The 288,358-nt window shown below is 40.2% G+C and overlaps 2 protein-coding genes across 2 annotated transcripts; one reads left to right on the top strand and one right to left on the bottom strand.

Moving 5' to 3' along the window:
- Positions 1–308: 308 nt before the first annotated feature.
- RAB3C (RAB3C, member RAS oncogene family) lies at positions 309–139,943 on the bottom strand. Its single transcript, XM_075411173.1, has 5 exons — positions 139,845–139,943; positions 128,819–129,046; positions 73,790–73,908; positions 21,876–22,000; positions 309–8,612 (listed from the first exon to the last, which is right to left on the bottom strand). The coding sequence occupies exons 1-5, from the start codon at positions 139,866–139,868 to the stop codon at positions 8,425–8,427; spliced, it is 684 nt and encodes a 227-aa protein (XP_075267288.1). The 5' UTR covers positions 139,869–139,943; the 3' UTR covers positions 309–8,424.
- A 56,818-nt stretch (positions 139,944–196,761) lies between these two features.
- Positions 196,762–202,875, top strand: PLK2 (polo like kinase 2). Its single transcript, XM_075411184.1, has 14 exons — positions 196,762–197,093; positions 197,506–197,613; positions 197,786–197,902; positions 198,105–198,234; positions 198,517–198,604; positions 199,000–199,095; positions 199,326–199,524; positions 199,617–199,764; positions 200,189–200,286; positions 200,922–201,045; positions 201,308–201,548; positions 201,648–201,777; positions 201,866–201,976; positions 202,100–202,875. Exons 1-14 carry the CDS (start codon positions 196,878–196,880, stop codon positions 202,289–202,291), a joined length of 1,998 nt encoding a protein of 665 aa, XP_075267299.1. The 5' UTR covers positions 196,762–196,877; the 3' UTR covers positions 202,292–202,875.
- The last annotated feature ends 85,483 nt before the right edge of the window (positions 202,876–288,358 follow it).

Consider the following 288,358-nt stretch of genomic DNA (forward strand, 5'->3'; position numbering starts at 1 on the left):
AGAAAAAGTTTTGCCTCATTTTAAAGAGTCAGGGTACAGGCTGAGACAACCGTGTGCTTTTGGTAGGGAAATGTCTAATCTTTCTTCTGCAGACTCCTAGGGCAAAGTCTCCAGGGAGTTCTCTGGGTCTCAGACAGAACTACAACTCATCAGTGCTACTGAGAGGATATTAATGAAATGAATTATTGCAGATGTTGTATCATTGTTCATTATTTTGACAAAACTGAAGTAATTCTCTCCAAGTTTTGGTAAGTGAGAGGAAATAAACAGAGGGAGGAGAGGGGTAAGACCATGGAGATATTCATGAGTACAGTCTCTTGAATATTTATTATAATCACGAAAGGAAAAGAAAAACTTCCAACAAAAAATTAAACAAACAAAATCCACTTGGTATACAGAATTCACATACAAACAGAATATCCAATGGAATACACATGGTCTCTACGTCCACATAGAATTAAAACTCTGCACGTGGATAAAACTTGTACTTCATGTTCAGACAAGAGCTCCCATGGATATATGCAGAAGATTCACAAAATTTGTCACCCAGCAGCATTTTAAACTAACATATTTTTAGAACCACAGTAACTATATTGCAATAAGAGTCGGGGGAGGAGGGACGGATTGAGTCTCACCCCCTCACAAATGTATCCTAAGCAAGTACTTCAACCTTTCTTCAAGAACAATTCAGCAAGTAAGTTAACTTGAGGGAGCCGGAACAGCTTCATATTTTCAAGGTAAGCATTTATCTTTGTGTATGTAATCACATGTCTATAAGGAATAAAAAAATGCTAGGTAAAAATTATCTGCCAGCCCTTGAACACTCAGGTCACTTTGCAACAAAAGGTTTAGGCAAACCATCCTCAGTCCTGTAGCAGTCTGTATATCTCTGTTTAAGTGGTACCTCACATTATGACTGTTGCTTTGTCTGCTGCTCAGCTACAAAGATATTGAGAATTTCCATTTTTTTATTAAGCAATCTGGTCTGTGTAATTTTGCAGAAGTTTTCATGACAGAAGGTATAAAAACATGGAGAATTTTAAGGGCTGCTCTGGTCATTGCAAATACTGCCCTGTGCCGCTTAATGCAACCTAGATACTTTGCTTTCTCAGGGAAACTATCTGATACATAGGAAAGGAAATCAGTGATACTGGTTTCCAGCTGGACTTAAGAGTTTTCTTCTTTTCCTGATCAAGCTAATTTAAAAAACAAACAAACAAACAAACCTAAATAAACCTTGTACATTGTCACAAAAATGTGTCAGATCAAACTAAAAATCTACTTATGTGCCTTTCAGTGTGGTACAAATGAAAATAATTTGTTATGAAAGTTGTTCAGCAAAACAAGTTACTCCCCTTAGCCCAGACTCAGTGGACCAACTCCATTTAGCAGTCTCCCAATGCGGGTGATACATTCCTATGAAACCAGAGAGGCAGCAAGCATGAACAGAATGAGCTTCTCTGCAGAGTCTGTGGGTACAGCTGGGAACACACAGCAGATCAGTGATAAGGGTTTAAGGTCCTAAATGTACCCAAGGGTTTTGCTGAGTAGTGATGGCCTTGCTCATGGGCCTAGACAACTGTTAGAAATATGCAAGGATAACAGGAAAGGAAAAAGAAATGATTTGATGTCTCCTTTTAATTTCACGGCTAGATTCTGGGCTGCATTTTGTTTCCGTTTATACCTCAGCTTTACTGTTAACAGTGGAGCTGTTCAGCATTGAGGGCCATGTAACAGTTGAGTGAAGAGTTTGGGTCAATATCTTTCAGGATGTATATTCCATCTTTAGGATCTAGAAAAGTTAAGAAACTTAATTGGCAGAAGTGACTAATTAAGGTCACCACCCACTGTGCTGGACCATTTTGACTGTGACCTTCAAGCTGTTTCCAAAAATATTAACTTAGGGCACCAACTGAAGTTTGCTGAGTCAGCTGAAATAGTATTGGCTACTCCTATTTAATATTTCAGCTAAGTATTACGAGTTAAGCGTATCAGATTAAAGAAAACATGCTTACATGACATTATGTAATACAGGCAGACAGAACATGGAACTGGTTCTTTAAGAATAAATAACTCACCGTAACTGCTAAGCTCTAGGAGGTTCTTTTAATGCTTCTAAAGAACATGCTTAAAAAATATAGACAGATAGTTTAGGAATGGTTACAAGCATCTTCTGACTGAAAGCGCTGTCCCACTAGTGTTGGTGTAACATGACAATTTTGAGAAAGGACACTCACAACTCTAAAAGTAAAATTGACATGCACTTGCAGTAAACATACAAATATCTTTTACCATTGTCTCATATATGAAAAATAGTTTAAATGCTTATGAATAGAGTATTCTTACACTACACTGATAAAGTGTTTACTATGTAACTTTTACTACAAGACACATACATCTACTGGAAACCTTAAGCCACACAGTCATCATCAACAGCCTTATCACACATACATGACACTTCTCCCTTTCACACAAGTTTATATACACTGAGTAAATAATTAAATATTGCACTTATTGGCCCATAATTCCTCAGTTTTGAGGTATTAAAAAATAGAAAACTTATCTATTTTTATAACATATTTTCATGCAACATTTAAGACATCTGAATTCCACAAACACTAGTATACAGGTCCAACTGAGCCACGGCACATCTGACATTACTGACAAAATATCAAACAGGAGTTACAGCACAAACATTTCATTTAACACTAGTTGCAGGTACATGTCAGATTTACTCGAGGAAATTTATCACCAGAAGTGCTAAGCAATCTCTAGCTTTCATTTCTGCATGTTATGCATGATCCTGAAGCTATTGGAATAAAAGGACTTTTGTTCCCTCCTCCCAATCAAATACCAGGTACCTTATTGTATAAATGGCAAGCCATCTACGTCTGCTGGAACCATGGATAATAAACCTACAGTCTGCAAATGTAACCTAGCTGATTTCTGGTGCTAATGAGAATTTATGGATAAATTCCACTGTGGAGTTTAGCAAAGGCTGCGCTGAACATGAACAAGCAAGAGCGGGAACTGAGCGGCAAAGATGTACTGCTGTGTGTATGTGTATACTATACATGTGTAGTTACAATTTCTGCTTCAATGAACATCCGTGGATAAACAAAGTGAAATTAAATAAGAAAATAAATGAAGAAAAAGAAAGCTTAAATTTCAAAGGTCATCTACATTTACCCCTTAATAAAGAAAACTGGTAGAAATCATTCAAATAATTGAAACAAGTTCCTGCTTTACATGAGACTTGACAGAAAATGAATCTTAGAGAATCTGGAGTCAGAGTGTACTGAAGAGGCCACGTGTATGGATTAAACAGTGTAAATCAACATAACTCACTCCCCTGTTGGCATAAGTGAAGACATGTTGCTTTACACCCCCTGAGGGTTTATCTATTAGGATTTACATGTACATGGTCTCACATTGCTAAATCTGTCATCCTAAAAAAGAACTAGGCTCATGCAGTGTGTGTCTGTGTGAAACAGGCCAAGGAGGAACCTGTCCATCAACAGAACAGTAATTTAGTTGACGCCCTTAAAAATGCAAGTAATAAATCTTGCCTCTCACAAACAAATATAGAAAAGAGTAGTTGGGGCGGGGGGGGAATTTGGTTGGGGGGCATCTTTTGGAATGCAAATACAGCATAATTTGTCTGCTATTGAAGAAACAAAGGCATCATCATCAGATGTAGAATTTGTACCACCATTTTTTCTTAAAAATTACTATTAAACTCAAAGCATTCTCAAAGTTAGGACCAAACGCCAGCAGATTTTGTGCACCCTGAAATAGCACTTCACTCCTAAAATTAAGAAGGTGCAGGTGGTGCAGCTGCATATACAGAGCTGAACAGACTGGGAAGAAAACGTAATCTTTCAGACTGGTGCTCTGGAAAGGCCACACAGATATAGTTGCTCAGGTAGTTTCTCTAGGCATTACATTAAGTATAAGCACAAAGGAACAAAGAGTTCCAGGTAACAGTCACGTATACAGCTGTTCAGAGAGAAAGAGCATTTTTTTGACAGAAAATCAAGCTACCTCATGTGTATTTCAAACACCAAACAAACACGTCTAAATAAACAACAAACACTAACAACAAAAAGATACAGTATTAAGTAAGTCAGTTGCACTGTAAGGAACAGAATGCTTGTGAACATGAACTCTTATCAGAATCGAAAGCTGGCACCTGACGGTTTGGCGCGGCAGGGCTTGCTGGCTGCCTGGCGGGTCGGTGCCAGGAGGTACCACAGGAACCAGTCACATCCCGTGCTCTTGTGTGCTCCCAGGGTATTTTCCAAGCACTAGTTTGTTCATGCACCAGGCAAGACACTGTCAGAGCATGATAAGGCTGGTGCATTACCCGTGCAGAGGATTAGCCTGCTGCTGAAAGCTTTAGTCTAGATCATAACTTGGAAAATGGGTTGTGTATATTAGTTCAGCTGGCACTGAGGAGCTCAGGACCCTCTGCCCAGAGGCATCTAATGTCTCAGAAATTTAACATGCTCTGTGTGTCACCTGCTGTATCTCACCAAGTGGCCTAAATCTCAGCTGAAGGGGTTATCTGTGGCTGGACCAATACGGCTCCACGACATTCAGCCCTATTTCAGTGCTGAGAGTGACAACATGCTCATGCAAAGCGTGTGAGTACTTTTTCACCAAGTATTGTGATGAGGCTGAAAATTATTTCGGATCTTCTAGCCCAGGTTTCAGTTTAATGATCAAGACCTCTCCCAACACTAAAATAGATCTCTTTTTAGCCTGGTACTTTCTCTTGACAGAACTGAGCTACACCGGTGGATAGATCAGGGGTCTAACCAAATCCACTTTGTCTCCTCCAACAACTTATGATCAGTGACTATCAGATACATGTGAAGAACAAGCCATTCATTTTGGCCCTTGATCAGGTTGGGATGGGATTTCCAAAAGTGTTCAGCCTAACTCTACTTGCATTTAAGAAAATTGCAGTTCTGTCACACAGGTCAATATGAGCCTACCTAGACTGAAGGAGCCGAATTAGACTGATACAGGCTGCTTTTGGATATTCTACCCTATGAACAGGCCAAGGCATAATTTTAAATAGAATGAAAATCCCAATCTGGCTAGTTCCTCAAGAACTCGACTAAATTTTTAGAGTGTTTGGGGAAGGGATAGTAAGTTACTTCCCAAAAGCCTCTCTGTCTTTTGTATTTATCTGCAATAGCCAGGTTCCAGCTGGCAGAGGTACTGAGATCATGATACCCCTGATCTAAATCTGACCACACTTTATAGCAGAAAACCCAATATTGCTGTGAAACACGGGGCTTCAACAGCCAGCCTGTGATGGAATATCAAAGACTACTTTTCCAACAGTAGATAACCCTGATTGTTAAGAAAAGATCTACTTGAACTTTCGCACATTTTCAATTTCAGAAGAAGGAAGACAGGATAAATTTGGTTTGATGGGATATCAGCAGGTGATCTATCCCAACTTTCTGCTCAAAACAGTGTCAATTAAGAGGTCCGAGCAGTCTGCCCAGGGCTTTAGCCAGTCTGGTCTTGAAAACCTCCAAGGATTGGATGAGAACACTTCAAAAAACAATCTGATTAATTCCAAACTCTGTGACAATGTCTGACTGCCAATACAAAGATCCCAGGAGTTTAAATACTGACTGATTCTCCTGCTGTACTTCAGATGGGCCTTTTCCTTATAACACATGGCTGGCAGTCTAATGAACAGCAGTTCCCCATTCTCCCATCCCATGCAGAAGGTCAGATATACTGGAGGACTGGGAGGTTACTTGTCTCAGAAATGCAAAGGAGAGATTCTTCTGCCCAGACTCTTTATGCAAAATGAAAAGCAATTAATTAATCCTACTTAAGCAAAGAAATATTTCTCTATCACTCAATTTATGTAAAAAGATATATGCTAATAAAATATTGCCACCACTGATTAGAGTCTACATGGTTATAAAGAGGATGGGGTTCTGGATTTCATTGCAATGGAGTACAAGTAAGGTGTGGCTGTAGCAAGGTGCATCTTGGCGTCTTCTTCCCTTGTTACAATATGCACAGGAGAAGACTATTTTGCAGCAAGGATCCCAGAGCAAAGCTGGAAGAATACTTGCACTCGTAGCCATGCTGCATGGTGCAGGATATGTCCAAGCTGATGTAAGACGCGACTACATCTTCCTCTCTCCTTGCCTTGCCTGAGATGGCTCAGACTAATAACACAACCTAAGCCTTTTCTAGAGGACTTGAGGGATGAAGCTGAGTGCTGTCTCAAGGCTTCCTTGCTCCTTGTTCTCCAGCAGGAATAACTGCACATAGCAGGAAAACAATGGAAAACTGCCCACCACCTCACGCGAAGACTCCTCAGCTTCTTAGCACTTATTTTTCCAAAGCAGCTGGTACCTAGTTGGTGAAGAGCTATTAATGAAAGTCTCTCAGCACAGTTATCAACATGTTGCCTTAGACGGGGGAGAGAAAAGCAGCATCCCTGGAGAGAGGCAGAGTTATGGTTGGGCTAGCACATACCTCTTCCACCTGGCTGCTTGTCAGCCTCAAAGAGGACAGTGCTTTCTCTTCATGGAAGTAAACAAGTGAAATCCAGTCTCCATGTCTGCTAGGAAAACAACTGCTTAAGTAAACTAGCTAAAAGGACAGACATGGTTTAAAACCCCAGACTGAAAAAAGAACATTTATCCATGTAAGTAAGGCAGCCAGCATAGGCCCTGATGGCATACCCATTTTACTTGTGTCTATAAGCCTTGTTTGGAAGCAATTTTCACTGCGTCAAAGTGTATATCAGTTATATAGTCAGTTAAAAAAAGTGATCATTTTCTCTTAGTTTGTTTAAGGAGTTATATAAATTGCCTTCAAAAAAAGTAATATGTGTAGAGGGATGTCTGCATTTGTGAGCAGTTTGCAGTACCTTGAGTTACTTCCTTTGTTTAATTTGTCTTCCAATTTTTCCCATTGCAGACAATTTAAGAAATGTCAGCCTTGTCCTAAATTCTGTCTAACTGGAACAATGAACTGACTAACACTTCTTCAATTATGCTGTTTAGTTAAAAAATGTCACTGTGATGCAAATAAAGCAGTTGTACAAAGCACTCCAGGGAACAGATGTAAGAAACTGCCACCAATTACTAGAGGAGTACTTTTTAAAACTGTGAAATATGACTATTTTTAACACTTTTTAAAAAAAGAATTTGTCTACTTTATTCTGCTGTCTTCACAGCCTTTTGCTGATTTTACTAATGTATTCAGCCCAACACTAGAAATATTGACAATTTTTATTACTCCCAAAGTTTTTTAAAATCTTGTGAAATTCTGATTGTCTTGTCAAAAGAGATATCCTCATCAAAGTAAAAATTAGGTCAAACTCCAGTTTGTGGACACCAGCAGCACTTCTGCAATAGGTCTGAGTAAAATACAGGTGTTTGTAGCCAGTGTGGTGACGGTTGTCTCAGCGACTGAATGGGAGCTAAATTCCCGGAAACTTAAGTATGCAGGTTTGACAGCAATATGACAAGACAGTTTTTGGCTACAAACAACCAAGTGTAATGGATTTGGCTCTGTAAGAGGTAATATAGAACTGTGTGTTTTATATCTCGTGCAAGTAGAAATGAAAAGAGCTAGTCAGCCCTTCACTCCTGGGGTAGGTACTAGTGGGATCCCCGTCATCATGGAATGAGAAATTAAGTCCAGTTTCAGGAAGGTGTCAGATAGACATGCAGCTCCCGTGGAAATGTGAACATACTAGCTATCCGCACAGGATGAAGTACCTAATATCTCTGAGGGTCTGCACTGAACACCCATATCCAGTTAGAAACTCACAGGGAAGTTCGGTGGCTTTGGGTCCAGGAACTAACTTCTTTCTAACTTCTGCAATTTCCAGTCAGCCACGATGTGTAACATAATGACTGCAGATTTGCCAAGGCAATATGCTCCAGGAAGTGTCCCTTACACAAATGATCTGGACAGGATGAGGGACTGGCTCACTAGAGGAATACCTCTAAATTGATTTTCAGTTAGGAGAAAATATAAGTGTCATGAGGAAGCTTATCTTAAAACACCTTGGCCACTACCCTAAGGATTCAATTATGTAATTTGAAACTGATGAAGCAAGAGTCAATTCTAGCCAAATGTGGTCCGAGGACATGGTACCAGCTGAAGTAAATGTGATGTAAAACAGTAAAAAGAAAAGATAAACTAATAGCCATCCTGCATGCAAAAGCCAGATGCTAAAAAACGGGTCGTCCTTTCAAACTAATAACCTCTCCAGCTCCGTACGCATACTCGACCATCTGCTGATGTAAGATAAAAGACTTTTCTCCCCATAAATTAATAAGACAGTATAAATAAAGGCATATAGAGCATTCGTAAATACTCTGTTGGCAACAGAACACACTGGAGCTGCCTGTGCTGACAGCTGTATTAACACCCACAGTTGGGCTGCTGTGGAGGAGGGGTGTCCTTTAGCCGTGTGTTCTGCTTGCTGGCAGCAAGGGTGGGATCTGTCTCCAGACTTTCCGACATTTTGTCACAGATGATATCCACAAGTCGCTCAAACGTTTGCTTGACATTAATGTTGTCCTTGGCACTTGTTTCAAAAAATTCAAATCCTAAGAAAACAAACAACACATTTATTTTTGATGTATATTCCAAAATCTCCAATAAATATACAGACTTCTCTTGGGCAAGGATGAGTGGAGAGACACTCAGAAAGCAAACGTGTGAGAGCAGACATATAAAAGGGTGATATTGGAAGAACAGTTAAAATTGTAACACAGAGTAAGTACACTAGTGCTATTTGCTTTATACCAAACCAGATAAAATGATGACTGGCCCAAATACATTCCCTTAGACAAATTCTACTTTAAAATAGTTTAAAAATTGACACTAGTTTGAGTGTATTATTATTTTAGAAATGCCCTGTTTATACAGCCATTGAGAAGGAATAATCTACTGCTCCATCTTTAAGTATTATGTTCGTCTGAGCATTATTCAGCTGGAAACAGCCACTTCTGCCGTGTCGTTAACCTGGTGCCTAAACAGACAACTCCGTTTGGACATAACCAGGTAAAAAAACAAGCAAGACAGGGAAAGAGTTCTGCAATTTGATGTCTACTTAAGTATAGAAGTGACCAAAGGGACTCCCAACGCCACAAGCCAAACTAGTAAAAAAAAATAGACTAATGCGCCAGGAAGAAAACTTCCTTAATTAATTTATGTGGTAGGACTTTTTATCTATCCATTCCCAATAAGATCCTCAAAGGCAAAAATCAGAGCTATCCTTAAGCCAGAAGGGACACTGGAAGCCTTTATGGAGCAGAGCCAGCTTTCCTGAGCTCTGTTCTATGCCCCTGTTTGTCCTCTGTCTCCTCTCCCACGCCTGCCTTCTACATCTGGGCCAGGTTTGCAGCTTGCTGGTCAGCCTGCAATCCAGCAGGTTTCTGCTAGCGCCGAGTCTTCCCATGATCCTGCTTCCTTTGCAAAACATTTGTTTTTTTTAATTTGTTTGTTCCCTAAGCCTTTCCGCCCATGCTCCACCTTTTACCACCATTCCCACACTGCTCACCTGAGGGTTCTCTGGTAATGTAAAGCTCACTCCTGTCTTTCCGTTGCCTAAGGGTTCAGTATTAAAACAGTTTACAAAATGCCTAATCCACTGGTAATCTTACAGAAGTGGTTTAGCCTTTGCACAGCTACTTTTATTCTTTCTGATTAAACCTGAATAACAATGTGCAACTACCACCATGCTTAATTATGAGAAAAATGCGAGTAAGAAAATGTCAGTCACTTGAAGCTCTTGGCAGAAGGGCAGAAAACAGCTTTTTGTGGAATTTTTTCATGTTGTGTGTGTTTTCTAGTGAATGGGCTGATGTATTTTGAAAGGCCACTTGAAATTTAAATGCTTCTTCTTTGATCACATTAGTACTATGTGTTCAATATTCCATCTATATGGGATGTAATGTGCACGTTCAGTGCTATAACTGCTCACCATGTAGCTTTTTGCATGTTTGAGTACTAGCCTGGAATTACAGCAGATAATTATATTCAGCTTGACTTGATATCCCAGCATTCAGTAATAACCAATGAAAAAACTTTACTCTCTGTTCTGAATTTTCTTCATATGTTTAGTTCACATAAGATGCCTTGTGCTGAAATGTCACAAAGTGCTAAATTGTTTAAATGCCTAGAAGCTAAACACAGGCCAAAGTTCACAGGTGGTTTAGATAATAAGAGGTATAAATATTGTACAGGGTTTTTTTTATCATTTTGTCGTACAACTTGTATTAATAACAGCATGAAGTGTAAGGATAACCCACAGGTATCAGTGCACATTGCTGTGAAAACTTTTCCTTTCCACATTTCTCTGGAAAGGAGGAAAACTGTGCATGATGAAAGATTGTCTACAGAAATCATATCCTGGGAGGAGGTTTGAATCTACAGGGCAGTGTCTTAGTTTAGCTTGGCTTACACTTCTCCTATTTTCTAAACTAGAAGGAAAAAGGGGAAAGCCAGCGTAGCCTCACTTGCTACTGGTTTCAGCCCTCCTGCAGAGCTCCATGCAGGGGAAGACTGTTCAGATCATTTGGGGACAGCTTGGGGGAAGGAAGATCCTCCACATTTTCTGTGCTCTGTGTTGAAATCCAGCTGCAGCTCTAGCACAGCAAGAGTCAGATCCTTCCACAACTCTTAGTGTCTGCTCCAGAGGAAGCAGGAGGAAAGCAGCCATGCCAAAGAGGAACAAGCAGGGCCAGAGGGCAGAAGGGTTGAGGAACGGTGAGAGGATGCCTGAGAAATAGCACACCAAAGCCTTGGACAAGACGGCAGGAAAAAAAGGTGAATCTTAAGGACATCTATGAGGGGAGTAGTTTTTACAGATAAGAAGACAGAATAACTGGCATGTGAGATGATCGTGAAATGGTGGATGCGACAGGTAGGTAAGAGACCTGGACAGAGAAGAGCAGAAAGTGCAAGGAAAAGAGCCACAAAGCAGAGACCCACGTTAGGAAATACTGCAACATGGACAGGATCAAGAAAACAGGTCCCCTACCATGGTGAGGATGTTCTGCATAAGAACGCCATGAAAAACTTAGAGGCACCCATTCTCCAGGTAAAATAGAGGCACACAGAGTGTTCAAGCACAAACATATTTATTCAAATAAAATAAAAATAGACACTATAGCTGTGATGAAATCTACGGAATTTCAGTCATGATTTTGATACGAGAAGGAAACTGCAGTCACAGTACTGGTGCAGCTGGGTATCAGGCTATGCCTGCATACACATCCAATCAACTTAGTCATTAATTGCCTGGGTAATTCAAGACCTCCCCAGCTAGACCCTGCATAGATGAGACAACGCACTGACCTGTGAAAAAGTGGCTGAACTCCCAGCTGCCTCCACAACAAAGTATTTGATTTACGCTTTACAGGAACCGTACAGGTAGGAATTTTGGACAGCCCTAGAGAAGCCCCCCAAGCAGCCCCTGCTGTGCATAGACTATCTGATAGGAAGTATTTATATGCCTAAATGTGCTGATAAACATCCTAAGTAGAGGACAGGGCACACTGGTGGGCTCCCCCCAGGCAATTCCTGCTGCAGAATGGATTCAGCTGCAGATAGGTAAGACACTTGTAGATGGTCTGTAGAAACCGTTCTTGCAGATAGAGAAATGGTCACACAGAACAGTCTTCTGAAGCCAGTTCAGACAATTAAGAGATGCTTTGTGCTCAGTTTAAAGCAATCACTGCCAAATGATCATGCTATGTAGTGGGTACACAGGACCAGCCAGATTACAAGAATTCAGCAGAACTGGAGTTACAGTCTGGTTTGATGCAGCCGAAGACACCTTTGCAAAGACCCTTGCAACAGAGGCTTCTGTTGCCATCCAGACAGCAACTGACTGTCCTGTGCAGGGGATTAAATTCCCTACGTGAATGCTAACCTCATGCAAAAGATCCCAATAAATTAGAGTGGTGTTTCTTTTTTTTTTTTTTTGTTTTACAGAAACTCTGTCTGTGGAACAGTTTCAAAGAGGTATGGAGCATATCTCCTAGCAGACTGTGCCTGGAATAAATACCTGAATTCTTGTTGTTTTCCATTTTGTTGTGGAATACTTTGCAGACTTTTATCGCAGTGATCTCTCCTCTCCTTCTGACTCATCTTGCATTTATTTTACTAATAGTGATTAGACACCTTAAGCTTCTAAAATGCCTGCATCTGAGTGCCTCAGATCTATGCCTTTTAATACTTTCTTCACCTTTGTTTCCACGGCTCATTATTAATGGAGAGAAAAGATTTTCCATGTGAGTACAAGCCTGAAGTGAGGCAACTCTCTTGTGATGCTCAGGGCAGCAGAGCTCACAGAACACCATGTTCCCACCACCTGTAATGATTTGTACTACCGATATGGATGAGGTCTGGCAGAGCAGATTACTGCAAAGATACGACAAAGCCCAAGGGGCAAGTGGGTAGGAAAGGCAGAATGCAGATAAAACAGAAAATCCCAGATACCAAAGTGCTGCCTGAACAAATGAACAATGTGTGTGGAACATGCATCAGGATGTTCTAATTTAAATGCCTCCTTTGTGTTTAATTCAGTTTTCCCTTTGCTATGCTTACACTATGTCTCTTTCCCTTATCTACCTTCTTACCAATAGTATTGACTCGAAGGAAGCTGGCAAGGTCCCAGCAGCCCCCACAGAGCACTACAGCCGCAGGGGCCGGCCAGGACACCAGTACAGTTCTGTGTTCACCTGATGAGCTATAATGCAAACAGAGCAGTTTAGATAGCTGCCCTGAAACACATAAACGGTTACTGAATTACTTTGTTCCCTCTCTAGCTTAGACATGTCCTGGCTCTGCAGCGGCTCCTTCATCAATTCTTAGTAACACTTGTTCATGCCTGCTTTTGAAAAATGAGGAAGAAAAAAAAAAACAGAAAGGAGAGCCATATGCAAAGGGAAGAACATTCTGCACACTCTCATCTTCTTGAGAAAATATGGCTTCTTGAGGACACGCTAGCTAGCAAATTTTAAGCACAATTCCACAGGCAATACAGACAAGGGTTATGTTAATGTTTCACAACCTGATCTGGAAGACCTTCTGATTTCAGAATGTTTATCCACAAGCAAGACAATTTTATTTATCACCCCTGATGTCATGATGTTGAACAGATGTCCCCAAGGGTGTGTTCCTGCAGTAACTATCCTCCTTGAAGACAAGCTTGAACTGTGATCCTTAAAGCTGCTCTTGCCAGAGCCTTGTTCAATCCAGTATTTTGAGGAGCAGCAGGAGACTGCAATGCCAGAGCAAGAAGTGGCTGCAGAAAGCTGCTCCCTTTGTAACACAGCAGTGTACAAAAGGAAAATCTAGGAAGCCATGGGAATGAATGATTTTACAATGCTGTGGTATAGAAAGGAGAGGAGCTAATGATGCCTTGTTTCCTTGGATTTGCATCCTGTGGCTAGTTCTGAAGGGGCACTGTGAGGCACTTCTTGCCTGCTGTGAATACTGTCTAATAAGTTTTGCATTCACGTTGCAGGCTGTCAGTCCAGGCAACTGCAAGATCTTTCTGCTCTGCTCAGATGTTCACTTCCTCAGACTGTTAATATCTTTGAGACCTCTACCCCTCTGTCAAAGCCAGACACACACAGGTGGCATGGTTGAAAAGGTCATCTCCTAAGAAACTGGGCTGAAAGTAGCTGGTGACCATTGCTGTTCTTCAAAGTATCTCCTGCACCTGCAACTGTGGCAGCAGATCTGGTTATACCCTGCTCTGTTTTGTAGGCCAGTTGGATGGGACCTCGGCTGTCCAAACAAGCCTGAGGGCTGGACTATGTTAAGAAAAGTATTAAAACAACATTAAGCCCCAAAACAGGACTTTGCTAATATTACCTCCATGAAGAGCAGTGCTTTAGCACCATTCTGGATGAGCTAGTGTAGAAATTGTTAACAGAAATGATATTTATCCAACATTTAGGGTGGCCAAATTTATTTTTAAAGAAAGCTAAAGGGGGACTCTCAGCTCTGGAAGAATGGACAGACTTGAGGGGCAGTTACTGGTACTGCTCTAGAGAATACCTTCTTTTCCAGTCTTTCAGAACAGAAGGTTTCCATATAAATACCAGTTGTACTGGTTTTGATTGTGGCTTCCAGATACCTTTTAAATGAGAGCATTTGGATAATAAATTAGATTCCTGGCAAATAACTTTTTTTTGCTTGTTTACATGAGACATTTGCTGAGCAGACACAACCCCTTGCTTCCAATTGTCATTAAGTAACTTTCCTGTAACATACCTCCAAAAGCGTGAAAGCAAAGGCAGGTCGGCATTTCTCTCCTGTAAAAAATCATCCTGGGTATGGGAGCCTTTCATTGCTCTGCCAATAGCCTGTGTGTGTTGTAACTAAACAGAAGACTCTGTTGTTTGTCAGTGCTGTCAGTGTGTCTCCTTCCTCTGGCACTAACATTTGCCCTTTAAAAAGAGCTAAAAAATGGTGAAAGTTGGAACTATGAAGAGGCATGCTCCTGCACAACCCAATTATTTTCATTTTTAATGCAAAGTTAGATGCAGCCATATGCCTGTGCTCTCAGAGCTGCTGGTGACCCTGCCTTCTGCACCATGGCCTCCAGCCAGCCACAAAGGCAAAACAGAACTCGCTGTTCTAACAAGCTGTGTGCTGAGGTGCCAAGTCCCACTTGATTCCTGATTTAGATGCAAAAATTACAGTCCTAAAAATGGTTCTTCAGTTGCTGCCTAAACTCAAAGATGCCTAATACCCCCAGTGTACCCAGAGATGCCTAATGTACACATCACCCTCTAGGGCTCACACCCCAAGGCAAGCGAAGGTTCACACGAGTCCTCACGCTGTCTCGTGCCCAGCCCTGAATTCAGAAGCCAGTCGTGTTCCTGCCCCATCTCAGCAGCACGCCTACTCTTGCAGGCTTGGTCGGGTCACACAGAACTGCTGGATGCCGAACTGCACCCCATATAAGCACACAAGACTGACAAATGCTCCACTTTCAGGCTTGCTGGGGTGCTAAATGGGTTTAATTTGAAGAAATCTGATCACTTCTCATCGGGTCTCTGGCATCTCCCCAGCATGACCATTATGTATATATATGCCTGAACCAAGAACAAAATGAAAACAAAATAGGCAAGCAGGCTGATTTTGGTTCAAAGTGAGAAATTTTCTTCTCGTTTCAGCAGAATTTATTTTCAAAGCACTGGGAATCAAGAAAAGGAAATAGAGGGAAAGCTGAAAATAGACTTTAAGGAAGACATGGCCCAAAAGAGATGCGAAGAAAAAGGATGCAGAGGGCAAAACCACACCAAAATATGTAAAATAAGGTATGTGTTAAAATCTGAGGAGTAAAATGATGACCTCTCTGAGTAACAACCTGTGGAGGCACACTGATGCCCCGAGCACTGCTGATGCTGAGGCACATAGCATTCAGCACCCTTTGTAGATGCCTGAAAGCAGTATGAGGGATGGCTTCTGCTCGCCCTTGCAAAAGAGAATGTGAGAGATCACCTAGAACGGGCCTGTTTAGTTTTGTTTTCTGACATTGGTTGGTGGCCTCTGGGAGAGACAGTGTGGCAGGATGCTTTTAGAAAGCAGGTGAGTGCACCCAAGGCATGCTCAGATGTGCTGGATACCCCCAGCGATGGGTGACCCCAGGTGGCAGAGTGTAAGAAATGTGGAGGCACAGAAAATCTGATGGGAAGGGCACTACCCTGAAAACTGCTGGATGGAACATATTGCTAGAGGTAGATTTTGGTGGAACCTCACACTACATGATCACCAGAGGTCTCTTCTAGACAGCATTTCTATGTTACAACATCTCCATTTCTCAGAGCCTTAACCATCCTGAGCCAAAAAGGTGGGTAGGAGAAACAGGACCTTACAGAAAAGGTGATCAGACATTTGGGGCAGGTCTTGCAGCAGACAGGGGAGGTCCCAGATGACTAGAGGACTGACAGTGTAACACCCACATACAAGAAAGACCGGAAGGAGGATCCAGAGAACTATTAGGCCTGTCAATGTGACCTCAGTGCCAGGGAAGATTATGGAGTGATTCATCGTGAGTGTGCTCACAGGGCATATGAAGGACAACCAGGGCATCAGGCCCAGCCAGCATGGGTTCATGAAAGGCAGGTCCTGCTTGACCAACCTGATCTCCTTCTATGACCACATGACCTGCCTAGTGGATGAAGGAAAGGCTGTGGATGTCATCTACCTGGACTTTAGTAAAGCCTTTGACATTGTTCCCCACAGCATCCTCCTGGAGAAACTAGCTGCCCAGGGTTTGGATGGGTGTACACTTCACTGGATAAAGAACTGGCTGAATGGCCGAGCCCAGAGAGCGGTGGTGAATGGAGTTAAATCCAGCTGGTGACCAGTCACGAGCAGTGTTCCCCAGGGCTCGGTTTTGGGTCCGGTCTTGTTTAACATCTTTATCAATGATCTGGATGAGGGGATGGAGTGTTCCCTCAGTAAGTTTGCAGATGACACCAAGTCGGGTGGGACTATCAATCTGCTTGATGGTAGGAAGGCTTTGCAGAGGGATCTGGACAGGCTGGATCGATGGGCTGAGGCCAGCTATATGAGGTTCAACAAGGCCAAATGCCAGGTCCTGCACTTGGGTCACAACAACCCCATGCAATGCCACAGGCTTGGGGAAGAGTGGCTGGAAAGCTGGCCAGTGGAAAAGGACCTGGGGGTGTTGGTCGACAGCCAGCTGAACATGATCCAGCAGTGTGCCTAGGTGGCCAAGAAGGGCAACAGTATCCTGGCTTGTATCAGAAATGTTATGGCCAGCAGGAGCAGGGAGGTGATCGTGCCCCTGTACTCGGCACTGGTGAGGCTGCACTTTGAGTACTGTGTTCAGTTTTGGACCCCTCACTACAAGAAAGACATGGAGTTGCTGGAGTGCGTCCAGAGAAGGGCAGCGAGGCTGGTGAGGGATCTGGAGAACAAGTCTTACAAGGAGAGACTGAAGGAACTGCAGCTGTTCAGTCTGGAGAAGAGGAGGCTGAGAGGTGACCTTATTGCTCTCTACAAGTACTTGGAAGAAGGTTGTAGTGAGGTAGGTGTTGGTCGTTTCTCCCAGGTAACTAGTGATAGGACAAGAGGCAATGGCCTCAAGTTGCATCAGGGGAGGTTTAGATTGCAGATTAGGAAAAATTTCTTTACTGAAAGAGTGGTCAAGCATTGGAACAGGCTGCCCAGGAAGGTGGTTGAGTCACAATCCCTGGAGGTGTTCAAAAAACGTGTCGATGTGCCACTTTGGAATATGATTTAGTAGGCATGGTGGTGTTGGGCAGATGGTTGGACTTGATGTTCTTAAAGGTCTTTTCCAACCTATGATTCTATGAAACCCTAGTACCTGGTGCAAGCACAAGTGCAATAGGCATGGTTTGGACCTATGGCAGGATTGCACTTTTGCAGAAACCTTAGAGGTCCCAGTCTTAAAGATATAATGCATTCTGTAATGGCAGTATTTGCAATTAAAAACTAATTGAGTGTTGAAATAATTTATAGCACATGCATAGCAAATAGGAGTCGTACAGAAGCACATAAGCAACAAAAGAACATATATAACATTATATACGTAATTTGCATGCACAGTAAAATGTCATAAATAAATGGAGACATTGTATGTCAAACTGCACATGCGATTGTCCAGAGCCTGTTCAAAGCTCTGTGCACACCTCTGTCTGCTAATCCTTTGCCAGAATGTAAATCAGAATACATCATAAGGACCACGAATAAAAGGAACCATGCAATTCATGCCAACTGTGAGTCACTCTTTTTCTCTTCTGACAAGTGACACCAAACTTTTATGAACAGATGAAGCTTTGAACTCAGCCGAGATGCATGAGGTGAATATGTCAGAAAAGCTGTGTGAGTAATGCAGCTGGCAAGTGTGCATGCATTTTGCTTGCAAGAAGTTCCAAGACTTTTTTGCTAAAATGCTTTAAAGCATGTAAGTGCTGACTCTATTGGGGTTTCACTCAATAGCCAATCCATGTAGTGCTCAAAACAAACATTCACAAAGAGACAAAATAGCATAAGCATTATGTTCCACACCCTTGTTTAAATGTGTTTGCTGTGATTCCAGTGTCAATATTAACATTACGTTAATTAGTTCTGCCTGGTGGCTGGTTTGTCACGTTTCTATATTTTCTCAGTGTGATATCTCTGTGAGGTGAAGTTACATGATTCAACTGAATTTCTATGCTCGTGTCTGTTTTCACCTCATTCTAACATTACTCCTTTAATGATGCTATTATGTTAAACAACCATGAACTAATTTCTGAAAAAATGATGTACCAACTACAAAGAGGACTGAATAGGGTGACAAGGAATGGTTAAGGTGTGAGATGGTGCTTGTGCCTCGAGCAATGAAATAGCCTGGGAATTTCAGCCTGGAGAAAAAGTAGGGCTATGATACAGGTCTGAAACCAATGGTGTTACACAGCAGGTAACAGCAAACAGTTGTTCACTGCTTCTCAGAATATAGCACTGAAGAAACACAAAATAAAACTAGCAAGTGGCTGATTCAAAGCAGAAGCAGACAACTCAGATAAACTGTGCATATTTAAAGGATGTTGTGGATGGCAAGTTTTTATATGGTTTCAAAGACTTCACTGGACAAGTCCATAGTAAAAAATCATGAAAGGGCTACTGAATATAAAAATATTGCCTTTGGTTCATGAGGCCCATGAATGTAATTTGCTACAGTCTGGGAAAGTATCACTGTATGTTTGACTTTTCATGCCTTTCACAAGGAACCTAGTTCTGGCCATTACCATTGGTAAGGTAGTGTGCTGCTTGCAGCTGTGGTCTGTGGTGGTATTGTCAGTGTCATGCTCTATGTCATTAACAAAAGACTTTAAAAAAATCTAAAATGGAAATGAGGAAAATTCTGTTTTCATAGACTTTCTGTTAATTTCCCTTCAAGGTCAGGTCTGGTTTTCTTAACCACTCCTTCTCTCTTTTGTGAACTTCCATTAGTGTTACAAGAGAGGTACTCGGAGCTGCCACGGGATACTTCACTAGATTAGCCAGACCTTTGCAGGTAATGAGGCCTATTGCTGATTGATCTAAAGAACTTGTTTGGGTTACGTCTGAGAAACAAGCCAGCACTGAGATTTAAAGAAATGACTGATTACACCTTGTTAAAAAAATTGAAGGCCACACTTTTCAAAGAGGTCAGTAGCCACCAAAGAGGCATAGTTTTCTGATAACACTGTTCTTAACAGGACACCATGTTTCCTGGAGGGTTAAGTGCCCAGTGCTCTTTTTGACCTTTTGAAAACCTGGCCCAAAATGTACATGTATTCATTTTCTCAGTGACTTAAAAAAAAAACAGGGCTGAAAATAAAACCACTTGAGAAGAGAGTGTTTCAATATGTGTTCTTTGTACAGCACTCGTGCATTGTGTTTGCTTGTAGCTGTGGCTGCAATCAACGTTGCAGACCATGGCATTCAAAAGGCTCACAGTCTTAAAATGTCTTGCTGGACACAAAAATCTATACTGCTATTTTTAAAACTTGCCCACAAGAGAAGTTATCAACTCATTGGCAGAGAATGAAAAGACAGTCCAGAGTGTTTGACACAACACGTGCACTTCAAACTGGCCAACATGGGCAGAGCACTTACTACAATTCAGGGAAACATGTTCTTCTGCTTTTCCTGACACCACCTCCCACAATCTCTGAGCAGATTTAAGAAATGATTGCAGCTGTACAGGAAACATATAAACGTTTGTGTGTGCAGTGTGAGTACAGTAAATGACATACTGGATCAGAGCCACAATTTATCCAGTGCAATAACCTGCCCTTGAGATAGCCACAGGACAGATATCTGAGAAAGGAAAACCCCAGAGTAGATAAATATGGGCATAAAGGATAATCTGCTTCTATAAAGATTGAATTCTAAATCCCAGGAGTTAGAGTTTGCTTTAAAGCCTGAAACATGAGTTTTGATATCTATCTCATTACTCTTTTTTTTTTTTTTGCAAGCATTGGTTATTACAGCTGAGGATTCTTGCCTGTACAACATGCAAAGTTCCTTCTTGTTTTGCTAAATTCATGACCTTGGGGATTACTTGTCAACCCACTGCATTAATCTTTCTATAGGAAAATAGTTTGAGGAATAGAAACTCAGATTAGTGATGTGACTTAAAAAAAACATCTTCAAAATCTACATTGCAAATTTATGTTTATTGCCAGTCATCTTAGTCCCTGGTCTAAATTTGGGGTAAAAGTGTACAGTTAAATTTTTTGGATCTCCGTCTCCATTGAATATACTTTCCTAGCTCCTATTGAAATGAATAAATATTAGAAATGCTTACAGTGGGAAGAACAGGTTATTCTGCAAAGAAAAATATCCGCTGTTAAAGCAGGTGCAATGGTAACCATTTTGAGTTTGTTGCAAACAGATTTAGAACGTCAGTTCTTCACAAATATTGACAATTTTTCTGCTGTTAAATCTTTTCTGTCACATTTCAAGGACTGATTTATGGTAATTTTTAATGTATATTTTTTAGGTGTGCTTTCACACTTATGTAATGCTTATTTAGACCGATGCAATAGGAAGATATGTTATTCTGATGAAATTATTTACCAGGACAAGGAGTTACACACCTAGAAAAATTATTTAAAAACGTAAGTCAGTGAGTGATGAATATACATAAAATAAGAACCACCAGCATGGGATTAGATGCAGCACAGGTGATACAGTCTAAAATGCCACCATCTGTCTCTGTTTCCTATGCAGTTACTCGTGTAACACCATTTCCCCTAAACACTTATATAGGAATAGTGACAAGGAGATCTTAATAACACACATATTCACCAGACTGAGCCTTTATCACAGTCAATTTTAAAAATAATAGTAAACCCATGCCCAGCAGAGCACACAAATTGACCTCCGATGATGCCAGGGTTTGATTTGCACACCTGCTGATCATGCTCTCCAGAGATCAGCATATCTGAAGGAGCAAAACAGTCCAGGTAATAGTGTTACGATGATGCTCTGGATATTTTCCGTTACATTTTGGACAGTGTCACCTCAAAACCACTTCATGCTATGAAAGGATGTCACTGCTGGGCAGAAACAGCAAGAACAGAGATGTGCACAGCTCCTTAATTTCTGTGTGGGCAACATCTGCCTCCTAGAGGGAGACTCTATGAAACAGAGGTTCATGTTATTTACACCTGTGGAAATGTGCAGTAGGTGAACTGTTAGCAGTGGGAGTTGGCTATAGGTGTTTTTCTGTTTTGGGTTATTGGTGTTGGAAATCAAAACCTAAATGTTTTCAGTTTGCAAACAGGTCTAATTCATATTTTCAGTAAGCTGTTTCTTAAGTCTCTCCTCATTTTTTTTGTTGGTTTGTTCATGTTGGTTTTTTTTTTATTATTTTTCCCTGGCTAGGATGTATCTGCCTATAGCTACAACTCTCTAAACATACTGTATATATACAGACACACGCCTGATCTTGATGCTTATCACAAAGGCCATAATGTAATTCCTATCTAAGGAACAGCATAAGGAATGCTTTATCAGATGTGTCTTTAGTCTAAGTCAGCCTCTGAACCAGCACTCATTTTGTGGACACTTCTAGATGACAGACCAGTCACAGCTCTGCATAAGGTCATCCCTGGATGCACATCCGTTCTAATGATGTTACAGTACTAGTGATATGAACAAGGACAGTTCAGATCTTGCCTGCAGAAAAAAAAGGATGTATGATTATTGCTTTACAGTGAATGTATCAAAAACAATTCAAGTACTGTAGCAATTAATGACATTACTTTGTACATTTTCGCAAGCAGTCATAAAGCTTTTGTGATTTCTTTTCTTACCAAGTTGCTCTGCTAAATGTTTGCCTCTCTCAGTGAAGATTACCCGTTCATCCTCCATGTCACATTTGTTACCGACCAAAATAACCTGGGCATTATCCCAAGAGTATGTTTTGATTTGAGTTGACCTTAAAAGAGAGAGAAAGAGAGAGAGAAGTCAAAGCAAATTCCCCTTACAACCATTTTGCACAGAACTGTAACAAGACAAAAAAGACAATACCGATTTTGACATCTAGGGTAGCAGGATTCTGTTTAATTTTGTATTTCAAATAAACTAAGGATTATCTGTCAGGGATTATTATTACAGGAATAATATCAACACAGACTTTACTTTTGCGTGTTAAAACAAGACTCTCTTTCAATATTTTCTCCTGCCATCAACATCCTTCCTATATTTTTAGAAATATGCGGTAACACTTTCTCCCACACAATTAAAAAAAGTATTTTCACATTTTAATGCAAACCTTGCCATCTAAAAACAGAGCTTTGAAACAAAATTAACAGCTGATTCATTTCTTATCTTTCACCTTTTAAAATCAGGATATAAATTAATCAGTATAACTTCAAAGCCATTCTGTCTTGCCTCTGCTGTTTGTCTCCAGCACTTTCTGCTGTAGGACTTTGACCTACCAGGACAACATCAAGAGTTGCATTGTGCATTAAGCCACCGCCATGGGCTGAGTTTGAGCTTTGATTTACCTTCCATTTAAATTATACAAGCCCTAACCATGACTACAGCTGAATTGGAGTATCTGAGGCCTTGAAACAACATGGGACCTGAGTGCTTGTGGTGAAACAGCTTACCCTACAAAGCTCTCTGCAATTTGAACGCGATGCAGCTAATGAGCAATGAGGAGCACCTCTTACTTGCCACCATTCTGCTGATACTCAGACCTGCTCTGGAGGAATGAAAGCTCCATGTTCTGGCTCCAGGCTCAGACAGGAGTGATGCTGCTGTCTACCACCTTCTAACTGAGAGGAGTGCCTGCCCTTGAAGGTAACACAGGGTGCAGCAAGCTTACTCTAAGGACTTGCCCTTTGCCTTGGACTTGTGACTATGTCTGGCTTTAGGCTCTGAGTCAAGTGCTTGGTAGGATATTAATATCTCTTCTGTCCCCATACGATCAATGCAGAGAGAAAAAGATGTAGGACAATAGAGGGTGCTTAGGAAAACTGCACTGGTGTAGAAACTAACCTGCTTAACTACATGTTTAGGAGATGGCACCCTGGAAGGGTATCCTGTTGAGTATCATGGCCCTACATGTCTGTGAGAAAAGATGAAATAGCTTCAAAAATATGTCACCTAAGTGTTCTGGAAGCTAGTCTGCATGGATGCCAAGTTCACTAGTGACCCCTTCTCATAACACAGCCATTATGTCTACATATTCAGATCCCTGTCTGCAAAATGTTCCATGCCCAAAAAAGATCATGATGTAGTCTGACAACAATTTCTAGTCAAAGACAGAAAATGGATCAAATCTCCCCAGCTGGCTTTGCTTAATGCAAGACCAGAGGGATAGACATAGGCAAAAAGTGCTATAGCTGTCTTTGTAACCCTGGGTCCAATGCTATCGCACACAGGCCCTGCATGAGCCAAAGCACCTTTAGCCATGTGTGATGTGTCTGCAGTGCCGGACAGAGGAATTTAAGGGGAAGGATCACACTGCCTTTAGCATTGTTTTATTTCATCAGAATGACCAAAAAGAAGCTAAAGAAAGCCCCAGACATTTTGTGCTACAGATTGTGCCCTTGGACCTCCCCTGATCTTTCCTTCAAGAAATGAACACTGTGCTATTTTAAAACTATTTTATAGTAATTTCAGTAGGTGATCATAAGGTACTATGACCAAAGGACAGGTCGGACTTCTCTGTACACTTACATTTTACTAAAGATACAATTACTTGCAAAAAAGGGTACCATGCATTCATTTTGGCAGAAACGTTCTTTTGGAATTGTGCTGAGTTCTTCTGGATTTTGTGGTGAAGCAAAATAGATTTTTTTTTTTTTTTAACCAGAACTACTTTTGTCACCATAGCAGCTTCGCAAATACAAGTAGCTGAAATGTCAGAGGATGTCAGTCCATTAAGGACTCTGAAAGAGCTTATCTTTTGACAGTTATGAGTTGGGGGTCAGTTTGTTCCCCTTACGTCAGCAGGAAATTGAAGATTTTTGAAGAGCAAAACATACAGTAAACATATTAAGCTTTATAGAAGGAATTTCTCCTCTATTCTGCAAAGGTGAAATATAAGAAATTGATGAATGAAGAAATACAATGTGGAGAAATATCATTACACCTGTTTGAAGAGAATTCATTCAGCCTTGTTTTGCAGACTTTTGCTCCAGAGCCTTACATCAATTTTTTGCTTAAGAATATAACCCCTTTCATTTTACTACAGCCAGACATGATTTTTCATTCTATGGACTATGAACCTGTGCATTCAAATGCTTCTCATTATCAAAGTAACCTATTTTATTCTTAGACTTTTTAGGCTGGTTTGCTTATGTCTCATCTTCTAATTATAAAGAATTTTTTTAAGCAACAAGATATCTTGTCCTTGATAATAATTCCAAAGGCTTATGTTTTGAAGTAGACTCTGTAGTGCAAAAACACAACTGACTGACTGTGAAAATCAGTCAAATGTATCCCCACCCAATCCCACATCAGTAGGAGCTTGGATTCAAAGAATATAATAGGCTTATCCCTGTTCTTTTAGACATATATTTCCACTAATGGCTTTTATAGATTTTGATTCCCACAGTTCTCCATCCATATAATTTAAAAATAAAAGATTTTGCTGTTCCTTGGATACATGACCTTTCAAATGAATGAGGCTTCTGATTAATCCAAAACACAAACCATTGTCCTTGTAAAGAACTTTAGCTTCAGGAAGATTGAAGACATGAAAAGACAAAGCTGATATTTGCAGTAAGCTCAATACCGCGCTTCTTGTTCAGTCTCAGTGACGTGGTGTATGTCAATAGTAATTTACCCTGTAAATCTTTCACATTCTAGTTGTATGGTAAGCAGGCAATCTGCAACATGCCTGAATTTTTATAATGTATAGACACCAGAGGGGCAGATTTATGCAGGAGTGCAATGATCCATTACTTTCAGTGATCAACACAAGACTTGTTCTCCCTGTACTGCAATTCTGCCATACTGCTTGTCAGAAAGGAGCACTTGCTGGATGCTAACTAAAGCAATGCTATGTGCTCATCTTAAAACAGTGCTGTATTTTCCACTACTGCATAAAAGTACTGCAAAGATACTTCAATAAATCTCCAGAAGATTTTTTGGCTATTATGACATAAGACTGTCAAAGATAATACAGAGGCTTTTTTCCTTTGTTTGATGGAACGAAATACTATGTGAAAAAATTGTTCAAAACACAGTTTTGTATTTTGAACACAAAAATCCTACTTTCTTTGAAATGGACCCTAAAGGAAATGCAAAATTAAACAGTTCACACTGGCATATGTCCATATGCACACTGCTTCAGCATTACTGTGCCATCTAGTTCTGCTCCTATAAAATGTCTTGTAACACTTTTCAGCTCACAGGATACTCCTCTGAAGATACTGCTTTTTAATTCAATAGAGTATAATGAGATTTTGTATTGCTGCTGCTTTTAACACTGTCATTTAGTGAAGGAAAGAATAAAACCATTGTTGCCTAGGAAAAGCTATCCTCTGTTATCTCATTGCTCATGAGCACACAGGTTTCAAAGTGAATATTACAATGCCTAAAATTGTGAACACACCATTACAAAGAGCAAAGACATTATTATCGTGCACTATCACCCTCTAGGTCTGCCAAAAAAATTAAATGTCACCTCTGGTCAAAACCAAGCATAATGAAATGCACCTTCATGACAGAGAGGAAGCAGTAGGTATAAGGTCTGTGTTGCAGCACATTATATTTTGGGAAAAGACAGGTACAAGCTTAAAGGGCTACGTCCACTCTCAGATAAGACTCTCCCTGAGGTCTGTGAAAGAATCAGTTTAACAAAGTACTTGGTTCTAGCAGGAAGATTGAAACCAGCCATGAAAGAACAAAATTTTCAAAGCAGCAGGAGACTAACTTTCATGCAGTAGTGTGACCCTGCACCTCTGAAAATGTAAAAGATTCAAATAATTGTCCAGACAACAATGGTGGGGTGTCTGTGTGTGCTCGTGTGACCAGCTTACAAGGAGTATTGCACAGCATGATGGAGAGGTGTTCAGAAATACGCAGCCCTAGCTGGCTGAGGTAGTTGGGTTGCTGGAAGCCAAGGTAGCTAGCAAAGGCCAATATGGGAGCACTGCTGTGACATTACCATTGTGCACTAGCTTGTTCACATTAAACTGTGTGATAAAAGATCATCTGCACATCCACAAAGGAGCACAGAAAGATGATGGCAGGTGGAAGAGCCCAGATAATATCCTGGCCTTGTCTGCATCCAGGCCTACTGCAGGAGCTATCAACCTGTCAAAGGCCCACATCCACAAGCCCAGACAAGCAGAGAGGCACAAAGGCAGGTGAGAACCAAAATTAAGGACTCAGAAGAAGGGACACCACATCCAAGCCCCTCCCAGGGCTGTCACAGGAAAGCCTCAGCCCCACTGTCCAAATGTGAAACCTGTCACCATGGGTCAACACTGGAGGCCTGTACATCCAGGTGCCAGCAACTGGGGAGAGTGGGATCCAGGGGCAACTACTGGGCAGACAGAGTGTATGACCACAGCTGATGGAGGGACCCATGCCATATATATACCTACACAGATCTATGTTCTCACTAGTGGACCTCCATGTTGCTCTGCTAGGGAGGATAGGAGGATGAGGCGGTTGGTGCTGTTTGTGTTTGTGGCTGTCTGTGATCTATGTGGCTGCCCATGTATATATGTGTTGTATATGTGTTGTATATGTGTGTGTTGTGTGCACATACCTGCTGGGAATTCATCTTCAGCCTCACCAATGTTGGACCTGGGGTGTGGAGCCACAGCACCCTTGCCTCTCTTGAGCTGTCAGATCCAGTATGATATATTTTCCCCTAACAGTTCAGACTTAGCTCGGCTATGCCTGGGTAACACTGCATTGTACGCTGGAGAAACTGCTATAGAAGCCAAAACTGCTGCTTGTTGTACTTGATACATTTCATGTTGCACCCACTGATAGGCATATTCTAGGGTTCACTCTGAATGTATCTCCAGATGATTACTTTTTACTAACTCTAATGTCGAGAACAAACATTAATCTGACCTGGAACAGTCTCTAGTATATTCTCACCCACAGACAGCAAGGATAGCAAACAAACATATTTGATAAAGACATGCCCATTTAGTAAATATATCAGGAATATGAACTTTTAGTGATAGCCACAATCTACGCACCACTGTTTGGACCTAGAGCCCTCCATTGATGCTGGCCATCCCTAGAGGGGCTGGTTTCTGTGGGCTTTTTAATTCAGTTATATGGTAAGTCACATGCACTGGCAGCAGAGAAGCACCCTAATTAAAATGCTCTAGAGGGGGCCATGTATAATGTTTATTCCAGCAAGTTCAGGGAACACATTGTACTTCTGATGTTCGAGTTTCAAAAAGGAGTACGTGTTTAACTTGGAGTGCATCATCTTGCCAGGAAAACAAAAAAAACAGAACCAAAAAAACCCAAACCTGGTACAAAACCAAATTAACAAAACCTCAAAACCTCTATCAAAACCTTTTTATTTTCTGAAGTTACCATTATGCTGAGTTCATTGACTAATCCTTAAAATTCTCCCATCTCTGTCTCCAGCATGGTGCTTTCAAAGCCCATTAGCTGAACTATCAGGGGTGACAGCGTAGTGAATGGATCTGGGGTGGAGCCCAAGTTGTCTATTCTAAACCTTTCTCAGTTTATTTATTTGGTGAGGCGGAGTGTCAGAGAAGCAACTATGAGCTTGAGGGTGTGTCCAAAAGCATCCAGTGCCCCTGGTTGAGCTTCCTCCCTTTATTTGCAAGTGAGCGTGCCAAATGCCTGGCTACCTCTGAGCAGGCAGGCTTGCTTTCCAGCATTTTCAGGTGACATAATTATCCTTCTGTAATTGAGGCAATGGATGATATCTTTTGCCCCGTCCTCCAGTCGCCATCCTATGATGTGGGAAGGTAGGGCACAGCCCTCTCCCATCTGCCATTCCCATCTTTTCAGGGGATGGGATTGTGTAAGCAGCCCTTTCCCACCCTCCTTGTCTGTGAGGAGCTCTGGCACTCTCCTCATTCAAAGCATCTTTTCCACAGGGTGTCCATACTGCCAAGTACCTCCTATACTTCAGTGTGTACCAAATGCTCCATTCTGTTCCCCATGCTCTCATTTATGTCTCCTAAACCCTTATTATTCCCAGCAATCCTGATAGGTTATATATCTTAGGAATGCCCTTCCACCTTGGAATTTTCCAAGGTCTTCTCTCTATCCCGCTCATCTTAGGGATATGATGGAGATGGGGCCTACATAGGATTATTCTATACAGCAGTTAAATGATTGCAATGTTCAATCATGATAGTGATTTGGAAGCTAGGTCTGTAGCAGCTGTTCTGCACTTGGCACTCATACCCTGCTGCAAGGAGGGCAGGGAGAGAAGTGGCCTCAGGCTTACCATCAGCTCTCCAGTACATAATCCACTGTTAGTGGGAGGTCAGCCATCCAAAATGTATAAACCTACCCATCAAAACCCCCAACACAACTTTCTGATTGGGATTTTGAGGACAGTGCTGAGGTTAAAAATTTGAATTACTCTGAGCAAAAACCAGGCAGAAGAGTCCTGGAGTACTTGCATACTAGACATTTTGTGGCCATGGTTACTGGCATTGTAGGAATATACCGTAGTAGGAATATACTAGACATAATTAGTAATAACATCAGTAATAAAAAAAAGAAGATTCTAACATTCGCCAAGTTTGCATTGAACTGATGGTCAGCTGGAGGTATACACAACCGAAGGAAACTGAACTAGCTTTGAGAAACAGCTCAAGATCTTTCCTCCCTTACTGACAAGGAAGATCTGGATATTTGCAACTTTTAAACTCAGACTCTTGCTACTCATAAAAGCACAACTATTATGGGTAATATAAATTCTTTTACCTCTTGCATTCATGAACCCCTTTATAATTACTGGAGCAATTAGTGAAAATTAGGAAAAGCCATTAATAAAGGAAAAAAATATATAAATAGAAAGCTGAGGTGGATGAACCTGTGATAGGAAAGGGGAAATTGCGCCTTGATCCTTCTCACAGAGGATTTAAATCTAGTGGATGTCCTAGCATCTCCACTTCTATTCAGGATAGTTGGCATATACTGATTTTGAGATGCTTATTTTCAGTGATGTTACCAGCACTTGCTGACTGCAAGTGCTTGTGAAGATATGTTAGAGAATAGGCTAAGATGTCCCAGCAACACCGAAGTACTGAACACAGGTGAACGGGAGAAAAGAAGGGGAAAAAATGAACAAAATAGCCTCAGTATCACACAGCAGCAAGGGAGAAGAATCTGGGGAGAAACGGATGTAACAGCAAAAATGGAGTATACCAACCTCTTCACTCTCGTAGTGGACTAGGATATACGAATATTGGTCAGGACTACCTGTATTTGATATGTCAGTTATTGTTTATACAATATTACATGTTCATCTGAATTGGAAGACAAATGAATTGCAAAATGCCTGATGATTGTGAAATAAGTTGATACTGAAGAAACCAGAAGAATATCAATGATTCACCACTTCCTTCTGACAGCCTTTATCTTCCTTCCCAGAGCCAAAGAGTGCACACCATGCAAGCAAAGGCTACACATTTAACCTTCCCTTGGAGGAAGATATATCAATGATGCAGAAGCTGCATGATAGGTGTGACACTAGCAAATATCTGGTTCATTTTCAGTCAGAAGGCTAGTCAAATGAACATTACCCAGAGCATCATAGATTTTCAGTGTTCTGGTAGGAACTGTGTCTACTTTAAGGAAAAGAAATTTAGCTTTGCCAGTGAACAAAACACAAAAGCTACCTTAACAAAAGACTTTGCTACAATTTTTTGAGGCCATAACTTCATTTTAGAAAACAATGTGCCACTTCTCACTTTTGACAGGCTGTGATCAAAATTAATCCATCTCATTGGGAGGGTAAAACTGAGCTAATCTTTAATATATAAATTTTTCTAATATTCTGCAAGGAAATATGACATATCATTTTGCAAAAAGTTTAGTTACTTAAAAAAAAGAAGAAAAATAGGAAAAGGAGAGAACAGCTAAAGACATATGAGCTGATATTCTCTGTCTGTCTATGATATTTACTCTCATGTAAGTATCTTAGTGATAATCCATTACCATAATTGTAATGATAAAGTATATGCTTTCTCAATAATGTCCCCTCTTGGGAGTGCCCTGTATCTGCATTTAACACAATGCAGTAAGAACTGACATGGCACTGATAACTAGTAGCTCTGTGTGGTACCTAAGATGGAAGGTAGGCATTACAGAGATTCATCAATCAGAATGTTATTTCTTTCTAATCAACCATTACTGTCTGTTCTCTACCTTGTGCACGGAAGTGCCTTCCCATCCAGAATCCTTTGCTGAGTACTTTATTGAATTACATTCAAGTTTTAATGGAATTTACAAATAATTCTCTTAATAGTCCATGAATTAGCTTTGGTGCCTTTTCTGTACAGTGTTGTTTCCAATAGGAGTACCAACTGTCTGTTGTTGTCAGAAGATTATTTTCTGATACTAAAATGCAAATCCATGGATAATGGTATATGGTATCAGAAGAATATATTGTGGACAAAAGAGGTTCATGTTCAAACTGCAATTCTTACCTATATTCCTTTAGTTGGAGTCACAATGAAGGAACAGAAGCCTGCAGGGCATATTTAATTTGTATTAATCAGGTTGCAAATGTCCTTAATTTTTGCATCTTTGGCAAAATATCTGCATCCTGCTTTCTTCCCAGCTGCCAAAGACACCTTGAAACTACTTTCCAGTACCAGCGTAGCAGAAGCCCAATTATGCACTTACTACATGTTTAAAAAAAAAGTAAGAAAAAAAGACTGTGCTCTAAGTTAGTACTATACTCTCTATCCCTCCTCCCCAGCATCTCCTGTGCCAGAGCTCTGACAGCCACTTCTTCAGAAGAAAAGCCCAGCAGGTGAGGTGTTTTCCTGTACCTGCACAGCCAGCACACTGCAGCTGGCACTTAAACAGCTAAGCAGTAAGTCCAAGAACAGTCTTAGGCAGACCAGGGTCCCAACGCACAGGATGTCACCCTGAAGTTGCACACCCTGGAGACTTTTTTGTCATGGAGGCAGATGACAGAGTACATGTATGGAAGCTCCTGACCTACTCCTGGGCAAGGTGGACTGTGGTTGAAAGTATGCAGAATTAATAAAAGACAGTAAATTCCCTGTCAAACTCAACTGTATTTCTTTCCTTTTCTGATGTGCATTTCTTTTCCAGGCTTTTTGTTTAGAAAAGTTGAACAGATGTTTACACAGACAGTGGAGAAGAGACAACAAATACTGTGTTGGACATTCAGGGTAGTGAGATCTTTCATCCTACTTCCTTGTATTTTGTGTCATGATAAAACAATATAAAACACATTTAAATATTTAATTCCTATTCACAGCAGTATAAAATCCTCTCCTACAACAAGGTTTACTTATGAGCAGGCCAACTAATATAACACATTTTTTCACAGTGGGACACAGTAACTATACATGTTAATGAAGAGTTTTTATGTCATGTATAATGCTGCAAGCTGTGTCATACTGTGGGAACTGATTTAGCAACTCACCACACAGACAAAAGGCTGTATGTTTTAATTTTCTCCCCACTGAGAAACCCGCCATTAAATTATCACCCTTCAAAGCTACCACTACACATGCACAATGCACACAATTATCAAAAATTAGCGTTTGAAAGGAGATGGAAAAAAGTATTTACAGGAAAATAAAATTCATGGAAAAAATACAGGCAAAATACAGTCTGCACTTGCACATCTTTTGACTGTCCTTATGGTTTCATGTTCCAGATGCTTCCAGATAAATGATCCTGTTAATCACCAATTTATGTTGATTGCACAGACTGTCACTGGAACCCTGAGTAATGACCCTAATTAATACAGCTGTTCCTGACTCTGGTATTTGAAAAACACCGCAATGACATAAGGGAGTACTGAAGTAATATACTAAAGCAACTACAGCATCTGTTTGAATACATTACACTTTTAAGTAAATGAGTAATTTGCTGTCACTTAAAAATATTTTTTGCTTGCCATTTTGTATTCTTTTGTATATATATAAAATATAAAATATAATATACAATATATAATACTGATACATTTATATATTAATAGATATTAATTATATATGCTATATAATATGTTAATATATATTTATAATATATGATGTATTCCATAGTCTATATTCTATGTTAATATATTATAATATTATATGTATTAACGTAATATATTATATATTATATATATTATTTTGTGTATGTATGTACATATATATATAAGAAAACAGATACAGACACATATGTATGTGTCCTGACATTTGCTATTTTTCTTTCTCATAGTGATGTACTTTTAATAATGAAAAAAAAAAAGATAGTTATGCAAGCAATACTGATGCTGAGCAAGTCATTTTGGTCCTACACACCCCTACCTAATACTTCCGCCTTAATTGTCCCTTAACCCCAGACTGCACTGCTCTGCCAAAGAGCCTCTCTTGCACTTCTGGGGCTATCAGTTAGCCTCTGGCCTTCAGCCCCGCAGAGCACCTGCACAGCAATGCAATTCTGGAAGCAGCAAAGTTTTTGCAGGCACACTCAAGCTCTTTCGGTTTGTAACAACATTCATCTGTAGCTATAATTTAGCTGGCTCACACAGAGTTATTTATTTTTCCTTTTTCTCTTTTAAATAGCAAATCCAGATTCATATTTGCAATATATATAGCAAGCATCTGGCAACAAGACATCCCCATTTTAGGGAACTTCTCATTAAAAAATTCTCTGGAATTCTGGATCAACCCTGATTTTTTACTGTCATATCTTATGATGAAATTTATTGCATATTTGTGGCTATTAACCTTTTCCTGCCTGTTTTGCCAGGAATGTCTTCCAAGTTTCTCTCACTTCTCAAATTCACGGGTTTGGATTTTATTTCCTCTATTGTTTTAGCTTTCATTTTTCAATTTCAAATGAATTCTGTTCTTGTTTCTTCTATATCTGATCTTGTTAGATAATTTTGGGTTACTTTTCTCATTTGGCATTTTGCACAAACTCTTTCAGAAACAACTCAGTCTTATATGCACATAAGTTGTGTTCTGAAACGCCTGTGTTCATGTTTTAACAAAGGGGTTAAAACAATCAATCAGACCTAATTTTAATCACTGAAAAAAGCTTGGTAGGTCATTGGTGCCACCTGTGATGAATTAACATGGACTATCACTGTTAAGAAATTATTCAGCTTGCAAGCCATGTGTCAGGGCTATCATGTGAGTCATTTTAATCCTTGTTGATAAGATAGACAGCCTTGTTTTACTAAAATATCAAGGATATGTTACTTCTATAATAGTACATTTTATACCAGAACTGGTAGAAATCCTGTCAGCATTTTGTCTTTAAAGTTACTGATCTGGTTATCTTCTAGAAGCAGAGCAAAGGAAACATTCAGAGCTATACTTGAACCGTAGGCATAAAAATGTGACTCTGTGTCCTTGCACCAATGCTTCTTTGGTAATAATTTCCCTATGTGGATGTACACTTGCAAGCACAAGAGATTTGAGGTCTGAAATTTTGACTCAGAATACATGTGGCCTAGTTTTCATCTAAACACTTGAGCTTCTGCCTGTTTTCACAGATACCTGAAACTGGACTGGCAAAATGGCAAAGAGCTTAATCCTGTTGTTAACAGATAATGGCTAATCAGACCAGTAAGAGTTATAGAATTGTACCTCTTTTTTTTTTCCTTGAGGCCCTGAAGGTAAATTATGAACTAGCCTGGTCATACTTTGCTTTTGGGATACTGCTAATCAAAATGCAATTTCTGAGGGCTACCAGGAACAAAAGACATCAGTGAAAACTTTTTCACTGTCTGTATGCCGCCTGGCACAGGGTGGCAGGATAGTCTTGCTGACTCACCCTGCAAGCAAGTAAAGGGCAGGTTTATTTCTGCTGACTCACAGAGGATGACAGGAAGCATTAGATTTTAGAAATTATTTCTAGGATTAAAAATAAGGCAAGAGAAAACGTTGTAAAAGATGAAACTTGTGTATGCATTCAGAATGTCAGTAGTTCTGCTACCTGATTCACAAATCAAAAGACTTGTTTACAATATGTGCCTCTCAAGTCCTCACTATTATATATTTGAATTTTGTTCTCCATCACAATTCTTAAAACAAAACTATAGTGTTTGTCCCTGACCCCAGAAGCCAGAGGTAAAAGGAAATCCCGAGTATGGTGGAAGCTGTCAGCAACATATGCAAGCATGAATACAAGTTTTTAGTAAAAAATTCAGTGATTAGATTTAATACCTTCTAACACTTTTGAAAACTGAACACAGTGACATTTCAATATGATATGGCCTAACCTTTCCTAGGGCTCATGTTGAACTTGCATAAATTAAAGTTTGTCTCACTCTGACTGTGAGCACTTTAAAGCGTACTGCTTAAACCATGTTAGCTGACACATTTTTAAGGTTACATCTTCTCTCTGATAATAAAAAAGAAGTATTTAATATTGTCTTATTAATGGTTCATCGCCGACTTCAGCAGACAGAGACCGCTCTTGGTGGACACAGTTATGCACATTGAACAGGTGTTTGGGTAGACAGTATCTTTGGAAGGAAAGTTTATCAGGGCAAGCATCACAAAATCAAAAGTTGATCAGTGAAATTGTTCTGTATCCCCAGAGCAGTAAAGTCAAGTGATGCACTGGAAAATCAAGAGAATAAAACATTTCCTACACACTGTTGCAGAAATGAAGGCCTACAATTGCAAAGAAGTATGTGTGAATGAATGATTTGGACAGCACGTCTTTATGAGACATGGAGCAGAGGAAATGACTGCACTTTACCAGAAAGTGTTTCCAGTGTGGGCATAACTATATCAACAAAAGTCTATTTTGCCCTGGAATGTACAGAACTATCATTCACTGCCAACTCTGATCCTAGAGCAAATTAAAGCAGTAAAACTTTTGCCTGTATAACCACATCCCTATTAGAGATTTCTCTTGGCAGAGCTATACAGGTGAAGAGTCACAATTCTTCACAGCTCTGACACGGTTGGGCTGGCAGAAGTCTTTTTGGGTGCAAGTCATCTAGTCTATTCTACATCACTACTTTAGAATGAGATGAGTAATGAGTGAAAAGTGTCTGCTTCTTGCCACTGACTACAAGAGGTTCTCATGTTTAATTTGGATATACATGTCTGCAATATATCAGCTAAATTTTTTCTGAGGAATCTCATCCACAGCTTTGGATGTTGTCAAGGTCTCCAGGGTTACAGAACTCACTAACAGACTACAAGATTTCTCTACAGAATAACAGTATCAGGTGAAGGTTCCACATATAAAGAATCATAGAATCGTTTAGGTTGGAGGAGACCTTCAAGATCATCCAGTCCAACAATTAACCTAACACTGTCTAGCCCACCACTAAATCATGTCCCTAAACTCTGCGTCTATACGTCTTTTAAATAACTCCAGGGATGGTGTCTTAACCACTTCCCTGGGCAGCCTGTTCCAGTGCTTGATAACCCTTTCAGTGAAGAAATTTTTCCTAATATGCATTCTAAACCTCCCCTGGCACAACCGGAGGCCATTTCCCCTTGTCCTATTGCCTGTTACCTGGGAGAAGAGACCAGCACCTGCCTCACTACAGCCTCCTTTCAGGTAGCTGTAGAAAACAATGAAGTCTCCCCTCAGCCTCCTCCAGGCTAAAAAACGCAGTTCCCTTAGCTGTCTCTCATAAGACTTGTGCTCTAGACACTTCACCTGCCTCACTGCCCTTCTCTGGACACGCTCCAGCACCTCAATGTCCTTCTTGTAGCGAGGGGCCCAAAACTGAACACAGTATTCAAGGTGCGGCCTCACCAGTGCCAAGTATAGGGGCAGGATCACCTCCCTACTCCTGCTGGCCACACCATTCCTGATACAAGCCAGGATGCTGTTGGCCTTCTTGGCCACCTGGGCACACTGCTGGTTCATCTTCAGCCAGCTGTCGACCAACAACCCCAGGTTCTTTTTGTTAGACATGCAAGAAGACTTATCTCATACCAGAGAAAGACTTCTGCAGAGCTACGACACTCAGGAGATAGTTCAGCTAATGAACTTACATAAGCTTTGTTGTTATGGAACATTTCTAACCAAGGCTGATCCCCTAAGCCAAATTCACTACCTGTAACTCAAGAAGGAAAAACACAGGACTCAGCTTGTGGCAGACTATGAGGATAGCTGAGTACACCTGTGTGTGTATTGCAGAGCTGCAGAAGGGCTACAGTCTGGGGCAAGATGGCACCATCTTCTGCCATCCAGCTTCCTTTCCCCCTTTTCTTTACAGTCTCCACCATCTGATCTCTTTCTCAGAAGGAGAAAAAGACCTTTCCTCTTTCATCTCTGCTGTGGACAGGGTATTATTCTCCTCTTATTCCTTCATATGGTTTCAGTCTAAACCAGACATCCCAGGGGCAAGTGGATTTAAAAACCTGGCTGGATATGAAGAATTCTGAGGAGGCCTGGGCATGTTTCCTGGGCTGAGGAGTCAAGAAATGTCAATGTGATGATTCTCTGTCATGTGGAAATCCTATATATATCGTCCTGATCCTGGATGAAGTTGCAGGCCCAGCTTTGCCTTCTCCTCATCATTAAAGGTGTGTAGAAACCTCAGCCTGGAGACAGCAGGACAGTGGGTGCAGGGACCTATATTTCCCACAGACCAGGTGCTGGTAGAGACTCTGACTTCACTCAGAAAAATGGGATTCTGTGGAGCACTTACAACCAGTGAGAATTCTTTGAGAGAATCCCAAATGCTGCAGCAATTAGCTCCGTATGAACCATTTAACTATTTATGTCCAGAATGAGCTGTAAAATAAGCTCTCAACACACTCAAATGTAATCACATGCATTCAAAGAAAGGGAAGCTCTCTGTCTATTTTTTTTGCAAACCAAAAAACTAACCTAACTGCCACAAAACAGTTCTGGGCAGAAAAAGGAAAAGAAAAAGAAAAAGAAACAGAACATACTGAGATTAACAAATCCCATTTCTTCCCTTGTGTTTAGTTCAGCTATATTGTTTGTGACCACTACTCAAGATACAGTGACTCTAATCTCTGTTTCTGAAGGTTCAATTTGCTATGCAGAATCTCAGCATTCATTATTCTCTCAAAAAGGTAAAGCTTCAGTCATTTTTGTTGTTGAAACTCCTGACAACAGAAGGCAAAACAATGCTACTGCTTGCATACACAGGGAACAAGAAGCCTGAAAAGTCTGTTAGAAAGTCCATAGGGAGGAGAATTCCTCATCTGACTGTTTGTCTATGAATGGTGCTACATTGGACCGTGAGTGTATTTGGGGGATAACCATGTGTTTTCCTACGCTGAGCAACAGAGCTAAGAAAGACTAATATGGAGGAGAGGTGTATCTTAACAGCCTGATGGTATTAACCACCTGATCCCACCACAAAGAGAGGCCATGGCTGTCTTCATCTAGGAAAATTCCTGGATTTCACTGAAGCTAAATTCTGCATAGCAACATTTGAAAGTGAGGTCTCTGTTGTTCACAGCTGAATGGGAGGTTAGAGCAAACCTGACTTCATTTATACATGCCATTGCCAGCATCTGATGGGACTAGAGCAAGAAATTGCTGGGTATAAAACCTTTACACCTCAGAAACTCCAGCTAGCCTCCTTGTCTTCTCAGCAATGTGTGCTGCTCTGAGGCCATTTAACACTACAGGCATGGGAACTGCACATCAAAGTCACAAAAGGGATCTATGTGGTTAGTTCCTAGCTCTGACAAATTTTACTATGGTTGGAGTGTTGATCCTCTTTTTCAGGATTTGCCCAAGACAGCTAAAAGGTTATCTCCAGATTGTTACTTAACACTTTATTGGTAGCCCTGCTCACAAACACAAAGTGTCCTCTAAGTAGGCTTTTGTACTTTGGATTGTGGACTTGCAGATTGAGGAACTGCCAGTGGGACCCATCAAGTGGTAAAAAGAAGGTCAAAGGTACTCTATCAACGAAAAAAAAAAAAAACCAGCAGAAATTTCAAGCAAGTGATTCAGTCTCATCAGGGCTTGTGTTCAAAGACACACACGATGGCTACCTCTCAGGCAGTCCATAAAAAGCAATGTATACAATCCAAGGCATTGAAGCACAGATGTGGGAGGTTTGGGATGGGAAGCCGAATGAACTGCAATGCAACTGAACTGCCCTCATTTCCTGAGGACCACAGAGCCCCTGGGGAACATGCAGAGACCTTCCAGAGAAATAAGGCTTGTCCCACGGACTTCATGCTTCCCATGGCAATCCCATGACCTCCAGGTGAGTATTGGTAGCTTCAGTCTTCCACACAGAATTAGAGAAGAGAATGTGGACAACAAGGTTTAAATCTACGTTCTCTTTTCCCATTTGTCACAGCACTGCTGAGAAGATCCATCATTTCATAAACAAATTTCAGCTTCTCCCCTCTGGACATCTGGCAGAGGACGGACTTAGAATGGAAGAGAGGATGTGACTGAGAAAGAAATTATGAGTTATCTGAAACTAGTCCAGTTAAGGAATGTGGAGTATGCATGAACAGATGCTAAGGGATAATCAAGTACCTTTTCTAACATTTGTGGCAGATAATCTCTGAAGGTTGAAGATAACTTCGATAAAAAATAGAGACCACTGAAAGTGACACAAAAGGTCCTGCCAATTTGTTTTAAATTGCATGTTACATATTTATATATCATGCATGAGCGAGCAAGTCTGAGACAAAAAAAAAAATAGCCTTAATCTTACTAAAGCCCAGAAAATATATGCTGTATTTTTGTTAATATAATGTGATGGCTAAATTAGAAAATCTTTCCTCCTTCTCCTCAATTTTACCTTTAAGGTTTTTCTAAAATTTTTACATAGCATTAGAAAACCCTCATTGGATTCTAAACAATGGCTGCTTAAAGAGAAATCTAATGAACAACCAGTGTTAAACAAAAAGAAATGTCTAAAGGCAGAAGATACCTATAAATGATATAAATCCTTAATATAACCGAAACTCAGTTTGCTGATTCACTTCCCACTTAGTCACGCAGAGCAAAAATAAATATTTAAAAGCAAGATAAATTAAGAACATGCCCTCAGTCAGTGTGGAAAAAAACCCTTGAATATAAGCAACTCACCTGAAAAGAAGAGATGCATGAGAAGGAGGTAGCTGCTACATTGCACGCTGAGAAGGAGTTGGGCCTATAGCATATATAAGCAATATGCACAAAGCCATCTTTGGCTGCTTTCAGAAGAGAGGCAGGGGTGCTGCAGGAAGATACCATAGAATCCTTATATGGAAAGAAGACAGTGTGGCGCAGCATGCAAAGCAGGATGAATTAAATGTGCTGATTAAACGAACAGCTTGCTTTTTGTACTTCAGTGAAGTTCAAAGCTTTCTGGCCAACCACTTTAAGCATACCTAGCAATCAAATAAATGACTTTACGTTATAAAACCCTCATGCAGAGAAACAGTAGGTAATGAAGAATTGATCTCTCTATATTCCCCTGTCCCTCACCTTTGTTCATGGCTTTAAAAAGAATACGTAACACTTTTTAATGCAGGTATAAATGCTAAAGGCTGGGGGAAGGGAGAGACCCTTCATTATGTCGCTGTAGAAAGAAACTGAGGACAATGCCTTCTATCCTGACCCCTGAAAGATGGTGCAAACAAGTTTCCTCAAAATTATACCTCACTGCTTGCTCATTCCTTGTGTGCAGATCTTTAGCTAAGGAATCTGTGGTAAAACAGTCAGTGTTGCCTGTCCTGTTAAGTGTATGTCTCCAAGCAGCAGGACGCCGGGGCTCTAATCCTGAGAGTAACAGAATCTTACGGCTGACTGTAAATCCACAGCAGGGAATAAGGCGACACAGGTGGTCCTGAGGACTGACTGTGAAGACCAGGAGGTCTAATACCTTTGATCAGAGAGGCCAAAGGAAAAGCAAACTCACCACAACTTTTATTTCTCAGACTGAGGACGAGAGGAAGAGAAGTATCTTAACTTGTAATCAGAAGTTTTGCTATGTACATCACTGACAGATACTAACTTCAGCATCCTAGCAAATTTTGGTTTGTTTTGGACTTTTAGCAATGTACTTTGTGCTGTAGCACTTCAAAGTTGGTGACAATGATTTTCAGAGAAAGAACATCTAACATTTGAAGTCACACTGTTGTGAGCTTCTAATTCAGAAGTTGACTTCTGCTAAACTAGGTTGATTGTTCCAGTGCCTCAGTATGGATCTATAAGTCTACTTGTCAATTGTTATTTAGACTAGTCACAGAATGGAGGGCTACAAGGATGGTGAGGGGACTGGAGCATCTCTCCTACGAGGAGAGGCTGAGGGAGCCGGGCTTGTTCAGCCTGAAGAAGAGAAGGCTGAGAGGGGACCTTATAAATGCTTACAAATATCTGAAGGGTGGGTGTCAGGAGGATGGGGTCAAGCTCTTTTCAGTGGTGTCCAGTGACAGGACAAGGGGCAATGGGCACAAACTGAAGCACAGGAAGTTCTGTCTGAACATGAGGAAGAATTTCTTCCCTCTCAGGGTGACGGAGCACTGGAACAGGCTGCCCAGGGAGGTTGTGGAGTCTCCTTCTCTGGAGATATTCAAGACCCACCTGGACAAGGTCCTCTACAACCTACTGTAGGTGACCCTGCTTTGGCAGGAGGGTTGGACTAGATGACCCACAGAGGTCCCTTCCAACCCCTACTATTCTGTGATTCTGTGATTCTGTGAATGGTTAGAGTTACGCTCTGCTTGATCTCTCACAGATAGAGTAAATGGATGGAGGGTCACAAAAATGATCAGAGGGCTAGAACACCTCTCCTACAAGGAAAGGTTGAGAGAGTTGGGGTTGTTCAGCCTGGAGAAGGCTCTGGGGACACCTCTTAGCAGCCTTCCAGTACCTGAAGGGAGTCCACAAGAAAGCTGGAGAGGGACTTCTTACAAGGGCATGTAGTGACAGGACAAGGGGTAATGGCTTTTAACAGAAAGAGGGTAGATTTAGATTTGATATAAGGAAGAAATTCTTTACTAGGAGGGTGGTGAGACAGTGGACCAGGTTGCCCAGAGAAATTGTGCCTGCCTCCTCCCTGGGAGTGTTCAAGGCCAGGTTGGATGGGGCTTTGAGCAACCTTGTCTAGTGGAAGGTGTCCCTGCCCATGGCAGGGGGGTTGGAACTAGATGATCTGTAAGGTCTCTTACAAGCCAAACCATTCTTTGACTCTGTGTTTCTAAACACTAAATGATTCCTCTTTATGAGCTTGCCCACAAGCCATGAGAATAACTGCAAGCATCTCGTTTTCGGCATTTCCTGAGGGTCTCCAGCATAGTGTGAGGTATTTGGATGTCTGACATCCATATATTTGACCTTGAGGTGGTCTTGACATGATCTGTCTCATTCTTTCAGTGCCAAAGAAAATGAATGGAAGAAAGCTTCTGTTCTTTCTCTGAAATCCCAGAAAACTGCTTCTGGTTGGGATACTTATGTACAAAAGCCCTCATGTTTCCCATATTTCATGATGCCACCAAATCTCACGTCTGCCTTACTGATAACTCCAGCCTGGATGGTCAACATGCTTCATTATTCTAATAGTAACCTCCATGCATTCACCCAAGCTGTCCTTTGTAAAAAGCAGCATGATGTTATCCCCCTTTAAATCTCTGCTGAAAAACAACCTCTGTAATGCTGTCTCTATTTAATGAGTAGCCAGTTGGGATGCTGTGAATGAAGTTATTACACTAATTCTCACTGTTTCACTGATATCCTATGTTTCTTCATGTTTTCTTAGATCTTTATTCCTTATGCTTCCGCTCATGCTTTGCTCACACTTTTTTGTCAGGGATTTTTATTTTTTTGTATTCATGTACAGTGATTAACACAGTGGTATGCCACATACTGCCTCAGACTTAGCAAAGAGAGCTCAAACAGTGAAGGAAAAGCCCAAGGACAGCAGGTTAGAGGAAAGTACATGGGATTACAATATAGTGTCAGTTTGTAGCTGTCTCGCTCTTGGGCCAAAATAGAGCCAAGCCAGGAAACCAAAACCAGACCTAGATGCAAGAGGAAGACATGAGAATTTTATGGACTGAAACACATGAAGACTTCTGGCTCCTATTTGCTTCTACAGTGTTCAGGGAAACAGGACACTGCATGTGTATTCATAAATAAAAAAGATATTATACCTGAATACTATAACAAATTTCTCTATCACAGAGAAACAGTTGTCCTAAAGGCTGAATATCAGCTAACTGTGTGTGGTAAGGAAAAAAACTAGAATGATATTAACCGAGCAATGCATCTATATTTAAAGTTCTTCCTAATTATTGCTATAATGACAGAATGTTGTAGGGTGTTTTACAGGCATCATTAAACATATACCCCACAGCATTCTGAGGTTTTACTAGTAAAATAAAACCAGAATGTAAGCTCTTGATGTTGATTGTACTTTCAAGGATTTTATGTGTAATTCTACAAGGTCAAAGACTGTAACTTTTCTTTTGCACAAAAACTATGATGGAAAAATTGTACTTAGCTCAAGTACTCTGAAGAAATATTTTCTATAAAGCTCGATAATTTTTTCCTCTTGGTTGTAAATCAGCTGGTTGACATAGTTTATTTGCACTGCTAAAAAATTTGAAACTTTTTAAAGTAGTTCAAGGATTTGGACACATGAAATCCCAGTCATCTCTCTGCTCTTCCTGCTGGAGGTTTAGCGTAACAGACTAAACATGATGTCTTTCAGACATTTACATCAACAGTAACATATAAGGGTATCTGATGATGAACTATGGCTCTGGCCTGTGAGCTGGTTGAGGTGCAAGTGCATGTTTTGTTCTGCTGAATTGTGTATAGCAGCAATAATATGGAGGAAAAGCAGTTACAGATAGGTGAGGCAGCGAAGTAACATCTTAGGTTATTGCAGCTGTTTGTGTGGTAAACACAGGTAGTTCAGTGTAGTACAAGCACTAATCTACGGATGGGGAGGAGTGGCTGGAAAGCTGCCCAGCGGAAAAGGATCTTAGGGTGTTGGTCGACAGCCGACTGAAGATGTCAGATAGAATAATAGATTAATAGAATTAATTCTATTCTTCATAAACAGCAGTGTGCCCAGGTGGCCAAGAAGGCCAACAGCATCCTGGCTTGTATCAGGAATGGTGTGGCCAGCAGGAGTAGGGAGGTGATCCTGCCCCTGTACTCAGCATTTGTGAGGCCACACCTTGAATACTGTGCTCAGTTTTGGGCCCCTCGCTACAAGAAGGACATTGAGGTGCTGGAGTGTGTCCAGAGAAGGCCAATGAGGCTGATGAAGTGTCTAGAGCACAAGTCTTATGAGAGGCAGCTAAGGGTACTGCGTTGTTTAGCCTGGAGAAGAGGAGGCTGAGGGGAGACTTTATTGTTTTCTACAGCTACCTGAAAGGAGGCTGTAGTGAGGCAGGTGCTGGTCTCTTCTCCCAGGTAACTAGTGATAGGACAAGAGGCAATGGCCTCAAGTTGCATCAGGGAGGTTTAGATTAAATATTAGGAAAAATTTCTTTACTGAAAGAGTGGTCAGATATTGGAACAGGCTGCCCAGGAAGGTGGTTGAGGCACCATTCCTGGAGGTGCTCAAAAAAAGTGTAGATGTGGCACTTCGGGATATGGTTTAGTAGGCAGGGAGGTGTTGGGTGGATGGTTGGACTTGATGATCTTAGAGATCTTTTCCAACCTATGATTCCACGATTAAAGTGTCATTGCAAGCTGCTTAATGAAAACTGGTGCTGAATATGCTGCAACAGTTAAATAACCAAGAAAAATGTTGGCGGTTTGCAACAACTATGGAGAATACTAAAAAATTCCTTCTTGCCCAAGGCCACTAGCCAAATTTTGTGTTTTGTAGGCAGGTTTCTTTTAAGATTTTTTGTTGGTTTATTTATTTTTCCATTTTTGTCGGGGAGTATTACACATACCTTTGATGTAGTTCTCTTACATACAAAGAATGGGTTCAAAGCTGAGATCACAACAGAAATTAAGCATTAGATAGTTCTTTTTCTCACAGTTCCCAAACCTCATAAAACCAGTCAATTCCACAAAGAAATCCTTGCACAAAGAACTCTTTGCATTTTCTTGGAGGAGCACATTTAATGTTTTTTTTTTTTCTTTTTGTTTTTTTGGCTACTTCTTTGTCTTCTGCTTTTAAATACATAGAATAGGCTCCAGCTTACCTAATCTGAGGTATGTACAGTGGGAGTGTTCATGACTGTGGGTCAGTCACTGATGATTCCATCACTGGAGAAAGGCACTTTTAAAGCACAAATCACACAACCCATTTTAGATATCTGTCTTCGGATGAGACAAACAACGAGGCAGTTCAATTATCTGCACTGACAGTAAAGTGAGCCTAAAGTAACTAGCACAGGGCAGATGCTGAGGACTTGTCAGGTGAGTGCCAGCCTTACAGATCATCAGTATCTCATGATCCCAGCTCAATCATAACTTTTTTATTTCCAAAATACTGTATGTAATATATACAGAGAGAGAACAGATAATTTCAACTTTTTAACTAGCTTTTTCTGAAACAGGAATTTTTACTGATTCTTCCATTTGTTTTTAATGACATATGGCCATTGTATCAATAGCATAGTTTCACCTGACCTTCATCATAAAAGCCCAGTAACACATAAACTGTTTGCAGAAGCTTGCTTGGAACAAGATGCTCAGTTACAGTCACTCTGGCACAGAAATGTATAAATAAACACAGCCTTGAGTTATAAACAAGACTTGAGAAAAAGCATACTGTATAATATAGAAACTGGAATTTTTATGTCCTGTGAACTATTGGTGTCCTACATACCTAAATCAAATGATGGCTTCATCTACATTTATTTTTGATTCAGACAAGTGAATTTATTAGTTTCACTGACAGAAACATATCATATTCATTCTGCAAAACTCTTCAGTTATTTTTGAAATTTTCAAAAAGTACTAAAAATTCTTCTTTTGTCTTATAGTGGACTGAATAACTGAGTAGACTGCAGCTGCCTGGTACCTGGATGAAACCCTGCCCTGGGGTTTCAGGCATCTTAGCTGCAAGCCAGAGTTATGATCAGTTTAGGGCACATGAACACCAGAAGCTGAAAGTCTTCATCCAGTTTGTTGGAACTGATGGATGGATATAATAAAAAAAGAATCTTTATTTAATATGTAGCAGATATAAGCCAAACAATAGTAATTTCATCATCTGAGAAGAGCATATAAGACTTATAAAATTGTAGGCCTCAAAAGAGAGTATTTAAAAATAGTTTTTCCAGACCTTGGACTTTTACATGAAATTAATTCTATTCTTCATGCTCAACATCCCATTTTTACCACTAAATCTAATAACAATTGCCATGCACAAAGAAGAGATGTCTGCCTGGGTACAGCACTCAGTAAATCAAGGCCTTGTGATAAGTACAGATAATAGGAATGCTTTTAACCCTCCCATAGCCACGTACTTCTTACAAAAAACCAAAGCACTGAAAGGGCAAGTTTGCAAATAATTGTAGGTTAGTAGCGCAGGCTGTTTAAAAATCTTTGCATCCATACACTGCAGAAATCTGATGCTCTCTGAAGATGTTAGGAAGGAGAGCTTGAACAACTTCCCATGATTAAAGAGCTGGAGGGCAGGAAATTAGTCAGTGCCTTCTTAAGCTGTCTCACACAGAAAGACATCGGGTCAGAGAAAGACAACAAAATCCATCCTGCAGGGACTTGTTCAGTGCCAGAATAATTTTAGAATAGTTTACAGCAAATAAATTACATAGTGGGAGAAGGTTCCTCTGATTTAATGTTTGTGTAAGTAGACAAAGTATGATTTTTTTTTTTCAGCTTGCTAACCCTTCCCTTAAAAGTATTTGTAACAACACTGTGCATTTAAATACAATTATTTGTATCCTGCCCTTACTGTGTGTTGAATTTGGAGTGATTTGAAGCAATCCAAAGCCTTCTCTGCAATTTTCAAATACACTGAGTGGCTTAATTAAACTAACACCTTTTCAATTGATGACTTTCTACTTATGTCTTTAGAACACCATGGTTACCACAACACTTTTACCATTCCCTGTGAATGCTGGAAATTTTGGGATTTGATTTTTGCATAAAAATGAAGGATTTGTGCAGACCTTCCCATTTTTAGTTTTGACAATACAAGTGATTCTACTTATCATGCAAAGAATTAGGGAACAGAAAAATGCATAAATAAAACAGATCTTGTGTAGGAGGACTAAGATTTTTTTGAAATTAATATTTTGATGTAACATATATGGTCTTTTTCCAAAATTATTTTTGTTTAGGTTATGGCATTCCTACACAGAGAAAATGTGGGAGGTAGAACTGTTATGTAGGACGAAGCAAGGTACGGCATCAACTTAAAGTGTGTCACAATGAGTATGTAAAATTCTTCCAGCATTTTGGCTGAATTATCTTTGTTAAATCAGAAATGTATGAGAAGTTATGTGACCTGCAGAGGCCTGCTTAGAAGTATGAGTAACACACACCAGTCAAGGCTTTCCTGTTCTCCCCACACCCATCACACATCTTGGCAAGAGGCTTTGCAGTGAGTCATCTCAAAGGTTTACCATTGTGCCAAGATTTTGTGTATGAAGTATGACCATTTTGTCTAGTCTCAGTCAAAATCCTGTTTCATTACATGCATTTAACCCACTCATTTTTTTCTGTGAAGAATATCTGTTAATATTAAACATAAGATTCAGTGGATAGGGTCATTTTACAGTAAAAAATGCATATTGATTCACAAAGTGGCAGAGGAGGTGACTCTCAGTCACTCAGTCAAACAGTTGTTAATTGACTATTCAAATACAGTACAGAGTTCCTCATACACTCAATTGGCAATTGTGTCTCTGAAGACGTAAATTTGTTCTTAATTTAGGTAGTGCATTAAGACCTTTCTTTGAATAAGTTCGCAGTAAATATGTTTTGGAAGAAAGGATTGAATCTGGCTGAATCTCATGAAGGACTCTAAAAAGCTTAGTTGTAAAAGCTAGCATTTTCTACTAGAAAACAATTTCATCCCTGAGGAGTAAAACCTAAGACAGGGAATACTCCACATGAAAAAATTCCTAACCGGCAGTATAAGGAAAGCATCTACAGAATGTTGGCTGCATGCAGGGAGACTTTAATAGGCCAAGTGACAGGGCTGGGAAAACAGAAAAACTTCCAGCCACATATATCCTTCTTTAAGTCTTCAGGAAAAATCCTAAAATCTTGTCTCTTTATTACAGCTGTATTACTTGGTCCAATAACAGCAGATTTTATTTGCATTCAATTGTAACCTGACTTGACTAAGCAGTAATTTTGAAAGTTTCCTCCTCTAAGGTGGAGAGCAATATAAAAATGGCGATTCTGGTGCAGCTTAGTAAAAGTGCTTAGCTCCCTAATGTATTCCAGAGTACCCAAAAAGTAGAATAATACGTCCACACAGAAGCTGCATTTGCAGAAATGTCTTCAAGTGATTAGTGATAAGGAGAAAGTGTTTTCCATGGAACAAAGCATGACTAGTGACCTGAATCCTTCCAGTTCAGTAGGAATCTGATTAATACATGAAGAAAGAGTTACATCTCACGCAATTTTGGGGGGATATAAAAATAACAAAATTCAAATAAAAGTTCTATATATGCATTAGAAATAAGCTGGAAATAAGGGAAAATATAGATCTGCTGACTGAGTGGGGAAGAGTTACGACAGCGTGATGAAGTTCAGTGTTCGATACCCTGTACTCGATACCTTATTCAGTCTTTAAAATAAAGATTGGTTTTCATACATAATGCAAGTTTAGTAACAGGGGAGAAATGCATACCAAAGTAGCAAAGATGTTAATGAATGTTCAGGCAATTTAGACATATTTAAGTCAGCAGACCTTGACACTTCCTACGGCATTAAGGAAACTGTTGAAGTAATCTCTAGACTATTAGTGGTCGTAGAGTACTTGTGGAGCAGGACCCAAGAAATTAAACACAGGAAAGCTTAGAATACATTAAAAAAAAAAAAAAGTTGAAATCAGAAGCTGAGGAATTATGGACCAGTAAGCCTACTTCATGCCTGGAAATACTTAAAACCAGAACAGTTTCCTGGCTTCTTAGGTATAACAAGTTCATAAGACATAGCCACCATAGATGTGTTAATGACTTTGGTATGTCAATAACAAAGAATGTCAGACCAGTTTGGTTGCCTTCACTGATAGGCTCACTAACCTGGCAGGTACAGGGGAGAAAATGAATCGGATTCCTCTTGATTTTAGTACTGTTAACATGTAACAGGAATTTTCTCTACAGCAGCAAAGGAAATATGCAGAAGAGAAACAGAACAAAATTAAAATCTGCCCTCAGATTAGTTACGAATGATTCACTGTCAAGCTAGAAAGGCACCCTGAACATGGTCTGTCAATGCATTTGTATTTGTTGCTCCATTAAGTACTTGGATGTCAGAATAAGGAAGACACTGATCAAATCTGAAGACACCAAGCTGGAAGGAAGCATTTGCATGCACTTCAGAGAACAGGATAAGAATTCTAAATGGTCTTGATAGACTGATGGAGCAATCTGGAATCAATGAAATGAAATTTAATACAGAAAAGTGCAAAGTGCTACCTCTGGAAGAAGAGAGCAAATGCATAAATATGAGCTTTAAAATAACTGACTAGATCGTGTTTCTAAAGAAAAGGAGTCTGGGGCTGCAGCAGCCAAAAACTCAGTACAGGTAAGAGTGACAAGACATATCTGAATCTTGGGAGAGTTGAGAGATGTTATAATGAACATTATTCCTTAAGGAATTATTCCTTATACTCAGCATTTGCAGGACGTTTGCTCTGTTTTGCAATCTACACTATAAGAAAATTAGGAGGATTATAGAGGACAGAATCAGAGACAGATCAGAGGTTTAGAAACTTATGAACAAATATTAAAGGCTTAGAATTTTAATTTAGAAAGTGTGGTAGAAGAAGCAACATAATAACAGTACCCTAACACTTAAAAAAAACAGATACAAAGGAAAACAAATTATTAACCTCAGCTGGATACAAGTTGGATAGCCCTTGAGAAATTGGAAGCACTGACAGTGGCCCATGGGCAATGTCTAGCATAGGGCTATGAACTACGCAGTGTTCTGGGATTCCCACACCCTGCGTTGTCAGGGAGCATCTTTCTTAGTGATGCAGTTGACAAGCTTACTATGGTTATGAATATCCTTTTCTATGGCAAATCAGTTTACTGCACTTCTTACTGGAGTCACCCAAGCATACACAGCATGTCTCTTTGTGCTTTGCAGATGTGCAATGTACCCTCTACTCCAGAGAAAATGCCTTGATATGCATTACGGAACCACATTTGAAAACACGATAAGTCTCTGAATTGCCCAAACTGTCAAAGACCCTTTATTATAAAATTCTAACAAAAGATAAAACCAAGGTATTTGACACACATTGAGGGTCCACGGTCCAATAACAGCTGATGTGTTAAAGTGGGTTAAATAGCCTTGTGCTCCCAAGTCCACCCAGAATGCCTTTATCCATGAACACCTAGTAAATGAATACTTCTTTAGCTAGCTATTTAAATACTATGTCTCAACATTTTGATCCTGAATGTCCACAATATTTCTACATGACTTCTTCATGGAACAGTGAGCAATCATAAGTCTAGAACAAAACACAGCAAGGCTAGGATTCAGCACTCCTAACTTCAGCCTCTGAAGGCCTAGGCATCCACTCTAAGTCAGTTGCTTTGGCTCCTTCCATAGTCAAAGCAAAGGCACAGGACCTGGCACAGAGTAGTTCATTCCACTGTATAGAGACTCGGAAATCTTGGTAGATGAATTTCGCCTCCCAGGTTCTCATTTCTCTTCTTTGATCATAAATAGAGCCTTGCTAAATGGCTTAGACTATACCTAATTTAAAGTTAGGACAGATTGATTCTGTTATAACTAACTGAGCATATTGCTTAATCATCTATATTTACACAGATCTGAGGGGTTCAAAGACAAGTGAACATTGATTAATATGCAATACATATAGAAAGTAAACAGACTTTTAAGAGCTTGAAGTTGCTAGATATGAAGAGATAGATAAAATTAACTTTGGAATAGAAATATAAAGAGAAATGAAAGGTAAAAAAAAAAAATCCATCAGTGACCTGAGAAATTACGACCAGCTCCAAAACTCCGCGAAAGTAGGAATTTACTGAACATGAAGTACATGTTCTGCAACTTCAGTAAGAATAAGATAAGAAGAGGTTTTTAAAATAACACAATCAATAGGTCTCCTCTTGTGACCAAAATGTTAAAGGCTATTAAAGAAGCCCTAAAAAGGACACTGCTATATGAACAACTTTAACAAAGGGACACTGTAAAAGAAACACTTGAAAAATAAATATGTCCATGTACAAAGGATGCATTTTTCTTTCCTGATGATGTAGGCAGAAATGACCTATGATGTGTTTTATGCTGATTGTTACAAGACATTTTCCAGAAGAGGCAGTTAGAGAAACACTCATGACTTTCATAAAAGAAACATGAATCCATTTCACTGCTTCTCCTTGAAGGATATACCCTGCACAACTTCCATTGCAGATGGAAATTCTGCTGAAAATCACCTTCACTAGAGTTACCCAAAGCAATTGCAAGCCTTGAAGTTTACTCGTTACAGTTCCTTTCCTCTAATTCTGTCAACAGACAACTAATTACAACACCTTCTCAAACCAAAGTTTAAGATAATCTTTGGTGTAACAAATTAAATGTAAGGCAGTGATATATGAACAACTCTGTATTCACTCATACATAGTTGAAGAAGCCTCAGCAGAATTATATTTGGTGTTTCTTTTGTTTGAGACACTGTTTGTCACAGGTAGTATCTTTTATTAAGCTGATTTATCTAAGTCATACAACTGGTCACTTTTCAGATAACAAACTGAATTTTCAAAACCTAAACTGAAAGTATGTATCAGACTGTCAGGAAGTATATTATGAATGACTTAAGGCAGCCAGACATCCTTTGATTAATATTAGTGAATTATATGATTAGTAGATTAGTAGATCTAGAGCATTACTACTGGATTATTATACAGAAGATCATGTTTTATATCATTATTAAGCCCTCTGTTAGAATTGAGCTATAGATTTGATACATCTTCTGTTGCATCAGAGAAGGAGCAGTTTCTATCTTGCAGCAATTGCTGTGTTTTATTTTACTCTAAGACCAGTTTAGGAAATTCTAAATTGCCTGTATGGTCAATATCCAAATGAATAAAAACCCATATAAATTATAATTTGACATGCTTTCTCTAAAACACTGGCAACATTCAGAATCTCCTTAATCAAGTGTCATGTCCACGCTTTTTTCCAGATAAAAGAAGATATTTTTGCAAGGCTTCTTTTCTTTGCCATCCCTCCACTCTGTACTCTTCTGTGCTCTCCTGCCATACATTTCATGTTCCAACCCTCCCACAGGCTTACTTTCTCGACAGAAAAAAAAAAAAAAAGAAAAAAAAGAATGATCTTTCAGACCTTTTACAGAAAATATTTTAATGTGTGTAGAACTGTGTCGAATGTTTAAAGAGAACTCTATAAAGTGTTCTGCCTTTACATGCTATTGTCAGAGGTGTGGAGCAACTACCTAATGCAACAGAGAAGATGGAGATTTATGCATTAAGTGATATTATAGAATATCATTTGCGTCTATTGACACATCCTCATTACTCTCTATAAAATATAGTATCCTTCTTAGCCTGTGTAGAGAGCAGAGAACAAAGGAGACTACAGTAACCTGACTTCCAGGTGCCCAGCAATTAATCCAAAATTAATCTGCCTTTCCTGTAAGAGCTATGTGTTCAAGTGCTTCTTGGCACCACTTACAATACCTCTAAAACCGTGCTACTGAGACACCTGCATTAACAGTTTAAATATTAACAACCTCCTATTTACTTTTGCTGTCTCCTTTGTCACAGTGGAAAGCAAGCGGCATGTGGTGTATGTGTACATGTGTGTGTTAAAGTTCAAACTATATCTCAGGAAATGAAAAAAGTGTTCAGCTTCACAAAACAGGTGGAATCACAGCAGAGATTTATAGAGGATGGGATTGGTTACCTTGGAAACAGGTTTGAATTCTTTCATCAAACAACAAGATGCTCAGTGTTGACCTATTTCCAAGTGCTGTGTATGTATTTAAGGTGGAACTTTTTGCAAAGTTTATACAAAAAGCTCCTCCTATCAACTTTGTGTATAAGTGTACTGCTTAAATGCATTACTTTGTTTCCTTTACACTTGTAAGATTTTAAATTGAGAAAGACAGTTGAGAACAGAAAAGCCAAAAGAGTAGAAGGATGTGATAATCTCCTTGTCAATAATTTGTTTCCAATATATTTGAAGTATTTGTGAACATTGAAAAACCTTTTGGACAACATATTATCTTCTTTATAATGACTATTTAGTGAATACAGATAAACAATTTTTTATGGAAACAAGCCACTCCCCATCCTATCACAGATCCTACAAACCTGAGAGAAAGTTGCACCAGATATTTAGCATTCTTTTGTTTTCCACGACCTCAACTACAAAGGTTTCTTTTATTTTTGTATGAACTGGCATTTTACATGGCATTTTTGCATGAAGCCTATTACAACTGGCACTCAGTTCTGGTAAGACCTTTAATACAGTGCATTAGCAAGAGAAGGGTAACTGTGACTAAATCAATCTGCCTTTCTTTTCATATCCTGTTAAACATCAGAGTATAGGAAAGTGAAAACAGAAAGGATCATTAATACAAGGATGACATACACACAAATACAGATGGAGAGCATGTGCACAGCACCATGTGTTACTAATTTAGGGATCCTCCTAGGTAGTCTGGATGTCTAAGTGATACAATGCAATGCAGCATCACACAGAGACATGAGATCAAACCACAGAAGTAGTCAGTGTTGCCTGGTGCATATACTATTTATCATCTGGTCTGAACTATTTTGTGTGAATTTACTCTCTATTCCTTGGCATCATGGAAAGCCCAAGCTGGGGAATGAGCAGAAAGAAAGGAAAGCCAAAAGCTCACCAACTGAAGGTCAACTGAACCTGATGAAGGAAGAAAAAAATTGGGAACTGCTTAAACCAAGACTCTGAAAATAGGATTGGGCTGCATTCCTAGTGTATAGGTAGTTCACACCATCATACCTAAGTGATAATGTGATTTTCAGAGCCATTCTTCAGGTCATTGTCTATATCATATTTTCTGAAGCCATCCATTTTTTAGTAATTTCCAGGGAGAACAGACGGATTTGTCTGTGGAAGAGTATGTTTCTTGCAAGGAAATATATTAAAGACTATACGTTTGCAGCACTCCAAATACCAAGATTTTATTTCTTCTAGAATTTCTCATAAAACTTCTCATTTTGTTCGAAATACCAGCTGTTGAGATTGTGATATTACGTGTAAATCTTTTAAAAGCAAATCAGGGATATTATTGGCATGTTTCTTGGCAATGGTCTAAAAAGATTTAAAACACCAAAAAACACGTAAAGGTACCTCAGAACCTCAACGAATGGAAACAAACCAAAATGGAGTCCTTTGCAAGCCACACAGCCCCTTTCACCATGGTGTCTGAACAGTTTTAAGAGAGAACAAAACACTTTTTTGACTCTAATATTTTTTCCCCCCTAGTTCTGACTTTGGTAATAATATTCTTTTGGAGATAAAAGAGAAGATTCTCAGATTGACTGAAATATTTTGTTTTAGTTTGGCCGTGGAAACAGAGCTTGCCGAGCTCGATGATGTAGCCAGCTGCAGGTCAGATAGGACATTCTCCCTACCCGCATACAGGGATCTACTTGCCTTTAAAATGCTGGGCATGTATCTGGCAGAGTATAGCTGAAATATATTATCAGAGCATTTATTTCTAGGTCCTTCTTCAGTGTGTACTGTCTTCAGATCAGGTAATTATTGACACGAACAAATGAGTTTAAACATTCATCATAAAAATCATTCATATAGACAAAGTGTCAACAATTAGTCTATAATCTCTCTGCATTTCATAATGCCCTCAAAGTCCAATTGTCTGCTTTTCCTGTTATGTATTGACACACAAGTATAAGTAATATATTTTACAGACCTCATACTCATATCCTTCCTTTATTCCAATTAACTCTCTCCAGTTGAAGATTAACACCTTCCTTCCTAGGACATCTGTCAACAGTGTATCGTCACAGATCACATTTTACCTATAGCAGAAATCTTTTGTAAGTTAATACTTTCAAGTTTGTGACTCCATTATTCCCCAGAATTTTCTTCTTCTTTTGGTCATAGCTTAGTACAGATCAGCAACATCAAAAACTAGGTTGAAAAGTACGAGGAAAAACTGGTATTGGACAAGCTTCTCATCAACTGCACTACTGCTTAAGCTGAAGAGCTGAAACCCAACTATTTCTTCAATTCTGAATACTGAAAAATAGTATTCTACTAGTAGACCTCCCAAACACTCCTTTAACAGTCATATATATTTCAAAATTACAATAAAGCACTCTGGATGTATAATTTGTGTGAAGGTTAGCCAAAATTATCACACAATGCTAATTATCTACAAATGACCTACTTTAAGTCTTAACTTGCTCAAGGAATATGGTGACAATGTCCTTTTAATCACCAAGAGAAGCAGCACACTGGCTAAAGTTTTTTAAAAACCCAGTGTCTGTTTTCTTTAATGTGTGTAACACACCAAACATTGGAAGTGCTTTGCTCAACAAGTGCTCTGGTGTTTATTACGCTTCTAATTTATACCATATTTGCCACCTGCTCACGAAGTTCCAGACATAATTACATAGTGTTGTTTTTAAATAAATGGATATTTGGAATTAGCTGCTGCAATGAATTAATGCACCGAGCAATGCAATAAATATCTGGAGGAAGAAACAAGCTCAGCTCCAGTGTTCCAATTTTATTTTTCATCTCCACATTTTTGTATATGTCAGGAGGCATTCATTTTGACATACTTTTATTGTGCATATGACATTTTTTCTTAGAATTTGTCTTGAATTTGTTTAAAAATTGACAGGCATATATTCTTGAACACCATCCCATGGAGGTCTAACATTCCGCTGACAATGTCAAGGACGCCAGTGCTCCAGGAAGCTTGGCCAGCCCTGGCATGTGCCCTGGCTGAGCAGACAGATTCATGTGGTTTCTAAATAAAACAACTTACTCTGGCTTTAAATTGTCCCTGGCCTGGAGGCTGAGCAACACTGCTCTTTCACTTCATGGTGAGCTGGCACAAAATGTGCACAGCTTGTCAGCCATCAGTGAAGACAAGAGGAATTTCCTAAAATTGAAAATGGCTGGAATGAGTACAGCCAATGCTGCTGACCTGATGAAAGCCCATTAGAACCACTTTATTACTCAATTCTTCTTCTTCAAATAAAGGAAATTATTCTTACCATTTTTTCCTATCCTTTTTGAGCACAGTTCTCACTACTCACACTCTTATCCTTACCTTTCTTATATCCATTTAATTTGGGCCTTTTATTTTGCATTCATGCTTTTTTCTACATTACTGTATAGTCATCTCCCCAAAAGCCAAAGCCCAAAGTAATAATTGACATCCCCCCTATATCCTAATTTACACCTTTATGTGAGCAGAGAACAAGCATCAAAACAAAACAAAATAATTAGTGACATGATTTAACAGCAAAGCTTCCGTCTCATTTTCTTCATGCCTTTTGCTTCTTTCCCACGTGTCTAAATTCTAAGCAAAACTGAAAGACATTCCCAGCAAACTTCATTGATAAGGCTTAGAAGGAAACCATGTACTCCACAGTAAGGTATGTACACATTCTTTACAGAAATTCTCTCTTTCTGGTCCCTTAGTTTCCTTGTTTTTTTTTTACAAATGCGGAATTAAATTTAAAAAAAAGAAAGATCACCAGGAAATGGTAATCAAAAGAAATGCTAAAAATTATAATTAATGGCTTAAACTGAAATAAGCAATACTTCAAGCATTCATATTTCTCAGGTATTTAATTAGGAAGGATTTGCTGATTTCATCCTTGATGGCCTTAGCTGAAAATGAGAATGCGAAAGACATTTAAAAAATGATTTTTAATAGAGTGGAGTAATTCAGCTCTATCTACAGCAGGTTCTTATGTGTATGAAATTGACCATGGCTGCAAAAAAGGAAAAAATCAAAGAGGAGAGCAAGTAATGTAATGAATCAATAGTTTTCAATTAAATATACCTAGGAAAGTATGACAGTGCCTTCAGGATAAACAAAAGTCCCCAAAAAGCAATACAGTAAAAATGAAGATAATGAAATCTGTATTGACTGATTGACTTCACAATGCTTTAAAGTGAATCCAAACACTTGTGTTTATGAGCATTTTCCCTCCTAGGATTCTCAAGCACAATGTATTGAGTGTGGGTTTTTTATTCAAATCTTACCACATAAGAAAGGAGTGCTGCATTTCCTGGAGGTTTTGATTAATAGTCATATCAGTGATCCCTAACCAAAACAACTTCTATACATTGAAATATTGAAATAATTGCTTTATGATGCCATTCACCTCCTCATGACTTTTACTACTAGGAGAAATTCCTTTTTTTCAAAATTGGAAACAGGATCTTTAGTCCAAGTCAGACCAAGTCCAGAAGAGATCGGTGTTGACTCCACTACAAGCAAGCACTATTAACAGGGTGAATAAACATAGGAAATATCGAAACAAATTTGTTGTGTACACACATCATGGAAAAGGACAGCTAATGATTCAAGTACTCTACTAAATAAGAATGAGCCTACATTACAATTTACCTTGACAGGTTTTGCAGCTTGTAAAACTTAGTTTTTATCCATTTCCTCCAACACCTTTATTAAAGAAAATGAAATCTAGAAACTGGTTTCAATACACTGTATTTTTGTAAGACTGCTGCACATTAGAAGACCTTTGCCTTCACGAAGGCAAAAACCACCCGGATGTAATAAAGCGGTGACAGGGACCCATGCAATCTGTGGGACTGTACAACAACATTTTAATCCAATATGCATCTACAGTGCACCTTTACATTTCAAAATGCTCTGCCAGTTCTGTCTGACTGGCTAGGCAGAGAGAGAGGCTAGCAAGGTCTGCCCATGGATGGGGAATAAGCTGGCTGCATAGGAGGCAGCTTTAGTCTGGAAGTCATAAAAGCAAATATGAGCACTTCCTCTGTATATAATAGCACAGATGAGCATGGGAGACAGTGTCCAGCTGCCCTCACTTTGCACACTTCATGGAAATACGGACTACCCTAACGTACCCAGTAATTTAATATAAGCCTTTACTTTCATCACCCTTCTGTGACTCACAGGATGAACTCTAGTACTTGAATTTGTTCCCTCAGAAAGCAGTGAGTGACCAGCCATGCTCAGGAGAAGCACAATGTTGTCACAGCAGGGTGCGACCTAGGCAAATGGGGATAACTGTCCTTTCCCAAGCCGTTCCAGCACTTCTTCTTGGATAGCACAGTTCACTGCTGTTTTAAGTTGAGCATGCTTTGAAAGTGCATTGTAGCCCTTAGCGCTCAGGAAATGATTTTGTGGAGAAAGGACTGTCGTTATCAGCTTCAGTTTTGTGCTATGAATATACCAGATCAATACTGAAACACCTTTGTTAGGTCTTTTGCTGTACTGTTCTCAAGACAATCTTTGCTGTCAGAAAACTCAACTTCAATAGTTTACTTACTACATAAAATCAGACTGAAATGCAAGAGTGCTGCTTCAGACTTTCCCGCAATATGTATATGTCCACGAGTGGGTTCTGTCAGACCCTAAGTGAAAACTGAAGCACTCTAAGACTTGTTTAAAGGCATTTTGCAAACCTCCTCCTACTTTATGAAGTGCTCTCCGTCTGCGCCATTCTCCTTCTTCCTGGCAAAAGCCTCTTCCCTTCCTCCTTTATCCCTTCCCATGAAGACTTTCGCCAGGTAAGTGAAGAGAGGATAAACCCTATTTTTCGAAGAGGAGTCTCAAGAAGATGCTGATGTTCTGGACTCAGGAGAAAAACTAAGAACACGAACAAACATGAAGATGTGAATAGGATAGAGGGTATGGAAGATAGCCACAGAACAATGAGAAACAGATTTTAAAGAGCTGCAGCGGAGACTAGGGAGAGAAATCAACATGAGGAGCTGTATGAATTAAATAAAAATCAGTAACAGAAATACCAGATACAGACAAGCTTCCAGCAGCAGTTCCCCAGTGATTTTGGTGTGTGAGCCCGGCTCCATCCCAGTCACAGTCTGAAGACAGGTGCTTAAGCTGTGGGGGATGACCCAGCCCTCGCTCAGCTCCCTGTGATTAGTGGCATTTTCTGGTTCCCGCAGGTGCTTGCAACACCTCCCACAGCCCTGCGATCCCCACTCCCGCTGCAAGGAGTGTGCCCTCAGCAAGAGCTGCTGCCCTTCAACTACTGTAGAAGCTGACTTGAGGAAAACTCTGAAGGATGTCTGATCATCTTCCAGCCCTTTTCTACTAGAAATATGTCTACTTTCCAACATAACTATCTCTCTTGGCAAACACCTTTGCTTCTTCTTGGCTGACTTGGAGGGCCTATTTCTTCTTTCAGATCCCCTCTTTAAACACTTCCTTTCTGACCATCTGGTATTTTGCCATCCTCGCCAAAATCGAGACAGAGCCTCAGATCATTCTCTCTCTCTGCACTCCCTGTTTGCTGTGTGGGACAGCACTTGTGGTCTCTTTAAGAGAGCTACAGTTTTCTATAACTACTTTGATTTTAAAACCTTAGCTTGAAAATGTGAGGAAAAGATTAAGTTTTCTTTTCTTAGTAACACAGTGGATCCAGAAGACTGTTTTACTGTGGCAGACAGAATGAAAAACCCTTTAACAACCTTACATAAACCCAGACTTCCCCTCTAGCCATCGTACCCATGCTTTTGTTTATATATCTAAGCTTGGACTGTAGTAACTCACCCAGTGAAGAGTATCCATGGAGACTGAAAAGTCATTTAAACATCCATGACTTTCAGAATATAAATCTCTCTTAACAGATCTTGTATGAATTTTGAGCTAGAGGCAGCATTTCCAGATTAATCTTGGTTACTTTTTTATTTTCTGTAATCTGCTCATATAACTACACACATAGAAAACAAAACTTTGTGAAGGTTATAAAAAATGAATAAGCATTTGTATTTAAGATGAAATTCCAATACTGATTTTCCTTGATCTATGAAGGAAATATCTTTAAATCTGCTGAGAAATATAAATTTAACTGCTATGTAAAGTGTTGAGTATTTGTGGTTCAAAAGCTCAGGAAAAAAAGTAGATTATAAAGGCTGTACTAAATGAGGAGAGAGGCTACGATGGCTAATTTCAGTTTGTACACGTAAAAATATAAAATGAAACAGATCCTTATTATTTCTGTCAACTTTTCCATAGCTTACATACATGCAATTTTAATCTATGTCTTTCTCTCTCTTTTTTTTTTTTTTTTTTTTTTAATGTAATTGCAGATGCCTGTTTCTGTCACTGGGTCTTAATGATGTCTTTCTTGTCACTGGGTCTTAATGATGTGTTTGCCAATTCTCTCCCAGCAAACAAAACTGAAAGGACTGGTATTAAATATTACATCAAAGGAAGGTTTGCATCCCCATCTCTCCTAGCTGGCTCATATTTTGTTCTCTCTTTCTCCCAGAGGCTGTAACATTCAGTTCTATTATCTCCTTCTTTGTAGCAAGTGAACAGTAATATGCAGGCTCCACTCACTGACTAGCAGTAGAAACTGCTAGACTCCAGTTCTTTCTTCAGAATTATTTTGAAACACAATTTATTTGGGTTTTTTCTCTGCTTTTTACTTCCGTTAGTACACTTTGCCTCTGCTAATGTATACACATAGCTAAGTGCAAATTTCATGTGTTCAATTAATATGGATTTCCTACAGAGTCTGTCCTCCAGAAACAACAGGAAAAACAACCACCTCACGTGACAGATGCTAGTTTTGTGGTTTAGTGTACACAGAAAAGTACAGTTTAAACTGTAGATATGGAAAAACTGGGGGGGGGGTCATGCAGATTTGTTTCTGTCAAACTGGGCCTGAAACAGTGCTGTCAGCATCACGGTCTTCCAAGGAAGTCATTCCCTATGAATTGTTTTTTAATTGATATAACACTTTCTTTTCAGTTGCTGTGAACAAAGTACTGTAAATAGAGATTTATAGTGCAAGTGACAGGAGGTAATTCATGATAAAATACATTGATTTATTCTTCCCTTTGGACTATGTTCTTCTGATTTATTCTTCCCTTTGGACTATGTTCTTCTTATGATGTGAACTCATGGCAGAGCATGTTTGCTACAAGTAGAGGGGAGCGGAGAGCTTATGAAAGTCTTCCCTGCTGTGAACATCGGACAGCTACAACACTTCTCATGATTTCATGTGTCCATCAAATTTTAGTTGCATGTTTTAAAAAACCCAGTGGTAGCAAGAAAGAGGAAAGGATGGAGTGAGATCCCTTTCGTTCCTGGTAGAGTTAGAGCTGTTCCAGCATGTAGCAGCATCTGCTTCTCCACACTTTGCCAGGAGTTATTGCACAGACCCAGTGTCCTCTAATTCCCTCTCCCCAACTCCACTGAAACCATCGTGCACAGTCTTCCGCTGAATGTCTAATGTACGGATGAAATACCTGTCACATGATCGCTGAACTGTCACTGCCTGACCCCTTACAATGAACATCCCTAAATTGCTAAGGCTATGTATGCTGGGTTTCATCACAGGGAGAACTGCAATGACTTTGCAGGAAAAATTTGTGTTTAAAGTCTACACTGCATGAACTAAGTACTGCACAGTGATGTCCACGTTTGGGTGGAGTAAGTTAGATTAAGCACAGGAAACAGTGTTATCCCAGAATCTCGCTGGGGCATCACAGCTAGCTTACATCTTCATGTGCAGCATTGCATTACACAGCAAAGGCAAAAGCAACATATTCAGCCACCGAGACAGTCCTCATTTGTTTGTTGGACAGCACAGAGGAGGATTAACGCAAAAAGATACTCCCTCTTCTGGACCCTCTGGGGAGTATTATAAGCAGCTTGTGATCTCCAAGGTTCACTGTTTCCACTGCCAGTTATGCAAGGGTATCACAAGGTGTCTGGAGAAATCAAGTGCTGTAGAAGTGCTAAAGCCTATTTAATAAACACACGAAACCTTGGCCCAAATAGAGCACAGGCTTTTCTGTCCTACTTATTCTCCTGATAAAGAAGGGCCCTAATGCCTCTTGTATTAGGGAAACATGAAAGAGTAATGCATAGAAGTAGAATCTCTAATTTGGATTAACAAGATATTTTCCCTTCTTCTTCCTTATTTTATAATAACTCTATACTCATAAACCTAGAAATTCAGAAGTGTTTACGTGCCATTAACATGCTGCCACTGGATACGAAGGGGACAGAGAGCTTCTTTTAGGGATCCTTGCAGAATGATGACAGCACTAAATTACAGTAACAATTAAAGCTATATTTTCTCAACAAATTTTTATGGTTACTGTAGCATGTAATTTTTGATTAGAACTAAAGTGGATTTCTACAACCAGAATCAAGGTAGTAGGATCTATAAGTAGCATAATACAGAATTTATATTGCAACTTATGATTGCAAATCACTTAGATCTTTACTTAACATATGATCTCTAAGCACTTAGACCTTAACTTAACTTACAATTTCTAATCACTTAGACCATAACTTAAGTTATGATTTCTAATCACTTCGACCCTCTGCAGACAGAGTCAGATCTTAATACATGGTTTGCTGTATCACTATAACAGTCATAATCTAGACTCAAGAATCAAATAAAAGAAACACAAGTCACTCACTCAGCACTCGGAGGAAGCAGAGGACCGCGGAGGCATCCTTGGCCACCGGTGAGTCCAGGGTGTCACTGTCCAGCAGCAGCTCCACTCCAGGTTCCCCACTTAGGACTGGTAACTGCTTAATTTTATAGACAGTGCCCTGGGTGCTGCTTTGCTTCCCTGTTCTGTAACGGGGTCATCACCACCTGGTTGGCCAAGTGCCTGGGACTTTCAAGGCCAGCGAGGAAGCGAGTAATCAGTCTGGTGCCCGCGGACCTTGAGGCCGGTAGGGAGGGGAAGAAGAAATCTGTTTGGTTTGTCTACTTGATTCACAGACCTTCAGGGCCTGATAATGAGGCAAAAGGGAATGAATACACGACCAGCTCAGTCACAGACGATGGCTGTTTGCCTTACAAAATGGCGTTAGTTATGCTAACCATGTTACCAGGGGATGGGAGCAGCGGCTACCAGTCACACCCACACAGAATGAAAACGAAAATAGATTTCATGATGTAAACTCCTTCTTGAGGATGTAGCTTTGGATTTTTTTGTAACAATCAGACAGAGCTAGGTTGTAATGCTTTTAAAGGTCAGCTGGATTTGTACCATGCATAGTCTGTTCAGAAAATATCTGTGTCCTGAGCTTCCTAAGAAGCTGAAATACACAGTTCTTCAAGTACCAAGCAACGGGCTCTGGCAGCCAGCTGGAATCTACCACCATAACTGTCTGAAGATCTGTGTTAAGTCACTATTCATGAAACTGAAATCTCTAGAAGTTACACTGTTCATGCCCTGATGTTGTCTACATGGATTTCACACTGGTTCAAACAACAAATGGGACTGAAAAAAATAGGACTTTAAAAAAAAGTTGAAAAAAATCATTATTAAGCATTCACTATGAATGCCTTAATTTAATGCTCAAGGCCTTGCAATATTCTGTTGAAGGCTGCCTTATTTGCAGGCGCATTAAGTTATGCTTTGAAAATAATTACTATTACTAGGTTACATTGCCATGTCACTTTGCAGTTTGGGTTGCAATATAAGAACATTGACAGCCCTTTTCCTGCTTGATCACAGGGCTAAATTCCAATAAAACTTGTTGTACTCACCCACGTACAGCCTGTATCTCACATAGCTATTTTAAAACTGCCAATACTTGACACTCTAAACAAGCCGTGTTGAAATCAGATGCAGAGGAAAGGAGGGATCAAAAGCAGAGGAGCCAGCAGGAGAACGGAAGCAGCCCGAGGGGAGCCGAGGTGAGGAAGCTAATGAGGGAGAGGGAACTCAGCTAGACTTCTTCAGACTGCCCACAAGGCTGTACGCTGCTCTGCTGCTGACTTGCACAGTCTTGGTTTTGTTGGCTTTTGTTGGCTCCAGGCTACATAAATGAAACTGCAGCCTTTAGTGCTACTGACGTATATCCCAATCCACAGAAGGCAACTGCAAATCTGAAATCCCCCAAAAGAACTGCTCCTTCAGTGAATCTCAAGGTTTGAGTATGGTGCAGGCACCATGATATTCCTCTGAAGTTAAGAATTACAGATCTAGAGTGCCAGAGTACAGAGAAAAGTAAATCTTCTGCAAATTAAGCTGCAAGTGGGAACCGTTTAGGGACATTACTGAGTCACTGATAAGACTCACATGTTGTTGTCTGGCAGCAGAGCTTTCATTTGGGAATGCTGAGCGACAGTGTAACTTTGTCAACATGCATAGTTACAGAGAGATAAAACCAGTATATGAGTTACTGTTCAGCCAATAAAAACTATTATTGCCACAATATTTTATGAAATTTATTACTAACAAAAATAAATATTGTGAGTTGATATCAACATGCCCAGTTTTGTTTCATCTGCTACTGGCTGCATCTATAAAATAAAGAAACAGACTAGACTAAATAGCAGATTCAGTTTTTCATATACCTTCTTTAGCATATGGTTATATTACCATGCTTAAGTTTGTTCATCTTCCTAATAAACTCCAGCGACTCACCACTGGCCTCTCAGAGGCATTTCCCACTTTAACTTTTGGAAAAATAAAAGCATAATCATAGGAAAAACTTGAAAAAACTGAAAATGTCATTAAGAGTATCTTAGCATAGTCTAATTAATGGATAGCAGTTCAGCATGGCAGCATTTAGATATTAATCTGATCATCTGGTTCGTTTTCATCTACCTCAGTGTAATCCTCAGTGACCATATCTGAAGAAGAGCAGGATCTGGTACATGATGGATGGCACCTCCTTCATTTAACAACATTTCTCTGAATGGCTGAGTATCTATATTGCCTCATTATCCATGCAATGAAACTCTGTGAAATTTCCAGTCCAACAAAGTGAGTTTATGTTCACACTGCCACATCTGCACTATTATTATTAATTATTGATGTTCAGTTCAGTTACTAGCTGAGAGACAGTAGGCTACAAAACCGGTGTGTTCTGTTTCTTGCTGTGTGATCATGAAGAGCAATGGGCAGAAAATCACCAACTAGAGGATAATTCTGCCATATATGCTTCTGGGAATAGAATTATGGAGATAACTGAAACGGGTTTATTTTCTTGCCAGATGTAGATAGCAGTCAGGCGTGATTTGCTAGTTTGTCATATTTTCCCAGAGAAAAGATTTTTGGGGTTCCATATCAGATAGGACTGCCATATTTCATGAGTGAGGAAAAAGGGCCTCAGAAAGGAGTGATGTAGCCTTCCTTACTACTGCCCAGCTCTAACAAGAAGAGAAGAAATCAGTCCCCAGAACTGCAGCTCTTATCTGTAGGGGTGGGGGCTGTAGAAGGAAGTGCAGCCACACTTATGATGTAGTTATCAGCCTGCAGCTGGTGCTAGCAGAGTGGCTGCAATCCATGATGTTGCAATCCATAATGCTCCAAAAAGTCATGTCTAGTTATGGCCAACAGCAGTCCTAATAAACTACCATGTAAGCTGAAATAATAATAAAAAAAGGCAGTTATTTAAGCCATTCACTTGGCCAGTTAGGTCCAGTGGAAGTCAAGAGTGACTTTATCTTGCTGGTGAATTCTGGAAGCGTATTACTGAGATTAGCTCCACTGAGGAGCTCTACTCAGCCACCAGTGACTGAGCAGGATCTGGGTGAATAATTACTATCAATGACTTCATGACTGTGCTACCCCATCTCAGATTTGAGGGAAAAGAAAGACATGGAGCACCCTGAGAGAATTCTGTCCAGGCAGTATTTATTCTCTATTCTTATTAGACTCCCTGCTGGTGGCATTAATATGGTTTGATGCAATTGAGGACAGTTGAATGAACACCTTGATATCAGGTGACTGCCTAGTATCCAAGAAAATGGCACATCTATAGTGAAGGAGGTTCAAGGGGGTGTAGGACCTTCTGCAGAAGTGCTTAGTCCCACAGCAAAATGAATGAAAGGAGCAAGTGTGAGTAAGCGCCAGTAGGACCAAGAACCACATATAGATAATTTCAGTTCCACAAGTGTGTTTCTTTCTATGGTTTTAGAACATAATAGGACAGAATGTAAAATGTCATGAAAACTTAACAGCTGTCTTTCCTGATTAACTGCTATAATGAGTGAATCATTTTTTTGACAGCCAACCTACTGAAAACATTTTATGATGAGGTTTGAACATTGAAATAAAAGGTTTACTATTTTTAAGACACAAAACACTTGGATAAGAATTTGCATAAATTTACATGTGTAATATGGATATTTAAATTCAGGGTTTAGTAGAAAGAAATAGATAAGAAAATATCTTCATCAAGGAAATACTGTCCAGCCTAATCTGCTGCCTAAGCCTAACATCAGATATGTTATCAGGAAAAGCCTTTAAAAAAACAGGCATTTGTTTTTTTTTGTCACTGAGAGTTTTACAGGCAAACCTGAAGATATATATTTGGCAATGTCAGTGGTAAGAGAGGGTAATACATTACTTTCTGGTACATCCAAAACTTCAAGCAACAAATAAATAGTTTGGATGACACTGAATATTTTTTATTGGTCTGTCATGAGTGATCTGCTGGAGACCTGTAATTAAAAACACAAAACATTCTATTTGACATATTTTCCTCTGATCATTGATGCCTTTTTTTTTTTTCTCTAGAAAGACTCAGTTGCAACATCTGCTCGTCCTCAAATTTCTAGGGATATGCCCTGCCTTCGAGTTTGAAATGTGGAGATACTCTTTTTATGGATATGCTGGGAGAAACATTGTAGAAGACTTTGGACTGGGTCTGTGAAACTGGAAAGCATGCAGGCGGCTTGAGCTAGCACCAGTGTAGCATTTGTGAGCCAAAGTTTGATGACAGACTTTTGAGGGAAAAGATCAGATGTCATCTCAGGGGACAAAGTTTTCCATATGCAATTTATTACATCAGGGGTTCCGTACCTGACAATGAGTGAAGGAAACTGACCTGGAATACAGAGTTTCGTTTAAGTATTTTAAAACTCATCTGTTTCACCATGAATAACTTTCTGATAAATGTCTTGATACAATTTTGAGTGAGAAAAAAGTACCTAATTTGCCACTGGTCTTAGTTCTTCTTACAATAATGAAAACTGAAAAGAAAAGGTGAAAAGATTTTTAGTGTCATTTTGTGTATAACAGAAGTCCATTTACAATAGTGAACATTAAAAGGGAAAAAATGTAAATTTCATGTAATTGCAACCACTAACAATATTTCAAATTGTAAAATGTGTTTTTGTGTCCTACATTTGAGTCTGTAGAGAATATCAGTCCCCTTTCCCCTTATGTTCATCCATTGTGCAGAAGAAAGACAGTCACAAATTAAAAAAAAAATGACTGTGACACTTTTGAAAAATTAATCCTTAAATTTTACCCTATTCATAGAATACAATTTATTTAGAGTTTCATTCTTTTGTTTTAAACAGGAGAATGACATGAAACTATCCACCAATGTGCAACTTCATGCACCTGCTTGTCTGAAAACTGTAACTATGTCAAAAAAACAGGGAATCTGCTTAAACTTCTGTCCATATCAAGCCCAAGTTAATACATTTAGTATTGGCATGCTTCATCAGAAGATTTTTCCAGCTGGCTTTAAGCTGCATTGCTGTGTGGAGGGTGCTGTCAGCTGCATGGTAGAATCTCAGTTTGTGCATGGATTGCCAGTGGACACGATGCAGCTCCTGTCAGGACAAAGCCCCGCAGGACATCTCTCCTGAGAACGTGAACAGGGAACAGCTTGCATCTGCGCTGTGTGCAGTAGAATCACACAAACTGTGCTACATGTCAGGTCACATTTTGGCAAAAAGGGATGGAGGCTAAATTTGCCTAGAAATACTTTCAGACTTGTCCTCTGATATAGAACAAATCATAGATTTTTCTTAAATGACAGAAAAAAATTCAATATTGAGAGGCAAAAGGAAAATAGCCCGTCTGCAGATCATGCATGTGCTGAGCATGCATATTAGACTGAAATTTTAGAGATGGAAACAAAAAGAAGCTGTTCTTTAGAACACACACCCTTTAGAAGTGCATGTAGCCATGCTGACATTAATTTAATGGGCTTAATTCGCTTTGAGGACCTTTTACATTCACCCATTAACATGCTAATGTATTTTCCAATTATATTTTTTCTCTTAATCACAATTCAAAAAATGTCATTATGTCTCTTATTACAAAAGAGAAATGATGGAACACAGAATAAACAATTTCTAGTGCACTGCAGCCATAGCTGCTAACTTACAGTTCACGAGGTGCTAAAAGAAAAGAAAAAGCTGATAGTTGAAGAAATAGAACAGTTTTTTCCACCATGTTGTGCAGAATGACAACTAGTACTGCCAAATGCCACGTTGTAGCAAATGTTCGTATTTTTAAAGCCTTAATTCTGAATGTTATCTAGAATTGATAATAGTGTAGTCACCCTTAAAGGTTCTGCTTCAAAACAATCACCTCAGATGATACCTTGCAGAATTTAATTCAAGGCATTTATATTATAGTAAAAAATCCCCACATTTCTGGTAACAGCTGAGCTCATACTGCACAGGTCGAGATCTGCTCTGGTCTTACCTCATGGCTACTGTTTCATTTCTGTTGTCTTTGCCCAGACTGAATTCCCAATAACAAACTCACATGTGTTATGGGCACAGATGAAGGATGCACAATCAGTACTTCATTCTTCTGGCTTTAATTTAGAAATAATCTAATTTTCATACTGTTCCAAGCATATTGGTTAGTACTAAATTCTGCAAATAGTTCCCATAGAAATACAGAAGTAAACACAGTACAATACAGTTCTTAATACAAAAAATTGGCTGCGGTGTCCTAAGCCTCTGTCTCCTTCATAAAACAGGCAGTTTGTGTACCTTCTGCCAGCTGATTCTTTCTCAAAGCTGATGAGCTTGAGCAGACTCATGAGGGGGAGCTGTTTAAATGACACCAGAGGAAAAAGCAAGAGAAAAAGTGGAAAGAGAAACATCTTTCATGGAAGACCCTCTGAATTTCTTAAGATATCTAACCACAATCCTTTCCAACAGAGACATTAAAAAATATCCATCTTATAATTTTTAAGAAAATCTTTATTTTTAAAAGTTTCTCAAAGTTTTTCCCAGGGTGCTGTCCTCCCTTCTCCCGTACACCTCAGCCAAAAATGCAGAAAGAACCGATTCTAGATGTTGGGAGGCTTACAAAACACAGATCGACTGAAAACTTCAATAATTTGAAGCCTTTTAGGCTCTTTCAACTTTGTGTGTCTCCCTGAATCTGAGACTTCAGCAATGTGGAAGTCTCAAACTTTCAATTCCTGCACAAGGATGCCTTTCACAGCAGTGCCTTCAGCAGTCACCAGACAATGATAAAGATATTGCCGGACAAACACTTTAAGTTGGAACAATGTTTTCAGGTGCAGAGGAGCAACTTAAAGTGAGTGTAAACAAGCATACACAATGCGCTCTCTGCCCCTGTCTAGTCTTCGGACTTGGCAAAGCTTGAAGTCTAGGGTTTCAACCTAGAACATAAAACTTCCAGCATTCAGGTCATGTTTTACATTCCTGCTGTTTCTGACTTAGCTGGAGACACTGCATTAGAGATATCCTGAGTATAAATAACCCTCCAACTCCAACTCAGTCATTGTAAGTCTAGACAGGTTGTACTTACAAAAGCAGGTTTAACTTCAACTCAGAGGCATTTATTTTCCTGGCACTTCCATAGAACTCAACATAGGGAGCTGATAGCATTTGCAAAGAAAGTACAAAGCGTTCACCTTCTGCTTTCTACGGTAAGATACCATTGCTACAGAGCTAACACTTTATGAGGACTGAACCACTACGAGAAAAGGGAGCGTAACAGCTCCTAGTGAAATGCAATGATGAAAAATGCTAACAAATGTAAATGCTACTTGCGGTGGTATACAAGAGGAATGAATGCAACCGCTGTGACATTATAACTGAACTAAAACAAGTATGCATTGAAGTGGCACAAAACCACTCTCAACATTGGATTATTACCCCTTCAGATTTAATAAGAATAAATTTTTAAAGAAAATCAGATTCCACTAGACCAATTACTTGAATCATGTGGATTCTGCCTAAAGAATTCAGCTTAATGGGATGTTTTGGTTATTCTTTGTTTCTAATTTAGACCTCAGCCAGGCAGAAAATGATGCTTTACAAGTCATTCCTAAATAAATCTGTTCCCAAAATCTGCATCTTTTTATGGTGGCATGACCAGCGTGCATCAAACTACTGCAAGGTACACACCTTGCACTTGCAGCGTCAGCTGCATTTCTGAAGGAAAAAGCCTCCTGGCAAAGGTGCCTTCAAAATCTGGGCAGAGCTCCATAGATCTGCTGAGTTAAACCATGTTTGCTTTGCTGTTTCTGCTAGTAGCCAGATTTTCAGCACACTCCCACTGAATAGAAACAGAAACTGTTGGTCCTTGCAAACTTCTGAAAATCGCTGTCTATAAAGGAGAAGACTGTTCAGTGCAGTGACTACTGCTACTGGCATTTTCTTCACAGGAAACATTCAGAGACTGACTTGAAATAGGAGAGAAATATTCTTCAATTTTTTTATCAATGTTTTTAAACATTTAGGCTACTGATAAAGTCTATAGATAAGACAAAAAACATCCAAATGGCAAAAAATTGTTAATGACCTGCCAGTTTTGTAAGTCAGTCTGAACTGTCTGCCAAGCTACACTCATTTAAACAGCATCTGTTGCAGTACCTGTGAAACCACAAAGGGAACATAGCTATTCAGAGAACAGTTTAGTTGAACATACCCTAGAAGGCAGCAGTTCTGAGGTGACTGAACAATTACAGGACATGAGCTCTGGCAGTGTATTCTCAGCATCATCCTCTGGATGAGACTGAAGGCAATAAATCCCTGGCTGTACATACAGCAGAACTATCAGACGCACCAACTCAAGATTTCTCATGCCAAAAGTTTTTGAATCTCAAAAAAAGTCTACTTAGGTTACAACTTTTCCTGTTACTGTCATTTGTAATCTTTAAGTTTCTTTAATTAGGGACGGTAAAATAGGAATGTTTCTTGAAGTGTCTGCAGTATGGTTGAAATTTATTGGACTTTGGTGTCATTTAGCTAAGCTTTTAGACAAAACATTTTCTCAGCTCACAGAGTGGTGGATAAATTCTTGGCTACTATAGTATTGCCTATATTGGTGCCTATAAATTAAGTTTAGATAAAATTACAGATACTGATTTTTTTAATGTAAAATGTTAATAGTCAAAGTAGATATAGAATTTCTCACAGCTGAATAGATTTATGCTGACCTAAGCGTGGCATATGGAAATAGGACTATCCATCTGTTGTTATAAAGGAGAAAGGTCAGCCAGACTTCAGACTGAAGTAAATGCCTTTCAATATGAAAATAATGACTTTGAACTGCTTTTAAAGAATCATCTCAACACACATGTTAAACCAAACTCCTTTATCCAAATCTGAAAGGCATTTGTAGATTCATCGTCCTGACTGCAGTGCAGTTTCTAGATCAAGCCTTGAATCTGATGTGATTTGAGCTAGGATTTGGGCCACTGTGCACATATATGAAATGGCACCACTGCCTTCAGAGGTACATTTATCACAGAGAAAAGAATTTTAAGACCCAGAGAGGCTTAAAAGCTCCCACTCCCTCCCCTCCATCTTTCACAAATGCAGAGGTGCACGTGCACATCCATACTTGCTTTTCTGCAGCATTGGTAATTGTGAGTTTAACTTCTCTCACATTCAGAAGCAAGGTGTAGTTTTGTAATTACTGTCAAAACTGGAGCATGGGCTAAGGAAAATCAATTAACAGCTGCAAAATGGGAGGAAGAGAACAGAGGAAAAATGACAGGGCAGCAACTGGGCTCATGAAAATAAAAATCAAAATGAGCAAATCTATGTCTCATCCTGACATGTGAGGCACTCTGCCTCTCTGTCATCCCTTTCATCATGCAGATAACTGCTCAGCAGCTCTCAGCACATAATCATGCAATCCTTCCTGTCCACCAAATTTCTATAGTAGCTGCCAACTCTTGTACAGCTTCTAATTAAAAATCATGGAAAAAGTATTTCACAAACCTATTTAAGAACTTCATAGCTTTCAAATATTTTGTTGTTTCATTTTACAGGGATTTAATTTTTTTTTTAATTAGTATGAAGCCTAGTTACTTTGCACCAGGAGACAAAGAGTGTCAACCATACCTGACCCAGGAGGCTGGAAAACAAACAGGTGGTAAAATTAATAATCAGTACTCATATTTACACTTGCTATAAAGAAACCTTTGTATCAGAGGAAGCTAGATAATACATGGCATGCCATCTGGTTTGCCCAGAGATGGGGCAATGAGATTTGCAGATTACAGCTGGTCCTAGACAGCCATTATCATTCAGTTAACCCAGTGCTTGAATGGAATCAGCCCATGGACAAATAGCAGAGGCAAAGCAAGAAAGTGCTTCAGCTGGCAGGCCCAGCAAGCACTGCTGTTGGCAGGTACAACTGCAGATTCAGCTGAGAGGTTGGGTGTACTTCTTGGTTCCCTGATTTTGCTAAACTTTCACAGCAGTATCTGTGAATCCAGACTCTTTTCAGTGGTGCCCAGTGACAGGACAAGGGACAACGGGCACAAATTGAAGCACAGGAAGTTCCGTCTGAACATGAGGAAGAACTTCTTCCCTCTGAGGGTGACGAAGCACTGGAACAGGCTGCCCAAGGAGGTTGTGGATTCTCCTTCTCTGGAGATATTCAAGACCTGCCTGGACAAGGTCCTGTGCAGCCTGCTGTAGGTGACCCTGCTTCGGTGGGAGGGTTGGACTAGATGATCCACAGAGGTCCCTTCCAACCCCTACCATTCTGTGTGATTCTGTGATTCCGTAATAACACTTTCAGCTAACTCCTGTTAGATCGGAGATTCTGCCTTACGCTGTTAAACAGAGCAGTACTCAGAAATGTGTAACAGCAAGCCCTCAGCATGATGCCTCCAGCTCGTACAAAATGGGCAGAATATCTCTTTGGCCTAACAAGTCAGTGAACAAATGTGTCTTCGTCTTTGAGTATCGATTCTCTATTAAATGGAAAGAGATGCTCATAACAGCAATTTGGTGTCGAGTCGTACAGATAACTCACGGGGAAGAGAAGGTGCGACACATTCTGGAGCTGCCCCGTTCCCCTGGAGGAATGTGAACGACTACATCCCTAGCTCTTACACAGAAAATATTTGGCAACCCAAGATCTCACTTCTTGTAGAGTAGAATCAAGCTAAGGTTCTCAGTTCTTTTTTTCAGAGTGCTAAACAACCAGGCTCAGCATATACAGAAGAACTCCAGGTATAGAGAGGGAAGATGCTCCATGGGTTCAGTGATGCTTTCTACCAGAATAACAAGTAGAAGAGTGTGAAAGAGAAAAAGATTTTGTTGTGTTGTTTTTTTTTTCTTTTTTTTTTTCTTGGAGAGTCTGAGTCTGGGCAACAATTCTTTTCAGAAATAGGCATCACAGCATTGCTGCCTTTTCCTTCAAGTGTGAAACATGTAACTGTCCTTGCCTGTCCTGGAAAAAGTAGGCAGCAGCCTCTATCCTAAAATAATAAAAAAAACCAAAGAATCATACTGAATAAATCACATGCACTCTGAACAAAATCCTCTCTCAAACACAGCTCTCCCATGGGAACAGCATGCAAGAGAGCATGTGGACCACACATGACAAATCCTATTCATATCACTCAGAGCACTGCTGGGAGGCTCTCAGATATTAAAATAACTCCTAAAGGAAAAGACCACTGAGGTTAACTCGAGCTTTCCTTTTGGGTCTGCTTGACTTAAAAAAGCCTGAGATTGTTTGGATCCTGACTGACCTATGTCTGATTAAAATGACACACTCTAATGGAGACATCTTGACTTTCACAAAATAAAAGGTAATGTAAGTACCAGATATTTTAGGTACTGCTATTCTGAAGAAGTTCGGTCATAATTTTCACACTTGTGGCAGAAGACTGACAGCATAATGTACAACCAGTGAGGGTTAAAAGCAACAGGATGAAAAATTAAATCAAAAGACAACTCCCCAGACATGGTGTCCCATTTTTTTCCATGAAGTATGGAAACACTTGCTGGTGTCTTAGCAGTTACTCTGCACACTAGCATGTTTCTGGTTTTAGTGGTATAAATAATGCACATTAACTGAAATCATAGAAAACACAATGGTTACAATGAATTATACGCAACACTTTTGTCTGTGTACAAAAAAACCCCCACCCCATATTTGGGTATAGGAATGCTTGGGCACTGTATTTGGAATAAGTTTTCCAAAATAATTTACACTGCCATAGCAGGTGAGTGATATCAAATGTTCCCTGTGATATTTAATAAAAATACCAAGTTTTACTTACCAGTCCTGCACAGCATTGAAGGATTCTTCATTTGTGATGTCATACATTAAAATGAAGCCCATTGCACCCCGGTAGTAAGCTGTGGTAATTGTTCTGTATCTCTCCTGACCTGCTGTGTCCTGAAACAATACAAACAAAGTTTTTACATATTGCAGATAAATTGACAAAAAATTGATTTTTTTTCTAGGAAGAAAACTCTGGCAACAGTTGTTATACAGCTCTGCAATCCTACTCATAAAAGTATGAGGTGAGAGCAGAGAAAAGCAGAAAGACATGGCCCTCTGTTATGTCGTATATCCTGCACCATTCACTGATTCGTGTCATGCAACAACCCGACAGTCGGGCAAGAACCTTGTCTTGTACCTTCCCAGTTTGACAGAGGGGACAGCCAAAATCTGATGTCCTGGATAAAATGCCGGGACAAAATTTCATCCTTCAGATCTCTGTTGTAAGATCAGGATGCCTCCTGAAGTCTGGAAATATCTTGGCTGAAAAGTTTATGTCTAACTGTTCTGTTCTTGCGCTGTTAAGCTGTTGGGGCTCATGTCAACGTTAGCACCAATACAGATATGTGCTGACAAAATAAAAGCCAAGGGGCAGTGCTTTTAAAATAAGGGTGATACCTGACACACAAAAAATATTTTGGTAGCTGTCCCTTACCTCAAACCAGTTTTCTCCCTCATTCTCTCTATCTCATTCAATTGCCTTTAAAGTAATACATGTAAGTCTTCCTTTCTCCTACTGCTTGCTGTATTGATTTCCATTAAAAAATATTAAGGGCAGGGACTAAGTGTTGCTACATTTATATGCAACGTCTAGCATAACCACCCCTGTCTGTACTAAGATTGTGGGACAACGGCAATAACTAAAATACAGGAAATGCATAACTATTTCCCATTCTATCATACTTATTTAATACTGTCAAAATAAACATTAAAAGCATTAGATGAGCCATACATAATATTTAAGTGCAATCCTGTAACGGTTCAACAGATCATCTGTGCGTATTCAGTTTTAACAAACTTTGAAACATAATTTCATTTTTTCAGATTTTTGAGTCGGTAAGTAAAATCACAATGCCTTGTGAGCAAGAGGAAAATAGATTAAGTGGGCCTCCTTCTTTACACAAATACCATTCAAATATTGTAAACTAATAATGTGAAAAAAGGAGATTCTGCATATATCATACACCATACTAAATCAAACAAGGTCTTAGGTAAAATGTAAGGATTCTGTTCATTCTAGATTACAGCTGCTACTGCTTTGATGTATTTTCAGTGATACAAGACAGAAGGCTAATATAGAAGGTGGAGTCTATCAGGTCTCACAGGAGGTTAGGTTATGTCTTTGTGGGAAAGGCCAGAGATACCTAAACTTCTTCTGCTTATACTCTGAGACAGCTAAGCCCATACCAGCTGTGGACTGGAGGTTGGATAGCTGCATTAACAGAACTGCTCCCAAATTTTCTGATTGTGTTATTGAATACTAAGGTATTAAGACTCCTGTGCTAAGCCTGTGCATATTCTAATGTTCAGAGGTCAGTTCTTTCTCATAGTCTGTCAATAAAATGAAAGTCTCATTGAAATGTTGAGTAAAATAATGTATTTGAAGAAGAAATAGCAGCACATCACTATTTAAAACCATTTCTCTGTATTTCTTTTATGGAATAAAGTTTACTGTCACGTGTTTTGGTGGCTTCATTTATTTGGTTTGATATTAGAGAAAAGAGCTGGGAGGGACAGAAGGAAAATACAGCCTACAGCAAGCATGTAGCCTTTCTGTACAGAAGAGAATTGATTTTCAAACAAGTTTTGTCAGTGTCTATCTGCTTGTTTGTCAGTCAGAGACAATATGGAAATATGATGGTATGACAAGCAGGAGCCCACTGCTACTGAAGCAAATCTTATTTTGCTGTGGGTGATTTCCACTGAAGCCTGGTCCACAGATAAGTGTGAACTGCCGTAGCAATAAAGCCATAAGTCATTGAGGCTTCCTGTCCAAGACATCAGCTATTTTCTGCACTGTATTAAAGTTAGTGAGTGTGGGTTTACTCAATCTTGATCACAGAGAATAAAAAAACGAGCATAAAGGAAGGCAAATCAAGATAAAAATGCTTAAATAATTTTACACAAAGGGAAATAAAGCTGCAGATGAAGATACAAATACTGACTGACTTTAGGATAGGAGATGTTCTTTGGGACCTAGGCATTTGATCTGGGTCAGAATGGGAAGGTATCAGGTATTTGGGGTTGTTCTCAATATAGGCATCTAATATGCGCCTGTAGCTAAAGCTATGTTAATGTGATGATAAAAAAAAATTATTTTCTAAAGTGGTATTTCACTACATAGCATAGATGGATGACCATGAATAAAGTGGGATTTATTAGTTTCAAACATCCATAATCATATTCCTGTTGGTATTATTTTCTATTCACTTGCTATAAGGAAGCAACCAAAATTTTAACTGGCCTAATGTACATATTATGCAGTAGAGTATTTATGATCATGGAAGAAGTGAACGCAAATATCAGTAATCAATATTGTAAAAACTTTTGTGTTCCACACATTCATAAGTGTCTCCTTAGTATTCTGACTAGAATATATTTATAAATGCCCTAAAGACCGCTTCTTTCGTATGACCGTCAAGGAACTGAAATGCCACTTGTCAGAAGAAATAGTACATTAGAAACATCAAAATGCTTTAATATTAAATATGATATTTTATTGCAATGATTTAATTTATTTGCAACAGATTCTACAACAACAAAAGTGGCCTTTCTCTCTGTTTGTTAGCTTTTCTTCTTATGGAAGAGCTGATCAGAAAAGAACTAATTTGCATATTTCATCATATTTTCGTCTGTAAATCACTATGATTCTATACTCAGGTACTGTTTTGTACTTGTACTTGAAAAAAACCTTTTCCAGTTCAGGTGGAGTTACTAGCTGCTCCTCTGTTATATTAGTCTTTTTTGCAAGACTACGGAATTAATCTGATGACCATCTTTTTAGGTTTAAATTCTGAAATATAGCATCTATATTTTTCACTGACTGATGTTCATTTCTAAGTGAACTAAATAACATTAGCCTGAGGAAGAATAAAATTTGACCTATTACTGAGTGGCATCTTAATGAAGGCAGTTCATTTCCATCTTTGATGGGCAGAAAACAAGACACAAAGATCATCTTGGGGGCCTTTTCAGTCATGTAGGTAATGTCTGTTAAGGACAACTGGCTGTTCATTAAATAAGCAGAGTGGAAAAGCAGAAGGGAATGAATGGCAGTGAGAGAATGCTTTATGAAAAGTTTCATGCACAGCAGAAAAAACAAGGTATTTTACAAATCTTAGTCAAAACAAAACAAATGGTCTCAGCAGCTGCAAGACATATTTTCAAATATTATATTCACTTTCATAAATTCTGTTTTTAATAAAGTTCCCACAATCTTATTAGCTTCTGGTTAGGTGATCCTATCTTAGTAAATCTTTCTTCAGGGTATCAGATTTTAGATATTAAATCACAGAATGATAAGGTTTAGTGGACATAGTACTTTAGAAACCAACCAGGTTTTAAGCATTGCATAGAGCATGCTGGCAAACAGCCCATGGTCCTGGGTATTTGGAAGACTCTGAGACTTGCATAGTTTGGTTTTGTGTGCTCTGGTGTCTCTAGTCTGTTTTGTTTCAGTTTTTTCTTAACCATTTTTTTCACCTATAATTGAAACCAGATATTTGCAAATATTTTTATGCTCCAGATCCTGATATGTGTAATTTCATCTTACAAAAATTCATTGCTTTTTGCCAGAATTTCAATAGATAAAAGGACCAGTAAAACTTTTCTATCAGTAAATATCTTGAACAGGGCCTGTACATCTGTAGGCAGTGAAAGAGGAATGGTTAAGGTACAGATTGACTGTAAAATGTCTGTGTCTAGCATAAGGTAAAGATAGCAAGCAACCTGGTGCGTATTTGGCTACCTCTCCTGTATTGTATATGTATCAAAAGTTATGGAGACTGATAATTCTTGATTACCTTGGCTAGGTAAGTTAAACCTAAAGGTGTGAATTTGGCAGTACAATAAAGCTTAAAGTGAAGATATGTTACTCATTTTTACAGTAAACCCATGAACCAGGTTTTATCCTGTGATTCTCCCTTGAAACCACCCTTTAATAATATTATGGGAAATTTCCTACAGATTCGCACTATTACTGTGTAACTGCCATACCACTGAAAGCCTTACTGTATGGGGAATGCACCAGCTGCTGACAATGATGCTCCCAGAGGAATGGAGACATAGAACGATACAGCCATCTGTGCAAGTAGAAACATTTAGGAATAACAAGCTATCTGACTGAAGAAAAACCTGTATTTCACATGAAGTTAAGAGTTTATGTGGCTGGAAAGTCTCAAAACACAAATCAGAGAAACCAAGGTTCTGATAGCAATTTTGCAAATAATAACTGTTTAGGCTTGCAAAGTACAATTGGCTGAGTTAACTTCGCAGAAATAAATCCCCCTTACTGTCAAGGCCTGCTAAACTAGACTTCACCCAGATAGTTTCATACCAGCTTGGACTATATCAATGTTTTTGAGGAATACGTTAAATCAGGCCCTTGCATTAATCTGTTGTGTGCTCTCCCTCCCACCGTTGCCTAGCACTGCACCACTGACAGGAACAATACTTTATGTAAATAACTTCCAATTGCATTGCTCATTATTAATGCAGACAGTTTTGAAGGTGAAAGCAAGGAGCATCTGACAGCAAGAACTTTTAATGAGACTGTCATGAAGGAATTCCATCTGCAGAACACAAACTTCTTTTGCAGCACACTTGAGTGACTCTGTGCCTCTGCATTTCTTTCCTGTATGCTAAACATACAAATATCTTTTTAGATCCGCTTCCCCACACTATGAGTTTTACTCATGCCACAATACAGCTTGTGTTATGTGCCAAAAAACTGGCAGCAGTAGAGAAGGATTTCTTGGATGGCGTTTATATCTTTGCTGCACACAAACAGAAAGATAAAATTAGAAATGTGGGTTGGGTGCATTCTCACTTTGCAGGTCAAAATTTTCAATAAGGTAAATAAAATTGGCACAGTAATCAAGAACTTTAAGAGTTTCTTGTTTCTTTCCTGCTGTTGCTTCCCAAAGGTTATTTATATACGCCATCAAAGAGACACTATATTTCTCTCATTTCTCTTATTGATACATAAAAGGACTTGAGGCAGTCAGTGAATGAAAATCTAAACTGGCTCTTTTCAGAGCAGCACAAAAGATGTCTCTGATGTTTCCTCAGGGATCTCTAGGGTCTTGGGGGAGAAAGGATAAAAAGAAAAGTATGACAAACAAACAGAAAAAAATCAGTAAAAGAGCCATTCAGGGAGGGGCAAGGGACAAGCTCTGCAAAAATGCTCTTGGGATGGGGGCCGAACAGGGGTAAACCCATCTGAAGCCTGCTGCTAACCACCCAGGAAGAACAGCTGTGGGTCTATAGCAGAAGTAACTGGGCAGGGCACAAAGAAAGAGGTCAGGGAGAAAAGCTGCTGGCGCAGGAGGACCTGACTATCCCGGGAGCATCGTTTCTCAACAAACCGCACTTCCAACAGAAACTGTTGGGCATGTAGAAACACAGACATACAAACATTAACAACTAGCAATGGAAAACACAGTTTGAAACAGTTTCTTTAGCTAATGTATGCACAAAAGATGTAGCACTGCATATTGCCAACTCAGTCTTAGCTCATGTATCTATCCCCTGCCAGCAGCTCCTTCCAGACTTCTCATGGATTTGGTTTGCCTGGAATTCTCTACATGTGTATATGTATATGTATGCCTGTGTGTATGCATGTATGCATTTGTAGAAATATATATATGTATATCAAAAAACATTTGGAGTGTGAAAACCAGCTACTCATCTTGCCAGTACACATCTGCTAGACCTATATGCTAGTCCATAGAACTCACCCCAAAATCACAGCTGACAGTTCATTCATTGTATGGGAGGGATGCGGGAGCATGTCAGGGCCAGCTGGAAACAGTTGGGGCCAGAGCGGTGGGGAGAGGCATTATTCCAAATGTGGCTAGTAAAAAAGGGCCTGGGAGGGCTGCCTTGGCAGGCAGAAGGTTGGGGCAGAGCTTTGGCTAGAAAGATAGTTTGGCTTCTAGAAAGCCCAAGCTGTGGTTGTAGAAGTACTTTGCTGCCAAATTTGCTTTCTCTCACTCCATCCATGCAGCTGGTTACTGTGCCTGAAGTTGATTTCCTTTAAAATTTTCTGGTTTTCTCCTTTCCAGTTCTTTCTTCTCTCTCCCTCTTTAAAGTCTTGCATAAAATGTTCATTATCTGCAGTTCAGCTACCATGCCTTCCTAAATCACAAATTTTATGAAAGCCATGTTATCACTGCCTCCTTTCTAGTGCAGCGTAGGTCTACCACAGATGCCATCGGTTCCGGACAAAAGTTTTGAACACTGCTGCAATTTCAGGGCATGACTTCCTCTTCCCCTGCCATGAGCTGCAGCTTTCTCCTTGTGCTGTCTTTACTTTGTTTGTGGCCTGTCCTGCTCTGTTGGAGATTGCCCTTCTTCCCCATCTTTGGACGTACATTATAAAGCAACAGTAGGACCTAGCATTCTCTTAAAAAGTAAAACAGCTTAATTAAAGTACCCTTTTGTATTTTAACCAAGCTTCATGTTAGATCTTAAGAAGAATTTCTCCTTCTAGAAAGGCCCAGGTTTTGCTTTCAAGATCTTTTTTTTCTTTTATTTTATGAAAAGTGTTACAGAATCAAACATTAAGTATAGTTGCCAAAAATGTATAGTGGAAATCATGAATTTACAAAATCTAATTTGCACTTTGTGTAATAATGCATGTATTTCTTAATGAGTAAAAATTAAAAGGCAAATTAATATTGGAGCCCAGCTTCTAACTACTGCTAGTGAAAAATCAGCTGAATAACTTTCTATTTGAATTATTTTTGAAATACTTGTAAATCAGACTGTAAAAATTACCTCATATTTTTCAGAAAAAGAAAGAATCTTAAGGGTGGGTGTCAAGAGGATGGGGCCAGACTCTTTTCAGTGGTGCCCAGTGACAGGACAAGGGGCAATGGGCACAAAGTGAAGCATAGGAGGTTCCGTCTGAACATGAGGAAGAATTTTTTCACTCTGAGGGTGACGGAGCACTGGAACAGGCTGCCCAGGGAGGTTGTGGAGTCTCCTTCTCTGGAGATATTCAAGACCCGCCTGGACAAGGTCCTGTGCAGCCTGCTGTAGGTGACCCTGCTTCAGCAGGGGGGTTGGACTAGATGACCCACAGAGGTCCCTTCCAACTCCGAACATTCTGTGATTCTGCGATTCAAGCAATTCTGGAAAAATAGTTACATACAAACAATACCAGCAAAGCTATAAATAAGGATCTTTTTTCTACAGGCAGCTATTACCATATGGGAAGCAGCACTGGAAAAACATGTGATGTTCTTAGTGTCATCATATTTTGTTTTTAAAGGTCCTCCTCCCAGAGTCCTGTCATTGTAAAAGAACAGCAACTTTTTTTCATTTTTTTTAATCTTTGTAGTCAGAGACCAAAAATGTGTCCCAGTGCATAATGAAAAAACAAAAGGCATTTAATATGGACTAAAGTTACTGTATTGAGAATAAAACTTTTACTAAAACCAAAATAATTTTGGAATGCTGACATCTGGCACTAAATTCCAGCAAAGCTTGAGAGAATCAGAACAACCTGCTTTCGAGTGAAAGGGACACAAAGAAATTTAGATCTACAATAATATTACAAGGAACAGTAATCTTAGAAACCTGACACTCAAATACGCTATGGACAATCTTCAGACTCAACAGAACGTCTCCTTAAGCTCCATCAGTGTACTTGGTAATTTAGGCACTAAACAAACAGTGGTCGTCATACTGACAGTGGGGTGAGGATAGGTGGCAACAGAATCAATCCTAGTGCTATGATACTTCCGCCTGTTACGAAAATAGGAAGCAGAGCAGTTTCATCCACAGATGAAGCAGGCACAAAAGAGTCCTTCAGTCCTTGTATCACTTGGCTTTGGTAATTGTTAAAGGTATTTGCGACTTGCCAGTGTTTCAAACTTCCTTTTCCATCCACACTCACTTGGTAGCCTAAAAATAGGTGTGTTCTTGCACTATGATAAATGTGGGGGGTTTTTTTGGTTTGTTGGGTTTTTTTGGGAGGTGGGGTAGGGTGTTGATTTGTTTTGTTTTGTTTTCACTTTTTGGTGGTTTTTTTACAGTTGTACTAAAGCTTTTACATCTTTGTCTGACCTTCCACTATTTTTTAAAGATATTTGGCTTTACTTTAGCAGAGATAGGAAAAAACACTGAGCTACAGTATAGGTTCAGAGACTTAGAGTCAAGATGAATGTTGTCACATAAACAGAGAACAACGGTGAGGTATGTTGGAATGCCCGAGTACCTTCCTCTTGCCATTTCTGTACTTTGATTATATACTTATATATCTTTTGGATGAACCGCTTCTCTCTAGAGCTAGTTATTTATAAAATAAGAATAATAAGCTTTCAGCTTTCTCTCTCCCTTGTCATTTTGTCCTATTCTGTGTCTTGAAGACAGCTTTCTGTATTAATATTCATTACTCATATTTAATTATCTTGCCCTTATTATTCAGGATTAGGTGGGATCCACGGATAGAGAAAAGTTTGCCCAGCTATTTGGATAATAGCTCCATGTTAGTGGCTCATTGCACTGAAAAAATTTGCATAAGAGTGTCATCATGTTACAATATTATGCAAATCCTTGTCCACAGATTAGCTAACAGTATCTCTTAGCTATTGAAAGCTGTGAACATTACTCTTTCCTCATGACAACACTGAGCTTAGCACATTTTTGTTCTGGGCCTTTTTTAGAAGCACAGTTTTGTAACTCTCCAACTCGAAGAGAAAAATAAATGAGTGGTACAAAGGACTTTTTAAAGCCATAAACCAGGAACTCTTGCCAGAAACTCTCTCTCCACCTCTGCTTTTCCTTGTGATAAACCCCTGTGTTTAAATCTGCAGTGAAGTTTCTCTCTTTTGGAACAAATTACAGGAACGTTCCTACTAAATATTAATAACCTTCCAAACTTTCCCAGGAGTAAAAGAATGCATTTCTGTGCAGAAGATTAAGTTTACAAAACAAGTTTAAAAGCTCATTAGAATTACTGTCAACTTACACTTTTTACATAAAAATGTTTTCAAACTCAATTACCTATAAAAAGGAAAAGAGACAATCTCCAGCACAAAACAAGCCACATTTTACCTGTTTTAAGCAAGAAACTATATATTAAACATTTCTAGAAGAGTTTGCCCAAGGCTGAAGTCTTATTCAGAACTTCCAAGAGGGCTGGTAAAAGGCACAGATTAGTGCTTTAGAAAACCTACAGAATAAAAGTACTGGACTACCGTGTGGTCTATTCTAAAATTGTTTCCTCCTGCCTTGGTAACGTAATGCTGCTTTAGAGCGATCTGGAAGACTCCTTGTGCAATGATCTGTAGGTAACTTCTGTACCCTCTTTCTATGCCTGTGGTGGACATTGTCTTCTGGGGCAGACATCAAAGACACCGAAAGAAATTCCAGTAGCCCTTTGTATATCATACCTCAGGCAGGTATTTTAAGGTTCTAAGGCTTAGCTGAAAAGCACCTGGTGCTTTCTGGTGAACTTCACCAGTGATGCATCAAAGGCACAGAATTCCACCATCTTTTCTCCACTAGCAATGCAGCCCCTTCATGCCTTTCAGGGAGTTGTTCCCTCCCCTGACTAAGTACTGTTGAGAGCTGTGTTTGCAGGACAGTCTCCATCAAACTCTCCTTTCTTCCACTTCTGACTCCTTTTCCCTCCAACAGCCTGTCATCACAAAACACTCCCTTAATATGTAGCTGTGGGTGAAATCTTTTAATTCCCCATCATCTTAGCTTTTTCTTTTTCTTAGGTCTGATAGTAGTGATCAGTAATTTAGGTTTGCAGTCACGGGTATTATAGACTGCAGTGAGTTGCCCAGAATCATTAGACAATATTATGTTCCAGGTCAGTTATTCTGTTGTCTTCAACACATTCACATGAACCTGTCCAAAACGTTTCTGTGTTAAAGGGAAACATGGAGAAAGGATAGGTGGCACAGGACAGATTATGTCAACCATAAGGTGCTGGAAGGTTTATTTTACAGCGTGGGAGTCCACCACTGCATCCAGACAGCATGCGACACAAAGGTGATTCATAAAAGACCAAGAAACTGGCTCCAAGACTTTTAGTCTTTGAACAACTTCTCTAATTCTTTCAAAGATGATCTTTAATTAGTAACTCCTACAAGAGTCTGAAAATCTTGTTTTCTGGCTTTAATTATTTTAGTTTCCTTGTGGAAAAATTAAGAGGACACATCCTCTCTAACAAATACATACCTTTGTCATCAATATGCTGCTAGAACTATCTAGGATTTGTCTATGAATTTGGGGAATCTTTAAATTGTATTGAAGTCACTGAGAAAAAAAAGTCTCATCAAAACAAGGTGTGATTCTTAGATACATCATAACACTGCTAGAATATCTCCACATAGGAAACAAAAGTTAAAGATGCGAAACAGAAAAAACAACATAATCTACTATACAATTTGGGGTGGGTGCTCATCTGGAAAATATATTATTTAAACTAAAGGCCTGTATGTTCTCTTGCTTGTCAGCAAATATCCCCACACTATAACCGCATATCAAAAAGTTACCCTAAACACTTCTCTAATGTCCTCGTGTTTGATGAGAGAAATGTAATTTAAGAGGGCACAGGTTATTCTGACAAGGAAATATTTATTTACCCTGAAAATGTCTCAGCAGCTGACATAGTTTAATGCACATGAACCAATCATGACCTTTATGTTGTTCTAGTTTAAGACTTTAAATTATTAAAGACAGAGTTGTAAAAAGAAGTTAAATATGTCAAATGTGATTAATCTATGAATCCTACATTATTTCAGGTACCGTGCCCTTATCCTTGCATTCTCTTCTTGCAGAGTTCTGGTATGAAGTGGCATAATTAAATGAGATTTAAGCTAAATTGCTGTTTAATTTGGCCCCTGGTCTCTCTTATTTTTTAGCTCAGACTGGTTGACAGCTATGTGTTTCGCATATGTATATTCATGTTCAACAAATCTAAAGACTTCTTTATAATTTTAAACTCAAACTTTTCAGAAAAATAGTTTCACGAGAAAGCATAATTGCCAGACCCGTTAGAATAGAATAGAATAGAATAGAATAGAATAGAATAGAATAGAATAGAATAGAATAGAATAGAATAGTATAGTTCACTTGGAAGGGATCTACAATGATCATCTAGTCCAACTGCCTGACAACTTCAGGGCTGACCAGAAGTTAAAGCACATTATTGAGGGCATTACACAAATGCCTCATTAACACAGACAGGCTTGGGGCATCGACCACCTCTCCAGCAAGCCTGTTGCAGTGTTTGACCACCCTCTCGGTAAAGAAATGCCTCCTGATGTCCAGTCTGAACCTCCCCTGGTGCAGCTTTGAACTCTTGCCACGCATCCTATCTCTGGATCCCAGGAAGCAGAGCTCAGCATCTCCGTCTCCACGTCCCCCCCTCAGGAAGCTGGAGGGAGCAACGAGGTCGCCCCTCGGCCTCCTTCTCTCCAAACTGGACAAGCCCAGAGTCCTCAGCCGCTCCTCACAGGACATGCCTTCCAGCTGTCTCACCAGCTTTGTTGCCCACGCTGGGTGCATTCAATTACCTTAACAACCTTTTAAAATTAATATATTTATTCGTAAATAGGTAATATAAAAATAAATACAAGTACAGTATGAATATAAATGCAATATTAATATTTCTTGTTTTATTTTAATACTGAGAAATTCAACCTTTTTACATGCGGCAGCTATTTTGGAGTCCTGGCTGTGGTACAGTAGCTGGTATCAGTACCACCATTACAGGTATATATGTTCGTATAGGAAGCAGAATAAAAATGATATTATCTCCTCCTGCTACTCTCTCAGAAATGGTCACATTTTGTTCTGTCAGGTTTTTGTCCAAAGAAATCCTGAAATAATTAGTAAGTTTTATTTAAAGGATAAGTTTCCAGTATCACTGTAAGCTGAACACTGAACACCGTCACCTCCAGTCCGTAAGAAGAGACAGTTCATGATTCAGCACTAGAGGAACATTGGACATTTATTTATCTTTTTGTTTTTAAGTATTATAACATCACACTGGTAAGAAAAATGCTATATAAGTATTCATTACATAAGGATTGGCCCTAGGTGTAAATACCTCTGACAAAAAATAGTGGTCATTAAGTTAGGTCCTGATTTTATCAAAGTACAAGCATATAAAGCTACTAAATACATTTAGGGGGATTGCTGATTGTGCTGTATTTTTGAATGCCTAAACAATTTGCACAATTAGACTATAAATATTTGGGCATTTACTTTCCAACCTCTTGAAGATAATACAACTTCAGCACACTTGTCACCTGCCAGCTAGGTTGCAACAAAATTTCCTGTGCAAACTATAAACTTTGTGTGGAAAACATATGCATGTAAGTAGGTGTGAGTATGCAAATTCACATGCCTGGACAAACTAGAAGACAGGTAGCATTTAAAGTCTATTTATGTAGAAATACACTTACCTGTTCTTCAGTCATTTTTCTTAAGCATGTATTACTGGCAGCCATCATAGAGAAAGTACTGCTGTAAGTGGACATTCCGTCTGATGAAATATTGTTATGATCTTACAAAACATTCAGGAAGGCTCAAAACTAGTTTTTAGTGTCAGATGTTATCAAAATCTTGCTAGAAAATCTGTGGTTTTTTTCTATGAAGAGGGACAAGCAACGGTGGTTTCAAAAACAATTCAGAGATACATTTGTTCAAAGTTTTCTTCAATAAGCAGAGCAATAAGTGATGCAAAGAATCAGTATCAAAAGAAGAAGGATATTAAGCAGGAAATTTTTCTCCTTTGCATCAGGCAAACAAAGCAGCAGCAAGACTTCTACACTTGAAGGAACAGATTTTGAAGTTCTACCAGTGTCTACAGAACTTGGTAAGAGAATCTAGAACAGTTTTTAACAAAAGGTATATGACAAACTTAATAAATGCATAGGTAGACTGATGCAGTTTGAGAAAAAGAAGTGTCCAGAAGTCCCTATGCAGAGAAGTAACTTCCAAAAGGAATTCAAGCTTTCAGGTGTTTTGCTGCATGAGGACTAGAATGGTTGTCACATTCTTGGATCAAATCTTAGATGAAATAACATCACTTCCTGGACTTTTAAGGAAATCTGATTTTTTAGACAAGTAAAGAAAGAGAGGTGAGCGTTAATGTAATTTGTAAAATGAATAGTTTGTGTTTAGAAATTTAGAAAAAGAATGTGAAACTGATGATGCTTTATCATTTAGAAGTGATGACCTTTTTACTGGTACAAATGAGTAACCATTTACCGACTACTCACTACAGTAAACAATATGACCCTATGGGAAAAAAAATCAAATAAGATTTTTGTTCTCTAAAAATACTTATGATTTTAATGCTAAATTTGAATTTAGTGCCACTTTGAATTTTTGATGCAATGCTATTTCGCTGGAAAATGCAGAGTTATCCAAATGAAATTTTGCTGAAGTTTATGCCTGTATGAAAACTTTTATTACGGCAGTCAATTAGATCAAATCCAGTCCATCAAGGAATTACTGGCCAAAACCCATAAAATAACTCCCATCAGAAACAGGTACTAGGTCTCATGTTGTAGAAATGCATGGAGTAACAGAATCATGAAAATGTTGTCTGAAAGAGACTGTTAGATATGGTAGGCCTGACTACCCCAGGCTGTCTTCTAGTTCACATTTGCAGGCTGACAGAACACAACACATATAAAGGCACAAGAGATGCTGTATCACTTTACACCTGAGAATGTATGGATTATTTCGAAGACTCGCTTTTATTAAGTCACCCAAACACAACAGATTCTTTTAGAATTCAAGCAGACAGATATCTCAGTTTTCTGAGGAACTCACAGAGTTTCTAATTTTACGGTGCTGATTTTATTTTCCTTTGTTTTACTTTTTAAGCAAGTGAAACAGTGGACTATGGGTTCCAGTAACATGAAATTTGCAAGCAGAACACAGAGAAAAAAAGTCTTCATGATTCTGTAGCTGTAATAGTTGAATTATGTCCATGCTTATTTAAGTAACAAAAGACATGCTTTAAGACAGAAAACCTAGATCACATAATTAGTAAATTAATTAACCTTTACGGAAGATTCAAAACTATTTATACTGATCAAGTACAGGTGGACAATTCTATCAGTCCTGAAACTGCAATGTCATCACAAGAAGTCAAATAAAGTACAAAAATAAAACAGAATGAAAATATTTTGACCTTTCTTTAAAAAAAAAATCTACAATTCTTATATGCATTGCCAGGTAGAATGATTGTCATAGGTTATTTGAAAAGTTTGGAATGCAAATATTGCAATAAAATAAAACTTGTTGTTATAAAAAAAAATTTAAAGGAAGGATTTATACCACGTATGATGTGCTATAATAAGTGTTATTCTTCAGCTGTCATTTTCAAACTACAGGTATTTTTCCAGTAATCAGAGTTATTATGTCTTAATGCATCATAAAGGAATAGGAAATTACAGTCTAATGGAAGTAGAAAAATGACCAGCTGTGAAATCTGTAGCAAGTATTATTATAATCAGGGCTACATTAAAGCACTAGCTGCTACAAACCCAGACATTGGGCTTATATAGAGTCAAAGAACTGTCTAAAAACAAATTGAGTGTAAATAACGTTCAAAGGGCTTTGCTGCCTACTGTGTAACACTGACTACATTGAAGTAGTAGACGTTTGATGACAACAATTCTGCTTTAATTTATACGCTGTGCTATTTCTTCTCCAGTTTAAAAATTCAGTAAAACTAAGACCAGTGTTCCTGGAAGCCACCATATTCTACTACAATTCTATCCTATTCCTTCCCAGTCTTCTAACCATCACTTTTATAGTAGTATTAGGGTTCATTAATTTATAAACAATATAGTCACATAGGTGCATGTTCCTGTGAATATATACAAGTTTATAAATATATATATATGTATATAACATAAATAAAACATATATATTCCACTATTCCTATCGTGATATAAAGTTTTTTTTGTAAACTTGCCCTAAGTATTATATCTTTATGTCAGGAATGAAGAAAGCATTTTTTTCACATTTCAGATTTGTGCATACAGTCCCAATATTCTGACTGACCTCACCAAAGAATGAGGAGAAGAAAATATACCTGTTCATAATTGTTCCCATATACATTTACATTTCATTCACTATAAACAAAGAGGAGAGTTACCTTACATAAGAGTTAAACTCAGAGGTATGAATCAGAAACGAAAGCATACTATTACAATTATATCAGATTCATACATTATTTACCAAAGAAAATAAAATACAAAGTTATATGTAAACAATAGCCAAAGAAAAGTATTTCATTTACAGATTAGTCTAAATTAATCTCAAAAGCCAAGTTAAGAAATCCCTTGGCAGAGCAGCTGTTAAGTGCACAACAGAGTTAATATCATTCAGGTTCCTTAACTGTGCCTCTCCATGCCTCTTTCACTGTAAAAGACATCTTTCTGGGTGGACATGTATTTTTCCTGCATGCAATCTCTGCCTTTGTCTGCTGCAACCTAAATAAAAACCCCAGTAATCTTTTCACTGAATGTAACACTGGCCAGCACATTAACTGGAAATTGCATTATTAGACACTCACCCATGTGTTCTTTGATCCTAGATAAAAATTGATTATTTAAAAAGATTATTTCTATGTGGATTTGATTAAATTGTGGGACATGTTCTCACATTGTGTAGACATGACTGAATTATCATTCGTCAGCTGACAAAATGCTACAGTGACTGACAAGACAGACTGACAGCCAAGGACAAGACTTGAATAAAGAAACATCAAAGCAGAATTGATTCCAGAAAGGAGTTATTTTCTGATACACTTTCTAACATACTGGAGGAAAAAATACCACACCTACCCCAAATTCTGGTCATTTCACACGTAAACATGCTCAAAGACTCCTGCTCCAAGGAAGTAAGAAAGAGGAGGATAATTTGTTAAAGTTGTTTATTAGCTCCACACAGTCTTCCAGGTGTTCCTGTTTCAGCCCACAGCACATAGCTCAAAAAGAAGTTGTTGATTTTGCTAAATCTAACTGATAGTAATGAGGCAGGGAGGGAGGGGAAGTAGCCCTTTGCGAATGCCCAGTATCACAAACAGCAGTTTCAGAAGATGACAGAACTCACTACTTCACCCTGGAAATTATATTCAGTTCTAAAAGTATTGAAATGTGCTTTGGGTTTCAAAGTCACATTTACTGATGAGTAGAGGCAAGAAATGAATGTGGGGAACATAGGATTTTTATCCCATTTTTTTTCTTTAAAATCATCAGTATAGAATCATAGAATCCTACAATCATAGAATGATTTGGGATGGAAGGGACCTTTAGAGGTATTCTAGCCCAACCCTCCTGCAATGAACAGGGACATCTTCCACTAGATCAGGTTGCTCAGGGTCCCGTCCAACCTGACCTGGAATGTTTCCAGGGATGGGGCATCTACCACTTCTCTAGGCAAGCCGTTCCAGTGTTTCACCACTCTCACTGTAAAAAATATCTTTCTTATATCTATTCTAAATCTACCCTCCCTTAGTTTAAAGCCATTACTCCTTGTCCTATTGCAACATAACTTGCTAAAAAGATTTTCCCCATCTTTCCTATAGGCCCCCTTCAGCTACTGAAAGGCTGCAATAAGGTCTCCCTGCAGCCTTTTCTTCCCCAGGCTGAACAGCCCCAACTGTCTCAGCCTGTCCTTATTGGAGATGTGCACCCGCCCTCAGATCATTTTTGTGGCCCTCCTCTGCACCCACTCTAACTGCTCCACATTCTTCTTGTGCTGGGGGTTCCAGAGCTGGACGCAGGACTCCAGGTGGGGTCTCAGCAGAAGAGAATAGAGGGGCAGAATCACCTCCCTCCACCTGCTGGACGCTCTGCTTGTGGTGCGGCCCAGGATACAGTTGGCCTTCTGGGCTGTGAGCGCACATTGGTGGCTCATGTCCAGATTTTCATCCATTATTACCCCCAAGTACTTCTCAGCAGGGCTGCTTTCAATCCCTTCATCCACCAGCCAGTATTGATAGTGGCAGTTGCCCCAACCCAGACGCAGGACCTTGCATGTGGCCTTGTTGAACCTCCTGAGTTTCACACAGCCCCACTTCTTGAGCTTGTCCAGGTCCCTCTGGATGGCATCCCATCCTTCTGCTGTGTCAACGGCACCTCCCAGCTTGGTGTCATCTGCAAACTTGCTGAGGGTGCACTTGATCTTCCTGTCTATGTCACTGATGAAAATGTTAAACAGCACCGATCCCAGTATGAACCCCTGAGGGTCATCACTTGTCACCAGCATCCATCTGGACATCAAGCCATTTGACCACTACCCTCTGGCTGTGACCTTCCAACCAATTCCTTAGCCACCGAACAGTCCATGAGTCAAATCCATAGTTCTCTGATTTAGAGAGAAGGCTGTTGTGAGAGACTGTGTCAAAGGCTTTACAGAAGTCCAGACAGATCACATCCATAGGTCTTCCCTTGTCCACTGATCTGCTCATGCCATCATAGAAAGCCACTAGGTTGGTCAGGCAGGACTTGCCCTTGGTGAAGCCACGCCGGCTGTCTCAAATCACCCATGTGCCTTAGCATAGCTTCTAGGAGGATCTGTTCCATGATCTTCCCAGGCACAGAGGTGAGGCTGGCAGTTCGGTAGTTCCCAGGGTCCTCCTTCCTACTCTTTTTAAAAACGAGTGTAATGTTTCCCTGCTTCTAGTCACCAGGGACTTTGCCTGACTGCCATGACTTCTCAAATTATGGAGAGTGGCTTGGCAACTACATCAGCCAATTCCCTCAGGACTTTGGGATGCATCTTGTCAGGTCCCATAGACTTATGCATGTTCAGGTGCCTCAGATGGCCAATGGTATGATGAAAGTGTGATCTATACAACACATGATTTTGGCTAAGATGGATGTACTACAATCCTTTGTTTTGTACTACATTTTCTTTGATGCTAAGTATGATCAAAGTTACTGGATGCTGCAGGAAGTTAATATTCTCCAAACTTAGGAAGATCAAATTTCTCTACAGGAGTTTCAAGCACCCAGTCTTAAAAACTCTGAATGAGGAGAGCTCCATAGGACAGCATTAGGTGTTCCAGAGCACTGAAGATGTAACTGACTCTAAAGAAACAGCAATGGTTAATAGGATTTGAAATCTAAAAGGAAGGAGGCCCAATTCTGTCCTTAGTTACACAAAATAATTAAACAAGAACATACTGCCCAATGAAATCCAGACTGATGCAAACCAAAGTGAAGCTCTAACTTCCAAAGAAAAGAATTAAAATTTTGCATAATTTATTCCCACTGACATTGGTTTCACCATAATGTTTACATTTTTGTACAATGCAGTGTTGTATTTATATTTCTATGTTTTAATTATACTAACTTCCAAGTATTTCCTGAAGAAAAATTATGTGGGTTTTGTTGTTCTTTTTTTAAGAGGCTATTTCAGAATTAGACCTTTCCCAAAGCAGGTATACAAGGAGTAAACATAGCTCAAGTATTTACAGGAAAATTACACAAACCGTTGATTCATCACCAGATACTACATAGTAAAAGTTCAAGTGGTTCCAGTGTAGATGTTTCATAATAAAGTACGACATGTACTTGACAATGCAATATAGGGAAATAGTAGATTCAATCAATAAATAGTTAATACTTTTAAATCAGAAATTTATGCAAAATGCACTCAGTTTAGTTGCTTCATATACCAAAGCATGATCTTAATCTCACAGCACAATTTAACTGCACTTGGAGCAAAATTGCTAGCCACAAAAATGATTCTCTGCTCTCAAATCTTTTTTTATACTTCCCATATGATCATCTAAGGTAGAAAAACTGGAATGTCAGTCACCTTGTATTTTTTCAGAACATGCTATGAATTAACAAGTCTATGGAAAGACTGCTGAAAATAACCTGTTATCCATTCCAATAATGTTCAGCAGAAAAGTGTATAGCAACAAACCTACTATATATAAACACATATATTAAATATAAGTCCCTCTTTAAAAAAAAAAAAAGGTATACATGTTTAAACAAGAAATTGTCAATTCCATTTTTATACAGGATAATTTAGGCTAAATCCTCCCAAAAAGGTGGATGGGGGAGGAATATAGCGTCTATGGAAAGTGGTGTACTTTCCACCTGTGAGGTCCAAACAAATATCTGTCTTCTGCTCTGAACATCACCCCAGGATCCATGATTAGGGCTAGTGAAGTCTGAACTAACTGAAGTGTGGCATGAGGCATGGATGAGGGTATGGGTCATGAGGTACTAGTGACAGTAAATGAAACACAAGTCCTGACTGATGACCTACGATCATTTATATTCCATGACGGTGGCTCAGTAAAAACTCACTAAACTTAGGAAGTACAGAATCGTTTAGGGTTTGTTTGTTAGTTTATATTTTAATTCAGTAAATAGTATAACAGAATGCTGAAGACTAAAGCAAGAAAAATCTCTGCAGGGCACACTTTTTTCTTCCTTAATGCTCAGTACAACAGCTATACTTTGCAGTTTAAACATGATGCATTGTCCTTTGTCTTCTCTGACTCTTAAAGTTCCTTTGTGCATTAATAACCTATTTACCTATATAAATTAATCATGATGTCCTATTTTAACGAAAAACCTATCAGTCACATCAATTTGCATTTTTCTTAAGCAGAGACAGGGAGCATAACTGCTACATATTTTTAGATGGATTCACTACCATGTGTTTAAACAAAAATCAAAAGAATAATTTACCCAAACATCTGAAAATTGAAAAATTCCACATGAAAATGTTTATCTTCAAAAGATAATTGTCAACCACAGTAAGGAGGATGTGTTGCAGTGTGAATTCGAATGCTATCAGCAGAAGAAGAACCTGTTACAGCTCTTTCTGCTAAGGCTTCCCTGTTCAGCTCCAGCGCAGCATCTCAGGATTTCAGCTCTGAAGGAAGTTCTCCCGTTCAATCTCAACATCTATTGTCCAGGCGGGCAGCCACCACTCACATATGACAACACAGTATTTGTCAGTTTGGGTACCGTGGGTTGGACACTGCAGCTGTGATTGTACACCAAATGCCACTGCACTGAGGGAGAAAAGCTGTGGACTGCACAACATCAGAGTGCAACCAACTTCTCCTTACCAGGTATGGCAGTTCATCCATTCATTCATCCACGCTACTATATTTTCATCTGATTCTCTCCTGTGTCTCCTTCCACTGTGGATGGGGCAGCTCCCTAAGCTCAGCCCCAAGACCTCCAGCCCTAGTCCAGAGTAAAGCTCCCAAACTGCAAAGACTGCCAATCTGTGTTATAAAGAAACGTTTAAAAAAATTTTGGGAGTGTGTAATCAATCCATGTTTAACACAAACAGTAAACAAAGTAATGATAAACCTCTCTGCTGTAAAATCCAATAGCATGTGCCATCATCTATATGCTGGAGGATAGCCACTGAACTGTGAACAGACTTCTTTCATAATCACTATAGAAAAAAGGGAATATTTTCCCCTGACATATGCTACTGTATCTTGCTAATTTAAATTTAGAATAGAAGTCGAATGAGCCACTGCCTTATTTAATCAGGAAAAAAGAAGACTAGAGCTTGAATTTTTGACAGTGATACTGACTTTGAACAAAAAAAGGGTTTAAAAGGAGACGAGGATTTTAACTGTTTACTAAGACATGAACTACCAGGCCTGGAACTTCTAATTTTTTAACTGGATATTTCAGTTGCTAGTTCTGGGTGAGAATTGAAAGTCACAGCTTATTCATTAAATAGACTAAATTCAGAGTTGAACCTCACTGCAAATTAGAGAATCATTAATAGCTCATAAAATACCTATTTGATTTGTATCAATAGTGATCAAAGTAAGCAATAATCTAAGCATTCCTGTGCTAAACCTTTGCCAAAAATTATGCTTTCACTCAAAGGAAAAAAAAAAAGAAAGAAAAAATGAAATGCTACTCAGAAAATATTTTCAAAAGCCCTTTAAATATCAAGAAACAAAAAAGAAATTAAAAGAGGGATTTGATGACAATACAGACATGCACACATACACTATTTCCACATGAAAAACAGAGCCATGATTACAGGAAATGCAGTTACTCTTACTAGCACAGTCTTTGCACAGAACTCTGACATCCATCACAACCCCCCATTCCTTTTCATATGGCTTTGGCAGATCTGCAATTTACACTGCTACTTCGAAGCCAGGAAATACTGGCTCTTAAGGCCATTAGTTGCTAAATCATCCCTTCCAGTCTCATTCAAGTATTAGCTTTGTATTACTGGGTGCAAACAAATTAAATGCCATGCTGCAGAAACAGCATTTTTCCGACCGAGGGACAGTCACTGAGCATGCCTCTCTTGTTACTGGAAACAGCTTTCTAAACAGTACTTGTAGATTCCTCTTAAGTGCAATTCACTATCTTAATGAGTTCTTCAACAAATGGGAACAACAGAATTAAGTTCAAAGACCAGGAGCTTGAACATGTCGTCATTATGTAAAACCCACAACAGTCTTCATCAGTAATGTTGAGTTCTAATTTTGCTAGAGTCTTGGACAAAAAAAGTGGACTCTGAACTTAAAAGACAGAGCTAAGTGTTCTTTTTTAATACTGTTGGCAGGTGTACCAGACTGAATCAGTATCAGTCTTTCTTAAGGTAAATATAGATCTGTTACCTGATGATTTAACTCGTACTTTTCTGTTATTCAGTAGGCCTTTCTATTCTGTGTTATATATTCTTGGATTTGGTTGATTTCGTAAAAACAGTCCCCATGAACTAATCTGTCTCATTCAATGTTCTTTCTTCAGAGCTTCCAAACCTATAATATCACAAAGCAACATTTTAAAAATTCTTCAAAGTAAAATGTCCAAAATTGCAGTTCCCAGAAATTTCTATCATTGATTGCCTAGCATGTTCATCCAAAGCAACCTGTACAGAAGGTAAAGTTTCAGATTTATAATGTTGGCTTACTATTTCATGTTAGACTTGTATTGCTTTCTGATCTATGGTGGGTATTTACTTCACTAACACACCAAGTACAGTGATGCAAGTTTAGCCTGAGCTAAAGAGGTCTGGAAGTCATTACTTTGTAGAGCCCAATAAATCAGCTAAAATAAAGCAAGTTACTTCATAGATTACTTTTTCTTCATATATAAAAACTATCTTAACACAACTATTAGGACTTGTTCGATTGACAACTTTCTTTCTAAATTATTACAAATAGCTACTTTTCCATATTGTGTATTTAGGAAGATAACTGTATGACAAGCAAATACAGTAGACTATTTCACTTATCATGAATTTTATTCTTCAAAACTTTTAATATGAAATAATCGTACTTCAAACCCACAGAATAAGTAAATGTTTCTGATCTGAACTAAGCACCTAGCATTACCTTGTTTCTTGGTTTTGTTCATGACTCTCCAAGATGACTTTCTCTATTCTTCGTGTGAAGGTTTTCACCACTCACATTAAGCAAGCATTTCCTTTCTTGTCTGCGTAGTTCTCCTAACGTTATTCAAGAAATTTACATCCAATTTAGTCAAAACGTGAAAATGTTGTGATTTAAACCATACAACCAACATTTGCTTAAGAAGGACTGATCAAGTCTGCTACAGTTGGCAGTATTAAAAAGAGAACAATTACTTCTGTCTCTTGAGAATCCACTTTCTTCTCTTTGTAGAGGCCTTAAACATTCTGAGGATTTTTTAAATTGTTTATGTTTGTAAAATAGCACAGATAGTCTGATCTGCCTTATTTAAAGTTTTTCCCTCTGTAGCTCTTTTACTTGGTGCTTCTCATGAAATACTGCAAGGTTTTATATTTATGCAGATTTCTAGCAAGACTCTTCTCAAGCCTGCTGAAATAGATGGCTCAGTTTGTAAGGGCAGTAGAATTAGGCTTACAGCACCTTCAAAATAATTTTAATTAAGTCAAATTGAAGCAAAACCAACTATTTTGTAATTTTTTCCTTACTTTTAGAAGTTTGTCTTTTTAGTTCCTCAGAGAACAGATCAAATGAATGTGAATGCTAGTGGAAGAGCACACTATTATTTTAACTGTTTACTTTCCTAATGACATTTTTTAAAGGCAGAGCTGCATAACAGCATTTGTATTACTATGTTAATTTGAAAGTGAATAATTTATTTACTATCTGTTGTGAAAATCACTATAGAAATCATCGTGACACCAGACATTTAAAGAAACAGCTTTTCATATCCTTTAGACTAGCTATGGCAGGCCAGATGTCAGAGTAATTAAAAACATTTATACCAACATGCACACATTATATGTCTTGATAAATGCATCTGACAAGAAACAAGGAAAGCACTTTTGCAGGAAAAAGGCTCATTGCTCTGTATTTTGAACTCATCCAGAAATCATACAATCTGTGTTGCAGAGTTTTCTTAATATGAGGCATTTTAGGTAAAAACAATCATTTTTTAAGACACACATATTCCTGGATTTGTACCAATAATTTATCAGGGGGAGAAGGGTAAAAGGTTGATTTCTTCATGCTGCAATATATCTACCCATAGCTACCTACTAAGGGACAGGAAATGTTTTAGACAGTCTCCATTAAGTGTGGGTCATTTATTCAAATTCAACACCTCCACAAGAGCTCTTACACAAAAATCTAAAAGCTGTTTCAATTTCCTGAAAAGCACATCAACATAATTCTCAGCTTAAATACTAGGGCGGAAAATACTGAAGTTCCATATTTCCATCTATGAATTAAACCTCTATCTAAGGACTAATAAGACAATAATGCACTTGCAGCCCTTTTTTTTATTTTTCCCCCGAGGAAACCCCTGAAGGTGATATGAAATTTGCATTACACTTCAGTATGGAAGATACCTATCTTCTCGGCATCCATCCATGTCCCAGGCGCAGTAACAAATGAAAGCATTTTCATTGCTTTCCTCAGTGATCTTAAGCCTACAAAGGTAGTCTTCTGGTGTACTATAGCTTGATGCTTATATAAAATCTGTTTTATCAAGACTTGTGGAATATACATGTAGTTACCACAGCAATTGCATTCTGCCAGAGTGTCACGGTTTAAAGCAGGGTGTCAATAAACCCAGTGGCAGATGCTCTCTGTTAACCCCCACCCTCCTGCCAGAGGAAGGGAAAACGAGCAAAAGGGAGACTGACTTAATAATTGAATATAAAAAGTTTTACTAATAACACTAATCATGCTAATAATATTAATAATAAAAGAAATAATGTAAAACATACAAAACTGACAGAGTTTCCTGGAGTTGGGTGCCGGGTGCTGGCATCCCGCCAGCAGCTGCTGGGCAGCACCAGAAAGTCCAGGACTGGACTCCCCAGCAGATGGGAACTGGACTCAGGGATGCACGGCTCGGAGTCTGGATCAGGATCACAGGCAGAACAACGAGCAGGGTCCTCTTCAGAAGGCGGCCATGGACGAAGAGAGCGAGACCCTCGTGATCCCCCAGCTTTAAACTGAGTATGACGTGCATGGCATGGAATACCGTGTTGGTCAATATCAGGTCACCTGTCCCGTCCGCTCCACCCCGCAGTGCGACCCTTCACGACTCCTCACTTGTGGAACTGAAGAAGTCTGTCGGTGACCTTGGCTGCTATAGTAATAATTATAAACAGGGCCCTTTTTCTGCATTCCTTTCCCACCGTTAGCTCGGTGTAACTATAAACATTAGGTGTTATCAACTTTGGAGTGGGCAGTGTCTGTAAAATACACATCCAGGTTCAGAAAAATGCAGTTACTTAGAAGAACTTAGCTGTAAAGAAGATTCACTAAAAGAGAATCGGTTCTGTTTTAACCAAAACCAAGACTCAGAGATTTTTGTCTTTTTCAGCTATATTTTAGGAACTTCAGAGTTATTTGCTACCGACATTTAAGATTCCACAAGTATATGGGAACACATTGCAGTATAAATTTGATCCAGATCCAGAACAGGCAGCTTGGCATATTTTTAGTTTATTACCCACAATGTACCCTTATAGAAATTAATTTGACATCATGATTGTATGTAATTTGCACAATGACAGACATTATTGATTTAATTTAAGATTAGAGTGACTCAGGTAAATATGATATAAAGCTCTCTCATACAAAGCAATTGCAAACATTTATTAAACAAATTTGATGCCGCAAAAGAGTTTATACAAGTTCTGTACTTTCTATACGCAATGGTGTGGTGGCAACTATGATTCAACACTCAGTGCTCTACATCCAGCATTGTTTTCTCATAAAACCACAGTCTATCCTGAGAAAAAGAGTGGAAATCGATAATTTTGTCATCTCTTAGCCTGGAGCATCTCCTCGCTTCAGCAGAATTAGATTGTGCACTTAATGTTGGTCTAAAATAAGATCTGAAGTGGACAGAATATGCCTGAGAGCTCATCCATGTTAAAAGGCTCTCTTGTACAGGTCCTGATGGACCTGAAAAATAAAGTTGTAGAAGAAATATTGAGAACACTTATGGGCTTGCTGCTATGAAAACAGAAAAGACCTGAAGAAGACCTGGAGAATATCTACTGAATCCATAGATATATGCATATAAATAGCCCTTCTCCACACAAATTTGCTCAACTTCCTTCTTGTTTTGTTTTGTAAACACTGACATCCTCTGAGTTTCATCCTCGGCTACTGCTGCAGTTGGGACTTGAAGGCTAACTGAAAACACAAATTAAGCTAGCACTTGAGGATGGGAAACTTTGAGTGTCAGTGTGCTGCAACTTGAATATAGGACCTAGAGAAGAAGCAGGAGTAAAAGTGTAACCACATCAGAAAAAAGAGCTAAAAGGTGTATGATACCTTTGTATGTATACACCTTGTACAACAAAAGAGTTATGAGAGGTCTGGCTAAGGCGCACAAGCAGAGGTGTACCCACATGCAAGGCCAGATATAGTTTTAAAGCAGGTAAAAGGTGAGGAACACTGTCGTGGTTTTGGCAGGGATAGTTAATTTTTCTCCTCGTAGCTGCTGTGTTTTGAATTCAGTATGAGAATGTTCATAACACTGATGTTTTTAGTTGTTGCTAAGAAATCAAGGACTTTTTCAGTTTCCCATAATCAGCTAACGAGCAGGTGTGCAGAAGCAGGGAGGGAGCACAGCCAGGCAGCTAGCCTAAGCCAGCCAACAGAAATATTCCATACCATAGACAGCATGCTCTGTTCTGGGAGTTCATCTCTTTCCCAGGGCTTCAACCCTTTTATTTTTTTTCTAGGAGTTTGAACTTCTCTGTGAGTTTGGCATTTTTCCACGAGTTTGGCAAATTCTGCGAAATTCATGAGTTCAGCAAAATCCATGAAATTCGTCAGCTCCAGGAAATTTGTGAGTTCTGCAGTTGCTGCTTGGGGACTGGCTACGCAATTGGTCATTGGACAGTGAGAAAAACTGTATTGTGTATAGCTTATTTTGCATATTCATTATTACTATTATTATATTTCCTTCGTTGTCTTATTAAAATGTCATTATCTCAACCGGCAACTTTTACCTCTCATCCATTCTTCACCCCATCCCACTGTGGGGGAAAGGGAGAGGTAAGCAAGTGGCTGTCTAGTGCTTAGTTGTTAACTGGTGGATTAAACCACAACAAATGCCAAGCACAGAGTAACTCAGGGTCCACAGCCAGATGCAGGTAAGATGGAAGAAAGGCTCAGAAAGTCAGTCAGAAAGAGGTAGCAGGATCAGTGTGATAGAAAACAAGACCAGGAACAACAATGAAGGTAAGAACTAAGGGGGTTGGGAAAACATGGTGCAGAAGCTGATATACAAATGAAGACGGAACCAAAGACAGGGTGAATAAAACAAAAGCTGAAGATAATATCACCTCATATTTTTCAGAAAAAGAAAGAATCTTAAGGGTGGGTGTCAAGAGGATGGGGCCAGACTCTTTTCAGTGGTGCCCAGTGACAGGACAAGGGGCAATGGGCACAAACTGAAGCATAGGAAGTTCCGTCTGAACATGAGGAAGAACTGCTTTGCTCTGAGGCTGACGGAGCACTGGAACAGGCTGCCCAGGGAGGCTGTGGAGTCTCCTTCTCTGGAGATATTCAAGACCCGCCTGGACAAGATCCTGTGCAGCCTACTGTAGGTGACCCTGCTTCGGCAGGGGTGTTGGACTAGATGACCCACAGAGGTCCCTTCCAACCCCTATTATTCTGTGATTCTGTCATATAATCCAGAAACTGGGTGACTAGCAAAGGGAAACAGCTGAGATTCCCTTATGCATTAGCAGGGAGATGAAGTCTGGTATAAAGGCCAGTCCTCAGCTGGCAGGGATTTGCCAGCCTGTCAGCTGCTAAGAATGCTAAGTGAAGCTAGCTGAAAGACTGATAGCTGAGTTAGAGCGTGATGGAGACACTCTTTAAACGGCACACAGCCTTCATGTTCCACAAAGTGTTTCAGTATTATTCTTCTGAGAGCTTCTTTCTATTACTGTAATAAAACAAGGATGCTTTATAAACAGAACATCATATCCCATTATGAAATTAACGTCAAAGAATGATGCTGTTTCATCTTAAGTCCCATACATTGGCTTCCTTACGGGAAATATGTGCCACATTAACTATTCATTCAAAGGGAGCATTGAGCTATCATATGCAAAACGTTAAAGAAAAGGAAGCTCCTGCTTCCTTGGGACATCTGGCAGTAGGAACTCTGCAGAGAAGTTCTGGCTCCATAGAAATAAGGGCTGTTCTGGTTCGGCTGCAGCCGGCAACAAAAGCACCACGCGGCCACCCCTCCCCCCGCTGGGGTGCGGAGGAGAATGGAAAGAAAGAGGCAGAAACCGGTGGGTCGGGATAAGGGCAGTTTGACAGAACAGCAAACAGAGGGAACAGGAACAACAACGATACAGATAAGGAGAAAACACAACACAAACCGCACAACCCAGAGAGCTGCTCTCCCGGATCGCCAGCGCGCACTCCCGAGCTGCGAGTGTGTTCCCGCCGCCTGGCTCCCCTCCACCGGAACCCAGCATAACGGCACATGGTATGGAATACCCGGCTCTGTTTGGCCAGGTGGGGTCAGCCCACCCGGCTCTGTCTCTTCCTGGAGTCCAGTGAAAATTAACCCTGTCCTGGCCGAACCCAGGACAAGGGCAAAGTTTCCACTGACTTTAAGTTGTAAGCATATGCCTTGGTGATAAACTCAGCTATCTGGCAAGAGTTGCACATGCCGTGATGTTCTTGCAAAATGGGTGAACAGAAAATGTTCAGATAGTATTGGCTTCTACTGTTGGGTCTAATGACAACTGCATGCATGTGTCCTGCTAATGTTACATACAGAAGATGGATTGAGCCCTAAAACATTGCAAGAGTATGATTTATATTCTTGTATGTATTTAATTAGGTATAAATATTTAATGTGAATAACTTTGCTTCAGAGCCATGCTAGACCTTCCTGAAATCCAAACAATAATACAGACGGATGTACATGATGGGTGCACAGTAGATTAAAAGCTATGACAATCAGGCAGTAACTTAGGCAAAGCAATACTTCAGTTCATAACATGCAAAATGGCCAAGTTACTAAAGAGTTCATTAGGGAAAGCAAGGAAAAACTGCCACATGTGATTCCTTCCTACTAGAAGACTGTTACTTGCATTCAAGCATCAGCTACTAAATACAGTTAATTGTGAGAATTAAGTACTTCTATTTATGAACCTGTTGCTTCCAACATTAGGAATGTTGGAGCTCGACCATTAAAATTCTGAAATTACAGAAGTATAGAGATGAAAAGTGTTTCATAAAATCTAGATTCTCATTGTTCCTGTCCTGCAGGACCATAAGCAGCTGAATATTGTGGTGAATACAACCACTGATCAGGTGTTGCAGCCATGTCATTACTGGTATCTATAGTCAGCTTGATCAATTAACTATGTTCCAGAAGACCTGCAGATAATCTTCTCATATACAATTTGAAAATAATTCTTTAGAAAAAGATGTGCTCACTTCTCATAATGCATAAAAAAATAAGTTTTTCATACAAAAATGAATTGTGGATCCCAAACATTTTCTTCTGCATGGCTAACATATACGCTTTCTAAACTGGTCTAAGTCATAGCCTTTTATATGATTGATAAAAAAGAAACCTAAAGTTAACATAGACATGGGATGAAAGCATCTGCTGGAGGATTCTTTAGTAAGGCAAAGTATATACCTCCTCAGTCTCATGGGAACACAGGAGAGCCCGAACAGAGTATGGAAATTCTGATAGGAATGTGTCGATAGCAATCTATGATTTATTAAACCTAGTAGTTCCTCTGTTGTTTGAAACAGATTTGCTGTCTCAGAAAAACAGTGATGTTATTCACCCTGAAATACTTTCCTCCTTAATCTCCTAGCTATAAATCAGCTGATTTGTGATTCTTCTCTTACTCCATCCGTATTTCTTTTCTTACTCCATCCTGCAGGAAGCCATTATTGTGAAAAAACCTTTTCCTTCCTCTGCTGCCCAGGAAGGAGAGCCAAACCCACTACTCACTTCAGTGGAAGTAAGGTTTCCAGTTCTTTTCCTTCAACAGTTCTTTCTTCCACACCCTTCACAGAGCACAGCTTTCCCATCATATGGCAAAGGAAAGTGGTAAGCAGAAAGTCCTCATTAAGAAGGGTCAGGAGCGTGAGAAATGTTGGGGTCTACACCTAGGCAGTGTTAGGAAATCCACATCCTAGCTTTTGTCATTTTTGTGGGTTTGCAAACTAAGGCTAACAGAAATGTCAATTGATGTCTGAGACCTTCATTCTAGGGTATCAGAAGAAGTTTCAGGATCTGCTGCATCCCATTCATCTGAGCCACCCACAGGGCATGAATAATTAGTTTTTTCTTCCTTTCTGCCAGAACAGGCAGCTATTTTCTGTAAGCTTATTGTCCACAGAGACATTTCTATTCCTGTAGAGTCATTCTATGATTATCCATTGAACCTAAAGCATAAGAGTTCACAGTGGAGATTGCCATCTGCACATGCAGAGCTAGTATTCAACTCTGTAATATATCCATGTATTAATTGAAAGATTAAGACTTTTCTCAGTTCTTAATTACTGAGGAGAAGACCTGGAACAATAGTGAAAATAGTTATTCACAAACAAGTTCAACTGAATCTGACTGGAATGCAATTGCTTCTGTTCTCCTTTTACTGCCTCGTCCACAAATGTCCTTAAACTATTTTTTCTTGTGAAAGAAATATCATTGCTATGAAAATGATGTAGTATCATATGAGTATGTGTGAGGAAATCTTGCTCAGATATGAACTATGGCACTACTTGCTCAGCTTGCTTTGTGTCTTCAGGCATGTTCTCATTACAAAATAACTGTCTTGGAAAGGCAGAAATTTACCAGCACCTCTGAAAAATATCAGAACGAAAAACCAATCAAACAAAGGAGGATAAGTTCAGTCAGAGAAGATGCACAAAGATCTGCTGGTTTCAAGCATTGATCTGGACAGGCTGGATCGATGGGCCGAGACCAATTGTATGAGATTCCACAAGGCTGAGTGCCAGGTCCTGCAGCTGGGTCACAACAAACCCACGCAGTGCTACAGGCTTGGGGAAGAGTAGCTGGAAAGCTGCCCAGCTGAAAAGGACCTGAGGGTGTTGGTCGACAGCCTGCTGAAGATGAACCAGCAGTGTGCCCAGGTGGCCAAGAAGGCCAACAGCATTGTGGCTTGTATCAGAAATAGTGTGGCCAGAGGGAGTAGGGAAGTGATTGTCCCCAAGTACTCGGCACTGGTGAGGCTGCACCTCAAATACTGTGTTCAGTTTTGGTCCCCTAACTACAAGAAGGACATTGAGATGCTGGAGCATGTCCAGAGAAGGGCATGAAGCTGGTGAAGGGTCTGGAGAACAAGTCTTATGAGGAGCAGCTGAGGGAACCAGGGTTGTTTAGTCTGCAGAAGAGGAGGCTGAGGGGAGACCTTGTACCTCTCTACAGCTACCTGAAATGAGGTTGTAGTGAGGTGGGTGTCTGTCTCTTTTCCCAAGTAACAAGTGATAGGATAAGAAGACATGGCCTCAAGCTGCGCCAGGGGAGGTTTAGATTGGCTATTAGGAATAATTTCTTCATGGAGAGGGTTGTCAAGCATTGGAACAGTCTGCCCAGGAAGTGGTTGAGTCACCACACCTGGAGGTATTTAAAAGATGTGTAGATGTGGCACTTATGGACATGGTTTAGTGATGGACTTCTTAGTGTTAGGTTAACGGTTGGACTTCATGATCTGAAAGGTCTTTTCTAACTTAAATGATTCTACGATTCTATAAGCAGGGGCCACAACCACATGGACAGTTATTTAATAATTCAACTCCGTTTTGCAGTTGATTTTACAGCAGTGATGTGTCATGGGATGATGTTTGCCATGCAGAGAGTGGAGATCGCTGAGAATATACCTGAGCTGTTTGAAAAGCAGACAGCATTAGTCAAGAAATGAGATTTGATGTAGCCTACAGCATGTTTCCTCTCATAGTGAATTAAGAACATCAGTTTCACCATGTATCCAGAGTGCTTTCCACTTATTTATGAATGGGGCTTGTACAGAATATATTTCTGGGTCAGAAAACCAAATACAAAGTGTACCTTTAGAAAGATATCACTGGTCTGCACTGTTAGTGTTCTTGGGAACATTCAGTATGTCAAGCAATGGAATAATACTGGGGATTGGTCTTCTGTCCCCAGTTAACCTTTTTTGCAGAGTTATCACTAGGAAATGTCTCTGAATCAACACTGACCAATAAAGATGAACCAGGATGTACAATGTTGCTTTAATGAAAAGCATTTTTTTGTATTTACTAGCAAAGGGGAAACATTTTTAAAGATTTGTAAAAGGAAAAAATATCAGATCTCCACTGAAATAATGATAATACAAAAAAAGTCAGATCTAGAGTCAAAAAATGAGGTAAGGAAGCTGAATATTTTTAATTCAAAGAATCCCTTGTACAGTGGGAAAAAAATGGAAGAGAAAATCCATTGTTCACTGCTTTCAGATCCACTGAAAATCATCCAGGTAGCACCAATACAAAACAGGCCTTTTAATTTCAATCATTATTTTTTCAAGAGTTTAAATGCTCTTCACTTCTGGGACACTGGTGCAATCAGAGTTTTAGAATACAGTTTTGACTGATTGCACTGATTGCTACTTGCTCTACACATACTGCCTCAGAATGGTTTTCTGACACATTGGGACTGACTTTGAAAATATTTTATATGCAAGAATATTTTTGGTTGTGAAACTTAAATAATGATATTTGCATCTACATGTCAGTATAGCAGACAGAATGAATGTCTTTAAAAGTACCAAAACCTGAGATAAGTCCTCAGATAACCCGTGTAAAATTAGGAGGAGAAAAAGAAACGTAAATGGAATCTTCACAGAGCAGCAGTCCTCCAGCAACCAGAGACATTGGGCAGGTGGTTTAAACTTTCCCTGTTACTGCGTGCACACTTATAAAACTTGCACTGTTGCTGAATGCCGGACTTTTGGAGTGTTTGGGTCTTCCTTTGTTCCTCATGCCACCCCCACAAAAATGTTTCTGAAATGGGTGAAATACAGGTAACAAGAATGACAAATTCTTCATTTAAACGAAGAAATGAGAAGAGAAAAGTTGTTCCAAGTCCCATGCTCATGTCAGGTGATGGAAGAAGCTATGTCAGTGCAAATGCTGGAGTGGGTGGGGAATGCAGGGGAGAGTGTTCCCACAGATTCTGTGAAGCTGTCATTGCCTGCACTATATGCAGTATAAATGCTATATATAGGACACGATTAAATATGCAGGTATATGCCAAACATGTTTGAAAGCTGTTTTGTCTCACGTTATGGAAACATTCAATTCAGAAAGGAATTTACAAACAGAGACCAGGTAAAACCCAAAAAACTTCTACTTCAGATTTTGATGAAATGAATGAAAATTGCCTCCAGATTAATTTTTTCTTTATTGTTTGTCTCCTGGACATAAGAGCATAAGGAGAATTAAAATATCATCCATATTTCACTTTGACTAGAGAATGAACTGTTGCTCTCCTTCACTTAGATTTTCCCAGGAAATATTAAACCCCAAATCCAAATACAAATTCATGAAAATACAACAAAAAAAAAAACCTTTCTGGAAAGAGGTCTTCTCTACTCTGAAAGGAGAAGTCAGTTCAAAATATTTGGTTAAAAGCATAAAGCTGAGAGCCTGAAGATCCTTCTAAAATAAAGTGTCCTTATACACAGGGCAAATGAGCAGGAGAACAGCTGCTTCTCAAAGGGAAGTGACAAAGCTGGACACAGAACCAGGCTTCCTGACTTGTAAGCTATCAAGTTATTGAGTCCTAGCTGCCGGCTGCCAGGTTAAACCACGACACCTTATCTCACAGCTCTTTGTGTCTAAGCCAACGGTCCTTTCTATCACTTTACTCTGATGTTGCTTACATTAGGTGGATTTTACTAAAATCATGAAATCCCAGTGATCCAGCATGGGTCAGATGGTAGTCTGAGAAGGGACTTCCACAAGTCTTTGATTAAATAAGATGTTAAAAAGAGTCAGTTGCACAGAGGAGTTGAGTGCCTCTGTGTGATGTACAACATACAAGAACTTACCTAAGAATACCGACCTCAGCAATAAACTTTGGCTCCTACGACTCTCTCCACTCTTCCACTTTATATGTTTTCCTATCACATGCCGCTTTCCCTTCCTTCTACCTGCTGGCATCCTGCCACATACTGCCCCACTCAGAGGTCATTCTTCCATCCCCTTCAAACACTACAAGTGCTTGCTCTGTCCTGCTTTCTTGTTGTAGGGAAAAGGAGAGGACTCAGACAAGAACTGTTAGTGGAGTCCAGCTCTTCAGCACTGCAGCACATGACAGAAAGTTTCTCAGGACGACCTGTAACCGAGTAGACTGACGTCCTGGATGCTGTACCATCTGCATGGGACAGATGCATCATGGTTCAGTGGGCAGCTTGGCAACAAAAACATAAATCTACCACTTAGGAACCTCAAATATCGGTAGGTACGTAGAAGGATTCCTGCAATACTACTGAGTCACAGTTCAAACAGTAGCTATTAATCCTGTACTGGTACAGCCAATTTAAGTTCTTAATCTGCTAAATTCGCTGTGTTCAGAGCACACTCTCCCCTCTCCCCTTTTCTGAACACACTCTCATTTTTAATACGAAGATGCCCACAACTGTTCTTACTGGTCCCTGTCCCACATACCCACAACAGCTGCAAATAATAGAGATGTTTGTTCCTTGGTAATATACACTAAGTCATCCAGCCAGGAAACAGAAATGATATTAGTGTTTTACTATAGTGTAAATCAACTGACAGAGCTTACTTTGATAATATTGACTGTACTTTATAAATTTTATTGTAGTAACTTTATTTTCTTTATTTTATCTATTGAAAAACTAGTGTTTTACTGCAGTGTAAATTAACTGATCATAGAATCATAGAACAATTTGGGTTGGAAGGGACCTTTAAAGGTCATCTAGCCCAACCTCCCTGCAGCGAGCAGGGACATCTTCCACTAGATCAGGTTGCTCAGAGCCCCGTCCAACCTGACCTTGAATGTTTCCAGGGACGGGGCATCTACCACCTCTCTAGGCAACCTCTTCCAGTGTTTCACTACCCTCATCATAAAAAAATTCTTGCTTATATCTAGTCTGAATCTACAGAATCACAGAATCACAGAATGGTAGGGGTTGGAAGGGACCTCTGTGGGTCATCTAGTCCAACCCCCCTGCTGAAGCAGGGTCACTTACAGCAGGCTGCACAGGACCTTGTCCAGGCGAGTCTTGTATATCTCCAGAGAAGAAGATTCCACAGCCTCCCTGGGCAGCCTGTTCCAGGGCTCCATCACCCTCAAAGTGAAGAAGGTCTTCCTCATGCTTAGGTGGAACGCCCTATGCTTCAATTTGTGCGCATTGCCCCTTGTTCTGTCGCTGGGCTCCACTGAAAAGAGCCTGGCCACATCCTCCTGACACTCATCCTTGAGATATTTATGAGCATTTATAAGGTCCCCTCTCAGCCTTCTCTTCTTCAGGCTGAACAAGCCCCGCTCCCTCAGCCTTTCCTCATAGGAGATATGCTCCAGTCCCCTCACCATCCTCGTAGCTCTCCGCTGGACTCTCTCCAGTTTCCTAGTTGCCCTTTTTCTCAAGTACTGACAGACATGAAAATCTGTTTTTATTTTTAGCATGAAAAGAGTTCAATGACTTTTGTTATTCTACAGGAAATCTGTGGGAATTTAGACAGAAATTCTTCACTATTTAAATAGTCCCGTGTTCTTCTGATATCAAACTTTATTTTAGGATTAAGATTGGTATTTATCCCTATACAAAGAGCTAGGACAAGATCTACACTCTGTTTAGGTACACCTAACTTCTACAGAATCCATTGTTTTGCTATTAGGATTGTCATCTAGCTTGTTCTCTATAGCAAAGGCCAGGGGAGATATGTGCTTTAACTAAAAGTTATCAAATTTCTCTGTCAAGGTAAGTACTCTCTGCCCAATGAAGTCTCTATTTTTAAATAACATTAGAGATTTACTCTGCAAAGTTATTAAGCCACAGAATTGCATAAAGTGCTTGCAGGTAATTAAAAGCCCACTGTAAAGTAAGGCAAAAACCACATGCAAATGTAATTTTGTAGCTTTTAATAAGCTCATTAGCAATCACATAGGAAGGCCATATGCTGATTACTTCACAGATGTTCTGAGAAATTAATGGCAATGGGTTGAAACAACATGCATCAAAGAGCAAGAGGAAAGCTGAGGAATGGCAGCTTTGCTCTACAATCCTGGGCAAATTGTGACAATCCTCTGTGCCTCTGTTGCTTTGTCAGTGTTGTGGGGAAGACACCACTATTTGCCATATTGCTGAAGGCCTGTTCCCAGCAACTACAAGTATGTTCCAAGAGGTTCAGCTGTATTTGTCATAAAGTGGAAAAGCCATACTTATTCCATGTTTCATACTTGCTAAGTGGTGAAAGAAATCTCTCCTTATCCAGTGTAATACGAGGCACTCACAGGAAGAAACAGTAATGAGACAGAATATTTAAGTTAAGTATAGTTTAAGAGGGGAAAAAATGCCATAGAATACTTTCTTTCCTAAATATGGTTTGTTCTCTCTTATTTTACCCTACCTAGCTGCTACTCTGACTTACTCTACCTTTTTTTCTCCAAAGAAAAGATCGCACACTAGCCCTACTCTACATGAACAGGTGATATGTGTACAAAAAATACTAACATGTCCTGAAGATGTGACAGTCTGCTGTGAAAAGCAGTAGGTTTCTTGAGTTTGTAAGCACATCCCTCAGCTAATGCTATTCCTCCTTCTTCCTTTCCCAAAAAATCAATAGGGAACCCAAAGATCATTAACATACCTCACAAAACACAATAATTTTTTATGACAAGTAACAAGAAGAAAGGAATGTATACATTAATCTAATATCGCTATTTCAGATATTCCATCACAAATTAGACACTCCAGAAATATAAGATATTACTATAAATTTTTCTTCTGTTTCTGAAGTTCCTCATACATTCTTTTTGTTCCCAGAGTAGAAAGCAGATACTCTTTTTCTTCATGTTCATTCTTAAATGATTTTTCTCTATGCAGACTCAATACTACACAGACCATACTAAGCAGACAATGTAACCGGTCACATGTAGCTCTGTATGTAATTAATGAGGGTCTGTAAGTGGCTGGACCCTAGTAACATTTCCAGGTCCTCTGTCATAATTAACTACATGTGATGCAGGCACATGGGTACAGAAAGTGATTTGAGAGCAGGCAGCTGCCACCAGGAATTAATTGTTACTAGGTAGAAATATATTTAGCCATGATTCAAATGAGGTAAGTTGATGGTAACATTTGAAGCTGAATGATTCCAGATGCAGAGCTCTAAGGAGTAAGTAATATGGACCTGGTCTTTCAGTCTTTATATGCCTGAGTAACCTCTCTATTTGCAACAGTCTAATTCACATGACCGGGACTCACTCACATAGAAGCTGCAGAACTGAGATCTAAGACTGAGAATGAGGATTTTCACTTGCAAGTGATTTCAGTTCTTGAAACTCCGGACAGCAGGATGGAGTACAGCGACAAAGAACATAGTTTCTCCTGAACACATACTCATGGATGGTAGAGACAAGCATGTTATTTTCAGGCAAGTGAGCAGCTTACTGGCATGCAAGCCAAATCACAAAAATTTATAACTCTCCCCTTTGAAAAGCCCCAGAAATAATTTTAAAAGGACACAGGAAAGTACAGGTTTGTGCCAAAGCCTATTACAGACTGAAAAAGAGAAACCCAAAATGATTAGTATTGCATGCAGCTCATTTACTTCAGACATATGCTGCAAAATCTTGGCTTGCATTCAAGGGAAATGCCTGGCTTTTAGAAAAAAATACTATTTAAGATTTCTGATGCAGAACAATATATGGCATTATTAAATTACAGTCCAGATAATTAACAGTAAGAAGAATGGCAGCAGGCATTGCACAGCGTTCTTTGACAAATATAAACAAATCAGAAAATGGATTGGTGAACAGAACTCACCACTGACAGAATTAATTACATATCTTTTTCCTAAGCTATGGTTATGAAGCACAGATCCCTGCTCACTCCCACAGACAACAGGAGAAAACAAGGAAATTCTTGCCAGGTTATTTTAAAACTCTTTCTTGATCTTGGTTATTTCTCCAGAAGTCCTTTGTCTGCCTGGTCCATGTCCCATTGGAAAAATCCATGCGATCATTTTCCAAACATGAAAACATACCCATTTGTAGAAGATTCTGGGGAAGGAAGGCAACCCTTAGAAGTCATTTTACAAAAGACCATTCAAAAATTTTAAAAGTCTTAAGAAATCATACAACCTCCTCAGTAAGTTATTTATGAGGCACTGTGCTACTGACTGTAACAAAAGTACGTTTTCCTTATGAAAAATCACACCCAGAAAGGCCTGATAAAATCGCAAATTTAAGAAAATGAAACCTCTTTCTCCATATGAAGCATTCATCACAAACAACACCTCTGGAAATGATTAGCAGCGTATAGAGGATTTTACCTCTATCAGCTTGCAACAGGTATTCTGACCTATCTTCAAAGGACTGGAAAGCGTAACCTCATTCCAAAACAGATTGTATGAGCTCTGTTCTTAGTTTTCCACCTTTTTGTAAGAATCTAGCATCAGCAACATTTTCTGGACCAAAAAGTACAGAGACTTTCACAAATATTCTGGATTCTCCCACAAAGATTTTTCAAGATAGACCCATGATTACAATAAAATTCAGAAAACCATTTTGTCGCCATAGAGACGTCAGACCAAATCACGAATATAACTTTTTTTCCATAAAATGGATGCGAGCATCTGTCCATACACAGTGGGATCAGAAAATTTTACTGTTTTTCCTAAAAATTCTGCCTTGATGGCCATGCTCTTTCCCATCCCGTTTCTCATAAAATTAACAAATTTGGCATATTCACGTCTTTAAGCTCTAAACTCTCCTAACTAATAATTACTAGTAACCACCTTAATTTTTCTTCTGCAAAATCCTTTTCTTCTCTAGACAGTGAAATTCAGAATGAGAACATAGGCACTTGGTTCTAATAAACAAAAAATGCCTTAATGTTTTGAACCATGGGCATCATCTCAGCAATGGCATCCAGCTAAAGGAGGCTTCTGGATGCGTAACACTAATTTATTGGTTAATGTCTGTCTCCTTAATATCATCCGTTCTACTCATAACCTGCCCACCCAAAGTGCTCTGGTGGTCATCAATTTACAGTGCACAGATTTTCGCAAAAATTGTGAAAAGCCAAGACAAAACTAAAAGTAATCTCTCAGCCACTTGGTGTTCTTGTCAAAGATATCCCTTTGTTTTCCAGCTGCTAAGGGTGGGATTCAGCCATCTAAAACATAAGCATCTATTCTACTATATTTTGGGCCTACTTCTTTCTCAGTTTAATTGAACATACATTTCCAAAAAACAAATATTTACGAGGAATTTTTCTTTTAGAGACATGTTTTAGCACCTTCTGAAGGTAAAATCTTTCCCAAATCCTTACTTCTTTTTAAGGAGTTTGGCTATATTTGTGTACAAGAGATGCAAATTATAGCGTAATTGCTAAGTTGGATTTACAGGTGATTCTGTTCTGGATGAAGGACTGTCAATCAGTTAAATTAAGACCTTCAAGGACATTAAAAGTTGTTAAAAATTTTCTTTCCTTACCAACCTATTCAAAGCCAGACTACAAAATCCCCTCCAGAAACAGAAAACAGAGCCCATTAATCTCCAAAATACTAGGAGTCTGGCAGCCCTGGAGATACAATTTGGGTTACTAAGAGGATGAATCACAGTAATTCAACATTGGTTCTTTCAGATTTGGAAGTGGGTTGCCACAGAGGAGGATTTTTTCTATTATTAAAAGTTACATGTGACAAAACACTATGAAACCGACCACCACATTTAAAAGTCTTGTTTATACACCACTGACTAAAATCACAAGGCAGTCAAAAAAAGAAGTCCTGTATTACTTAGGTCTGGAGTTACGTTTAATGAGACAAATCAACAGAAGATATACTAATGAGTATTTTATGTGGGTGACCCTACACATTTTTTTTAAATTGCCCAAATACACAAAATTTCCAGCATCTAAAATTCATTCTATGTAGGCCATAAACACACTAAATAAGATGTCCCTGTGTCACTGGACTATCAGTGGATTTACCTATATGCTTCCAAAAGAAACAGCCATACCAAATGATGAGTGCTTCTCTTGAAAACTCAAGTTCTTACTAAAGACATGCATTCATTTTGGTCTGTTGAAAGTTATATTTGGGCAAATTATTGACACAGGCTTCCTTCTGCATAATCAGAAGGAAACAGCTATAAGCGAATTATCCTGGCCTGCTGAACAATCTATTTCCTAAGAACTTCTGCATATAGGGACACCACACAGCCCCACCCCCCCGAATTTAACTTTGCACTGAGCAGACTAAATTTGGCAAACCCACTTAGTACTCCTTATATTCTCACTGTACTACATGGAAGTAAATTAGGTAAAAAAGCAAAATGGAAAAGAAAAAAAAAAAACACTTAAAAAGGTTTAGAAAAACATTGCCTGTTCCTACTGTGTAAGCGCTGCCATGCAACGCTCCTGTGTTATTGCTTTATGTTTGAGACCCTTTGTGTGGTAGCACACTGTGTGCTGGAAACTTTGCTTTGCACAGTAATTGCACTGAGATAAAAGATGTATTATATCAATACGTGTCCATCATTGTCAACAGAGACAGCCCCTAGCATCTTTCCAGAACATGTTCAAAATACAGCAAACTCCTTATCCAAACCTAAGCCAGTCTTCCCTGAAAGCCTTCTCCCACTTTTAAAAAGAAGGTGTACACATTTACTTAGTCTTTCACATGCAAAGCGAAGGTAAGTCATACAATTCTATTATTTCACCTCCTAGCTGGCAACACAAAACAGAAAATATCAAAGAATTAAGTCTCCAGGGCTGTGCTGTTGTCATAGTGAACTCTATAGTTTATACAAAGGAAGAAGAAAAAAGAAACTAAGAGCTCAAGAGATAATGGCTATTGCATGTCAGGTAGGAGATGGTAGCATTCCTGTGTTTGGAGAGGGAAAATAGGGCTTTCTAAGTCAAGGTTACTCCACTTATTTTTCAGAGATGCCCCACAAGAGATTCTATTTCTAGCTAAATACAGGTTGGGCTAACAATGTAAACCACTACTTTTCCCTCATTTTGTTTCCTTGCTTACATGTGTGAGAATGTATTTTATTTTTCAATCTGCAGTCACTTCACAGACCACATCTGGCTGTCCTACAGGACACTATGGGCCCACATATGAATGGCTAAGAACCACTGCATTGGGGTGTAGGATTTCAAAGGGAATTCAGAAGGAAATATACTGTGATATCTGAGACTGAAAAAGAAGTAAATAAATTTTGTATTTTAGCAAAAGAAAGCTAGTATGTCATCTATCAGGAACTACAAGATAATTATACCAACTTTAGCCTCTCAGCAATTTTTTCATAATGGGAATCGCAGGACAAGTATCACCATAACATTTCCTGGAATCTACCCAGTTCCTGACCCCGCATCCTTCACCATGACGAAACAAGAAGACTGCAGTCCTGCCATGCCTCACCTCCAACCTCTTCTGTGATTACTTGCATACTACCACATGACAGCTCTCAGAAACCCTTGTTGTAAGGGACAGGCAGATAAAATCCCTATTTCCCTGGATCTTGTTACTTTCAAAGTACTAAGGAACATTTGTACATGACAGAGGCCTGAGCATTAAAATGGCTGTGACTGAATTTCCTTGAACTTTTCTAAACTAGGAAAATTTATATAATCTAAGAAAAGTTTCTAAGCTTGGAAATATAACTTTATAAAAATCAGGGAAGCTTTTCCTGGAAGATGGCAAAGAACTGACCTGTTCTATGGGTAAATAAACATTTGTGTACAACGAGTCTTGCAGGGTCAGATCAAAAGTATATCTACTCAGTATCCTCTGTAACAGTGTTGATGATTAAATGCTTAGGGAAATTCGTAACAGCAAGGTGGACATATGTGATAGATCTTTTTAACATCCCCCTAACCTCCAACCATGTGTAGCTCTGTGATTTTCTGAGCTAGAGGTAGTTCTATGTCCATAAATACTCTAGGTGAGTATCTCTTACACGAATTTACCCAGACTTCTCTTAACTCATGTAAACTTTTAGTATGTGCAACGTCCTTTAGCAATGACTTCCACTGCTCATCTACAAGTATGGGACTGACAGAATGTATGAAGAGATTCCAGGTTTTCTTCTTTCTATTCATTTAAAAACACAGGCTCTTTCCTCTTCTATAGACTAGCCCTTATAATGGCTGGTTTACAACAGTATATTTTCATAGGCAGTCTCAGCCTTTGAAACAAAGTAAGAAGTACTCATGGTTATAGCTCTAAACGTATATGGGTTTAATCCCCAGAGCTGATGTCCAGTTAAGGGTGTTCTATACAATTGCCATCTGCTAGCATTATTTCTTCCATTTAGCTTTTAAGACTCCTGTTCCTGTACAATCATAATGGCATTCATCATCTTCAGCATAGGGGTTTTTCTCGTGGACTATCTGACTTTTCTGTAAGGTCTTTTTATGCTTCAGGCTGTTAATTACCTTCTTGCTTCAGGTCTGACTTTCATTTTCACAGGACTCCTCATATATGCTTCAATCACATAATTTTTTTCTCTTTTCTCTTCTAATTAGCACAATGCTGGTTTTCTCAGCCTTTCCATTTCCCAGCCAAAGCAGGTATAATCCCCCTTGCCATTACATGATCTTTTTAATACTGTTCTGCCTTGACAGATTCTATACTCCCTGAAACATGCCAAACCAACATGCTCATACTCACCTCCTGTCTAGTGAGTGTCTTTGTCTACCATATTCATCATATCCAATGACTAAATTGATTTCCTGTTGATTGCCCTTGAGTCACACTTCTGTTATGACTCTTGCTACCTGCCAACAGCTCTATCTTATGGGACGCAGCCAGCTAATGACACTATTCCGCCCCCCTCATTTCATTAAACTGCCTGAAACACAGTGCTGTGAAAAAAGCATTCTTAGCACCTGCATGGATGGACCATCAGTGCAGATCTTGTTCATTTGTTACAGGTTTTGTCTAATAGCACATTGATGTCATGTAAATAACAGGCCTGCCTACATACATTTCCTGTCCAAACTGTTTCTCAGCGGAGAATGGTGTGTTTTGGACAAAATTAAGTAGATTTCTTGAAAAAAAAACACAACTTGATCAAAACCCAAAGAACTAGTCTTGCCTTTGTTTTCTAGCATAAAAAGCCACACTTTTTGTGTCCTATTTCCTTTAGTTCCTCCACACATTACAATAAGGGTTTTCTGCACATATATTTAATTTGAGTTCCTTTCTCCATACGAAGTATCTCCAGTGCAGTAGACAATGGAGTAATCCCATTTCCTCTGGAAACACTTCACCAGGCACATGCAAGAGCCATATTAACTGCTTTTTATTGGATGGTTGGTAGGAATCCTTTCTCTTTCATGTATAACCAGATTGTGCCTTTCTTCAGTGGCTGCTAACTGAATAACTTCTAGTTTATAAAATAATTTCTTATCATTGTCCACAAAGTGCCCAATTTGGTACTGCTAAATTAAATTCCATTTCTATTACCTGACACTTGAAAGTCACTATTATTTTCTGTATGATATATTGATCCTCTTCTATACTGGTAACAGAATCACAGAATCACAGAATGGCAGGAGTTGGAAGGGACCTCTGTGGGTCATCTAGTCCAACCCCCCTGCCAAAGCAGGGTCACCTACAGCAGGCTGCACAGGACCTTGTCCAGGTGGGTCTTGACTATCTCCAGAGAAGGACACTCCACAACCTCACTGGGCAGCCTGTTCCAGGGCTCCGTCACCCTCAGAGTGAAGAAGATCTTCCTCATGCTCAGACAGAACTTCCTATGCTTCAGTTTGTGCCCGTTGCCCCTTGTCCTGTTGCTGGGCACCACTGAAAAGAGTTTGGCCCCATCCTCCTGACACCCACCCTTCAGATATTTATAAACATTTATTAGGTCCCCTCTCAGCCTTCTCTTCTTCAGGCTGAACAAGCCCAGCTCCCTCAGCCTTTCCTCATAGGAGAGATGCTCCAGTCCCCTCATCATCCTCGTAGCCCTCCGCTGGACTCTCTCCAGTAGCTCCTCATCTTTCTTGATCTGAGGAGCCCAGAACTGGACAGAGTACTCCAGATGGGGCCTCACTAGGGCAGTGTAGAGGGGAAGGAAAACCTCCCTAGACCTGCTGGCCACACTCCTCCTAATGCATACCAGGACAGCTCCCAACTTCCTATCATTAACAAATTTTATTAATATATACTTACTTTGTATTAAGTTTACTAACTATTTGAGTCCCAAAACCTTTCCACAATGCATTCCAAGTCTGATGTCCTCTCCTTTCAAGGCAGCCTTGCATTAGTTCCTTACCCACCCATCTTTTCATTACTAAACTCCATCTTTTCCAGGCAGTTTCCTTAATTCCTTTTGTTCATACAGTTAAAGAATCTTATGTTTACATCCAGCCAGCTGGGATGCTTCCACACTTCACTCACACATTTCTAGTTTACAGCACAGGTGAAGCCATATCACATGTGATCATATCCACAAAAATCTAGGAACCCTAATCACAAACAGATTTCTACAAAGGCATCACGGTTCAGTTAAATTGCACTTATTGCGGTTAAGAACTCTCCTATGATGACCAGAATTTGAGTATCTTTTGGAAAAGAGGTCAGAAATGAGTAGTCCCAGAAGATTTCGGGACTCTGCAGAAAATATGAGTGCTAATTATGGGTGAATATGGAGTTACAAAAGATTACACTTCCAGGCTTTTTTTAGCTCAGCTCACCCTAGAATGATTCATTAAACTGAACAAATACAGCGCTTGCTAGCCAGTGTGACAGACCAAACCATCTAGAAAGGAAAACCAGAAACCGTTATGAGAGGTTAATTCATAATCCTTTCTTTAAAGTTGGCTTTATTTCCAAATAAAATCAAGCAAAGTCAACAGTATCCAATCTATATGGGGCAAAAATTCCCACCAAGTATCATTCTTGCTGTCACATCAGAGCAACTGATTTCCTGTGACATACCTAAATTCCCTTTTCTTTTTATAAGTACATCTAAACAATAAACTGATGGGCAGGAAAGTAAGAACTCTCTATACCTAGGTACCATCTCAATTTTATAATAAACAAGTTGTCTAAATTACACTGTCAACAACTTCCATTTGAGTTGTTGACTGAACTCATTGAGGCAGAATTCTCTGTATTTCTCAAACTGCAATTAATGAATAAATAAAGTCATAACAGGTAAAAACCACAGAAAGAATTTGTTTATGAGCAGTGAGTAATAAAACAATCTGAGTTAAACCAGAAAACACCTAGATGATTACAGAAGCACAATATCCAGAAAAGACTCAAGGAAATTAGCCTTCAACTACACTGAAAAGAAAGAAAAGTTGAAAAAAACAGCTTCTGTACTAGAAAAAAAAGCAATGTATATCCTAATTGATTTTTCTTAACTGACTAAGAAATAGCAATGTAAATACAGAATGAAATCCTCCCAGAATGCTGTTTTCTTGATGTTATCATTTGACATGTAAAAGCTGGATGCATTGTCCATAATGTGTTAGATACCACAAACACCATCCTGATGTGACACTAAGCCCCTTATGGCTCAGGCTTCTTACAACATGCACTTAAGCTTGCTTCTGGAACATCATGTAAATTGGGTAGTGTTGAGTAAAAAATAGTTGCTTTTGTGTGACTCCCATCCTACCCCAGTCACTTGTGCCCCTCTCAATCCAGCATAATTTCAGAACTACTTCAAGCTGTTCTAACACAGCACAGGGAAAAAGCTTGTACCAAGCAGCAGGAGAAGGCAAAAGTGAGCTTTAAATACTGTTTCTACACTTCCCTTTTCATGGTATTTACATTATGGCTCCCATCCAAGGCTCTGGTCTTCCAATTTCAAAGCAACAACTGCACAGCAAGAGTGCAACATTTTGCTTTAATCTGCAACACAAACCTTATTAAAATGCAGTGAAGAGCCTGCATGGGTTTTTGCTTTTTTCTTTGTAGATTTACTGCATCTGTATAGATGTGCTGCTAAAATGGATCACAGGACCTGGCAGCACAGTTGATTTCAATTTAAGGAACGCTGTCAACATGAATTTAGAAATAGACTAATAATTTTAGAAATAGACTTATTCTTGCTTCTTAAAATGATAGCTTAGTAAGTATAAGTTGCATCTCACAGTTTAAATGTTTCTCTGGATTTTATTGAGCTTGAATAATTAAAATAGCTTATTCGTTTTTTGACATTAGCCCAAGGTTATTATTCTTTCTTCATACCACTATCACAGCAAAATTATTCCATTGCCTTTTTCCTTCCCATCTTGACTGCTTATTTTGAGCAGAATCTAGGATCTTGCTATTCAGGTACACATGCATGAAGGACTTTTCTGTCTTCCCTTTCCCTTTCTCATAGCCAGTTTTTAAGGAGCCTGTGTAGCACCTATACTGTACTTGCATATAGGTAAGTGTTGGTCCACGACAATTCTTCCACTGGTAGATGCTTCCCTACACGGGAAAAGCTGGTGGCTCACACATCACGATATGGAAGGCAAAGGTGGCTGAAAAAATATAGATACACCAGACTGCCTGGTCACAGGTTAGAGGAAGCTGCAATTACTTTAGGTCTGGCAGGATGATGATTTGTTGGCCTAAACGATGGCAGGATGCATTTCCCAGAAGTCCGATCAAGAAAACTGCCTAAGACATACTACAGAAAAGCATTCTAGGAAGTGTCTTAAACTAGCAGTTTCTCTTAAAGAATCCCCATGGCAATTTCCATTTAAACAGTGAGATAAGCCTTACTTAGAATTCTAATTATACTAAATGCCACCTTCTCTTTCCAATTAATCTTTGCCTTTGAATACAGATGTATCATTTTACTGATAACAGGAGTCTTTGTCAGAGAATATTTAAAGTCCAGCTATGGTATATGTAGTGCTAAGATGGTCACAGGGACCTATTTCTATGCTGCAAGCAAAGCTATACAGCAAAATTGCTGAAGTAGGCAATGGAGGGTTTTGTAAAGCACAGAACTTTGCAAAAGAGTAAAATCTTTGACCTAATATTATAGAAGACTTTCATAAAACCTTTGGAATATTGGGAAAAATAGTGGAATTCAATGCTAATTGCAGTTGCAGGACTGACATTCACCTAAAGTTTCCTCTCCAAAATATCTGAGGCCAGGAATTTGTAACCACTTTGGTGCATATGAGTGTAAGAACAACAACACAGGATCAGGCCACAAGGCTCTCTAAGCTAGTATCCTGACAGTGACCAAAAGCACTTGCCTAGGAAGGTGTATAGAGCAAGTACACATGACACTTTTTGAACTATTCTCCTAAGACTTGTGGCTCAGGAATTTTGACTTAGATAACCTTAAGCAAATAACTAAAACCCAGTTTTAAATCTAAAAGAATCAGTGGTATAATGCATGTTAAGAATGTTCAAAAGTGTTCGCAACCTCAGAATTTCAGATAGTTTTAGGAGAAGCAAAGTGGACACATGGTAATTAGAAACAGTCTAGGACTACTGAACTCATTTCACACAGATCAACAAAACATCCATCAGACAGAAACAGCTATTGATAAATTCTGACCTGGATTTAAATCACAGGCCTGAAGCTGAGGGCCTCTGTACATGGTTACCATCCCCAGAACCATATAATTTCTTAGCAGCACAACTTTCATCGGAAAACAGAAAAACACATGGTCCAACTGAAAGATGTTGTAACAGAAGCCACAGTATGCATTTACCTATGTAGAGGGATTCACAGGCTAGATATAGAAGCAGTAGGAAGGGAAGGAGATGAAAAGAAACATGAAAATAACCACATTGTTTATAGCTAAGCAGTAATACTAACATTACACCTTCTCGCAGCATTTAAGCAATGGAAGGGCTTCATATGCCTTGATGCTTTACACATCCTATCAGCTTTCTCAGATGTAAAGATAAGAACGTGTTTTTGAAGGGGCTGTTGTGATAACAAAAACATTAAAGAAACTTTAAAATTACCGTAATGTAGCAGTCTCAACAGCGAAAGACAGGGTGCTGAAGTGATAGGCACCATCCTTTTTCTGAGTTGGGTTTAGAGCCAATGTCTGAAAGTTTCGAGACATGCTTTTTATAGCAATAGAATTGTAGTGTCACATCAATATTTGAATAGCCAGTGGTACTTTTTAAATAAAAGCTTATCACTTTTAAAAGTGCCATCACTGTCTGACATGACAAGTCTCACAAAGTGTACAGCATGTGCTCTTTGCACTGAAGTCCATCTGAACTGTGTATGCCTTTTTACATTGCCAAGATCTTCTTTGGCCCTGAAGAATGCGCCCTGGTTTTGTACAAGAAATACTTCAAGTAGTTTTACAAGATGTGTACTGTTTATAATGGATGCATCTATATTTTACACCCAGAATAGTACCCAAGGTAGCATTTCTTGAAAATCTTTTACAGAGTTCAGTTTTGTGTTTTCCATTAAAGGACTGCAGTATCACAACTGTTACCACTTTTGTGGTATGATTTTTAAGGAAATAAGAAGCCATCATACACAGTATCTGTAACTGTTTCTGAGCTTTTACTCCATCTATGGTGCCCTGTCTCATAAATTCTTAGTCCCATTCTCACTCAGACTCTTTGGTGTTTTCTTTCACATCATGCCTCATTGTATAAGCAATTGCATTCAAACTTCAAACAGCAGCACACGTTATCTTTCCAGTCTCTGCTTATATTTCCTTCTGCTCTGATGCCTTTAAACTATATAAACTATTTACATTATATATACATTATATAGAATATATAAACTACTAGCATCTGCTTAAGTTTAGAGAAAATGCAAGCTGTCTTGTCCACTTTTTAGGTAAGCAGTTTTCTTTTCCCTGGCAAATGTCTACATTAGCCATCTCCCCTTCCCACCTGTTCATTCCCACTTGACTGGCTAAAAGTGAACTATTCAACCACTTTTTTCTTGGCTACTTACCTAAAACAATGGAATCTGAGCTGAATTGGATCCACGGGAGCAATTCTAATATAAACAGAAGAACAGGTACAAGAAACAGAATACAAAATAAACCGGCCAAGGTAAACAGAGCACTAAGAAACCCTGCAATAAGGAAAACATACAACTTCTGGAAGTAACTAAGACCCTCAAGCTATACAAAGGTTAAAATCTCCTGGTGGTTCTCTGACCAAGCTCTGAACACAACAGTACTGTCTGTACTATAATGGGCTTTCCCTTGGCTGTGCAAATATTAAATATTTGTTTTTGAAAACCCCAGGTGCTACAAAATACAAGGGAAAAATAACATTTATGGAAAAATAATGATCAATGAATGCCAATATTTCAGAGAAATAAAGTATTCCAAATATGACTTGCACATAAGTGAAAGAGCTCTCAATGAAGATGTAAGAAGCATTGCATGAAATAATACACCAGTATGAAAATAGGATCCTACCTCAAAACTTTCAGCTAAATATTATTCATGGCTCTTCAAAGATACGCATTGTGTAGAAATAAGCAAGCAAGGAAAAAGGGAATGTTTTAGGCTAGCAATATCCCGCCACAACTGGAATAACATTCACCTGTTGCAGGGCAGCTTAAACCAAAATACAAGCTGCCCAGAATTTCACGTTATTTCAGGTAACAGGGGAAATCCAGAAAGAGCTTGTGTTCTGGCTGTCACAACTACGTTCCTCACTAAGCATCTTTTCCAAGGAATGGTTCCTTTGAAGCCTTCTGACAGAACAACATTTGTGAACACAATGCATTGCTTATCACCACAGACAGGTCAGCCTAACCCTAGGCTGACCAGAGCTGCTGCCCTTTCAGGCCTTGCCTGTAACTGCAAATTAAGTTGTGCCAGGGAGTGGCAAGGGTCAAGGCAGTGTCAAGGCTGTGGAATTTGTCTATACTATGAAACTGACAGTAAGTTTTCTGGCACGGTTTTGACCCAGGCTTGCCAGCACTCTGTCAAACAGTTCCCAGGCAACATTCAAGACTTAGCACAGGACAGAGACCCTTCCCAATAAAAAATCTGGATACTTCCATCCTTTTTCAGAAAACAAAAGTGTTTAAATGTATGGACAAAAGCTATTCCGCGCCAGGTGGACTCAGTGTCAAAGGACAGTCTTTGTATATTTAGTGTACTAGAACAGATGGATCCAGAGAAATCCCAAATCCCTGCAGTTTTCAGCCTTCTAAATTGCTGTCTTCAAATCACTTGTTACCTGATGTATTGTAGATACACATTTGATTTTCATGCCAAGGTGAGGAAATTTCATTTTCAATATTAGATTTACTATCCTCATCTAAAAATGCTGTGTATTCAAAACAGCAGCTACACATTGTCACCAGCATCCAAGATAGGAGTCATGAAATGAACTTTGATGTGGCTATCGTACCAATTAAAAATACTCAGACGAGTCAGATGTGACAAAATCAGGCCCTGAAACTCCTGTGATGAAATATTTGCTACATTCCCTATCCACTATCTCCACATGCTACTCTTAACTCCCATTTTATTGCCTCAGCTTTCACTACCTTTCGTCTAAACCAAAGTATTTAGCGATTCTTGCACTGATGCTATTATAGCCCTAGTCCCTGTTACAGGATATTTCTGAAATATTGCACTGCCTCCACACTTGCAAGTTACTGTAGGATAACCCCTTAAAGACTCCAATATCAAGGCAATTTTCATTCATGTTGGTACTCCCACAGACCCTTCTAACACACACACACACACACACACACACACACACACAAAATTATTCTCATTTTAACTGAAACCCTAATACTGCTAAAGCACTGTTACAGAGCTTGTACAGCAAAAAAATCCGGTGCCTAATGTTTATTGAGGTTTTTTAACAGTTTTAATTATTGAACGATGACATTGGATTGCCTCTTTCAGCTTATAAAACCTAGTCCTCACTTAGTCCCTAAGTGCTATGACAATTTATAGAAAACAGTTGACGTGAAGACAGCGACATTTTGGGTATCAAATGAAACTGTCACACACAGTTCTAAGCAGGATATGCTAACACAAGCAGCACTTACACTGTCTTTTCTAGGAGGATATCTTACATTTCTGTGTGATCATTGTACCTTGCCCATGAAGCCCATGGCTAGTCCCACAGAAAAGACATCTAAGCAGCAAAAGGCAGTGCAGTGTTCGTATTTGATATTTGCACCAAAGTGCTGCAATCAGACAGAAACTTTACAAATATTGCTGTGCAAATGCAGTTAGAATATTTTTGTGTAATAAACAGATCAGAGACGGAAAACTTGATGCTTTATTCCTCCAACAAAATTCATACTGAAATCAGTTAGAAATCACTGAGGGTTCTCATCAAGTACGTTTTAAACATGAGCTAAAGATGTGGCATGGATATACCATCAGTTAAACAAATATGTTGACCTGTCTTTGTAAACCTTATTCTGTTTTTTAGGATTCAATATCGGCACTTTATTTTTCCTTTTTTTCTCCCTATTCTAATGATTTATTTTGACAATATTAGGTAGCAAATTCTACTGCCCAAATTAGCCTATATTTTCTCCATAAGCTCTTGCATTCTGTTATTTCAATAAACCATTGATAGGGTTTACAAAAGTAATGCAAACCCTTATGGCATCACAGATTACAGAGTACTGAATGTAGTGACTTATACAGTGAATACAGTGATAGACTTATAAGGTTAAAATTTATTTTCTTTTCCGATTTGCACCTTGTTTGAGCTTTTAATAACTTTCTTTAGCATGTAATTTTGTGAGAATTAGTATTGACAAGCTTTTTTTTAATTCAAGATAATTTGAAATCTAGCAGTTTGACACCGAAAGAGACTTACAGCCTTCCAGTCCCATCCCTTTAATACTACTAGCTCAAACCAAATTAAGGAAAAACCATATTGCTGTTTATTATTTGACTCTCTAAAATATCCTAAAACACTCTGATGGACTTTTATCTTATGCACCTATGTGCAGCACAAAGACACAACTCCTTTCCAAAAATTCTTACAGTTTCTGTTGAGAAATCAATACCTTTTTAGATAAAACACCCTCTTTATGGATTTTATTCCTTTAAAAGGTAAAAAAAATGTTAATATGCTGTCTTCAAAATGTCTGTACCAGGGTTGTAACATTTATAACTTGCTGTGAAACAAAATTTCAGGGCCAGCTGGTGGTCCTATGACAAGGTAATGGGCTATCACTAATGAATATACCACTTGAACTCTGAACATCTCTCAATTGCACTAAGAAATATTGTGGAAAGCAGGTATTAGGCTCAGAAGAAAAAAACCCAGACGTTGCAGTGCTCCCAGCAGGCCCTTTCTGAGCATATGAAAAACATATAAAGGTAAGTACTAGAGAGAGCCCCATCCTCCCTGACTTGAACAACATAAGAAGACAATTCAATTCAGGTCCTTTCAATCCAAGAATAAGACATCATTACCTCAAAGCAAGAAATAACCTCAAACAAACAACAGACGTGCAAGGCATTCCAGTATGTAAGACAGCACCTGCTTCAACCTGTTAACCCTTGCTAGTTCACCTGTGATAATCACACAGTGAATTTTATTAAGAAATAATATCTCTGCTTCCCTGAGTGCCCATGCTGACTTTCAAACAAACTCGCACCATTCACTGCTAGGCATATTAGAATCTTCTTCTGAGGAAACCAGTATTTGAAACTCCATCACGCTTCAAGTTGAACACAAAGTATCATACAGAAAGGGCTACTAAACATGAAGTTTAAAAGTCTACCCAAGAAGACTATGTACAAAATTGTGACAGGACACTATGATCCATTCAATTCTATATTTTATCTAACATAATTAGGCTTTCATAAATTCAGTTTGAAACGGAAATGGATATTGCAGGAGTACTATTCATTTTAGAAAGATATTTGCATAATCAAAAAAAGTAATGCAGTATAATATAATATAGACAGATGTTATATATACAGATCCTGCATATTAAGAACAATACAGCTGTTGATATAGCTTACAAGATAGGGTAATAGTGCTCTATTATTTCAGATTTCGTGCACCAGAATAGCTTTCTGAGATACTAAACTCATTTTGTTTAAGGTCCCAGAGGTGCAACAGTCAATCGACTTACTAGCAAGCATAACTGCAACACAATGCTCCAATGCAGAATATTCCATCTAAAAAGTGCAGACGGCAATAGTGAGCTGTTACAATTTGAGTTAATTTGGCAATTACAAGGTCTTTTAAGAACTGGCATTAAAATTGTAATGGGGGAAAAAAACAAACCAAGGTGCAGTGCTGGCTGGGTAAAAAGCTTTAACATATAAGTAAGATCTGAAGTCCTGTCTCTAACTGTGTGTCCTGGTAGATGACTTTAGGAAGGTCTCTTCCATGCTCTGAGCCTCTGTTCCCTCTTCCCTATGGGACATGCAGCCCTTGTGTTTGTTTCACTCATTTCAATTGCAAGTTCTTTCAGGCAAGGACGGTGAGAGTCCGTTTGGACTCTGCATGTTACTGCCATACAAAGAACAACAAAATATCCACTTTGCTAGAAATCAAAGTTTATTCCAGCTGGCAAGAATACAGCTGCTACGTCCTCTATGCCACAGATAGCCCTGAACACATTTAGATCAATGGACTGCTTTGAGCCAAGCACATATTTGTAGTCTGCCATGGAGAGGCATAATGAGAAATATGCTGGTGCCAAACTAATCACATTAATATAACATTGTAAACTAACATTGCTGCTTTTGCTAGGAGAGACATGAACAATAAAATCTATTGTAGAGGATACTTGGTGACTAAAAGAAGAACTGTGTAAAGACTATAATGTGAACACAATTTAATTGCTCCATTATCAAAAAATAATTAGATAATGTCAATGTGAATTACCATGTGATCTCCAACATTAAAGTACTACAATGAAACTAGCAAGTTATCACAGTGAAAGCATCCACATGACATACAGTTACCTAGTATGCAGCACTGTTATGATAACATCAAGAATCTAAGCTTAAAAAGGTAGAGAAGTTGAGAGGCGAAGAGTCTGTGTTTCAGCTCCTAGAGGGCACAGAACAACAAATGTTTCGAGAGATATCAAGGGCTGAAGCCTACCTAAAAAGCCATGAATGAGATACAGTCTAGGAAACTCTGGGAAATTCACCTTTGTGCCATACTAAAAAGATATTCAATTTATCTGCTGTTCAAAACATGTTAGATGAACTGGTCATATTTGACCTGAGTTTTCCTGAGATTTAATGGTTGCCCATCATTAAACAAAGTTTTTAATGACCTGTATTGATGCACAAAAAAAGAAAATCCTGGCCAATAAGGCTGTTGTTACGAATATCTCACAAAGGAAACATTGCTCAAAATCTTCAAGTGCCCAAGGAAGATGGCAAAGACCTGAAGCTTTAACTCCAGGTCCCACACTGTTAAATTTTCTGCTATGCCTCCCTGCCTCCTTTAAGTAAGTATGACCCTATCACTCAACACTTAGGAGATGTGAGCACCAGCAGCTCCTGCATAAACAAGTTTTGGTTATCCTTTCTTTCTGAGGAAAGTTTGCAGAAAAGAACACCTATTCCCTGGCATCACACTTTCCTAGATTTGGCATCTTTCCACTATTTCTAAGGTCTAGGCAAGGGATGAGGGTTTTAATACACTTGGGCAATACAGCTGCTACACTCTGTCTTTCCACATGTTTTCTTCCCCAGCAGAAGAAGGAAGATGTTTCAGATGATGAGGATAACAAACATAACTAACTGAGCAAAAAATTATGCCTTCTGTTATGTATCCACTATCATAGCTCCTACACAATTTTATAATTTTTGTGGGAAGAAATGAGATCCTAATTGGTACTTCAAGGTACTTTTTAATAATGTGTATCACTTTCAATAGCCTATATATTGCACAGTTGTTTATACCTCACTGTACAGATGTCAATATGTGTCAACCTGTGTTATTTCTTAAAGGAATTTAATTCAGAATATACACTCTGCTGTACTTAAGTACTTTAAAAATACTCTCTACACTCTATTACTCAAGACAGAAAAATGATGCAGGAAATAATTAACTGATTTTTCATTACTATACCCTACACACATATATAAAGGTTATGACATTTAGTGCAAACCTACAGTAGCTTAAATGCGATTTATCAAACTGCTACAGCTTGCGTAGTTCATAGAATTATTATTTATGGCTTACCCAAATCTGTAGCTTAATTCTTTTTTCATTTTTGAAAACCGTTTTTACTTTGAAATCGATCCCAACCGTGCTTACAAATGCAGACGTAAAGGAATCATCCGCATATCGAAACAAAAAGGAGGTTTTCCCAACACTGCTGTTGCCGATAATGAGCAGTTTGAACATGTAATCAAAGTTCTGGTCAGATGTATCTTTCTGGCCATATCTGGAATCTTGAGCAGATGCCATCTGTAATTCAAAGTAAAAAGAAATAGTTTATTGTCTCTTGTATCATACAGGCTGGAAACATTTAGATTTTACTGGAGTTTTTGATACCAGATAGGAATGAACTCAAGAAGGTAACAGAGGTTAAATATTTTTTTTAAATTCTTGTGTCAATGGTACTGGTTATAGTTGCATACGAGGTTGTAAACATTACTGGTGACTGGTACCAAAAAAACCAAAAAATTCTAAAAATCCAGGACAGTTCTTGAGTATAACATTAAAAAGATCTACATTCAGAAAATGTGATGAATGAAACAGGTGGTGAAAGTATAGACAAAGATACTTCACTTGTACAAGAAGGAAATAAGAGGACAATGCTGCACGGTGACACAGGAGGTGCATTTCCAAGCAAAAGCTTAATAAGTTTTACATTTGATAAAATTCTTGAACCATTTTTTTTACTGCAAATATGCTGCTGTCTTTTGTAATGCCTATAACCTTATTCAAAGCATTTCACCTTTACCAGCTTCCAGTTATCATACCACTAAATAGTGAGTTGGACATATACGTCTGAATTAAGGTTTTGATTTTGTCTCTTTCTAGTCTATTCTATAGTTCTGGAATTTGCAATGTTAATGCAACATCATCACAAGTAGGAGCTGTAATGTTGTCAAATTTGAATCCTTAAAATACAGTTTCTAATCCATATAAAAAACCTGAATAAGAACAGATTACTGAATACTGCTAAATAACAAGCTTATTTTGCTCTAGGGACTTCAGAGATCATGGGTTCCATTTATAAAAAGTAGAGTTTTGTCTTTCAGGAGAGTTGCAGACATTAACGTGAAAACTTGACCAAAATTCTACCTAGCATGCTCAAAAAACAGATGGCAAAAATAAAGAACTTAGAACTACGTAGTGTTTCACCTTATATGCTTTTTCAGAAAAAAAATCAAGTATTTTGGGAGCCTCGCAGGATTTTAAATTCTTGGGAGTTTGGCAATGCTAAGGGCAACGTTTTTGCACACTGATTTCAGACAGAAAGACGGATGTCATATCCTAACATAAAGGCTTATGGAAAAGCAGCTCACGCCAAAGCTTTCTAAGTTACACGTCTCAGAGTGCATTTGGGCAATCAGAGAGTACAGCTGGAACCAGGGTGAGGCCTGTACACTAACCCACCTTCTCAGGAGAGTTTCAACTACTGCATAAATTTTCTGAGCTAATTCTGCTGTCTCATAGTACAACTAACACTATGCCAGCTTCTCTGAGCTACTGAAGAGGCATATAGAAGTGAGGACAAAAAGTTCTGAAGGAGACAATGGAAGTAGCAAGCTTTTGAGAGAAAATTCAGTGTAAGATTTATATTTCATAAATAATGCAGTAGGGAGTGCTTGATTTCAGAATTACCCTTTTACTTGGTAGCGACTAAAGTCCTTGATTAAATGTAGTCTTAGGTACCTGCGTGCTTGCACCCTGAGGTATTGGCCTTCACGTTTATTCATTTCCTTCACAGGCATGCAACAAAGAAGTTTTAGAACAAAAACATAAATATTACCAGGCATACACATCATGAATCTTTCATCTTTCTGATGTCTATAGCAAAAGACAGAAACATATCCTGTCCACCTTTACTAGACTTCATTACTGTAAAACTAAGTGATGATATTTTTCTTGGAACTTGAGAAAAAGAAAATTAATGCTGTTTATACCAGTCTAATCACAACTGGCTATAAAGTAGCAAAGAGTATGCTGATGCTGTGTATAGTTTGCAGCAACAAGTCAATAAAGTCCAGCAGACAAAAGACTGTGCAGTGGCTGGGGATGCCAATGTGTAACGTGTACACTTCCCCCATCAGCCTGTTCCTCTGCCTTTCTGGCTCCTCTTTGTAATGAAGCCACTGAAACCAACAGTTACCACTCCTAGCAAGAAGAAGAATCATTTTCTTTCTTGATTTTATCCCCTAGGATGCCTTCCATGTAGCTTCTTCAACTAGCTTAAGGTTTACAATACGAAATTTTAGCTTTGTTTTCATTTGCTTCCCTCAGTCCTATGTGCCTTACAACTCATCCCAGTGTACTTTAATGCCTAACACTTCAGAAAAGGTATGATTCAGTTTGCAGAGGAATCGGGAGACACGGATTCTAATAATAGTCTTGCTAAATCTTGTACATTATGTAGACTTCCTGAGTAAGAACTTCTTTCCTGTGGATGGTTTTAAACACAGACTTTGCCCACAAAGAAATTTTAGTGCCCCTCTATATTGTGTGCATTACCCTTGAAATAGTTTCCTTAAAAAGTTCTTAAAAAATTGTAAAAAAAGAAACCCAAACACTATCACTGATTTCTCCACCTCCCACCTGGGGAATCATGAGATGATTAGTGAGGTATTAATAATAATTCAAACTGTTTGCAGAAACTAACTTTAGCCTAGACAGCCAGTCTCCCTAGACTACCGATAGTGATCCTTTCTCATGTCCAAAACCCAAATGAGTTTTATAAAAGTACTAGTGCCTGCACTAGTCTGAAGAAACATCAAACTCAGCATGGGTGCTAAGACTTTGCCATTACTTCCCAAAATCACTCATTCTGTAGTAAGCACAGAGACAGACTCTTCAGAGTACAATTCACATCACTTGCATCAGGCTCCTGCTCTAAACATTACTCTGGAGGAGTGTCTATTTTTCTGCTGATTGTAAGGGAAACCTGCTTGGTCCTCTTGAACTTTGTGAATGTGCCTGCAGTGCTTCTCTTTCTTAAATGCAAACTGCTGACTTCAAGTAAGTATGAGAGGCACTGTAGCCCACTTCCCAACATATTAATATGTCATTTCACTCCTACTATGACTTGTCCCTGCTATGAAGGCATTTGGCAAAGAGATGTGAGGAAGCTGGTGCTGATGTTATGTTCCTCCTTTGGAAATGATCCTGGAAATAATCACCAGGAGTGCCATATAATCATAGAATCATAGAATGGTAAGGGTTGGAAGGGACCGTAAAGATCATCTGGTTCCAAACCCCCTGCCATGAGCAGGGACACCTTCCACCAGACCAGGTTGCTCAGAGCTCCATCCAGCCTGGCCTTGAACACTTCCAGGGAGGGGGCATCCACAGCTTCTCTGGGCAACCTGTGCCAGTGTTTCACCACCCTCATGGTGAAGAATTTCTTCCTAATATCTAATCTAAATCTGCCCTCTTTTAGTTTAGAGCCATTACCCCTTGTCCTATCACTACAAATCCTTGTGAAAAGTCCCTCTCCATCCTTCCTGTAGGCCCCCTTCAGGTACTGGAAGGCTGCTATAAGGTCACCCTGGAGCCTTCTCTTCTCCATGTTCAGATCTGTAATTAAATATTACATACATAGATGAGAACCAAATAAACATGCCAACTGTGCTAATGTTATGATAGTCTGCTTCCAAGAAAGCAAAACGCTTACCTTTATTTGGACAAAGTTCTCTTCTCTGATGATTAAATACATATATTGAACAAGCATCACTTTGAGCAAAACACATTGAATTTTCTCCTCAGTAAAATTTTGTCATAATTTGATACAACTGAAGACAGAATGAACAAGGCTATTTTTGTGCCGATTTTCAAAAAGGGTTGGAAGGAGGACCCTGGGAACTACCGAACTGCCAGCCTCACCTCTGTGCCTGGGAAGATCATGGAACAGATCCTCCTAGAAGATATGCTAAGGCACATGGGTGATTTGAGACAGCTAGCGTGGCTTCACCAAGGGCAAGTCCTGCCTGACCAACCTAGTGGCTTTCTATGATGGCATGAGCAGATCAGTGGACAAGGGAAGACCTATGGATGTGATCTATCTGGACTTCTGTAAAGCCTTTGACACAGTCCCTCACAACAGCCTTCTCTCTAAATCAGAGAACTATGGATTTGACCCATGGACTGTTCGGTGGCTAAGGAATTGGTTGGAAGGTCACAGCCAGAGGGTAGTGGTCAAATGGCTTGATGTCCAGATGGATGCTGGTGACAAGTGATGACCCTCAGGGGTTCATACTGGGATCGGTGCTGTTTAACATTTTCATCAGTGACATAGACAGGAAGATCAAGTGCACCCTCAGCAAGTTTGCAGATGACACCAAGCTGAGAGGTGCCGTTGACACAGCAGAAGGATGGGATGCCATCCAGAGGGACCTGGACAAGCTCAAGAAGTGGGGCTGTGTGAAACTCAGGAGGTTCAACAAGGCCACATGCAAGGTCCTGCGTCTGGGTTGGGGCAACTGCCACTATCAATACTGGCTGGTGGATGAAGGGATTGAAAGCAGCCCTGCTGAGAAGTACTTGGGGGTAACAATGGATGAAAATCTGGACATGAGCCACCAATGTGCGCTCACAGCCCAGAAGGCCAACTGTATCCTGGGCCGCACCACAAGCAGAGCGTCCAGCAGGTGGAGGGAGGTGATTCTGCCCCTCTATTCTCTTCTGCTGAGACCCCACCTGGAGTCCTGCGTCCAGCTCTGGAGGCCCCAGCACAGGTGGAGCAGGTGCAGATGAGGGCCACAAAAATGATCCGAGGGCTGGAACACCTCTCCTATGCGGACAGGCTGAGACAGCTGGGGCTGTTCAGCCTAGAGAAGCAAAGGCTACGGGGGGACCTTATTGCAGCCTTTCAGTGGCTGAAGGGGGCCTATAGGAAAGATGGGGAAAATATTGTCAGCGAGGCTTATTGGAATAGGACAAGGAGTAATGGCATTAAACTAAGGGAGGGTAGATTTCGACTAGGTATAAGCAAGAATTTTCTACCATGAGTGTGCTGAAACACTGGAACAGATTTCCCAGAGGGGTAGTGAAGGCGCCGTCCCTGGAAACTTTCCAGGTCAGGTTAGATGGGGCCCTGAGCAACCTGACCTAGTGGAAGATGTCTCTGCTCACTGCAGGGGGGTTGGGCTAAATGATGTCTAAGGTCCCTTCCATCCCAAATCATTCTATGATTCTACAATTTTCATTAGCATATTGCATGCCTGGTTTTTTATAGAATGAGTCCCTATTCAGATCCCTACACCCATCATGATGATAGCACCAAAGGCAGTCTCAGGCCACCTCCTAGAAGACTCAGGACAGACCTGAGAGTCTACTGGGAAATCTAAGCTGAATACAATGATCAGAAGACCTATAGGCAGGAGGTCTTACATGCCTGCTCCTTAACAAAATTGGGAGAAGGTATGTCCCAACTTGAATATGGTCCAAGGACAAAAAAGGATGGCTTTGTAGGCTTCCCTGTTTACATCGTGTATTTAAACTCCTTAAATGTGGATTATTTCTGGGCATAGGCAAGTTTAAAAATTAAGCAGAGTTTTCTGTATCAGACCCAGGTACTTTTCAACCCTCATGTTCAGCTGTTTCTTTGATCTCAAAGAACCAAGCTAAAACAGGGCAGGACTGAGAACAAATGTCTGAAAAAGTATGTGTTTACCTGCCACCTTCATGTTAATAACAAAACACTAGTCTATACTACTCTTTATGGCCTTAGAAGACCTTATTCTTTGACAGAATTAATTTGAACAGCTTTCTCACTTAAGCAGAGTAGCACGCCATGACCTCCTTCACCTGCACATCACTTCAGTTTGCGCTTACATATGCACCCCACTGTGGATAGTTAACGCACGATGAATTGCCCGTGGAAAAATATAATGCAAAAGGCAAAAAAAGCTGGGATGGAAAACACTGGGGTCCATTCCTTTGTGCCTTTCACAAATACATGTTTTTCTCACAAAAACTGAAATAACTGGCATGTCTTAAAGGAAAAGATCGATAATAAACCGAGGAGAAATGCCTTGTTTCTATCTACAGTAAGGATAGACAGACACTGATAGCTAATTTACAGTTGTTTCAAGGAGCAACACTCCTTATCTATATACAGTGTAGAAATATATACTTTTCCATTGCTTTCTGAACAGAAACTGACTTCAGTCATTATTTTAGTAAAAAAACAGAGTTCTCTGCACACACAGCTTTTTGTGAGGTCATCTTTTTAGTTTTTCCAAAATATAATTAGTCATACTTAATCAACTGATATTGAAACAATGGAATACAATGGGAAATTCAATTTTTGTAACTCACTAGACTGTATGTAGGATGCACTGCAAGTGAGTGTCTTTAATGTGCAGATCAAATGTCATTATCAGAGTAGTCAAAATATTACCAAGATCCTTACGTATAAGAACACTATGACAACATAAGCCAGTCATGAAGAAATCAATGAATTTCTATGTAAAATACAAGACCAATAATCTAGAGGTTGGATTTTATTTCTAACTCTTTCAGAGGTATCCTATGACTTCTGTTTTCCTTTTTTCTATACCTTGGGCAAGCTGCTTAACCCCTCTTACTTCTGGTGTGCTCTCATCAATACATCAGTACCCACAGTTGCAGACCACAGCCAATTCTCACAAATCCTTATCATCTAGTTTTTAACTGACCAATTAATAAGACTTAACGGAGTTCAGTAGACAATGCACCAGCCACTTCTTTGGAATTTATGGATTGCCAGCCATCTGCAGAGCACAGCTTGTGAACCAATGTACTTGGCAGCATGAGGAGAACCTTATCTGCTTCAAGGTATTATGAGGTTAGACTCATGAATATGTGTAAGTATATCATAATGCAGTCTGAAATGTGCAGTTAGAAATACAAAGTTTTATTACAAGCAGCATACTGAAATGCCAAGTTGGGGAATATCAGGAAGGTACATAGAGGTGAGAATCTAAGGCATTTTAAAGAAGTTCTACTTGCTTCATATCAGCAGAAGTAGCATGAACATGGCCACAGTGCTGGCAGCTGCCCAGGACAGCAGAATGCAAGGTGCAGTAAAGAACAGTTCTGGCAAGGCTCTAGCACATGGATTCTGGTGAATCTACTTGTGGTGAGCTAGGGCATTACCCCTCATTTGTCTAACTTAAGTTTACCTTCCCCATGAAAAGGGTAGCTTAAGAAATGTCTTTCCAATTCCCACTCCAGGTAGTATGGCCAGATCCCCTTTTCCAAATAGTGGCAAAACCAGAGATAAAGTCCTAAGTGGGTTAATCTAACACAGGATGTCAAGAAGTCACCAAAATAGTGCAGCTCTGAAAAGAAAAAACACAAGTTGTATCAGGCCAGGTACTACAGTAGAAATAAATTTGGATTTACTGGGGATAGGAAAGAGAATGAAGATGAGATGGCTACAGACCTCTGCCATTTGCCCTGTTTAGTGCAGCACTCAGGGTCATGAGACTAGCAAAAGACCATGCAGCTTCTCAATTGCCAGAGCAGTTACATCAGGACAAGAAACAAAGTGAAATACTAATGACAATGTCTAAGGCACTGGTGAGATGCACTTAGTAACTATTCTGGTCAAACATATTTATGAAAGCTGAGTTCAAACCGGAAAGTACAGAGGGAGGTTATTAGGAAGACCAGAAAAATGAAGTGCTTATCTTATAAAAGAAATCTTAAAAAAAAAAAAAAGGCATAAAAGCAAAACATGAGCCTGTTTCATTAGATAGTATTCCCTAATGCTCACTCCAGATTAAGAACTACTTAGATCAATGTATACTGGAGCAGACACCGGACATTAAGAAGTGAGTGTAAACTAGCCCTAAGTGCCTCTGAGCTGGAGATTAGAAAGTATCTAACCAGCAAGGGAACGAGCTTCCACAGTACAATTCTAAAAAGGGTAGTAACAGAAAGAGGACTACTGACTCTAAATGCAGCTTGATCAGTTAACAAAAAGCTGTGTATAACTCTCTCTGTGGACTCCGTGGCTTGGCAGGCTCTTCTCCTCCTAACCTGAACCAAGCCTGACACATCTAATAATTTTGCTGAGCAATAGGAGACGAATTGCCATGCTAACTTCTGTGTCTAATAGCTTGAATTTGGCTTTTTTTCATCATAATTTTATAATAACCTCTTAAATATGTGGAATTAGCATTTTGGTTGCTATTGCCCTTCTCCATTTTGTTTGGATGTGTCTGTTATAAACCTTTTTTGTCTGGACATAACCATTGCCAGTGACAACAGCATATGAAAAGCTAAGAAGAAAACGTTCTCATTTATTTCCTTGGAAAAGCAGATTATTTACAGATTATTTCCCACTTCCTGGTTTTGCTTCACCTCTATGGCCTCAGTCACCTTTGAAATCATCTGATGCCCTGGCAGGTGAAAGAGAGGGTCTCTAGAGATCTACCATTTTCTACAAACTGCCACCATTAATGTGCATATGCTCTGATAAACACTAAGAACAGGTTATCCAAACCACATTCCTGCTTTTTTTATTTCAGCAAAGTGCAGATATGTGGAAAATTTGCATGCTACAGTCAGATAAGAAGTGAAACTTTAAGCGAGTGAATAGTGTATGAATTGCTGAGAATTTCCTATTGAATCTTCACTTCCGAAAGTACCATGAAAGCCTTCAGGGGAAACTACTAAGAGATACACTGTCATTTCAACTAATTCATAAAAGGACATGCAGAAACCATACAGACTTCTATCTTTCACAAAAAATAGAGTTCATTGCTCTTGACTTCCATACTAAAGCCCTCTCTATGGCCATAACCACTCCTAAGACTTGTACCTGTTCCTTGAAAATATGGATTGAAAAATGAATAGTAGTGATAAATTCTGACCCAGATCCAATTATATCCAGCAGATGATAATAGCAAACTTTTACACTAGGTAACTCCTTCTCCAGAAGGATTGTTTCGGCTGCCTTTCTGGTAATTGTAGGGCCGTCCTGTCTACAGAGAAATAGCATGAGCTTGAGATTGAAAAAAAGAACTCATAAATAGAGAAAGACAGTGCCACTGCACAAGCCATTTTTCTCATTTTGCAAAAATATTTTAACTTTTGGTTTTCTTTTTAATTATTGCTTGATGGAAATGGAAAAAAATTGCTTGCGTTATCCTGTGAGTTGGTTTTGCCATGATAAAAGACATACACTTGATCACTCTTTCTGTTGCTCTACAGTTTAGAGATGGTAGCTCTTTAACAGACTGTTCCATAATTGGTTGTGTGCAAAGAAGCAACTACATTTGTTTCATGTAACAGGAAATTAGACAGCCAAAACAGATAAATCAAGCAACTAGTTCAGCCAGTCTAAACCACATTTGAACAAGGACCAACCATAGTAGCCTTATGTTGGAAAATGAAAGGACTCTTAAGAAGAAGAATTCATAACGGAATATTGTTTTAATGGAATCTTTGACAAGAATAATATTTGAGTGTGCTGGGAATAGTGTAAGCAGAAGAAAGCAAACAAAAATGCAGAAAATACAAGTGAAAATCTAACCTCATCTACCAGACTGCATTTTTACATCTTCGAAAAATGCAGATGCTTGTGATTATAATTTTGGATGAGATATGCTTAAAAATAGACACTGCTGACCATCTCACCAGCCTTGAAAAAGTGGAATTTGTAGGGTTCTTTATAGCTCTCTGCTGTCTCTTTTTATACTAAGACTGTGATTTCTGCTGGCTTTTATTCAATTATGTTTAACAATAATTCCGTTTGTACTGACAATGATATAAAAAAGCCAAGAAGCTGTTCTCTGATATGTGTCAAGAACATATTTTTTATATCTGGACTTTATTTTCTATAGATTTTATTTTAATGTTGTACCAACATTTTGTTTCCACGACTGTTTGACAACACCAGTGAATTCAAAACCCTTCAAAAATCTCAAATACAATAGTGACCAGCCTGTAGTTGTTATCATTTACTAGAAAAAATTGCTTGTAAGGATATGGTCTCCAAAGCCAATAGATGCTAAACATGACTTGAGTATCTCAATAAGTATGTGTAAATAAATGGCAAATACCACGCAGACATTTCCAACACATGCACGTAGCATGCAGATCCAGGCATTTTAAACAACATCCTAATTATTGCTGTTCTCTAATGAGAAAACTGAAAGACATTATTACTGAAGAATGGGTTATTTCTAGCGCACCTCTTTGGTTGAAAGGTTTCAGTGTGTGACATCTGCACAATTGCTCTGCAAAACATCTTTGAGTTTAAAAGTCTGTTCAAACTAAACTCCATATGAACGTAACTTCAGATTTTAGACTTCTCTTTGAGCATGCATTTTGAAGAGGATGCAGATCTTCCCTTCAGGCTGAAATTCTATGACTGCCAGAGTAGATATCCAGCGTGAAAAATATTAGCTAACAGAGCTGCAGTTTGTAACTTGAATCACAGCAGACTGCAAAAGCAGTCTTTGATTGTATAAAATCAGCAGGACTGATTGTTACAATTCACTGGTAACATGACCCATCTTCTGTTAAAAAACAGCCATGTGTTCAAATGTATAGACTGAGGCCGCCAGAGCTCCTGCATGAGGTTATAAAATAGGTCCTAATTAATAACTGAAGTACCGTTCACCAGCGGAAACTGTTTTGAACCAACAACCTAGAAACTGCTAAAACCTCTGCATAATGTAACTTGTATCTGTACAGTATCTGTTTCTCCAGCGCTAAGGGGCATCACATTTTTCCATACATAAAAACCTGCTGAAATGAGGCCGTGCTGCCTGGCCTCCCGCTCCGGCTGCCCCCCGCCCCGGGGAACCCTCTCACAGGGACACAACCTCCTGGGACCCTCACACACAGCCCCCGGGCCCCCTCCCTCACACGCACCCTGGACCCCTCACACAAGGGGCGTCCTCACCTCCTCCCTCCTCACACCCCGCGGCTGCCAGCGGGAGAGCCCGGCCCGGCTGCCCCGCTATGCCGCTCCTGCCCCGTCTCGTGGGCGCCCGGCTCTCGCCCGCCCTGCGCCCGCCGCCCTCCTCCTCGCCGCCCTCTCGGCTACGGCCCGGGGACCGACCTGCACGGGCGCTTCGTGCCTCATGGCCGGGCGCGGCCCGCCGCTCGCTCGGCTGCCGCTCGCCCCGCGCTCCGCTCGCCAACAGCCGCCGCCGCCGCCCGCCCGGGCTCTGCTGACAAACCCGCGTCGCGATCAGCACCGGAGCTGTCCTCGCTCCGCCCCCGGCACCGCCCCCACCCCCGGGCACCCCCGGGAGCTGTAGTCCCCCCGCCGCCCTCCGCCGCGCCCGTCGCCGCCAGGGCGGGTAGCAGGGACTACAACTCCCGGCATGCTCTGCGTCCGGCGGCCGGCCACCGCGGAGGATGGCGTGGGCGGGGACGAGCGCGGCTCTTTGCGAACTCCTCTCGGGGCGGTGGGGAAGGGCCGGGAGGAATGGGGGTGGCCGGCCCCAGCGGCCCAGCCCGAGCTCCAGTAGCCGCGGAGATGCGGCCCCGGGCCGGGGGAGCGAGAGCGGTGGCGGGCGTGGCAGGCTGCGGGGATTCGCTCGGCGGAGTGGGGCCGACGGACACCGCTCCACTGCCGCGGCGTGGCGGGCTGGGCAGCGTCGGCGCTGCGCTGCCGTCACGTCCCGTTATCCCGGCACCGGCGGGCAGGGGCCGTCCCGCTCCGCCCCGCCGGCAGGGGGCGCCCGCACCACCCGCCCCTCCCGCCTGCGACCCGCGCCTCAGAGCCGGGCGGGCCGCGGCGGCCCCCGGGGACCCGAGGGGAGACCCGAGGGGAGACCGGCGGCCGTGGTGCAGCGCTCACGGGGTGCCCACCGCGCCTCAGTCCTTCTCTGACCTCCCTCCTCGGTCCCCACAACTGGCCCTGGGGGTAAGCGAGGCTTGAACGGGTGTGGAACGGTGAGCAGCGTGGCGCCTGCTCGTTAACAGCTCGCCTGACCATTGTGTGGTGACAGCCCCTGCCCACGCCATGACTTCTCTTCATCTTTCCCACCGCCCCTTCTTGCTCTTTCCTGGCTTGGGTTTTCTCAGTCCATGGACAGACAGCAGCAGGTGGGTGCCGGGCCCTGCTGCTGTACAATGGCGGCAGTCCCGTGGGGACATGGCGGCATGGCTTCTGGGCGGTGGCACTCGGTGTTGATGGCAGCGTCAGGGTCGTCATGAGGGAATGACAGTAAAAAACGACAGAAGCACCATGCCATGTGTCCCCAGCGCCGGTTTTCATTGTCCAAGAGGATGTGCTAAACATCTGTTCTGGCACTTTTTCCGTAACCCCATGCTCTAACGCAGACTCCATGCTTACATTGGGCCCAGATATACAGGCCTGTAGAGAGTAGGAAAATGTACAAATAGTGTTGTATTGAGATTTAACGTTTGGCGTGATGACCTTCACTGAAAGGGTGAAGACGAGCCGTGGGTGCAAGCAGCAGAGGTGGCTTGCTCCGGGGATGCCTGGCCAAGGGTCAGGAGCTGGACGCAGTGCGGGCGGCGAGGGCCGGGCAGGAGCAGGCAGCTGCGGCGGCTGAGGCAGCATGAAGGCAGCAGTCTGCCGTGTGGGCCACCCGCTTCTACGCATCTGGTGTGTGGTGCGTGAAGTAAATCACCTGCAGGAACTGTGACACAGGCGAGTTGTGTAGCAGAGATGTGGATATGGACTACAGTGTATGCCAGAGGTAATTTCATTCTAGCTCTGCAGGTTTCTAATTTCATTTACAGCTATTTAAACTTGCCTCGCTGTAACATGAAAATAGGATCTAAGTGGAGTTTTTTTCAAAATAGGATCTAAGTGGAGCTTTTTTCAAAGGCACAACGTATACCATCATGCATTTTTGCAGCTGATTCTTCTCTGCTGCGTGAAACACTGAATGCTACTCTTTCTGCCAATGCGGGCATGTAGACATCATTAATTTGCTCAACATTTGAGACTATCTGTATTTGTGCATGCATGCGTGAGCATGCTAAGAGTTTGGGTTTTTTTTAATGCATGTGATTTATTCTTGCTATAGATTTTAGGTGAATACATACCAAAAAATTATGAGTAACAACCCATTTCCCTTGGAAAACATGGCATATTTTATTTGTTATCAATTGCAGTTAGAGAAAAACAGAGAGATACTTCCTCCTATTAAAGCGTTGTTTTATGGAGTTTTGTTTTTGAGAAAGTATTATAAATATATTACACAATCATGAATATATTAAACTATAACTTTCCATAAAACAGTTCTGATTTTGGAATGTTATTTTGAATCTTAGCTGAATAGATCATTGAAGCAGTAATGTATTCAGAGAAGCTTTTGATTATAGAATTTAGAAAGTAAATACTCTGCATTTAGTATTCTGTTAAACTTTGTAAGTGGATTTACTGCAGATACTGTATTAGAAATTACCAGACTTAAATGATGCTGGGTTCATAAATTTATCCCAAGACAAACATCCTCCACATCTTTTTATCATATTGGCATTTATCTTAGCATTGAATTGTCTAAGCACTCTCTCACCCAAAACCTCCATACAGGGAACTATTGATAGAACTTAAAGCAAGATCGTCACATGTCCTTCTTTAAAGCATGGGATAATTTTTTTTTTTTACTAAAAATGTTAAACAGCATCTATGCATGAACAATACTTTTCTGTTTTTTTTGGTTTAACTTTTAAAAGGCATAGAACCACAACAAGTAGTGCTGAGATTTTGCTTTTTGTGTTTGTTGAAAGGACAATACCGTTTTTTTTTAATTCCTTGTGTTTTGTTTATTATTTGTCTTCTGGCAGTAACTTTGTCCTTTTCTTTCTGTCTTCTTCAGAGGCTTTTGGAGATGGTAATGGAAAGAAATAGTATAGTTATAGACACAGCCGAGGTTTTACACCTCAAACATTCTAGTCCAGTGGCATGCTGTGACAATACTCCTGAATACTCGTATCTGTAGTGCACTGTTTTTGTGGGGCAGGAATTTCTGCTGATTACTAATCACTGGGTTACCATATGTTAACATTTTTAGACCACAGTGTACTTGAAGCTCTCTTTTTCACAGTATTACTATGAACTAGCTGTTTTCACCAAGTGCTAACATACAAGGAATGCAGTTTAGTAAAACATGTAATTATTTTTACCAGGAATAGTAGAAACACTGCAGAAGTAGTCATAAATATCAGTTCAGGTTTTCAGTTATCCTGATTATACTACCTCCTTTTACAGTTACATTGATTATACTACCTCCTATTCATTTGCTAACACTCACAGGAGTGATTTTTTTTTTTTTTCTCATACAAATGCTGGATTGTGGAATGCAAAGAACAAGTTAGTTATTATTTGCCAATTTGGACTAAAGAAAAAAGGAGAAATTTAAATTTTTCTTAGCTGATGGCAAATACTGATTCAAATAACATATGTCATCACAAAAGCTAATCTGGAATGAGCATGGTGCCCATGAGATAGCTAGTACAATCAATCTGTTCTAGATGTAGGACAGTATGATTTTAGGACATTATTCAATCTTTATAACACAGTTTGGTTTTTGCCCAGAACACTGATTTTACGGTACATATATGATAAACAATAACTTTCAGGGCTGCATGCTAAATACAAAAAAGCTTGTATTAAGAAAGGCACCAGGAGACAGCTGGTTTGTATAAAATGGAGTTGTTTTGGATGAGTGAATTCTGGAATGATGGACACGTTAACAAAGCTGTTTCTCAATTCTGCGCTGAAGGTCTACATAAGTAAAAATAATATAAATGCAATGTAACTTTTATTTCACTAGTTCAATGCATTTATTGTGAGAAAATATTTCTGTGCTCTCAAAACTTTCAAAGTGTAGGCCATGCTGTAAAATTAAGTAAGTAAGACTGAGAAGCAGAAGAAGCCCAAGTTAAGGGGGAGAATAATAAGGCAATGAGAGTTAGCTAATGATCATGGTTCCTTTCTTGTAATTTTTAAATCAAAACACAAATCCTTTCAGTTTTTGATTTAAGAAAATAAAGTTTCTGGCTAGATACAAAATGCCAGCCATTTTGAAATATCTATATATCTTGACAATGTTTTCTCTCATGCTCTCTTCCTTAATATCAAATAGCTTTCTTTTTCCCCCTGACCTTTTAGAACACAGTATTTCTTTTACTCATGCATGCCATTTGACTTATCCTGGAATTGGACTTTGGATGCAGAGAAAAAAAAGAGAGTCATGGGTCTTTCACTAAGAAGTAAAGGTCGTTCACCCTGACTCCGTCTATCATGTTTGCAAGTCTGGCTTATGCTTGCAAAATGTAAGTGTTGATGTATGACTTCTTTAGACTTTTTTTTTTTTTTAAAGTATGGAATCTTTATATTTGACTAGCTAAAGAGAAAATGCAGAGAGCAAGAAAATGGCAATTAAAGATCTCAGAAATGTGTATCCAATGACAGTTTTAAACATTATTTCAATATTTAGACATTGAATTAAATTTCATTATTTAAACAATATTATCAAAAAGGCAAGCTTAAATTAACAAAATACAGTTCTGAAATGAAACGAGAAATTCCGCTGAGAGAAGATGTGGCACTGAAACAAGGCAAGCTCTGTGTCAAGCACGTATCTCAGATACACACCCACATCTGTGGGGACTTCTTGTCAGGCCTAGAAGACAGATAAACTACATAGAATCTCGTCATGGGATAAACCATGTATTTGCAACAGATTAAGATGCTTCACTGCTGTACGGATGCTTGGTTTTGTGACCTTGCCAGATTCTGCAAGTCCTTAAAATCCCAACAGACAAGACTCACACATCAGGCTGCATGACAGCACGCTGCTGATGCATGAACTGGAGATGCCACAGTGGGGAATGGGAAAGAAGTCGGTAAAAGAGCAAGGCTGATGCTCATCACATGAGACTTGACAGGTCTGTGTTACAATGAAAGACAAGTAAACGATTCCTGTCCATGATTTTTTTTTTCTTCTTCTGATTCTTGGAACACAAGATACTGTTGGTCTCCTTCCTGTTAAACTTTGCCACCACTCAAACTGTAACATAGAACTGAAATGCAGCTTTTCATTTTGTGGATAAGGGACCAGTGTAAATCACTACAGTTCTGCCATTGATGGAAATGAGCACTGGAGTAATCTATCGTTGTGCTGTTGTTGCCATGGCTACTGGGTCACAGCACCAGATATGCCATCACATTTCCTGCATCCTTGTATTCTACATGCAATGGTTTCATTGACTTATAGAAAAGGGAAAATTTGCATTGTGTTTTTCATTTTCTATTGCATAGCATGTTGTCTTGTCTGCAGTAAGCTCACTGGGGTCTGTGGAGATCAAACAGGCATTTCATACTTCTCCCTCTGAAGGCATATTCCTTTGCTATGTGTCCTGGGGCTGAAGAAAAAAGCCTGTTACTCTTGACTCCAGTCTCCACCTAATCTGAGCACTCACACCGCTAGGCACCTGCATGTCCAGTGACCTGTGCAGGCAAGGGATAAACTGCCACCTGGAGCTGAAGGTGGCAGTACTTTAAGTCTTCTGGCACAGTTTTTGGTACAAAGTGTAACTTTAAAAATCTTTAAAATGTCAGCTCATATACTCCCTGAACAAGGGCTTTACGCTCAGATTCTGCATACCGTTCAAGAGGAAGACCAAAGCAGCGTATATTCATTGTGATGGGCAGGTTATAAAGGTTATAGAAAATATGGAACTAGAACCCATGCTTGGAGCTGTGCATATATATGTAGGGATATTTAGTATCAGTGCATGCATCATCAAATTAAAAAATGCAATTAAATTACTGATTAGATGTATTGCTTATGTAATGCTTTTGCAACAAGCTTTCTATTCATGGCGAAATGTCATCATCCTAAGCTTTCTGTATATCAGAAGAATGGTTCTTTTACTGTCCATGCATTTCTATACCATTAATCACAAGATCTGTCCTAGAGAAGAGGAAGCTCTGATGGGAGAAAGGAGCATGTTTAGTTTCTGTCAAGCACGGAAATTATTAAACTTTGCAAACACGATAGTGTTTTGTCAGATGAATACATACCATGTTGCAATTCTGGGTGGTCATTGGATGACATTGATGGCTCTATGCTCACAACAGCTCAGATCAATCAGATGACATAGAGAGAGGCGTTCTGAGGCTACTGCTGTGGTAAGAATTTTCACGCGGTTCCTCCTGTCAAATCATTTGTGCATTGCAGAAGTAGTTGTTAAAACAGCATAGCAGCAAAAGCTGTGTAGTGAATTCAGTTGTATTAACTTCCGCAGAACAGCCAAGGGAAGCAGCAGCCATTAACAATGGGGTTTAGGCTCTCAAACCAAGCAGGATGATGTTTTTTTTTTTTTTCCCTACTCGTGGTGAAAGGCTGGCTGGTTAAAGAAAATAATCTTACCAATTTTATCAGATATACATACAACCAATGAGAATTCTAGGGGTGTTATGTTAATTCATTTTTCATCTGACTTGTCTGTCTTCCCTCAGTATGATGTGAGCATAAAGCTTCCAGTAATTAGTGGAAATGACAGTGACAGATATTCTACAGTTCATTGGATTTACTTTTGAAAGTTTCTGCTACAGGAAGTGTAGGCTGAAGTAGAAAAAGAAGATGAAAAGAAGAAACATTTAGTTAGAAGAACTGCATGTAATCAGACTGCATATTTTTCGGTCCAAATCATAAAAATGAATGAGGAAATAAATATATTCACAGCTAGCTCTAATATAATTCAATTTTCATGCTTTTTCTCATCTAGTAAGAATTTCAAGCTAGAAACACAGTTGCTGCTAATGATATCATGGTGATTTTATCAAGTACTTCCCATGAATACTCTCCAGCTGTGTCAGAAGAGGCTGTTGTGGCAGGAAGCAACCTAATAGCTATTTTTGGGTCCCTTAGCTATGCATGACTCGGGAAGAAAAGGAATCATTACTTGATTTTCTATTCTGCCTAGGTACTTAAAACACCAGTCACCAGGTCTACTCAGATATCAGTCCTGTTTCATCAGGCAGATGAAGAATAAGCCTCTGGAACTCAAATGTGAGGATGTAATTCTGTGAGATGCTGATCCCCTGTAGATCTCATTAGCTTTCAGTTAGAGGCATCCACCTTCTCTCAGGTCTGAGATCATAGGCTGAGATTCAAAAGCAAAGGAGGAGCCTCAACTTGGGCTTAAATGTCACGTCAACTTCATAAGCAACACTTGCAGTCTCTAAAAGCAGCCAGGAATTTTTTCACCAGAGCAGAGATGTTGAGTGGTCAGCAGATTCCATACATGCTTAGTAACATATTGTCTGCCTCCATTTCACTCCTTATTTCCAAGTTAAATTCTTCCACACTTCACCGTTTTCCTTGTTATACATGCAGTATATTATTGTGTGCTAGGGAGCCGGCAGTAGCCTGTAACATTAGGTCACCATAATTTTCCATTAAAGGTGAGTTTTCTAACTGTTTCAGAGAAATCATCACCATCACATCCTACCCCTGTTATCTGCAACTGTCTCTTAATCTGTTTGGAAAAATCATTGGGGGAGGTTGTGTTCTGTGTGAGTATGTCCTTGTTTTGAATGTCTGTTTCCTTCTGTTGCTTTTGCTCATCACAAAATTGTACATCTCGCCAAAATAATAACTGAACATGAACATCTGAACCTGAGGGCAGGTTCAGCCATAGTAACATGGTGTAGCTCATTTTGCCTGGCCATCCTCAGGTGTGCTCATTTGGCACGCAGGGCTGACAGTGCAGAGGAATTAATCAGGAAGCGAACTGGGCTGTTTGCACAGTCTGTTCCAAGTTCTCTGGAACCTCCAAAATATGTAGAAAGCCAGACCATAATGGCCGGTAGATAAAGATGGGATATACTAGATTAATGTTTTGCAGAAGAACCCGGTTCTGCCATCATGACTTCTACATAACAAGCAAAATATTGCCAGCTGGCCAGAGAGTCCCCTTAGATACTCACTACAGAAACCACTGTGAGGTTTTAAGACATTGCACAGAGCTGGCCAATTTCTGACCAGACCTGGTGATGGGCACTCACACAAGTCATATCATTAGCTCTTCCCCTGCAGCAGCAACTGCAGTAGTAAGAAGCAGTAGTAACGGGCAGTCCTCAGGGATGGATCCCGTACGCTCCATGCTGCAGGGTAACTCTCAGCACAGTCAGCTTCCATGTTCCTCATTTTTAGGGTGCTTAAGTGCAGTCAAATCTGCATACATGTTTAGTTCTCGCAGGTGCAATCAAAATGCCAGACTGTATGTTCTAGAAGAATGAATGTGGTTGGAAGTTTGTTTGAAAGTACCTTTGTGTTCTGCCTTTACCCCAGATTCATTGGGTGGCTTTAAGGAATTCTCTGTCTCCCTTTCCTCTGCTGTAAAATAAGATAAAATTGTTATCTCATCTTAATTGTTGCTGGTTTTGAGGGTGTTAGGGAGGGAAAAAACAAGAGTTGGGAAGTAGAAAAAAAAACCATCAAAAAAGATCTTGAGGAAATTAATATGATTGTGTTCTTTGAAAATGGTGCTTAATATGATCCAGTAAAAGAGCGATACTTAAAAATAAGGATAAAAATAATAAGCAGACAATTATTTCTGAAGCAGCATCTATCTATACACTTTCTGAAGAAGATAAATTAATTCTTTAGTTGGAACTCCATACTGTGAGAAGCTTCTTCCTATGTTTCTGGTAACTGTACTGAAATGCAGAGGAATGAGAATTAATGTTGCGCTGTCAACAAATTTTAATCTTGCTTTAGATTTGCTAACAGTCTCTGGGGCATTTTTTCAGACAGCAATCTGCTAGTTCAGATAACTTCAAGTAAAAATCTTCCTTCAAGAAAATGCAAGATTCTGGAAAATGTTGGGGTTTTTTTTATATCTCAAGGTCTTGCTACTGGCTTTGCATAGAAGAAGGAAAGTCTCTGTGGCATACACTGTTCCAAAATCATCCACTGAGATATTCTGGTAAGTTTTTAGCAGGGCCTGATGGTTTGCATTTTAAATTTCCTCTAGTTTATGAATCATTCTTTATGTTCTTGGAACAGGTACATTCATAAGGAGGGATTTACTTTAAGCTGTATCTGCTTCCTCAGATTTTAGTACATTATTATTCTCATCTGGTTAGAAACACAAAGCAAGGTCATATGGCTCCAGTTTCAAGAATATGCAATGTAGATTTGTGGTTGTTAATCTCATTTGTCACTAGGATTGCCTTCATAATTACTGACCTGTCAGCCTTGTAAACTAAAAACATATGTACCACAGTAATGTCAACCTCTTTGTATTCATCTAGTGTCCCAGATCATTTCAGCCCTATGACAGCTACTGAAATATATGACAAGTTCACTCAACCAATAATGGCAATGAATACTCTTGTTAAGGACATGTAGGCAAAGCATTACATCAAGAGCTCTACAGTTCAAATATATATTTTTAGGGTGGCCAGAGCTGCACTGTGAGACATCAGTAAAGAGGGAGAAAAAGATACAGTGTGGAGAAACATATACTGTATCTTTCATGCATGGATCTTTTGACATTACACCTCTGAGCTCTAATAGCTGTCAAGAGGCCAGGGCAAAGACCTTCTTTGAACTGAGCTGAAGAAAGAAGTCATCTGTTAGACCCAGATGGCCATTTTTATAGCTAAAGCAACATAACAACAAAGCTGTATATTTTCTGTTTTATTTGAAAGGTCTATTATCAAAAAGCTTGGAGTGTAACTAAGGAGAAAACTTGTTTTCTGTGTATTTTTAAACCTTTTTATTTCATTTTTTTTCTGGGAATAATGAGAAAGCTGAACATTTTCTGCCTGAGAGCTGCATCCATGTGTATTATATCATGCATGCTTACTAGGTTTTGCTACATGTCCCTGTCAAATGGGAATAGTTTCACTGCATGAAACCTGGTTTTACACAGGTAACAAACATAATGCTGCTTTCTAAAAGCAATGCATCAGGAAGTGAAGACAAAAGCCAGCAGGAGCTTCAATTATACAGAGGAAAAACAGATGTATGGATCGATACGCTGTATGGATGTAGCAGCTTTTGAGTCAGCCATGCCAAATGGTATTCAGAGTCAAGGTTTATCACAGAGATGGCACCTGCTCCTATTCTTCAACAGAAAATTGCTGCATATTCTATTTGATTTGCAGCAACAATATTTACCAAAAGAGAAAGGGCTGTCATAGGAAAGAATGTCAAGAAGCCTACCTGAGCTGCCTCCACAACTCAGGGAAGTACACTGGTGCAGTGCCCAGGCTCTGAACAGAAGGGAGAATAGAAAGGGGAAAGACACACACTTCAACCACATGAGCAACAGAGGCACTATAATTGTGGACACTCAGGGGAAACTGATTTTCCGTAATGACTTTATGCAGAAGTAGATTGTGTTTGCCTACGCATATGGGGTGGGAGACAGGGGGGATGATACAAGAAAGGAAGGAAAGGTTACTGCCCAGAGGCTGGTGAGTACTTTGCACATATTGCCAGAAGAGGGAAGAAATATTACAAACTTTTCGTGACCTGAGGATTCTTCTTTGAAATAATCTCTGATGCTTTCTGAAAAAAATAAAAGACCAGCTGATGCTGAGAACATAGTTTGTAAGTGCCACACATCACAAGTAAAACCATCCCAAATTCAAACACAGTTACTTACACTAGTGCCCTCTACTTCACAACACTTTTCCATAAGAGAACAAATCTGGTGACGCACCATGCACTTTTCTTGCTCCTGCAGGTTTCAGCTATCTGAAGTAGTCTGCTTTTCACAGGTCCCTATCTCTGCACTCCAGGGTTTGAATATGTAGTCTATAGCAATATCTCAGGCTCCGGGCAGTGCAGGTAATCTTGTTGAGTGCATCTAGTAGTTAAGGACACTTACTAGTGCAGCATAGTTGGCAAAGGCAGAATGAGTGACTACTGTCCTCCAGCAGCTTTGACCTACACGGTGTTAGACTCCAGCCGTGGTCTCTACTTCTGCCTCATGATTTTCTCTATGTCGTCTCTCCCTGGTGACCGCTGTCTATTGTTTCTTGGTAAAAGCACTGAGAAAAGACAGAATTAAGCTCTGAAGGCATTTTAAAGGTGGGAGATTTTTCTCTGTGCTAACCTGAATTGCATGTAGATCACATGTACATTAATTTGAACACACACAGTGGAGGTTTTAATTTTACATTCATATTGCATATCTTTGTATTGCAGATATCATTTGAAGTAACAGAGGTTAGAGTTGGCAGATCTCTGTTATACAAAATTAGCAGCTGTGCTAAAATCAGAAGTAAAAAAGGCAATTCATAACATTTAACATAGGTAATTTTCCTATATGATAATAAGTATCTTGTATATCCATTGCAATCTCAACTGCTTGAAGACAAGATCAAACTATTAAGAGCATCAAAAATCATCTCTTGCACACACAAGAAACAAGCATAAAAGAAGTCTGTGTTTCAAGGTAATAAATTAATGTTTATACTAGTATAGTAAAATGTTGATTAGTGTTAGCATGAAGTTAGCAATATCTTTCAAAATAAATACATAATATCATAGGATATTTCCTATTTATTGGCTGGCATTTTTGATAACTTCAACAATGTCATTAACTAGTATAATTTACATTCACTTCAATTTAAGGCAGGCCAATGTTTAATTACTGGGTACACAACTAAAGTGCATGTGTCCTTTCTTTCAGCATTATTTTGGCTAAGATTATAAATTTAGATGACTAAGGAAAGGAGTGGTCATTGTGGGTCAGAGTCAAGTCAGTACACTGTGATAAACATGCAAGTGGTGTCAGTACTTTTTTAATATATAAAATATAATTGTTTTCAAAGAAAGAGATTGAAGATTACTTAAGCCTCATGGAGGGATCACAGGAAGGTTGAGTTTCTTTAGGATACTTTAAAACTCAATCTTTATCCTCCACATTTTCTTCCTGCCAGCTCTTTCCCAGAACCCTGGTAAAGGCTGATGTCACTTCTGGGCTGGTTAGTGTCAGGATACAGCTGTTCCAGGCTACTCTCAGACTCTTCTTACTCCATTTCCTCTACCATCTCCTGCTGCATTTGCTAACAGAAAACATTTGTGTTTACTTTCAAATGGATGCTGGAAAAGCTGTCAAGTCCCTTCTCAAAGACTTCCTCTGGTGAAACAGTGTCAACAGTATAGAGCTCTTCATGTACGAAAATAATTGGAAGTGGGCAGTGCTGGATCATGCGTGCTGCCTGTGTTTAAATGCTCTCACCCAGCAGGAAATGAAAAAGTAGCTTAATATTACCATTCTTGAACACTGTGAGATATTAGTCTGAATCTGCATTACCTTAAGTGTCAGCACACTACCAAGCAAGGTCATGACTACATCCACCCATAATTCACCCCTGAGCAGTCAGAATTGACTTCTGACATGTAACTACATTCAGCAAACATATTTAAGTTATCAGTACTGTGCCTTCGATGGCTGCAACTCAGCCTCACGTTCTGTATTGCTTTTAGTGGACCCTCTGGTAACCGACAGAGGGAAATTGCTTGGAGGAGTGAACAAGAAAATAATAAGCAGCTAAGCTAAGCTCTTGGCCTGTGTTAACAGATATAATTTATGCCATTACAAAGTGTCCCCTACTGAACATTTCTCCTTCAGAAACTGATACAAATGGGGAAAAAAAATCTGCAATTATTCTAATCTTATTATCGTTCAGTGATGATCCCCTTCTGTTTCTTCTTTTTGGGATCCTGAACTCAATGTTCAAGTGCTGTGTAACACTAATTTTTAAACCTGACTTTGACACTTTGCTTGGTGTGCACCTTTCCACCCACAGAATCGTGGCTGTGTAAGCTGAGGGAATGCTTAGTTTATGTAGGCTAGGATATGTAGGCTTGTCTTATATAGGCTTGTATAAACTGTGCCTTCCCTCAGGTTCAGGCTGTGCAGCTAAACAGAATATCCAGAGGTCTGCAATTTGCAAGCCGACCGTATCATTGTGAGGGCTAGTGTCCCATATTTAAATTATTTTCCTTTTTTTTTTTTTAGACTAGGCTAACTGGGACTTAAAAATAATGTTCTCACTCTATTTGCTTGCCCTTTGGCCAGCAGAGGCTCTTCTGGGTAGGCAGGCTAGCAAAGCTTTTTGGACAAGATTTCGCAGGATCTTAATCATCTTTGTCAGGGGCTGTGAAGATGCCTTTAGTGTAATTGATCCCTTGACTTTTCTTATGCCTCAGTTCCCTTTGCATGCTTTTTGTGATGAAGAGATAATTCCCTTAACAAGGTGCATTAAAAAGCATTTGGAATTCTGCTTTTGAACTAGTGCAAGAATTACTTCAGACAGGCAGCTGAAGTGTTGGAGACCTTCAATGAACTTCAGGTCCACAAAAGTCAATAGTTTTTCCACTAATTTCCATGAGGTTAGCACGTCTTTGGTACTGAACTTTTTCCACTAATTTCCATGAGGTCAGCACGTCTTTGGTACTGAACAACATCTTTAGAAATGGGCTTGGGGCTTGTTTTTTTTTTAACTTCAAATCAGCACTGCAGAATAATTTTACAGAATTAAATGACCTCTGCTATGTTGTTTTCCCTTTGAAGCCACAGGGATCTGTTTCACAAGGGATTCACTTTTCATATCTAACTCCTCTGTGGCTTCACAGGTGTTAACTACTGCATACATATCCCTGAATGCACAGAAAGGAAAATAAACACTCCCCATAGCCTCTGATTATATTTGACTCAATCTCATTAGCCAACTTGTTTACGTTGTTTCAAATTAAACACTTACTAACCAAAGCCTGATGTCTCCAAAATAATTTTAATGCATTTGCTACTGTTCACAGCATTTTAGCTACTCAATGTTATTTTGAAAATACACCCTCAAAGTACTCAGGTCTAATGACAAATAAGATCATCAATGGCTTTTTACCATTTGCACCCTCCTTGTGTCTTATATTACTTTCAAGTACTTATGTTACTTTCTTCTGCAGAATAATCCGCAATATTTACTTCCGAAGATTTCCTAATATTGTTATTCAGAGTTCTTCATTAGGAGATAATGAAAAGATTAATATTAGTACTGTGGCACCACATCACATTTTAAATATACATCCAGGCAGCTTTGTAATTTTCCTTTTTGGAACAGTTGTTCTGAAGTTTGGTGATGGAAAGTCCTAAGCAGAATCTCCCCCCTCCATCCCACGATATACAGCTAGGTGGCAATCACAGGGGTGGACATCTGTGCCCATAACATCTTTGGCATTTTAAAATTTCACCTGAAGTTCTTATTCATCAGATAGTTAAATTCAGCCCTCAGATCCTATGCAGTTGTGCGAGTTAAGAGTTCTCAGCTTTGTGCACATTCCAGTGTCCTGTGACCAAACTGTCACTGCTTCCCAGCTATCCTTTCTGATATCTGTGTTGCTGTAGCTAAAAGGGACCAAGAATGGAATGTCAGCACAGACATTTCATGTGTATGGAAAAACAAACACATTAAACCCAAAACTGGGCAAATATGTTAACATATTAACCAAGGCCATACGGTCTGGGTTTTTGCTTTTCTTCATTTAATTCTCTAGTTTTTCAGCAACTTGATACCTAAGTAGCTTTCTGCTATCTCTCCTCTTGCAGGAGCTCTGGTGTCTCATTTCTCCTTTCTGAGTACTCTCCTACTGAATCCTTAGGAGACTGGTTTTTCACAAATCTATTACCAAATGTTTTCTGGGTTTATTAATTTCTTACTGGAAGTTAAATGTTCACAGGGAGTATTGCCAGTACAGTACTTGCTAAAAACTTACCCTGTCTTCTGGACCAATCACCAATAAAGAACTGAAGCTCAGCTTGGCATAACAGACTCTTGGAGGAGAGTGCTTTTCACACACCCACATATACATACACACCCTCGTCCAGGTATCCTCCCTCCTGTCACCATCAATTGTTTACAGACGTGCAGCCAGATTATTTTGATTTAACACTGCTCTTTTCTGAGGTGTTTTTAAGTAAGTTTTCTGTGAAGTTTTTTAAGGCACTGCATCAAGTAACTATTAATGTCCAGACTGCACTGACCAAAATCACTCCTTCCATTTGTTAGGGTTGACCACATTCAACTCTCTTCGTACAGTGATACCATTTATTATTTTTAGTTCTGTTGACTTTGACAGACCTAATCTTCCTACTGTCATGTGTGCCTGACCTTCAGGGGAGGTAATCTATATTTTCTAAATTTGGAATAACTTTAAAATTAAGCTTAAATACACCTTTCATTAAACTCTTTTTTTACCTTAATTTCCTTCTTAGAAGTAATTTGGTAGCTTTAAAAATGCCTAGTCCATGCTATCTTTTTTCCTTATCAGTTCTTGATTTTCTCTTAATTATAATGCTGATTCTTGCCCTTGCAGCTTGACCTGCCAGACAGACACATCTCTGCTCTCTATATTTATTAGTTTCTTCCCTCAAAATTCCTCTGACCACAGACCCTGACACAAGTTCACTTCCTTCCTGGGTGAGCATCATATCTGAGAGTCTTTGATACTGCCCCGCCTTGTGCCTTTCGTAACCCTCCCAAGCTTGCAGGCCTGTGGCTGAATTAGCCACAGTATCCAAAGGTGTGAAACGCAGGAAAATGTCTCAATAATTTCTAACAGTCCAGGAAATCCAAGACAGAAGGACAGGCAAAATGAATAGACTCATTTGTGCAAAGAGTAGCATATACATACGGATGTATTACACATGTCCCACAGAACCATAGGATCTTGCGTCTTCTGAAGAAAGGCTTTCTTTCAGAACACCATGGTACTTGGAAAGGCCATTCTTTCATTTTTCATGTGCCAGTTACTTATTTGATAACATTGCAGTTAACACTTTCTAAAGTGGACTTTTGCCCTTAGACAGTTTGTTGAAAGACTGCACTTGAGTTTCAAATCTGTGCTTACAATATGTGGGAATAGTGGCAGTCCAGAACTATCTGCCTGTCTTAAATGTCCTGTTACTATTCTTAATCTCCCAGCCCTCTAAATTAGATAAACAAGAATTCCAAACCAGGGCACAAAATATACTAGAAAGCTGCTCTTGTGTCTCACCGTGGTCATCCAATTTTGCAGTGTTCAGGTTTTGAAAAGTACTTCTTACCCACCACAAGTCCTAAAAGTCTATCTCGAAAGTGGCCACATGCTCATGTCTGATGTGTTCTCATTCAGCAGTAAAGCCTGCCATTTCTTTGCAGCTTTGCACAGCATGTACTTTCTTACACCAGTACTTGCAAGTGTAACCTACTCCAGGTGGTTTGCCCAAGTGCAGCCAGTCACATGAACTTTGAAGGAGTAGAGAATCAGATTCAGCAACTCCGACTGCTACCCCAAATCTCTCTCTTAATTTCTCTAGCTGATCTTCATTATGACAAGCTTATGCAGTAAATTAATTGTATGTATACCATTTAATAAGAAATACTGAGCAAAACAAGCTTGATACAACCATCATGTGACAGGACACAAATCACGTTCTAACTTGAAATTTACTTACCAGGAAAATGTTTAGTCCGTGATTTTCAAACTGAAGCATATCTGAACCCCTTTATGTGGTAAAGAATGTCTTTAAAAAAGCCTAAATAACAGCAGGCTTAAACTCCCTATAAGGCAGTCTGTCCATCCACTAGACAATGCTGAGGTGGTCTGCAAACATAAAAAAAATTGAAAGGTAAAGATGATCAGCTGTATTCCATGTGCATAATCCCATTTTTCACTTGCACTGATGTTTGGGGTTTGCATAGCAAGGTTTTGGTAGCAGGGTGGCTACAGGGTTGGTTTCTGTGAGAAGCTGCCAGAAGCTTCCCCCATGTCCGATAGAGCCAACGCCAGCTGGCTCCAAGATGGACTCGCTGCTGGCCAAGGCCAAGGCCATCAGCGATGGTGATAGCACCTCTGTCATAACATATTTAAGAAGGGGAAAAAAACCTGCATAACAGCATCTTGCAGCTGGAGACAGGAGTGAGAACCCTGCAGACACCAAGGTCAGTGAAGAAGGAGGGGGAGGAGGTGCTCCATGAGCCGGAGCAGAGGTTCACCTGCAGCCTGTGGAGAAGACCATGGCGAGGCAGGCTGTCCACTGCAGCCCATGGAGGTCCATGGTGTAGCAGGTATCCACCTGCAGCCCCTGGAGGGCTCCGTGCCGGAGCAGGGGGATGCCTGAAGCAGGCTGTGACCCCATGGGAAGCCTGTGCTGGAGCAGGCTCCTGGCAGGGCCTGTGGACCTGTGGAGAAAGGAGCCATGCCAGTGTAGGTTTGCTGGCAGGGCTTGTGACCCTGTGGAAGGGATCCATGCTGGAGCAGTTTGTGAAGAACTGCAGCTTGTGGGAAGAATCCATGTTGGAGCATTTTGTGGAGAACTGTCTCCCGCGGGAGGGACCCCACGCTGGAGCAGGGGCAGAGTGTGAGGGGTCCTCCCTCTGAGGAGGAAGGAGTGGCAGAGATGTGTGATGAACTGACCGCAGCCCCCATTCCCCTTCCTCCTGCACCGCTCGGGGGAAGGAGGCAGAGAAAATCAGGAGTGAAACTGAGCCCAGGAAGAAGGGAGAGGTGGGGGGAAGTTGGTTTATTTTAAGATTTGGTTTGATTTCTAATTACACTACACCAATTTGACTGGTGATAAATTAAACTAATTTGCTGAAGCTGAGTCTGTTTTGCCCATGATGGTAGTTGCTGGCTGATCTCCCTGTCCTTATCTTGACCCTTGAGCCTTTCACCGTGGATATTTTTTTTCCCTTATCCAGCTGAGGAGGGGAGTGATGGAGTGGCTTTGGTGGCACCTGGTGTGCAGCCGGGCTAAACCACGACAACTGATCAAGAATTTTTTATTTAAGACAAGGAATTTGCCAACAAAACAAAAACACTGTCCTGGTTTCACCTGGGATAGAGTTAATTTCCCTCCCAGTAGCTGCCATGTTTTGAGTTTAGTAGGAGAAGAATGTTGATAACACTGATGTTTTCAGTTGTTGCTGTGAAATCAAGGATTTCTTCAGTTTCTTATGTTCAGTTAATGAGCAGGTGTGCTGGAGCTGGGAGGGAGCACAGGCAGGCAGGGAGCCCAAGCTGGCCAGTGGAAATATCCCTTACCATGGACGGCATGCTCAGTGTATGACTGGGGGTTGGCTGGGGGCAGGGGGCTATCAGCTTGTCTCGGTTTCCATGCATTTTGAATTCTATCTTTGGCTGGGAGTTTCAACTTTTTTCAGGCTGCGAGTGGGTCATCAGGTGGTGAGAAAAATTGTGTTGTATATAATTTGTTTTGCATATTCATTATTATGATTGTTATTACCATTACTATTATTAGCACTATTAGTAGTATTTCCTTTGTGGCTTTATTAAACTGTCTTTATGTTAACCCACCACTTTCCTCTTTTGTCCATTTCTCCTCCCTATCCTGCTGGGGAAAGGAGAGGGGTGAGTGAGCCGCTGCCTAGTGCTTAGCTGCCAGCTGCCGTGTTAAGCTATGACAAACACGGACACTCCAGAATCTATAATTTTTGCAAGCCAAAAGACTTAGAGAATTAAAATATAGGCTAAAAAGATTCTTATATTCATCTGAGCTAAAAGAATTTAAAACCAACTTCTTTCACAAAATTTTTCAAAGAAGTGGGTTTGGTTTTTTTTTTCCAGCTTACATCCTGGCAATAGCAAACACAACTTCATTTACTTAATAGATACTGTAGATCACTAGGGACTTTGCCCTACTTTTTTTTTTTTACTGTTCATTAAAAATGTTTCTTAGAGGACTGTTCAATTAAAATCATAGTTTTATCAACAAAGATTAGGCGTAATGTTATTGTTACTGAATGCAGGAATACAGTTGTGTATCAAGACATTTTCAGTAATTTTTAACTTGTATACATTTAAGCACCGGGGGAAAGTATATTAAAGTAATGAAAATTTCTCTTAAAGGAAATGCCTTAAAGATCAGACATCGACAGAAGTTGAAGAGCCTGACATGATTTACCAAAGTTCAATTCTAGCAGCTGTAGCAATTTCAAGAGATAAAGGCTGGGAGCCCGTAAGGAAAAGCATTTCCACGCTTTCCTTCCAAACAGTCATGGATTTCACAAAAGGCATGAAGCTTAAAGCATGAGTTGCCCAGAAGGGGTCTGGCAAGTTTATGATGAAAGAGGAATCAATTTATTATGACCATACTCTTGAAATTTCTTTTGCTTTTTTTTCTTTGACCTTCCTTTTTCTTTTACAATGGCAAAAAAAAATGAATGAGAGAATTGAACAAGCTGTCCTCACTCTGCTTCACAGTAAGTCCTGCACTTGCAGTAAATGCGGCTAACATCTTACCCCAGCACTGCCAGACGCTCACCATTGTAAGACAGTTGTCCGCAGCTTCTAAATTTTGTGAAACTGTGCTAAAAATTTCCATTTCTGTTGGAAGAAAATATCTCAAATTAATGTTACACTTTCCTGTTGAAAAAGTAATTTAAAGTCCAGTGTCCTCTAGTGACACTTTGATTTTGCGAAAACTGAATGTTATCTAATAACAGGGCTATCCATTAAGTTAATGAATATATAGGATCTGCTTAGCAGCAGCACTGAATCTAGAGGAAACTGTCTAGGTCACAAGAACAGGACTCTAAGCATACTGAATAGCGCTACTTTAAGTTACATCTAAGAGATTTGGGACTGTGCATACAAAAAAAAAAAAAAAAGAGTTGAGTATTCTCTTATCTAAATCTTTTTGTTACCAACTATAAAATGGGAATGGCTATTTCCACCAGCAGTCTACTTTTTGTAAAAAAAAAAAAGTTGCTCTGGTACACATAATATATTGACAAGAACTATTGAAAACCAAGGAGAAAACTAAGAATATTGTCTTCAGAGCAGACTCTGACTTGTAGGCAATAAATATTAAATGGAAGATAATTAAATGAGTGCTGCCTATTCCTATCCTATGCAAAGAGAGTGTTAAAAACATATGCAATCTGAAATTGAGATCATCATAAATGCAGCCATACAAGGACATATTGAATTATATTGCACAGGCAGCCTTCGTTTTCTCATTTTGGTGTGCTTGACACATATCAGTAATGTTATCTGATGCTCATTCCATGCAGTTTGATATTGCAAAGATTTCTAGCTATATATTTGTACAAACTGATCTGGAAGAATTAAAGTCCATGAAAACACTGGCTTTCCATGCAGATTGGTCTTCCCAGAGAATGAACGTTGGCCCTCTCCTCTTGTCCATGATGACGGCCACGTAATGACTATTTTGCACTGAAGTGTTACTTGAGATATTGGCCACCTCTGTTCTAGGAGGTCTTGTCAGGGCAAGAGCTGTATTTTTCACAGTTCTTCTGCCCAATACTGATGTGCCTCTGGTGTTGTCTTTGGAAGACCAGGTGCTGTTTCTGAGTTTGGTCTACCTGAACTACTTCTGTCCACACCTTACCTAATGCTAAAAAAGCAGAGTCCAAATGAAAAAAGAGGTTTGCCTAAGACTTTAAACACCCTTAAGCTGTGCTCCTTCTTCCCTAGGCTGGACTTATACAAAGGCTGAATAAAATTATCTCGGGCTTCCTTTCACAGCATGGTGTCTGTCTGCAGTGGAAAATCCCAGGAGAGACAAGGCACAGACAGGTTTTACCATGGCACAGGAAGAATGAAATAGTTCACTCCATCGCCTTGGAGCCTGAGTTTTCATCAGGCCACATGAACTTGATTTTTCGGGAAAATATCCCTCAGAAGGTCACAGCTAGATAAAACGAAGGATGAGGGCCAGACCTGCCTCTGCCTTCGTTGCAGTACAAACCCCAGGGCATCCCTGAAGATCCAGTGGCTCCCCTCCGAGCGCCAACATCTCTCAGCCCACGTTTCACACGCAGGCCATGCCACATCTGATCCTTGCAGCCGATGTGCCGCAGGGCTTGCACGGAGTGCCCGTGGCCTTTGTGCTGCCTGGAAAGGCTGAGAGAAACATGCTGGTCATCTTTCCAGTCTTTCACACCCTCCCTCCAGCTATGCCTGGCCACGCTCATCTGGGAGAAAAACTGAAGAGCAGCTCAAACATTTTATCCATGTTTTCCCTCCCCCTTCACAACTTTATACGTGTAAAGGGAAGGATAATAAAGGAAAAGGAAAAGAAAGATTTAGGAAGCACTGCACTGCATAAATGTATATCACAGCAAGATCAAAATGTTGATAGATATCCTACACCATGGGTTTTTTCCCACTTCTTGTACCTTGAGGAAGTTTAAAATGGCACAAGCCTCTTTTCAGCTTTTTTTCCACGCAGTTATGCCTCATCACTTGCAATCTGCTTTCAGTTCAGCTGGTAAGTATTTCTGGGCAAGTCATAGTCCATTCTCCTGCTTCTATTTTCTTCCTACCACTCTGTCCTGCAAAAGTAGAAAATATTTTATTTTCCTTGCTAATCAGTGTGGTGTTACATTAATAGCCAAGTACAAGAAAAGGCTCTTATCAAAATATGCTCTTCTGAGAAGTGTAAAGAAGGAACATGGACGTAAATAAAAACACAAAGCTGGGCACACCTCCTTCACAGAACAGTTTGTTCATTTGTTATAAAGCTCTAAAGCTGGTAATCTCTAGCAGGCCCTCCATATTAATCTTGCTGTTTACAGTTCACAATCTGTCCACCCCAAACAGGATTGTTGACTCCCTACAACTTTTTAGAGTGTTAATGAGTAATGTGTTTCTTGTTTTGCTGAAGCTTAATGTCCTGCCTCCACACAGATTTTCTTTCTTTTGTGGTAGTGTTAGCACAGTGAGAAATTACTTCATCCTTCGTATGTTACAACATTCCCAATAACACATAGCGCTTCTGGTTCTTATTGTTGGTCTAAGTAGTTCAAGGACTCTTCTGATCTTACCAGCCTTTCAAAGTTTTGCTGGGCCATTTCAAAGTGTTATTTTGATCCTGAACAAGGTGTGAGTCCTTTGAAAGGACTCCTCTCTCACTTAACTACAATCTTGAAAAGTCATTTAGTCTCCAGCTGGGGTTCTATTTTAATTTCCGTATGAATATTATAACAACTCTAAAGACCACAACAGTGATAACTAATTGCCATAGAGACAATACACTGTAAAAAAAAAAGCAACACAGGCAACACCTGAGAAACACCAGGTTTTCCTCATCGTCACTTGGGTGTGTTGTGAAAGAGGCGGCGGGCAGTGACAGCACAGGTGGCCAGGCATCGCTCCTGGCATTCAAGATGTACATTTGCAGGATATACTAGACTTTTTACAAGGCAAAGGATCGTTTCTCTGCTGGCAGTCACTTTTCTCAGTATGTCAGCACATCCGAAGCCCTGCCCTCTAGAGTTGAGAACTGGACCAGCATCCCATGCTAACAATACCTGTTTTTATTTGAAAAGCATCCAGCACAACAATTCAGATTGAAGCTCTGGCATAGTAGTAACATAAATAGTTATAATTCACTGTGAATCCCCTTTCTCAAGAGTATATTGGGAAGGCTCATCAGATGACTCCTGCATGTTCATCTAAGCACTCACAATAAATATTTGCAGGCCTGAGTCCCCATTTTGTGGCAGATCCAACCTAATTTACTTCGTCTGTTTGAACTGGGGAGGGACATACAGCAGTGCTGCCTATGTGCCCTGCTGCTGCTTCTCCTACCAGGGTCCCCTTCTGCTTTCCAGATAAGGTGCCTTGAGCACTAACACCACAAAGATTAAAAGATCAGCATCCATACTTCAATTTAAGCAACTGAGAAAATAAGATGAAGAGGAGGGAATGAAAAGATATACCTGAGCAAAGAGACTTGGATATCAAGGGTGTTTTTTGAATGACACAACAGCTGAGAAGATAACAAATCCTGTCAGAGGAGCCTAACGCAGACACTTTGAATGTTGCTTCTCATTTAGGTGGTTTATCATTTTAATATTTCCCTTCTGGGTGCATTAAATCAAACCAAAGGGATATTCTACGGTATCTTGGCTCAGCCAGTCTCCTAGACATGAAGGGCCTCTAGTGGCCGATGGTCTCATTATGCTAAAAATAAGTCCTAACTCAGGCTTTCAGGGTATTGGCATCAGGCATTTCAAGGTGACACTTTGTCTCTGCCTATCATCTTTGATACAGTCTTAATGAAAAAGAAGCCTCTGGCGGAAGGATACTAATATGTAGGATGCTGATGCTGTTCCACATGTGACAGAGTGATATGGAAGGTCAGACACTGAGCTACACCATTTCAGGCCACCGAAGTATTTTATAGGCATGAGTCTCCCTTATACAGTCTTCCTGTATTCTTAATGTCCCTCACCTGTCCTGGAGTTAGAAGACCTTACTTTTCAGAAATGTCAAAAAAATGTGTTGGATTTGTTTAACAGCTGATAGATGACTAATCGATTTAGTTTGTGAGAGAGATGGTAAGAAGTGATTTAATTGCATTCTGCAGATGTGGCTAACAGACAGCTGATGGTAGCACGTTGTTTCAGTGTAGCAGAGAAAGGCAAGATGTAAGAAGTTTGAAGTTGAAGTCAGCAAAGCTCAAACTGGAAATCACGAAGGATTAACACAAAGAACAATTAAGCATTTAAACAGATAGCAAGATGAAAAAAATCCAAGTGGTGGAAAACAAGCTTCAACACTGGCTGACATTCTAAAATAATCCAAACCTAGCAGGTCAAGCAAAAGCTGGTTAGCCCTAAATGAAACATCACTAGGGCAAAATTCTCTGATCTATATTCTTAGGACAGAAGAGACTAAATGAACTTTAAGAGAATATAATATTTGCTATTATCTGAGATATGAGATCAGTGGTAGGAAGGGAGGAAGAAAATAGGAAAAACTGAAAACACAGAGGACACAAAGCATTAGGGAAATAGCAAAATTAAACAGGCAGATAAACCATAGGTTTATTTATCAGAGAACGGGTCTGGCAGGTAAACTGTCATTACTGGAGGGTAGACAGCATTATATGAAGGGACAATGACATTCACTTCACTTTGACACAGCCAGTAGGACTCATCATCTCAAGCTATAAAAGTCAACAAGTCTGATGTAAATGCCTGGTAGGTTCAAGTGTAGAATTAGCCATTATTAGTGACATTATGGGAAACTAGTGCAGACTCTCACATGTGATGATTTTACTTGGCAGCTGCTATGAGGCAGAAGCTAGACAAGGCACCCAAAAACTGTGCAAAGAAATCATATCCAACATGAAAATAGTAACCATCTCCGAGCCACCAGGTTCTTTCAGACTAACCTTGTTTTAAATGTTTCCCCAGCTGCAAAAGGTTTTAGTTAAAAGGTCAAGCTAATTTTAACCATTATTTCCTGTTTCTGATCAAATGTTTTGGTCAGGCTGGTTCAGGCCTGCTCTTCTCCTTTTAAAAAGAGAATGAATCCTGGTGAATGCAGTAATTGTTAATAGAAAACAGCATATCCTTCACAGATGAATAAGGTATTATGATAGCCAAGATGTGAAATCCTGAAGGTTTCAGTACAATTCTCTTATTCAGAAACAAAATTTCTTTCCAAAAAACACAAGCAAAATGTTCCAAAATATGTTTGATAAAGCTAAGTCCAGACATTTAGGACTCACCTTGCTGTCTGTATTTAGAGTACAAACATGAAGGATGTAGGCGTATATACATATTTTAAAAAATGCTGGTTTTCCACTCTGAAAGCCCTGTTTGCCCCAACACTTTTGTCATTTCAACTTAGATGGTTTTTGTTTGTGCTTTTCTCTGCATGTCTGCTGAATTAACAGTGTCCTTTATGGAAATTAAATTACTATCATGGATCTTTGTGGGAGTGACAGTTATTGGCAGAGGATGGGGGATATAATAACCCTCTACCTATTTCTGGGATTTTAAATGGCTGATGGCTGCTAAGTGCAGCAAGTCACTCTGAGCTATTTTAATCACTTGCAAATGCAAGGAAAAGCATGTCCTGCAATAGTCCGCTTTCAGAAGAATTGATGTGGAACCTTTAAATTGATTTAAGAATAAAGCAGAGAGCTATCTGGTGCCATCACACTGTAGGTCACTGTCAGCCTGGCTAGCGGAGGGTAGCAAGCTGACTTTATAAACCAGCATAAAACATATCTTTACCTACAAGATGTTGCACTGTCAATTAATATTATCCTTCCAAAACCAGGATTCATGTTACAGCTGTTCATCTCAATCATAATTTTCAGGGAGGTCAGATGGTAAGTCAGTAGTGCAGCAGTAAGTAAGCTGGCAAACACCACAGGGATCTGTAGCTACATCTTTGCAACAGACATAACTAGTCTAAGGCATGGGTTTGAACACAAGAATGGGGTCTGGCCACCCCAAGTGTGTAAGTACTAGCGTGCTTCCCAGCACAGCTAGCCTGCACCCCCAAGGCAGTGCCCAGGCACAGCCCTGGGGAAGGCATAGAAGAGCGACCCTTCATGAAAGACCGTATACAGAAGGCCACGCTGTTTCACTGGTAGGATGGGGTTTTTGCCGTATAAAGATCCCATCTAAGCCCAGATGTAAACTCCATGTTTGTGTGTGGAACGTCACCACAGACACAGCTGACTGTGTGTGTGCCTCTTCCTTGTCCTTGATACCTCCTAGGATTACTCCAAGCAGTGAATTCTCTAGCATTTGCCACTTACTGCCCTAAAGTGAGAAGACAAAGTTAGGAAAGAGGATTTTTTTTTTCCATTTAAACTATTGAGCATATCAGTTGTGAAAATTGTGCAAGGAGTTTCCTTCCCTCTGCCCTACCTCCCACACAAAAAAATCCCAAACCGGACTGAATCAACTGAAAAAATATGTTGGAATGAGTGAAGGGAAAACAGCAATTTCCACATATGGAAGTAGAAGCAACCAAGAGCACAGGCTTACAGAATGGACAAACTGACTGTGTTGCATTTCTGCGAAAGAGTATCCAGAGCATAAAGAATATAAAATGATTAACACCACTACACAAAAAAGAGCAATACTTTGAAAAATGGGATCAGCTAAACCACTAAATCTACAGCACGGCTGGGGAGTCATACCACAACAGTTGTCCCATTGCATGCCACACTTGCAAAGCTTTGCTTGCAGTCCTGACATGATGATTCTTCTTCTGGGCAAACTGGAAAGTATCTAGATGAGTCCAGACTGAAGATACAGGCAGAGTTCTAGAAACTGTGTGAGGAAAGACTAAAAAAATATTGGGTTCGTTTAACCATGAAGAGACTGGGAAGCCATACAATATTCTTCAAATATCTGAAAAGGAGGAAAGTAAGAAATTCTTTTCTATATTATCTGGACATGAGGTTGGGAATAATAGGCTTATACTGCAACAAAGTTTCGACCACGAGGAAAACTCTAACAGAAAGTCTCGTTACGCATTAGCAGTATCTGTCTCTGAATAGGATGGACAGTAACCTGCAAGGAATAGTCTTGGTGTCGTTGATTCACTTCCTCATTGCAACTGGTTCCTGTTCAGTGTTACCAACTACAGCTCTGCCATAAAGCACAGGTTTGAAATTGGCCTTACAGACAGCATCATGAATGCATATACACTAAGCATGGCACTATTTGCCTCCTTCAACCTTAATTTCACACTTACGAGCATATTTACAGCTTTCCATAACCTAGACCAAGCAAAAAGATATCTCTACCTTATTTCTCAGGAGGGTGGCTCACCAGCTGAGTCTCAAAGGGACAGAGTCACTGAAGCACAGTGTTCAACTGGGATTGCTCTTGTCATGGAGTCGAGGGTGCTGTGAAAGATGAGAAGTAGTTGGCCATCCTTTCAGTCCTGGGTCTTCAGGCCAAAATGCCCATTTCATTGATTTTCATGCTATGCATATGTTTGCTGGAACCAGAAAATGAAGCTATGGATGTTTATTTGATTGGTCTTGTATTAGGATATGAGGACGAAAGAATATAATTTGGTACTTGCCTTTGGTAGTCATCCACTTTCTTTTTTTATTCTTATTTCCCTCCTCCCTTCCATTTTCCTCTGTTGCTTTATTCTTTAGCATTATAATCTCTAGCTGAAACGAGATGGTTTCCTCAGTGCTGTTTGCCTAAGATCTTAGAGCTTGGAAAACTCTGCTTATTAAAGTGAGTCTTTATCACTGTCAAGGCTTTTAAAGCCTGAAGAAACTCGCTCCATTTTTCCCTTACCCTGAAGGAAGGCACACACAAAAGGAACAATTAGGGTCACACAACTGAAGTCCTCCAAGATGAAGGGAGGTCAAATTATATATCACAATTTGATACAGAATATAAGCAGATCTGTCCTTGTCATCATTTTAAATCAGAACCACTTTGTCACCTTATTAAAAACTGAGAAAAATAAAACACAATCGGGGCAGTCTTGAAATGCTCTATTGAAATCTCTGTCCAGCAAAAGCAAATAACACCCTTTTGCCTAATATTTCTTTGTACATTGCCATAAGATGAGGAGATAAAAATCTTATTTATGTCTTTCAGCAGCACAACAAACATGTACCATCTGTAGACGTAAATGTAAGGAAGTCTGGGGAATATGCAAACTTCAGGGTGAATTAATGGAAGCTCATTTTGATATCACTGGCTCTAGTCTATAAACCGAACAAGACCAAAGAACGTAACTGGCATACTTATCCTGCCCACTCTTTGCAAAAGTCCTCCTGCAAGGTGTCAGAATTTATTTAGACGTCTAGGATCAGGGCAAAGGGCTCACAATCAGCACCAGAGAGCTGAAACTGGAATTCCAGCTCCCAGGCAACAGAAGCAAACCTAAATCTGATGAGGAATCTGGGTCACTGCTGGGTTTAGTAAAAAAAAAAAAAAAATCCCGAAGGAAATAAAACCCTGAATATTTCATATTCTCTAATTGTGTTTCATCATAGTTTCCAATGACTTCAAAGGAATTGGAGACTTGGAAGCTGCTTCTGAATAAACAGCTGAGCCACTGCGAGCCACAGAGCTCTGCATCAAGAGTCCATCTTGTGTCAGCAAAGCACCAGTTCCTCTGGGCTCAGTTTCCCCTGCAGGGAGCTTGTCCTTGGAAGTAAAGCTTAGACACAGATATCTACAACAATTAGCAAAGTTCTTTAAGGACAAAATAAGAAGCTTTCTGCATAAAGTCTGCACAGCAGCCTGCTAAGTGTGTAGCCCAAAGTTATAATGTCAGAAAAGAGCTCTGGGTTTTGGGCCTTGGATGTTGTAGCAGGAATGTCACTGACTGGTAAGACAGACAGTTCCCACCATTAAAAAAGTGGCTAACAGTAGAGACAGCGCTGATGATTGCACCTGGGTGATTTGGGAAGGTAACTGAATCACCAGGCACTGCAAAAGAAGATTTAGTTTTCCTCTGTAAGCTGATTGGCATTGTGAAAGTGCCTGTGGAAGGCTGGTATTTGGCAAGACCAGGGTGCTGAGGACTGTTAGAAACAGGAATTTGGAGGGAGCCGAGTCGTGGGAAAGGTTATGGTGCTCTTGAGAGGTCTCTTGCCATTGAAGGGCCTCAGGAGAAGAATCAAGTGTCACAAGTCCAAAAAGAGGGGCACTGGGAAGAACTGCAGTGTGTGAAAGGGTTACAGCAGCACACGTATCCTACCCTTTTAATTTTCCAGTTAGCCCCCTTTAATGAACAGCCTTTATTTGGAAACAGAGCAGGCTTCAGAACATTTTACTGAATCTTTACCTAATGATTTTTCTACTTTTTAAACCACATAATATAGGTTTAAGCAAGGAGCTCACTAATTCTGCTAAAAGAAACCTAATGCATGCCTAACATACACTGCGTCTTGTCTTTTGATCCCTCATCATGTAACCAGTGAAGACATTCAGGTAGACTGGCTTTTCCCAACCAAAGGTTTCTGTTTTGAGAGACCTTCTATGCCATATGGGGAAGGTATTATGGACACAACCCTTTGACATCTTTTGATCTTGGACCTATATTGTTATGCAGTGTAGAAGTCTGGCATAATACTGAACTAACTTCAACTGAATAATGGCATCATAGTGAAAGCTAAGTTTCCAGTTTCACTTGTCAGTTCCTCCTTCACTCCCCTGATTTATTTATTGTACGCAGACAGCAAGCTTTGCTATGTACAAATTTAGGTAAGAAAGCCCCTTTTCCTTCCCTTCAGCCTTCAGCCTTAATCTGTCCTGTCTTCAAGTAAACATTGCTCTGCCTGATCAAATTGGACCTTAAAAACCCTGAAATTCAAGTGAGGTTTAAAGTTTGTACTTGATCAAATTTCACCTATACAGAAGGGCCCAAGACACCAAATTCTGATGTAGGTGTGGATGCAGTTTGAAGCTGAGGTCTATTTGTACATGGCTTTTCATGATGTGAACTGGAAGTAAGATATCAGACAAATGCTGCCAGGCATGAAAGCTGCTGCTCAAACCACTGCTATCCTGAAGATAAAGTTACTGCCTGAAATGGCATCCAGACCTTCTTACAGCTTGTTCCTGCAGGAGAACCATAAAATGCAGATGTGGGAAGGCTGGCCAGGTGGTGGCAGAGAGCCTGGCATCGCTGGGTGGGAAGGGGCCCCAAGGATCTGTGCATAAAAGGCTGATGCTTTCACCACCTGCTGTCACTGAGTGCTTAGATGGTCTCTGCATATGTCCAATCTTTTCTTTTGGGGAAATATCCATTAGAAACCCACAATTCACCTTTGGGCCTGTCAAAGTTGTCCTCAGCAATATAATCGTGATTTTTGTGAGGAATTACTGAGAACAGCAAAAATCAATACTAAGCACTGCACTGTAAAACTGGGGGAAGTGTAAGCTGCCATCCACAGGACCTTGAATGTTCACAAGTTGTAAAATCCTATTTAGAAAGTGCGTTCTATCTGGCAACCAAAAAAACCCATGCAACTTCTTTACAGTAACACTGTTCTGTTAGACACTGACCTGCTTAGGTTACATATCTTCTGATCTACACACAGCTTCAAAATCTCTCTTGTGTTCTCCTGCTGACTGCTGCCTCAGATGATTTCCACTTTCAACAAATGACCTGAAAGGTAAGTGCTGCTCTCTAATCTCTGCCTCTTTCATCTGGCAGCATCTATATTAAAATTAGCATTGTTGTGCAACTCTCTGAAACGTTTACTGTTGCATCCCCCTTCACCATGTGGAATACAAGCCTGGCACCATATCCCACCTGAATGGAAGGTTTAGTCATCCACTCCATGGCTGATTAGGTCTGTAGAGGAGAAGGTTTGGAGCAGTTCTGCGAAAGATTTCCAGCTCATGAGGACACTTGAAGACTGCATATGATGGTTCCTCTCCCAGGTTGTGATCAAAATGCTTAAATCATTTTAGACTTGCTGAAAAAAAATTAGCCGTAGGTTACCTGCTGCTTCCTAACTTGTGAAGACAACACAAGCACCATGATGTAAGTTTACAATGGTATCAATGAAAGCTGACATTCTAGTTGCACCTGAACTATTTTATGGTATATGGCATATATTGATAGGAGAAATAACTTGATGTGGAGATTGTTTTTAGTAAGATTACTTACAGTAAGAGACAATTCCTTAGAAAGTCTTTGTATCAGAAAGGTCAGGGAAAGACTTTTAATGTATCCATGTCTCTTTCTTGTCTAGCCTCAACTACAATATAAATGATCAGATAATTTTTTCTATTAAATTAATGATTCAAAATGCACGTTGTCTAATGCACATGAACAACAATATAAAGACAAAGTACTAGCCTGGCCACTTGGGAGATAAAGATTTGTTCTCTTGGTTTGCTACACATCTCCTTTCTACAGTCAGGTAAGTCACATTTAGTGTTACCTTTACAAACAAAAAGAGAAAAGAATAAATGAAACATCACTGTATTTAGTGTTGGTTGGTTTGTTGTTTGTTTTTTTTTGAATACACTGAAAGGCATGAATTGCTCAGGACATAGCACCATATGCAGTTCAAAACACAGGTATAGTATTTGGAGCCAAGAAGTGTCAGTATTCATGCTTTAATTGATTGTCCATGTAGAGGAAGTATGAGCTCCCTCTTGGTTACAATGTGATGAGAGAAATGCAAATTCACACCATAGCTAGCATCTGAAAAACATTTTTGTAGCAAAACCCTCATTTGTTGTGCAATGGGGATAGAAAAATTCATGTTCTTAAGCAGTTTCTCCTGCAATACCAGGAAAAAACTGCCAGCTTACTGTATTTGTATCCGGCTGTCTGCCTTGAACAAAAAAATTTAGGAGGAATCTCGACATTGAAGTAGAGAGGATGCAGATTCCCAATGAGGAGGAAAACTGCTCTTGTTTGGGCATTTTTTTCCACTACAGACCCAAGAAAATGTGGTGTGTTAGCATTCTTCCTCTGGGAAGTCCAAAAAGTGGCTTAGCACTTCAGTTTTGGGTCTCCTAGTCACATTCGCCTTCTCACCTGTACCTTTTACTTTCTGTCTCTGTAACAACCTTGAGTGGCTGCGAACAGCTGGTCACCAGCAAAGAGATACAGAATTGAGTAATCTATATATTTGGCTGTCTTCTAGGAGGTCCTAAATAAAAAGCTTTCAGTTAACTGTCCTCTGTTGACTATCAAATAAAACCTAAAACTCTCATCTGAACTTTAAGAAGCAAATCTTGATTCTATAGTCATTCTAGGAAGCATGATTTCATATAGCGATTGCTTACTCTAAGTCACCTATACCTGGATAAAGTACGAGATATACTTCAGGGTATCTTTGGACAGTTTTATGATGAACATCCCAGGGGCTAGAACAGGTTTCATGGGGAAAAAAGTCACTTTTGAGGAGGTAATTTTCTACCTGATACCTCTTTTATATTCAGCTCTGATTTTCAGATAAAGAGCAACATGCATTGTATCAGATGTTTTTAATCCTGGCTACTCAGAAGAGCAGGGAGATCATTTTGATGATGCCTGCTGCTGAGCAGGAAGAAGAACTGCTGAAGCCTATCCGAGAAGTCCAGATAACTGGACATAGATCTCAGACTTCTCTTGGCAGCTTCTAGCAAGCAGAATACAAATGAAGTCTGGTCCTAAAGTCAGTAACTTTAAGTACTATTCAGGCCCACAACATACCTTTGTTTTCTTTTCCTTTTTAAATTTTGAACACATGATATTGCCAAAGGATTAAAAAACAAACACAGACATTGGAATAATAACATCATTTGAAAAAAAATCCACAATTGCCAAACATCAGATACAAGATATAAAACACATTTTCCCTGCTTTGCAATAGTTAACCAGAAAGTTGCATTAAGCACAGCTGGGGGCTCTCATCATAGCCTGAAGCAATAGCGTGAAGGAGCTCTGAAGAAGCCAAGAGGCAGGAAGGGAAGCACTCCAGCTAAAACAGAAATTTTAATGTACTGTGGTTTCTTCCCTGAAGAGACAAGCTGGTGCAAAGGCGGTGAATCAAGGTCTGTAACATGGAGATGTCTTCTGAAACAGTGGGCAAGCTAAGATTTCTCACTTGAGAGCTGTCCTAAACAAAGTCACAGCTTTTCCTGCCATGCAGATGGACCTGGACTAGGTGGAGAGGTGGGCCTCTGTGAACCTCAGGAGGTTCAACAAGGCCAAATGCAGGGTCCTGCACCTGGGTCAGGGCAACCCCCAGTATGCATCAGGCTAGGGGATAAATTAATTGAGAGCAGCCGTGCCAAGAAGGACTTGGGGGTACTGATGCATGAAAAGCTGGACATGAGCTGGCCAGAAGACCAGCCATATCCTGGGCTGTATCAAAATGCTTATATGCTTATAAATATCTCAAGGGTGGGTGTCAGGAGGATGGGGCAAAACTCTTTTCAGTAGTGCCCAGCGACAGGACAAGAGGCAACGGGCACAAACTGAAGCATAGGAAGTTCCGTCTGAACATGAGGAAGAACTTCTTCCCTCTGAGGGTGACGGAGCACTGGAACAGGCTGCCCAGGGAGGTTGTGGAGTCTCCTTCTCTGGAGATGTTCAAGACCTGCCTGGACAAGGTCCTGTGCAGCCTGCTGTAGGTGACCTTGCTTCGGCAGAAGGGTTGGACTAGATGACCCATAGAGGTCCCTTCCAACCCCTACCATTCTGTGATTCTGTGATTCTGTGATTCTGTGATTCTGTGAGTCTTTGAAAAGTAGTGTGGCCAGCAGGTTCGAGGGAGGGGATTTTTCCCCTCTACTCCGCTCTTGCAAGATCTCACCTGGAGTCCTGCATCCAGCTCTGGAGCCCTCAGCACAGGAAAGACATGGACCTGTTGAAGCGGGTCCAGAGGAGGGTCACAAAAATGATCAGAGGCATGGAACACTTCTCCTGTGAGGAAAGTCTGAGAGAGTTGGGGCTGTTCAGCCTGGAGAAGGGAAGGCTCCAGGGAGACCTTACTGCAGCCTTTCAGTACTTAAAAGTGGCCTATAGGAATCATAGAATCATTAAGGTTGAAAAAGACCTCTAAGATCATCAAGTTCAACTGCTAACCCAACATCACCATGCCTCCTAACCATGTTCTGAACTATCTACGCATTTTTTTTAACATGTCCAGGGATGGTGACTCCACTACTTCCCTGGGTAGCCTGTTCTAATGCCTGATCACTCTTTCAGTAAGAAATTGTTCCTAATAGCCAACATAAAACTCCACTGATGCAACTTGAGGCCATTTCCTCTCATCCTATTGCTAGTTACTTGGGAGCAGAGACCAACACTTGCCTCACTACAACCTCCTTTCAGGTAGTTGTAGAGAGCAATAAAATCTCCCCTCAGCCTTTTCTTCTCTAGACTAAACAACCCCATCTGCCTCAGCCGGTCCTCATAAGACTTGTGCTCTAGACCCCTCACTGGCCTCGCTGACGTGCTCTGGACACACTCTAGCACCTCAATGTCCTTGTAGTGAGGGGCCCAAAACTGAGCACAGTATTTGAGGTGCGGCCTCACCAGTGCCGAGTATAGGGGCAGGATCACCTCCCTACTCCTGCTGGCCACACCATTCCTGATACAAGCCAGGATGCTGTTGGCCTTCTTGGCCACCTGGGCACACTGCTGTCTCATGCTCAGCCAGCTGTCGACCAACACTCCCAAGTACTTTTCCACCGGGCAGCTTTCCAGCCACTCTTCCCCAAGCCTGTGGCGTTACATGGGGTTGTTGTGACCCAAGTGCAGGACCCGGCATTTGGCCTTGTTGAACCTCAAACATTTGGCCTCAGCCCATCGATCCAGTCTGTCCAGATCCCTCTGCAGAGCCTTCCTACCATCAAGCAGATTGACAGTCCCACCCAACTTGGTGTCATCCACAAACTTACTGAGGGAGCACTTGATCCTCTCATCCAGATCACTGATAGATGTTAAACAAGACTGGACCCAAAACTGAGCCCCGGGGAACACCACTCGTGACCGGTCACCAACTGGATTTAACTCCATTCACCACCACCCTCTGAGCTTGGCCATTCAGCCAGTTTTTTATCCAGTGAAGTGTACACTTATCCAAACCATGAGCAGCCAGCTTCTCCAGGAGGATGCTGTGGGGAACAGTGTCAAAGGCCTCATTAAAGTCCAGATAGATGACATCCACAGCCTTTCCTTCACCCACTAGGCGGGTCATCTGGTCATAGAAGAAGATCAGGTTGGTCAAGCAGGACCTGCCTTTCATGAACCCATGCTGGCTGGGCCCGATTCCCTTGTTGTCCTGAACCTGCCTGGTGAGCGCACTCAGGATGAATCTCTCCATAATCTTGCTTGGAACCGATGTCAGGCTGACAGGCCAATAGTTCCCAGGATCCTCTTTCCGGCCCTTCTTGTAGATGGGCATTACATTGGTGATCCTCTAGTCATCTGGGACCTAAAGAAAGATGAGAACAAACTTTTCAGCATATCCTGTAGTGACAGAACAAGGGGTAATTGTTTTAAACTAAAAGAAGGCAGATTTAGTCTAGATATAAGGAAGAAATTTTTTACGAGTGTGGTGAAACATTGGAATGGGTTGCCCACTAAGGTGGTAGATGCCCCATTCCTGGAAACATTCCAGGTGAGGTTGGATGGGGCTCTGAGCAACCTGATACCGTGGAAGATGTCCCTGCTTACTCCAGGGGGTTGGACTAGATGGCCTTTAAAGGTCCCTTCCAACTCAAACCATTCTATGCTTCTGTGCCCACTATTATGCTGCCACAACACATCATTAAAAAAATTGTCCTTAGGTTAGACGTCATCATCCATAGATAATGAATCATGATGCTGCACAATGCAGAAGAAAGACACTTCCTCTGTTGGTCTCACCCATTCTGAGGAAACTCTCTCAGTGCTATTGCCAACCTGGAGATAACTGATGACGGAATAAAAGCAGTACCGTAAGCTCAAAGCCAGATTCGTATTTCCCTCACAGTAAGAGTCATTGGTTTCAAGCCTCTAGGCTCATCCTTGAGAATGGAGAGTGCTGCCTGTTACAAGTACCATCCTGCTGCCCAGACTGCTAGCTAGGTTTCTGGCTGGTGGCAGCTAGGCATTTGGAAGAGGGCAGCAGAGAATCCGTGTTTGAGACATATAACCCTCCTGCTAGGTGCTGCTGATAGTTAAAAAATGTGCTTCCTTCTCTCCACAATCTTGCTTAGATGCTGGAAAGTCTTATGCTTAGTCCCTGTGGAGTGTATTAATTAGAATCTCATCTTATCTTTGATTTTTCTTGAAATCATCAAAATAGTCAACCCATATTTGACTATGCTATCATACTTAGACTGTTACAGTCAAAACAATCAAGCTATTTCAGAACAGTCACTAATACAGCATGTATCCTTCTGTCTGGGCTTTCCTCATTACACCTAGTGTATTCAGGAGAAGAATAAAAAGCTTATTTTACCTTGCTTATTCTCATGCAGGGTACACAAAAACACAGTGAACACAAACATAATTTATTGCTAGAGGTTATGAGTCACCCCTGCTTCAAAACCCCCAGGTATTATCAGCCACATACACTGTAAGAAAAAAAGCACTCCAGAAATTGTTATGACTAGGAGCTGGATAACTACATCTTATCTACCCAAAAGTCTTTTTTTTTTTTTTTTTCTCGAAGCTTCACTTGCCTGAGAAAGATTATACAATCCTTCCTTCTTCAAATTTTTCATTTTACAAGCAACTCAGTTTATCTGAGATTCTGCACACCAATACACTACTAAGGAAGTCACCAAAAGTATAGCTCTTTCTACAGTTGACATCCCCCACCCCAGCTTTCCCACTCAGATGAAAACACAACCACCAGGATCCAACTTATCTGCTCAAGAGCCCTCCTTAAGTATATGCCTACTTTGCATGCATATGTTAGTAAGGTACTAATTGACAAACACATAAATTGCCCTTAGTAGTCTGTATGTAGAGTTACTACATCAGAAGCACTCTGGTAGGATAAGTTTATGTTCTTGTTAGGCATTATATCTGTTCTGTGGATAAACAAGATTATTTATCCCTTAATGACTAAACTTATTTTCTTAAAAGTGAAAGTTATAGTTTCAAAAGACAAGTCTGCATGTTTCAGCAGGTAATCAGCAGAGAAACGTAGGCAAGCCTGGCAAGCCCGTGGACAGTACCTACCTGATCAGCGTCTTAAAGCCAATGTTCTGTGGCAGCTGACCAGATGTGATGGATGCACTCAACCCTTTGACCAGACTGGCAGTGGTTTGGTGCAGGCTCTGGAGAAGGTAAAAGCCTGAGCAGTCACCAGGCCAAGAACTCCTCTAGTTTCAATCTGTTCTCTGAAAACCCACAAAGGTGCAGGGCGACGCAGTGAGAATCAATACATACGAACTTGGAACACCAATCATGTGATTTATTAATGAATAGTGGGTGGCTTTTCTGAGACTCATTTATCAAGAAACAAAGTTGTAGGTACACGGAGTCTTCTGCATACCTTTCTGATGGCATGTTAACTTGACTACAAGCCAACCACGTTATCCCATAAAAATGACAGCCTAAGTGAGCCTTCTTTGAGCTCTCCCTGCTGGGCAGGGTGGCTGTATGGTGGTGATCTGCCCTTGAACTGGGACGCCGTTCAAGGTTGCTCCTCAAAGCAGAGAGATCTTTCACCAATGGCATATCTTTGGTAAGCGACCGACATCATGCATAACCCTGTAGCGTGATAACTTTGATTTTGCCTTGATAACTTTGATTGTATGCTGAATTGATGCTAACGAAACATTCATATGTAGTCCTTTAGACACAAAACATTGATCAAGTCTGGGGCTAAGTCTGGATCCAGATGCACGTACATTCCCCTCTGAGATGGAGTTTAGAAAGCAAGGGGGTACATTCTGAACCTCATGACTCAATGGGAGGGCATCCCTTACTCTTGTTGTCTCTGGTCTCTCTGCAGATCATTCTAACATGTGTATAACTCAGTTTTCCTTAGTATGTTTCTTCCATGCAGTCATTAATAGAGTGAACCTTGCCATTGAACTTTAAGTCACACTTTTACAATCTTGTATTAAACCACTTTTGTAATACCTTTGACAAATCACTCATTCATGCCAAATTGATGTAGTCAGCAGGATCCTAAATGAGGATTTGCAACAAATTGGCATAGTCAGCAGGACCCTAAATCAGGTTTCGTGACAGCAGGCACACTTGCATTGAAAGTCTTGAATGCTTGAACAGAAAATTCCTTGAATTGAGTTGGTTTGCTGTAATTAAAAGAGAATTGACTGCTATACGGAGAGAACACAAATTAGCTGTGTTGTACATATTGTAATTCTGTAGCTTCATCTAAACTGCCTTTTCTTCCTGCAAATTACATCAGAAAGGGATTTCTGTTCCTTCTTTCTCAACAAGACAAGCTGTAGTCTTTAGTGATAAGACATTGATTCTGCTTTAACTTGTTTTATTCCTTATTTCTGTGGAACAGCAGTCTGCTGGACATCACCAGCAGCCATGCGATGTAGGGTAAATGTTGTTAACAGGAGGGTGGCTGGCTGCTGCAAAGTGCTCTTTGTGCTATTGGGCTTTTATCACTTGCAATTGTAATTAATAACAGATAAAATTGTGAAGGAAAGAGCTGAGTAAACAAGCTGGAAAATGTTATTTTTAAATGCAGATATTAAACAATGTGAAGCCTGATAAGGAACAAACTGTACTATTCATACTACTGCATATCTTGCATCAACAGATTCTCATGTCAGTGTCCAGATGATTGCCTGCTAATAATATCCTCTCTTCTGCCTTAGCTTTGTTATAACACAAAGGATGTTTTCTCTGCTTTTCCTTTTCCTCTTCCGCCACTGATGCAGCAGAAAGTTTCCTTTGCACTGCCACTGATGCAGCAGAAAGTTTCCTTTGCAGGTGTGCCGTCTGGAGTGGCTCTGTGCCTGCTGCATCAGGTGCACAGCGAGGGAAAGTGGGCAGCAGGTCCCAGAAGGTCCTGGCGAGTGGGAGCTGCTCTGCTCAGCGTCCCAGAGAGGATGGTCTTCCCAGTTGGTCTGTCATGCTGGGACCAGCAGAGGTCTTTTAAAATGTCATCAACTTTGCTGCTACGTTTTTGACAAAAACAAAAACTTTCAGGGTACTGGAGCTTTGCTTAATGTTTGTGTGAGGCAAAACATGGGATTCAATAGCTCACCAAAACTGGGCACCCGAAAGCATACGCTTATGCTCCAGACCTCATTCTCATTTATAATCCACTGCAATAAACAGGATTGCACATGTCACTGTGATCATCTTCTCAGCATTTGTTTAGTAATGTGCGTCAAAGTTGTTCTGTGTTTTGATCACCAAGGGATATTGCACGAACATTGCAAATGTATATTAACCAGTGTTTTCCAAAGTGCTGGGGGACACAGATGAAAAAAGCAATTAAAGTGATTAAGTGTAGGGGTAGTTGTTGTGACTGCTGAGATCATATTGGGCCCACACTGAAAGCGAACCCCTTAGCAGTACCACCTATTCTGTTTTCACTTGGAGAGTGAGAACATGCGGTCTATAAATCCACTATCTATCTCCAGAGATGTCCAGAAAACGGCTTCTACTGCTTTCCCCAGCTCATCCTTGTCCAGACTCTGGGAAGTCCCAGCCAGCACACTGCACCCATGCACACAGCAGCGGCTGTGTAGCAACAGCTGAATGCTGTTTTCCCCTCTTGCTTAAAACCAACTATTTTTGTCCACAGTAATATCCTACCATAAATCTGGTCTAGTAGTGGTGAATATTTCCAAAATGCCATAAAACTTCTGTCACGGTAGTCCAGCAGACTTCAGGGTGTTTGAAATTACAATCTTTAATGCTCTGCCTTGAATTGCAGGCAGTGTAAGGGAGCAGGTGCCTGATGCTAACAGGTAGGCTGTCTTTTCCCTGCCTGCTTTTACTGAGAATTTGCTATTTATAAAAATTGGCACATCTTAAAGGGACTTGAACAGTATAGTTGTGACTTGGAAATACTGAAAACAGAAAAGACAAAAATAAATGCTTTTATATATAATGAAAGTGTATACAGTTACATACTGCAGGACAAAACCACCTCTGTATCTTGAATGACTGAATAAGCTGAAATCAGAAACTGAAGTAATGTGTACAACTTGGAACTAATGGTTAATAAATGCATGCAATAGCTTTATATTTTTAAAGCCAACACATGCATTTGAAACTATACAACCAGCTGTCTCTTAATAGGGCTGTTAATCTTTTCCACCTCACTTCTGAGATCTAAGTGTATGATTTGAGTGTAAATATTTGTTTTTCCTAAGTTCTTCTTCAAAAGTGTGAAAAACTCAAACACTTAAATTATTAACCACACACAATGATGCAACAAGTCAGATGCAATATGAGTTTAATAGAGCAGTTATTAAGAAAAACAACCTTGCACAGAAATACTCATAAAGATTTACTGATTTCTTATCTGAATGGAAAAGAATAATCAGTTAGCTGCCAGGTAAATACCTGCTCTGTTTTCTTCCCCTTTGGTTTTAGAAGGTACTAGGACAATGTTGTAAGAACTATTTAATGAAAAATTAACATTCGTCTGTGGTAATGTTTCAATCATTAACTACTCAAAACCTATGAAGGATGCTATTACCTGTTGCAGCTATAGTTTACCTTCATAAAAATACTCCTCTGAGTGATGACTATGAAGGTGTGGAAGACACTGCTCTAAGAAGTTGAGGAGATTATGAACAAATAAAACTTTTATAGTAATTCTTTGTAGTACCTTGCTTTTCTGTATATTTTCTTCCATATATAAGAAGAGCACAGGGCATGGGGTGTGGTAAACGGTAGGGGGAACTGACTGGTTAGGTCAGAGTATAATCTCTCTCTTACATATGCGAAGCTATGCGTCCAAAAACATATTCAGTTGTGAGAATTATATCTGTTAAGGAGATAATTACATTGGTCCATGTGTCCAAAACATATTCGGTTGTGAGAATTGTATCTGTTAATGAGATAATTGCATTGGAAACTAAGAATTCCTTGGGAACAGTTTCATTTTCAAAGGCTTTCTCACTTCAAGATTCTCTGTAATAGAACATTTTTAAATTGAAGCTGATTATACTTGAAAACTCATGTGTCTCCAAAATTGTATCTGTTTGTAAGGGCTGGAAATTCCCCTCATAACAGCAACATGTAGACTGTAGCAGTAGCCGTATTCCTTAGTAAAGCAGCCTCTAAGTAAATGATCACCAGTCCAGGGCTGCAAATTCGGACACAAAATTATTATCCTTAATGCGTATTACTCCTGAGTCATCTCCCAGCAAATATGGCCTTACTTTGGATTTTGAGTGTTCTTTGCAGAGAAAACCCTACTGATTATTGCGGTCGGTGAATCCTTTGCCTGGGGACATTCTTGCTAAACGTTGTCTGCTCTGAATATGTCTTAGTATTAACGAGATTTTCCACAAGTAGGTGGAAGTGATAGCCTGCATATATCTGGTTTAAAACTGAACTGCAAGTTGCTTTGCTTGTTGTAAAATATAAACACTTCTTGCTAGTCAGACTTACGAGAATAAAAGGTATTCTTTAACATCTGTAAAAGGTGGAACCTGCAAATATTGTGTCTTCTCTTCCCCTGATTGAGTTCCATGTACTTCCATCTGTGCAATGTCTTCTTGATGCCAATATTCTTCATACAAGTATTGTGTCAGGTCCTCTAAATCTTGCATGTTTTTTCTTTTGGTAAAACCATCTGAGATTTATTTGAGCACCAAATATCTTCAGACAGACAGATACTCAAGATAGAACTAAGGCTTAGCCCTGCTACTAACTTTAATGTACTGGAAAGAAAGGTAAGTGTAGTCAGTTATGAGCTAAAATTACACCTGTAATAGCAAACTACATCTTTCAATACTGCTGATTGTAAAAACTTGCTTTAGTCTTCCCTCAGGGTCTACATAAACATTACTGGCTAAGAAAAGACAGCAAATCATTACATTGCTTTGGCTTCCATCAGTCACAGTTCACATAATTCATGTAAGGAGATGGAGCTGAGCTGTTTGGAGGCATTAACATTAAAGAAATATCTGATCTGTGGGGACTGGGACTATTAATTACATGAGCATGAACCACTTGTTGAGAATGGAAGTATACCTTCATCCCTCAGACGTGCCAGTCAAGTGTCCTCTCAGGTGAATGTTCCACTCAAATGTAGAGAGGCAGAGCCGAGAAAAGTTGGACCCAAAGCATTTACTTGGTGTCTTGAAACAGATCTGAATTCAGGGGGTTGAAGATGGATGATTTGAGTGTTGTCATAGGAAGTTTTTTGCATTCCAAGAAAGCCAGAATGCCTTGCTCCAGTCCTGGACTGAAGAGTAGTTAATGTGTGTGTACTTCACAGTAAGGAGAAGCATGGGGCCCTATTTCAGAAACAGGCAGCTGAAAACACTCAAGCTTTTCTTAAGCTGTCATTCTTCCTTTGCTATTTCCAGGCACCAGAGAGGGAGAATGGACTCTGGCTTTCTTGCTCAGAGGAAAGTGCTGAGAAAGAGAAGCCTCTGATGTTCTTACCCTGGAATTGCCTCCACTTCTTGATAAGCTGGTGAAGGAGAGGAGGGGCTGACACTCAGGTGTGCTCAACATCTCTTTGGAATGACTTATGCCAGAAAAAAAGTATACATATTCCTCCAATGGATGGGAGAAGAACAGTTTGCTCATGTTTGCAGTTAAGGCTTTCACAGAAAGGTTTATGTTGTTTAGCGCCTAGCACCGCTGAATTCCTTGTGCCTGGGTGAGTTTATATAAATGTGGTAGTTTTCTGGCATAGTCTGTAATGGATTTTTATTTACTTGCTAAGAGTTCACATGGGTAGTGTCAATGATGAGATTTTAAAGGGTAGCTGGATGTTTATTGGACTTGTTTGGAAGCAGCATTATCAAGCATCCTACACCTAGAGCTGGAGATGAACTCTCATACACTCCTCCTGGGAAACACTTAAATGACATGGCAGTTCAGCTCATTTTGAAGCCATTATGTCTGCCAAAGGAGATCATTGTTGGTAGGGAATCTGCAGAGATATCAGTGGGAATCACTCTCTTGGGGACTGGGGAATCATTCTTTTGAGGATTGTCATACCCCAAAAGGCAGGGGGTATATATTACACCTGTTTACGTTTAGATGAAAACCACATGCAGAGTCTCTTAATATTCTTTTCTTTCCCTTTGCATTATGCATTTATTTTTCTGCTAAAGCATTTTCAGTGTGCTTTAAGCAGGCTCCTGGGAGTTGCTTCTGTCAAACCACAGCCCTGGGTGCACAGGGGATGGAGCAGTCAGAAACTGACCAAATGGTGCCAGTGTACAGCAGTTCAACTGCAGGGAAGTGATGGGGGCATCATAGCTGTGGACCTGGAAAAAGCAAAGCCAGAAGAAAGGACTAGAAGTTTACCTAGTCTGGAGCTCAACACAGTTATGGAAAGAGCATATATCATTAGTTATTTCTCTGCAGGTCCAAAGGTTTCTCTCCAGTTCGGGACGAAAATACTAGTTTTAGCCACAAGACATGTATACAACAAAATGTAACTATAGATAAAAAACTTGCAGCTTTCACTCCTGAATCAGTCTGTCTTTTGCAGTCTCTGAGAAAGGATTTGCTTTTAATTTCTCATAAGATTACAAAACAGGTGATAGATTTTATTATCCATTCTCCCCTGCAACTAATTTGAACATGAATGAATCAAATATGTTGAGAGAATATACAGTGGATGAGTATCTTCATAATTATTTGGAGAGTATCTCAACTCCCTTACAGGCACTGCTTTGTTCCCTTGATAAAACGGCTGTTTCGTGAGGCACAGGATGATGCCCACAGAACAAGCAGCTGTATAATTACTCTTCATGGAACAAGGTGTTTGCCAGCTCCTGAGCTTGTTGCTATTCACTGAGATGTGTGTGCTCTCCCCATAATATTCTTCTCTTTCTAATCCCGTTGTAATTCAGTAAATGCTGCTTGATGCCGTATCTCAGAAGGACTGTGAAATACACTGCTCTTTCTCAGAGAGCAGCGAGGAACCTAGGAGTTACTTCAGGCAAGACGACTCACATCCATTCCATCCCAAACTTGTTAACCTTAAAATGCACCTGGCTTAGTGTTGGGCATCAACTTGCAAAGCAACAAGTTCTAATACAGTCTCTCTGAATTTACTGCATTTTTTTGTTCTTTCTACTGGCTCCACAACTTGGTTACTCTCGCTTCCTCTCACCTGAAGCTTAATTTTCTGTGTGCTTCCATACGTTCTGTTTCCTGAGGTTTCGAAAGTTGGTTTTGAGCTTTTTTCCAAGACTGCTGCTGAGTGTGACTTTCTCTCCACTTGAAGACACTTCTTTTCAAGCTTTGTCCAGGAGCAAAGTGAACAGACTGAATTAATGCAAGTGGTAGAAAGTCCCAGGCAGCTGCTGGAAAGGGTTTACGCTGTGTAGGGGAGTCTGAGACCTGCCTGAGAGGCTGACTCATGGAGGCCAGCTTAGCTTAAGAAATTAGAGAAGCAGAGGATATCACCCAACTAAAAATTGTAAGAGGGACACAGTGACCAACAGAAGGTAAAATACATTAAAAGCAGAAAAAAAAATCCCAAAACAACAAAACCCCACAAAAAAACAACAAAAGACCAGTACACAGATGGGGGAAGCAGGAAAATATTAGGGGACAGAATCATTATTTCTGAAGTTTTCTCACATCAATTCTAACAAAGAAGTCCTGATAGCTCAGTCTCTTTCTCAATCAGAAATGAATGTATGTCAGTCCAATGCAAACTCCAGAGGTTCTTTCCCTTTTTTCTTCAGTACAGAATACAACATGATCTGTTTTATTTTTTACTTTGGTCAGTTCTTTGTTCTCATCAGTGATGGGACCGTGCATTGAGTTCGTCACTATGAAAAGTCTCAGCTATCTGGTGATAATCTGTGGGGAACAGTGATACTAGAAAACAGTTTCTCTGAGTCTGAGTCAGACCTGGGCTTGTAAAGCTGGAGTAAGTCACCCAGTACCTAGTAAATATTGTCAGGCATGGCAAGCTCTGTGCAGGAGAAGTAAGTCTGCTGGCAGACTCGTGACAAGTATTTCCTGCATTGAGTTGACAGGGTAACCTGGTAAGCCTAGGTCTAACAAAGTCCAACAAAGTCTGTAGTTGTTCATGCGTATAGACTTGGGCATCAGCAATTCTTGGTCAGAGACCTTGTTAAGCAGTTTATCTGCTGTTTCTTGCTGTACAAAGACACGCTTGGGGACCTGTCTAACTGAACTCGGGAAAGCTCTGAAGTGGGTTATTGATGCAGTGCTCTGTGAGGGACTGAAGTGTGTTTGAGAAAATTTGTTCCAACCACAAATGGCCATGTATATTTAATGTCTTCACACATCTTTTTAAAGCACTCTAAGGCAGTTGCAAAGTAACACTCACCACATTGTTTTCCACTTTGGTGAGCTTTTTTTGTTTTTTGCAAAGTACATACAAGTGTGAACAGCCTGTCTGACTGCTGAAAGGGCAGGAAACCAGAGTTTCTCATCACTGGACTTCTTAAAGCTGCTCACTCTTTCTGCCCCTCTCAATCAGTATTGCTCTTCTAGAAGCAGCCATGTTTCCTTAAGCACTGTGCATTGAACCAGAAACACCACCACCAAGGAGCAAAAAGGCAGAAAAAAAAGTTTGCATTTTTAAAAATAGGTATGTTTTGTGCAAATAAATATTGAAGGATTTCCTTCATACATTTCATTTACCAACTGGGTATTGCTTTGGACCCCTGACCATGAGTCCTCCTCGCCATTTGACAGACAACTGAAAGTCATCTGTGTCTGTCAGAGTCAGAAGTTTGTTGATTCCACGATTCTCAAATCTGTCATTTAAGGCTAATAGCAATCAGCTGCTTAACTAAGGAAAAAATCAGCAAGCTTGTGATGGCAGTATCTCTGCCATGAGAATCTAAAGATATAAACCAGACAAGGCAGAGGTACTATTTTTTAGTTACTCGGGTTGATGTATCTAAAAAAAGAGACAGGGCTTTCAGCATGCCGTGCCTTCTCGAAGTCTAAAATAGAAGCAGGAACTTTTAAAGCTAAATGTAGAATTCCATAGGAGAAACCTCAGAGTTCGCTGTGAAGGTCACTGCTACCTTTTCACTGGAGGAATTGCCTGGCTCTACTTGAAATGAGAGCTAAAATTAGCTCAGCACCATCTCAAAAGTCCAAAAATCCATGTTGTGGGCTGAGCTATCACATCCTGTTGCTAAACTTGTATTTGCAATATTTTACTTCCTTGCTGAAGGCCCACCCTTTGGCAGGTACCACAGCTTCTCTTGGCATTGCAGAGCCACAAAAACTACTTGTGTTCATGTTTTTACCTTGCTGTAAGTTCAGTTGAGCATTATCTTTCTGCATAATTTTGCATTTGCTGTAGGCTACAACTATGCACATTAGACATGAAAGTGTGATGTACTTGTTACACTACATATTCGCTGCAGTTAATCTAAGCCAATAGTAACCACTCTCAAGACTTCAAAATAACAGCCCCACAGCAAGTAATATAGAACAGTAAAGGGGATTGAGAACCCACAACTCAAACCTGCTTAAAATGTCAGTTTGAAATACCACTAAAGATTAGATAGAACTAAAGTTTCCCAAAACATTCTCTGTGCTGGACAAAATGCCTGGGTCGATTTGTAGTGTGGAACTGAGTTCTCATCTTCCCATTTGGTAGTCCTGACTTTCTCTTCGTAGTGTAGGTGTGCAGAAAAGCATCTGCTATGGTGCTGGCAGGCACACAGGTTTTTACTCCCCTGCATGTGTCCAGTCTGTGGGGTCAGTGACTGCACCCAGACAGATTCTGCATGTTCAGAGGACTTTATTTACTCTTCTAGCTAGTGGATTTAGTCATTTTGCCAGCAGGTTTTCAGTCATAGTTCTGGCTTTGTTGTACCTGTCAAATACCTTCCCATGGGTTTTTTCTTTGTACTGATGAGGAGCTTTATTCAAGGTACTGGTTTCTCTACTTAAAAAAAGCAGATGTCCATTAACTGCCTGAGATCTTTGGCCACTGCTTCAGTACACAGCTAAGCTTAGGAAAAGTACCGCACTGGCCTACCTACCTTCCCTGAGTGGCTAATGCTAATAATAGCTCCTATCAGAAAAGGATGCTAGAACTAAAAGATCAAAGTGAGTTGTGGGAAAAAAAGCTAGTGGGGATTTTCACTTTCACACCTAGCTATTTAGGGCATGCTTTTTGTTCATCTTTTCTTTTATCCATCCTGCCTTAACCACCATCTGCTCTCATTTCTTGTTAAAGCAGCCAGCAGACCAGATTTTATGTGTCTCTATTTCCTAGATACCTTAACTTTCATTAGAGGCCATTTTTCGTGTGTTTTTTTTTTTTTTTTTTTGTGACACTGACTTTATTAATGACATGCTTCAACTCTTTGGATTGGCAGTCAGCACAAGTGTAACTGCAATAAACTAAACATAGTGCCAGTCAGTTTTAAATATTTACATAAATATAGAAAGTATTCTTACCTGGAAAAGCTGTAGTGATCTATGTATAAAACACATTGGAGGTAAGAAACACTTAGAAAAACTTCTAATGTATGCAAGACAGAAAACAGTTTATTGAAAAGCATTGTTCTCAGAGGGTTTCCCCAGAGTCTCTGAACCCATGACTCTGTCATGTTGTGTCTGATGAACTATGACTTTGATGGTAACATGGTGCTAACTCTGCTTTCTACATGTTTTTGTTTAAGCCTGTTGCTTTGATATTAGAATGCTGGATAGAAGAAATCTAGGAAAGGCAATGAATGTTAGCTGGGTTTAATCTAATCCCAATGAGCAAAAGAGCACAGGATACCCTTCCTTCCCAGACAACGTGGCTTCTTCACTTGGCTTTGACAACAGCAGCTTTCAGCCCACTTTTCCTTCCTAAGCAAGGTATCTCATGCTCTGTTCAGGATTGCTTCTGGCACATCTTGCTTTGGTAGCAAAAAGCCTCCGTAGTACCTGCAGTGCTGTAAGGAAGTGCTGGCTTGTATCTAATTAACCAGTAACTCAGTTTTCTGTAGACCATCAGCTCTTCTACCTTCGACTCTAACTTCCCAGAGTTGCTCTATATCTAGGCATGTGTAAGACACGCATCACTGTCTTGCTGAGTTGGAACATTATATACAACTGTTGAGGATTAGGAATAATGGCTCGTACTCCTATCTGCCAGAAAATTTAGTTCTTTGTAGCTATTTTGTTCTACAAGCATAGTTAATTGCAGAAAGTAAGGCAACAGAAGCCTTCAATGCCCTAAATACTTGTTCTCCTCTTTTTTGCTTCATGTTTATAATATATAGTCGGAAGTGGCCTGTACATACCCCGTTACTGGCAACATGTGCACAAAAAACAGGTATGGTTGTTCTTGACAGAAAGGAGCATCATGGAGATAGATAACCTGTGACATGGGCTCTGACCTCATGTATCTCATAACTCTGTTCCTGCATTGTCTGTGTTATCTGAGCACCAGTAACACTGACTTGCTCTGTGGATTCAGGAAACTGCTTTTCTGCCCATAGAAAGAAAAGAAGTTCTTAGCCCATTTGGTAGGAAACTGTGTCCTGTCCTGCAGTAGCTGAAGACTGAAATTGGAAAGGAGAAAGGAGAGCAGGAAGGGAAACAAGCTGACTGAAGCAGTAAACTCTTTGTTCTGTTTAGAGGATTTTGACTACCCTTTGGCATTATTTCCTTTAACAAGGAGATTTTATGTTTAAGATATTTGGGCCCTGAGAAGGGCTACACAAAAAAGCGCAAAAGAATCTAGACAGTTCTTTTAGGGCACAAAACACTACTCTGATTGTTCCTCAGGTTTGAAGCCAAGTGTCTCTAATACCGGGCATGATGCTTTGCCATGACACAGATCTTTGTTCCTTCTGCATGACTGATGCAGTTGCATAATGCCCCAGTGGTCTTTTATATGGGAGGCAGGCTAATTCTGGGCATAACCATTATATCACTGGCATGCGGTATCTTAAGTCTTGGTCTCACAAAGTTCCAAGCACCTTCAACAGCATACTGAAAACCAGCACTGCTTCAGCAGATGCAGCATCTGGAAAGAGGCGCTGGCAGAACGGGTGGCCAGGGTGTCTCCCTAAGTATCTTGTGGACAGATACTCTTTGGTTAAGTGAACACCTAGGAGTGTTCACATTGCAGGCAGAGGCAGAGTGGGTGTGATTCCTACAGGACATTGCATGAAGTATTAACTTGTGTCTGTGGTCATTAGGTTAAACTGTTTCTTATGTTTCTATACATTTTACACTCTTGATTGTCCCCAGTGGATTGCAAGGAGGGCAAACAGAGGCTGTAGAGAATTTCGCTGAAGGAAATGATATATCTGACAGTATTGTCTGTGCAAACACACCCTGAACTGTTAACCCTGCAAAGTTTAACATCACAGTTTTGATCAACTTTTAGAGGTAAAAGCAAAGGCTTTAGAGCTTTTACGTCTGCAGTACTGTTAACTTTGAAGTTATCATAGTCTTTGTTTTGGTCTGGGATGTGAAACAAAAACAAGCTGTTAAAAAAACAAAATGAGAAAAATACCACAACGTACAAACTTGTGGTCTGACTTAACTCTTAGAAGCAGACACTGTATGAAGGTGTTACTGCACTTCCTGAGTGCAGGGCCTGATGCCTGAAATCAAGCTGTGAGACATTACTCACCCAGGCAGCGCAGGGAAGGAGTATGAGCCTAGTGAGGAATAAGAGAAAACAGAGCCTCTTTGACACTGTCTTCACTGGACAATGACACTTGATTGGACCTATATTATTTCCCATACTCGCTCTTTGCACTGGGGGAACACCTTTCAGAGCCAGCCAGCCTAACTGACCATGTAGGTACTCATTAAACTCCAGGAAACAGAAAGAGTTTTGTGTCTTTGTGGGCTTAATACAGGATCCTATAATCACCACAACTGCAACCCTGCCTTCCTGCTGGCCCCAGGGAACCACTGCCAAATCAGCAAGGTGGGAACAGACCTTGGCACCACCCTAGAAGGAACCAAAATCTGGCATAGCCTATGTGACCACTAGGCTAAGCACCCTCTTTTCTGCAGACTTTGCTGGGAAAACATATGATTGCCTTAAGCTCTTGGTAGTCTGCCTGCTTCTTAATTAGTGGACCACTTCAAATGAAATTGCAAAAGAGTTTGGGCCTTTGGAAACTTTGCCAAGCTTCAAACAAACGAAATGAAAATACATTAATTATATCAGAAAAAAGTGCTTTGCACTAACATTGCAGTGAGTTAGGGAGGACAAATGGTATCACACCTGTGTGTGAGGATGATCTGTGAAAGTAAAATCCTGCAAGAGAAGTGGCACACTGAAACTGCATGGCAGCGTCCGAGAAAATGGTTAGTTCTGTATCTAGTTCAACTTGTATGTGTTTTATACTTTATTTGGTGAGGCTGTCTACTACAGATACGCTACAGGCTATGAAATGAGTACTTTAATGGAAGCACAACAGCTAGAGAACAGGGAAAGCGTGGAACACAAGAGCAGAGCACTTACAGACCCATATGGGGTGTGAAAATGCTGATGTGGAGCTGGTGGGGTAGAAAAGGTTAAACTAGAAGAATGAAATGAGGGGAATGAGCTTGGAAAGAAGTCAAGAGAAATGAGAGTCAATAAGCTAAAGTTGCCGGGGCAGGGGAACCTCAATCCATCCTGCTGCTACCAGTTTGATGCTGGTACCAGCAATAGATGTCCAGAGCCTGGAGAAGAATCACAGGTCAGCAGGAGAGCACCTGAAGGGCAGCACAACGGAACTCCAGCCAGTAAGTCAGCTGCACTGGGGACTCAGCTTAAATGCCCCCATGCAAACATGCACATCATGGCAAGTAAACAAGAGGAGTTAAAGATGTGCGCTCGCCTGCAGGGCTATGATCTTACTGGCATCACAGAGATGTGGTGGGATGGCTCCTACAGCTGGAGTGTTGGAATAGAAGGATACAGGCTCTTGAGAAGGGGCAGGCAGGGGAGACGAGGAGGGGGTGTCACCCTCTGTGTCAGTGACGAGCTGGAGTGCACAGAACTCTGCCTGGGATGGATGAGGAGCCAACCGAGAGCTTACGGGTCAGGATTAAAGGGACAGCAGGGACAGGTGATGTTATAGTGGGGGTCTACAACAGGCCACCTGACCAGAAAGATCAAGTGGGTGAGGCCCTCTATGGACAGATAGGAGTAGCCTCACATTCACATGCCCTGGTCCTCATGGGGGACTTCAACCACCCCAGTATCTATCAGCAGGACAATACAGCAGGGCATTGCAATCCAAGAGGTTCCTGGAATGTGTTCGTAATAACTTTCTTCTCCAAGTGACAGAGAAGCCCACGAGGAGAGGTGCGATGCTGGACCTTGTTCTCACCAACAAGGAGGGGCTGGTGGGGAACATGAAGCTCAAGGGAAGCCTTGGCTGTAGTGACCATGAAATGGTGGAGTTCAAGATCCTTACGGCAGCGAGGAGGTTGCACAGCAAGCTCTCTACGCTAGACTTCAGGACAGCAGACTTTGGCCACTTTGGCCTCTTCAGGGATCTGCTTAGCGGAGTGCCATGGGATAAACCCCTGGAGGGAAGAACGGCCCAAGAAAGCTGATGAATATTCAAGGACCACCTCCTCCAGGCTCAGCACCGATGCATCCCAACAAAGAGGAAGTCAAGCAAAAACACCAGGAGGCCTGCAGCAAAAAGGAAGCCACCAGGGGGTGGAAGCAAGGACAGGTAGCCTGGCAGGAATACAGAGAAATTGTCTGAGAAGCCAGGGGTCAGGTTAGGAAAGCTAAAGCCTTGATAGAATTAAATCTGGCTGGGGACTTCAAGGGCAACAAGAAAAGCTTCTATAGGTACATAGGTGATAAAACAAAGACTATGGGAAAATGTGGGCCCTCTCTGGAAGGAAACAGGAGACCTGGTTACCTGGGATATGAGAAGGCTGAGGTACTCAATGACATTTTTACCTCATTCTTCACCAGCAAGTCCTCCAGCCACACTGCCCTATTAACAGACGGCAAAAGCAGGGACTGGGAGAATGAAGAACCACTGAATGTAGAAGATCAGATTTGAGACCATCAAAGGAACGTGAAGGTGCACAAGTCCATGGGACCTGATGAGGTGCATCCATGAGTCCTGAGGGAACTGGCAGATGAAGCTGCTAAGCCACTATCCATCATGTTTGAGAAGCTGTGGCAGTCTGGTGAAGTTGCCACTGACTGGAAAAGGGGAAACATAACTTCCATTTTTAAACAGGCAAAAAAGGAAGACCCGGGGAACTACAGGCCAGTCAGTCTCACCTCTGTACCTGGCAAGATCATGGACCAGATTCTCCTGGAAACTGTGCTAAGGCACATGGAAAATAAGGAGGTGATTGGTGACAGCCAACATGGCTTCACTAAGTGCAAATTGCGCTTGACAAATTTGGTGGCCTTCTATGACAGGTTTACAGCATTGGTGGATAAGGGAAGAGCAACTGATGTCATCTACCGGGACTTGAACAAAGCATTTCACACTGTCCTGCACAACATCCTTGTCTCTAAATTGGACAGACATGGATTTAACAGTGTCCTGGGTTCAGCCAGGACAGGGTTAATTTTCACCAGAAGCCAGGAGGGACACAGCAGGGCTGGCTGACCTGGCCTGGCCAAACAGAACAGAGTATTCGATACCTTGTGCCACCATGCTGGGTTCTAGTTGGGGGTAGCTGGGCGACTCGAAGGCAATTGCAGCTCGGGAGTGCATGCATGGCAGCAGGTGGTGAAAGTTGCGTTATGCATTCTGCGGGTTTGTTTTGTATATTCCCCTTATCTGTATCATTGTTGTTACTGTTCCCTTTGTTTGCTGTTCTGTTAAACTGCCCTTATCCTGACCCACCAGTTTTTTGCCTCTTTTTTCTTTCTATTCTCCTCCCTACCCCAGCGGGGGTAGACGCAGTAGAGCGACCACGTGGCCCTTCTGTTGCCAGCCACAGCTAAACTGTAACAGACAGATAGACCATTTGGTGGATAAGGAATTGGCTGGACAACTGCATGCAAAGAGTTGCAGTCAATGGCTTGATATCCAAGTGGAGACCAGTGATGAGTGGTGTTCCTGAGGGGCTGGGATTGGGACTGGCGCTGTTTAACATCTTTGTCAGTGACATGGACAGTGGGATGGAGTACACCTTCAGCAAGGTTTCCAGTGACACCAAGCTATGCGGTGCTGTCGACATGCTGGAGGGAAGGGAAGCCATTCAGAGGGACCTTGACAGGGTTGAGTGGTGGGCCTGTCCAAACCTTGTGAAGTTCAGCAAGGCCAAGTGCAAGGTCCTGCACATGGGTCAGGGAAATCCTAAACACAGATACAGGCTGGGCAGAGAAAGGATTGAGAGCAGCCCCGAGGAAAAGGACTTGGGGGTGTTGGTTGACGACAAGCTCAACACAACCTGGTGATGTGTGCTCACAGCCCTGAAAGCCAACCGTATCCTGGGCTGCATCACAAGCAGCATGGCCAGCAGGTCAAGGGAGGTGATTCTGCCCCACTGCTATGCTCTGATGACAATCCACTTGGAGTACTGTGTCCAGCTCTGGACCCCTCAGCACGGGAAAGGCATGGAGCTGTTGGAGCCAGAGGAGGCCATAAAAATGATCCGAGGGCTGGAGCACCTCTGGTGTGAGGAAAAGCTGAGATAGATAGGGCTGTTCAGCCTGGAGAAGAGAAGAGTCTGGGGGGACCTTATTGTGGTCTTGCAGTACCTGAAGGCGGCCTACAAGAAAGACAGTGTGTAGCGATAGGACAAGAGGCAATGGATTCAAACTGAAAGAAGGTAGACTAGATACAAGGAAGACATTCTTTACTGTGAAGGTGGTGAGGCACTGGAACAGACTGCCCAGAGAAGCTGTGACTGCCCCCTCCCTGGAAGTGTTCCAGGCCAGGCTGGATGGGGCTCTGAGCAACCTGGTCTGGTGGAAGGTGTCCCTGCTCATGGCAGGAGGTTGGAGCTAGGTGGTTTTTAAGGTGCCTTCCAACCCAAATCATTCTATGATTCTATGACTAAAATACAGTCAGATTAGCAATAGTTTCTCCAGACGTAACTACTCTCTCCTCTGACAGGTCGCAAAGGATTGTGAAGCACTTTGTGCAAAAGTCACTTTTTTAATAACACATTTTGTATAGGGTGATGTTTTAGAAACAAGTTGCATGTTTTTTATCACCCATATATGTTGCTGTGTATTCCAGTGACAGTGCTATTTGTGCGGCTCTTTAGTTTGTCCCATCTTTAAGTAGGACACGCTTCTTTTCCGACAAACTGTTATAACTTCGTTTCAGCAGCTGAGGGCACTCCATGACCGGGTAAGTGGGAAACACGGTCGTGCCAACCGCTAACCTGAGGCAGGAGAGCAGGAGTTTTCATGGCGGAAAGCAAGCCGTGAGGGTGGCCAGGTGAAAGGCCAGCTCTGCCTGTCAAACCAGCATGAGCCCAGTACGGACTGCAGGGCTACCGGCGCGTGTGACTGTGCGAGCGTAGTGAATCGGCTCAGACTGGCATACTGGTGGTGGAAAAGCGTATTAGTGGCACTGTAGGAAGGAGGTTCAGTTGTGAGACAGTCCAGAGGCCAGGAAGGTGTCACTGATACTGGTTTCACATAAAGACTTTGTTGCCCTGGCAAAATCACAGCCATGAACACAGTGCCAAGGCTCTGTAATATGCAAGGAGTTCTAGTTCCAGGACTTAATGCACTTCTTTCTGGAAATTTAAGCCTTCAGACAACTCTTTTTCCCAATGCTAGGGTAAGAACAAGCAGTTGCTGCCAAGACCTTCTTCCCATAAGCCTGTAATTAGGCCACTTATGACTCTGTCAAATTCCCATTCCTCATCTGACCCAGGGATTTATGCACACCCAGGCTTCCCAGATCCTTAATAATCAGGCTTTTATGAAAAAGCTGTACACTTGTATCAAAATGAAGCTTTAGGGATAAGGGATTACTTTTTTTTCTGGAGCCAGAGACAGAAGGCACATCTGAAGCCTGAGTTCAGGCTACATTTGCCCTCTTTCTTGGCAGGGTCACTGCAGTGCTGCATACCGATCCAGCTACAAAGCTGCTGCTATCTTAGCTAGCTTGCAAAAGAGCTTCTTGTGCAGGCTGCAGGTACACTTGAGCACTCTGCTGATGTAACTTGGAAGAAAAAGTGGGAGATTACAGGGCACTGGTTGGGATGGTTTTCCTCTTGCAAGACATGAAACGGTCACTTTCAAGCCTTTACATTCATGTTACTTTACCTAAGAGAACAGTTTTGGAAGGAAAAAGTTAACTATATTAATCTCAAAATATCCAGTAGCTCTCCACAGAAGCTAAGAAATGTAAGTAAAGTAAGTGTAAAAAATGTAAGTGCCAGCACATAAGATCTTAGAGGCCTCAAGTTTGAACTTAGTACCTACAGCTAAAGTTACCTGATGAGTTGTGCATCTTTGGACTTAGAAGACAGGGCAGAACTTGCAAGAGAGTGGAAAGACTGGAGAAGAGGAAAGATGCAGCAGCAGTTTCAGAGGCAGAAAGGGCAGAAACACAATTCATCATTGACTTTAAGAATGCTGTCAAAAATTCTTATTCTTGCAACTGCTTTTCCTTCGTAAAACCTCGCAATGAATAGTAGGATAAAACTGACACCTTGAGGTAAGTGTTAGGTAAATGCTACCTGTGCCAAAGTGGGAGAAGCAATCTTAGAGTAACTGAACAGGCTGCACGGGGCAGTCCAGCAGCCTCACGGCCTTTTGCACCTCAGAGGGAACACAGCTTAAGGACCTTGCTTCCGGAAAGTATGTGAGAAAAAATAGTCCTAGCCTTTCTCAGCAGAACACTTTGTATATTCAACTTTAAGCACGTGCTTGTGTCCTCTTAAAGTCAAGCTTAACAATCTCCCCTAAACTTTTACCAGACAAAGCCTGTTTTTTCTCCAGTTTGCTTTTTACTATGCGTAGTACCACTTCTTTCCAGCGGAGGGAAAACGTGCACGCCTTATGCTGCTTGTTTTCCCCTTTCCCCCTACGCCTTCCAGCACAGCGGTCCAAAGCAACATACTGGCAGAAATCAAAGCATTAAGAAATCACGTTTACATTAAGTAACCTGTTTTGCAGTAACGGATGTGAATTTGGAGAAAGTTAAATTGCATGAGGGAAACAATATTCGCCCAGGAAGCCAATGCTTGTGTGGCTAAGGGGTGAGTGGGCACAGAACTGAGTGCAGTCTTTGTATCCCAATTTTTCCCTCTTCTTGTTTTTAGCCCTGTCCCTATGTTTAGTCACTAGTAATACTAACAGAACTTGACTAGACTTTGCGGAGCGAAGTTGGAAGACACCTGCATGCAGGAGCACGTGTCCAGTAAAAAACCATGGATGCGCAGGAGCAGAGCGTAGACCATCCAATATGTTTGACACTTGAGCACTGCTACCTTCATAATGCAATACTTACGTAGGGAAACTTAAATATTGTTGTCCTGCACTTCTGCTGTTTTGGGGGAGGGCGGTTGTCTGATAAAACTTGCAGACTGTTGACACTGTAAAATATTTTGCTGTTATTTTAAGATGTGAAATGAGGGATGTTCAGGAACTGATACCTAAATCGTTTATACCGTTACATGCTCTGAGAGTCATTTGTGTTAAATGAACTAGACCTTTATTTTTACCTGCAATGAAAGAGGGCAAAAGTATCCCTAGGGTGTGTGGACAAGCAAACCATACTTCAGAAATCTGTAACAAACCAAGGAAGTAATGAACTGCAACATTTTTCTATCTTCAGACTGTGAGAAATGCGAAACTATTTCAAAACTTTCCTCCCGTACACACACTTCACTCTTCAACGATTGTGTGTACTCCAACATCTAGACCAGAGGTCCTGGACCACCATTGCCTTCAGGGGTCTTCAAAATCAGTTCATGTGCATTTGGTAGGTTTAAGGAAATGTTTCCGTTTGTGAAAGTCACATTTCTAGGGCTGACTGTTGTCGGAGAGCTCTGAGCCGCGTCAGCAGGCACGGGGCTGTCTCACCAGCAGAGTTCGTTGCCCGGTGTGAGGGTGCTGACACAGCGGAGGGCAGCCAGGCTCCTCGGCACCGCGGCACGCACCCCAGTGACTTGCGCTGCCCAGGAAAGCGCTCGGCCCCCAGCTCCGCGCTGAGACGAAAGCCGGGCACCGTCTCTGCGCTGTGGCGGAGCTGCTCAGGCGCAGGTGGGCAACACCCCGTCCTCCCCTCCGGCGCAGCCGCGGACACTCGCCAGGCGGCTGGCGGGCTGCGCCGCCGGCGGCCCACCGGAGCCTCCCGCCGCCCCACCGGCAGCGGCAGTCGGGCCCGCAGAAAACGCCCGGTGCCGCCGCTCCGCTCGTCGAGCTCCCGCCCGGGGCCGGCGCCGGGCAGACCAGCCACCGCCGCTGCAGGCGGCCCCACAGCTGCGCGGCCCGGCTGCCCCAGGGAGCGAGCGCGCGCCGACCACCGGCCCGCCGACCCGCCCCGCTCCAACGGCCGCCCACCGCCGGGCAGCGCGGCCCAGCGCACCCCCGCGCCCCTCGGGCCGCCCCAGGGCCGGGCCAAGCCGGGCGGGCGGAGCGGGGCCTCGCCAGGGGCCGGCCCGCAGCGCCGGGGCGGAGCCGCCGCCCGCCATATAAGCGAGGAGCCGGGGCACTGCTCGGTGTCGGGAGCGCGTTGGGAGCGGGGCGGCGGGGCAACACCGGGCGGGCAGGCAGGCAGGCAGGCAGGCAGGCAGGCAGGCAGGCAGGCAGGCAGGCAGGCAGGCAGGCAGGACGGAGCCGGCGAGGCGCGGTGATGGAGCTGCTGCGAACCATCGCCTACCCTCCGGGCGGCGGCGGCGGTGCCAAGGGCTGCGAGGCGGCGCTGGGCAGAGCGGCCGGCGGCGAGCCGCGGAGGAAGAAGGCGGAGGAGCCGCCGCACCAGCACGCCCACCCCGCCGCCGAGGTCTCCCGGATTATAACCGATCCCACGACGGGCAGGCGCTACTGCCGCGGCAAGGTGCTCGGAAAGGTAATGGCCGCGGCGGACTCCCTGCCCTCCCGGGGCGGCGGCCGGTGTGCGGCGGGCCGGCCGCCTGCCCCGCTCGGCGGGGTGAGGCGAGGCGCGGTGCGGCGGTGCGGGCGGTGCGTGAGGCGCCGGGTCTGCCCTGCCCCGGTGCGAGCACCCGGCCCGTCCCCGGCGCGTCTCGGCGGCTGAAGACGGGAGGGATGGTGCCCGCAGCTGGGGCGAGCCCGCGGGAACGGCCGCGGTGTGGCTGGCGGGGTCGGCGGGAGCCGCGCCGGGAGCCTTCGGAGGGGCGATGGGCCCGAGGAGCGGGGGGAGCTGCGCTCCGCGGATGATGCCGTGAGCGGGTGGATAGCGAAGTGTGGGACTCCTTTCGTCCCTGCCCTAACCGCGTCCTTCTCCTTGTGTGTCTCCCTAGGGTGGATTCGCCAAGTGTTACGAGATGACAGATCTGACGACAAATAAAGTTTATGCTGCAAAAATCATTCCTCACAGCAGAGTAGCAAAACCTCATCAAAGAGAAAAGGTGCGTGTGCGCGAGTGACTTCTTGTTTGGGTTTTTTTTCCCCCTCAGACTCTCTTTGTGTGCTGGATTGCCCAGCCCTTTTCCTGAAATGCTTCTGATAGCGCTGTCTGCTCAGCCTGGTGGATGCTAGGCTAACAACGCTTCTCCCCCTCCACCCCCCTTGTCTCTTCAGATTGATAAGGAGATTGAGCTGCACAGAATGCTTAATCATAGACATGTTGTGCAGTTTTACCACTACTTTGAAGACAGAGAGAACATTTACATTCTTCTGGAGTACTGCAGTAGAAGGGTGAGCATCAGCTGGGAGAAATCCAGTATTTACTTATCTGGAATCTGCAACTAATTTAAATGTGTGATATGTAAAAGGTATTTTTTTTTTTTGTGGCTTCTTTAGTTATCATTTCTCACTACATTGGCTTACATTTTCTTAAGGTGAATCTTGTCCGTGAATGTTCAGTGACGTGTTTGCCTTTGTTTTTCTGCCTCTGCAGTCAATGGCTCACATCTTAAAAGCGAGGAAGGTATTGACAGAACCAGAAGTGCGATACTACCTCAGGCAAATTGTGTCAGGGCTCAAGTATCTTCATGAACAGGAAATCTTGCACAGGGATCTTAAACTTGGTAAGTTCTGCACCTCACTGACTTCAAAACACACTCCTCCAACGCCATAAGCACTGTACCACTTTGCACTTGTATGGTGATAGCTTAATTAATAGAATCAGCTCAGTCTGTCTTCACAGTGGAAAATGGGAATGCTTAAGGGATGACATTAAGCATTCCTACTTAAAAAAAAAAAAAAAAATCTTGGCTAGCTTCTGGCTTTAAACAAGTATGACTCAGCACCTGTGGCAAATGCATTCCTACCTTGCAAGAAAAGGACTAACTGGAATTTCTGTCTGCTAGGTAACTTCTTCATTAATGAGAACATGGAACTGAAACTGGGTGACTTCGGCTTGGCAGCTAGGCTGGAACCACTGGAGCACAGGAGGAGGTAGGAGCATCAACAAATGTAAAGTCTAGTAGTAAATGAAACCAAATTCATGAAGAAATGAGAAATCCTGTTCCATAGCAAAAGCTAATTGCTTCTGCGACTGAGCTTTGCTCTTCTAGAAAACAGGCTATCATGCTATGTCTTTGGGTTTCCTCTGAGCATTTGAATGATAGCAAATGCTAGAGGCAGGGTACCTGACTGGCGAATAGAGCGGATGTGGGTCTGCTGTTCCTGCAGCATGAAGACACCATGAATCGTATCTGCACTATTAATGTTCATACAGCTCCTCTTTAGGAGTTCTTGTCTGCACTTGAGAGGAAAACCTGCCGTATGAAAAATAGCTTCTCTCCTCTATCTGAAATGCTAACCATCTCTGTGGCTTCTTTGATTTGCAGAACAATATGTGGAACACCAAATTACCTTTCTCCAGAAGTCCTGAACAAACAAGGGCATGGCTGTGAATCTGACATCTGGGCCTTAGGCTGTGTAATGTAAGTACTTCACCGCCTTTGAAATGAAATAGTTCTGTTGCTGGCTTAGTCTTTTAAGAGTTCAAAGGGGATGCAGCACTGCATCAGTTTGCAGCCCTTTATACATGTCTAGCCCCAGTGCAGAAATTCTCCTTTGTGTTAGGAGACCAACAAAGCCTTTTTCAGTAGTTGTAGATAAGTGTTGTGGACACGTGAAATGAATAGAATTGGTTTCCTTTGTGTTTAAACAGGTATACAATGCTGTTGGGAAGACCCCCGTTTGAGACCACAAATCTTAAAGAAACATACAGATGTATAAGGGAAGCAAGATACAGCCTGCCTTCATCTCTCTTGGCACCTGCAAAGCACTTAATAGCTAGCATGTTGTCAAAAAATCCTGAAGATCGGCCCAGTTTAGATGAAATAATTCAACATGAATTTTTTGTACAGGTTTGTACTGCCTAGTGCTCTGGTTGGAAAAAATATCCACCCTAAAAATGAACTTTGGTGTAAAAATTATTTTTTTAATCTCATTTTCACAGGGCTTTACACCCGACAGACTTTCTGCTAGCTGTTGTCACACCATTCCCGACTTCCATTTGTCAAGTCCTGCTAAAAATTTCTTCAAAAAAGCGGCTGCTGCTCTCTTTGGTGGTAAAAAGGATAAAGCCAGATACTTCGACACACATAGTAAGTGGACTGCAGCTCTACTTGGAACTTGTCTTTGTGCCATCAGTGTCATACTAGTAATGTACAGCCATGAGATAGCAACAGAGCACTTGTATTTATGTCTCAGAGCTTCCCTGGGTTAGTTTTTACCTCTTTAGCAGGACGTGTAGATGATAGCCTGCAACTTATGCCAACTTACATAAGTAAATGTTTTTTATGGCGTACTGAGAATCTATATTAGCTATCTGTTGGTCTGTAATGTCTATTAAAGTTCAGTGTCTTAGTGATCTGTGTGTGATGGCACCACTGTTCTGGGAGACTATGGCATGTTGTAAGGGAGCTACTGGAGGAAGACAGTGTGCTTTCTGCACCTGACTTGTTAGGCTTTCTGTAATCGAACAGCTCTTCCAGATGCTGTGTTAAGTATTTTTTTCTGATATTACAGACAGACTAGCTAAAGAAGATGAAGAAATATACAAGCTGAGGCATGATTTGAAGAAGACATCGATAACCCAGCAGCCCCACAAACACAGAACAGATGAGGTAAATGCAGGTGCAGTTCAATCCAAATCCAATAACAGTTGGGTGGAGTAGCTATAATTAAATTATATTTGACTTGGATATTAGAGCCAGGGCTGTACACAGCATAATCAGGCTTAAATGATTAGCAGAGTTGCTTTAAGAGGGCTTTACCAAGCTTCACCAAGGTATGGTTGCCTTTGTAGGGAGACTATCAATTTTGGCTTTTGAGTAATTACAGTATCTGCCTAGACTCCATTGTAGTCTGTGTAGTAACTTGTCTGCCAGGTGCTCTTTCTCAATATCCCAAATACAGGGCTTCAGTTCATGATTAACTAGGACTTCTTCAAGAATAAGTTGCTGAGATCTAACTCTCACCATTTGGTGTTCAGACCTGTCCCCACCTATTGTGTTGCTAGCACAGGAGAGTAGAGGGCTAATTATTAGTGTGTAAAATGCAAGTTGAAGCTCTAAACAATGGAAAGAGCGGGCATGCTTCTTTTAGCTCAGTCTAACAGTGTCTCTCTCTAAGTGCTGGAAACACTAATGCCAGTTTTGCTAGAACTTATTTGTTTAGAGACAGAGGAGCCATGCCAAACTTATGTATAAGCCTTGGCCTGTGTTATATTTGATGTTTAAATGTCCGATATCTCTTCTAGGAGATCCAGCCTCTTATCACAACCGTAGTGAAGCCAGGAGCGTTACCAGAAACTAAGCAGATTGGAGACTCTATTCGGATGATAGTCAGAGGAACTTTGGGAAGCTGCAGCAGCAGCAGTGAATGTAAGTGCAGCAAAATATAATCTCAAATTCTAAATCCCACCATTGCTTTCTTTGTGTGTCAGAAGCTTGAAACGAGCAGCTGCTTTCCTCCCCAGCCTCTATTTTTGATGTTTTAAATTTTACAACCAATATTTTGGAGGAATTAAAACTGCAGAGCCATAAAGACTAAACTACTTAAAATTACAGTCTAGATAACTGAAAGCTTTAGAACTGAAGCCTGCTCTATGTGCTCTTGTCAGTCTGAATAATCTGTCTCTTTCAGGCCTGGAAGACAGTACCATGGGAAGTGTTGCTGATACAGTTGCAAGGGTATTGCGAGGATGTCTTGAGAACATGCCAGAAGCAGACAGCATTCCCAAAGAACAGCTGACAGCATCCTTCCAGTGGGTTACAAAGTGGGTGGACTATTCTAACAAGTATGGCTTTGGGTACCAGCTGTCAGATCACACTGTTGGTGTCCTTTTCAACAATGGGGCACATATGAGCCTTCTGCCAGACAAAAAGTAAGAATGATTACAAAACCAGCAACTTGATAAGGCAGTTTGAACCTGAAATGCTTTTTTCTCGTCTCTAACCTCCTTGCTTTCTTTCACGTCTTACAGGACAGTCCACTACTATGCTGAGCTCGGTCAGTGCTCTGTCTTCCCAGCCACAGAGGCTCCTGAACAGTTCATTAGCCAAGTAACTGTACTGAAGTATTTCTCACACTACATGGAAGAGAACCTCATGGACGTAAGTTCAGCACCTTCTGGATCTTGAGCTGTAAAAGTGTGCTAAATGTGAACTGAGTGCTTAACATAGTGTCTGCTCCCTTTCCTAGGGAGGAGATTTGCCCAGCGTAACAGATGTACGGAGGCCCAGGCTTTACCTCTTACAGTGGCTGAAATCTGATAAAGCATTAATGATGCTCTTCAATGATGGCACGTTTCAGGTAAGTTTGGCAGCATCACTGGAAAAAGTGTTTTTAAAATACTTCTTTGCAATAAAACTAGATAAGTGGCAGGAACTGAGAGGAGAAAGTATATAAACAGGAACTGTCTTCCTTTTTTTGCAGGTGAACTTCTATCACGATCACACGAAAATTATCATTTGCAATCAGAGTGAGGAGTATCTCCTTACCTACATCAATGAAGAGAGGATATCCACAACGTTTCGTCTGACAGCTCTTCTGATTTCTGGATGCTCATTGGAACTAAAACGCAGAATGGAATATGCTCTAAACATGCTGCTGCAGCGATGCAACTGAAGGGACTGACCCCGTTAAACCAAATGGACCCTCTTGTTCACTGTGAAATCTACAGTGGAGGTGGTGGAGCAACTAGTATGTTGATGGTGGATGTGTGGTGGTACGAAAACTTGACTGACCTAGTGTGCTGGGCACACATCTGTTAGATGGAAGCCTAAAACTACTGTTGGACTAATGGTGTGACAAGGAGCTCTTCGGACCGTAGTTTTGCTTGCTTCATGTGTGTGTTAAAGATACTTTTGACTTGAGCTCTGAGCAGAGTGTGACTGCTTGCTCTTTAAGAGTGCATTTCTGATGGAGTTAAACTGTGAATATGCATCTGGAAAGGGAGGGAAGGGAGAGCTCTGTTGTTGGGGATTACTTGTAATAAGCAGCTTCTGGCTGCTTAACTGTGAACTATGGCCATACTCTTTTTTTTTTCTTATTTTTCATAAATACCCACACTTGTGGCTGGCAAAGTGCATTCCTTGTTAATAATTTTTTTTATTTATTACAGCCTAAAGTGAAGTATTTATTATACAATGTGTTTTTTTGGACCTTGGCATTTTAAAAATAAATCTGTTGCCGATAAAGAGAATAGAAAACTGAAGCATTATTACCTGTTTTTTTGCAGTACAACTTAACATGTTTAGCTTGCACTCTTGTAGGTCTGCTTTCCTTATGCCATGTTTAAGTCTGCTACAGGTCAAGATATGAATGCCAGGCTCAAACACTGAGCAGTTTATCTGTGTCAATGCATACTTATGAGCACCACTATACTGCTGCTAATTATAGCAGCAACCCTAAAGCAACTGCTGAAGGAGCTTGTAGAGTAATGATGTAGGCTTTGACCCTTGGTTACTGTCCTAGGGTCTAAAAATGAAAGTATGGGTATTTTCAAGGTACTCCATCCCAGAATTAGTATTGATGTTTTACACTGAGTGAAAAGAACTCCTTACTTCTGGATGATACTCAGTGTATAGTAGCTATGATAGTGAGCTGTATAACCTTCCTCCTCTTACTTGCTGTGGAATCATTGCTCTTAGTCACCAAGGGACTGAAGTATCCTGATACCTCACAGGCAGAATGAACTGTCCATACCTGTCACTGCCCCTCTGTTACGCTTTATTGTGTGTGTCCTTCTGCCCTTGGTTAAATGATACCCTAAATAAAGTAAAATCAAAATGGTGAGAAGATTAAAGGCTGACTTAGTCCAGCTTTGGGTTTATTCTACCAAGTTGATAACATTAGAGAAGCACAAGTGTTATTAAGAGTAGATACTATATAGGGTATGCTGTAAGTTCTCTAGGAAGTAGCTCAAAACAGCAGAGGACAGTCTAGGGATGACCTGCTGCTTAGTGCAATGCCACTGCTAGTAACTGTAGATTTACTAGAGCAATTGCTTTTCTGAACTGAAGGCAATGTCATTTGTCAGTTAAGCTCAGCAAATAGGATTATTTAGAACTCATGACTCAGCACAGGTGGGAACATCTACTTATGGGTTGGGCTTATTTCTCCCTAGATATTAGATAGCACCTGGACCTATGTAAACACATAGCGGTCTTAAGCAACTGTTCAACTGTTCTGATGCAGCAGAAAGCAGTAGTTCAACTGCTTATTTGGATTAATTTTTGTATAACTGAATGAAGTCTGTTCTGAAAGACAGACCTCAGTTATCAGTGTTCCAATCAAAGCAGCCGAATGCAAGGTGAAGGCAGTGTAATAAAGTGCAGGCTAAACAAAGTACAGATGTCAACCCAAAATAGCAAGCAGAGGAAGTATGTCTGGTTTGCTTCATCTTGCAGCAAGTGTGTATAAGTGTGATTGTTTTGCTTGTATTGAATACCAAGCATTAGGTAAAATTTATTTACTTCTCAAGTCTAGACAAGAAGACCTAATTGACTTCTTCAGATGGATTCATTAATGTAACTCTAGGCAGTTCAGTGAAGTTAAATATATGCTTGCTATAGTGAGAAGAATTCAGCTTCCCAGCTGTCTACTTTCTTCAAGGGATAATGATTGATTTTATTCCTGGGAGGCCACGAGTGACTTTATTCTGCTGCACAAATACAGCCACTGTTGAGCCCTTTTCTCTTACAAAGTAAGATCTCACTTCATGACACCAATAAGCATACAGTTTGTGTGTATTTGAAACACAAAAATTACTCGAGCTAAAGTACTTCTTCAAATGGAAAAACAGTTCTTTGACCATCTATGTGCTAGAAAAAGTATGAATCTTTGCTTCAGCTGCGATAATATTTTTGAGTGTCAAAATCATATTTCTATGGCTGAAATTCAGGCTGGTGTAAGCAAAGAAACTGACCTCAAGAGCAGAATGTTTAAAAGTGCATGTAAAGGCCCCAAATACTATTCTAGGATGCTAGTTGGTTGTGGACAGTTGTAATGTGCCTCACTCAAATACAGCGAAGTGAATTAGTTATTTGTATGCAATGTGTATGTGTGGTACCAGGATGCTTGGTGCTTTCTAAATCATTGTTTATCTTTCTGGTTAGTGCTCTGTATCCTTACCTCACTTTCTGTTTTCATATTGCAAAATAAGAGAGGTGTTTAGATCAGGTTAAGGAGAAATACCCATTTCAGAGTACGCTACCTTTGCCCTAGTCCCTCAGCCCAAGGAGGGAAAGCTACTGTAAAATTTGCAATTTAAGAACTTGCATCTGGAGCAAAGGTTCTGAAATTCTTTCCCAGGGTGTATCCTGTCTTAAATAAGGCACTGTAGTGCACTAATTGATCTCCTTTACCCAATCATGTATCATCGCTGTTGTAACTCTGCATATGGGAAGATTAATACTAGAAAAGTACTTGTCCACTCCTCTATATAACAAATGTCTTACCTCCTCTATGGATTTTGTGCTTGTCAGGCAGTGATCCTAATCTTTCTATTGAAAACAAGAGCAAACACAGCATAAGACTGTAGCTTAGGAGCATATGTACTTGGATGAAAATGTGGGGATTAAAGGATCAGGTGAAAGTTGGCACACTGGTTTCTCAGGTGGGAGTGGTGGACACAGGAAATAACATTGCCAAGAAAAAAATATCTCTTACACTCTTATCAAAACATCTTTTTCTAATCTTAAAATATGTTTTTGCAAATAGACATATTTATTTGTACAACACACTGCGCTAACCTGCCAGTAGCAAAACAAGTCAAGGAAATGATTCAAATAGGTCATGCTTCAACATTAACAATATTACCCAGTGATGCCCCTAGTCATTCAAGTGTTCTAGGGCATTCTGTAATCCATTTAAGCTGTTCTGAAATTATCCCATTTCATTAAATCACTACATATACTGTATAGGAGAAAATAAAAATTGAGAGTTTGGGTTATATGCTGCTCTGCAATATTGAACAAACTTTCTGACATTGTCCAAGCTATTTAGGAAACTAGAAAAAGATTAAATTACTTAAAACTATTTCATTATTTCTGAAAATAGTCAGATTGGAGAATGATCCTTCAGCTACCCGTTAATAGCTGCAAATTTCCTGCCTGATTAGATGGATTCTAAACATAAACGTGAATTTAAAAAGAAAAAATTCTAAGTTCTTATAGGTAATTATGAACCCCCAACTAGAATCATGTATGGCATAGACCATAGCTTTTTTCTTTTGGTCTGTTTTTATACTCTATACCTTATTAACATGAATAGTGGCAGAGATGTCTTTGGATGAATTGCCACAATGCTAGACCAATCCATAAAAATTAAGAGGTTAAACTCCATTTAAATATACAGTACTGGAAACAAATATCATGGTTCATCAGTGTCTGGAAATTAGTATAATAGAATGTAAGGATTTAATCTCTGGGATTTATCTGTGTAAATTAGCTTCAGTATGTAAATGAAACTGATTTGAAAGATTCTGTCTACTGACACAGAATTAGGATAAGCTTGAAACTTGCTTTTTTTTTTTTCTCTCTACTGTGAAATCATGGGGAAAACAACATTTTACACTGCCCATATCATGTAGATGTGATCTGCACAGGAGTGAGCTGTTGTCGTGATTTACTGCTCTTTCGTACTTACTATTTGAAGACAAGCCTTAAACTGTCATAATGGGAACATAAAAGATGTAACATAATCAACAGTACCTTACACAGAGGCATTATTGGTACGAAACTGACCCAGGTAAGGAGTTACTAAACACTTTTTCTTCAGAGGCTGAAAAGCAGTAAGGTACTTTACAGTTGCCTCCATGAAGGAGGCTGCTTTCTTTTGTAGCAGGCCAGAAACGAAGATTACTCCATGCTTTGCTTCCCTTACTTATCTTGAATGATCATGAAAATGACTGCTTATTTTCCATTGATAACTTTGAAAGTCAGATAAGGACAGCGTGGAACAAGTATGCTCTGTGAATGAGTGGGTGGGTGGGTGCCTCTCTATACCCTGAGAATCTGAGGCAGAGGCCAACAAAAGAACCTGGAGGGAACCGGTAGTCAGCCCAGAGCCCTAAACATGCACGATACTCCCTTCCTCCTTACCAGCCCTTCCCAATGACTTCAGCATGACTTCCGTGGTCTTCCTACCAGAGAACAATCCCGATCTCTCTACTGACCTGTTAGACTAAGTCCAGAGAAATACTTGTATTCTGACTGTGGATATTGAATGTATAAATAATGCAGATTAAAATTCTTTTTAATTCAATCACTTTCTTAAAAAAAAAAATAAAGTTAGATACTTGCTCTACAACATATTCAGTGCTTTACTACCAGTGTTAGTAGAGGTCTCAGCTAATTCTGTTTCCCTTCCTGGAGATCTCATTTCTACCCTCCCTCTGATTTTCTGTTCTTTTTTCTCAAGATCCCACCCTGGAGAATAAACCCCAGCTCATTTTAATTATTTACCTGGATTTAAGATCTTTGGGGCTGATAACCTATCACACAGCTAGGTCTTTCTAGACAAAAATTACTCCAAAAGTGCTATAGGAATTCAAATAACCTGTTTAGATCCTGGTCATCATGGACATCATTCCTGTGGACTATTCTTCTGAAGGACTCAGCTTACAATATTTCATGTCAAATGACAACCACACCAGCAGTGTCAACAAGAAGAATTAAAGAAGCTTTGGGGAACCTTTTCAATCTTACTGCATACTCATGAAGACCTCATCTGCTCACACTCATGTTTCAATCACTGATTTCACAGACACAAGCATTAGAATCAAATTAATAGGTAAAATCTGACAATTCACAAATATTCTACACACATGAAATTTTCTGCTCTTACAAGTAGCCTCTGTAATTTATAAGTTGTGGTGACAAGGCTTTTTTTCCTTCTTTATTATAAAAAAGATGTTGAAAAGTTCAAAGGAGGTTTATGGGTTTGAACTGGCATTCACTGGAGGGGAAAAAGAGACAGGGCTTTTGTAGTGGGATTCTGGCTCCAGTGGATGAAGACTGCTGGTTCTGATGGGAGGAGATGGGGGAAGTATAGTGTGTTATAAAGTAGGCAGAGGAGGTTAGTCAGTGAGAGTGGAAGAAACAAAGTAAAGTGATGCCATCAAAGCAAGTTTAATCTTCTAAGGAAAAGCAATTTGCTTATCATCCTCCAGGCCGTCTTCTCATTCCTGCCATCACAGTAAGTCATGGATAGCTGCAGTAAAAAATGCATGAGAGGTACAAGAAGTCAATAGAACTGGAAAGGCTGGACTTTTTAGTACAGGGATCCAAGGCAGCTGAGACAAGTTCATTCTAATTTAAATGCCTTTTATTATATATTATCATAGGCTGCAACAGCTGTTTATGGTGTTTTACATAGAAAGCAAAAAAAAGCTGGCCTGATTTTCAGAAGCCACAACCTCTGTTAGTACTGAGCGCCTTTGGTAATGAAAGGGGATGGTTTCTGCTTACAGTCAAGGATAGATCTCTCTTCACAGGACACAGGTCTCCCAGAGGGGTTGTGGAGTCTCCTTCTCTGGAGATATTCAAGACCCGCCTGGACGAGGTCCTGTGCAGCCTGCTGTAGGTGACCCTGCTTCGGCAGGGGGGTTGGACTAAATGACCCACAGAGGTCCCTTCCAACCCCTAACACTCTGTGATTCTGTGGTAGTGTCAGGCAGGGGTTATGGAAAGGGAAAGGTACACAGGGTGATTACAGGATTATTCAGTAGTATATGATGCTGTTTCTGTGTCTCTAAGCATTTACACTGAGCTTTTCATCCTCACATTTGATCACCTCCGCATCATGTCAGTTCCTTCTTGTTATTGTTAATTATAAACAATTAGAGGTTAACTTGGGAGGGTGAGTCATGGCATAAGAGGGTATGTGGGAACATGTGGTTTTACAGAGGGGCTCTGGAAAAAGTGCGGGAGCTCCTAACACCAGGAGGAAGGGAAGGTGCTGGCAAGCTGTGACTCAGGGGAGGGAGCTCTGGGAAGCAAGCATGGGGGAAGGCTGGCTGGGGCAGCCGTGGAGGGGAGATCCTGGGAGGCAGAGGAGCCCGCTTTGAACCCACCCCCAGAGCAGAAGTGTTGCAAGGAGAGCGGAGGCAGGGAGGATGGAGACAGCCGGGTGAGGTGGTGGTGGGGCAGTGGCAGGCAGGCCCGAGGCAGGCCTGGAGGAGCTGGCGACAGCCCCAGGACAGGTCTCGCTGTGGGCTCGGGCCCAGAGAAGGCCTGGGGCAGGCCCAGGGGAGGCCTGACAGCAGGGCCGGGGCAGAGGAGCCCATTTTCAGCCACCCTTGCCACACGAGGAGGAGCATTTTGGGGCTGGGCTGTGGTATTAGGAGGAGAAAATAACAGAGAATAAAAGCTGTAGAAGAATTGATCCATTATCAGTCAGGATGCTGTGCTGTTGAAGAAAGCAGGCACGGACCAGGACTGGAATACTGAAGGGAGAAAGTGTTGTGACCAGAGAAAAGACAGCAACAGGAACCAAGAGACAAGAAGGGAATAAGTCGAGTGGAAAAGTTCAAAATCCCCCAAAATTAGAGCCTTTACACGTTCATTGGAGATGAGAACAGAAGGAAGATACTTGAACTTACTTATTAGTAGCCTCTCCATGTCTGCTACCAGGGCAGATGAGCGAGCAGCGCTGAAGTGGGTCAAGCGGAGAATTAGCGGTGTGAAAGTCAAGGCAGTAGGCGCAGGCTGCGTGCCGGTGGGAGAGACGGGTGCGGAGTGGGACGGGCGAAAGCTGGAGGCACACGGGGAGAGTGAATTCCCCTCCACGTAATGGAGAAGGTGCCATTTCAAGAGGCAACAGACTTATTACACATAATATGCATCTCTGAGGAAATTAAATGTGAATCAAGTGTTCAGAAAATTTTCACATTCTCAGTAAAACAAATAATTAACAGTGATCCTGTTAGATTAGAGATGCTAGCACTGGGGGCCAGTATTGCAAGACAATGCATTACTCCTCTGAGTCACAGGTTTCGTTCTCACATGGGCCTTTATTAACTGCAAATCTTTACCTCCTAATGGTTGCCTGTGGACCATGTGAAATGAGTTGGTGGCTCATTCCTGTTCATACTGAGAAGGTATCCACATTACAAAAATCATCACTGCTAATTACAACCCATTTGCACTAATTGGTATCCTTGCCGGAATTCTTCAGAGGCAAGAAGGCTAATGACTAAACAACAGGCATGGCAACTAAAACACCCTGTTTCTGTGAAGCTGAGCTCCTGACCGGTCAGGGACTATCTGGAGTGGGTGAACAGGGATATGGCGGTTGGTGCCTGAGATGTGTGAGATATGGGTGGTCTTTTTAGAACTGACCACTGATTCTCTGAGCCTAAGCTTTCAGCAGCGATGGGTATTTTTGACTTTTGTATGCTGTACCTGTTCCGTACTGCTACTTGCAATGGAAAGAGCTTCCTATCTCCAAGTATTTTACCATGGTTTATTTTGTGACCTTATGGCTGTTGCTGCATTCATTTGATTGCCCATCAGCCACATAAATGGCAAAGTAAATAACTTTAATTTTCTAATTTATCCATAAAAAATGAAAGTAGTATCTTCTTAATAGAATGCTTCTTTTGCCTCAGATTTCCCTTCTCAGATAGTTTCAGATGTAGAAGCACAGTAGAAAGTAATTGTAAGTGTCCATCCTTCAATGAGAAAAGTAAAATGAAGAAGAAAACAGTAAGCCTCCTGTCTCCCGGTTTTACTAGTTACTGGCTAACTTTGTATTATGCAGCATTTGTATAACTGGAGAAGCAGAAGGGAAAACCCACATATTAGCTAACTGAAGTAAAAGCAACAGCAAATATGCCACACAGCAGGAACCTTAGTATTCCTGTGTATCTAGATATCACAGATTTGGTGTACAGAGCTCAGATAATCCGAAACGTTTGGAACAGACAAGCAGAATGACAATTTATGGGATAAACAGATTACAGAGAGGTGTGTGGAAACTGGAAATACAGTTACCTGGAAAGAGTAACAACTCAGCAACATGAAACAGGGGTCTTGCCCAAAATTAGAGTCTGTAGCATCATTGCTTCTCTGACTCAAGGTCTGGTTCCTCTTCTTTCATGTTACATCCATCCAACTCTACCCAGAGTGCTGAAGGACCCCTTGGGAATCTGTTTAGCATTTAGGCGCTCTTCTGTAGGGCTTCCCACTTCACCAGTCCTTCCTGGATACTAACACACTTCTATGTGGAGCAAGCCTGTTGGATAATCAAGTTGACCATCAGTCAGCAGTGTGGTTGCCAAGAAAACTAATGGGATCCTGGGGTGCACAAAGAAGAGTGTGGCCAGCAGGTCGAGGGAGGTTCTCCTCCCCCTCTACTCTGCCCTAGTAAGGCCCCATCTGGAGTACTGTGTCCAGTTCTGGGCTCCCCAGATCAAGAAAGATGAGGAGCTACTGGAGAGAGTCCAGTGGAGCGCTACGAGGATGATGAGGGGACTGGAGCATCTCTGCTATGAGGAGAGGCTGAGGGAGCCGGGCTTGTTCAGCCTGAAGAAGGGAAGGCTGAGAGGGGACCTAATATATACTTACAAATATCTGAAGGCTGGGTGTCAGGAGGATGGGGACAAGCTCTTTTCCGTGGTGCCCAGTGACAGGACAAGGGGCAATGGGCACAAACTGAGGCACAGGAAGTTCCAGCTGAGCATGAGGAAGAACTTCTTCCCTCTGAGGGTGACGGAGCACTGGAACAGGCTGCCCAGGGAGGCTGCGGATTCTCCTTCTCTGGAGATATTCAAGACCCTCCTGGGCAAGGTCCTGTGCAGCCTGCTGTAGATGACCCTGCTTTGGCAGGGGGGTTGGACTAGACGACCCACAGAGGTCCCTTCCAACCCCGAACATTCTGTGATTCTGTGATAATGAGCACTAGCACAACCATTTTTCAGAAGTAAAACAGAGCTCAGAGCAAATTTATTTGTCAGTTTGAGATGTCTTTCTCCAGTGTTTCTCAAATGATCAGAGCTCTGACTGTTATTAATTACTCCTTCTTTTGCTTAGTGTTTCTCCTAATCAGGTTCTGGGTTCTCAAAGTGGGAACTTAGAGGATGAGGAACTTGCAGCTAATGATGACCTTGCTTTTAGTAGAAGGGATAAAAAAAAAAAAGGCAACTGAACCCGTGAAAGGATCCTGTAGACAGACATGACGTTTTCTACTTAACCTCAATTATTTCCACAAAGAGTGGATTTATGCTGTGGACTTGTTGAAACCAGGGTCTTTGAAAAACAAAGGGTGATCCCGTAATTATGTGTCCACTTACCGTTTTACAAATAACCTTTGTTCTAACATTTCCTAAGGCTGAGTGTTGGACATTGCAATTATAATTATTTCCCATAGCAGAGGTTTATAGATGCTTTTTTCTTAACCGCTTTGGACTCTACTAAACTAGAAAATAGAAGAAAATTTAATCAGTGCATTGTCTGCCATTTCAAAGATTTTTAGAAATTTCATTAAACTAATTGTCTCTTTGATAGCCTAAAGAAAGAGCATTTTCATATTTGTAATTTCAATAATGCTTATAAAAGGCTTTCTGAGTTTGCTAAAGAGAAGGGATCAGTTATCCAATGTTTTCTACTAGGGAACAGATGTAAAACAACCATAAAACTCTAAATCCTTTAAATCTCATGCTTTCAAGAATACTTACAAAGTAAGACTATAGCAGGCACAGAGAACACGTAGAATGACTCTACCTAATATTAGCTAGGGGTGATTAAATCCATAACACAGTTTTAAATTAAATTTAGAAGAAACTTTGTAGTATTTCAGGTACTGCACAGCAATAAACATAGATTTGATGTCTTCTTGTCTGAGTAGGGCAATAAAAATATATAAAGGTGTTTTATAATTTTGATTTAATTTGGCTTACTGGTCTCATTTTTAAGAAGGAGTCTCTTTCTTTGTCTATGCTGAATGCTTCCCAAAAATGAAGTAATGTGAAATCACTACCTAATTTAAGTGGAATAGACACTCCTTATTGCCTTGTGTACTCATCATGGCTAAGTCATGCTCACCTGGGTCACATTAGCTGTTCCACTGATATCAGGAGAACTGCACTGAGAAAGGGAAGCTGTATTTGTTGCTGGTGCTCACATTAGATAAGGCCCTGAGATATCAGATCTTTTGGAATGCGACTAGTGCTGATGATTTCTAGGGGTGGTTAAGTGTCTTTCTGCAGAGGATGGACACGAGATCCCCTCTCCTGAGGGACTTGCCAACCGTTTGCCACCAGTGGCTGCTGTCCTCTGCAAAACCGTTCTGATTTCAGGAAGTGTTCAGACAGGCCCAAGGAGCTGAGTTAGTATCTCCTGTTGCAGCAGTTGTGAACTAATTATAGACATAGAATAATTGTTGAGTAATAACGTGGTGAGGAATGACAGGAGGAACAACAAGAAAATTATGTGGTCACTTGGCAAGGGATGGTGCTTGGTATAATGCAGCTAAGGGGGTTTGTTTGTTGTTTTATTCTAATTAGGTTGTATGTCCTATCTGGGTAACGTTATTAAGGTATTATGAAAGGACTGTGTCTGGGGGATGGACTTAAGAGAATTCAGGACAGTGAACTTGCAGAAAAACTCAGGACGGACACTGTGCAGAGGGCATGATATGGAGAAAACACAGAGATAGCTGTTGGACCTGGCATTGGTGAAGTAGGGGACATAGAGCATTGGGTCACACACCTGGGTAACAGGACACAGCAAAGTGGTGATATGGCCTGATCTGACACCACTAAGATCAGTGAACCATTAACCTAAATAAAAAGCTCGATCATTTCCAGAGACCTGACTTTTGAGAAAATGTCTCCATGGGCAGAAGCAGACAGGCCTGCCCTCATACTCCTTTTGCTCCAAGCAGGTCTGAAGCAAGCATCTCTGGTCTTAGTAGCTGTCATCCCAAACACACTCTGAAAAAGGACGGCTTGGGTATGGCATAGCTATACGGCTTGTGGATGGAGCTGGCTTACACTCAGGTTACTTGGAATGGGCATTGGTGATCACATCTACCGTGCCTGTCTGTGTAAACATACTGACTTGGCCACTAACTCTGAAATCTTCAGTTCCAGATCTAGATTGTTTTTACCCAGTGTTTAAATTTGCAACAAATGGGTAATTCTAAACATGTCCTGTGAAGTGTGAATCTTCATTCACACATACCACCTGGGACCACACTTCAAGGAATGTGCCCGCCCCCTACTCCCCTGCCAGCAGCAAGGCTTGAATATGTAGTGGATGAGCTCTGGACCAAAGATTCAAAGGCTGGCATGTGAAAAGCTGGTTTCTGAGCACGATACTTGTGGTTGGAACTGTGTCCCTTGGGAAAACTACTGCAAAACTTGCCGTCTCCTGTAAGACATGAGACTTGTCGTTTTTGAGCTATGAAAAGTGGTGATAGCTGCTTGTACTTGATCCATTTCATGAATGCCCCTAGCTTTTACTAGCCCTCCTAATTTGGGACACCTTCCCCCCCCCAGCATGAAAAGCTGATGTGGAGAGCTTCCAAACTCACACAGACAATAGTTGCCCAAAATTCCTGGTAAGCAGTTTTGTCTGATAATATAAGTTCATACTCAGGTACAAATCCCAGATAAGTCCTTTTGCCCTTCTGTGCTGGTTCCTGTGCTAGGTGTTCTGACTATCTCTTCAAAGCCAGCCGGGATATTTTGCTCTTTCCAATGCCAAAGTACAAGTTAGATGGAAGTTAGTCTGTCTGAACATGGCTCCGATGTCTTTCTCTGCTGAAATAATGTAATCTTATTAAGACAATTTGAGAAAGCTGGTTTAAAGATAGAAATAAATTCTCTTTTTACATGAGACCTGCTAAACATTTACAAGTGTTCAAGTGTGAGTCAATGTGAACAAACACACACTGCAAGTCTGACTATTTGGAATTACTCTATGGGAAATACAGTTAACTCTGGATCCGTCTGCTCTGCATCAGTTAGGGAAATGATGTATACTAAACACTGGGAAAAGTAGCCAGTTGCTACAAAAATATGAGAAAAACCCTGTCTTGTGTTGTTTTTATTTGGTGGGGTTTTCTGGTTTTGTTTTTTTTTTTTTTTCTGTACGAGGTAAGACCTGATCATTTAATACAGGACATCCGGTTACTCTATAGCATGGCCTTAGAAGCATGGCTGGAATCCCACCTTTTCTGTGCTTCTTTATCAGCTTCTTTCCTTGCCATCCTAACTGATTCTTACTTTGGTCTTTTATTCTGTAGTCTTTGTAGTTTGCCTGCAAAGAGGTCACACAACTCTGCTGTGAATGTGCATGCCTTTAGCTTCCCCTTCATCTGACCTTGCTGCAGTTACTCAGAAAACACTGGAACTGTTTGCCTACCACAATCTTATTCTTTGCTCTGGTTTGCTAGTATTGGAAGTAGAACTGGATCAGTGCTGATGGAAATCACATGTTAAATGATCTTGTTTTTCTGAATGTGGCTTATAAATACTATGTGCAGCAAAATACAAATTATAAAAAGATGAGGACAATGTCATTAATTACAGATACGGCGATGCCACATAGAACTGAATTTTAGAACTCTTGAATGTAAACAGTTCATTTGCGTCCAGGTTAAAAGGAAGATGTGTTTTTCAGGGAGTGGGTGAACGTTGCTGGTTCCTGTAATAAACCTCATTAAACAAACAAAATTGAGAAGGTCAAATTCATTATTCCCAGTTGAAAATCTAAGAATGTTGTCATTATGCCACCAGATAATTTAACATTTCTTCTAACACATTGTTCTTCTTATCTGCAGCTACTCAGCTAGAAGACTCATTAGCTTTTACATGTTAAATATTTCCCATTTTATTTTTGTGGTTTACACTTCTACTCTATTTTCCAAATTAATTTTATATTGAAATTGAAGACACTAAAATCCATTTAGCTTCTTTCTCTATTTCAGTTTTTATTCTCTCTTACAAAATATAATGTAGTTTATTTTTTGTTTAGCTCATAAAAGAGCAAGAATTAATGCTACTCTCAAAAAATAAAATGTCCTACCCAGCTTCTATTTGTGTGAATCTACAAAAGTAAGTTATATCTGGAAAAGGGAAAAAAAAAGGGGGGGGGAGGAAATTCACTGATACTTTATGGCCAAGTAAAATGGAAGAGTTATATTCTGACACCTTTTTCTCAGTGAAGTTTGTCAATTTTGATTGGGATCACATGGCCATTTCCTGCATGACGAAGATTGTGATGATTTCTGTGACCTTTTCATATCCTTTATAGGTAATTTAGAGAAGTTCACCTAGAGGAATAGTGAAGAACTCTTACAGAATAAATGAGGTGCCTTGATTAGAAGGCTGTCTACTGTGGGAGCACAATGCCCCCTCACTTTTCCTTCAGACTCCTTTGTTTGTTGTGGTTTATTTTATTTTATTTTATATACAGTCATCCAAATAAAACCTGGGTAAGTACTTTTCAGGCTGGTGCAAAGTTTCCTATATATGGATAGTCAAATGTTTAATTCACAGATTAAATTGAAATTTAGAGTATGTTCCTCAGCAATGGAGCCAATTTGCATTGCGGAACCAAGCTGTGGTAATACAATAGTAAAGAAGAAAGTTGAGGCACTTTAAAAGTAGTTAATAAGATCGTGGCATATATCTAGCAGATTTCAGGAACAAGCTGAAAAGGAACAGAGCACATACTGATCCCCCAGTGAGGCTGAGGAGGCATGCCGTGTGTGCCATGCCTTACCATGCTTGCTTCCCAGCCCCCTTGTGGCAATTCTCTGAGATCTTTGCCCTGCTGTGCAGATGCTCTGAGGACACAGGAAGAGTTTCTTGGCTGAGTGCTTGTGCATGCATGCTATTAACTCACAGCTGGCTAACTGGAGAGGATTTCTCCCACTGGGAACAGATCCTTAAATATTGTCATTGGGCATAAAGGCAACCACAGAGTGATTTTTTTTTCTTTTTTTCCAGGTAGGAAGGTAATCATAGCAGTACTCCAAATTCTTTCCCAGCATAGACATATATATTAGTATTGTGAAGAAGTGTTTTTATACTTGAGGTCTGATAAAGTCTGTTTGTCTGGAAAAAGAAGTTCTAACACAAGATTATTTCTCATACAGGTTTGAAAGTACCAAGAGGATTTCGGCAAGAACTTGGTAAACTTCACTGGCTCACATCTCAACAATTTCATGGGACTTTGCCTTTAGATCACTCATAAGCTGTTCCTTATCTGTCATTTTGTTACATTCAGACTCTTCAGAAATTTCCTGGAAGATCACACATAAACACGTTGGCTGCATCAGACCTGTTAAAATTACTAACTGCTCTGCAATGTCCTTCTAGGACACTGGCCTAGTAAAAGAAGTACAAGTCATGATTCACATGGCACTATCAGGTAACATTTCTTTAAGTAATGCTGGTAAGAAAGTTTCCTAACATAGGCATTTTTGCAGGACTTCAAGTATTTTCAAAGTAATCCAAGCTATTAATGTTATCTTCTTGGTGTTTAAGTGCAAATCTGTGTTAGATTTGTGGGTGGGAAGGTAAAACTTTTCTATGCTGTGCCAGGTTACAGTAACAAAACAATATCATGAATGATCAGGTGTTTTTCTAGTCTGTATAAATACTTTGGTGAAGTCTAAGGTGTCAAAACAATGTACTAGTTTTCATTTATTTACTTTTATGCAACAGATTTATAGTGCAGGGCTGAAGATATCCTTCTCCTCTTGCCCACCCGGAAATGAACGTGTTTCCACACATGTGACTTTCAAGTAAGTGGACTCCCTTTCTGTGACAGAATAATCTTTATTATTGTAAAGGGTTCTCATATTCTCTGAAATCTACATGTACTTTTCAAAGTGCAAAATCCCTTTTTTCTTTTGATGCAAAATGGTAAAAAGGAAAACTTATTCTAGGAAATATCCTGGTTCAGGAAAAAGATTCAGCTGTGCCTGCCCATAAACTTCTGTTACACACGCGAATCTGAAGAATTATGAACAGAGTCTTAGAGAAATTAAGGATGGAAGAACCTTCTGTAGATCACCTAGTCCAACCTCCAAAGAAGACAAGCTTAACAGTTTGCCTAGGACCTTATCCACTCCAATTTTGAAACTCTCCAAGGATGGAGATCCCACAGCCTCCCTGGGAAACCTGTTCTAGTGCTTAATCACCCTTACTGTGAAGAATTTTTTCCCTTACGTACACCTGTGGTTTCACTTGTCATAGCTCTTTTTGTTTTGCTGTACATATCCAAAAGGGTCTGGCTCTGTGTTTTCTGTAAAAATTCTTCAGATAGTGGAAGACTGCAGCTAAATTCCACCTTAGCCACTTCTCCTTGAATACTGAGAACTCCTGCAGTTTAGTGTCATCCATGAACTTGCTGATGGTGCAGTTCATCCCATGGTCCCTGTCCTTGCTGAAGATGTTGAACAGTATTAGCCCCTGTATCAGCACATGAGGAATGCTTCTTCTATCAGTTACACTTTCAATGGTAAACCACTGCAGTGGTAAACCCCTGCTTACTAGCCAGTTCTTCAGCCAACTTGCAGCCTACTTATGCAGAACTCATCATCAATTTTGCTAGAAATGTGGAGTGAAGGGCTATGCCAAAGACTTGCCAAAGTCAAGGTAAACAACATCCACTGCTCTCCCCTCATGCACAGAGCCAGTCTTTCTACAGAGATGATGATCAGGTTGGTCAAGCATGATTTGCCTTTGTCAAATCCATGCTGGCTATTCTCAGTATGTTGAACAAGGACTTTATCCCATGTTGAATTGTAGAAACACCTGCAAGAGATATGCGTAAAGGTTTCTGGACACTGGCCAACATGGTTTCTTCCCCTTCCTGCCAGTAAGATAATGTAACATAGAGGTTATCCCTCTAAAAGGCAGGACTGGTCTTCTCTATTCTCTGGCGTACCTCCTCAACCTTCTCTAGTTATAGACTGCTCAAGGATTCTTGGTGTGGAGGATTATACACAGGCCATGCTGGTGGATCATGCTCCACTCTTTACTAGTTTGTGAAAGTACCAGCTTGTCCAATCCATAATATTGCCTGACAGTTCTTTCTGCTAGTGAAGGATAAAATAGTTCTCAGAAGGAGAAGAAAAGTCCTCCCTCAATGGGTACAAAGTTGGCAGATGAATTCAGCAGAGAAACTTGTGATAGATGTAACTCTGGTGCATATCTGGTGTTGGACTGATGGCAAACAGTCTGGTCTTGCTTGGCTCATTGAGTTACTGGAACAGGAAGGGAAGATGGCAGAAGGGTTTTGGGAGAAAGGCTGTTGTAAGCAACTACCTTGAAGTGAGATTTCAGACCTCTTAACCTTTAAAGAACCAGAACCATTTCTTTACAGGTTGGGGAAAGTTCTCCAAGGCCTTCAGAAGTACAAAGTTTAACACTTGTCCTTCTCGGTATTTCATTTTCGTGAGTTTGGCAAGCTTCTGTGCTTGATTTGGCAGAGATTTTTGGAAGTGCCTTGTCCTCATGCTTATCTTGGGACTGTGGATCACACTTGTTGTAAATAGCTAACAGTTAAACACTTCAGTGCTCAGTATTTTAACACTTTAATGTGTTTCAGAGTTGTCACCTTCAAACTTCTTTGGACCTTGTTTGCTGATTGGACTTTTTGAAGCAATTAAAAAAATTGCATCTCATTTTAGTGGTTCAAGCCTGAAATAAACATTCACCGTATGATCAGAATATTAATTTATTTGTCTGCTTGCTACTGACTTTTAAGCCTCTTTTTATAGAGTGATGCTTGATTTTTATTTTGCTTGGTACTTAGAAATAATAAAATCAGGAATTTCAAAGCCTTTTAATAAACATTGCTGTGAGTTTTACAGAAAGCATTGTACTCATGAACCAAGGATGTTAAGTGCTATACTTCCAAGGTCAAATCTACTGTGATATCATATTGTGTGTGAAGATACAGATGGTTTTGATGTTCTGTCCAGTATATGCATCTATTATTTAGCAGCCTGGATCTTTTGGAATTACCTTGCTGTCTAAATTAACATTCTCCATCAGTAATGTTGCAAATATATTGATTATTTTGTTCCTAAAAAAATTTTTTTTCTACTGAAACACGGTTATTCATTAGATAAATGTAAGCAATGTCATGGTTTAGCTCAGCTTTTTAGAGCATATTTATACATTTGACAGTTCCCATGTGCCAAAACAACATCAGCATGAATAATGAAGAGTGTCACTGTAAGGGAATTCTTTACAGCAACAACACCAATATGGTAGTTTTCCACCTTCCCTGACACATTTACCACTGTCTCCCCCTGCACCTTTCTGTAGCCACAGTTGCAATGTAAATGAATACTATATGTTACCAAAAGGGAGGCCATTTGTAGTTTCTTACTTTATAGAAGGTAAAACAACCCCTCTTCTGACAGAAGTGCTGCAAATTGAGTGAAAGGAACATAATTTTCAATCTGTTGTACTTGATACTGTGATTATTTCAGTGCTCAGGCCATAGAAATAGGCATATCATTTAAAGAGTTACTAGGGCTAGGTTTACTCCTTCAATATTCTTTACTGACATTAGTCCAGGTTGTGAAATACATCTCAGATTTTAGTCAGTCTTTCTCCAGTCAAACTCCTAGTGAAGAACAGCAGATACAGAGTGTGCCACTCTTACTAGGTACAAACTGTAGAGTTTCAATGTGAATTTAGTGTAGTAAGGGAAATTTAATAAGAAAGGTTTCTGCTGTGATGGCTCAAATAAAAAGAAAACTGGACTCATCTACATTTGGTTTGTAAGCATCTTATCTATCAATGAGGCTATATACATAACAAATAATAACAACATAGATTTGATAAACAAATAAACAACTTGTTTTATTTTGTTGATTCATGGTGTTAGTCTCAGGACAGAATTAGCTTCTAAGAACAATATTTTTAAATGTCATAGTTAATTTGCTGCCCTTAACACAGGCACTCATAAATGAGTACACAGAAAGCAAGATGATTCTTTAAATCAGCTCATGCTATTCTGAACAGATTATAAATCACAAAGGGGAAAAAATACTGATTTTATTTAATAACTTCTGCTTTCAGGAGTCGGTACTGGAAGGAGGCTGTTAGCAAAGGCTGTAGGTAGCTGGACTACAAAAAGAAAGTAGCCTACACTACTTATATAATCTGATTTTTAGGGATGAAAAGGTGGTAGCAGGGGTAAAAGGAGAAGTAAATACTAGCTACTCTGAAAATGTAATTGCTTTTTTGCAGAGGCAGTGGGAAAACACCAATTTACATGTACATTTCATCTCAACAGAGCACCATGGTAAAAGGTTTTGGTTCAAATGGTGAAGTCCTGTGTTTGAAAATTGCCTGTGAGGATTTAATTTCATTTACATTCTTTCATGCATGTTTAATGAGTATTCAATCTTATTTTAAAGTATAATGATAAATATGCTAATACACTTTTTGTTCTCCCCCAAAATAATTGAACATCTTATTGCTGTGCTCTGGGCTAACACAATGTGAATATCTAATGCCGGAGTTCATGCACTCTTTTATTTAAACAACACAGTCTGGGCACTCATCAGATTCTTCATCTTCCTAGTGCTGCAATGGGCATGGTTCCTGCCTGGCTACAGTGGGGTGTCAGTTGCTTTACAACGTAAAACAGTGGGAGAAACCTCAGTGGAAAAACCTCATAAGTTTACTGTATAGAAGCTGTAGAACAGCTGGGGCAACTCTAAGCCAACTCATCTACCAGCTGCTAGCAAAGGAATCATCTTGCATGTAGCCACAAGATACTGTAATCTAGCGTGGCGGCTGTTATGCTCCAGTTCTGCACTGCCACTTCCGGTCTGTTGGATGCTGTGGGAATAGAGCACAAAAATCAGCTTGGGAGCTGCTTTGCTTGACACTGCTGGCTGAGATGACTTCTGCTCACTTCCCAGAATGCAGGAAACACCAGAAAAAATGCGTCAACTTCTCTATTGTTAAGTTCTGGAATAGCATAGGCCTCTAATTTCAGAGAATTTCAGAGTAGTACTGAAGGAGGAGGAAAAACTAAGAGCCTTGTTTGTGACCAAGACTGACAGATTGTTTCACCTGGCTGCGTTACCTTTTCCTCAGGATTAGCAGTCCCTAGTCTATTCTTCAGATTTATTCTTTCTGTTGTGAAAGCAATATAACAAAAGTGAGGTAATAAATTTCTTTGTCTCATATGCCTTAAGTATAAATTAGCTGCTCTAGACGAAGAGCTGGGAAATTAAAATATTTACTTAATGTTGTGTGTTGTATTTTTAAATTGACATTTTACTATTGCCTTTGAGAAATTCCTTTTGTAGGAAACACTTAAATCCATATGTGATTTACTCATAATACGCATATGCTCTCTCTGCTATATATTTCAAGCACCCTGTGGGAATGCGCACATTTTCTTTAACTTCTGTTCAACAGTACACTGTGACTTTTTTTCTCATTGTATTGAACTGTCTAAAAATATCTTTCAGTATTTTTTCCCCTGATTGCAGTATTCTCTTATACCTTTAGAACTGCATTTCTCCACTGACTGATTTGACAGTTCATGGAAAGGATAGAAATTATCAGCTGAAACTAACAAGCTCATGTTATTTCACCAGATTTTACTCCCCGCAGAACAATGTGAAAATGATGACCCATTTTCTCCTCTTTCAGGGATTAAAGGCCAATGCATCAAGAATCCTGAAACTATCACTAATTTGCAGTGATTTCTGTAGGCCACGGATGCTTCTATTTATATATTCCATCCTTTACAGTTCACTAGTTCTTTGATAAAGACTTCCCTGGCTTGCTGTAAAAGGAATTATTGACAAAGATGGGGAAGCATGGTTGAAAGCAAACACAGGTACAGTCATTTGTGTAGAAATACTACAAGTTACTGACATGGTCAATTTGTTTTCTGTGATCCAAATGCAGATACACCTTTTGGCTGACAAGGTCAAAGCTCTTTCAGCAGTACTTTGTGCAGCATTCCATCTTCCACATCTGTGCAGTTGCTCTTCCCATCCTATTCACCCATAACTTCAATAAAGTCAAAGACTGCAATTCCATCAGTGCTTCCTGTGTCTCTCAGGAGTTTTGTAGGGCATGCCAAGTGGTCTATAGCACTGCACTTGTTTTCTACACTAATTTTGATGATAATAGTACCTAGTAGCCTACAGAAAATGTTGATGGTTGGTGGTATTAATAATTTGTGAATCAGTCTGTAAAGTTGTTATTGCTGTGGCTTCTCTTGTAGATGTACCCGAAGTAGTGTAAACTGCCTGATTTGGGTATTGGTAGCACAGAGCCCAGCATGGGCTGCGAGACCCAGATGAGTGCTGGCTGGGTTAATTCCAGTGATTAGTCTGTTTGAGCTCCACACTGCTGGCACCTAGGAGAGAGAGTGTGTGAAGTCCGTAAAGGAAAATGACACTGGCTTTGTGCTTTTCCTGATCTAATGATCTAGCACACAACATGGAGGAGGACGGAGGGTGGCGTGACTTCTGTGTTACTATGGGGCTTGGAGAACTTTTATGGAATACATAATAATCTGTAATGAAAGCACATTGATCCCTATGCATATATGGTATGTTGATTCTCTTTGACCTCAGAGCCATGCATATCCTACATGCCAAAACATTGCACAGTGAAGTAGGTGAAACAGTGGAAAATCTGTATCCATCAATCTAGCTACGTAAATATCTATTTTAAAACAACCAAGCTGGTGTGATGAATCATACAATCTCCAAACATTCTCTATCTCTGTATCATTAAACCTCCCACTATTTTAGATTTCAAATCAACACCTCATCTCTCCTTAAACAATAAAAACCACCCAAGCCATTTTAAATATAGAAAATTGCAATTTTCTTCTGTGAAATCATCTTGTCTCTTCCATCTTGATGTACTCATCACCATTATATTTTCACTGGTGGTTTTGAGTTTTCTGTACTTTCTGTCTACAAAAACATAAACAGAACATGACAGAAAGTTTTCTTATCTGTGGAAAGTTTTAAATCTGTAAATACATGTTTCAAAAGAAAAAAAAAACAAAAGAAAAGCCAGAGAGAGTCCTGGTAAAAAGAGCTTTAGTTGTGTTAAATGTGAGTTTGTTCCTGATGGCTGAATATAGACCATTATATATACTAAATCTTAGAGATCTCTATATGGCTGTGTTCACTTTATAGTGATATGAACCTTTGCACTTGTCTCATATTATTGGAATTTGAAGGGATATTTGTTCCCTCTTATCAGCAACATTAGGGCACTGCATTTATCTTTGCCCTGTTATCCTCTCCCCTGCTTTGTTTTGAATACATATGATTTTTCTCCTACAAGATATCATTCTTCATTGTTTGAGGCATAATGTTTTTAGTATGAGTTCTGCCTCTTCAGACAGTTACAGGGGAATAGATTAATACTTATAGCCACAGGGCCTAGATAGGAGTGTCACTTCAGGGTGATCTCGCGAGGCTATACCTGCCAGAGGCCTCCTCTTTTTTTGGTATTATTTCCTGCCCAGGAGCTACATATGTTTTGCCAGCTCTTTATAAACATTATTCGCTGAAGACTAGATTCTGATCCTTCTGCTCATCCTTATAAATGCCTTATTTTAAAAACTGGTCTCTTGATGTTTCTTTGTAGAGAAAGGAGCGGTTCTATGCTATGAAAAGGATCTACAGCTGGCTCCTCAGGGACCAGGTTTAGAACCATAAGATGAATCGTAGCATATCATGCTAAATTCCCCAGTAATATACTCTTTGGATAGCAGATATTTGTGATTGCATTTCATGGATTCTTATGCTGTTATAATTTTAAGGTTGTTAGAGGAAAGGAAATAAATTGGCATTTAGAAGTTTCTGTACTTGGAAAAATAGTGCAAAATAGCCATTCAGAGAGGCACTTGTAGGAACAGAACAGTGCAAAATACTACTTGTGGAGGAACTGGTTTAGGTTTTTTCTCTGTCTCAGCAAATCCTTCAAGGTTTATATCCAAGCAGGGCTTGCGGTCTGCTCTCTCACTGTCAACAAGCCTGCAGAGAAGAAAAGGAAAAAAGCAGAGCTAGCATCCTGGTTTTTTTTTGTTCTCAAGCAGAGTGCATAATTGTAATTTGCGAAAAGCTTTGTTGCTTTTGCACTTCAGATTGACATTCAGAGCAAGAAGATAGACATTATGTTAAGTATGCAAGTGGACAGAAGTAACACATTCTCATGATTCATGGCTGATCTTTGCTAATTTCTCTTTTAATTATTGTTGGCTGTTAATTATTGTTATATCTTCCAATTATTGTTGGGCAGAGAACACTGACCTTGTTTTGAGTGGGACAGAGTTAATTTCGCTCCCAGTAGCTGCTGTGTTTGGGGTTTAGTAGGAGAAGAATGTTGAGAACACTGATGTTTTCTGTTGTTGCTGTGAAATCAAGGATTTCTTCAGTTTCTTATGTTCAGTTAATGAGCAGGTGTGCGAGAGCTGGGAAGGAGAACAGCCAGACAGCTAGCCCAAGCTGGCCAGTGGAAATGTTCCATAACATAGATGGCATGCTCAATTTGTCAGCGGGGTTTGGCTGGGGGGCAGGACTCTCTCTTTGCTTTTTCTGTGAGTTCAAATCTTCTCTTGGCTGGGAGTTTGAACTTTTCCGGGAGTTCAATCTTTTTTGGGCATTTCACAATATTCTTGAAATCCACTATTTCTGGGTTCTGTGATTGCTGCTCAGGGAATGGCTGCGAACTGGTCATTGGGTGGTGAGAAAATTGTATATGTTTTGCTTATTCATTATTATCATTGTTATTATCATTACTATTATTAATATTGTTAGTAGTATTTCCTTTGTTACCTTATTAAACTGTCGTTATCTCAACCCACAAATTTTACCTTTTGTCCATTTCTCCTCCCCATCCCACTTGGAGGGAAGGGGAGGGGTGAGTGAGCACATGTGAGGTCCTAGTTGCTGGTTGGTGGGTTAAGCCATGACAAAAGTAAATAAAATCCCTCCAAACAAGTTATGTCTTTTAAGACCAACGCAAGATTTCTCACTATATATAAAAAAGTAAAACCCCAAACCCTGGATCAAAACCCCAAGCACTTTCTAAATCATTACAAATCTAGAGGTATCCACACAGGTGGTGATTATTTTCAAATCTTCTTGATGCAGAGCTGCAGGGAGTATGTGACATATCCTATCAACTATATATTATTGAAATTGTTTCCTTCTAGAGTTTGGAAAATGTCAGCAACGCTTAGGCAAGACAATAATAAGAGGGAGATGGCAGAGGTAGGAATAGTTGAGTAAAAGTCAGCTGTGTGGTCCTATTTCCTAATTAAAGAACATGCCATGGGGAGTCAATCCAATGATACTGAAACTGCAGCCTACATTAAAAAAGGAAAAGGTATTCAGCCTGGGAGAGTATTTGCCAAAAGAAGCAGTGAGGCCAAGACTTGGAAAGAATTCAAAAGCCACTTGGCACTTGTACAAACGTAGTCACCCACAATAAAATAAAAGATGATAAGTTTTTCAAGGGAGATACAGGGATTGTTGTTTTAGAGTGTGAGTCAATCAATAATTGCCTGAGAGTGGAATGGAACTTCCCTTTGGAGAAGTTATTCTTCCACTGTCTGTAACGAGATTTCTCAGACCTCTTTCTTGCAGCATCTGGTTCTGGCCATTGTTAGTGACAGGGCACAGACTGCGTAACTTAATAATTAATCTTTGTTACTAACATCTAGGCCAAAAAGAGCTCTGGGATGTTCAGTGAAGTATTTATATAAACATTGTTGGATGGCTTTCTTGTAAAAAGGCCTCTGAAATGGTTCAGCTAGATGCTCATGCTGTTAACTGTGTACCGCTGTGCAATAAAGTACATCTATCTGAAGTGTTTAACAATCTCCACAGGGCTGCTCTGTCACTGTGCCACTCCTGTGTGATCACAGAATACATAAAAGGCTAAACCTCTGCAGAGAACCCAATCTCGTCTGGAATCAAGGACGCTTAAGGTAATCTGCTACGGAATGACTTTTAGAGTCTTTCCTGTGAGGTAGAACAGGGCTTAGCAGTTGGCACTATACTTTTAGAAAAGGATGTGGGTAGAGATTGCAGGATGTCATGGGGCCACTTATGCCACAGTGTCTTTACAGTTCCCTTTCGAATACTGTACAGTGCCCGGAACAAGACAAGGAATATCTTGCCTACACAACAGAAGCTTACAGTGCTTTTAAAGAGGAATTTGACTAACAGTACTGTGGCTGTGCCATAGAGCTCTGTTCAGACTGCTCAGCCCTCCTAGGCAGTCAGGGCAAATTAACCTGTCCAGAAGCCTGTGTTCTCACTAGTAGACTGTTGGACTCCTCTGTACAGTTGGATTAAGAAGTGCTAGACAGCATTCCTGGGCACTGAAACTCAATTGTTTGTGCTGTTAGACCATTTGGCTTAGGCAGACCTCTAACCTGAGCCAGCTAACTCTGGGCCAAACAATTCCTTAACGTGGCAATAGAATTAGCATGGTTTGAGGAACATTCCCAAAAGGCAACTGGGATGTGATCTTTGTGTTTGGAGCAGTGAGGGAGTTTAAATTCTAGAAATGGGCTAATTTTAGCCTGCTATTTTCAATTCTCAGTGCTGGGAATGACCCACAGTGTATAGAAGTTAACAGTGGCAGTCTTATTTGCTTTTAAGTTTAATGGTGGCTTGAGTATACATATCTGTGCAGGGCAGACATGCCTGGCATCTTGGTGAAAATCTAGTTAAAATTCCTGTGCTCAGAAAGACCAGAAGGGAAGAAAATAATTGCCTTGGAGGTATGACTATGGAGAAATATTCCACAGGGGATCTGTTACCTTCAGACTCTGATCATCTTTAGAAGAAAGTTTTTCATAAGTGATGCTCAGGATGCAAACTTCGATGTTTCACAAAACCCACCCAAAAGACTTAACCCAAAAGACTTTTGATATAAACCCTAAGTCTGCGAGATATTTTGTCACCGCTATTGGAGCTATGTTGGAGGTTTTTTTGGGGTTTTTTGGTTTGTTTTGTTTTTGTGTTTGGTACCAGTTATGCTGCCTGGAATAATGGCTCTGGATTAATTAGAGATGGTCTAAGAATTCACTGGGTTTCCTTTTGGAAGGGCAACATGTAACAAGGCCAAAACAGGTACCCTATAAACTTCAAGAAGAGGTGAAATGGCATATTCTTCCAACTTCTTTTACCTTTGTTATTAGAAAATTATTGCTGGCTATTCAAGCCATTTGTGCTAGCAATGTGTAGGAGGCTATGAATCTGCTTTGTGGTAGTGTATTTCATCTTCCTATGTCTTTTCCACATCTCAGTGTTTGAGGGATAAAAGGCTCTGATGCAGAAAATAAAGATCATCTCATATTGGAATTTAAGCATGTGTTAAGAGCTTTGATGAATTAGAACTTAAGCATAGGATAGTGGAGAACACTATCACATTCTCTAGAAAAGATTTTGCAGTGTGTGCACCCTACAGCTCAACAACAGGCAGAGGTATTTGAGCTGGCTCCGGAACTGGATGTGGAATTGCTATGTCAGCACAGTGCTACACCCTAATTAATTGGCACAGAGGAGTTAGGTAAATTAGCTCAGGTAGCACTGTACTAATGCAGCTCTGCTTCTTCCAGCCACATGACATCTAAGCTGTGTTGGATCAGGTAAATGTTCCAGCTTGTTCAGAACCTTTAACTTGCTCCTAGACAGCATCAAGTACCATGCTGTTAGGTGTCTGACTTTGAATCTCCCTGTCTTTGAACAAATAGCCTTGTTTTGCAATTGAACTTAACCCCCCCCCAAAAAAAAAAAATTGTGAAAGACTTCAGAAGCAGTTATCTTTTAGCATTGAAACAAAATATTCTGATTTTCTGAAATCAAATTCAGAAAACGTGTTTGCATCACAGACTGAATTTATGTGTGAATGTGCTAAAGTGTTTTTCCAGTACAAACATTGCCCCATTCTATTCACTCAAAATCTGCGACAGCACAACAGCTCTTCATCTGGCCAAACTGCACTGAATGTGTCCAGAAGAAAGCTTCTTTGTCTATTGTGAATAAACAGACCCTGCTGCCATAGACCAAATAAGAGATTAAGGAAATCCAAAACCTGGCTGGATGATAGCAGCTTCTGAATGTTTTATGGGACAAAAACGCTTTGAAAGGTCTATGGCTATTTTGAACATTTTTTATCCTGTAAATAAGACATAAAAAACACATCTAAAGATTCAAATTTTCCATTCTTCACAATGAAATATACTGAGACACACTCTAGGCCAAACTATATGCTTGATTTTTGATCAAATTATTCACTGGCACACTTGGGAGTCCCATATGTAGACATATTGTACGTTAGTTTTGATCACAGGAGGCTTGTGTCTTTGGTGTTCATTGCAATGCAGTAGGTTGTAAGGTGCTGCCCTGGATTATTTTGAGTCTCTTAAGCTGCAATTTAAGTATTTCTTGGAAGCTTGTCCTCCTGCCTTGCGTTCCATTTCTTTTCTATGGATATAAGTTCCAATTATTTGGCCATACAGAAAAATTACAAAGCTTTTAATGCACAGTTTTCTACCCTGAACTCCAAAAGAAGTGGAGCTTATGTAGTTGAAGCCTGTATGTATCTACCAACAGTTTTGAACAGTTTTGAATATTTTGTCCAATATCTCCCATGTTTAATAGCGATGTAGAGTGCTTAGAGAGATTAAAGTCGCTTTTCTCTCATGAAGTAGTGGATCAAGTATATGGTGAGAAATACTTCTGTTCTCCCACTAGCAGAAGAGCTGCAGTGTTATGATTTCCTGTCCATAATATCCGAGAATCTACAGACATTTTGAAAGCAGGAAAAGCATCAGTCAGAGCTTGCTCTTTCTTGGGAAGAATTTAACCACATTACAGGAAGCCATGGGGAATCACTTTTTGTCCATTGCATTGCTTATAGAACTTGCTCTATAAAACCCTCTATCTTCTGTACAGAATTATGACCATAATAAAATTATCACTTGATTTTCAATGTTTCACAGTTTCACATGTGACAATCCCTTATGGCTCTACCTGTGTCTTTGTGACAGACACTTCTGGAGTGAATCAATCATTTCATAGGAAGTTTTGATTTCTAGCTGTTGATAAATTGTTCACAGAACTGAAAACTGGATGTAAGGCATTTGATGATATATTATGATGACAGAATCTCCTCAGGCACTCACAGTCTAGTGAGGCAGGGAGTTGTATAGGAGGCTTAGCCACCTGCTAAAATTACAAGCATTTGTATTATGTTGTCCAACTTCAACTATGCGAATTAGTTTTATTCATATTTCTGAAAGTTGTATTCTTTGCTCTTATTAAATTGCTTTGATTAAATTATAACAGGAAGCTGATCTTTACAGTCCCTTGGGCTAGTGTAGGTAGAGAAGGAATGCTGGTGGTCCACTGCCTCTCCATTTCCTAGTGAATTTTCAATATTTTCTTACAAGTTCTGTGTATTGTTTTGTCTGCAAAGGTTTACTACATTGTGATTAAAATGAAAAATTGTTCTGTTCTTCAGTCTTTAAGATGATGAGAGCAGTACTGAACTTTCATATGAGACAAAAGGGATATATATCAGTGTGGCATATCCAGTAAGCACAACCTATGCCAAACAATAATAACATAATTTTGTAGGGCAAAAGCCTGCAGAACTTCAGGAAAACATGATTTTGTGGACTGGTATGACTGAAACTGAATCAGGTAGCCAAGTACCAGGTCTTGTATTTTCTAGCACATGAGACAGCACAGTCATCTTTCCCTGGTTGGGATATGTGTATGCCTACTTCATTTTTCATGTGATACCTCTTGACTTCACATTGCAGGGGCTAGTCCTGTGGCAAGTTACATGTGTTTTGGCACTAACCTGCAGCTAGGGAAAATGCTTCAAAGCAGACCTCCTCTTGAGTATTTGACACAACTCAGCACTGTCACTTCTCTCCTGCCGTCTGTCCTAGATGTAAACAGGGAATCACCCTAATCTGTGGACCAGCTGCACCTGGCACAGATGATCATGGACAGAGAAAGAGGCCATAGCACTGTGCTGCATAAATGCAGGAGACACACTTCATGATGTGCTTGTCATTTCTCAGGAATACTAAGTGCTTGATGTATCCCTGTGGTGCCTTCCTGGACAGGTAAGCCATGAGAATCCATGAGAGTGGATTGAGAGCAGCCCTGAGGAGCAGAACTTGGGGGTGCTGGTTGACGAGAAGCTCAACATGACCTGGTGATGTGTGCTCACAACTCAGAAGGCCAACCATATCCTAGGCTGCATCAAAAGAAATATGGCCAGCAGGCTGAGGGTGGTGATTCTGCCCCTCTACTCTGCCCTGGTAAGACCCCACCTGGAGTCCTGTGTCCAGTTCTTGGAGCCCTCAGCACAGGAAAGACATGGAGCTGTTGGAGCAGATCCAGAGGAGGGCCACAAAAGTGATCTGAGGGCTGGAACACCTCTCCTACAAGGACAGTCTGAGAGAGCTGGGGCTGTTCAGCCTGGAGGAGGCTCTGGGGACACCTTATAGCAGCCTTCCAGTACCTGAAGAAGGCCTATACGAAAGATGGAGAGGGACTTGTTAGAAGGGCATGTAGTGATAGAACAAGGGGTAATGGCTTCAAACTGAAAGAGGATAGATTTAGATTAGACATAAGGAAGACATTCTTTACTGTGAGGGTGGTGAGGCACTCTCATAGGTTGCCCAGAGAAGCTGTGGCTGCCCCCTCCCTGGCAGTGTTCAAGGCCAGGCTGGATGGGGCTTTGAGCAACCTGGTCTAGTGGAAGGTCTGGCCATGGCAGGTGGGTCGGAACTAGGTGATCTTTAAGGTCCTTTCCAACCCAAACCATTCTATGGTTCTATGATTCTATAAGGATGAATTTCCTTGTGCTTATCTTATTGCTTTTTGATAGTGAATCCGGCGTCTGCAGAAACAAAACACAGTATAGCATGAACTGCTGGTCTGGGGAGATGCAGCAGTCATTAGCAAAGTCTCGCCCAGCACAGGGTTAACACAGCCTGGTCTTGACAGCCTCAGTTATACAGCTCTCCTCACACATTGCCACTTAGCTCCCTTCCCAATGACATTGTCACAACAAATTAAAGACCCCATCCTGAAAGCACGTCATGCATGTGGGTAGTCAGAGTTAATCACATGCATGAGTGTTTGCAGGACTGCAGCCTGAGAGAGTAAAATCTAGAAAAGCAACTACATAAAATGACCTATTTTGTGCGGGAGGAGAAAGGCCCTCAACAGAAGTTGTCCATAGCTTACTCGGTTATAACGTCAATAAATATGTTGTCTCTTATTTTTTCTTCTAAAACATCTTTCCCTCCTATACCACTGTTATCTAAAGACATAGTAGCAAGGCTGAAATGTGAAACTGGCACTCTGCCAGCACTTTAAATCTGTTGATGTGGCTGTGACACTAAACCCCAGACACAGGAATAGCTGCCTGTCCTAGACTTCTTCATTGATTGATTTCTTGAGCAACTTTTGTCGGTTTTGGAGATTAGGAGTTGTGATTATGGGATAGGAGCATAATGAAAAATAAAACAAAGGGAGATGCTGTTACTCACTTTTTGCCATGCACTCAGCAGCTTTAATGGCCTAGTTAGCACCTGCCTCTTTAATAGGTTTTAGCAAGAAGGCTCAACCAGACCCTTCTTTATTGCAGTAATTTGTTTGCAAATCAGTTCTACTGGATTAAAAAAAAAGTGTTGTTTATGCTACTTTGAAGGGGAAATGCTAAACAAATGTCTCTTTTAAAATATTTCTCTCATTTTCTACATATATATATGTATATTTAAGTAAATATGCACAACTGAAAGAATAGCATGGTACTTTTTGGCCTGCCATTGCATTGCCTACACGTTGCTAAATATGTTACGTTATGTTGCCAGACAGAACATGAGGTGGGAAAGAAATCTGGGGTTTTTTTCAAGCAATTGCCAAACTATTTTTATTCCCTCCCCCCCCCCCCCCCCCCATATCATGCCTTTTGGCATAAAGCTTCATTTTCAGTACCTCTTTTAAACTAATGTGATCTGACATCTTTAAATCTCATCACTTGACACTGATGTGGAGATGGAAATGTAACAGTTATTATGAATATTTAATTATGATAGCTGATATAAATCCTCCTTCCCCCACTCTCTCTGTCCTCTTTTCACAACAAAAGCACAAAACAGAGTAATTCTCTATCTGATGAGGGACTGTGGGGAGATAGAATTCATGTCCTTGTCTAAATTTATGTGCATTAAATCCAACCACAAATAGTTTGTTGAGGCTATACAAGTGTTTGGGGTCTGTGGATCCGTAGGACTACTAGTTGTTGTGTTTTAGCTTAGAAGTGTTCTGCTGTGTTCAGGGATGAAGATAAATTTAACCTCTATGAATGACTCTTTGGTTACCACCATTTTCAGTTGCACCATGGCATATAAATGGGTGTCGTGTAAGGTTATGTCTGCTTGCCTGACTGTCACCCTAAGAACTGAAAACACCAATTATGGATGGGCTTCAGATAAAGACTAAACTTGCAAATGTTCAGGTTGCTGGAAACTTCCTAAAAGGCTGTGACTTGTGACTGGACTGGATTTAGTTCTTTGGAACAGAATCTGGAGATATTTTTGTATGAGTTACATCTGAATCAGAAATACTGCAAGAGCAACATTTTTGTCTCCATCTGGCATTTCATCTTCTGGTTGCAGATGGGGAAAAGAGAAGAACAAAAATATAAAATATGCTTAGCAAACAAGGATAGCCAACAGCCTAAAGCTTTAGAAAAAATTTTTTACAGTATCAATTTTACATCTTGGTTTAGTGCTGTGAATGCAATTGCCACTGCAGGAATTCCACTGTGGTTAGTTTTCATGGGAGTCAGTGCTTTTAATTTGAATGTAGGACCTGTGATATCTGTTGTAACTTGCCTTTAAAAGAAAAAGCTTTTAAGAAAAATTCCTTTTCCATCCACTGTGGCTCTCAATGCCTCCATGACGGCACACAAACACTCTGTAATAAAACCTCAGGGATTTCTCATTGTGTAAATTACAGTCTGGACTTGATATAATCATTTTATGTTTTCCCTCCTCATAGCACCCACAATAAGAGGGATGTGGCTGTAATATTGAAGACTGGGATAATTTTTGATTGAAAAGCAGCCTATAAGTCCTCTAGGGAGTTACCAGTGAGATGCAGTGGGGTGTTATCTTGCCTTAATGGTGAGCAGATGGGTACAGTTAGGTAACACTAGATTTTTTTGTCAAGGTCTCTTGAGCTAAGCTTTCTGTCCTGTGTCTCTAAGTCATGCAGTAAAAAATATGCATCTCTATCATAGAGCCATAGAGACATACTGACAGAAGTACGTGACCGTGGCAGAAATTGTGCTACGAGCAGAAAATTAGACATAAGCAGACAGATATATTTTCTGTGTTAACGAAGTCTGAAAAAAGACAGAGAAACAATTCTTCTTGAAAATAGTATAAATAAACCAAATCCAATGGTCTCATTGTGGCAACAGTGTCCTTTTAAATGTTGTGAATTTTTTATTTGTTAGTAGACAATAATATAGTGGAGTAGTTTCCTAGACATGTTTTTTTTTCACACCATAAAAATAATTCTGATTAACGCAAATTTGAGTTGCATTTACACATCAAAAGGAAAGCCTACTCTCAAGTGGTCATTCTGATGTTTTTTTCCAGGTATCTCTTTTGCATCAGTAAGCAATGGTACATTCTCTGGAAGCATCTGTCATTTCTTCGTTTGGATGATTTAGTAATAATTCCAGCCATAGAAAATATAGGTATGCTTTCATTTTTTAGAATATGCTTATGATGCAGGAAGACCTCTGATGCCTTGCATTATGTGTTGTGGACTGATATTGAAGATAACCATACTAACAAAAAATTCTAATAGTAGCCACTGCTATCATCCATGACACTGGTGTAGTCACATATGTATTATCTATTTAAGTGTAAAGTATTGTGACATAATCACTCTGTATTTGCAGCAAAAGTAGCTGCACCTCCAAGAGTTTTTAAGTGTCATCAGCATCTCATTTTACTGGAGGCAATCTCGTTTTACTGGACGTAGATGCAGAAATCTTTAGTTGCCATGTAAAAGATTGCTTGGATAGCTCTAGGGAGATTTCTTTAAAATCTTGCTGCATCACACACATTTTAATTACAATTAATGAAGTCCATATGAAAGATTTAGTTTATTTAAAAGCCCAGCATGTAATCCATCATGTAAATTAAGTAAAGAATCCTCCAAACTTTCATTCAAGTACTGACTGAAGTCTTAGTCTCTGTACGCTCAGTTCCACCCAGCCTGTCACAGTGCGTGAGTATGGAGGCCTTATCTGAAAAAACACGGACGTGATGGAATGAAACATGTTGCAAACATCCTGCAGGAAAGTTGAGGTGCAAAGCCTGAATTGTTGTGGCTTAAGAAGGGTTACAGCTTAAGAAATTTTTCTCAGTCTGTGTCCAGCGAACCACTGATCCCCGAAGACTCTGCTCTCAGCCCTTTACTTTTCCTTACAATGAAAGTCTAACCAGCCTGGTTGTTACGTTGTCATTTGTTCACAGGTTTTGGCTGTGATATCTGTTTAATTAGTGATGTGTCATTAGGAAGTGCCTAAGGATACTAAGGTGGAGGATTATTTTAGAGATGAAAGGAAACTGAAGAGTGCTCTTCCCATCTGTATTGTATTTTGCATGCAGGGACCCTGAAGTGTATGTGTTTGCAGTAGAAGTTAGAATAAACAAGATAAAGGAAGTCTGTCCTCTTCGATTCCCTCGTACCAGCCAGGCACTGAAAAATAAATAGACCGTACCCAGCTGGGAATTCTTGCGTGGTGTGGGCCTTTGTGAATATGGTGCTGGCATAGCCACCACTTCTTCCTTTACCTGCAGGTTCCAGCACAGGCATGAACAAGAGAAGCACCCAGAAATTACACTTTGTGGCAGATTATTCTGTGGGAACATTACTTGTCAATGCAAGCTGTAGCCGTTTCTCTGCTACACTTTCCTAAGCTTGGGTAAAACTTTGACATACCAGTGAACTCGATAGTAGATCTGTCTATTACTGAGATCTGGTACTAGATCTGCTTTGCTATTAAGTCCAGTAAAATTAGAGGTCCAGCATCTACCTGCATTTAGCAAGCAGTGAGGAGACTGAGCTGCAAAGATCAGCCAGATTCTCAGAGGCAGAGATGAGAAGAAGAGCCCAGCCATGCCCCTGTTTCAGCCTTCGTGCATGTGTACACAATGAGACAGTGTTTGCACAGGAAGATTGTCTGCTGTAGGAAATTATTTCAACACCTGAGTGCTAGACGTGACATTTACGTCTAACTTAGCCTCCTGTATGAATCCTGCATTTCCTTTCTGATTTCACTGCAGCATTTTAATATATTTGTGGTCTTTCTTTTATTAGTCTTTTTTTAAGGTGTTTTAATTTTTAGTTTAAATGTGAAGGTGAGACCTGTGTTGAGGTTGAGACTTTTTGCCAAAGGTTACGCTGCTATGAATTTTTACAGCTGAGCTCTGAGACATGAAAATAGAGATTTATAGGGGAATCCTGACAGACTGTTAATGAAGGCAGAGCTGTAAAGTAGTTACAGATTAGAAATACATCCCAATTGATATGTATTTCTGTAAAGTACCAGAACAGCTTTGCACTGCATGTTCCCTCCCACCTCCAGGAAGAGACAAGGCTCTGCAATGTGAAAAAGGAATTCTTACTATTTTAAAAAGTGTTCAGACACGTCCTGCACCTTCTGCTAGGAAGTCATACAGTCAAGTGCTTACTAATACAGAGTGACTAACCTTCCATTGAGCTATCATTGACACAAGCTTTGTGTCAAAGCTTTCACTGTGCAAACATGACCTATCTTTGTCACAGATTCCTGCTGTCAACCTTTTCCTATCACTGACTTTACTTCATTATTTCTGACCATATTTAAATAAGGCAGTTTTCCTGCCTATTTTTTTTCTGATATGAATGTTCCTTTTCAGGGCATAATTACTCCATGCACCAACTGACCTATATAGACTTGACTGTCTACCAAATGGATAACGCTTAAATAAAGAATCAAGAGAGTAACAGAAGAGGTCCTGTTGCCCTGAGACTGTCCTTCTCTCTTAGCAAATGCACTCATTCTGAAATGCTCCTTGGGTTAGAAAGCTGTAGTGACTAATACAGTGTGAGATGTTTATTGAAGTGTTGCATCTTCAAAGTTTTGCTGCCTCATTTCTTCTGGGTAGCTGCAGCTTTGGATTTGTCCTGGTTTTAACTGAAACCACTATATTCTACAAGCCTGCAAGTGTGTCATTTTGAGAACTTACCTTTTTGCAGATTCAGATACCAAAATTCAAGTATTCACAAACTTTCTATTGCTCATATAAGTGAAGATATGCATAGTTACAGGGATATTTGTTACTACGAGTTATTTTTTGTCTATCCCGGCACTATCATCTCTGTGTGAACTTGCTGCTTTGTGATGAGAGAGGCATTCATTAAAAAAGAGACTGAGGCTGCCACACTTAACAACATTTATCATGCCTGATGCTGCAGGGGAATCCAAAGCCTTACCTTCAGCCTCGATACAGTGTACACGGAGCGCTCAACTCCTTGGGATGAGATTCTGCTTAGGAGAGAACTGTAAAAGATTCCTCGAGTACTCCCATTTGAACCATGACAACAGAAGTGTGTCTTAAATCCCATGCATCGCCAAGGCTTTTTCACCGTCATCAATGATCTCTGGCATCCCTCCACCCATGAAGGATTCAGAACCCAATAACCTGGAGCGAGGTACTTCTCCCATTCATCCAAGCCTATTGCTTCAGGAATGCAGCGTCATATTCCAAGTCTGTACTTAGGGCAGTGAGCGAAGCTCATGAGTCCCAGGCCTATTCTAGGGAAAGACCTCATTTCACGCTAAACAGTCACTGCATAAGATGCAGAAATGCCTTTTGGCACCCATGGAAGGCACCGCTCACAGCTGCCAGAGGACAGCAGGAGTGTCTTCCTACACAAGAGAGTCGGCTCACTTTCTCACCCAAAGAATCTTTAATCTCTGTGCAGAAGCAGAGCTTCAGCTGAAGTGGGGAGTACCCTTTTTCCCAGAATAACTTGCACTTTGTTGTAGTGAAACTTTTTTTTTTTTTAAATGATTGCATATGCTTCTTAGCAGTGAACAGCTTAACTTCTTATTCTGTTAATACTCCGGCAACAAGTTTGTTCTTCCCATCTAAAACTTTGCTTCTTAATGTCAGTAGCACAGGGTGAGCTCAGTGTGGGCACAAACACCAGAACTCTTGGCTTCTTGTGACAATTCTTTAATTATTGGTACAGTTTTCAGTATAATTTTTTAAAAAGTGATTTGCATGACAGTACCTCTGTGGCAATCCAATGTCAGTGATCTGGCATCAGTAAAAAGAATTTAAAAGAAACCACTGTTCTGAATTTGTTATTCCTTTCCACATTTACTTCTATGAAATCTTAACATTTTATAGCTCTTCTAGAGCTTCCATGTGATTCCCAACCTGCAAAAAAAAGAGTGTCAAAGAAATAAACACCTTACTGGAGAAATACAGCAAAATTTCTGAGCGAATTGAGGGAACTTGGACACAGGAGGGGAGGACACCATATTTCAATCTTTTTGAAAAAACATGAACTGACACTTCTAAAACCAGTTGGTATGAAGAAGTCATTAGAAGTTTGTACAAAGAAGCCAGTTATTAGATCATTGCAATTGTTTCCTGTTTTCATTTTAATTAGTTTCTTGAGGGGCTGAACAATTGATTGTCATCATTCTTGGAAGCTCCAGTTCTCCCACTTCTTTGCCATTTTTCTCTGCTGGCACATAATGTCTTTAGGTGTTCTTTGCTGAGAAATAGTTTAGTTAACGGTCATCTCACTCAGTACCGTTGTATTCTAACTAATTGTAAAAAGTTAAACAACCATATAAAGATCAGATCACTAGATCAAAGAGATTACTTTAAGAAATATTTTTATCATGCATCCCAAACTTTGTTTGTCGCCAAAGTAAAATCCGAGATTTTTTTGAGAAAAAAGGCAGGTTTTGTGTGAGTGTCAGCTGAGCATTCAGATACTTAAGATACCTCTGAGTCTTATGAATAGGAGTCTATGTATGCTTGTGATTAAAATGAGTAATTACTTACGAATAAACTCTTGTTGAAGAGCTATTGGAAGAGTGCTGACATGCCCTGAACTTGAACACCGCAGGGTGTCTTGGAGATCTGCAAGAACAAATGATCAGTGAGCTGTAATGGCACTGTGAGCCACAGTGACCTTGTCACAAACTCTGAGAAATTATTAGGCTCTTAACTTGACCCATAAGGGTGAATTTTACAAGAACACATTATTACTATCTGGATACGCCTACATTTCTCTTCGGTATTTCTCCCTCATTTCCTTTAAAGTGAATCTCTGGCTCCAGCAGCAAATATGCTGTTTTGAAAGGCTTTCTCCACCCTACCTTTGTGCAATTGTTGGACTTTTTTTTTTGTTTGTGGGTTTCTCTTGCTGTGCACACTGTTAGTACTGGTATGGGAGCTTTATTGAGAGAGTTTCAAACCAGATTGAGTTAATTCTGTTGAGGAAAAACACTGAAAAATCCAAATCCTCCATGACAAAAATTCAACCTGCTACAGATGCCAAAACTGGCAGTTTCACTATTTTGCTGCTATGTCTGAAGTGGTAAAGTGTCTTCTGAAAAGTTTTTCTTTCAGAAACTTGCAAATATGAGAGTGTACACTTACAGTTCTCGATATACTTTTCAGGAAGCATAAATGAAACTCTAGGTGCGCAAAAGTAGTACTGTGTCATACTCTTACAAAGGTATATCTCACAGGTCCTGTCCTGTCTGAGCACGCTACCTTGATGGAAATAAATGGAAGCCCTGCTGTTGACAGCACACAATTTCTCAGATATCACGGAGGTCAAAAACATGGTGAAAATACACACCAGTCCTATGGCTACGGCATGTACAATTAACACCCTGGGTTAGGCTTGGAATAGCAGACTAGTTGATGCGTAAGCATGTGTTCATTTAGAAAGTGGTTGTTAACAATATGGTAAGAGTCTACCCAAGAAGGCTGGTAGTCTGCATCATTCCTGTACAATAAGAACTTTTGGGAATTGTTCTGCACAGAGGAGGGTACTATACCTTTATGAGACTCTGGTACAGACAAATTGGATTGAGGGAATGTGCTGTGAAGTTACCCAGGCTGAGCAGGGTGCAGGGACTTGGTGTGAACCTGGCCTCTGCCAGAGGCTTATCTCCAATTACAGAGCAACTCTGCAATATAACTCTCTTTGTCAATGGTGCTTGCAAAGGAGAAGGGAGAAGAGAGTAGAGAGAAAGAACTTGAGTAACCATAGCTGTTCAGAGAGCCATGTGTGGCTGTGTGCTGCATGAGGCACCAAACTAGCTTGAGGGTCCCTGCTAAATTCATGTCTGCCAAGGGCAGCTCACTGCTAATGGAGTGGCTTGCAAGGTGCAGGCTTTAGGGACTGTTTGGGATTGTTTGAAGGTTCAGGTGAAAGGTAAGTTGACTTGGTCAATTTTCCCAGTGAACTTAGTCAGAGGTGTGAGGGACAATTCTCCTTTGGTGGAGATTTCTCTCCCAGTTGGCTGTGTTAGCTTGCTATCTGTTCCAGCAGTGCTGTGAGAGAGCATGTCCTCAGACTGTTAGCCTATCTCTCTTCTGTCTGTCTTTTCATTCCTGAAGTCCGTCTGTCTTAATCACGTGGCAGTCAGGAAGGACAGCCAAGACTGTTTTGCTGGCTGGTATTCAGCTCCCTACCGTGTTTCATCAATGAATGAAGCAGAATGATGCTGCAGAATGATTACTGGTGAATGATTACTGGTGTGTTGCACTGATACCTTGCCAGCAGATCAATTGCTCTCGAGCCAAGTTTCCGTTCAGTATAGAGTTAATTGTAAACTTTGACAAAGAGTGGGCTGGCGAATACATCATGTAAAGTCACATAACAAGTGAGAACAGGTTCTGATTTAGCAGAATGATTAGCACTGAATAGATCTAATTCTTCATTTAGAAATTTGAGAGCCAAACCTTCACCTCAGACATGATTCTTAGATTTATATTTGAATGCCTTGAATGTTGGGAAAATTTGGTTTTCAAATCCACTGGAATGGCTGGGACTGTTTCTTGTTTCCAGTCACCTGAAGTTTGGAAAATTCATGCAGGTGAGCCTGACAGTAATCATAGTCATGGTTTGCTGCTCATATTGGGATGAAGTGTAGTTCAGAATTATTTATGATGTTTATAATTCCACATTTTACTGTAAAATTTTAAGTTATTCTTTTGTTGTGTAAGACCTCATGGGAAGGCAATAATTTCTTTTTCTGGCAAGTGTTACAACCTAAACATGAGTTATCAGCAGGACTTCTTCCACTGTAAGTGCTGAATGAGCTTTATTTTCTTGTTCTGCAAAAACTGTTTTGTATAACTGTACAATCAAACCTGAAGACCAATAGCTATTTAAATGGGTGTAGTTGCATTGATGTTTCTGATAAAAAAATATTCTCCAGTTACATAATTCAAACAATCAAAATAAGCATTTGGCACAACAGGTACGTGACAATAGATTTGTTGCTTTCAGTGACAGCCTGACCTCCTCATGATTGCATCCTCAAAGACGACCCAGAAAAAGAGCTTAAATGTTTAAAGATTCTTTCTTTCTGTTCTTGTTTCAATCAGTCAATCTATCACTGAGACTCATCTTACATTCGGTAGTACATGAAAGACAAATGATCTGAAAAGGAATGCATCTCTACCAAAGAAAAGGATGCAATCTCACAGGCATCGAGTTGTCAGCAGCAATTCAGGGTCATTTTTGTGCTTACCCACACTGTCAGCAGAGTTGTTTATTTATGTATTTATTTACAGATTCGCAGAATTTCTGACATCCATGTGCATCAATATTTTTTCCTCATTTTTTCAGTCTATGGGCCTAGGAGTTCTGGGGAAGAAATGACATAATTTTCAAGCATGCTGAAGAAACTGTAAGTTCATAAGACCCGTATGAGAAAATTGTCCCTTACAGACAGAAGTTTGGAAGGGACAGATTAGTTGCTTTTAATATGTTTGGCAAAGCATATATACCGAAAAGGCTTTCTAACTTGTTCTGAAGATGTGAAACAGTAGTGAATGCTTAGCTCCCTTTGGGCCTCTATTCCAACAGCTAATTGCTTCATTTGTGAGAAGATCATGTCTTTTCCAGTATTCACATGATTTTTCTGACTCTATTCTGTACTTTTTCTAGTATTTCAAAGTCTCATTAAATACAGCCAACAGCACTGATGTGCTCTAGTAATGTTTTACCAATCATCTACAGAAGGTAAAATTGTGTAGATCCTATTTTCAATTTAGCTCCTACTAAGGAGCTCCTGCTTTGTCTCTTAGCTCCTATTTTCTCACTTTTTTATCAAAGGGTAGTAGTACCCAATTTGCCAATGTCTTTGGCCTTCAAGCTGAGGTTTTATTGCTTTTTCACCAGGATACCTACATCCTTTTCATGAGTAACTTTCCAAGATTCACTCATTTTATGTATGCAGTCTGCATCCATTGTCCTTAGGAACTGTAAGGGATGTTTCTTTAAGCTATATATAATGTATTTTAATGAATCAGCTTAATTAGCTTTTGAGATTACACCGAGGGACCGTCTCACATAAAGGACAGTTGAAGAGGTTCTAAAATAAATCAATATAATGAACACTAATTGCTTAAGGCAGATGGTATTCTCTCTAGAGTTCTAAAAAACTCAGATATAAAATTGCTGAACTGCTAACGGTGATATTTAAATAAGCCTTACACTGAATGCTCTGGAACCAGAGGGTTAGAAGACAGCTAACACACCACCAATTTCAGAATCATTTCAGGGGTGATCCGAGGAACTATAGACAATGTTGATAAAACTGATAAAAATTATACTAAAGAATGAAATGAATTAATACACTTATAACTACGATATGATGGCAAATAATCAACGCTTGGTTTGTACAGAAAATCATATCTCATAATTCTATCAAAATCCTTTGAAGAAATCATTGATGATATGAATTGTTTGGTAAAAATGATAGCGTTCACTTGGATTTTCAAAGTGCTTCTGTCACAGTTCCTCTCCAAAAGCTTTTAAGGAAAACATAGTGTTATGGAATGAGATCTTCTTGTAGGCCAATGATATATTCAAGTCAGGAATTAAAAGATAGAAATAAACTGTGAGTTTTCAGAGTGGAAGGAATGGAAGGATCTTCTTGGTACAGTCCATACAAAGCTATGATGAATCCTGTGCTGTTAAACATAGTCAAGAATAACTTCGAAACAAGATGAACATGACCATGTGTGATGATCCAAAGAGCTGCAGGAAAGCTCCATAATCAGTGACTGCACCATAAAATGGCAAATTAAACTACATGCTGATAGATGGAATGTAATGTGTTGAGGCAAACGGGCTTGTAACACTGTATATAACAAAAATGTTTGCCTTAACTAATTTCGCTTAGAAAGAATTATTATGAGGCCACTGCGGACAGTTCACTGAGAATTTCATCTCAGTGTTCAACAGCAGCCAAAAGCAAAAAAAAAACCTACATGGGATATTTGTAACAAACAGGACAGAAGAAGTCCTGTAGAAATCCGTGATATAAACATTCCAGTTACCTCCCACTTTCCCAAAAATGGTAAAAAGAAATAAAAAAACAATACAGAAAATAGCAGGAAAGGTAAGTAAAGGATTAGATACGTATACTGCGTAGCAATAGTCAACCTGGGAACAACATATTTAAGGGAAGGTATAAGGATGTTTATAAAATCATGACTGTCAAGTAGAAGGCGAAGAGGACATTGTCAGATGGCACTTTCAAAATAAGAGAAGGAGATACTTGTCCAGATAACACATGATTAATATGTGGAGTTTGGTGCTGCAAGGTGGTGAGAATGTTGAAGGATTACATGTTTTTGGAAGCCAATTAGAGAAAACACAGAAAAAAGTCCATCAGGAGCTATTAATCATGAGGACAAATGCCTCTGAATCAGCAGTTCCTGAAACTGGAATTGGGGAGTGCATTGTGTGAACCAACACATACATTTACCATGTTCTTGTTTGATTTGGTAGGTATCCACTCTGGGTCACTGCAGGAAACAGGATATGAAGGTAGACAGACTTCTGTCTCACCCAGTGCAGATGTTCTTATATTACATTTTAATTTAAAGTTGCCTGTATCATTCTGTATATTGAATGCTTAGTTCAAATGCATATGTTTATCATAGTGCTATTTGGGTGTTGCAGTTATGCAGAGAGGTCCCTCCCCAAGCAGTGTCTCTCTAGCATTATGAGGTATATGTGCATATCATAATGCTCTGTGCCCCGGGGAGTTCAGTTGTCCCTGTTCTTCATACAGCACTAGAAGAGCTGTCCTCTGGTGTTTTGCCCTGCTGAGATGCAACAAACAGCCTTGCACCTCAGTGAGGAGCAAGAGTCCTCTTCTCCTAGCCTGCTTTAATGACTCCTCGCCTAGGGCAGTGGCAGAGCTCAGGCCATGATCAGAGGGCCAGTATGGGAGAGGAAAAAAGCCAGGATAATGATGTACCTGTCAGAGAAAAACATGGTTGGTTACGGCCCTCAAATATTACAGTTTGACCGACCCCGTTCATCAGCAGTAGGATCGCAGCTGCTGCATTAACTCTGAAAAAACACAATTCTTGATCTATCCTTTCAGCTAAGTATTGCTACATAATAGTTGAAAGGAGCTGGATATATTTTAAGCTTATATGGGCACAAGATTTATTTAGGAAACAACTGTGTTGCATTTGTATGTACTCCATACATTTTGATAGAGTTGGAAATAAACCCTGAGAAATTGGCCAGAACTGCCTTAGAGTGCCTAGGGAATTTAATTATCTTTGTTTCCATTTGTAAATTCTACTGCAGCTGTTTTGCAGACAGAAGGTTAGCCAGTCAGCTATCTGCATACACACTTTATTTTTTATCTTCCATGTTTTCCAACTCCAAGAGAGCCTCAAGAATCTGTCTGAGCTTTTCTTTTACAGTCACCTGCATGGCATTATGACGTTGCTTTGAAGATTGGAGATGGCTGAAACAGCAATGCAAAGTTTGATAATGCTTGCAGTTAAACCACTTCATTAAGAAAAAATAAAACCAACGTAGACAGGTCTAGTGCTTATTTATAGCAATAAAGCAGGGTGTGCAAGTCTGAGGCATCTGTGTATGCTTTGGGTGTGTTATGAGACAAAGGATTAATCTAGCCAAATTCTCTTTATAATTCAGATTCTATGGGACAAGCCTAACATTTTTCAGTTGGTACTATAATAGGAAGGCAGATCCCTCCACTTACAAGGAGTTTCTTAGCATGGAATTTCTGCATGTGTATTTGAAGTGATCCCAAATGGGAGCCAGATGAGTTGCTTCTGACACATTGCTTGTGTTAGAAGCAAAGAAATGAAAAATCTCTTTAGCAAACTTACAGCACTGGTTTTATGTGGGAATCTATAAATACCTTCATAAGCTAGCTCAGTGTGCTTTATAGTTAAGACAGCAGTGACTGAAGCTAGGGTAAGGTAACTTTAAAAACGGATCTTCACCTGTGAAGAAATGTAAACAGATCTCACACTGATCTTTGAAAACATTCAAAGCCTGGTCAGGTGTTAGTTTTTCTACAGTGTACCTCTACTTGTCAAGCCTGGGGATGGAAACTGGAATACTAAAGAGATGGGTAGTTCCCATCATTTCCTGTTTGGGGTAGTTCTGGCAGGAGTCTCCACATATTTTCTGCCAATTCTTTCATCTACACCCTGAATTTCATGGGTCTGACTCCAGATGCAAATTGTATGCTCTGTGACTGTACTTCTATTAGATCATCTGACTCTGCTTGAAAGGAACAGTGACCCCATTGTACAGGACTTAATAAGGAGGAGTGACCAATTCAAAACCCCAAAATTACATGCAAGGCCATAACCTCCATGTGAGATGACACACCCACATTGCAGGGTGCCAAACTCATCTGTCAAGATCACACGCTTGTTTTGGGTTAAATGACTGCGAGTTGTTCCTACGAGGAGTCTCTGTGTTCTGTTTGCTCCCTGAGCTCTGACAATGGCAACACTTGCAGGATTTTAGGTTTTGACATGGGGGCAGAGAAACATGTTGGGCTCCAAAAAAGCAGGCATGTGGAGCAACTGTCTTTAATCGAGGGAGTGGGGACGGAAGGATATTTGGTTAGAAATTTAACTTCCAGGCCTGTGTCTGGGGTTCCAAGACACGTAATCACCTGTCCATACTCAGAAGGATTTTCCCATAGAACATAAATTTATGCAGAGCTACAGGCAGGTTTATGCAGGTTGAACCCGTAGGATCTTGTTTTCTGACTTAATTCATCTGAGGGCAATAGGATTTGCAATGTTATTATAGCTTCAAGATAGCATTCCAGCATTTGGAGGCTTATTCTTCTATTCCAGATATTTAGTTGTGAAGTAGAGTGTGTTAAGATCCTCACCCCATTCACTGTTTCCTTTAAAGCTTTAATGAAACCCTGACCTGTGGTGAGGGAGAGTGAAACAAGTGGCATTTTCAGCAGGAGAGAAATTGCAGAAACATTTGTAGCAGTGTGCTGTATACAGATCATACAATTCTGACTTAGATTCTCTGACTTCAACATTTGCTCCCCTTCAAACCATACTAGGCCTTTTTTGTAACAGTCATCTGGTATAAGTTTCAACTAGGAAGATCATGAATTTATCAAAGATGTAGATATATTGAATGAGGGCTTGAATAAAGTGTCATGTGTCTCATATATTAAGAACCACCTTGGGATAATACATGTGCAGTACAGTATGTGGCAAAAAAAAGAAGGGTTATTAAAATATGTTTGTGAGAAGTGTGCTATAATCTCACCCTCTGATGTTTTACAGCCTGCAGAATACAAGTTAATGCAATTCCCTCCCTGAATACTTTCCAGAAGCAAAGAATACGTGCCGCAAACATTGACTTTTTTTCTTCCTGATTACGTTTGCATTTAATGCATTATTTGGAGATATTCCTATCAGCTAATTTAACTGCACATGCACACATAGTCCTGCTTGGGTAAGAAAATGATGATACCAGAATAATTCCCAAAATAAAATTTTGAACTCTGCGTAACTCACTAACATTGCCAAAAACATTACTCAAGATATTTTTCCTCATTGGGGACTAATTTTTGCCAGAATATTTCACTTTTTCAAAGTTCCTTGACCAGTAATGAAAATATATTATTGTATGGAAAGTGTTGGGAATTTTTTCTTCATCTTTCTCAGATCTAAAGCACATTTAGAGATAGTCTCTTTGCTGAAATCCTGAAGTAGAATGACAGCTCTTGGCAAAAACTAGCCCAGGGCAATTATAACCAAACAATTTCAGGAAGCAATAAATAATTAGAGATAATTTTTTTAATGGAAAAGCTGGCATAATTTTTGGCTTGGTCTGCATTTAAATCTGATATCCTAACTGACACAGCAGAAACCCTCATGCAGGCATAGATATCATCATTAAGGAAAATGTCCTTTTGCCATGAAAGCTTTTCATTCAAGAAGTGAGAGTAATTTATGCCAAGGAGTGGAGTGTCCTGCCAGTAGAGCTGTGTAGACCAGGGGAGACCACTAGCATAATTGCATGGTGGGGCACATTCACACTTAAAAAGTTAGTAGAGAGGCTGATACAAGAAGCACGTGTTATAATACCTGTTACCTAAAGCTGCTTCCTGTGTTCGTTTTATTTTCCTATACATAAAATTCAGTCAGTGAATAGAAGAAGGACTCTATGAAAGTGGATAATTCCTAAACCTACTTGTTTGAATTGTATTTTTTTTAAAGCTTATCTGGTTGTGTCACTAGAAGGAATTGAGATTGGATGCCACAGCAGGTTGGGTAGACAGCGTGTTAAAACAGAAGATACTGTGACTTACTTTAGACTTCTAGGCAACTGGCGGAATAAGTAATAAAATGTGTCTCCTTTGACCTTTAGGTCAGTGTGCTAATGCACTGAACCACAATGATTCTTAACAAAAAATATTTTCAAATAAAGACCTAAGCACACACATTTTGCCTTAACGGTTACCCTTGCACTTCTGCCTTAAAATACCTAAACTGAAAAAGCAACAAAGTAAATAAAACCCAGGCAAATTATAGAAGCAAGAAATCTCATGGAAATCTTGCTCCAGCATTTATTCTAATAATTGAATTCATCACCTTTGATTTGAATGGGGAACATCATTTCCTTGTCTCTGACATAATCCAGAGAGTGATATAGTAGACCTGGCAGAATGATGGAGGAAGAGTGTTTGCCTCTGATCTTCCCTGTACTTTTTCACTTTGTTCATGTCTTACAAGCTGCTGGTTAAGCCACGAAACAGCCTAGCAGGATCTTGCTGTGACTGTTTTAGACTAAGCTGTTAAGTCTATCTTCCTTTTATCACAATATAATTTATCATAACTGCTATCAAAACAACAGCTCTTCAGAACTGTTTGGATGGGTCCTATTTTAACCTTCTCAGAACAAGGACTTTCAGGAGCACATTTGAACACAGGATGCATATTGGGTACTGAGTGTTTCACTTTATCACCTAAAAAACAGGTCTCTGTCTTGACATTTATTAAGGTTTTTGTACTGTACAATCTATTGGAAAATTGTTCCAAATTTTGAAGTCAAAAAATGGCTTCTTACATGCCTTTCTAAAAAGTCCCTCTCCATCTTTCTTGTAGGTCCCCTTCAGGTACTGGAAGGCTGCTATGAGGTCTGCCTGGAGCCTTCTCTTCTTCAGGCTGAACAACCCCAACTCTCTCAGCCTTTCCTCGTAGGAGTGGTGTTCCAGCCCTCGGATCATTTTTGTGGCCCTCCTCTACACCCGCTCCAACAGGTTGCTAACAACTTTCGGAAAAACAGATTAAACAGCAAATTCTTCTGCATTAAGCTGTATTTATTTTTTTTAATTTCCATTTCAAGTTAATTCTAAGGCAGATATACTCTAGAGTTACACTATGACTAAGTGAGCAGAATTTGGCCAGCTGACTTGTTTTCTGTGTTGATTTCTCATAGTTACCAAAATTTTCAAATTGCCTTTGTTAGTCAGTAGACAAGGAGGAATTATCAAGACCCCTAGTGCTAACAAAACTAGAGAATACAGACAGCACTACCTTATTTCCGTTTCCTGAATAAGTGCACAGTCATGTATTTTTTAACACTTGATGTTTCACCTCAACAAGTGTGATTTCTAGGCATATTCGTAATCTGAATCCTCACATTTGAAAACTCACCTATTGGAGATCCCAGCACTCGTGCCAGCAAAGATGCACACACGTACTGGGGCTATTTCCCAGGAAGTCTGTAGGTCTGCGTCTTGTTGTTGAGGTACAAAGTCAGGTACAGGTGTGGGGCAGGGCTTTCTCCATGGTGAGCCCTCTACAGCTCTACACGTGAGAAGTGGGACCAGAAGGCTGACAGATTTTATGTTTTGTAAGAATAGATGACAATCCATATGTGTTTGTGCAGGTCTTCTCAAACCGCAATTAGAAAACCATCTAGATAGTTACCAGACAGAACATTTCCATTTTCTTTTAGAAATGTCAGCAATAAAAGGACTAATCATAGGTGTTTGGTTAATCACAGATATAATGACATTTTGAAACATGCTCTCTTAAATGGATTTCTTCATGCTTCATAAAAGACATTTTTGAATGCCATAAACTAAAAACTAGTCACAGGCTATATTCTCCACATTGTAGAAGTTCCTGAGTGCAGTGAACACACTGGCATACAGTAACTTTCACCTCTGGTGGGGTAGAGATTAGCTATCAGATTTGCCTGGAATCAGTTCTCCAACCTGTGGCCACATGCCATAGTGACCATGTTGCCTGAGTACCCAAAGGGAGAGTTCTGTAGCCTCAAAGCTGCAGGGCATAGCATGGCTCACATCCATAGGCCTAAAATCTCTTGTACTGCAAAATAAGATAGCTGTGTTCAGACTGCCTTTTGAGAATAGTCCTTGGTCCTCCTCTTTTAGGGAGACTGCTCTTTGGCAAGAGCTAAAATCACACCAGGAGCTGTGCTGCTAAAATAATGTGGTCCTGTTCCACTAATAGCAACAAGGTCAAAAAGACATAGACTGTAGAAAACAGCAAGGTGGGATTCATTTGCTGAAAAGCAGACCCATATGAGAGAGAAATGTGCATCTGTGTTAGTCTTTGGCAGACAACAATTGATGAAAACAAACAGTCATTTCTAATGCGTGATTCAGGTCTTCTTAAAGTATGTCTAAAATAGGTCAGATGCATTGTGCCCTTAAAATGCCAAAAGGCATCCCACTCCAATGACTGTATAGGAAGTCTGCTAGCTTGGAGATAAGTATCTACACTGTTGACACCAAAAGTTATGGAAGATGATTAAACTGCCTATGTCTGCAGATTCAGCACTAAAGCATCATGCTTGGGACAAGCTCAGAGGTATGAAAAGTACAAGGACACTGTGACAATGTGTTTCTCCTAATGCCTGAGCGACACAAACATGTAACAACACCAGAGTTTGGTGTTTTTAATATGCATAGTTATGCAAGTAAAGTCCATAGGATAAGTACAGTTTTCCTGGTATAAAAATGCTTTATTTCAATGTACAATTATTGTTTCCCTTCTTGATCTAGAATAGCAGACACGAGCGCTTTATATTGAGATAATTGCATATATCCTGAACAGATTAGATTGCTTCAGCTATATTTGCCTAGCTGAACGATTACAATTCTCTAAAGCAGAGAAGAGAACAATGGTTTCCTCACACAGTTTGCACAACATTTCAGTATGTTAACTACATTTAAACATATAGTCAAAAATCATTTACAAGTTAATAAACTTCAGAAGCACTTAAAAGCATCACATTAGTATGAAATAAAAAAGATGATAGCACAACATTCTGTTTATAGAAGACTTTGTCATAATAATGGATGGGTGGGATTCAACTCATCTTCAGAAATCTACAGGGTAGCTGTCTTTGAGATCTCTGAGCTTCCTGGCAAATGAAGAAAAATAAATGCATGCAGAAAGTGATTCATCTCATTCTAAGAGAGATGGCTAAAATAAGCAAGTTTTATTGCATTTTACAAGTGCCTGTTTCTTTCCTCCCACTGCACAGGGAGTCCAGATGACTAGCTCTGATTTAGGTGACTACAGTGTAGACATTTATAGTTGGGGAAATTAATCCTGTTCCACATTTCTCAAAGGGGTAGCCAAAAATGGGCGACCAAATAAGGGATAGGATGCTGTCAGAGCTGTTCCTCACATAATCATGGAGTTCTTCCAAAGTAACATAAACTTTTTCGTCTTGGCTTAGCAAACAAGAAACCAGGTTTCGAGAAAAGTTCAGGCTAGGTTTGTCATATGTTAGTCCCCAGGGCTAAACACAGAACAAGACTCAATGTATTTTAAATTAAACAGTTCATTAATGTTATATATGTATATTATATAGGGGTGTGTGTGCTTATGTATCAGAGTGAATGGTTAAGTAAAGAACTGGCTTTCCCACACTGATGTGTGAGAACTGTGGAAAGGCTTTGCTGCTCAGCTCTGTGGGCATTAAAGTAAACAAAACTGTCTCCAGAAACCCTAGGGAAAAGGTTATGTCTAGAGCTGCCAGAACCGTTCTTTACTGCTAAAATTTCAGCTGTGGGCAGTAAGAATGGATCTGGTGGCTCTCCTCTCTTGTTCACGATCGAAGAGAAATTGTGTGTAGCTCAGAGCAGGTCCCAAACCATTGCAGCACATACTAAGGGACCTCCGAATACCCCTTAACCCAGAAGTGGCTAAGAGGGAGGCTGTTTAACAAGAGGGGAGACGTGAAGACATTTTTTAAAAAGTTCTATTAATAATCACGCTTCCTTCATCAGCAACACCATGAAAGAGAAATGGCACTGCACTTCAACACTTCAGTTACCCTTCGCTTCTGTATCTACTGGCACCCTTCTTAAATAATCACAATTTCCATCTAACTTGTATAGAACTTCATTCAGAAACAAAAATTCCCAAACATACATAGAAGAATGAAGCTGGTTATTATCTACATCATATAACACCCTGAACTGATGACTTGTCTCTGTGTAGAGATTTACTCTTAAGTATAATTCAAGGAGTCAGAAGACACACAGTGCCAATGTGGAGAGGTTTGTGCTGAGGGGAAGGTGGTACTTCAAGGTACTGCTGCCTCTCCCATGTTCTATGATACAGGCAGCACCACAGCTGCAGCCCTACACAACAGACCTCCCCCAACATAAATACTCTAATTTTGGAGAATATAACACACAAATAGTGACTGAAATTACAGCAGCCTTCCAGTACCTGAAGGGGGCCTGTAAGAAAGATGGGGAGGGACTTTTTACAAGGGCACGTAACGATAGGACAAGGGGTAATGGGTTTAAACTGTAAGAGGTTACATTTCAATTATGTATAAAGAAGAAATTCTTTACTATGAGGGTGGTGTGGCACTGGCACAGGTTGACCAGAGAATTTGTGTCTGCCTACTCCCTGGAAAGGTTCAAGGCCAGGTTGGATGGGGCTTTAAGCAACGTGGTCCAGTGGAAGGTGTCCCTGCCCATGGCAGGGGAGTTGCAACCAGATGAACTTTAAGGTCTCTTCCAAAAGCAAACCATTCTGTGATTCCGTTATTCTATGATTAAGCAGTATTCAATCACTCTAAATTTGTGTCAATAATATAAATATCCACTGAAGTAACTTCCCTCCTTCCTTCCTTCCTTCCTTCCTTCCTTCCTGCCTGCCTGCCTGCCTGCCTGCCTTCCTCTCCCTTCCTCTTTCTCTCTATTTATCTCTTGGTACCTCAGCTTAATTGCATCACTTTAAGGCTCCCTGAAGGTAAACCAATATTTGAGCTGGAACTTGAGGCATGTGCCATGCTTTCCAGTTCTGACAACATGTTTTTCTTTAGTAGAATTATCTCCTACCCTTGATCTGGGTAACCTGACCAGTCATGTGGAAAGCTTTAGGCTTACATGCCACTGCCCCTAGATTTATTTCATGATATTGCTAACTTGGCATTTTGAGTCATCACCATTCTAAAGGGGAAGAAATAGATATTTATTTAAGTCTTGTGGAGACAGCTCATTACCAGAGTGATCTTCAAGCTGTTGCTGTGAGAGACTTCTCTTCTTGGCTATGTACTTCACTACATACACAGCTCATAAAATAATACAGAAAAGTCTTGTTCTTGGTGGCATATGTGACTAAAAATTAATCTGTTAATTTATACAGCTATTTCATGTATCTTAATCCTGCAGAAATTTCTTTCATATTGGACTGTGTGTGCTAAATCATATGAATATCTGTTAAGCCTCAGAAGAATGATCCCCACCTTTTACCTTTGGTACCTTGTAAGGGAGCTGAATTTTAATATTTTCTCTTCAGAGAAAGCTGAAGCAGCTGAGTGGCAAGCCTTGGATAAGTAACTGCAGCTTTTGATAACTCAATTGGCTAACATATATAATAAAGATTGTGATAGGTAGTTTCTAAAGAGATGAATTGTACAGCTGAAACATCTTCTGAATGGTCTGGCTTTCATTGTGAGAGCGAAGAGAATAATGAATTTTAGTTTCTATTCCTAGCTGCCCAGTGCGTTAGGGCTACAGATGTTAACGATCCTGTCAGACCCAAGAAAAGGAAGGACTTCAGGGGATATCAGGAACCCAGAAACAGAGTGTTTGCTGGGTCACTCACATCAGCAGAAGTGTGAAGTCCCAAGAAATTTCTGAAGGGTGACTTCACTCATCTTATTCAACTCAAATCTGACTTACAGGCCTTGTAGAGCTGGTAGAAACTGAGTGCGTACATTTTGCATAGAAAGATCTGAGACTATCTTATAAACAAGAAAGCATGGAGTCTCAGGCTGTAGTGGGTCTACCAGTGCATATGTCCTCAGACCCAGGTCACTTCAGCTTGTCTAGGAAGTGATTTGTGAGGATACCATGAGAATGAAAAAGCTCAATGAGCTATAAAGGGTTAAACTGCTGTCAGATGGCAAAGCTCATTTTGGAGTAAAAGACTATGTATGCCATTAAATTTGAGTTCTTTTAATGCCTTAAAAAAAGCTGCCTGCTGCTTGCTACATCTTATGGAACTTGGCTCGCCCTTGCTTAAGCATAGCATGACATTGATGGGATCTGAATCATGGCCCTGTCTCTTCCTTTTTCTCTTCTCCCTGGTCTCCTTCATTGCTCTGAAATAGGGGGATTGTTTTTTGTGCTTAGCACACTGGATTATTGTGTGATGCACCAAGGATGTTCCAGATATACTCACATAAGAGAGACCAGAGTCCAGGGGTCATGAAGTTAGTCCTTTTTGCTAAGTCACTAATGAAAACAACATATGGGACTGGTGACAACCTGATAAAAACTTAAATGAGCCGCAGAAGAGAATCACAGGTATTTATTTTGGCCATAAAACTTCTGCATTTGTCATACGCTCTAGGTCTGCTTTCTCAGAACTTCATGGAGAACTGAGGTACCAGTATCATTCTAGTTCTTACCTGCTGAAAGAGCTTCCTTAAAATGTATTAATGAAGTGATGGATTGTTGTAACAGTTTGAACCTTAGTTTCACAGGTCATTATCCCTAGGAGAAAATGTTATCTGGTTTTCTGGTCTAGTTAGGTATTAGAATGGTTTTTATTTTTGTCCCTATTTTTACCCTTCTGTCTCATTTTTATAGTGGATTTATTTTAAGTTTCAGTAAACTGCAAAAGCTATTTTGAAATTCAAATAAAAAAGATTCAGTTCAGTAAAAGAAAATTAAATTTTTATTTCTGGTATTGGCAAACATAAATTCCTGATTCAAGTGTTAGAATGTCACAATGAAAATGCCAATAGCCCACATTGCTGCAAAACACCATTTATATATCTCAGGAAATAGTTTGAACATAGATCAGGGCTTATTTCACGGAATTACGGACCAAGCCTCTTGAGGAACACCAGTCCTATATTTGCTGCAAATTCTCTGGGAGGGCGAGTTCTGTGTTGTTTCTGTCTGTGCCTGACGTGACGATATGTAACAATACAATGTTATTACAAAAGTAATTATAATAAATTACAATTATTCCTTTGGAAACACATATTTTTAATCTCTAGACTGGTCCTTATGTTCCATTTTCTCCTTTTAACACATGTATGTGGAATCGACCACTTGTATTGTGAAGATTCTTACATCTGGGCTTAAACTTCTATTAAGCTTTGTCTCTACGAGCACTTCCAGGATGTCAGTTTTTTTCACTGAAAAACATATGTTTTCCAAATGTTCTTGTCAGTTTATGTCTGTGAAATTTCTTAGAGATCCAGGTTTCCACAACTTTCTGCTATATTGCTTGCTCCTGACATAAAACCTAAAGGGAGGATTAGTATTGGACTTTTGTAGCAGGTCTTTAACTCTTTTCTCTACATCAGTGCAAGATGAGAGGCTTAAATGTGATTAATAAAAAGGATCAGGCCTCAGGAGAAGGCTGTTAAGATTTGGTTGCGTTTTATGCCAACTAATTCAGTTCAGGGAATAGAATAACAACCTTCTTTTCTCTGCCATGCTCCCTGCCCCCATCCCCCCTCCCTTTTTGTGTCAAACTGAACTATTCCTTAAAAAAGCACAGGAAGTTGTGCATATCCAGGTTGTGTCTAATCAGAAATACCAAGGATCTTGGAAATTCACTTATCCACTCAGTGAATAAGGAATTGCCTGGATGGTCACACTCAAAATAGTTGCAATCAATGGCTTGATGTCCAAGTGGAGACCAGTGACGAGTGGTGTTCCTCAGGGGTTGGGATTGGGACTAGTGCTGTTTAACATCTTTGTCAGCGACATGAGCAGTGGGATTAGGAGCACCTTCAGCAAGTTTACTGGCAACCTTCTGGTGCAATCAACACGCTGGAGGGAAGGGATGCCATTCAGAGGGACCTTGACTGGCTTGAGAGGTGGACCTGAGTGAACTTCATGAAGTTCAGCCAGGCAAAGTGCAAGGTCCTGCACATAGGACATCTAAATAAAAATACAGGCTGGATGGAGAAGGGATTGAGAGCAACGCTGCCAAGAAGGACTTGGGGGCATTGGTTGACGATAAGCTCAACATGACCCAGCAATGTGTGTTCACAGTCTCAAAAAAGGACTACATCCTGGGCTGCACCAAAAGCAGGTCAAGGGAGTGGATTCTGCCTCTCTACTCTGCTGTGGTAAGACCCCACTTGCAGTGCTGTGTCCACTTCTGGAGTCCTCAGCATAAGAAAGACATGACAAGGTTCCATCAGAGAACCAGCAGAATGGGTAGGAGACTGTTCTGTACGACACAGGAGGAGGCTGGAGGAACTAGAGTTGTTAAGCCTGGAGAAGAGAAAGGGCATCTGCAGCAATCTTCCACAATCTATAGGGAGTATAGCAGGCAGGTAGAGCCAGGCTCTGCTCAGAACTGCACAGCAAAAGAGCAGGAGGCAATAATCACACTTTATATCAAGGGAAATTCCTTCTCAATATAAAGGGAAAATAACCCTTCACCATGAGGGTAAGAAGACACTGGAACATCATCTGACTCTGCAATTAGTCCTCCTTGAAGCAGGCATTTGGACTAGCTGATCTCCAGAGATCCCTGGTACCCTAAATTTCTCACTCAATCTGCGATTTCTGTGCATGAAAGTACTACCCTCTTCCTGATGCCACAGAGTAGACTCAGCAGTACATTATTCTCCTGGAGCAGAAGTTAGCAGTGTTCCTTACAGAGCTCTGTCCCGGGTCGTTCACTTCCCCTGCTTGGCTGCCTCCACCACTCCTCTCAGCCTTGTCCTTGCTGGGATTCCCCTTGCTGGTTGACCTCGCTTCGCTCACCCATTGCATTCTAATTTTGCCCTGTTACCTCTTGTGTCTTTTGCCCCTTCCACGTCTTCCTGGCTAGCTCAGCGATGCTTAGCTGAACCATTTCGCATTCAAATACTTAAAAGAGGAAATCAATCCACAGCAGTAGCCTATCAACTGCAAAAAGGGATAGTTTGTGTTCCCTATTGATCCAGGCCTTTCTGCTTGCTCAGTCTTTACCTCATGTTGTCAGCCTGTTACTCTGTTGGAGGGTAATATGTACGGGCCTGTGCTACCTCAAGAAATACACTCAGTCGCGTGTGAGTAGGGCTCAGAAATAGAGAGCTGTCTGAAGAAAAGCTCCTGTGTGTGGCACTTTGTTAAATAGCCAGGACTTATCTATACTCTCTCTCTGATTTACAGATGAACTTTAATGCATGCTTTCTTTTTCTCTTGTCTTTTCCTGCTTCTTTTCCCCTCACTTCAAAAGGATATTAAATATGTTCCTATGTATTACATTTCCTTCAACAACAAAAGATACTTTATATGCACAGATTCATTTTTAATAAGTTAATAATTAAAAAAACTCCTCTAATAAGTCTTAAGGAACTAAAGGCCAAATTCCTTGTTGTCTTTAGACTTCAGATTTCCATGACAAAATACATGATTGAGATGTTCTATTATACTGACCTTTAAATGGTAGGTTTAAAAAAAAATTCAAGCTTCTTGCAAATGAACAGAAGAATTTCAGGTTAGGGTGAGAGTGAACTGAAACGCAGAAGAGCTCGCTATAACGTACAGCATTCAGAACTGCAGAAGTACTTCTGCACCCACATGCCTTAACTAATTGCTGCATGACTTAGAAATTATTCCTTCTAAAGCATGTTCAGACAAAAAATGGAAATGTTGAGCCCATGCCAGCTTTATAAAGTACTCAGTCCACACAGGGACTTTACTGTGCTACGTTGCATAGTCCTTGTAAGGACTGAACTCCGGAAAATTCTTCTACTGTGTTGCAAGAATTCTGTGCAGTAAAGACTGTTAGTGCTAATGTACAAGAAGCATCTCCAGCACTGGGTCTTGTGTGGTAAAGACATTCATGTCGGGCAAAATGTTGTTCAGTATACAGGGAAGGGAGTGTCTTTAGAACTTGGCCATGCTCACTCTGGGAGAGTTTCTAAAAATAGTGGTAGAAGCCCTAGTTCTGGAATTCTGTTAGATTATTCAGGTTTCTACTGTTGCAGTCTATGCATAGGTCTAGTGACATCTTTAATGGCAAGGGTGTTTTAAGAACTTGCACAGGGTTGACAGAGATGACAGAGCTATTGGGAGGCCAACATCATCCCTGGCTAGTCTACATTCCATAGGACATCTAACATACACAGTGCCCACTTTCACATGTATGGTGCAGCCCTAGAGATTGTGAAGAAAGCAATAACAGCTTTAGAGCCATAGCACACGATCACACAAGACTCTTTGATTTCTAACACCTGTTTTAGTAGAATGAAGAAAAAAGTGACATTTGCTTGTAAAGAAGAACATATAGTATTCCACAGAAGAGAGTACCTTAAAAATTCTAAGATTGTTTAAAAATTTGGTTTGGAGACAAATACTGTATTTAACTCTTTTTTTTTTTTTTTTTTTTTTTGACCACTCACGGCTATGAGAGTGTTTGACATTTTACTCTACAGAAGGTCTAAAATTTCTTTCAGAATTGTTTTTGAATATTCCAAATTCATGCTGCTATGACTGATTTTGCAGCTTTATCTCCATTGCGTTCTGTTGATTATAGTAAATAACAGTTCGAAATATGCTTTTTATGAATATATTGCCACTTAAATTTATTGTTCTAGTGACTATTCCTGACAAGTAACTCATTTCATCCATGACTACTGGCAAGTAAGCATAACAGGGATGCAAAAGTTATAGCAGTGATTTGATTTAATAGCTCAGATGAGTTTGCAAGGACTTTTGTTTTTTACTTGTGTGCATTTGTTACTTGTGTCCTCAGCAAGCTATATGAATAAGTGGGGCCACTATAGATCTGCTTTAAAAGCATTGTTCTTAGAATACTCGAAAATAAGGAAAAATCATAATATTAAATGTCATGAGGGTAATCCCAACAGCAGTAGGAAAACAGCAGCTCAGCTCTATATGAAAAAACATACACATGCATTTCCGGACGTGAGCAGGCATGCAAAAGTACATAATGTTGTCCTGAATCCTAACTTTTGAGTATCTTTGGGAGCAAAGCCTCACATATTACTAGCTTCTCTTATATTTTTATTCATTGCTTTGCCTTTACTGGAGACCCAAGTTTACTGCTGATTCTCCAACACTGAAATGCGTTGGCCTAATTCTGCAGTGATATTCTAAGCAGCTAGTTCAGTTCATCATAAAGAAAGGGCGTAATTTGTACTTCCATGTGATAAGACAGAAATTAGTCTTTTATGTCTGAACTTTGTGTGTGCAGCCTGCAGCTGCCAACAACAATCTCCATTTCAAAACCCAGAACCAATAAAACAGGCTAAATCTGATTCAAAAGCCATTGTGTTTTTATTTTAATTAACAGTTTAGAGAAATAAATTATTGTCTCCGCCTAGAAGCTGAACAGTTCCTCTCCTCAGAATGTACCCTGCAGTATCAAGCAATAGCAGACTTAATAGAGAAAGGAAGTAATATTTGCACTAGCCAAATATTTTGTCTGTTACAGCATAGCAATTATAGTCTACATCCCGCCATGTTACGTGTCATTCAAAAATGCCAGACCACATCTCAGCCTTTGATATCTGGAATTATATATATATATTTACAGAAAGAATATGTTTTTATAGTCCCTATTGCATTAAGTAAAGAGAAAGATGAAACACAGAATCACAGAATCACAGAATCACAGAATAGTAGGGGTTGGAAGGGACCTGTGTGGGACATCTAGTCCAACCCTCCTGCCGAAGCAGGGTCACCTACAGCAAGCTGCACAGGACCTTGTCCAGGCGGGTCTTGAATATCTCCAGAGACGGAGACTCCACAACCTCCCTGGGCAGCCTGTTCCAGTGCTCCGTCACCCTCAGAGGGAAGAAGTTCTTCCTCATGTTCAGACGGAACTTCCTGTGCCTCAGTTTGTGCCCATTGCCCCTTGTCCTGTCACTGGGCACCACTGAAAAGAGCTTGGCCCCATCCTCCTGACACCCACCCTTCAGATATTTGTAAGCATTTATAAGGTCCCCTCTCAGCCTTCTCTTCTTCAGGCTGAACAAGCCCAGTTCCCTCAACCTCTCCTCGTAGGGCAGATGTTCCAGTCCCCTCATCATCCTCGTAGCCCTCTGCTGGACTCTCTTCAGTAGCTCTTCATCTTTCTTGATCTGGGGAGCCCAGAACTGGACACAGTACTCCAGATGAGGCCTCACTAGGACAGTGTAGAGGGGAAGGAGAACCTCCCTCATCCTGCTGGCCACACTCTTCTTGATGCACCCCAGGATCCCATTGGCTTTCTTGGCAGCCAGGGCACACTGCTGGCTCATGGTTAATCTGTCGTCCACCAGGATGCCCAGGTCCCTCTCCACAGAGCTGCTCTCCAGCAGGTCCACCCCAAGCCTGTATTGATGCATGGGGTTGTTCCTCCCCAGGTGCAGGACCCTGCATTTGGCTTTGTTGAACCTCATCAGGTTCCTCTCTGCCCAGCTTTCCAGCCTATCCAGGTCACGCTGAATGGCAGCACAGCCTTCCGGTGTGTCTACCACTCCTCCCAGTTTGGTGTCATCAGCAAACTTGCTGAGGGTACATTCTAACTCTTCATCCAGGTCGTTGATGAAGAAGTTAAACAAGACTGGGCCCAGTACTGACCCCTGGGGGACACCACTTGTTACCAGCCTCCAACTAGACTCAGCGCCGCTGATGACAGCCCTCTGAGTTCTGCCATTCAGCCAGTTCTCTATCCACTTCACCGACCACTCATCCAGCCCACACTTCCTCAGCTTCCCTAGGAGGATATCATGGGAGACTGTGTCGAAAGCCTTGCTGAAGTCAAGGTAGACAACATCCACAGCTCTCCCTTCGTCTACCCAGCCAGTCATATCATTGTAGAAATAATAAAAAGGAGATTAGAATTTTTCTGATCTCTGTTTACACTGAAAGAAGAGATGAGCCAGCACATGATGCACAGTCTTTTATAAATAAAATGAGATAAAAAACAAATCAAGTCCCTTCAGGAAAATAATTAGTTTCATCCCATCAGAAAACAAGTCACTGTAAAGGAAATAAAATTTACATTGAAAATTTAATGGAGAATATTGCTATTACAGAAAGTTTTCAACAGAACTCAATTTATATCAGAAGGAATTCTCTTTCTTGCAGTAATGACAGTCGAGTTCTTTGTAGAGATTTGTGCACTTTACTGTTCTCATTCCTGGAAGCTGTCCAGCTATGGCAGAGAATGGTGTCAGCTTCTCCCACTCCACTGATAAAACTGAGATCTGCCCTGTAAGAGCAAATCAAAGGTGCTTCTCTGGGTGTGGTTTATATTGTGTCCCTGTCACCCTTAATAGGAGAGCTTTTATATTCTAGCTCATCCTCAGGAGTTACAAGTAAATAGCTGAAGAAAAGGCGGGGAAACCACATAATCTGATGGAACGAATATGTGATATTCCTCTGGAGATCAGTCAGTCTCAATACCTAGAATGACAGGCACTAATTGTTTCTCACCGTAACGTCGTTCTGCCACATTATCTCTCTTTACCTTGCAAGTCTGTATACTTTGGTCCTGGATCTCTAGCAAGCAAGGTGTTTGTTTTTCAGCTGCACTGATTTTCGAGTTTGAAGTGTACAAGTGCCATTGATAAGCTACATAATAGCAACAAATTCCACTTCTTGTGCTACCAACTGTTTGACAGAATTTAGGCAATGGTCTCGTAGGATAAAATACTTCCAACTCTTCCTTACGTTTCTGCACCTAGAATATCCATTTTAGATTTCATATAGCCTCCTAAACAGCTGAAAAACAACATTTGTTTTGCTAATTTTGGAAAGTAAACACAATACAATATTCAAAGTAATCCATTTACCAAGAAATGGTAATGGAAAAAAGTACAAGTAGAATTACATCACTGCTGAAAGTGGAAACTCAATTGAAAAAATATAATCTAGCTGAATCACAAAAGGCAAAAAGTTGGATAATGGGATTGCTCAAACAAAATGGGATTCTTGGCATAATGCCTTGTGATACCATAATTAAGACTCTACTTGAAACATAAGAGAATAGTCAACAATGGATTTTGGTAATATTCTGTAGGGCCATTAAGCCTGACTTTCAGTCTTCAGAGAAATTTTAGAACTCTAATTTGCTGGAAGTAATGATCCCAGAAAGCAGTGACAGACAGGAGCGTTATGGTTTGGGCCAGCTCACTGACCAAAGACACAAACTCGCTTTCACTGCGTCTGCTGGGTTTCTGTACAAAGTGCATTGGGAAATAATATAGTAAGAAAGGCAGAAAAGAAGAATGTGCTGGCTGAGAGCAGTGAAGATGTCAAAATGACTGCGTTATTAACTCATTCCTTAAAGATATGCCGTATTTTATGAACATGTCAGCAAAATGGTATAGACTCCACAAGATGCTGCTTTCTCCAGCACTGGAGGATAATTGCAGGTGAGCTTTCCCTCCAGAGTGAGGGAAAATGCTGCCTAAACACCTGGTGTTTTATTTTTCTATATTTTCTGAATGAGAAAGACTTCAGTTATTCAGCAGTATGGTAATTAACCTTTTTGTCCCATCCAGTACTTATTTCAACCATGTATTGAAGAGGATCATCTCAGATAGCCTTTGGCTTTTAGCATCACTGAGGAAATAAAGGTCTGGATTCCTACACCTGGGGCTGGTAAGCCCAGGCATTTCAAAATGTTATGGACAAACTAAAAAAAGTGGGAAAACTTGAAAATGTGGGTGCAAAGACTACAGCTGCAACAAGTTACATGGAGTGCCTCAAAATAAGTTGTTTTTGATACCTCAGTGGAATAGCATATCCAGCTCTAAGAAATACTGACTACCAGACTTTACATGGTAGGACATGTCCGTATGTTGGAATTTAGAATGATTTGCATGTGTCAAACGACTGTCACACAGAGGGACTGACTGTTGGGCCGACAGGAATTTCTTGAGTGCACAAGATTTGCTCCTCAAACACATTTGCTAGCAACTGGTAATCATTTAATTTTAAAGTAAACATAAAAATAACCTGGCTCTTGTTTTAACTTGGGAACTGAAAAAGTGCATGTTTTTCCATCCTAGTGATGATGTTCCTCAAAAGGAAAAACTCTTGGAGTTTTCTCCTGAGACCTTATTACTAATGAGATTTGTTTTGGTTCTTTACAGAACAGCAAAAAGGCTTGGAAATCAGTCTCTTTCCTAGGAATGTCATAACCTTGAAGACTATACTGAAGACTTCTCCTTTAAGAACTTTGGTTAAAGGCAGCGTAAGAGAATTATAAAGCACTATGAACTAAGCTTTAGCCATAGGAAATACTGATGATTTCTCTTCCCTTTCTTGAGTTTTGTCTGTATTTCACTGCTGTCTTGATGATTTTTCTTTCAGTGTAGAATGGCCTTCTAGTTTAAAATAAAAAACTTTAAAGCTTTCTTTGTGGTCTTCTTTTTTGGGAACAAATATTCTTCATTTAGTGTCTTTTTTAGGATTACATTTTATGACTTACTGCTTTTGTAAAAAGCAGCAAAGATGCATTTATGCCTGCTAGTTCAAAAGCCTTCCTAAGAGTTTTACTGTGCCACATAATACCAAAAAAGAGGAGGATACTAGCCTTTGCGTTCATCACACTTTGAATAATGTCATATTACTTTTTGTTGTCTTTCTTTTCCTCCTTTCTTTTTACAGCAAAGAAACAAATGAAATTTCCTAAGCTAGCTGTTTGCTGTTTGAGTGTGTTTTGGAGTGTGTTTCCTTCTGCCCATCCATGTCTTCCTTCCCACCCCAGTTTTGTCAGGAAATTCACTGATGGTAAGCAGCTTTTCCAATGCATCATGAATAATAATTGTGAATAGGCATCTTTGGACAAAACATATCTATATATTCCTAACCCACTTTGGGTTGAAGGCTGATGACGCATGAGCATAATCCTTACATAGGCTGTTGTTTTTCAACATAGTAGTATAACATAATCAGTCATGTAGTGAGTGATTACCCAAACAAAAAAAACAGAACGGTCTTCTGCAATCAGTGAAGTACTCCAAACCAAATGCTAGCGTCATTTCTATTAAAACAACCTTGTCTCTTGCTAGTTAATATAGATAAGATTACAGTTTTTAATGCCAAAGAGAAGTCAAGGGATCACCCTTTGTGTTTGCTGTTGTACCAAGTCTGTTAATACTGGGAAGATATTAAACAAATGAGACATGCCCTAACCACAGGTAAGCAAAAGAGTGCTCTTCAGAACAGGTGGCTGTTGCTGTGTGGGAGTGTGACTGGAGCATGGAGTGAGGGAGCATGACTTTGGAAGAACAAATTAAATAGAACACCTACCAAAAATGAGTGGTCTTTTTTCTGTTTACTGGGTGCAATCAATCCATCTTCATGGCTGCCGGTACAGTGAATACCAAATGACTTCATATGTTTTTAGGGGAAGTTGCTTCTTATGCCACATCCTTCATTACTACTCTTCCCCTGACAAGTTCCATCAGAAAGGGAATGTCATGGCAGTAAAAATGATTGAGCAGCACATATTATATTACAAATACATTAAATAGTTTTATCCTTCAGTACTTCAAATATGACACAGAAAAATTACCTGCTTTGGGGTAATTTTTGCAATTTGTTTTAAAGCATTCTGATCATTGTTATTTGTGATCCTTTCCTCCAAATTCTCTGAAGTGTTTCTGAATCTCATCCATGTTCTTTTGCTGAAACCAGACAGAAACACTGTAACCAAAGTCTTGGCATGAGGAGGATATTGGTAAAGGCAATACTAAGATTTTTACAGAGGAGTATTAGTTTTAAAACTACTTAAACTGGCTGGAAGAAATAAGGTTTGAGATAAAGGAGCAAAACCAGTGTGAACTGAAAGTTCTGCATCACATCTGTGAATCTAGTGTTTGGATATGCAGCTTTAGTGTACCAGTTGCTACATGCAATACTGAATGCCATCCAAAATCTTTTATGTGACACTAGCTATAATTTTTGTAGTTTCATAACAGAAAATATTTGTTCATAAAAACAAATTATTCCAAAGAGGCTTTCACTAATATAGCTGCCTTTTGGGGATAGGGATCATTCCATAGCTGCCTTCTATCTAACTGAAGAAATGCACCCAGAGTATCTATATGTGTGAGGACTGGAGAAGAAAAAATATCATGTCTCATTTTTTGTTTTCAGCCTCTTCTAATTCCCTTCGCATATTCTCATTTCTAATATTTTGTGGAACTTTTATTTTTTATTTTTATGTGCCTTTCCAGCTGGAAGTCAGATTACCTGTAGTTTTTATTTTTCCATCCTATGATTTGGCTCTGATGGTTACATTTAGCTGTGTGCCTTCCAATTTTAAGTTCATTCTTATTTTAAAATAATTAAAAAGCTTCTGATAGGTCTTATGAGGTTTATAAGCCTGTTACCCATCAGGCACTCTCAATGCACACCCTATTTTTGCTTTTTTTGGGGTCACATTTTGCTGCTGTGCTTTGAACATCTCTTCTTAAAGCTAATGTTATTTGAATCGTTGGTCTATCTGTCAAGAGATACCCTCTGTCAATTTACAGAATTTACTGAAGTTTGCTTTTCTGTAGGACACTATCTGTCTTTTGATGTTTCAAGTTCTTAGAATGACACCTGATTTCTCATTAAACTCACGCAAATTTTCTTCCACCTTCAGACACTTACTCAATTCTTCTTTCTTCTTTAACATTTTTCCTGCAGTTTATCCCATCGTCTCTTAGCGAGTTTGTCTTGGAGGGTATTTAAGTGGCTGGGACTTAGGTTGATGTAGCATTAGACTTGCTACATCTCTTCCACAGTTACCTAGAGATAGAACCCTACCATGACATTATTTTTCTTTTTTCACACTTTTCTTTAGCCTTTGACCCTTTCCTCATGCTCAGAATAAGTACATGTCCTAGAAAAGTATATTCTTGGATTTCCCTTGTGTTCTTTGAGAATAATTTCTACTCTTATACCAGTACTTATCTCTCAGCTTATTCTACCACATTTCCTTGATGTCTGTGCTGTCATGGCTTTGGCTGCATGCTCAGTTTCTCCTTGCTTCTCTTTATTTCCCATAGTACTGACATATGTAGAGACATTAGAATGTGATCCAATGAGTCTTATCGCTATGTCCCACATGGTCTCCTTGATGCTTCCTCATCTCCCCTAGAAGCTAATTCTCTGACTAGGCTATTACTATATTTTGTTTTCTTGTAGTCTTTTATTACCTGCCCCTTTCAAATTTTAAAACCTTCCTTTCTAGGACTGAAAATCTATACCTGGTCATTTCTCTCTCTCTTGGGGAGCTGGATCCGACTTTCTGTTACATTTCTTCCTTCCTAGGAAATCCTTTGTCAAAGAGGCTAAAGATTTCCAGTTGATCCCCATACAAATCAGTGGTTGTTTCCAAAATGTGTTTATACCTGACTGACCTGTAGTTATGTGTTTATTTCTACGTTTATTATTCCAGCTGAGCCTCCAGCGTATTGAAGTCACTTCTGACCTGCTATGGGTCACCTGTAGCATATTGTTAGCACTCACATAGAAAGCGCAGGTAGCACAAAGAGAACTGGGTTGACTTAGAGTAACACTTCCTGCTCTCTAAGAGACAAAATCTCTCCCTGAATTATAGGTCTAATCAACAGACAGATTGCTTTACCACTTGCCAGGGAATTTCTAGCCGGCTTCACCCTTTGTTTCTCCTTTTGCAGCTGTGGCTATGTGTTCCTAGCTGTAGCTACATCTCATTCCTCCATGTCGATTGTCATGGTTTGCAACTGTTTTTTACAACAGCGCTAAATGGTTTGTGACTTCAGCAAGAAAAGGACTTGGTTAGGAATTGAGTCATTGCTTGCTGGCTGGGGCAGACAGTATCTGTCCTTTTCTGCTGAGAAGCAAGTGTTTTTTCTCCTGAGACTGATGTAGGTGAATACCAGAACATGAGTTCCCAAATATGACTTCCAATGCATTTGGGCTGTAGGAGAGAAAGGGGAAATAAAAATACTCTAATGAGATCTTCTAGATATTAATACTATATTGACTTATTGGCTGGCCTTTTTTCATATGGGGCAACAAAGTTTAAAAACATTCCCCAAAGTCTTACAGATCAAAGAATCCAACATTAAAATTTCCATGTTGATTCCATTCCACAGTTGCTACCTACAAATATATTAATGTGCTGACTTCTTTAGTTTACCAAGGCCAGGGGCATGAAGACAGTCTTCACACGGCAAAAATGCACATATGCAGAGGAAACTGCATATGGCAGAGGACCAGGAAATGCTAACTTTGTTTAGAAAACCCCAAAAATAATAAGAGAACACAACGTGTATAAATGACATATATACAAAACATATACATGGAGGGCAGAAAGACTTGTAAAGACACTACCTCTGACTCAGGCAGGGGCACTGCTTCCAGGTAATCTGCCTGGATGTAGGCACTTAACCAAGCCAAACAAACAGCAGGAGCTTCCTGTAAGGAGAAGAAGGCACTGGCACAGCAGAGGTTTGGGATGTAGAGCTCAGAGGGGAAATCCCTCACTCTGGACCTGTGTTGTGGAGAACGGCCAGGGAGACCAGCTGGGACTTAAATTTTTGCCTCAAAATCATCACTATTAGAAGGTGCTTCATAAGTTGGTGCTACTTACCAGGTTTATTTTTAGAATTGTGTAAAGCTGTCTCACAATTGGAGATGTGCACACACATCCTACTGTATTCCCAGATTAAAAAAAAGGACTGGTCAACTGATGCCCTTAAGCTGGAAGAGAAAAATTTCACAAGCAAGATTAAAATTATATTTATAGAAGGTTATTATTTTAGTATATATTTTAATATGGCTGTGGACTTACCAGATCAGGAGTTTCTTTAGACTCATGCCTGCAATAGAATACTAGTATCCTTAACTTGCTTAGAACATCAGTTGACAAATTAACCATTTAAAGCCCTTATGTACTGAAACAGTAACACAGAGGTGATGCATTTCAGTCCTGTCATAGTTCAGGAATTATATTCTGTCCTACATTCACATAGAAGCAGGTGACACACCTGTTTAAGTATGCTATGTCACACTCAAAATCTACGCATCACTTGAGCTGAAGGTAGCTAGAGGTGACATGGCACTATAGTAGCTATATGCTAAATGTATTTGCTTATTTTGTGACTTAACTATGGCCAATATATGATCATTTTATTCCAGCTAAAAATAGTTTAGCATTTTATTAATTCACAGTTACATTTCCTTTAGTTTGGTATAAGCCTTTAGGTAAAATAAGCAGGGACATAAATCTGTTTTCACAAAGCCTCACTGTTTCATGGAGTAACATAATATTTGAAGATATTGTGTGGATTTTTACTGCATATAACTATTTGTACTCTGGAAAAGGTGCACTGCTTTAGCAGAATGTAACTTTTTTTCACTTTTTCCAAAAAGCCGCCCCCAGACCTTCTTTTTCTTCAAGGAATCCAGGTGCATGTTTCCAGTATAAGTAGCAAAGAAATGGAATGTTATTTTAAGATGCTGTGCTGATGTAACACATAACATGAAGCAGTATTTTTTACAGTTTGCTCAAACATTTAAAATAGAACTTGGTCATTCTTTAAATATTTGTTTTCTGGAGAGACTGTTGTACCGAAGGAAACGGTGAACAAGAATACGAGTGTGCTTTGTTGGTCTCCACAGGTTTCAGTGTAATATTTTCAGAGTATTTTGCATATGTGAATGACTTGAACTTCACACCACTCCATGGGGAAAAGACAACATTATCCCACTTAGCAGTGCAGGAAATGAAGGAACATGTGTGAGTTATTTAAAGGTATTAGGTGTCAATCTACGTGATGAAGTGCCGATATACTTAAGAAAAAAACCCTGCTCACTGAAGCCTGACTGCTTAGTCAAGCACATGCAGGAAATCCATGGCCTCAGCAGGAACCCGGAACCCCTAATCCCCAGGACTCCAGTCATAATCCTCCTTCTAGCAGTATCAGTACAGTGTGCAGCTGCTGTGGGTAAGGAACCCCTGTTTTTTTGGTGTCCATGTCCAACAGAGAAAAGAGGGAAAATAAAGTTCAGATCAAACAGCAGATTCTTACTGTAGCCATGCCGTGGATGTGGAATTGGTGGAAATAACATGCTTTTTTTTCTACTGACAGAATGAGAACCTTGTTTCTGCCCGTGGTGCTTGTTAAAAAAAGTGGGTAAAACCTGTCTTTTATAAGGGAAGGAGGAAAAAAGACAGACAGATTCTATTTGCATTTTTAACTCCCTTTTATGAAACACTGTGACTTCACTTTTTGTTGGCCTAGGAGATTCAAGCCCAATAGCTGATTTAAACTTTTCTAAACCTATTCTTCATAACAAAAAAATCAAATGCTTTAATCTTTTCATATGTTTTGGGGTGAGGGATAAGAAGAAAAAGTAGTTAGATGAAAACAACTACTTTAAACAACTACAGAGATTTATGTAAAATAATAATGACGAAGTAAACTCAATTAAATATTTATCAGACCAAGCTGGAAGCCAAACTATATAAGATTAAAGGCTTATGCAAGTCTTTTATTTACTTAAAAATGGAAATAAGTCCTCAGATTTACTTATGATGAGACCCAATAACAAAAAAAATCATGATATCAAAATGCAATTTCTTCTTATGCCATTATACTCTGCACCTCACTAAGAAGGCATGGTGAAGTTTAAGCTGGGCTGTCCAGACTTGGTTGTGCTGACTAAGTGTTCCAACCCTAAGTTTCTCTGCAAAGCAGATTTCTAACCACACAGCTTGCTAGCTGAAGCTACCAGCCCACACCAAAACCCTGATGAAATGCTAAGGCTCTCGTTATCTTTCACAACTGCTAATCCATCCAGGTAAGCACTCCCAAATCGTGGACACTTCCCATGAAACGCCACATGCATGTAAGAAAGCTGAGGTTTTGGGGACATGCTCGTATTTCAGTTTGTTCTACTCAGCTGCCCAGTGTTTGGAGTGCTTTGATGGATATAAAAGTCTGAGCTTTGAATCCTTACCCTGTCTTTGGGACTTAAATCTAGGTTTCCACAGATGATAATCTGCAGATTGTTGTCTGTTGTTAAGAGGGTCTTTCTTAATCGTATCTTTGGAGCTGTTCTGCTTTATAAATAAACATTCAGTGAAGTAGAGAGCAGAATCTCTTGTTCCCACCTCATTGCCTAAACCACTGAGCCTGAAAGTCCTTCTCTCCTTCTCTTTGTCTCAATGAATACTTAATTATTATCCCAAGTGGAGTAAAGCCAACAGATTACGGCTACTTTCCTGTGATACCAGTCTGTTGGGTGGGATAAACTCCTGGCATGTTTCTTATGCCTGTTCCACTCAGTGGTTTAGAAAACAAATTTCTGACCTGCGAAAGGATTACCTCGTGGTGGAGTAGGCCTCTCCATGTCTTTATTTTGCTTAAGCGTGAATATTTGACTCAAAGGAGGAGTCTCACTGGAGTCAAAGTGAAGAAAGTCTGCCAATGTTTTCTGCTGAGGTCTCAATGGGTATTTTAACCAGTAATCTAGAAATTGAAGTTGATATTATTTATTTCCAGACTACCTAATATTTGGCTTATAAATAAGCAAGAACACCTACAACATAAAACTTCTTTATAGGCGCAATAAAATATTCCAAACAAGACAAGAAACAAAGGTGCAGCAGAAGGCTGATACTGCAGAAAAGCGATGGGAGCTACAGCTGGGAAATTAATACAGCCCATAGCTGTTTAAGATATAAAAGATGATGTTGAAAATCAATAGCTTTGAAAAGCACAGGCAAATAATAAGGGATAGTAAGCTAAATGGAAATATCTGAGACTGTAGCAAGGTCTCTAGGGTTGCATTTACCCTTGTGGATTGTTTCAGTCATGTCCCTTTTCCCCCAGTGATTTTTCGTTTGTTTGTTTGGCTGGAGAATATATGAAGTCTGTACCTTTAAATGCAGAATGAAATGGATAGCTGACAATATCCTGAGTTAGTGACGTCTAGATACTTTCTAAGTTTATCAGACAGTGTTTATACCAGCATTTTTACGTGACGGTAAAAAGCAATAGAAATGTATGATTAAGTGTCATTATGCAGATAGAAATGGAAGCTGTTGCTGAATTAGATCTTCTGTTAGTGACATCTAAATTCAACACCAGGCAATGAAAAATACTTCTTCCATGGACTGAAAAAAACCCTAGGGAAAACTAAAAGAATAGGAAAAACTAAAAGAATTAAATACATGAACTATCTGACAATAATTTTTAATTAATATGTCTGACTTTTATAACCTGACAAACTATTGGCATGCTTAATTCAAATTAGCCAATGTATATAAATTATCAACATTTTCAAATCTGTACTCACCCAAATGATTTTACGGTGCCTGGTCTTGCCTTTATCATTGAAATGTCCTTTGCTGCTCTTTTATTTCAGTTCTCATTATCTATTTTTACCTAGTTTCAGCTAACTATTTTTAGCTTTTGCTTATTCCTAGTCACCTAGGCAATGATGTACACTGGGTACATCTGTGTCTGTACCTGAGATCTGATGTTACCAGTAAGTTATTTAATTGAGAGCACTAGCACTGAGGAAGAAAACTGCATGAAAAATACTTGTGTTGATGTTTAAACATCCACCCAAGCCCATTACTTTCTCTTCTCCCTCAAGTGTGGGAACTCAGTGGAGGTGGCAGTGAGTGTAACAGCCACACTGATGGATTTGCAGACGAAGTGATCTTAACAATACCTCGCTGGCCACAAACGCTCTCAATACTTTTCAGAAATTTATGTTTGGAAGGAATGTGCTAGTTGCATTGTGGGGAGTTAGACGAGTCTCATAAGCAGTGAAATTTAATTGGGTTGTACTAGTTCAGGCTGCTAAAACCCCAGCAAACCAGAACTGTACTCAGGTCTTCCTACTTTCTTACCAGTGAAGAGTACTGCATGAAGCCTCGTGTATCTGATTTGTGGTTCTGTCCTGTAACTTCCCTTCCCAAGGGATTCTGCACAAGAGATGCAGAGTCTGACTGACTCCTATTAGCACAGAAATGAATACGGAAAGGAATCTGTCTTTATTCTCTACAGCATGTACTTAGAGGAATGGGAAAAACAATAAAAGTAGGTATTAACATTAATTGTAGCTGAAAACTAGTAGAGCAAGGTGTACTGCTCATGGACATGACAAGATGAAAACTTTGTTTGCACAAAATAGATGTGCTTTCCTGGTGCCTGTGGTTCCTCTTAGCCTGTGTTACCTCCCTCAAAGGTGAGGGAGGAACTAAGAACTCCAAACACAGGGAATTTATCTGGGAAAAAAGTGTCCGTCTTGTTTTGTACTTAGTTTTAGTGTTTCTGTTCCCAAACAGAAGGTCTAAGAAGCATGCAGTATTTCAATGACAATAGGGATAAACTGCTGCATTACTGCACAGAGAAAAGAAATGAATAGCGGACAAATAAGTCAAAGCAAAAGTGTTAACCAGCTTGCATTATGGAGTGTGATAATGAAAGCATGGCTTGCAAAAACTTGCCTTGGTGTATTAAATCTCCTGCTGTGTATCCTCCAGGATATTGTCAACAGCTGAATTAGAAAAGTGGTCAGTAGTTGTTTGGTGCGAGTATAGACACACTCAGCTGATGCTCAGGTCTACGTTCATTGTTCAGAAATTGTAATGGGGATAAAGATAAAGAACTACAGAGTACCTGTGGTAAAAGTTTTGGTGCTATCTCGCTTTACAATTATGTTCAAAACCAGTTCAACTACACTCATAAATATGCAATGTTAAATTTTCTGAGGTAGACAGGGCCTGCTGCTTCCTGGCATCTGTGAACTGCAGAGTGAAAAACAACTCGCTTGTCCATACATCTGAGGTGACTGATCACTACATTTAGAACCAGTTAAAGTCCTCTGTGCTGAAGGCTTTCAAATTTGAGTCCTTTTAGCAACTAACAGCTACAGGGTTTAACTCTAGAAAATCTGTTTGTGTAAGATCCTGTAGTGTTCTGAACTAAATACAGTTTTCTACTGAGCTCTACCTTTTGTGAAGAAGGATGCAGGACATCAGCCTACATACATCAAAATTCTTTGCTTCCAACTTCTGGGTTTTTGCACAGGATCCATTAGGTGGATTAGTTAGTTGGAATTCAACAATAGATTGTAACAGAAAATGTTTTCTTTTGACGCTTTCAGTTAGAGACCTGCTCAGGCTGAAGTATAAACTTGTCTGTGGTGGAAAATATCATCTTGGATGACTCACTGTTTTTTCTTCCTATAGCAAATAATATATATATCATTTAAGTACTTGAATTGCCTTAGGGTCTAAGTCTTCTGCTTACTGAAGTTTTCCAAATTAAAGTACAGAGTAATCTATCTTCTTTTATGGCATTATAATAAGCTGGATTTCTGGTTATTTTAGGGAGTACACAAGTCTTGACAATTAGAAATAATGATTGTTTGACATCAGAGCATTTCATCTATCTACACTTAAATCTCACAGGATTTGTGAACTTACGTATATAGATAGCTTCAATCAATAAAGTCAAAGTAGAAAAATCTGGACGTCCTGAACATGAGACTTTGAAATCAGTCTTTCTGCTTCATTTTGTTACCACTGTTTAATCTACCTTGCAAGGTAGATTAATGCTAGAATAAAATATTTGCAAGACAACATAATATTTTAATGTTGTTATGGTAAAGTGAACATCCATTTTAGGATTTCTATGAAAATATGTCCTTGTCTACTTCCCAGGCAGCCCTACTGACTACTGGATGTGAATAGTTATGATAATGCAGCAGTTGGCTCTTAAGCCATAAGAGATACGCCCGGAAGAATATTTCTGGAGTTGCAGTTAACTATGAAATGGACCCTTTGTCCAGAAAGACAAACTTCACACTTGCTGACAGATCACAGCCTGCCTACCTCCCAAGCACTTCATAGCAAATTGAAGATATTGTACAAACCCGCTGTGCAAAATTGCTGGCATGCATTTGTGTATCCAGTGCATATCTGCTGTGCTACCACTGAGAAACAGCCTGACCTCAAAACTGCAGGTCTCAGAAAAGCCAACTGTTAACTTTAAGACATGTGCTTCACATGCCAGGGTAGGAAAAGTGTCTGTGCTCTTGACGCTTTTTATTAAAAATCCTCTGTGAAAGCAGAGGTAAGGGGATTTCCTTCCTCTGAAAGAAGCTGGTGCTTTGATGCATACTGTCAGCAGCAGCTCATCCTGAAGGATCAGGTGAAGAGGAATTTTTTTAAACTTGATTTTCATTTTGCATCTAATGCCATGGTCTTTTAACACCTGTAGCCTCCCAGAAAATATATCCTACCCTTTTCTTTGGTTTATCTAAAACACTAAATCAACTGCTGACGGGGAATGTGCTAGCTCATTTCAACTTTCCTCTTCTAAAGGCAAAGTCTGCACCTGCTGAGGATCTATTTCCTGTTATGACTCTTTCTGTTCCTATCAAAGGTGATGGGAGGTCTGAACAAAAAGCATAGGATTTGGCTCTAGAGTGGTAACGTTACTGCTGTCAGGCTGCCTGTTTGGTCCTGTGTGAGAGAAGTGTGTGATCTGAATAATATGTGAGAGTTTAGCGTTATGATCCTTCTGCCAAACCCCTTGGGCTGGGCAGGGGGAACCACTTTCACAAAGCATGCTTATTGCAGACGCCCAGCATTTCAGGTCTTCCTGCTTCAGCATTGTTCATAGCTTTCATGGCACATGTAGATTAGAGAGGAATGAATAGAGCAGCTCCCCAGGCTCTCTGGAGATGCTCCTGAGAATTTCTTAGTCAATCTGAAATCAAATCACCCTTTGTAAGTAATATAAGACTTAAACATATCCAAGCAGTGTTAAAACACATAAATATATTTTCCTTACATGGAAGAGTGTTTTAGAGTTTACATGCAAAACTTTTAAGGAACTCAAAACACTCTGAACCTTCAGCCTGTACCTCTTTCAATCAGGTAATTAATTCCAAGATCAGTCCCTTAATTTCTTTATCATATTCCTTTGCTGTTCTTCCTCACGTGTAGTTTCTGCAGTGTCACCTGAAGTCTATTACATTTCATAAAGTTTAAGTTCCAGTACAAACATCTAGTTTCTTGAAAAAACTTGCTCCATCTAACTGCACTTTATTCTTTTCATCTTCCTCCAACTCATGAGAAAAGTTAGAGAAAATGTGCCTTACAGAAGTTTGCCACTATTCTTCCCTTGTTTTGTTCAGGGATTACTGGTCTTCAGCTGCTGCTTCTAGTTGTGGATAAATGTATTTGTTACATCCCTTCCTTATGTTATGCAATTTGCATGACATAGAATGCAGTAAAAAGGCAGTAATACAGATATAGGTTTCTAAATCAAACATAGATATGTTCCTTGGCATAAAATACGAAATTAATGACCTTAGGTTTTCAGTACTTGGTAGCATTTTCCTAGTCTTGTAAAAAGAAAAAACCCTATCTGTCCATGCCATTTGTAGTAGAGCTTACCTACCAGTATTGATTTTAAGACTTCAGTGGCTGGTATAGCTGTGGAACATGCTCAGTTCTTGGATCCTTTTCACTGCTTGTCTGAGCAATCTGGGTATTGCATGTTGATTATGTCTGGGCATGTATAGTACAGACTAGAGTCAGAAGTGGAGAAGTGTGATTTTTTTATATGATTTGCTATGGTAATATCAGCAGTTTTAAGGAAAGGTGTGGAAGGGTGTATGCATATTTATGCATTCATACATGCATGTACAATTTAGATAATAAATTAGCAAAATATCAAAGATTAAAAAAAAAAGCTGTACCTGGAAGTGTCCCACTGATTGTATGTAATAAGATCATTTCCTCAACAGGAATTTGCTGAACATTATTTAGAAATAAGTAGTTTATGTATGTCAATCATGTTTTGCCATGAGCTTAGAAAATGAAATTAAACTGGTTTTGCCTATCTAATAACTACTACAGATTAGCTTCATTCTGGACCAAGGTACGTTGGGCAGCCTTATCTGGGGTACATTCAGTTTTTAAGTCCTCTTTAAGAACTGCAATATCTACTAAAGATTGCTGGTTTTAATGCTGTGCAGTGGAAAGATTCATTCATAGATCAAAATAAATGTTAGGACTTACTTTATGTTTGAAGATGTTATGCTATGTTAAATACTAAATAGTGTTTCAAATCCTAGTGGATGACTGGATTTAAGACTTTTTTTCTTGAAGGTCGTACATGATGTGACATAGATAAAAATATTACAACCACAGTAAAGGGTGGTCTTTACACTAGCTGTCTTTTTTTAACTGTAAGTAGTTTTAGAACAGATTCAGATAAGCTGGTGTAGATATTTGCTGGGGTGCTCTTTTTCACGGATTGTATGGATTCCATCCAATTAGAAATGTGTTGAAACAACAAAAAATAATTCAAAACAGCTGGAAATCCACACAAGTAAAACTATGAATTTGGTGGAGCTAAAAAGCTGTCCGTGTATAGAAATGTAAAGTGAATGGAGCATACTGAACTTTTGTAGCTAATTTGTACAATCATGAAGGCAAACCACTAAGAAGCAGACAGACTATGCACAACCTTGTTTTGCTGCTCCTGTGAAATGATTGTTTCATGTCTATGTGTATATGTATATCTATGTTATACACCCACAGAATAAGTACAGCTTTATTCCTGTGTGAGAGAGCTAGATCACTTTATCAGGAGGGAAAAATTCTTTAAAGGCTAATTTAAATAGAGCACCTTAGGTTTTTGACAATCTCAGAATAAAATGAAAAATAAATAATAAACATTGGAAAGAGGCACAAATGCTTTAAGTCTTGACTTCGGAAAATTCAATATTCTGAAACTGGTCAGAAATATTTTGCAATTCTGTGGATTAAATGCCCAGACAAGCTCTGAATTGTTTGCTCCTATAGTTATTAAAGAACAGCCAGGAAACATTGCAAAATAAGGTTTCAGCTCTGTTCTGCTTAGACATATCAGGTTATTTAGCACAGTGGGATTGAATTTTAAGTAGAAGCTGGTAAGAAGATTATTTTGTCAGCAGTGCTGTCATAGATGCATAATGAAAGCTTCTGTTGGATGAAGCAAGCGAAAAAAACGTTTGACCATCTCCTTCAGCTTGTTTAGCTCTAGCACTTGCTTTGAGATTGCCAGGTATTGAAACTGTATGGATGAAAGTGGGTGAGTAGAACTTTTAGATTTAATTGGAATGGTGATGCTGCACTACTGCTTTTGTCTCATAGCTTAGATTTTGTGTATATGCTTATTTAATCTTTTCCTGGGCCTACACTGAGGGGGAGAAGTGGCTTCTAGACTGAATAGAATGTTTTAATTACCTTAGTTTAAGGTAGTGAAGGCATGGTGACAAAAGAATAAGAGGATAAGAGGGAGGACCTTTGTGAAAGGTGTCATGGCATCAGATACCTGCAGAAGGAAATGGAACATTGAGGAGAAACTTTGATATTAATTTTTTCACACTCTTGCTTAATAAATAAGAAAGTGGGCCTTACAACTCTCTTTTGCCTCTACATCGCACCCATTTGTTGACATTGTTTTCCAGTGAAAAACTGTTAGTCTTTTTCCAGTAGTAATTGGTTATTTTCTAATCTGATTTCCAATCTGATTTCTGAAGAAAATGTGATCACAGCTTTTTTTGGTGCAAAGAAGTTTTTACTGTGTTGACAAACATCAGTCAGAGGTTAAGGTCACTAAGACACTAAATGCATGGAAGTTGCATTAATAGGCAGTTAGATGAAGCTGGAGTCTCTCCCCTCCATCCCCCGTACACCTCCTTTTTTGACAAGAAGAAGCTTCAGGCTTTGCTGGATACTGGAGGACCCATCTGTGATAAAACACATTAATTTCCAAAAAAACCTTCTTGTTTTCTTATTTTTCTCTAGGCTTATTTTGAAGAGACAAAGTTGTGGGTGAGTAAACTCATATAGGTAGCTTGATGGTTGTATTTGTTTAGAGCTCTGTGTCACAAATTTATTGCTTATGGTTTGTATTGTCAGTAAACAAATAAATCAGTGAAAAAACATCCTTTGAAAAAAGGAGTATTGGATCAGTCCTATAAGAGATTCTTAAATTTCATGTTGTTTACATAACGACTCCAAATATCAAGGTGCATGATTTAAAGTTAATGTGCATTAGTGTATACAGTTAAAACTGACATCCATTTTGTTAAGACTTCTTCAAACTTGTTTTACTTCAACAGTGAGGGAAGTCATGACATGTAGTGCTTCTACTGATGATCCTACAGCAAATCAAATTTCATTTGTGTGACCACACACTTTGTTGGTAGTGATGATCCTGTACACCACTTCGATTTGTTTTTTGGGTTGTTTAATTTGTTAACTAAGATTTTTACTTTGTAAGAATACAGATGTTGACACACAAACACATTTTGGTATGAGTTGTTTGCTTCTAGTTCACCAAGTGATTAGCCTGAAGAGACATCAAGTAATTATAAATATCACTGAAGCTGTTGATATGCTCAAAGTGAAAGTTAACGATGCCTGATCACTGTTTTATGAAAATATTATTCAGTATCTTAAGTGAAGAAAATCTGCTCAAGAAGCATGCACGCTGATGTTGAATCAGAAGCTAGTTTTAATATATTGGGGATATAATTTTTGTTTATTGTATGACTGCCAAGTCCAAGATATCTTCATGAAGTTATTCTGGCTTTAGAACTATGATCACTTTTGGGTGAAGGCATCCTCCCTTTCCAACTTAGGTAGCTTCAGGTTTGCAGAGTCTAAGGGTGCACGCTGGGGTAACATTTCAGGCAATCGCTGGCCTTAGATGTCCAAACTATATTTCTTATGGATGTTACTGTCTTCATAAGTACATTAGTGAAACTGATGTTGTGTGATCTTCTCAGTCTTAGTTCATTCTGATTTACTAATGGAAGATTAAGGTAATGACTATATAAATAAAGTGTGAGACTGTAACTTGTGATGTGTGAGGCCTATGTGCACCTCTTGCTGCATAGGACTGCTGCATGGCTGATCTAAGCGGCTAAAGTTGGTAATGTCTTAGATAGCTGAAGCCACATCTGCTGCAAATGCTGTTGGAGCTCTCTGTGTTGTGGCCACCACTTTGTCTCACACAGATGACCAGCCTGGGAACTTTACTCCTAAACTTTAAAGACAGCTTCTTAATCACAGATTTGAGATGTGGCCAGCACAGATTTGAGACACGGCCACCAGAGAAGAGGTCCTGCACTCACTGAAATGTGGGTTATATCTGTTTCCATATTTACTTTGACAAAAGTTGCCATAGGCTGAGTACTCCATTCTGAGCACTGTTCAAAACTGAGAGGCTACATACACGTACTTGACTGGCGTGTGCCCTAAAGGGGGTTTAATACAGACTTCTGTAGATCCAGTTACGAAAATGAAGTACCCATGGCACTCCAACCAGTGCAAACCCCATTGGCTCAGTCTTCTACCTAAGTTCATCTCTTTGTAAGACGAATCCCTGTAAAGGTTCATGACATCATGTTTCAGTGTACAGACAGTTCAGCCATGCCACAGGGAGAGCTAGTGCAGATACTGACACAGTTTCTCAAGACCAGTGCTGGTGCTGCACCAAGGCTGATTAGCGCCTTGTGCCAGGCACACTTCACAGCAGCTCAAACTTCTTTAATCTTTCCCAGGAAAATCATATCAACCACTGGGTCAGCAATTGCTGGCCACCAAATGTTGTTGCAATTCATGCCCTGAGATCATGTCTGCAATGTACTGCATCAAAACTTTTCATCCTCACTCACGTATATATAATGGAGGAATCCTGCCAGTCTGGTTTTAGTCTTTACTAAGGAACCGTATATTCTGCTTTACTTCTCTGAACTATTTCAGATTCTTTAGTTCCTCTTACATTTTTCTGCTTTTGTGTTGTTTTCTGTTGGATTTTTCTTGTGTTTTTTTTTTTTTTTTCAGCCAAGAAGTCAGGCTGTAAAGATAAAGTTGAGAGGCCGGTTCCAGCTCAAGGATTCCCCTGGAGGAGTGAGATGCTCTCTATTTATAAAATTGTGCTATTTTCAAGTTTGGTGTGCAGATTTACTTCCTTGTGCTATGGAATGCCAGTAAGCAAAGCAAAGCCTCGACACAAAATGACACTGAGAGCTCCTGTGGGCTCAGCCTGCAGTTTTGCACGTAATCATCAATGACGGCAACTGCGATGACAAAATCCAACTCCTTGGAGTTAGCGTTTTGAAAACAGCATGCAAATGTACCGCTGAGGAAAGATGCAAATGTGAGCTGTAATTTCCATAACAGATTCCTCCAAAAAAGCGGCCGTGGCTGTGAGGGAGCAGGGTGTCAGTTTCTAAGCCTTCTGCACAGGACCCAGCATCTGTAGCAAGGCTTGAGGGTAAGGGAACTGACTGGAACAGAGGGCTACATGCGTGGGAGAAACATAGTGCATGGTTTTCTGTCTTCAGACTCACTTTTTTTTGTTTGCTTGTTTGTTTTGAGCATTTTCTCAAAAAATACCCAAAATAGAAATACAGTAACTCTCCTTCGTCACTTGTTTCTTCGCATTCTTTTTATGTTTTTATTCTTTAAACTCCCACCTTTCCCTACTGAGGATGGACCACTGCTGGTTGAGTGTACTGAAGAAATGGTAGGGCAAGGCCACCTGGCTTTTTCAGTATGTGCCACTGAGATCCTCAGGGCTGCTATACTCAGCTACGGCCTTAACAATTTCTTGCAGTCCCACTGAATGTATACCATTTGTCTACAGCTACTGAATGAGTGGGAGATGCACATCATACATGCACACATTATTGCTAAGGTGTGGACATGTCTTTATTCTGTGAGCAGATGCGTGGCTGGTGTAGGAAGCTGCTACCAGGATAATGGGGGATGGAAGCCCCATCCCATGCTCCTCATTAAACAACCAACCTTTGCTGAACTGTTGCACAACTCTTTTGAGCAATGACAGGTAGAACACGTGATGGGAGTTCTCCACATGGTGTCTGTATTTCCTATATCCAGGACTGGCTCCAAAATTTTGAAAGACTGGAATGCTTGTTATAGATATTTACGTGCCCATGCTTGGATATTTTGCAGTCTGGTTCTGTTCAAGGTGAATAGTCAGGGACAGGTAGTAGTTTTCTTCTGCATGCCTGGAAGTACGGTCACTTTCTGTCTTTTTGGCTACAACTGTGCTCGGCAGCAGGGAGTTATAACTAAACACTTGCTATGCAAATATATTAGAAGTAAATATTGTGGAAGCTAAAATAAGCACAGTATGTGGGTCTAGAATGCAAACCTTGTTTCTCTGAAAGTTATTTTCAACCGTATTTTAAAGACAAGATGAATAACACATTGCTGGAATAAGCACCACATCTTGCTTGCTCTGCAATTAGGTATGTAAGTTCTCTACTATGGAAATGCAGTAAGATGTTTGTCTACTTGGACAGATACATGCTAACACTGGCCCAACTCCCACTGACTGTGTGATTCAGACAACATTTGAGATGCGGTGTCTGATCTCAGGCAAATATGCACCCTATCCCTCTTTATTTCTACTCAGATTCTGGTCTCATTAACTATTTATACAAGCCTGCCAATCTGCATATAAATTCAATAGTTGCTGTGGAAAATCACAACGGAGTCAACCTGAATGTATTTTCACTTGAGGACAAATGTTTTTGAAATCCCCAGCAAACTAATAGGCTAAAGCTGTGTACTGATACCATACCTACAATGCTCTTGGAAGTGCAAAGGAGTAGGAAGGTTTGCCTGAGAAAATGAGCATGAATGTTTTTCCAGGTATTATTTATAGCTGAAAAAAACAGAGAGAAAAAGTAAGAAAAACAAATAATTTATTTTTAAACACTTTGAATCAATTTCAAGATGAAATTTTTAAGCAGCGTCCTGGAGAAATTATTTTCTTGGTAATTCCTGTGAGATTCCCTTTTTTCTTGTGTAGTCAAGCTGTAAGCAAACTAGTTTCTTAATATCTCTATCCCAGAGGCAATGTGGTCAAGCGATATTACACTCTAAATTTCTAACTGGCCCATAAAGTTTTATTTGTATGCCGTGATCCTGGAATGAGAGCAGCTTCAGGTATTTAAGGTGTGCAGAAAAAATCCTTAGGTAGGGCTTTGATGTCCTTTGTCTGTAGGCAAACAGACATGCTCTGTAAGGACACTCATCTGGACACAGAAGAACTGTCGCTCTTGAGCAGGAGTAGCAGCGAATATCCTAATCGTACCATCTGCATCTCAAAGAAAAGAATATGGTGCTATCTACCCCTACACAGTTTTAGCAGGGCTGAATGAATGTGAATAATAGGCTTGGATTATATTTAAAAATCCTGAAAATCTAGACTGAGGAAGGCACTAGACACTCTTCCAAGTGTACTGCTTGCACTGAAAAATCTAGTTCTAACCACAAAGTTCAAACATACATTGCTTTCACTGTCTAATTCCCTTTAACTATTGCTTTGTTCAAGCAAGTAGCTGGAGTCCCAGATTTCTGATCTGAAAATTTTCTTTGAGGTTAAAAATTTGTATATCAAATTTCAGTCTAATGCACTTGTAAAACCTGAAAACAGGGATATCTTTTGAATAGAGAAGCAGAACTTCACTTACAGCCAAGCAATTTAAGAATAGCTATCACTGTATGATGATATTAGTTTTTTCCTGAATAATATTGTGAATTCAGATTTTGTTGTTGGATATAGCAGTTGAAAGGAGATAAGTAGGTGGTGTCTAAAGTGTTCCTGTTCTCTGACTACTGATATGCTAATGTTCTGATGAAAGAGTAACCATAGGGGAGAAGAAAAAGGATCAAGAGTGGAAGTTTTCATTTAGTGATTTTTATTTTCGATTGACTGTTCTGCATTGGTCCATATAGAAGTGAGGGGTTTATATACTCTTCATCCACATTTCCTTTTTTGAATGAACTATGTGAGTATACTGAGGAGAAAAACTTGCCCTGGAGAATTTAGCTAGACGGAAAAGATAACTAAAGTCCACACACTATAGACAAAGGACATAAAACAGAAATGTTTTGTATGGAAGTTAAATAGATCTGTTAGAATAGGACTATGCTCAAGCCAACAAATCTGAATTCTCAGCAGTTTTTTGAATGATTTTATTGTCAGAAGTAATTCCTTAGGATGAAAGATTAGGTTTAAATACTAGGAAAAGTGTTATAATGACAGTATAAGATAGCCTGTTAGGGAAATCTCAACTTCTGTATGTGTTTGCAAATACTGATCAGAGCTAATAAGTGTTTGATAGCACTATCATGATATGGAGTGGTGTCTCAAAATGCCTTTGGGCAGTGGGCTATGTTCAGGGTGCTTCCAAATGATACAGTACCAAGTAGGACTGTGATTCAAGTGAAAGCAATGAACAGGTTCAGTAAAGATAGACAAAGGAGAGGTGACAGGAAAGATTCATTATCTTACAGTAACAGATACTTTGACAAACCCACACAGATGTTGGAAGTGAATGAAGAGAGAATTATGAACCAGGGAACTGAATTTTTTTGTGGCTGTGAGGGATAGTCTTGCTGGAGATAGTGGAGAAACCACAGATGGGATGGAAAACCAGGCATTAAGGCCATGTGCTATGACAGAGCAGCCAAAAACTTAAGGCCCCTCTGGTCTTGCTGATAAACATTCACATAAAGCAGTTGCAGAAGACAATTGTGGGTATTGCAATATGACACAAGTGCCTCCACAATAACACTAGCAATTCATTAAACTGATCGTAGCTGATTGAAGATACATATTACCAACGTCAGAAGAAGAATGTTGTGAGAGTGGGTACAGGGGAAGCCTGAGCAAATATAACATAGAAGGGTCTAAGGAAACAAGTTGTGCTGATGAGTAAGAGAATCAAGATGTACAGGTTTTGCATGGCAAGATTTTGGTATTAGAGGGGCTACAGAGGTGGCTTCTGTGAGAAGGTCCTAGAAGCTACCCCTGTATCCAATAAAACCAACACCAGCCAGCTCCAAGATGGACCTGTCGCTGGCCAAGACCAAGTCCATCAGTGACGGTGGTAGCACCCCTGGGATAACGTGTTTAAGAAGGGGGAAAAAACCCAAACTGTGCAACCACAGCCGAAGACAGGAGTGAGACTATGTGAAAGAAACAACTCTGCAGACACCAAGGTCACTGAAGAAGGAGGGGGAGGAGGTGCTCCAGGCACCGGAGCAGAGATTCCCTTGCATCCTGTGGAGAAGACCATGGCAAGGCAGGCTGTGGAGGCATGGAGGTCCATGGTGGAGCTGGTATCCACCTGCAGCCTGTGGAGGCCCCCATGCTGGAGCAGGGGTATGCCTGAAGGAGGCTGTGAGCCTATGAGAAGCCCATGCTGGAGCAGGGTCCTGGCAGGACCTGCGGACCTGTGGAGAGAGGAGCCCATGCTGGAGCAGGTTTGCTGGCAGGATTTGTGACCCCATGGGGGATCCACGCTGGAGCAACCTGTTCCTGAATGACTGCACCCTGTGGAAAGGACCCATGCTGGGGCAGTTTGTGAAGAACTGCACCCCATGGGAAGGACCCATGTTGCAGCAGTTCATGGAGGACTGTCTGCCATGGGAGGGACCCCACGCTGGAGCAGGGGCAGAGTGTGAGGAGTCCTCCCTCTGAGGAGGAAGAAGTGGCAGAGACAAAGTGTGATGAACTGACCACAATCGCCATTCCCCTTCCCCCTGCGCTGCTCAGGGTGGGAAGATAGAGAAAATCAGGAGTCAAGTTGAGCCCGGGAAGTAGGGAGGGATTTGAGAAGGTGTTTTACCATTTGGTTTTATTTCTCATTACCCTACTCTGATTTGATTGGTGATAAATCAGTTTTCCCAAGTCAAGTCTATTTTTCCCGTGATGGTAATGGGTGAGTGATCTCTCCCTGTCCTTATCTCCACCCATGAGCCTTTTGTCATATTTTCTCTTCATGGTCCCGTTGAGAAAGGGAGTGATAGAGTGGCTTGGTGGGCACCTGGGGTCCAGCCAGGGTCAACCCAGCACATAAGATGATGTGGGTTGTGGTGAATTTAGGTGGAAACAAGTACACCTTCAACAGCAGTGGTACATGCAAGAATTTGGAGATGAGTTTAAAGGCCATTACATTAGAATCAGTATGAACAGTAGCAGACTACAAGGAGTTAGGTGCAAGCTGGGTTTACATTTAAGTGATTTCTATATTAACAAAAGCCCGTAGCATAGCTGCAGTACTTCTTACAAGGATGTGTGATGACCTGCATGGAATGGAGGTAAAGCAACAGGAGTTTCAAGTGAGGAAGTCTTGGAGAAACACCCAGAAAGCAACCTGTGTGGTGTGTTGTAACCTGCGTGATATGGGCCTTGGAAGCGACACCAGCAAGGGCAGTGAGCAGAACTTGCTGGGGGCACTTTTCTGATAAAAACTCTCTTAGATATCAGAAATTAACTGAATACAGGGAATGGTGGATAAAGCTTTGCTTTCTTCAAGGCCTAGTGCGTTGCAGTTTAATCAAGGAGGCTAATCCAAATGAACTGTTTCTACCATAGATCTGCCTTATGTTACTACACAGTATGACGTAACCAAAGTGCTTACCACAAAGGAAAGCTATAGGAATTAGTGAATGTGTGCTTATATAGTGCTTCAGACATACTGTAAATGCTTTCTAGAGAGGAATACTGTGAAGCAACCCAACAGAGGACTCTAGAGCAGGAGCTGACAGATTCAAACCCTTGGTCTAAATTTAGGCATAGCAGAAGAAAATCAAAGCAAGAATAGTCAGTGATTGTCTGAAGCAATAACAGGATTAAGAAATTATAGAAAAAACTTCAGATTTCGGAAAAACAAATATTGTGCAGTAAAAAGAATAGATGCCTTTCAGCTCTTTCTCTTTTAGTTTCTTCTCTTTTGTATTTGGGAAGACTGAAACAGGTGACCTAAATAAGTCTGTGGCTAAACCTATTAAAACCCTAGAAACTAATGAAGGGTAAAATGTAAGGTCCAGATCAATGGGAGTGCTTCCTCTTCCTTGGACTCCTATGAGAATGAGCTTGTGTGGTTCTTCACCCTCCACTCTGTCTGTTTGCTTGTTTCCTCCATGTCTTTTCTTGTACTCCAAACACTGAGACAGAATTTTTCTTTCCCTGGTAGAATAGTTTGCTTTCACATCTAAAGATCTACTTGGCACAGAAGCAGGTTCAAATGAGTATATAATCAAGACAAGGTGTCCTCACTGTGAAAGTTACCATTTTATGGCTTTCAGCTTGTCTGCTGGATTCCTTGCTCCTTTACCCAAGAAAAATCTCTTCTTCTGTAACATTTTACATATAATGTTTTCTGCAGTAACGAGGCTAACTAGCATTCCTAATTCTGTGTAAGGCAGTCTAAAGTGTGTTTTAGTTTTTGTGCAGTCTTCTTACACTAGAGGACAATAAGGGGTTGGACTAGATGACCCACAGAGGTCCCTTCCAACCCCTACCATTCTGTGATTCTGTGATTCTGTGATAAGGAATTTAACAATATGGTTATTCAAATATCAGTTAAAAGTGATGTGGAGGAAGTTACTCTTGGTAAAATCAAGCCTGTGGATCTTGGAATCTTTAGAACAGCCTATGTGAGTTAATATTTCAAGTTGCACTGAAACTGAACTGGATTCAGGTGCCCTGCTCACCTGAACGTCTGTGAAAAATCCCAGCCTAAACTACTCACGATTTGAAATTAATGAATCTGGAACCTGTTTCTTTTACTTTCTACATTTCTACATTTTCTATCTTCTGCTACTTCTCTGTCTCTGTACAGTATGTGCTGAGGTCTTGATTCTGTACAATTGAAGTCGTGTATCTGGGCCTACACATAGTCACCGGTGTTGCAGGACATGAGACAGTCTGCCTTGTGTAGACTACAGCTGAGAGAGTCTGGATTTTAAACTTGTTGGACTGGTGTGCATGCACAGCATCTTTCATTCAAAGGATGCTTGTTAGATAGTCTAGGAACAAAGCAGCCTGTGGAGTTGGGTTTGGCTTTCTAAGGTTGCCAGACTTGGTGTGAGAAGACAGCACGGCCAAGTTTATAGAGCAAGGATGTGCCTGACTAGCGCAGACAGCGGTAAATCCTCCATTCTAACACTCGCCTGTCTCCCCTTCCAATGGAGCAAGCACTCTGCTCTACACTCCAATTCAATAGCAGATTTATTGGCTTCAAGTTCCATTCGGTAAAGGTATATAAAACAATTGTGAGGCTTTGAAACTGAAATGTTTATGAACTGACAGTCTGCCCTGAGTTGATTGCAACAGCATTCAGTGCAGGAGTGATGCTTTGAAAGGGGTGCCAAGGAGCTCAAAGAAGCCCTGCTGAAAGGCAAATATATTCTTAGAGGCAGCTGGCAGACAATATATATTAGCAGAAATCTTAATGGATACTTGAACTTATACAATCACAAAAGAGAAATGGGGAAAAGATGGAATAATAAACACATTTTCTGGTGAAGAAAATGGAGCATAACTGGAGCATTTCAGCTAGGGTAGATTTGGAGTCTTCTGCTTTTTTCTGCCTCACTAAAAGGGGCCTGGTCTTGGGTAATAAAGCTGCTTCTAGGCTCACAGTATTTTGACAATCAGTGTTCAGATTTTGTTAAATGTCTTTGTTTAAGATTCACTCAATTCATGCAAGACATGAGAAGGGAAGAAGTAGGAAGCAGCCAGCCTTGAGGACGGGGCAGAAGCTGTCCTGGAGTTCCTAAGCTGTGACACACTCAGGCTTGACTTTGGTGCCGGACAGTGTAACTAGAAGCTGGGGTTTATGAGGGGGATAGTGCAGGAAATGAGAGATAAACTTTAGCCACAGTTAACTCAGGTCAGGGAAACTGTCAGGACAGCTGAATAATCTGTAACTTGACCAAGCACTGAGGGATGTTTGGGAACATCAAATGTTATGAGGCGTGTTTAGCTTCCTAAAATGGTTGTGCTGTCCCTGTGCTGTTCTGATGCCTATTCCATACAGCTAGGGAAAACAGACAAACAGTAACCAAATATGAGCCACAATTAAAAGCTAGTAGTTAAATTACGTGTATAATTGTGGAAGAAACTATCTTTGCAGTCAAGAATACTGAGATTTTTGCTTTTATTTTGAGTGCTCAGACTGATGGGCTGTGCTTATCTTTTATTGCAATAATGTAAAGAATTTTACTTTTGTCATGGACTGCCATCCAGGTTCAAATAAGCATTGCACAGATGAAGAGCAGAAAGACAGATAAAACCCCAGACCAGCAATGGTGTGTGTTTGTGTCTCATCCAGTGAAATGCCTGTAGTTCGTATCAAAAGGGATAGTTTACTGAGATAAAAGAACACACAAGATCCCAGCATGGCTGAGTTAAGTGGGATTCTTATGATGAATATCATAATTACTACAGCCTGAAACACTTAATATTTTTCAGCTGTAAGCAAACAAATGTGTGGAAGAAAATTACTTTCTTCTATCAGCTATGTAATAAAAAGTATAATTGCAAAAAACTAAATATCCAGAGGACTCTATGGGCTCCATTATTCTTTTTCTCAGAGGGTTGGGTATAAATGACTCAGCAATTTGCCTGTGAAAGGAAAAAAGTTGTTGTGTTAAAGTGACCTATTTATCT

This window comes from Opisthocomus hoazin, chromosome Z, assembly GCF_030867145.1.
Source record: "Opisthocomus hoazin isolate bOpiHoa1 chromosome Z, bOpiHoa1.hap1, whole genome shotgun sequence".
NCBI classification, from domain to species: Eukaryota; Metazoa; Chordata; class Aves; order Opisthocomiformes; family Opisthocomidae; genus Opisthocomus; species Opisthocomus hoazin.

What these genes read in the sequence shown, in the direction of transcription:
- RAB3C (XM_075411173.1), bottom strand. Translation starts at nt 139,868, where the DNA reads ATGAGGCACGAAGCGCCCGTGCAG. An exon ending in GGCACGAAGCGCCCGTGCAG is followed by an intron (nt 129,047 to 139,844) that starts GTCGGTCCCCGG and finishes TTTGAATTACAG; the next exon opens with ATGGCATCTGCTCAAGATTC. An exon ending in TTCAATGCTGTGCAGGACTG is followed by an intron (nt 22,001 to 73,789) that starts GTAAGTAAAACT and finishes CTCTCTTTTAAG; the next exon opens with GTCAACTCAAATCAAAACAT.
- PLK2 (XM_075411184.1), top strand. Translation starts at nt 196,878, where the DNA reads ATGGAGCTGCTGCGAACCATCGCCTACCCTCCGGGCGGCGGCGGCGGT. An exon ending in AACCTCATCAAAGAGAAAAG is followed by an intron (nt 197,614 to 197,785) that starts GTGCGTGTGCGC and finishes TTGTCTCTTCAG; the next exon opens with ATTGATAAGGAGATTGAGCT. An exon ending in ACAAACACAGAACAGATGAG is followed by an intron (nt 200,287 to 200,921) that starts GTAAATGCAGGT and finishes TATCTCTTCTAG; the next exon opens with GAGATCCAGCCTCTTATCAC.